The 288,358-nt window shown below is 39.3% G+C and overlaps 2 protein-coding genes across 2 annotated transcripts; one reads left to right on the top strand and one right to left on the bottom strand.

Annotated features, from left to right (window-relative positions):
* Window positions 1–39,784: 39,784 nt before the first annotated feature.
* Window positions 39,785–90,575, top strand: UGT8 (UDP glycosyltransferase 8). The gene is made up of 6 exons (XM_063310169.1): window positions 39,785–40,388; window positions 67,101–67,924; window positions 82,782–82,924; window positions 87,572–87,648; window positions 89,683–89,902; window positions 90,097–90,575. Exons 2-6 carry the CDS (start codon window positions 67,103–67,105, stop codon window positions 90,458–90,460), a joined length of 1,626 nt encoding a protein of 541 aa, XP_063166239.1. The 5' UTR covers window positions 39,785–40,388; window positions 67,101–67,102; the 3' UTR covers window positions 90,461–90,575.
* Window positions 90,576–151,040: 60,465 nt separating this feature from the next.
* Window positions 151,041–282,397, bottom strand: LOC134502169 (bifunctional heparan sulfate N-deacetylase/N-sulfotransferase 4). The gene is made up of 14 exons (XM_063310368.1): window positions 281,167–282,397; window positions 233,643–233,730; window positions 222,702–222,856; window positions 210,228–210,413; window positions 207,888–208,016; window positions 172,433–172,615; window positions 162,095–162,191; window positions 161,482–161,605; window positions 160,220–160,394; window positions 158,798–158,968; window positions 156,722–156,831; window positions 155,405–155,507; window positions 153,266–153,694; window positions 151,041–151,389 (listed from the first exon to the last, which is right to left on the bottom strand). The coding sequence occupies exons 1-13, from the start codon at window positions 282,145–282,147 to the stop codon at window positions 153,575–153,577; spliced, it is 2,622 nt and encodes an 873-aa protein (XP_063166438.1). The 5' UTR covers window positions 282,148–282,397; the 3' UTR covers window positions 151,041–151,389; window positions 153,266–153,574.
* Between the last annotated feature and the right edge of the window lie 5,961 nt (window positions 282,398–288,358).

Here is a 288,358-nt window from a genome sequence, read left to right as displayed (position 1 = left end):
ATGAAAGTGGAGGCTAGGGTGTGGGTGGCCATACTCAACTATTGGCTCATATTATCCCTCCCCCCCTTTTTTTTAAATAGCCTTTATTAAATTATTTACACAAATAATACAAACATAAAATGACAAATCAACAATAAACATAAAATGCAAAAACAAGAGAAAGAAAAAAGGAAAGGAGAAAAAAGAAAGAGAAGAAGAGGTTTAAAAGAAAGGAAATGGATTTCCAGCTCCCTAAGTAATACGATTTTATACCTTAACTAAATAATTTCTTTTCACAATTCACTAATTTGGTTACAATAATTCTACAGTTCTATTGAGATTATATAAGTCAAATACATAATATTTACATCTTGTATTATATTCATATGTTTTACACATTTACATTAATTTTTGGGTCGATTCTACATAGTTGAAGAAGGGGGTCCAGTCATTTTGAAAATCTTCCACATTTTTATCATTTAGCTGGTCCGTAAGTTTTGCCATCTGTACCAGATCCAGGGATTTAAATGTCTATTCTTCCATTGAGGGGGTCAGTTCTTCCTTCCACTTTGATGCATACGTAATTCTAGCTGCGGTGATCAAATATTGTAAAAGTTTTCCATGTTCGTGTTCCAAATCCTTGTCCATGATCCCCAATAAATAGAGTTCCGGTGTTCTATTAATTTCTTTAGTCAACATTTTACAAATTATATTGTGAATAAATGTCCAAAATTTTTTCTCCTTCTTACAAGTCCACCACATATGATAAAATGTTCCTGTTTCTTTTTTTACACTTCCAGCAGACATTTGAAGTATTCTGAAACATTTTGGATATTTTGTCTGGAGTAATGTACCACATGTACATCATTTTGTAAAAAAATTCTTTTAAATTATAATTTAAAGTAAATTTCAGCCCTTTGGTCCACATTCTTTCCCAAACATCATAGTCAATGTGATGTCCAAGATTTCTCTCCCATTTAATCATACATTGTTTAATTTGTACATTTGCCATTCTTATTTGTAATAACATTTTATAAATTTTGGAAATCATGTGGTCATTGTTGGCATAAACTAAATTATCCCACCAGGTTAAATCTTTTGTGAATTTGTAACTTTGGGCATCAATTTTAAATTGTTCCTTTAATTGAAAATACAAAAACCATTGGCATGGATGTCTTTCATTTTCCAATTCATCTCTTCTTTTCATTTTATATATAGCCCCTTCAAATTTTATTAGGTCCAAATATCTTAGCCATTTGCAAATTCCTGTTTTTTCTCTCCTACTATACACTTCTTGCGGGGAAATCCATAATGGTAGAATGGGTGTTAGAGTAGATTTATATTTTTCCCAAATTCTAAGAAGGGACTTTCTAATACAATGATTATTAAATACTTTATTTACTTTCAATTTGTTATACCATAGGAATCCATGCCAACCAAATTTCAGGTTGTGGCCTTCTAGATTTAATAATCTATAATTTTGTAAAGTATTCCACTCTTTTACCCATAATAATCCACATGCTTCATAATATAATTTAAAATCTGGAAGACCCCAGCCTCCTCGTTCTTAGCATCCTGCATTAATTTAAGTCTAATACTTGGTCTTTTCCTTTGCCAAATGAACTTTGATAGGTCTTTTTGCCATAATTTAAAAGTTTTGTCAGTTAATAATATTGGAATATTTTGAAATAAAAATAACATCCTTGGCAAGATATTCATTTTGATTACAGAGATTCGCCCCATAAGTGATAAATTTAGTTTTTCCCACTTCCCTGTCTTGTTGAATTTCCTTCCATATTTTTGCATAGTTGTTTTGGTATAGATTGTTAGTTTTAGCTGTAATCTCTATCCCTAAATATCTGACTTTTTTAACACTAGAGAATCCTGATTTATTTTCTAATATATTCTGAATATTTTGTGACGTATTTAAGTTTATCATTTTCGTTTTTTGTTTATTTATTTTGAAACCAGCTAATTCTCCATATTCTTGTAACGTTTTTAATAAGTAGTCAAGAGATGTTAGTGGATTTTGTAGGGTAATAACTAAATCATCTGCAAACACTCTTAATTTATATATTTCTTGTTTTACCTTTATTCCCTCAATCTGATTTTCCTTTCTAATATTCTCTGTTAAGACTTCCAAAACCAATATGAATAGTAAGGGGGAGAATGGACAACCCTGCCTGGTATCTTTTTCTATTACGCATTCTTGTGTTGTATCGTTTATCACAATTTTGGCTTTTTGGAATGTATAGATTGCTTTGACTGCCTTTATAAATGTGTTGCCAAAATCCATAAATTCCAAGGTTTTAAGCATAAAATTCCAGTTTAAATTGTCAAAGGCTTTTTCTGCATCTAAAAAGAGTAGTATAATCTGTTTTTCATTATGAATTTGGGCATACTCTATTATATTTATGATGGTCCTTATGTTATCTTTTATGTGTCTTTGGGGTAGGAATCCACTTTGGTCATGATCGATTATTTCTTGTAATATAATTTTTAATCTTTCATTTAGAATTAATGTAAATATTTTGTAGTCATTATTCAGTAGGGAAATAGGCCTATAATTTCTACATAGTGTTGGATCCTGTTTCTCTTTCAGAATTAATATAATATTCACCTCAGACCAAGACTGAGGTATTGGATTTCCTGATACAATCATATTCAATAAATCCTTAAATGGTAGTAGTATTTGATCTTGGAAATATTTATAGTATCCTGCAGAAAAAAACATCTGGTCCTGGGGCTTTGCCTGTTTTCAGTTTTCTAATAGCATCTATAATTTCCTGGGTTGTAATGGGGTTGTTAATTGTTGCTTTTTGATCTTTAGTTAGTTTCTTTAAATTGTGTTTTAGCAAATAGTTTTCAATTTTGTCAATTGATATTTCTTGTTTCTTATATAAATTTGTAAAAAAGTTATAAAATACCTTCTTAATTTTTTCATTGCCAACTAATTCTTCCCCATTTTCTCTAATTTTGGTAATGGTCTTTTTTCCTTATCTTTTCTTAATTTATATGCCAACCATTTACCCGCTTTATTAGCATGTTCGAAGTTTCTTTGTTTAATATATCTCAGTTTCCTTTCAATTTCATCTGTTGTAAGTATTTTTAATTGTTGTCGCAAAATTTTTATTTGGCGATTTATTTCCTCATCAGATGGCTTTAATTGGAGCTCTTTTTCTTTTAACTTAATTTGATCTAAAATTATTTGAGTTTTTTGTTGTGCTTTCCTTTTCAAACACCTATTTTGATACATAAAGAACCCTCTCATATAGGCCTTGCTAGTATCCCACACAGTACCAATACTTACTTCTTTATTTAGATTCCATTCAAAGAATTCCTTTAGTTTCTTTTTGCAATCTTCTACATATTCTTTATTTCTCAGCAAAGTTTCATTTAATCTCCACCTATAATTTTTTGGGTGGAGTTTTATGCTCAATTGAATCGGGTTATAGTCTGAGAAGGATCTGGGGAGGGTTGTTACATCAGAGATTTTATTTGCCAGATTATTAGATAGCCATATCATATCAATCCTGGAGAATGATTTGAATCTATCTGAGTAGAAGGTATAATCTCTGGCCAAGCCATTTTTATGTCTCCAGGCATCTACAATAGCCAAATTTTCGGTCATATCAAAAAAAGGCTGAGGTAATTTTCCTTGATTTTTTAAAATTTGTTGTTCAGACTTTCTATCAATGATAGGTAAAGTAACCCCATCCAATCTCCCATCATAATCCAATTATTATAGGGTAGTTCAGAAAGTACATTAAGTAAATTTTAATAAAAAATTTTCTGATTATCATTCGGGGCATTTACTCCAACCACTAATACCATAAGGCTTGGCAGTTCCACTTCTATTATTATATATCTTCCATTTTTGTCAGCACTTATCAATTTAGAGTTTAAATGAGACTTTGCATATATTACAATTCCATTTGTTTTTTTTTTTCACTTGCTGCTATAAATTCATTTCCTAATTTCTTGTTTATCAAATATTTATCATCTTTTTAGCAATGTGCGTTTCCTGAAGACATATAATATCTTGTTTCAATTTATATAAATAATGAAAAACTTTTTTCTTTTTAACTGGGGAGTTGACTCCATTTATGTTCCAGGAGAGGCATTTTAGTTCATTCATTTGAGAGTATTGTAAACTCTTTAGAGCTAGAAGCTAATTCTTCTACACTGGGGTCTTCAGAATCTAGACACTTTCCTTTACTTTCTTTACTTTTAAATCTGTCACTTCCCTCTGCATCTGTTTCCAGATCTTTCTTACGTTTTTTAAGAAATTCCTGCGCTTTTGAGATAGTATTCAGTTTGTATCTTCGTTGTTTAAACATAACATTAACTCCCTCCAGAATTTCCCATCTGAAGGGAATTTTATTTCTTTTTAAGACATCAGTAAGAAAAAAGTATTCTCTTCTCTTTTTAAGTATTTTCAGTGGTATGTCCTCCAGTATCATGATTTCCTCTCCTTCAATGTTAATTTTTTTTACCATAAGAGGCCTGTATTATCAATTCTTTTGTCCTCTTTCTTGCAAATTCAATTATTTTGTCCCTTGGTTTCCTATGAACCTTTGCATATTTCGAGTTAACTCTATATATTTTTTCTATATTTTCTTCTAATTTTTCTTCATCCCAGTCAATTAAATTGGCAAGCATTTGAATCACTATTTCTCTAATTTCTGGCTCTTTTTTTTCTGGTACTCCTCTAAGCCTAATACAGTATTCTTTTCCTTTTACCTCTAACACAGTTAAACGGTCTAATTCAGTGTCCTTTTCCCATTCTAATTTCTCCACTCTTTCTCTTACTTCTTAGATATTTGCTTTTATTATTTTGTCCATTGTCTCTAACTTATGGTCTAATCTTTTCTCAAAGCCATCAATTTTCTCTTCCAATAAATGAGTTAAATTTTGAGTGATGTTTTGAATTGTTTTCTGTGTAAAGTCTTGAAACATGGCTTTCAATCATTCACCTTCCCCTGCTTCTGAGCCTCTTCTAATCTGTCTTGTATTCATTTTGTTTTGTAAATATCCTTCTTAATTTTTTAGCTTATCTTAACTATTAATCCTAATACACTATTTGTTTATATGTTACAATATACAATATATAATATCTATTTCTACTTATACAGGTCAAAATATGCTTAAGTATTTATATAAAGCTATAGTATATTACAATATGGTGTGATGAATTAATTAAATAAATCAGTTTTCTCCTTATCGCAGCAAGGACTTATAATAAAGATTTCACCCCCAATCGTAAAGTCTTTTTTTCCCCCCTACTTAGGAAGTTTCTTCTTTTTTCTTTATTTAGTCAGTAATTATTGTTCCTTTCATCAAAGTAAAGGGGGCAGCAGAATTGCCTAGAAAGCTAGGCTACTCACGCAGGCTCTACAGTTCTTGCTTCCTGGCTTCCCGGCTGCTCTTTTACGGCAAAAGTGAAAGTGACAAGAAGAAAGTTGAAGCTTTCGCCTGCCGCTCCAAAGCCGCTGAAGCTCTTCGTCGGCAGAGCTCTTCTTCCAGTGCTGCTTCCGTGGTTTGCCTGTCTCTCCGACTCCACAAAGCCACCTTCGTCCTGCGTTGCAGATGAGAATATTCTCAAGCTCTCACATCGCTCATCCTGCCGCCATACTCCACAACTCAGGTGTCAGATTATCCCTTTTTCCCCTTGACCTTGCCCCATTAACTATGAGGGATGAGTTTCAGTCCACATGGAAACAGGCAATGGCAACTAAAATCTTATCCTTGGGCTTCCCTCTAGGTGTTCTACTCAGCATGGGATATGATCAGGCCAAAGAACTCATTAAACAGTATGCAGCAAACACAGAATACCACATGGAATTAGCCAGGTCCCCAACCTTTATTGCCAGTGAATCCAGTAGGTATTCGGCCTCCCCTATCACATACTGACATATGACATACAGCCTCTTTGGTCTAGTGGTTAAGGTGCTGGGCTAGAAACTAAGAGTCTGTGAATTCTAGTCCCACCTTAGGCATGAAAGCCGGCTGGTGACCTTGGGCCAGTCACTCTCTCTCAGCCCAGCTCACCTCACAGGGTTGCTGTTGTGGGGAAAATAGGAGGAAGGAGTATTTGGTATGTTCACCACCTTGCATTATTTACAAAGATAATAAAGGTGGGATATAAAATAAATAAACAAATACATACATACATACATACATACATACATACTTAACTAAACTTGAGGTTCCTAACCATCAGAGAGCCTTTACTCCAGCACGATGTCACGCCCTCCCCTCAGCTGTCCTTGAAGGCTGATACAGGGACAGACTTTACCCAGAGAGACAATGCCCCTGTGACTCTGGACACATAGAAACAACAGAGCATGTCCTTGTCCAGTGCCTGTATGATTCATACTAGCCTCATCTTACCATTATTGCATGAATACCCAAGGCACTCAAGGCAATTCTACACCTCCCTGCTGCTTTCAGAAACCAACTGTGCTACAACATACAATGTTGCCAGGCTCTGTGCAGCAGTGCTTAGAATTCATCAGAAGATGACTGGTGCCATAAACGAGTTTTAAATGAGCAACTAATTCATCATACTAGAGTGCTCTGTATGATAAACATACTAACCTTTATGCTTCCCTACACCCATCTCTTCAGCAAAGGATCATTACCTTGTCATGGTGCTGGAGCTTGAGCACCTCAATGATGCCATGAGCTAAACCGTGAAGGGCCACCCAAGATGGGAAGGTCATGACAGAGAGGTCAGACTAAATGCGATCCCTGGGGAAGGTAATGGCAACCCACCCCAGTATTCTTGCCGTGAAAACTAAATGGATCAGTACAAGCAGAGATATGTCGGTATACCATCGGAAGATGAGACCCCCAGGTCAGAAGATGGTCAAAATGCTACTGGGGAGGAACAGAGGGTGAGTTCAACTAGCCCCAGACGTGATGACGCAGCTAGCTCAAAGCCAAAAGGACGGCTAGCGGCCGACAGTGCTGGTGGTGAACGGCGAATCTGATGTTCTAAGGATCAACACACCATTGGAACCTGGAATGTAAGATCTATGAGCCAGGGCAAATTGGATGTGGTTATTGGTGAGATGTCAAGATTAAAGATAGACATTTTGGGTGTGGACTGGAATGGGCCACTTCACATCAAATGACCACCAGATCTACTACTGTGGACAAGAGGACCACAGAAGAAATGGAGTAGCCTTCCTAATTAATAGTAAAGTGGCTAAAGCAGTGCTCGGATACAATCCAAAAAATGATAGAATGATCTCAGTTCAAATTCAGAGCAAGCCATCTAACATCACAGTGATCCAAATATACGCCCCAACCACAGATGCTGAAGAAGCTGAAGTAGAGCAGTTCTATGAGGATCTGCAGCACCTACTGGACAAGACGCCTAAAAGAGATGTTATTTTCATCACGGGAGACTGGAATGCTAAGGTGGGCAGTCAAATGACACCTGGAATTACAGGTAAGCATGGCCTGGGAGAACAAAACGAAGCAGGACATAGGCTGATAGAATTTTGCCAAGACAACTCACTCTGCATAACAAACACTCTCTTCCAACAACCTAAGAGACAACTTTATACGTGGACTTCCCCAGATGGACAACACCGAAATCAGATTGACTACATCCTTTGCAGCCAAAGGTGGTGGACATCTATACAGTCGGTAAAAACAAGACCTGGAGCTGACTGTAGTTCAGATCACGAACTTGTTCTTGCACAATTTAGGATCAGACTAAAGAGATTAGGGAAGACCCACCGATCAGCTAGATATGAGCTCACTAATATTCCTAAGGAATATGCAGTGGAGGTGAAGAATAGATTTAAGGGACTGGACTTAGTAGATAGGGTCCTGGAAGAACTATGGACAGAAGTTTGCAACATTGTTCAGGAGGCGGCAACAAAATACATCCCAAAGAAAGAGAAAACCAAGAAGGCAAAATGGCTGTCTGCTGAGACATTAGAAGTAGCCCAAGAAAGAAGGAAAGCAAAAGGCAACAGTGATAGGGGGAGATATGCCCAATTAAATGCAAAATTCCAGAGGTTAGCCAGAAGAGATAAGGAATTATTTTTAAACAAGCAATGCACGGAAGTGGAAGAAGAGAATAGAATAGGAAGGACAAGAGACCTCTTCCAGAAAATTAGAAACATTGGAGGTAAATTCCAGGCCCAAATGGGTATGATCAAAAACAAAGATGGCAAGGACCTAACAGAAGAAGAAGAGATCAAGAAAAGGTGGCAAGAATATACGGAAGACCTGTATAGGAAGGATAACAATATCGGGGATAGCTTTGTCGGAGTGGTCAGTGAGCTAGAGCCGGACATCCTGAAGAGTGAGGTTGAATGGGCCTTAAGAAGCATTGCTAATAACAAGGCAGCAGGAGACGACAGCATCCCAGCTGAACTGTTCAAAACCTTGCAAGATGATGCTGTCAAGGTAATACATGCTATATGCCAGCAAATTTGGAAAACACAAGAATGGCCATCAGACTGGAAAAAATCAACTGATATCCCCATACCAAAAAAGGGAAACACTAAAGAATGTTCAAACTATCGAACAGTGGCACTCATTTCACATGCCAGTAAGGTAATGCTCAAGATCCTGCAAGGTAGACTTCAGGAGTTCATGGAGCGAGAATTGCCAGATGTACCAGCTGGGTTTAGAAAAGGCAGAGGAACTAGGGACCAGATTGCCAATATCCGCTGGATAATGGAAAAAGCCAGGGAGTTTCAGAAAAAACATCTATTTCTGTTTTATTGACTATCCTAAAGATTTTGACTGTTTGGAGCACAACAAATTGTGGCAAGTTCTTAGTGGTATGGGGATACCAAGTCATCTTGTATGCCTCCTGAAGAATCTGTATAATGACCAAGTAGCAACAGTAAGAACAGACCACGGAACAACGGACTGGTTTAAGATTGGGAAAGGAGTACGGCAGGGCTGTATACTCTCACCCTACCTATTCAACTTTTATGCAGAACACATCATGCAACATGCTTGTTCTTGAGGAATCCAAGGGTGGAGTTAAAATCGCTGGAAGAAATATTAACAAACTCAGATATGCAGATGATACCACTTCGATGGCTGAAAGCGAAGAGGAACTGAGGAGCCTTATGATGAAGGTGAAAGAAGAAAGTGCAAAACCTCAGCTAAACCTCAAAAAAACCAAGATTATGGCAACCAGCTTGATTGATAACTGGCAAATAGAGGGAGAAAATGTAGAAGCGGTGAAAGACTTTGTATTTCTAGGTGCAAAGATTACTGCAGATGCTGACTGCAGTCAGAAAATCAGAAGTCGCTTAATCCTTGGGAGAAGAGCAATGAGAAATCTCAATGAAATAGTTAAGAGGAGAGACATCACACTGACAACTAAGGTCTGCATAGTTAAAGCAATGGTGTTCCCTGTAGTAACATATGGCTGCGAGAGCTGGACCATAAGGAACGCTGAGCGAAGGAAGATCGATGCTTTTGAACTGTGGTGTTGGAGGAAAATTCTGAGAGTGCCTTGGACTGCAAGAAGATCAAACCAGTCCATCCTCCAGGAAATAAAGCCAGACTGCTCACTCGAGGGAACGATATTAGAGGCAAAACTGAAATACTTTGGCCACATAATGAGAAGACAGGACAGCCTGGAGAAGATGTTGATGCTAGGGAGAGTGGAAGGCAAAAGGAAGAGGGGCCGACCAAGGGCAAGGTGGATGGATGGTATTCTAGAGGTGACGGACTCGTCCCTGGGGGAGCTGGGGGTGTTGATGACTGACAGGAAGTTCTGGCGTGGGCTGGTCCATGAAGTCATGAAGAGTCAGAAGCAACTAAACAAATAAACAACAACACACCCATCTAATGCTCCGACTCCTCCTTTTAGATTTTTTTTCCTTTTCTTTTAGACAATCAGATTTACCCTGACTGGAAAACCCTGCATTAGCCAGTTACTGGGAGAGGCTTCTATGTTTTGTAATGATGGTACCCAGATGAAAATTTGGATGATTGTACTGCAGTGGCATCTTTATTAGTATCCCTTTCAAAAAGCCTATATCCAATATTTTTTTCTGTCCCAAGAGCTAACTTCTCCCAAAGATGGTAGAGAATACATTTGTAGGATGGGTGACAAAATTTTGGTCCATTGATTCCCAACTGTATAATTGAGAAAACAGAGTTTGGCAAAATGGGCTTCCTGAAGGCTCTCTAGTTTCTTATAGTGCCCCAACAATGCAAGATGTATCTAACGTCAATGGAAGTTGTCCTACCTTCATCCTTAAATAGGCAGCAGGGGTGCCCTGAGGGAGGCCCAAAATCTTCCTAATGAAGTTGGTTTGGACTAATTCCAATTAGGCAATAACCTTCTCACCCCACCCCCAGATCTCAGCCCCATACAACATCTGGGCTATCACCTTGCCTTGGAATATTTTAAGTGCAGGAACTACCAGTTGCCCTCCTTTAGAATAGAAAAATTTCAGAATAGTGCCACTGCATGCTGGGCAGTTGCTAAAACAGTAGTTAAATGTGTTATATATAAAAGGGATTTATGAAAGGTGATGCCTAGGTATTTAAAAGAGGGGCATTGCTCAATTTGTTGGCATTAATTGTCCATTTGTGTTTAATATTACTTCTGCGAAAAACCACTACCTTTGTGTTATTATAATTTATCCTCAGTTTTTCCCTTTCACAGTAAACAGCTCATTTGACCAATAATCTTCTAAGGCCAATCTCAGTACAGAAAATAACAGCCTTGTCATTGGCATGCATTAAAATTGAAATTATCTGTCTAATAAGTAAGGGGAAGAAAAAACTTTGTGACTTTATGGTCACTACAATATTAATATAAATGTTAAATTAAAAGGAGAAAGTAAACAGCCTTGTTTAACTCCTTTCTCCTATAAAATAGGGTGTGACAAGGACTCTTGTGGGCCCATTCTTATTCTGGCTGTAATGTCAATATATAGTTCAACTATATAGTTTTTAATAATTCCTTGTATTGGGATTAGAACTGGATCAGTAACTGAATCAAAGAATCTGTTGTTTCCTCTCTAACTGCCCTCTGTAATTTTTTCAGAACTTATCTTTTGTTACTTCAGTCTTTGTCATATCATCCCTTCCTTGTATTATTCCTTCTAGGATGACAGATAGTGGTTAGCTGGGAGCTTAGCACACTATTGATTGAACTAAAAATGTGATATACATTGGAGTTACATTGCAATGCACGATGCCTTTGATTCAGCATTTGTAGGGTATTTTAAAAAACAGTGATTTTCTCACTGAGGTTAGGGCTGCATCTGAGATGGTATTTAATGTGGGTGATGCCATCAGGGTTATGGGACCTTACAGTGGGAGGGCCTTATAAGCCAAAAGGGCCAGAACCAAGGGTAGATGATCACTCTCTGTTCTGTTGTGGACATCAAAGGAGCTAACCCAGGAAAGGAATGCAGGAGAAATCAGGATGTAATCAATGATGCTGGCTCTGAATGAGCTTAGAAATAATGTTCATTAGAACTGTCAAAGTTAGAGCCTATACCTAAAGGCAAAATTCAATAAGGAAACCTCTTGTTTGTTTAGTACTTTGTCCATTGAGGACTAGGGCAGGCACCACATACCCTCTGGACTAAACTGCATCTTCCTAACATAGCTGCTGCTATCTTTGCCAATTCTGGCATTAAAATCACCAGCCAGTAGGATATCTGCATTTGTTCAGCTTTCTCCAAAAGGGTTTGCAGGGAGGACCAGACCTTGAGCCACAGATTTGGGTTCTGTCCTGTTGGAAAGTAGATGATAATGCAAAGACTTAACCCAAAATATTTGCTATCTAACTGGACTACCTGGATATAATCACTGTCTGACCAATCCCTTTGTTGTATAGTTCTTTTAATATCAGCTGAGATCAACATTGATAACCCACCACTTATTCTTCCATACAGACCCACTTTAGTGGCAGCGATGGTGTATGAGCAGAATCCTGGCAAAGAAGAAATAGCCAGGCACCATGTTTCCTGTGATAAAATGATGTTAAATTCTGACAGGTACTGTTCAAAACAGGTATCCACCAATTTATTGTGCCACCCAGCAAGAAATAGAAATAGAAATGAAAAAAAAGGAAAAAAAAGGAAAATAAAGATTATAAAGAAACAGCTTCCAATCTTCTTGACAGCGATTATAAATACATTTATATTTTGCCCCCCTCCCCAAGGTAACATCATACTTTCCTTCTTTCCATAAGCTACCTTTTCTAATCTTCAAACCCATAAATCACAAGTTCATTTTTCTCTTTTTTCAGCAAAAAAAGAGCTCACTGTCACTCGTGCCTTAGTCACCTACAGATTGGACTATTGTAATGCACTTTACATCGGCCTGCCCTTGAAGGGTATCTGGAAGCTTCAACTGGTACAGAATGCAGTGGTGTGGGCAGTTGTGTGCCCCTAGAAGAGCACATGTTACATCTCTGCTTTGTGAGCTGCATTGGTTGCCTGTTTGCTTCTGGGTCCAGTTCAAGGCGCTGGTTTTGACCTTTAAAGCCCTTCAGGGCATGGGGCTGGGTTATCTGAGGGACTGCCTCTCCCCGATTACATCAGCCCATCCCATTAGATCAAGCAGGGGAGGCATGTTATGGGTTCCATCTGCCAGGGACTTGCATTTAGTGGTTCCAGGAGGTGGGCCTTCTCTGCCATGGCTCCCTTCTTGTGGAACATTTCCCCCCCTGAAATTAGGTTTTGTCATGAGTAAGGATGGCTAGCAGAGGGCTCTCATCCAGGCTGTAAAGCGCATGCGTAGCACTGAGGAATTAGGTAGCCATTCCAAGAGACACCGATCGGGCCCGCCTTAACCTTTGAGGTTTATATGTCTGGGTTTTTCCCACGCTTCTTCAGTTTGTTAGGATTTCCCTGTTATGTAGCAACAATAAAACACTAGAGACCTGTTCCTTGTCTCAGCGTGGTTCCTGGCTGTTAGGACAGGTTTGCTCCTTCCCTGCTATTGTTTAGGAAGTCCCTCAAGACCTGGTTGTGTTGTCAGGCCTGGGGGTCTTTGGCAACAGGAGACATTCTTAGATGGCTCCACTATACGTAACTGATATTCTTGCTCCCTCTGTGGGATTGGTATATTTTATAATGATTTATAATTTTGTGATAATATTTTTAATAATCATTTTATTTTTAAAAATTATTGTTCTTATTTATTCATTGTTTTCATCTCACTGTTGTATGCCACCCAGAGTCACCTTGTATGAGATGGGCAGCCATATGAAATAAATAAATAAATAAATAAATAAGGAGTTTCCAGTCACTGTAGTTGTTGATCTTTCTCTAACCAAACAAGTTAATTTTGCCATCTGCTAGTTCTGTTACCTTCACCAACCATTCCTCTGTTGTGGGTTTTTCAGAGTCCTTCCATTTTTGTGTATATTACTGTCTTGCAGCAGTAATCATATATAAAAATAATCTTCCATGGCTCTTTTCTAATTGACTGTCCATTAATCCCAGAAAGAAAAGTTCTGGTTTCAGCTGAATGTTGATCTTTAAAAATCTTTGTATAATTATATGTATTTGAACCCAGAAATTTCTGGCTTTTTTACTAGTCCACTAGACATGATAAAATGACCCTTCATGTTGTCCACATTTCCAACATAAATTTGAAGTATCTTTATACATTCTAAACAATTTTTCTGGATGTATATGCCAATGGTACATCGTTTCATAAATTTTTTCTTTTATGTTTATAACATAATGTAAATTTCGTCCTTTTAACCACATATTTTCCCTCTGTTCCATAAGTATATTGTGTCCAAAGTTCTTAGCCCATTTTATAATACAGTCTTTTAATGTTGTTCTTCCATTTCAAATTTCAATAACAGTTTATACATTTTAGCAATTACATTTGTACATATTTCAACTTCAACTTCTGTCTTCTGCTGCTCAATTCCAAATGTCCTATTGCCTAACTGAAATCTTTTTATTACCTGTGCATACAAAAACCATTGAAAACTAAATCCTTCTGCAGCCAATTGCTCTTTTGAGTTCCCGTGTTCCTGTTCTAACAACTGCTTCTTGTGCTCAGACCCACAAAGGTATTTTCGGGCACAGTCTGGGTTTATATCTGTTCCATATTCTCAGTATGTGTCATGTTCACCATTCCGGTGTTTGTCTACATCGTAACGGTTCGCTTGCCAAGGTGCTGATACGTGTCCGGGCTGGGAGGGTGCTGCTGAGAGCCTTGTACAGGAGACGTGCTGATCTGTGCCCAGAGGAATGTGTTTAGGCTATCTCTGAAATGTCAAGGTCTTTTTGCCCATTGATCAGCAGAGCTCGTTTGGAGCACCTGGGAATGTGGGGTGAACTGTATGTGAGGGAGGGGGTGGGGTGCTGTTTGCAAAGATGCTATTTAGTTTGAGTTTAGGCGCGCTTTTCTCATTCTCAGCTTTTTACCTGTTTGCACTCTTTTCTGAATAAATCCAGAACCTGAATTGACATTTTGAGTCTGAGAGTTTTATTTAGAATAAGGCAATCATCACATAATATTCTAGAGGTGACGGACTCGTCCCTGGGGGAGCTGAGGGTGTTGACGACTGACAGGAAGCTCTGGCGTGGGCTGGTCCATGAAGTCACGAAGAGTCGGAAGCGACTAAACGAATAAACAACAACAAAAAATCATCACATAAAGCTGAGAATCTTTTTTCAAACCAACCTCGCTACTCTTTACCAGAAAATTTTCTTGTGAAAGAGGAATTAGTGATGGCTGAAGGGGGAAAGGATCCCACGGAGCTCGAGGAGCAGGCGGAACAACTCCCTGAGTTGACGTACCCAAGCAGGGACCCAAGCCCTGGGCCAGCCCAAGCCACACCTCAGTCCGGGGACTCCTACTCTACCGCAGGGTCGAAGAAACCTCTGTCAGACGACATGGAGGCACAGGAACAATTTTTATGGGATGCCCTGGTGGACCCCCGACCAGGCACGTCCCGCTCCACATGGAAGCTCTGCTGGCCCGACACTCCTAAAGAGGTGCGACCAGATGTATCAGGTAGCCCACCACCGGAAGGTCCAGCGCTGGAGGACTCCGCTACACCTGACAGGATTTGGGTCCTGGAGTCCAAGATCGAATCCATGGAACACATCTTATGTTCCATGTCGGCTGCCTTTGGGGACCTAGTACGGATCATCAGAGGTCCCGGGGCAATGAGGGCACCTACCCTCCCACCTTCCCCATCACCGGCTGCTGGAGGAGGAACCCCACCATGAGCTTTTCCATCGGGTCCGCGTGGATCTACTCCCATAGGGGTGGCCCTGAGGCAACAATCAGGTGGGGTCCCGCAGCTTGGGGGAACCCCCCGGGACTTCCTGGTAAAGTCTGATGGTGACCCCGCTAATCTGTCCTTCTTTCTCACCAATGCCGCCAGCTTCATGAGACGGCATGGCCACCTCTTTCCTTCGGAGGAGGAGAAGATAGCTGCAGTGGCCACGAAGTTGAAAGGCAGGGTTGCTGACTGGTATGTACAACTGTCGGAGATTGGGGCCCCTGCCCTGGCCACATTTGATGCCTTTTTGGCTGTGCTGAAGCGCTACTTTGAAGATCCCTTGGCTAAAGAGAGGGTGAAGGATGCTCTTAAAGAGCTGGTTCAGGGACAGAAGCCTGTGGCTGACTATGCACTTGAATTCAAGGTTTTGGCAGGTAAAGTTCCTGAATGGTCCAAGGCCACCTTAATTGATCGCTTTAAGGATGGACTCAATCGCGAAGTCTTGCACTGGGCACTTGGGCGGGATGATCCCAATTCATTACATGATTGGATTTGCCTCGCTGGTAAAGCAGGACATGCCCAGCGCACTTTTATGATGGCCACCAAGGAAGACAAGCCTGTCACCACTGCCCAAGCTCCAGTTCTTCCGTCGACCTCTAGATGGGATGCGGAGAAGCAATGCCGCTTTGTCCGCGGGCAATGCATCACCTGTGGAAAACTGGGTCACCGCGCTGTTGACTGCCCTAAAGCTAAGGTACCGGATCGTTCTGCAAAAGTGCCTCAAAAACCCACTAAGAAACTGACCAACCCTCCTCGTCGGTTGACAGGGGCGCTGGCTACTGCGGACGACGATGATATCTACACCCCGGAAGATGAATTAGAGGCTTTGGAACAGCTGGCTTGAAACGACTTCCACCTGTCTTAACCGGCGCCTCGGGGCAGGTGGTTCGATCCGGGCGCAATCCTAACATGGTGAGTGCTGATTGCCCTATCCTCGCTGTCAAAATTGAATTGGGATTTCAATCCAAATCCCTCGAGGTCTGGGCTTTATTGGACTCAGGCTGTTCTCGATGTTTAATCCATCCTGACTTAGTCAAGGCATTGGATTTGCCCTGCTTCCCTCTCCCAAAGCCGCTGATTTTTCAACAGCTGGATGGCTCCACAGCGGGGGGGGGGCAGCTACCCAGTTTACTGGCGAGGTCGCTTTGCGTATGGGGTCCCATTTCGAACTCATTCAGTTCATTGTGACCCCCATAGGGAATCCTTTGGTTGTGTTAGGGATTCCCTGGTTCACCTTGCATAACCCCTACATCAATTGGTGGTCCCGCTCCATTACCTTTGAGGATGGCTTCTATCAAGCTCCCCTTCTGGGGCGTGCCATGCCTCCAACGGCTGGGCGGGCAGAGGTTGTTGATTCTCTGCCTTCCCCATCCCCCTTGGAAGGTCTTCTGGCCACGTAATCGGACTTTGCCGATGTTTTTGGGGAGGAGGAGGCCGACCGGTTACCCCCCCATCGCAAGACTGACTGTTCCATTGAACTTCTTCTGGACGTCCCTTTGCCGAAGCCAAAGATTTACCCTATGACTAAGAAAGAACTTGCCGCTTTGCGGGAGTTCATTGACAAGAACCTGGCTCGGGGCTTCATTGAACTGGCAAACTCGCTGGTCGGGGCTCCTGTTTTGTTTTGGGAGAAAAAGGATGGCAGCCTGAGACTTTGTACGGACTACTGCGGATTAAATTCCACCTCCCTTTCCAACAAGTACCCTCTGCCTCTCGTCAAAGACATGCTTGCACATCTGTCCACTGGCAGGGTTTTCTCAAAGTTGGATCTCCACGAAGCCTACTACCGCATTCGCATTAGGGAGGAGGATGAATGGAAAACAGCCTTTAATTGCCCTTTGGGCTCTTTTCAGTATAAGGTTCTCCCTTTTGGTCTGGCGGGTGCGCCGGGGGTATTTATGCAGCTGATCAATGAAGTTTTGCATGACCACTTGTTTAAGGGGGTTTTGGTCTATTTGGATGATGTACTCATTTATACTAAAACCTTAAAGGAACATGAACGACTGCTTAAACAGGTTCTTACCAAGCTCAGGGCTGCCAAGCTTTATGCTAAGCTGTCTAAATGTGAGTTCCATAAGTCTTGCTTGGATTACCTTGGTTACAGGATTTCCGATAAGGGCATTGAAATGGACCCTGTTAAGATTCAAGCTGTGCTTTCTTGGGAACGACCCAGGACCCGGCAACAGCTTCAAAGTTTCCTTGGTTTTGCCAATTTTTACAGATCCTTTGTCAGGGGTTTCACTGAAATTGCCCTGCCCCTAACTGATTTGTTACGGACTAAGGGAGTGGGGGAGACTCGAAAAGTTAAGAACCCGGGGGCCGTGCTCAATTGGACTCCTGCCTGTCAGACTGCATTTGATCAGCTGAAGGCTCTTTTTACTGAGGAGCCCATCCTCTCCCACCCTAACCCTGACCTTCCTTTTGTCGTTCAAGTGGATGCTTCTGATTTTTCAACTGGAGCTATTTTGTTACAAAAGGATTCTGTGGGGCTTTTAAAGCCCTGTGCGTATCTGTCTTGAAAGTTTTCTGAGACAGAGAGACACTGGCATGTTTGGGAAAAGGAGGCTTTTGCTGTTAAAGCTGCCTTGGAGGCTTGGAGGCATCTCTTGGAAGGTGCTTCCTCCCCTTTTGAAGTTTGGACTGATCACTGCAACCTCGAGGCGCTCCGTACACCCAGGTGCCTCAGCCCAAAGCAGATTCGGTGGGCTCAATTTTTCAACCGTTTTAATTTCCGGCTTAAATTTATACCTGGCAAGAAGAATTTTCTGGCTGATGCCCTTTCCAGGTTGCCACAAGATGAGAGCCCGGTTTCCGATGTAATTGGCACCGTCCTATCGGGGCCACAACTGGGTTTGGTGGCTGTCACCCGTAGCAACGCTTGGGGCCAGCCCCCGCCTCTTTCCTCACCAGTTCGCAAGCTGCCTCCATTGCCTGCTGCATTGCACTCTACTTTTGTTTCTGTGCTGCTTTCTGATCCCTGGCTGCTTGCTAATTCTGGCAAGGTGTCCATGGAGCATGACCTCACTTGGGCTAAGGGGCGGTTGTATGTGCCTGACTGTCAACGTCCTGCTATACTGGCTCGTTCTCATGACAGTAAGCAGGCTGGTCACTTTGGGTTTTTGAAGTCCCTACATTTGATCCGAAGGCAATTCTGGTGGCCTACCCTACGTAAGGATGTCAAAGCCTATGTGGCTTCTTGTCCTGTCTGTGCGATGTCCAAACGTTCTGTCTGTAAGCCACAGGGACTCCTACAGCCAGTGGCTGACCCTGCACACCCCTGGGATGTGATTTCCATGGATTTCATTGTGGACTTACTCCCCAGTCAGAAGAAAACTGACATTTGAGTGGTTAAGGACTATTTTCCTAAGCAGGCTCATTTTGTACCCTGCACTTCTATTCCCTTGGCGCAACAGCTCGCTAAACTTTTTTTGGTACACATGTACCATCCTCACGGCTGCGCCTCTCGTTTGGTGACCGATAGGGGCACACAATTTACCTCCAAATTTTGGCGGGCTTTTTTGAAATTGATTGGCACTGAGCAGGCTTTGTCCACCGCTTGGCACCCCCAGACTGACGGATCCACTGAGGTCCTTAATGCCACTTTGGAGCAATTCCTTCGCTCTTATATAAACTATCATCAGGATGATTGGGTTGACTTGCTCCCTTTCGCTGAAGTGGCTTACAATAACGCTGTTCACCAGAGCACAGGACAGACAAACCCCATTTCGTATTGTTTCTGGTAGGGATTTTGTTCCCATTCCAGAGTTTCCCCAGCCTCCTGCTCCGGCTGTTGCCACTTGCGATTGGGGCTCTAGGTTGGCTGATTCCTGGCCCGTTATTCGCACCGCTCTTCGTGAGGCTCAAGAGGCTTATAAACGGCATGCTGATCGGCACCGCCGCCGCCAGCCGGCTTTTCGAGTAGGGGATTTGGTCTATCTCTCTACAAAGTTTATAAAGTCCCCTCAGCCCTCTAGGAAGCTGGCTCCTAAATTCATTGGGCCATTTCCAATTACTGCCGTGCTCAATCCTGTCACTGTTCGTTTGGATTTGCCTCATAATTTGAAGCGTTTGCATCCTGTTTTTCACTGCAGTTTACTCAAGCCTGCTCAGGATTCGGCTCGCTGGCATCCCCGCTCGCCTCTCCCTCCACCAATCATGATTGATGGTCAGCAACATTTTGAGGTTAAAGAAGTCCTCAACTCTCGCTGACTGCGTGGGTCTCTGCAATACCTCGTCCGCTGGAAACACTTTCCCCATCCTGAATGGGTTTCTGCATGCGAAGTTCTTGCCCCTGATTTAACACGCGCTTTTCATATTGCCTACCCTTCCAAGCCCTCTCCTATTTGAATTTTTTTTAAGGGGGGCGGTATGTCATGTTCACCATTCCGGTGTTTGTCTACATCGTAACGGTTCACTTGCCAAGGTGCTGATACGTGTCCAGGCTGGGAGGGTGCTGCTGAGAGCCTTGTACAGGAGACATGCTGATTTGTGCCCGGAGGAATGTGTTTAGGCTATCTCTGAAATGTCAAGGTCTTTTTGCCCGTTGATCAGCAGAGCTCGTTTGGAGCACCTGGGAATGTGGGGCTGTAATGATTGCCTTATCCCAACGAAGTCAGTCTCACCAGAGTTTAGTGAATAAAACTGATTTATTGAAAGGATAGTATGCAAATACGAAGAAAGCTGAGAATAAGCAAAAGCACGCCAAATACAAACTAAAAACCCTCGCCTCCAAGCCGATCCTGCCCCCCCACCCCACCATCGCAACCACCCCCCTCCCAGGCCTGGCAAGCATCACACATCTGCCTGGGAAAGTAACCTTGAATACATGTCATAACCCAAACACACATTCCTTCAGGGCAACAGAAAGATAACAGCCTGGCTGAGCTGAAATTCCCCAGCCCGCAGGTGATAGACACAGATCAGAAACATGACATGCGAAACGTTACGATGTATGCAAACCATTGGAACGATGAACATGACAGGGGCGAACTGTATGTGAGGGGGGGGTGCTGTTTGCAAAGACGCTATTTAGTTTGAGTTTAGGCGCACTTTTCTCATTCTCAGCTTTTTACCTGTTTGCACTCTTTTCTGAATAAATCCAGAACCTGAATTGACATTTTGAGTCTGAGAGTTTTATTTAGAATAAGGCAATCATCACAGTATGGCACTTCTAATATAACAATACTTAAAATCTCTATTAACCTTAACTTCATTGTACCATAGAAAACCATGCCATCCAAACCTCAGATTGTGCGCTTCTAATTCTAAAATTCTCTTATTTCTCAGAAAAACCCATTCTTTCATCCAAACTAAGCAGCAGGCTGCAAAATACAATTTCAAATTAGGCAGTCCCTATCCTCGTTTCTTTGCAACTTGAAGTATATTATATTTAACTCTTGGTTTTCTCCCTTGACATACAAACTTAGATATATCTTTCTGCCATTGTTTAAAAGGTACATCAGTTATCAGAATAGGCATTGTTTGAAACAAAAACATCACCTTGGCAAAACATTCATTTATATCACAGAAATTCTCCCCAGCAATGACAATTGTTATTTCTCCCATCTTAACATGTCCTTCTTAATTTCATTCCATGACTTATCATAATTATTCTGGAATAACACACAATTTATGTTAGTCATAGCAATACCCAAGTATTTCACTTTTTTCTCAGTGTTGTTATCTGGCTGCTAGGGAGATGGCTTGTGTTGGGTTGGGTTGGCTTGTGTTGGATTGTTCTCCCTGAATAAGCCTGACGGAAGCTTCAAGGCAGTCATAATAAGGAATGTCTTGCTCTGACTGTTCTCCAGCTGCCATTCCTAATTAGGAACAATCTGGCCACTCCATATCATCTTTACCTCAGATGAGTTCTCAGAAGAGTGGGAGGTAGAGTAGCAGCTCAGTTGTGAAACATTCCTTGCTGATACTTAATGTATGTAACCGGATTGGGTCCCACTAACTTTGGCTTGTTTGGATTCTCTTCATATTTGACAAACTGGTCAATCAACTTAGCTTTAATGTGCTCCAGTTTCATCAACAGAACATTTTCCTTTGGGTCATAAATCCTTTATTGTTCCTCTCATATGCTGTACATTGGGCTGTTCTTGAAAGTGACCTAGAATTTGCAACTAATGCAAAATGCTATGGCTGGAGAGGTTTATCATAAATATATCTGAAATCAATGTGTGGACTTGCAGTTTGCTACTGAATACAATTCAGGATAGTTGTGATAACATATAAAGCCTATAGGCTATACAGCTTAGGATATAGCTATCTGATAGCCCGGGGGATGAGAACACTGGACAAGTGGGTTAGACAGGAGATTAGAATGAATTGGCTGGAATACATGTTAGAAAAAGTCATTCCACTTTTGAGTCACACCATTTTTTAATTGTAAGAGAGAGTATAGCAATTAATGGCATGCTGAAAAAGTATCCTGTTTTTTTTTTTCCTACTAGTTCTTATCCAATCTCATAAAAGAGGATTCCCTTTAGAAATTATTTCTAAAAAGAAGAGAATTTTGGTGAAGTTCTGATGGGCAGAATGTGTTATTTCACTTATTTACTGATCAATAAATAGGACAGAACCCTCAAAATATGATTATTCATATCTCACATTCCTATCTCACAAGGTTTTGTTTTTTCCCCAGTTACAATTATCTGTGCCTTTTGTGACATGTAAATTGATTTCACCCATTTGAGAAAATTCTCACCAAAGTCCATATCCTCCAAAATTTTAAACAAAAACATCCAGTTCAAATTGTCAAAGGCCTTTTCTGCATGAACAAAAATCAGTGCTGCTTCTTTTTCATTATTTGTTCCAAGTATTCCAAAATATCCAATACATTTCTAACATTGTCCCTCAGCTGTCTTTTAGGTAAAAAAACACACTGATCTTCATGAATAAAATTGTGTAAAACCATCTTCATTCTCTCAGCTAAAATCATCGTAAATGACTTACAACCATTATTTAATAATGATACCGGGTGGTAATTTTTTGGTGAGGTCAAATCTTGACCTACTTTGGTAATGCTATATTAGCCTCTATTCAACTGTCCGGTATTTTTCTAGTCTGTAAAATGGAGTTCATCATGTGTTGCAATGGTTGTTATAGTTGTCTTCAAAGCATTTATAATAAGGCCACCCAGCAATATTCCAAGAGTAGCTTTTATGTAACCTGGAGCCTTAGGGGCAGGTCAATTGGTGGCATTCAAAGCATTGTGTTCTTGTATAGATGCAGGAAGACATACTGAATATGTTATACTGATGTTCTAATCAGAATGGGAATCATTAGCAGGCAGTAACTTTGGACTAATATCAATTAATTTGCTATCTCTGGGCCTGGTTGGACTTGCAAGCTGGAGATCTTGGTTAGGATATACTTCTGATATAGCAATTTTCTTTGTCCTCTTTTCTGATCTAGGCCCTCACTGAAGGGTAGTTTGTCTGAAGCAGATTGTCATTATTTGACACTTAACAAGATGGAATCAATTTGGGCTGTTTTGCGGTAGAAAGGCATGTGGACTTGCTGGAGTGAAGTTTGTTTTCCTTTTTCTGGTGGAGTTTTTATTGCAGGATTCAGAGAGTTTATAATGATTTTCTTCAGAGTTGCTGTCAGTTGAGAGGTCCAAAGATGTCAGTTCAGTTAAGGTTTGGCTGTTGTTCAAGTTAATAGCAGTGTTTGTTTCAGCTGATCCAGCCTTCTCAGTATTTCATCTTGTTTGCAGTTTGGTAAGGCTTCAAAAGAGTTAATTAATCCTGTTTCTAGAACTTCATCAGTGCCATTTTTTGTTGTTGCATCTGCCTGAGATGTTAAATCAATGAGTGCAGTCCTTTTTCCATCTCAGAAAACATGCAGTAGGTATATTTGAAAAGTAGAAAGAAAAGATTTCATCTTGAACAGCACGCAGGAGATGGCACAATGGTTAAAAGACAGAATTCATTTGTATTCCATCATTTTAGGAAGCGATTCAAAAGTACTTAGATCAACCATATGACATCATTGAAGAAGTGAGCTAATTCATAGAATGATAACTCTTCTGATAGGCCAGCGCTTAATGTTAGTTCTGTTGAACAGTGTTGACAATGTCAACACTGAGCAATGTTCTGTTAAAGCAACATGATTTGTTTGGAGTGTATGGATGTACTTGTCTGGGTTAATCTCTTTGGTAGAAAGTGAGGCTGTAAGCTCTGCCTGTATTTGGTTCTCCTTTCTAATCATAATTTGTTCTCCTGAGCAATTTTGTTTCCTTTGATTGTCCAATAAACATCAGAGTTGGTGCCAATGTTTTGAATTATTCTGAAAGCTGCTAGCTTATCTGCATAACTTTGTAAGGGAGTTTTGAAGGCTGCTTTTAAAGCGTCCACTTTTGTGTATATAGAGGTTAAATATTAAAAAAATGAAAGTACAGTTTGTTCAGTTAATAGACATTATCTAGCAGCAAAGCTTGTTGTGAATTCCCTTGGCGATTGCAAGACTCGCTGTTCCCCCTTCAGAGATGTATTGATAGCAGGGGAGGCTATTAAAGACAGGGATTCAATCAGATGGTTCAATTCCTCACACAAAGCAGAGGAAAGCTCTAATAGCTGTTGTTTTAAAATTTCTGTTTCCAAATCCCAGTTCAGTATATCATAGCTATTGGAGGTAGGGATGAAATGGAGATGATTTATTTTGTTATTATTTTTACTCACAGTTTTCTTGTCTATCATATGGTCAATTTTTGTCTGCTTTGTTGCTGTGAGCCCTGACTTGTCCTGTTGCATTTCAAAAAGCAACGTGGATTGTAATTGACTTTTCAGCTCAACAGCACACCAGAGCTATGATCCCTTTGTTTCCTATGAGGATTTAATATTTTAAAAAAGACCCATTTAGCCAAATCTTTGGAAGGTAGTTAGCACTCATTATGGACTATAACTCCAATTATTCTTGGGCCTGGGGACAAGAGAGCACCAGCTTGTTTCAATTTCCTTATGTTTTCCTATTCCCTGATACATTTAATATTTTTTTAGTTTTATTATGGCAGAAAGCTTAAGTTTTTTTTTCTTTGCTCTAATGAAGCACAGTCCTTCATATAGAATACTTGAATACTTTGTTCTGAGCCTGAAGATAACTATATTTTCTGTTTCTTGCATACCTCTGTATGACTTTAATTTTGTACTGGGTACTATTAATAACTTCAGCAAAGGATCGTTACCATGTCATGGTGCTGGAGCTTGAGCACCTCAATGATGCCATGAGCTAAACCGTGAAGGGCCACCCAAGACGGGAAGGTCATGACAGAGAGGTCAGACTAAATGCGATCCCTGGGGAAGGTAATGGCAACCCACCCCAGTATTCTTGCCATGAAAACTAAATGGATCAGTACAACCAGAGATATGTCAGTATACCATCAGAAGATGAGACCCCCAGGTCGGAAGATGGTCAAAATGCTTCTGGAGAGGAACAGAGGATGAGTTCAACTAGCCCCAGACGTGATGATGCAGCTAGCTCAAAGGCAAAAGGATGGCTAGCGGCTGACAGTGCTGGTGGTGAATGGCGAATCCGATGTTCTAAGGATCAACACACCATTGGAACCTGGAATGTAAGATCTATGAGCCAGGGCAAATTGGATGTGGTTATTGGTGAGATGTCAAGATTAAAGATAGACATTTTGGGTGTCAGTAAACTGAAATGGACTGGAATGGGCCACTTCACATCAAATGACCACCAGACCTACTACTGTGGACAAGAGGACCACAGAAGAAATGGAGTAGCCTTCATAATTAATAGTAAAGTGGCTAAAGCAGTGCTCGGATACAATCCAAAAAATGATAGAATGGTCTCAATTCAAATTCAGGGCAAGCCATCTAACATCAAAGTGATCCAAATAGACGCCCCAACCACAGATGCTGAAGAAGCTGAAGTAGAGCAGTTCTATGAGGATCTGCAGCTCCTACTGGACAACACACCTAAAAGAGATGTTATTTTCATCACGGGAGACTGAAATGCTAAGGTGGGCAGTCAAATGACACCTGGAATTACAGGTAAGCATGGCCTGGGAGAACAAAACGAAGCAGGATATAGGCTGATAGTATTTTACCAAGACAACTCACTCTGCATAACAAACACTCTCTTCCAACAACCTAAGAGATGGCTTTATACATGGACTTCCCCAGATGGACAACACCGAAATCAGATTGACTATATCCTTCGCAGCCAAAGGTGGTGGACATCTATACAGTTGGTAAAAACAAGACCTGGAGCTGACTGTAGTTCAGATCACAAACTTCTTCTTGCACAATTTAGGGAAGACCCACAGATCAGCTAGATATGAGCTCACTAATATTCCTAAGGAATATGCAGAATAGATTTAAGGGACTGGACTTAGTAGATAGGGTCCCGGAAGAACTATGGACAGAAGTTCGCAACATTGTTCAGGGGACGGCAACAAAATACATCCCAAAGAAAGAGAAAACCAAGAAGGCAAAATGGCTGTCTGCTGAGACACTAGAAGTAGCCCAAGAAAGAAGGAAAGCAAAAGGCAACAGTGACAGGGGGAGATATGCCCAATTAAATGCAAAATTCCAGAGGTTAGCCAGAAGAGATAAGGAATTATTTTTAAACAAGCAATGTGCGGAAGTGAAAGAAGAGAATAGAATAGGAAGGACAAGAGACCTCTTCCAGAAAATTAGAAACATTGGAGGTAAATTCCAGGCCCAAATGGGTATGATCAAAAACAAAGATGGCAAGGACCTAACAGAAGAAGAAGAGCTCAAGAAAAGGTGGCAAGAATATATGGAAGACCTGTATAGGAAGGATAACAATATTGGGGATAGCTTTGACAGAGTGGTCAGTGAGCTAGAGCCGGACATCCTGAAGAGTGAGGTTGAATGGGCCTTAAGAAGCATTGCTAATAACAAGGCAGCAGGAGATGGCATCCCAGCTGAACTGTTCAAAATCTTGCAAGATGATGCTGTCAAGGTAATGCCAGCAAATTTGGAAAACACAAGAATGGCCATCAGATTGGAAAAAATCAACTTATATCCCCATACCAAAAAAGGGAAACACTAAAGAATGTTCAAACTATCGAACAGTGGCACTCATTTCACATGCCAGTAAGGTAATGCTCAAGATCCTGCAAGGGAGACTTCAGCAATTCATGGAGCGAGAATTGCCAGATGTACCAGCTGGGTTTAGAAAAGGCAGAGGAACTAGGGACCAGATTGCCAATATCCGCTGGATAATGGAAAAAGCCAGGGAGTTTCAGAAAAAACATCTATTTCTGTTTTATTGACTATTCTAAAGCCTTTAACTGTGTGGACCACAACAAATTGTGGCAAGTTCTTAGCGGTATGGGGATACCAAGTCATCTTGTCTGCCTCCTGAAGAATCTGTATAATGACCAAGTAGCAACAGTAAGAACAGACCACAGAACAACGGACTGATTTAAGGTTGGGAAAGGAGTATGGCAGGGCTGTATACTCTCACCCTACCTATTCGACTTGTACGCAGAACACATCATGCGACATGCTGGGCTTGAGGAATCCAAGGCTGGAGTTAAAATCTCTGGAAGAAACATTAACAATCTCAGATATGCAGATGATACCACTTTGATGGCTGAAAGCGAAGAGGAACTGAGGAGCTTTATGATGAAGGTGAAAGAAGAAAGTGCAAAAGCTGGCTTGCAGCTAAACCTCAAAAAAACCAAGATTATGGCAAGCAGCTTGATTGATAACTGGCAAATAGAGGGAGAAAATGTAGAAGCAGTGAAAGACTTTGTATTCCTAGGTGCAAAGATTACTGCAGATGCTGACTGCAGTCAGGAAATCAGAAGACGCTTAATCCTTGGGAGAAGAGCAATGACCAATCTCGATAAAGTAGTTAAGAGCAGAGACATCACGCTGACAACAAAGGTCCGCATAGTTAAAGCAATGGTGTTCCCCGTAGTAACATATGGCTGCGAGAGCTGGACCATAAGGAAGGCTGAGAGAAGGAAGATCGATGCTTTTGAACTGTGGTGTTGGAGGAAAATTCTGAGAGTGCCTTGGACTGCATGAAGATCAAACCAGTCCGTACTCCAGGAAATAAAGCCAGACTGCTCGCTTGAGGGAATGATATTAAAGGCAAAACTGAAGTACTTTGGCCACATAATGAGAAGACAGGACACCCTGCAGAAGATGCTGATGCTAGGGAGAGTGGAGGGCAAAAGGAAGAGGGGCCGACCAAGGGCAAGATGGATGGATGATATTCTAGAGGTGACGGACTCGTCCCTGGGGGAGCTGGGGGTGTTGACGACTGACAGGAAGCTCTGGCGTGGGCTGCTCCATGAAGTCACGAAGAGTCAGAGGCGACTGAATGAATAAACAACTTTTAATATATACAGGTAGTCCTCAAGTTACAACCATTCATTCAGTGACCATTCGAAGTTATAACAGTGCTGAATGAAGGGATTTACAACTGGTCCTCAAAGGTCTGGCAATTGCATTGCCCCCACAATCATGTGAACAAAATTCAGATGCTTGGCAACCAGCTTGCACTTACAAGCAGTTGCAGTGTCCTGTGGTCATGTAATTGTCATTTGCAACCTTCCGTGCTGGCTTCCCACAGGTAAAGACAGTCGCAAATTGCCTATGTAAATCTCCTCCCCCCAGCCTCTTCGCTTGCATATGCCCTGTGTTGGCAGAGTGCTAGAAAGCATTTGGCCCAGGAGAGATCAGAAAAGTCACACACCAGGCATTTCTATAAAAATAAATTTATTTACAGAAAGCACAAAAAAATATTTACAGGCTTGTGCATTTTCACAGGATCAGAGAGGAGAGATTTCTCTCAGCTGCATACTCTCTGGAAGCCTAAAGAGAAGGAACTAAGTAACAAGCAAACTGCCCTCGCTTCAGGCTATGCAACTATTAACACCTAAAAAGAGGACAATTAAATTCAACCTCTTCACCTTCAACAAATGGTTAGTTACCATAGTAACCTTAATCTGTAGCAGAAAACAATATACCAATACCCTGTCCCCTGTAGGAGGCAGTCTCATTCTCAAGTGGTGACTTGGTGTAAAGATTGGTCTGGCAGCTCTCATGTGGGACACCATCAGAATCTGTCCCACACTTCCCCCAGTTATTGAACATTCACATGAAGCCAGTAGGAGTGGTCATCTGGCAGTATGAGGTTCGGCATCGTGTTGGGTAACTAATGATACCCAATTGTATGTTGCAACCGTGGACCATTCTGGAGATGCTGTTAAAGTTTTATTCCAGAGAGTAGCAAGGCCCTGCGACTTCAGGAAGAATGAAATGTCAGGTGCAGTTTGACTTTGCTGATATTCTTCTGCTGTACCACTGCAGTAATCACCTCCTCACCATCTCTTTCTTTTTAATGCTAGTTAGTCTTCACACGCTTTTTGTGCTTCTCAGAACTGTAACCACCATAATACATGTCATGCAAGGTATTCATTATTTTCATAAGAAATTGTGAGACTGAGATAAACAAATGGTATCAGTGTCTTTAGTATCTTGCCTTTTTATCACTATTGTGAAAATAATCTTGTAGAGAGATATTAGTGATAGTTATGATTCTCACATTAGAAGCAAAATACCAAAACCTAGTATATGCTGATTGCTAAATAATTACTTGGTTATAAAATAAATCAAATAGCAAAACAGACATAAATGAATTGTATGTACATAGTTATATGACAGCCTGTTTAAGCAACCATTTACACATATTAAAATATTTTTTTGCCACAAAGTTGTGCTTCAGTTATAGTACCAACTCAAATTCAGACAAATCGAATTAAAGAGGAAGGAATGATCAATAGGCACATTTGGAATACTGAGAACGTGATATGGAGATTCTCATAAAGGGCAGCCCTGAGGAAAGTTATCAGTTCACAAAATGATAATTTAGCAGAGAGAAAACAAATCTTGTTAATTCCTCCGTCCTCTTATATCCCCCTAGGATTCCCCTCAGTGCCCCAGCTTATCTTTGTATGATCCAGGCACTGTTCCAAAACAGGACAGGGTTGCAGTTACTTAACATTATTATTTTCAAGACTGTCTGGTTCTTGTAAATAAAGATGTTAGAAGCTGTAATTGGCCTTGCCCCCTTTTTAAGTAAAAGGATATTATAATCTTAAAATCACATAAGGAAGGGTCCTTGGCAGTCATGAAGAAGGTAGGTGTCCTTTGGCACTTTTGCCTTATGTCATCGCATTGCTCACTTGACTTGAAACATGCACACCAACTTCTTTAGTTTAGCAGCAGTACCTAGAAATTATTGGGTCATCACTTGAAAGTTAATGCCTAAAGTCATACTAGTGTTCAACTGGCAATACTAGTCATAGTGGCATAACTTTTTTTGTACATATGTTGAACATATGGAAATATGTTTATGTCCAAGGGACAAAGGTATAGTTTTCCTTACTCTCCACTTTAACAAGTATCAGATGGTTTAGGCTAAGGAAAAACTGAATACTCAACACACATAGTAACTTTGTTCACAATGCTGAAATACTAAACCTCCTTATACTGCATGGCTGACTGCAGCAAGAAAGTATGGAGAAGGAGAGGGATGGGATGCACGCCCCCATATTAAATAGGGTTGGGGCTAGGTGTGGATTGGGGAAGGAAGACAACTGTACTATCCTGGTCTTGTTGGGCTAGGAGAGATACCATGGGAAGCCGTGAGTAGGCCTTACCAGGGGAAGAAGTAGCTGCTCCTATCTGGGACCCTGTGGCTGGATCTTTGGGCACCTGGCCTCAAGCTGGTGCTGGTTAATGCCAGGTCTATCTAATTAGATTGCATCCATCCATGATCTGGTAGTGGATGAATGAGTGATTTGGACTATATCACTAAGACCTGGTTGAGGGAAGGCAGTGATGTCTTCTCAGGAATCTGCCCAGCCAGATTTCAGGTCCTGTACCAACTTCAATGCCAGGCTGGGATAGTATTGATCTACTGTGACACCTGATCTGCAGCAAGGATTGCTGTTCTAAATGTGGCTGGAGATGAGTGTCTCTGTGCTCAGTTAGGTCGTAAGGACGAGGTAGGCATCCTTTTGGTGTACCGGTTGCCTTGCTGCTCCTTAGAATCTCTCCCTGAGTTACTAGACCTGGTTGCCAGATTGGAGATGGAGACCCACTCCCTCATCTGTTGGTGCTGGGGAACCTCGATCTCCAGGTGGATGGGGCTGAGTCTTAAAGAGCTCAGGATTTCATGGCCTCCATGACAACCATCAGCCTGTCCTAGGTTATCTTGGCTCTGATGCATGTATGCATCACATGTTAAACTTTGTTTTCACATCTGAGCAATTGTGTGATCTGGATATGGAAGTTATTACAATATTATCTGCCCTTTATCGTGGTCAGATCACTTTCTGATCCAGTTGCAGTTGGCTACCACCTGTTTCTTCTGCAGGTCCTGACACATTTAGATGGCTTCTTCCTGCAGGTTTCTCCCGGCTGGCTCTTTGGTTTTCTGAGAACTTCCAGGAGATAAAGTGGCAAAATCAATGTCTGGTGCATAAGTGGAGAACAAGTTAGACTAAATTTGACTGAGCATGTACTGTATGTCCATACTCTGTGGCCAAGTTTGGGCTTACTCTACGGCATACTTATTTTTTGCTTTCTTAATGCTTTGGCTGATTGTCATCTGGAAGCCTTTTTTGGGTGGCTAACTCCCGTTTGGAAAGAGGGCCCCCTGCTGATTTACCATCTGGCTTCTGTGACTAGTTTGCTCAATGTTTTGCTAGCAAAGTTACTCAAACTTGCTGTAATTTGGCCTCCACTTGGATGAGGACTTTTGTGGCATTTTGCCAGGTTATCTGCACTTCCTTTTGGTCTGTTACCTCTGAGGAAGTGGATAGGGTTCTCTCTAGGATGGCCTTGTCCACCTGCAGGTTGGATCCTTGCCCCTCCTGGTTTCTTCAGACAGCTGGGGGTGGGGGATTGGCAGGTGGTTCCATGGATCTTCAAGTCAGTGATGACTTGGTGTAGAGATTGGTCTGGCAGCTCTCATGTGTGGCGCCATCAGGATCTGTCCCACACTCCCCCCAGTTATTGAACATTCACATGAAGCCAGCAGGAGTGGTCATCTGGCAGTATGAGGTTCGGCATCGTGTTGGGTAACTAATGATACCCAATTGTATGTTGGGTAACTATTGGGTAACTAATGATACCCAATTGTATGTTGCAACCCTGGACCATTCTGGAGATGCTGTTAAAGTTTTATTCCAGTGTCTGGAGGCTGTGAGGATCTGGATGGGAGAGAACAGGCTTAAAGTGAACCCTAGCAAGATGGAGCTATTGTTTGTACAGGGAGTTCCTTTACGTTCCCTGTGTTGTCTTGGATGGGGTTGCACTGCCACAGAAGGAGTAGGTCTGTGATGTGGGGATGTTTCTGGACTCCAGGCATGTGTTGGAATAAGCAGAAACTTACTGTGAAAGAGCAGGCTGCTTAGAAAAATTGCAGGCACCTGTGCTGCCTTCTTCCCCTCTTGAGCCTTCTCCCTAGCATCAGCATGGCAGAGTTGCCAATAAAACTGCAACCTTGAAACTGTTGTGGGAGGATACAGGAGGAGACATGTGTGTTGATGCTCTGCAGCCACCAGCAAACCCTCAGGAACAAAGGAAGGGCTTTTTCCTTCAAAGAGAGTGAATGGTCCAGAGGAAAAGAAGTATAGAGGCACAGCAAGGAGAAGTGCAAGTATAGAAGCACAACATGGAAAGTTGCAAGTATTCTCCATGCTGGCCAGTAACAGAGAAGAAAAATGCAGAAGAAATTCCAGAGAGAGGAATTAAAGCAGAACAGTGTTTGTATGAAGAAAACATTGTTATAAAATAGTCTTCCTGTAGAGGCATAGTAATAGTAATTGAACAGCAACAGAGTATAGTAATTATAATTGTTATAGTAATTAGTGTAGTAATACAGAAATAATAGCAATAGGATAGAATATAGAACTGAAGCAATAGGAAACACTCACATATAGACTTGTTTCATATTTTACTTTGGTATCTTGTTTTTTATTTATTTAAAAATAAATATATATTTATTTAAAAATAAATAAAGGGAGATATAAAAACCCACCTGTCCAGGGTCCAGTCCTTTTGTGGCTCTTTTGAATCTGAGTCAATCTAATTGGGTGCAGTTAAAAGAAAAACTTGTGATACTTACCTTCAGAGCTTGCTGGAAATTATTTCCATCCTTAAGTTCCATTATTCTTAAATAGCACTCCTGAGTAAAGTCTAGCAGTTCTTGTATGCATAACAAAATTGAACAAAAATTGAACTGAACTATGTAATAAACGTGGGGAGGATAAGGTATGGAGATGGGAAGATGGTTTGAATCTGGTTGCTTGTGCAGTCTGTGTGCAGTTACACATAGGAGTTGGGTAAAACTTGATCAGATACAAGAAATCTGAAAACAACGTAAGTACAGATGGTGGACTACTTTATGGATGTCACTAATCCACTGAGCATCATAGGAAAAGTGTCAATGTTTATCTCAGTCTCTTACCCAAACTGGGATATACTGAGAAGCAGAGGTGTAAGAATGTTTATTAATCAGAAATTTGTATAATCTATGTAAGGAATAACTATTTTATTTTATTTTTAAAAATTCTTTACATTTAACTCTAGTTTAATAGATGTTTAACCTTTTTTCAAAATTTTCAAAAAAAATTGCCTTCAAAATTTGCCTGAATTGTTATTCTTGGGAAAATTCAATAGCAACTTAAAACTTTGTAATGGAATTTCACCAACTCCCAAACACTGCAAGTTTTTAAAAAGCCCTCCAGAATAGTTTGCCTGATCAAAAGTTGCAAATTAATATCAGATTCCATTTTAACTACCTGAGGTTACAAAACTTTTCTAGGGGTTCTCATGCTTTACTGTAGTAAACATTTTGAGGATTTTCAAGAAATTTGGGCAGCCTTGGGGAATTTGTGTAACTGGACTTTGTTGACTTTATTAAAATATTCTTAAATATGAGTGTGTGTCTCTATCTTCAAAAAAAGTGGAGATGGTATTTTTTATTACTGTGTCTGGATTATTTCTTCAGAATCCTATTAACTTTGTTGACTTCATTAAAACGCCCTGTGCCTCCCTGCACTAGACCACACCCTCTCCCTTCCTTCCCCAGCCTTCCTGAACTCCTCCACACCCTCTTTCTCCAGTCTCCCTGCACTTGCACACAAGGTTTATGACTGCATCGTTTAGTGATGTCAGTCCTGCTCTCAGCTGTAGTCCTAACTCAAGGCCTACCTGTAATGTGGAAGTTAGAGATTACCTATAGAAGTCCTTCTCAATACAGGTAGTCCTCACTTAACCATGGTAATTGGGACTGGGATTTCCATTGCTAAGCAATGCTATGGTGAAGTGCAATGTCACTTGACTACATCGCTAAGTGACAGAAATCCTGGCAGTCTCCGTTGCCATTGTTAAGTGAGGATTGGCAGTCATTAAGTGAAGACTTGCTTGTGACTTCCTGCTGGCTTCCAACAAGCAAAGTCAATGGGGAAGCCAGCAGGAAGTCACAAGTCCTGGATGGCTTGTAATCAGGCCAGCAGGTGGGTAAGTGGCTGCTGTGGTTTGGCATGAGTGCAGCTGGGCAGGGGGGGCTGCTGCCGAGTGTGGGATGGCATTCAGGTGGCTGGCATGGTGCAAGCACGGCCAGGCAGGGGTGGCTAGTGTGGAGTGTGGGAGGGTGCAAAGGGCTCCTTGGGAGAAAAAGTGGCAGGAGTGGGAGCAACTGACAGGAGCGACTTGTGACCTTCCCTGCCAGCTTCCCCACTGACTTTGCTTGTGGGTAGCTAGGAGGGAAGGTTGCAAATGGTGATCATGTGACCATGGGACACTGCAACTCTCATAAGTATGAGCCAGTTGCCAAGCGCCTGGATCATGATCACATAGGGGGTGCTGGGACAGCCAGAACTTTGAGGATTGGTCATCGATACCACTCATTCAGTGCCATTGTAACTTTGAACAGTTGCTTTATGAGTGATGATTAACTGAAGACTACCTCTACTGTACTCATTATTTTAAAATAGAAACATCAATCAGCATCTCTTAAGAATAGTAATTATGCACAGTTATTATGCATACTGACTGGCAGAGTTTCTTCAGGATTCAGACCACACCCTTTCCCCACTTTACTTTGAAACACTAAAATTGAACTTTCATTTTTGTATTTATATGTAAAGTTTGTACCAAGAGATAAGATGTAAGGAGGGAAATTTGTGGTCCTTCAGATGTCACGCAACCAAAGATCCCAGAAGCCCCAATAATAATGTGGCTCTTTTGTGGCTCTTTTGAATCTGAGTCAATCTAATTGGGTGCAGTTAAAAGAAAAACTTGTGATACTTACCTTCAGAGCTTGCTGGAAATTATTTCCATCCTTAAGTTCCATTATTCTTAAATAGCACTCCTGAGTAAAGTCTAGCAGTTCTTGTATGCATAACAAAATTGAACAAAAATTGAACTGAACTATGTAATAAACGTGGGGAGGATAAGGTATGGAGATGGGAAGATGGTTTGAATCTGGTTGCTTGTGCAGTCTGTGTGCAGTTACACATAGGAGTTGGGTAAAACTTGATCAGATACAAGAAATCTGAAAACAACGTAAGTACAGATGGTGGACTACTTTATGGATGTCACTAATCCACTGAGCATCATAGGAAAAGTGTCAATGTTTATCTCAGTCTCTTACCCAAACTGGGATATACTGAGAAGCAGAGGTGTAAGAATGTTTATTAATCAGAAATTTGTATAATCTATGTAAGGAATAACTATTTTATTTTATTTTTAAAAATTCTTTACATTTAACTCTAGTTTAATAGATGTTTAACCTTTTTTCAAAATTTTCAAAAAAAATTGCCTTCAAAATTTGCCTGAATTGTTATTCTTGGGAAAATTCAATAGCAACTTAAAACTTTGTAATGGAATTTCACCAACTCCCAAACACTGCAAGTTTTTAAAAAGCCCTCCAGAATAGTTTGCCTGATCAAAAGTTGCAAATTAATATCAGATTCCATTTTAACTACCTGAGGTTACAAAACTTTTCTAGGGGTTCTCATGCTTTACTGTAGTAAACATTTTGAGGATTTTCAAGAAATTTGGGCAGCCTTGGGGAATTTGTGTAACTGGACTTTGTTGACTTTATTAAAATATTCTTAAATATGAGTGTGTGTCTCTATCTTCAAAAAAAGAGGAGATGGTATTCTTTATTACTATGTCTGGATTATTTCTTCAGAATCCTATTAACTTTGTTGACTTCATTAAAACGCCCTGTGCCTCCCTGCACTAGACCACACCCTCTCCCTTCCTTCCCCAGCCTTCCTGAACTCCTCCACACCCTCTTTCTCCAGTCTCCCTGCACTTGCACACAAGGTTTATGACTGCATCGTTTAGTGATGTCAGTCCTGCTCTCAGCTGTAGTCCTAACTCAAGGCCTACCTGTAATGTGGAAGTTAGAGATTACCTATAGAAGTCCTTCTCAATACAGGTAGTCCTCACTTAACCATGGTAATTGGGACTGGGATTTCCATTGCTAAGCAATGCTATGGTGAAGTGCAATGTCACTTGACTACATCGCTAAGTGACAGAAATCCTGGCAGTCTCCGTTGCCATTGTTAAGTGAGGATTGGCAGTCATTAAGTGAAGACTTGCTTGTGACTTCCTGCTGGCTTCCAACAAGCAAAGTCAATGGGGAAGCCAGCAGGAAGTCACAAGTCCTGGATGGCTTGTAATCAGGCCAGCAGGTGGGTAAGTGGCTGCTGTGGTTTGGCATGAGTGCAGCTGGGCAGGGGGGGCTGCTGCCGAGTGTGGGATGGCATTCAGGTGGCTGGCATGGTGCAAGCACAGCCAGGCAGGGGTGGCTAGTGTGGAGTGTGGGAGGGTGCAAAGGGCTCCTTGGGAGAAAAAGTGGCAGGAGTGGGAGCAACTGACAGGAGCGACTTGTGACCTTCCCTGCCAGCTTCCCCACTGACTTTGCTTGTGGGTAGCTAGGAGGGAAGGTTGCAAATGGTGATCATGTGACCATGGGACACTGCAACTCTCATAAGTATGAGCCAGTTGCCAAGCGCCTGGATCATGATCACATAGGGGGTGCTGGGACAGCCAGAACTTTGAGGATTGGTCATCGATACCACTCATTCAGTGCCATTGTAACTTTGAACAGTTGCTTTATGAGTGATGATTAACTGAAGACTACCTCTACTGTACTCATTATTTTAAAATAGAAACATCAATCAGCATCTCTTAAGAATAGTAATTATGCACAGTTATTATGCATACTGACTGGCAGAGTTTCTTCAGGATTCAGACCACACCCTTTCCCCACTTTACTTTGAAACACTAAAATTGAACTTTCATTTTTGTATTTATATGTAAAGTTTGTACCAAGAGATAAGATGTAAGGAGGGAAATTTGTGGTCCTTCAGATGTCACACAACCAAAGATCCCAGAAGCCCCAATAATAATGAGAGGTCTATATGTATCTTACCCTTAATATAGCTTATGAGTTTCTCAGAAATTTTACAAAATGGGTTCTCCCATACATCACAATAAAAAATGACATATATAAGTCTGCTTTAGAAGGTGCATGTATTGCCTATCTCACAGCTGCTGTATGATCTTGTGAAAAGATACAGCCGTTTTAAGTTGTACTAGATGAGTACTTCAATTGCATTCCAAAGTTTCTTGTGCAGATTCAATCCAAATTCTGTACAGCCCTTATAATGTACATGTATGTATCATCACCATTTATCTTCAAAAAGAATATCAATTAAAGACATGTGTGTCTAGATTTCTTGCCAAGGAGATAAGAATAGCAAGTATAGAAGCTATGTGAAAATGCCTCAAATATGAGTGTTTAATATGCAAAATACAAAAACCGAGCCTTCGTTTACTTGCCAAGTGAACCCTACTAAGTTCAATTGTTACAGATTTAATTATTAGAAATAGCTTTATAACAAGTGTGTAAACTGTATGAGTATTTTCCTGCCTAGAGTGAAGGTTTCAGGTTTCAAAAGTTACCCAGATTGCCTAACAGTGCTGCTGAAAAATTAATCTGGATGCTTGTTGTGCATATCACCTTTTCTTCTGAGAAGAGGACAAACACGTTTAGATTGCCCAAACAGAAATAGGCATACAGGAAATAGGAAAAGAATCTTGGGGAAATGCCCAAACCAAGATGGATATCAATAGTGTAGTATAGTAGTTTCCGCGCTAATAGACTCGAAGCCAAGTTGGGGAATGTGGCATTAAAGGCAAACATAAATAAAGTGGGTATAATAGAAAGATGTTCAGAAATGACCAAAGTGGGTAATGTTATTCTCTACATGATAATCAAAGAGCCTCCTCCACAGAATCAGTGTGGGAGATAATATCAAGCCGATAAATTAATTTAGGATGGGCCAATTTCATTTCTCTACTCTCCCTGAGATTGCCTGCCTGATTTTATTTTCAGTTTGATCCAGATTGGTTCTAAATTCCTATCTTGATTCTGAATTATTTATTTATTACAATATTTATACCCTGCCCTCATTCTTTTTTTTTTTTGGTAATAATTCTTATTAAGGATTACAATTAGAAAAAATAAAAATGAATACAGTACGAGCTACAAAAAATATAATAAAAAGAAAAAATAAAAAGTGTAGGAAAGAAAAAAGAAAAAGAGAAAAAAGAAAATATATAAAGAAGTAACTTCCCCCTTCATCACAAGTATAAACAATTTTAGTAATTTATCACCATGTGTTAAAACACAACAAATATTTTCTTCATCTCATATCTCATCTCTTAACTATAAACAAAATCCAAAAGCCTCGTCATTCATTTCATATCAGCAAAAGTCCATTAAGGGTTACCAGAGATAATTACATATTTATTTTAACCTTGATCAAATAAATCAGCTCTGTATTCCTTCCCTGAACTTTTAACAATCTTGGTTTTTAATCCCTTCAAATAATGTCTTAGAACTTGATTTTTCTTTTCTTTTTTTGTCCCTTCTCAGAGAATCCTTCAATACCTTAACAGATCTCTTTTGTACATCTAGTAAGGAAAGATTATCCAAACCACTCTTCTCATTTAATACTTGTATGTCCCCTTTAAGTATTAAGACATCATCTGGTCTCATTTGTATGTCCAATTTATCATCATTTTCCATATCATTCTTATAGCCTGTCATATTTAAATCCACATTCAAATCAATTTCAGTTTTATTTGGTATAGCTTTTTTTTCTTCTGTGACATCATTAACTCATCATCTATCTATGGTATCAGACATTCTTAAAATTAATATCTGAGTCCATTGCTCAAAAATATCCTTCAAAATATCTACTGCTAAAGTATTTTGCTTGATTTTTTGTTAACAAGTCAAATTTAAGCACTCTTCTCCTTTAATTGTAATCTTTATTTTCTTCTAGTTCCCTCAGGTATCCAATGTTGAAAGTCCCAAAGTCTAGTTCCTGGGACAACAATGACATCAAAATAACAGGTGCCCTGTGGTTGTTTCACAAATGGCATGTTTAACACAATCATGTAAGTCATATTATTTGCATGATGTCATCATACATGTCCATTTGTTGCCACTGGTGTGTTGTTCACAATACATAAAACCATAGGATAAAAACAATACAGTCAGTGCCCCTAAAATTCCAGAATGCTGTTCCATAAGATTCTAATTAAAAAAATAGTATTCAAAATTATAAATAATACAGCAAAGGTTATTAGACATCAGATTTAGCAAGATGAAAGAGATGTATTGCTGATGTGAAAAGAAATAACTTCTTGACTGAGTAACCTGCCCAGGGTCCCTCCTTGTGGGGGAGATGGGCGGTGATAAAAATATAATAAATGAATAAATAAATAACCTTTGTTATAGCAAAAACAATCATTACACAAAGGTCCATGAAGTGGAGTTGTGGTGACCATAACTATCTGCCAAAATCTACCTGTGTCCATTAATGTGCTTGTCTCTCTAAGCAGACATTTTCATATAAAGTACTGAAATCATCCTGTGCAGTAATTGCCCAGGTGAATGGAAATTGTTCATGTGGGATAGAAAACAATCTTGGAATCAAATCTACATTTTTAATTGAAAATCTAGATATCTCAGGCTTCACCTCCTAGATGTAGTAGAAAACCTAAATATTAGTGGGCACATACTGTATGTATTGAACAGAAGACTGCATCTTACTTCGGACACTTCAGAGGGAACGGTTGCTAGCACTGGAAGGATGCAGGCTGCCTAGTATTGCTTTGTCTGCTGCAGCAAATGTTGCTTGGCTGGCCAATGTTCGCGAACGTCCTGAGATGACAATCAGTTTCATCAATACCTTAAATTACCAGGCCAACGCCTTCCCTCCCTTTGCAGTCCAAGGCACTTCTTTAAATCTCGTCTCCATTGTCACGGCGTTGGGAGACCTGGACGCCCCCGCGCACCAGAAGCCACGTGTCGTTTTCGCGTTAACGTTTCTTCCGAGGGCTGCTTGTGTCTCAGTCGCCACTCGCCCCTCTCAGATGACCCCGCCCTCCTGAGAGAGCCTCTAAGTGGCCAGGCGACTTGGAGGGAGGGAGGCTCAGTCCCGCCTGCTGGGAGGTGGAGATGGGGATTGCCCCATGTAATGATCTATGCCGCCTAGACAGTGCTAGCGATCAGAAGGCGTCCGGGGACTTCTGGGAGCGGCTTTCGGGACGGGAGCTGGAAGGAAAGAGATTCAACCGCCGCCTGATCTTCCCATCTCTCTCCGGGGACTGTTGCTGCGCGCGATACGGAGAAGAACACCTAAAGGGCTCAATGTCAGTAACGGTCCATGTGCACAGCTGATGCTACGAGGCCAATTCTGAAGTCAGTGGACGAGGACAGGGGACGACAAGAAGCGCAGGGGAGTTGAAAGAGCCCTGAGCTGCGGAAACCTTCATTCTGCCCGAAGCCAGAGGCCATTGCGAAATCTCGCAGCAGGTGCAGCAGCTAAGAGACCTTCCCTCCTCGCGCCGCTGCCACCGCAGCGGACTTGAAAGAAAAGATAACGAGAACGCGCGCCGAGAACATCTATTTCATTTAAAGAGGACGAGAAAATCCCAACATCGCCGCGGGAACAGAAGAAAAAGAATTCTAGCTGCAGAAACACACCCAACGCTTGGGAAGCAGCTTTTGATCCCAGGTAAGCGCAGAAAAATGCAGGTCCTGGAGAGGAAGCAGAAATACCTCCTCCTGAGGAGGAGGCAAGTGTGAGTCTGTCTGCGCGAGTGTGTGTTTCTGTGAAAAAGAGAGGAGGGGAATACTGAAGGTGAAATTGGCGCTGAAACCTGCGGGCGGGGGTGGAGCAAGTGAGAGAGTTGGAGGATGCGCGCGTCTGTGCGAGGGGTGCAAAAAAGAAGGGAGTGGGCTGGGGTTGCGTGCGCGCCGCGGCGGGTCGAACACGGAAGGCAGTTTGCCAGAAACTACACTTCGTGGGTGCGTGAACTCCACGGGGGTTGGGGTGGATTGGCCGAAAGGTGTGGGAGTGCTAAATGGCGATGTGTGGTGGGGAGGGAAGCGAAGGACGCCGGAGGTTCCGGTCTCACTGGGGATAGGGGGTGATTTGGAGGGCGCGTGGCCTCTTCACGTCGCGGATTGCGTGAGCGCGTCGGCTCTCCCGTTTCCTAACTCGTAGCTGGCAAGTAACTTGGCCCGGACGGCTCGCTCGGCGCAGCGGTTTCCCCCGGCCTCGGGAGTGGAGGTAGAGCCGGGAGGGCTCTGAGCTGAGCCATTGGGTGGCCTCTTCCTCCTCTTACCCGGAGCTGCGTCCCGAGTCACCTGCCTTGCCGAGCCCAAGCTGCCGTCCTTTCGCGGCCGGGCCGTGTCCCCTATAGGGGGCAGTCTCATTCTCTTTGCAGAAGGAGACGGCCGCCGAGCGCGGAGGGGGCTGACGGCCGAGGCCTGGAGAGGTGGGAGCTTCCTTGTCCGGAAAACTGGTGGTGAGTGGGAAGGCAGGGGATGGAGAAAAACCTGTGCTGGGCTTGGGTGCCGAGGCGAAATTTAGCCTCTTCAGGAGTAGAAAGAATGAATGAGGATGTCGGAGGGCAAGGTTACTCAGGGTGAACAGTATAGTAGCACACCACCCCGCCCCCAATCGAAGTGGCGCTTCAGAAAGAGACTACAGTATTGCCTTGGCATAAAAGAGCGAGTTGTTTTTAGATAAGAAATGGAACCCCATATAAGAACTTCAGGGAAACAGGACCGGAAAATAGGCGACTCTCGATAGGTCTGATCATGCTAAACCGAGGTCGCTAGAGGGACTGGCCGCATGAGCATGGGGCAGGTAGGGGGCTGCAACAAAAATAGTTTTAAGCGGGGAGAACCAAGTTTGTTTTTTAAAACGGGTCAAAGCTTAAAACTGAAAATCTTGCCGTGTGAAATTACAGGCCTTGAAGAATCATTGAAAGGTATTGTGTTTTTCCCCTGGCAGAGTAGAAAGTGAGCAAGATATAAAATATATTAATGCCAGAAGATTAAATCTCTATAATTAAGCTGAAATAATTGGGCTGTAGAAGGGGTTGCTTATTAATGCAGGAATTGGTTCTGGGGCCTGGACAAAATGGTATTGGAAGGGTATATATTTGTATACATGCCGAAATGGATCAGAGAGTAGCAAGGCCCTGCGACTTCAGGAAGAATGAAATGTCAGGTGCAGTTTGACTTTGCTGATATTCTTCTGCTGTACCACTGCAGTAATCACCTCCTCACCATCTCTTTCTTTTTAATGCTAGTTAGTCTTCACACGCTTTTTGTGCTTCTCAGAACTGTAACCACCACAATACATGTCATGCAAGGTATTCATTATTTTCATAAGAAATTGTGAGACTGAGATAAACAAATGGTATCAGTGTCTTTAGTATCTTGCCTTTTTATCACTATTGTGAAAATAATCTTGTAGAGAGATATTAGTGATAGTTATGATTCTCACATTAGAAGCAAAATACCAAAACCTAGTATATGCTGATTGCTAAATAATTACTTGGTTATAAAATAAATCAAATAGCAAAACAGACATAAATGAATTGTATGTACATAGTTATATGACAGCCTGTTTAAGCAACCATTTACACATATTAAAATATTTTTTTGCCACAAAGTTGTGCTTCAGTTATAGTACCAACTCAAATTCAGACAAATCGAATTAAAGAGGAAGGAATGATCAATAGGCACATTTGGAATACTGAGAACGTGATATGGAGATTCTCATAAAGGGCAGCCCTGAGGAAAGTTATCAGTTCACAAAATGATAATTTAGCAGAGAGAAAACAAATCTTGTTAATTCCTCCGTCCTCTTATATCCCCCTAGGATTCCCCTCAGTGCCCCAGCTTATCTTTGTATGATCCAGGCACTGTTCCAAAACAGGACAGGGTTGCAGTTACTTAACATTATTATTTTCAAGACTGTCTGGTTCTTGTAAATAAAGATGTTAGAAGCTGTAATTGGCCTTGCCCCCTTTTTAAGTAAAAGGATATTATAATCTTAAAATCACATAAGGAAGGGTCCTTGGCAGTCATGAAGAAGGTAGGTGTCCTTTGGCACTTTTGCCTTATGTCATTGCATTGCTCACTTGACTTGAAACATGCACACCAACTTCTGTTTAGCAGCAGTACCTAGAAATTATTGGGTCATCACTTGAAAGTTAATGCCTAAAGTCATACTAGTGTTCAACTGGCAATACTAGTCATAGTGGCATAACTTTTTTTGTACATATGTTGAACATATGGAAATATGTTTATGCCCAAGGGACAAAGGTATAGTTTTCCTTACTCTCCACTTTAATAAGTATCAGATGGTTTAGGCTAAGGAAAAACTGAATACTCAACACACATAGTAACTTTGTTCACAATGCTGAAATACTAAACCTCCTTATACTGCATGGCTGACTGCAGCAAGAAAGTATGGAGAAGGAGAGGGATGGGATGCACGCCCCCATATTAAATAGGGTTGGGGCTAGGTGTGGATTGGGGAAGGAAGACAACTGTACTATCCTGGTCTTGTTGGGCTAGGAGAGATACCATGGGAAGCCGTGAGTAGGCCTTACCAGGGGAAGAAGTAGCTGCTCCTATCTGGGACCCTGTGGCTGGATCTTTGGGCACCTGGCCTCAAGCTGGTGCTGGTTAATGCCAGGTCTATCTAATTAGATTGCATCCATCCATGATCTGGTAGTGGATGAATGAGTGATTTGGACTATATCACTAAGACCTGGTTGAGGGAAGGCAGTGATGTCTTCTCAGGAATCTGCCCAGCCAGATTTCAGGTCCTGTACCAACTTCAATGCCAGGCTGGGATAGTATTGATCTACTGTGACACCTGATCTGCAGCAAGGATTGCTGTTCTAAATGTGGCTGGAGATGAGTGTCTCTGTGCTCAGTTAGGTCGTAAGGACGAGGTAGGCATCCTTTTGGTGTACCGGTTGCCTTGCTGCTCCTTAGAATCTCTCCCTGAGTTACTAGACCTGGTTGCCAGATTGGAGATGGAGACCCACTCCCTCATCTGTTGGTACTGGGGAACCTCAATCTCCAGGTGGATGGGGCTGAGTCTTAAAGAGCTCAGGATTTCATGGCCTCCATGACAACCATCAGCCTGTCCTAGGTTATCTTGGCTCTGATGCATGTATGCATCACATGTTAAACTTTGTTTTCACATCTGAGCAATTGTGTGATCTGGATATGGAAGTTATTACAATATTATCTGCCCTTTATCGTGGTCAGATCACTTTCTGATCCAGTTGCAGTTGGCTACCACCTGTTTCTTCTGCAGGTCCTGACACATTTAGATGGCTTCTTCCTGCAGGTTTCTCCCGGCTGGCTCTTTGGTTTTCTGAGAACTTCCAGGAGATAAAGTGGCAAAATCGATGTCTGGTGCATAAGTGGAGAACAAGTTAGACTAAATTTGACTGAGCATGTACTGTATGTCCATACTCTGTGGCCAAGTTTGGGCTTACTCTACGGCATACTTATTTTTGCTTTCTTAATGCTTTGGCTGATTGTCATCTGGAAGCCTTTTTTGGGTGGCTAACTCCCGTTTGGAAAGAGGGCCCCCTGCTGATTTACCATCTGGCTTCTGTGACTAGTTTGCTCAATGTTTTGCTGGTAAAGTTACTCAAACTTGCTGTAATTTGGCCTCCACTTGGATGAGGACTTTTGTGGCATTTTGCCAGGTTATCTGCACTTCCTTTTGGTCTGTTACCTCTGAGGAAGTGGATAGGGTGCTCTCTAGGATGCCCTTGCAGGTTGGATCCTTGCCCCTCCTGGTTTCTTCAGACAGCTGGGGGTGGGGGATTGGCAGGTGGTTCCATGGATCTTCAAGTCAGTGATGACTTGGTGTAGAGATTGGTCTGGCAGCTCTCATGTGTGGCGCCATCAGGATCTGTCCCACACTCCCCCCAGTTATTGAACATTCACATGAAGCCAGCAGGAGTGGTCATCTGGCAGTATGAGGTTCGGCATCGTGTTGGGTAACTAATGATACCCAATTGTATGTTGGGTAACTATTGGGTAACTAATGATACCCAATTGTATGTTGCAACCCTGGACCATTCTGGAGATGCTGTTAAAGTTTTATTCCAGTGTCTGGAGGCTGTGAGGATCTGGATGGGAGAGAACAGGCTTAAAGTGAACCCTAGCAAGATGGAGCTATTGTTTGTACAGGGAGTTCCTTTACGTTCCCTGTGTTGTCTTGGATGGGGTTGCACTGCCACAGAAGGAGTAGGTCTGTGATGTGGGGATGTTTCTGGACTCCAGGCATGTGTTGGAATAAGCAGAAACTTACTGTGAAAGAGCAGGCTGCTTAGAAAAATTGCAGGCACCTGTGCTGCCTTCTTCCCCTCTTGAGCCTTCTCCCTAGCATCAGCATGGCAGAGTTGCCAATAAAACTGCAACCTTGAAACTGTTGTGGGAGGATACAGGAGGAGACTTGTGTGTTGATGCTCTGCAGCCACCAGCAAACCCTCAGGAACAAAGGAAGGGCTTTTTCCTTCAAAGAGAGTGAATGGTCCAGAGGAAAAGAAGTATAGAGGCACAGCAAGGAGAAGTGCAAGTATAGAAGCACAACATGGAAAGTTGCAAGTATTCTCCATGCTGGCCAGTAACAGAGAAGAAAAATGCAGAAGAAATTCCAGAGAGAGGAATTAAAGCAGAACAGTGTTTGTATGAAGAAAACATTGTTATAAAATAGTCTTCCTGTAGAGGCATAGTAATAGTAATTGAACAGCAACAGAGTATAGTAATTATAATTGTTATAGTAATTAGTGTAGTAATACAGAAATAATAGCAATAGGATAGAATATAGAACTGAAGCAATAGAAAACACTCACATATAGACTTGTTTCATATTTTACTTTGGTATCTTGTTTTTTTTTTATTTAAATAAAACATCTCCCCAACTGTTACAGGGAGATATAAAAACCCACCTGTCCAGGGTCCAGTCCTTTTGTGGCTCTTTTGAATCTGAGTCAATCTAATTGGGTGCAGTTAAAAGAAAAACTTGTGATACTTACCTTCAGAGCTTGCTGGAAATTATTTCCATCCTTAAGTTCCATTATTCTTAAATAGCACTCCTGAGTAAAGTCTAGCAGTTCTTGTATGCATAACAAAATTGAACAAAAATTGAACTGAACTATGTAATAAACGTGGGGAGGATAAGGTATGGAGATGGGAAGATGGTTTGAATCTGGTTGCTTGTGCAGTCTGTGTGCAGTTACACATAGGAATTGGGTAAAACTTGATCAGATACAAGAAATCTGAAAACAACGTAAGTACAGATGGTGGACTACTTTATGGATGTCACTAATCCACTGAGCATCATAGGAAAAGTGTCAATGTTTATCTCAGTCTCTTACCAAAACTGGGATATACTGAGAAGCAGAGGTGTAAGAATGTTTATTAATCAGAAATTTGTATAATCTATGTAAGGAATAACTATTTTATTTTATTTTTTAAAATTCTTTACATTTAACTCTAGTTTAATAGATGTTTAACCTTTTTTCAAAATTTTCAAAAAAAATTGCCTTCAAAATTTGCCTGAATTGTTATTCTTGGGAAAATTCAATAGCAACTTAAAACTTTGTAATGGAATTTCACCAACTCCCAAACACTGCAAGTTTTTAAAAAGCCCTCCAGAATAGTTTGCCTGATCAAAAGTTGCAAATTAATATCAGATTCCATTTTAACTACCTGAGGTTACAAAACATTTCTAGGGGTTCTCATGCTTTACTGTAGTAAACATTTTGAGGATTTTCAAGAAATTTGGGCAGCCTTGGGGAATTTGTGTAACTGGACACTGTTGACTTTATTAAAATATTCTTAAATATGAGTGTGTGTCTCTATCTTCAAAAAAAGAGGAGATGGTATTCTTTATTACTGTGTCTGGATTATTTCTTCAGAATCCTATTAATTGTAGGATAAGTATGATCCTGTAAGTTTCACTTGCTCTTTTCCAATTACTTAATAAAATTGGAAATAAAAGTACTGAAAACTGATTTTTCATAATAGTTTGATATTGCAGGTACTGGGTTTAATACTCTCACGACATCATTGATGAGGCCCAATTCCATACCCCATGTTAGTATTTCAAAAATATTTTTTCCTTTAAAAATACTGTACTTTTTCCCCTATGTTTTTATACAATGTTTAATAGCTATAATTAGCTATAACGCTTAATAGGCATCAGTGGCAAACTTGAACAAACTGTTTTCTAGCTCTCATTAGTGCCCTAGTGATTCCCTGACATTTTGTATTTAAATGTTGATTTAATTTGGATCCAGTGCTTCTAGTTTTGGGGGACTTTGGGGGATGGTGTGCTCATAGAAGCTTATGCCTTTTAATGAACTTTGTTAGCTAGAAAAAGTTCTACCAGACTCCTCCGGATTCTCTGGCTATCGTAGACTAACGCAGCTGTCCTCCTATAATGTCTACAAAACAGTAGGTTTCTTTATCAGCATTTGTTTTGGTAAGAAACAGCGTAATTGCTTATACTGTTGTTGTCTCTGCCTTTACAGAGTATTGCAGTGGTTAAAATTTTTGCAAAATCTTTTTGGCTAGAGACAACAGTAGGGCAAATAAATATCTGTTTCTGTGTCAATGAGACACAGCTTGCTGATTAGAGCAGAGTAGAAGAGTGATTTTGAACAAGGTTACAGTTTCAGTGTTTGGCAGCTCCAATTAAAACGATCTCATGTATCAGGACTAGAAAGACCTCTGCTGGAGACCTTGGATAATGACCGCTAACCAAATACACATGATATGCTATGCTACATCCCTCTAAAGGCTTAGGTAGCCAAGGATTTGTTACAGCAAGATACCCATAGATTTCCCCTGAATGGGAATTCAGAGACGTTCCATCTGCTTTTTATCTCCAAGAAATACTGTAAATATATAATGATTAGTAGCTATTGAAAGCCCTATTCCTCATACAGTTGTTTAACCTGATTTTAATTCAAACCCATGGTAATAGGCAATTACTCCAATGTGCTCTGATTTCCATAGTATATGAAGTATATATTTTTGTCCATATGAAGCATTTTTTAGATTAATTTGGTTACTTGAGAACCTAGCAATATGAGAGAGGTATCTACTTTCCACACCATACCTCTACTTTTAAAAAAAACTTAAGTATTTCAAATAAAAATTTGGAAGTTTTTCCAACTTTTTTTTAATCAATTTGGCTACAGTTTTCTCTAGATTCATTAGCTTTTCAACTTTTTCTGAAGTTTGGTGACTAGACCTGCACTCAGTTTTCCAAAATGGTCACAGCTTGTTAGTAATTGAGAAAATGAATGTATGAATGACTTTAGTACAAGTCACAGACCCACCAAAAATATAAAAATAAAAACATAAAATACAGTAAAATAAAATAAGAACATGATAAAACAGAAACATTCAGTAAAATGACATAATAATGTAGCACTCTATATTCTATACAATATAACCAGTAATCAATCTGACAACTGCACTATTCAGACCAGCACTTACACACTGAGGCAACACAGAACACCAGAAAAAGGAAAAAGATCATTGTAATGGTTGCCTATTCTAAAACACCATCAGATTCATGAGTAGGAATTCAAAGATACCTGATTTATTAAAGAATAGTATGCAGGATCACAGAGAAAGCTGAGAATGGTGAAAGCGCGCCAAATTCAAACTAAAAACTCTGGGTACAAATGAAATCCTTCCCCCCGTAGAATCTTCTCAAGTTCACAATCCCAGGTGCTCCTAACGGTTTCTGATGGTCTGTGGGAAAAGTCCTTGAGCAGAGAAAATAAGCTAAACACATTCCATTGTACTGATTTCACATACAGAGCTTGGTACAAGGTCTCACAGCAGCTCCTTCCCAAACAGAAACACGCGTCAGCGCCATGGCATGTGAAATGTTACGATATATAAACTACATTGAATCAGTGAACATAACAATCATCTGTACAGCATCTTCCAGCAAAATGGATACCCTCTCAACTTTATCAAAAAGTGCCTCACCACCCAACCCACTACAACCCAACCAATAGAAGCGATGAAAAGGATAACACTGCCATACATCAGAAAGCACCAGCAGACTGTTACAACTGCATGGTATCACCGTAGCACATAAACCAACTAAAACTCTTCAAAACATATTAAGTAACCCAAAATAGCCCAAGAAGAAAAAACAGGAGTTATTTACAACATACAGTGCAAAGACTGTAACAGCTACTATGTAGGACAGACAGGCAGAAGACTAGCAGAGCGCATCCACAAACACCAACTAGCAGTCAGAAGACATGATGAGAACTCCTTAATCTCACAACACATGGACAGACTCAACCATAGTTTCATCTGGGAAACAGAGAGCATCCTAAATCAAGCCAAATCCAAAAATGCCAGAGAATTCCTGGAAGCCTGGCACTCAGACAGCCATCAACAGACACACAGAGATAAACAATATTTACATACCATTCAAAAGAGACAATAGAAAAGCCAGCAAGCAACAACCAGATACGCAAAAATCAACACTAGGATTAACACCAGATGAACAATCAAACAGCATAATACACCTTAATCAATGAACTATTAACTCAGTCAATCAACCAAGCAGCAAACAACAGCCCAATCAAAGAACTCCCAAGGAGAGAACAACACCCCCACCAACACAAGCAGGGCAACCCATTGTATATAAACTGAGAGCAAGACCCACTCCCTCTTTGTACTGAAGATGTTGCCTAGTCTGGCAATGAAATGTCTGCAAGAAAAGGCTTAGAGAGCACCAAGGACTTCACAGTTCAACTCTGAGCTACAAATACTCACTTCGATTTGTACATACTCCAGCTGCAATGTGTCCTTCTATTGGTTTCCTTAAAAAAATGGCTAATCTCATCTCTGTTTTGATTAAAACCATGCTGAAAATACCTTAAGCACGATTGCATGAAATGACTGATGCATAATTTGCAAATTGATAAAATTCTGGAAACTAGCTTCCCTGCAGGTAGACCTTACAGTTGGAATAGGTGATACCAAAACTGATGTGTTTTTACTTCCACAAGTCATATGATGGGCAGATCTGTAAAGTTTTGGTACCACACAAATACATACAACATAATGTCTTTCATATATCAGGAAGTTGTTCTAAACGAGCACTTCAAACATTCTCTCCTATAAAAAGAAGCAACTGTCTTAGGTACTAGGCTGTTGTGAATGAGAAGTTTATAGCATGGTATTCTGATAAAATTTGCTTCGTATATAGCATGGTATTCTGATAAAATCTTACTTCATCATGAAACTTACCAATTTCAGGCAGTCCCTAAAGATCCAACATCATGATCAGATGCAATGCAGCAAAAGTTATAAATAAGTCTTGGTCTGAGTTCTGTAAGGCTTCTTGTCAAGAGATCATTTGTTTTCAGGAATGATTGGTGGTTTAATAGTATATTCTAAAAGAACCACATATAGCTTTACCTAGACAGAATCTAGTCTTTGGACCATTGCTTTCTCATGCTGAAGCAGTGTATTAATGTTCTTGAAGTATAAATGACTTCAGAAGCAGAATGTATTATTTACAAATAGAATACTTACGTATGCTATTCAGTCGCAAATACAAGTACTTATTTATACAATCAAACATAAGACAAAAATCCAAGACAACAACACAGAAAAACAAAGGAAATGTGTCACAATCTACATATAAAGTGCGCAATATGCTGAGATACAAGGGTTGTATTGTATCTACCACTTAAAAGAGCTGAGGATAAAACAATATGCCTAACTCAAAAAAAAATTGTTCCTTAAATTTGGGGAGGTTAATGTCCCTGGATAGTTAGCAGGTTACCATGTATTTTTCGTAATGAATATTCTAAAGCTGTACGTTAAGGAGCCAATTTCAATTTCACGGTCTGTGTTCTCCAGCCTTTGATAAATTCGCCTTTTGGCATGATCATAGCCAACAAAAAGAAAGATAACTTTGGTTAATCCAATAGAGTTTATTTTATTTTCCATTGTTGTAGCCCATAATGAAGTGTAATCATCCGCCAGAGCCAACAGTGCTGGGCCCAATTGGGGGGGGGAGAATAATTTCAGCCAATAGGACATTACTAATCTTCAAGATCTAACTTCAGTTCTAGGATCCCTGCCTCATGCTTGGAGCTGTATTAGGGATGCTTTTAGAAGCACTGAGAATGGAAATAAGAAATTTAGTTTGTAAACCTCTAAATAGTTGCAGCTCAGCTGAGTTCCAGATTGTTTATCTTTACTTCCTGTTTTGTGCCATTTTGGTGAGGCTGTTAGAAAATACTAATTCTCTCTCTCTCTCTCTCTCTATGTATGTATGTATGTATATATGTATGTGTGTATGTATATATACACAGGGGGGGGGGATGTGAGACCCACTAAAAGTAGGCCCAAAAGGTTTATCCAGGAAGATTTTAGCTAATACAGCATGTAGAAAACTACCAGAATGAGGGGTTTGAAGAAGATACAAGTTACAGCTTCTACCTCAACTGGATGAGGTACATAGAGAAAAGTCAAAGTGGGATTGATCAAGCTTTGATGGGCTGGTCAAGTCTTGTTAGAAGGTATAAAAATGGGAAATACAGTTGACACCATTATTTTGAACAATAGTCTATGTTGGCATCCCACACTAATTCTTTTGGAACTCAAACCTAGTCTGGCCAGCTAAACTTTTGAGTTTTTTAATGTATTCATGATTGGAATTTACTTCTAGTAGTTCTAGTTCTGAAAGTGAACAATAAAAGTTATAAACCTGTATTTAATTAGACATGTCTGAGTATCTGCATCAGTAAGAGCAAGTGTCTCAATCCTCAGTGTGACAAAACAAACCTGCTATCAACCCCATAGTGAGATTTGAAACACAGGTAGTCCATGAGTTATGACAGCAGTTGGGACTGGAATTTCTGTTGCTAAGTGATGCAGTCGTAAAATGTGATGTTATGTGACTGCATTGCTTAGTGACAGCAATCCTGGCACTCTCCATTTCTGTTGTTAACCAAATCCCATCAGTTGTTAGCCAAGGACCCAGCTAGATCCAAGCCATTCCCAGCTTGGTCCCTCCCAGCTCCGAGCCTCGGTTCTTTCAAAGTAAGGGTCTACCTCCCCTTCAACTCTCCCCAACTGCCTGTTCCCCCCCATATCTGCCTTTCTGGCCACCCTACACCCTGCCTTGCGGGATGGAAAGCAGCCCCAGAACCATGCAGCTCTGGGGCTGCTTGCTGTGCTGCAGATCAGGAGCTTCTTGGTGCACCATGGCCCTGAACTACAGTGGAAAGCTGCAGCCACTCTGGGAAGCTTAGCTGGCCCAGCCCAGCCACAGCTACCCTCACTGCCCTGCAATCTGAGGTCACTGCTGCCCTGCGCTCTACTGCCCCAGCTGACCTTCGCCATCTTGCTCCTGCTGCTGATGAGGCATGCCTGGCCTGGCCCTTCACAAGGCAGCTGCTGGCCACATGAGGCCTTCCCCAGGTCTCGCAAGGGAACTGCCGTGCACAGCCTCAGGAAGAAAGCCTTGTATGGCCAGCAGCTGCCTCACAAAGGGCCAGGCTGGGCATGCTTGGTCAGCAGTGGGAGCAAGAAGATGGCAAAGGTCAGCTGGGGCTTTGGAGTGCAGGGCGGCAGGGACCTTGGAGTGCAGGGGGCCAAAAGAGTAGAGATGGGGGGGAGATAGGTGTGGGGAGTTGAAGCACTTGTGCGGTAGTAAGTGCAGGCAGGCTGCCAAGTGCCCAAATTTTCATCATGTGACCATGGGGAGGCCTGCAACAGCCGTAACTTCAGGGACTGGGCATAAGTGCCATTCATTCAGCACTGCTGTAATGTCAAACAGTCGCTAAACAAATGGTCGTGACTTGAGGACTACCTGTACAGTTTATGGCTGTTCCAGATACTTTGATTCTTTTCAGGTGTCTGAAGCAGGCTATCAAATTGCAGCATGTTTCTATTTCATTACAAAGTGAAATAGCTTCTCTGAGACATCTTTTTTGCATTTTTTTCAAAATGAAAATCATGTAGATCAATGCACTTGTCAATCCTTACAGAGGCATTGCTTGTGAGAAAAGCCATGCAATCCCTAGGCTAGAATCAGTGAGATTGATTCAAACACAGACCAGGTTGTTAGGTGAGCCCTGTTGGTTGGTTTGTGTATATTGTTCGTTCACTATCAATTGCAAAAGAGAAGAATCTGTTTGAACCTCTGACATGTGATATACTGATTGTTGTACTTTTTTTTAAAAAAAAAATATTTTTGTTTTCCAGTTTTAATTCACTGCCAGTCACCCAGAGTCACAATAGCATGATGGGCAGCCATATACATTGTTTAAACAAACAAACAAACAACTTAGATGTTCAATCAAATTTATTTCAATCAAAGATCAGAACACAGGAGGCTGAATTGTGATTCTGGTGCTAGGGGTCACAACTCATCCAATTTTGCTTTGCATTAATTAATCAAGCATTAATTACCCTATATGCAAAGGGATTGATTTGCTGATTATGCCAATTCCCTCATTTCCTGCTCCTGGGATTCCCCATGGCAGATAACATTGTTTTGGTATTAATACTAGTAGTCTGTCATCAAAAGGTTCAGTTGGAACCTGCTGTAAAACTAATTCAAATCTTTCTAGCATATTGTTTCCAGAAATTCCTCCTCCTCAAATATATTGGGTTTCTTCTTTGTAAATTATAGGAAATGTCAGAAAAAGACATGTTCCACTAATTAGGAATTTTCTTATGTATACTACTCTTGTATCTTCTTTGCAACATGTCCTAAGTGCCATTTGAATGAACTGTACAGATCCTTTACTGTAATGGTTACCTCTCAGACTGATGAAGTTTCAGAAGACAGTTTTGTAAGCTGTAACATCTTGTGTTATCAATGAGGAAATCTGTAACCTTGCAGGTGCACAGAAAAGCTGTTAGTAGGGAATTAAAAAAGCTGCGCCCTCAAGTACTTTGGAATATATTGATTTTTAAGTGGGAAAGAATTTAGTTACTGGAGTTCTTGTCACCCCATCCCTTCTTGTCAAGCAAATCTCGCTGAAGATTCTTTGTGAGAATCATGCTTGGAAAACTTATTTTTAGTTCAGTCGGATACCAAAGTACCTGATAATGTCTTAATAATTCTTCAGAATAGTATAGTTTTTTCTCTTTTCTCAATTTGAATCTATTTAAATTTTCTCTTCTTTGCTTTTATATGATACATGCATTACAGAATGAGACAAATTTAGTCATAAGCTAAAATTAGAGACAGAATGAATTATGCATTTCTTTAATGTTTTTAGAATCTAGATCAGCCTTTCTCAACCTTTTGACCCTGGAGGAACTCTTGAAATATTTTTCAGTCCTCGGGGAACCCCTGCACATTCGGGCTCAAATATAGGCCAGACATTACAAAATTATTATATTTGTTTCATGCGTAGGCCTGTATATAAAGCTTAACAGTGTTCTTAAACTAAAAATAATGAAACTTACCTCTTTAATGTGAAGTTGCCCGAATTTGAAATAATTTTTTTAATAAATTGTGATCTCCCAGGGAACCTCTAGTGACCTCTCACGGAACCCTAGGGTTCCACAGAACCCTGGTTGAGAAACCCTGATCTAGATACTTGGCTCTCAATCTGAAATGACTGCTATAAAGGTCAAGCTAACCCTACTTTTATGGCAGAAATCCATGTTTTTGGTTATTTAACACAAATACAATAATTGACAAAATTTCATTAGTTTTTCCACTGTTTGTATTGCATGGAATCTTACTGAAATACCATTGTTTTCTTTCCTATAAAGTATTAGTTAAGGCCTGGATAGACTTGAAAATGGCTTCAATCCTCCTAATGCCTTCAGCTACTTATGTATTATGAGAAATGTGTTATATAACAATTTGAACTAGCAATACAGTACAGAGAAACAAACTCATTTTCTTTTAATATTTTGGGCCCTCTGTCCTCCTCCCCTCCAGAGGGAGACAAAACTTGTCTGGTTTTATGGGCATCTTTTCTCCTTTTAATATGACATCTTGATGTTCTCTTCTAGATAGAGGTCTCTAATGTTTTAAGGCCTTCCGATAGGCCTTGATCTCTGCACTAACAATATCCTTGCTTATATCTTTGTTCTACTGAAATTCTCAGCACGCATAGATGATTGGATTTCAATTTCTCTCATACTTTTGCTTGAGTGATTGCTGACAGTCTCCAAATTAGATGATTCCATTGCCTGCTTCTTCCCTCTACCAATTATTCGCTTGGAGGATTTCATATTAGGAAGTGCTTCCATTGTCAGTGCTGCGTTGTTTGTAGCACACTGCAGGCCTCAGCAGGTAAAATATGGTTACGCTCATATGCTTATGTGTCTTTTTCCTTCTGATACAGTAATATATGCTTTGCTATTAACAAATGATAGACAGTAGTGAACTAAATACTGTCAATTTATTTAGAAGAGATTGGTGAGGTCTAACTTTGCATTTATAAATAAGCTAGGTGAAACTGTTACTGTAAAATGGCAGTGTAACCCTGTATTGGATGGTGATGATTGTGATTAAGAGGAAGGCTTGAGAGTGGCTGGCTGTGTAGGTTTTTTGAAATCATGTATGAAATAATATCATGTTGAGTTGTGATATCACAGAATCATAGAGTTGGGAGAGCCCAGTCAGTCTATCAAGTCCAAGCCAGTGCAGGACTTATCTCTTAAAAATCTATTTTACAAAAACAGCTATTTTAAAAATACCAAAAAATGCCCAACATTTTGGAAACAGGGTAATGTATATGTTATGGAATAAGCTGTAATAGTCAACAGCCTATTTCATGAAGGTGGTAGATAGGACTATGTAATCTTGCTGCACAATGCTTTTTCTCTTCTTTGGAAAAACATGTAACAATTTTTCTGTTGGATATAATATTTGTTGATAGCATTCAACAAGTGATCTCAAGAAGCAGTTTTTTTCCTAGTTCTAACTTATTCTGGTTTTATGCAATTGATTGTTGCACTAAACTATGTTTGCTTAACTATCATTTATTGAATAAACTAGAGTTGGTTGGGTTCATACATCATACTAAGCCAAAATCATATTTTAACTTAATATGATATGGGAACCACATCATTAATTATTTATTCTATATTTTTATACTATACTGTTTCTAATAGTTAAAATATATTGCTTGTGTTTTTTTCCTCATAAGGCATGGCTAGCAATATTAACTCTGCATGGACTGATATAGGTCTGTATTGTGTGAAAAGGCATTCTTAATTTATACTATCATATAACTTAATTTAGAAATGATTGTGAGCATTTTTAATTATATAATTTCCACAGAACTTCTGGGGAAGAGCCAATGTGGTTTGGCTCTCCATGTTGAAAATTATTTTCTGTCTCTTCAATATACAACATGCACATACACACACATAGACATTTTTGTTGTTCCAGAATCTTAGCTATTATTTGGTTGGCCTACGCAGTGCATTAAAAAAGGTGTTTTCTAGTACAGCAGAATGACTATTTACTTACTTACTTACTTACTTACTTACTTACTATCCCACCTTTATTATTTTTATAAATAACTCAAGGCAGCCAACATAGCTAATATGCCTTCCTCCTCCTCTTTCCCCCACAACAACAGTCTTTGCAAGTCTCACATTGCTGCTGTGGATTCTGCTCCTGTCTCTGCATATGTCCATTTCTATTTCTTCCCAGCAGAGTCACAGTATGAAGACATTGAGACATGAAATATGTCTGGAAGACTTAAATTACCCCCCTAAGGTTTCTTGAAAAACAAACTTTGCTAAGCATGTTTCTTCTAGGAAGTACCTGAATTGTCTTGCTCCCAAGTTTCTATTTTAGAGATTAGAGGAAGGCATAAAAACTGTCCTAGACTTGATGTTAACTTTTAGAGAAGAATTAGTCAAGGATCAAAATCAGACATAAAAATCAGCTATTTATTCCTTTTCTTAGAATCCTAGATTATCTCTAGTATCTAACAGTAACTAAATCATTCTGTCTACATTTTTGTCTTCAGACTGAATCTGAAACACAATTGTCACCAAAATAACTGTCATCTTTTTGGGACTTTTGTTCTATTCCCCATCCCTAAATAGAGAGTTCTGAAGAACTTTTCCTGATAAAACATTTTGATTGGCCTGAAATTAGTAAAGGTATTGTAGACTTTGAATTGTGGATTATGTGGAAATAGGAACACAAGTTACTCTGTGCTGAGTCAGATTATTGCTCAGTTATGCTTGTTTTGTCTATCTCAGTGAGTTCTTAACTGATGATACACGTAACTAGATGGGACTCAGGCGTAGTCAGATGTGGATAGAAGGTAAGTCATTGAAACTTAGTTAGGTGATGGAATGGTGATTCTACGGTTAATTTGAAGAACCCATTTGCTTTGAACATTTCAAAGGCTAATAGATAAGACTGGATGGATCCATTATCAGCCAGGTGCAAGCAGAGAAAGGCAGTAAGTTTTCCCCAAATTGGACAAGGAAGGGAGGAGTAAGTGGTCAGTTGTGCAGGCAGTGGGAACAGATAGATAACAGCTAGCTTATATTTCTCCTCAGCTACAGCAAAAGTGTCCACTTTGGGGGGTTTTGCCCACCCAGGGGTGAGAATAATTATTGATGGCCAATAATTATGTGCCTCTTTGTTCTAAACATGTATAAAAGTTGTGTTGATTTGCAAGCTGAGCGTGCATATGGAACTAGTCATGGGTGCCCTTCTGCAGAATAAAGCTATAAAAGAGATTTCTGCTTTGCACGTTAATTGGCAAAGCATGCCAGGTTTTAAAGAACCCAGAATTCCTGGGATAACATAGGTTTTAAAATTTACTCCAGATTGTTAATACAGTAACTGAATGCCTATAAATGTATACGTTTCTTCTAGAAGAAATTGACTTTTTGTTTCTATCAAGGTGGATCCCAGGTGTTTTGATAGGTCCTACCAGTCACTCTAAGATATGAAAGTTGAGATGCCTTAGGTTACTAGAAGTAAGCAACCTGGGGCATTCATTGCTTCATGCTTAATATATGATGTCTTATGCAATTAGACATAGCTGTCTGTATCCATCCAAGTAGATGGATGACTAACACGAAGAATGTTAAATTCTTCCTTACCCAAACCCAAAGGGAGCCAGTTTGGTGTAGTGGTTAAGGCACAAGGCTAGAAACCAGAAAATTGTGAGTTCTAATCCTGCCTTAGGCACAAAGCCAGCTGGGTGACCTTGGGCCAGTCGCGCGCGCTCAGTTCTAGGAAGAAGGCAATGGCAAACCACTTTTGAAATCTTGCCAAGAAAACTGCATGTGAGGTTTAAGCCTGCTTCTGACTCTGAAAACGAAACTTATTCGGAGTCAGAAGGGGAAAACTAAACATATCAGCAAGGTCCTGAAGAATCTAAACTAGGAAGTAATTCAGCAGAGCAGGAGAAATCGCAGGAGATGATTGGATAAACTCCAGAGGGAGATTTGAAGCCTCCAATCAGTGCTTGAGAGAGGAGAGGAGAGAAGCTCGCAAAAGAAAAAAGAAGTGTGATTGGCTGTTAAGGGAAAATGGCACAGAAAAGAGCAAATAAAAAGGCAGGCATGCCAAGAGCAAGCTGCCAGGGACAACCACTCCTTTGAGCTCACAGCACCTGTGGAAAAATCCTTACCAGCATCAGAAGCCTTGTCTATAGCCAGTGTGGAACCAGCGCCAGTGCCTTCTGCCTTCGCAGAACAGCCTTCTGCTCGGGTTGCTCCTGTAGAACCTCTCTCTGCTATTCCTGTTGAGCACAGCCTCGCATCCAGCTCTAAGCCTCATCGCTTCGCTTCAACGTGATCTGGGTGTGCCTCCAGCTCTCAGCCTTGCCTGAACACTCCAGTCCAGCCTTGCCTCCAGATCATTTTGTTTTCCAAAATGTATTGTCCTATCTATTTACAGTATTTAAATGATTTCAGTAGCTGCCCAACTTATAGCAATGACTCTGGGTAATGTAGACAATTAAAACAGCAACAATCCCATAATCCAAACCACAATGTCTGAGGTTAAAACAATAGCTGAAGTTAAAACAAAAAGGCAGATCTTGCCAAATTGTCTGACCCAAATGCTTGGGGGAACAGCTAGGTCTTCAGTGCTTTACAAAAGGTTAATGGTATGTTGGGACCTTCTGAACTCCAAGATGCTGTTCTACAGGGCAGGCACTTCCACAGAAAAAGCATGATTCCTGGGTCCAACAAGATGACACCGTTTGATAGAAGGGACCTGAAGCATGCCCTCCCTACTAGGTCTGGTGGGGTGGGCAGAAACTCTTGAAGTCAAGGCAAATATGGTGGCAGCAATATATTTTCATTTGCTACATTTGAAATTCTTTCCTGAGATCATAAAGACTCTTGAGCATCATAGGTGACATATTTGCCCTAATAATCTTCCCTGTCTCTGACCTAATTGAATAACAGAAGCCTATTGGCTGGAACTCTTCAGAAATGTTTTTTCTGATTTCAAACTACCACATTCTAACTGAAATTCCACCACATACACAAAGGAATAGTCTTACTGAAGGGACCTGGACAAGCAGAAGGAAAGTAAAAATAATCTAAGAGAAAACAAACCATCACTATTGTGTGTCGCAGGGGTAAAGAGAACAGCATCTTTAATTTTGCAGGCCATATCTCGGACAGGCTAGGTTTCTTAGGGGATATTTTGATAGTACAATCTTTATTTGGCTATAATACAGAGTCATGAGACTCTAAGGTGACTAATTGTGCTAATTAGTAAATGAATTTCAGGAGAGTTAGGTAAATACTGTGCTGCGATTTCTGCTGTTTTATTATCTCTTAATAGCATAACAATTTAGCAATTTAAAACCTCCTGGTAACATGAGAAGTACAAATTGAAGCTGCAGGGATTACTGAGCTGGTGGCTGTAATGCTGTTGACTAGTTAGAAAAGCATATCTATAGTCATGGATACTCTTCTTGATGAAGATTTTGGGTGCTCAGAAAGAGAGCAGTGAACTGAACAAAGAAATGGGAAGATATGAGGTAATATCAGTCCATTTATATTGTTTCCTTTATTTCCATAATAAATAATTGCTATCTTTATATTTTCCAATTTAATACATCTATTGAGAATACAAATAGTGATTATCTGATGTGTGTACCTGTGTGTGCGTGTAAATATATTCTTCAAGGAAGCTTATGTCCAGGAAAGTGAGCAAATTCTTAACTTTGCAGTCCAATCCTAAATAGCCAAGGTCTAGCCGAGCTACTTGACATTCAGCTGATTAAATTTGTACCAAATGTAAATCCTGCACAGTCCAGAAACAGGGTGGGAATAGTTGTTTTGGAGCTCTTATATTGTATTCAGTGTGTTGTAAATAATTTAGGATTAAATTCAACCTGCCCTATCTTTCTCCTGTATTGTTACCATTTTTCTTATCTACTTGAGATTTGAAAGTGGCATAATCCAGCTCTTCCCTTGCATCACCTCTGCTTCATCTCTGTTTAGGCTGCTTTGCTAGAGATCTCTATTTGCAGATAGATCTTGGACACAGAAGTAGAAATTATTGATACCTATCCTCTCTAGTCAGAACTTTTTTTAAAAAAAAATTACAATTATGTCTATAGTTTTTTCTTCCTGAATGCTACATTTGGGAGTATGCTAATGCTATTAAGGATACTGCAAGTTCAAAATATTCCAAGAATAAAGTTAGTAAATAATGTGGTAGACTTAAAGGTGCTGCTTCTATGGGAAAGGAAATTCAGCTAATAGATGCTTTAAAAAACAAAAGGCTTGTAAAACTCTGTTTTATGCAATTTGATTAACAGTGCCTTGGGGTTTTTTTTAGTCCTTTCATTCAAAACAGTAATGATTCTAATTTTATATAAAAATGGAATTGTTCAAATCAATATAAAATTGAATGTTAAAAGCAAATAGGTAGAGTGTAGGAATTGTCCCACCAATTTATCTTGAAAAACTTTTCTCCTTTGCTGAACTATAGTACTAGAAATGACATTGTTTGGAAGAAAAAGGGGAGTTAGTTGCAGGTGACTGCAGGGTTGTGTGTATTTTCTTCATTTCAAATAGTATCATAGCTGTAGGTTTGTCAATAAGATATGCCTATATAGTCACTCTAATCAGTTAATTTTACCATGTGCTTATATTGTTAAGGGTGCTATCAACTGATAATTCTCTCAGTTGAAGCAATATTAATACATTTTTTCTTTAGGAGTATCTGCAAACTGTGCTAGTTAGGAACTAAAATATTTCTTCAGAAAATTATTTTTGAAAGCAGCAAATGGCCTTGGCTAACAGTGAAGTTGTTATATCTCATGAGAACAGTCAGCGGTGCTTTGACTGAGATCTGCAATCTTGTAGTATCTTACTCCTTTAACACTAGTGCAGACCTGGTTGGTTTTAAGCAGCAATTTTTGCACAATTGCTGGACTATGCATTATTTCAGCTCAGAAATATGCTTATGATTTGCCAAGGATTTGACTATGCTTTATTGGATAATTCCATTGAAAAACCATAGGCAAATACCTGACACCCCACCAAATACCAAGTTCATCATCAGGGAAGCCCATAGAGGAAGGGAACTCTTTTTACTTTTTAAAAATTGAAGTCTTTATAAAATGCTAAAAATGTTTTTAGCATTTTATAAGACTTCAATTTTAAAAAGGCAAAAATTGCAATTTTTGGTATTGGTACCTACTTACCTTTCCGGGCAGGTAGTGTTATACAGTATACAAAAGAGAAAGAAGTATTAAAATAAATGAAAAGTATTAGATAAAAAAATGGAAATATTGCTAAAGCCACTCAGAGTCACTTGCTGAGATGGGCAGCTATAGAAATCAAATCAAATCAAATCAATAAATAAAGCAAGGTACTTTATACCAACAGCATTCACTGTATATTTTCATACCTTTCTGACTTTGCCAACCATTGTTGCTTGCTTCTGCCACATCCATACAGCTTGATATGTTGGCTTTTTTTTTTTAGCCTTCTCATCTCATTGAGGATCACTCAAGTCAACCAAAGCTTCATCAGTATTTCTCTTCCTCTCAATCCATACACTTTTCATATATTTGCTTGGGAATTTAATCCCCATTAATCCTCTCAGTGACTAAACTGCTTCTTTTTCACTAGTCACTTTTGTATTCAGTCCACTTTCATTCAGCCCTTACTCATTCTTGATACTTATCTCTTCTTGTTTTACCATGTCTTTCTTAAGTCTTGCATCCAGCTTACCTTTATATTTCTCCTGACATAGCTGGTTGTCATTTCCATATAACAAAGTAGGCACTTTACATCCATTTTAACTTTTTCTGATATTCTCTGAGCCTGTTTGTTTTCTTGCAGATGTTACCATATCAGGCTAGGTAACATCATCATTGCATGGGAAAGTGAAGTTTGCTGCTTATTTTATACATAGTAGCTTGCTTTGCCAATCTTGATTGGGATGTGGTTAGTTCCTTGATTAAGGTATTGGTGGGGCAAAGACAATAAGTTCCATGGGTCTGGGAAATTCAATTTTTTTATGTTCTGTTAGCAAAAGAATGGATTCTACATTCATGGATGTGAAGAATGCTGTAACATCAAATGAAATTTGATCCATAGATCTAGAACTAACAAAAGAATCCATTGCAGCAGCACACCAAATCTAACAGACAAATTTACAGACAATGTACAGTATAGACAATCAGAGGAATACCCATTCTTTATTAAAACAGACATGCCACCTACTGAATGTTCCATACTTCGCCTATTCACTTTATATTTCATTTTCAGTCTGAATTCTTTCAGTGCAATTTTTCCCTGACATACCTAAGTTTTCTTCATCTATATTGTTGTAATCAGGGCTAAAGAAAGATTAAGATGTTGGCTTGATATAAGGATTCACATGTTCCATTAGCTGGTGATTTACCTGTTTTAAATCTGTGTTTAGCTATTTCATATGGTAACATGATAGTTTCTTAACCTAATGGAATAAATTTAAGTTGCAAATTCAATTATTGGTTGATGCCATGCATTTTTGTAATCAAATGGAAGAATACAATTGGTTACACTACAGGTAGTCCTCAATTTATAACAGTAATTGGGAGTGGAATTTTAGTTGCTAAGCGATACAGTCGTAAAGCGTGATGTCACATCGGTTAGCGATGGCACTCCCCGTTTCTTCTGTTAACCAGATTCCACCAGTTGTTAGCCAAGGACCCACCCCAATCCAAGCCATTCCAGGCTTGGTCCCTCTAAGCCCCAAGCTTTGCTAAGGTAAGGGACTACCTCCTCTTCAATTCCCCCCACCCATCTCCCCTACATCTCTGCCCTTTTGGCTGCCCTGCATCCTGCTCTGGGGCTGCTTGCCATGCTGCCCCACGCTGCAAGAAGCCCCTGAGCCATAGCATGAAGCCACAGCTGACCCTGGAAGCTTCAGCTGCTTCAGCCCACCAAAGCAGTGCGGTGCAAGGCTGTAGTGTCCCGGGAAGCCCCAGCAGCATAGCACAAAACCGCAGCACCCCGGGAAGCCCAGTCCCAGCCGCAGTTGCCCTCGCCACCTGCACTTCCCTGCCCCAGCTGACCTGCACTCTGCCACCCCAGCTGACCTTCGCCATCTGTCATGACCTCGTTGCAAGGCACAAAGAGCCTCACAACGTAGATCATGATCATCAAGGAAAAGAGGAAGAAGATAATCAGAACAGGGATTAAAACAAGCACCCAAAGCACCCACTCCCATGGACCCATATGCAGCTGAAAAGAAGGACATCGGATGAACAGAGATAAGCCACACCTGGTGCCCTGGAGGACACACCAGAATCGAGAAGACAAGAGAAGACACCGGGAAAACGCCCAGGCAGCAATCAAGGGTCCCATCAAGAAGGATTGGGACAATGGAGGGTGGAGGAGCCCGGGGTCATACAAGAGGGTATAAAATGGGCACCTCCACACCACACACCCCGTTCCCGTTTTTCGTTCTGTCAGCCATCATTCCAATAAACCAGAAATCCTTAATACCCATTAAGTGAGTCTGTGTCTTATTGCGAAGCGAGACTGACCCTGACACCATCTTCCTGCTCCCTCTGCTTCTTACCCTGGCCCTTCGTGAGGCAGCTGCTGGTCATGTGAAGTCATCTTCCCCAGGTCTTGTGAAGAAACTGCCATGTGCAACCTTGGGAAGAAAGCCTCATTTGAAGAAAGAAAGCCCTAGCTAGAAGGGATCCTTTTTGAGGCAGGCATGTGAAAGAAGGCCCCAGCTGTGCTGGCATGAAAGAAGGACCCAGCTAGAAGTGTCCTTCTTTCACACTGGTGCAGCTGGGGCCTTCTTTCATGTGCCTACCTCAAAAAAAGGATCCCTTCTAGCCAGTCCTTCTTTCATACTGGCACAGCTGGGGCTTTATTTCACATGCCTGCCTCAAAAAGGACCACTCCTAGCTGGGGCCTTCTTTCATACTGGCACCGCTGGGGTCTTCTTTCATGCACCTGCCTTTTTCAAGGCAGGCACATGAAAGAAGTCCTTAGCTGTGCCAGTGCAAAAGAAGTACCCTTCTGGCTGAGTCTTGCTTTCACACCAGCACATCACCAGCCTTCTTTCATGCGCCTGTCTTCTAAAACCTCATGAGAAAGCCGCATGCAATTTAGACAAGGCCAACAGTGATTTGGACAAGGGGTGGGCGCTGCCTTGGGAAGAAGGCCTGGTGTGGCCAGCAGATGGTTTGTGAAAGGGCCAGGCTGGGTGCACCTCGTCAGCAGTGGCAGGAATAAGATGGTAAAGGTCAACTGAGGGCAGCAAGGCTGGCAGGAGTGGCAGAGCCAGCGAGCACAGGGTGGCAAGGCATAGATGGAGAGAAGATAGGTGGGTGGGGGGAGTTGAAGTGCCTTTGTGTTTGGGCTGCCAAGTGCCCAAATTTTGATCATGTGACCACAGGGGCGCTGCAACAGCCATAACTTCAGGGACCAGTTGTAAGTCCCTTTGTTCAGTGCAGTGGTAACTTCGAATAGTTGTAACTCAGAATATAAACATAATATACAGGGTAATTCTCATGGTATGTGGGAATGTCCTTGAGAGACAAGGTAAAGAGATGCAACCAAGGGAATGGTCAGATAAAAGGAAGCTAAACCCGTAGCAGGAATGTGGGTGGGGCAAGAGCCTCAGAAGCCTCCCCCCCCCCCCGCTCCATGGTTTTCTTTGGCTGTAACAGACACAGATGGAGAGATGTACTTTCAGACTTGCAAGATTAATGTCAGCCTTACAAGGTAGACCAGACAGGAAACACGACCAGATGAGCTAATTCTACTTTATTGTAAGGTTACACTAACAGAATCTTGATTTTGAAAGACCAAAATACAGGTAGTCCTTGGTTAATGACAGTAACTGGGATTGGAATTTTCATCACTAAATGATACGGTTGTAAAGCATGATTTCACGTGACTGCATTGGTTAGTGACAGCAATCCTGGTAGTCCTGGTTGCTGTCATTAAGTGAGAATCATGGATCGTTAAGCGAGAACCTCCTCGCAACTTCCTGCCAGCTTCCAACAAGAAAAGTCAATGGGAAAGCTGGCAGGAAGTTGCGAGTTCTGGGGGGTCACAAGCAGCCCAGCGGGCAGGTAAGTGACTACTGTGGCCTGGCTCCAGTGCAGCCAGGTAGGGTGGCTGCTGCTGTGGGCAGGAGGACATGCAAGCTGCCCTATGCTCCACTGCCCCTGCCATCCCAAACTGACCTTTGCTGTCTTCTTCCTCCTGCTGCTGACGAGACATGCCTGGCCTGGCCCTCCATGAAGCCCCAGCCTGGCCCAGCACCATGGCGTGAAAGTTTTGGGAAGAAGGCGTTGTGCGGCCAGAAGCTGCCTCGTCAAGGGCCATGCCATGTACCTCTTCAGCATCAGGAGCAAGAAGATGGCGAAGGTCATCTGCGGTCAGCGGAGCACAAGGCGGCAGGGGCTGTGGAGTTCAGGGCAGTGAGGGCAGCTGTGGTGGCATGGGCTTTGTGGTGTGCTGGGGAACACTGGGGTGGTTAGGGCTTTGTGCCCTGGTGCTGGGGGTGGTGGAACGCAGGCCAGCAGGGGCTGCAGAGTGCGGGGGGTGAAAAGGGAAGACATGGGGGGGATAGGTGGGTAGGGACTGTTGAAGCGCATCCTTTGGTCATCAATGCATGCTGGCTGCCAAGTGCCCGAATTTTGATCACGTGACTGCAGGGGTGCTCCAAGCTGTAACTTAGAGGACCAGATATAAATACCATTCGTTCGGTGCTGTCGTAACTTTGAACGGTCGCTGAACGAACAGTCGTTAAACGAGGACCCTGTAGAGTAAGTAATATCTGATAATTCTATCTGCCAGAAGTCAGCTGGGTTTTGGTTTTCTTTGGACATGCACTCACTTAGTTTAATTCTGTTTGTCTAGAACTCTGTCTCATTTCTTCTTCAGGGTACATTATTTGTTAGAGCTACAACATGCAAATCTTCCAAAAGAGGTGCTTTGTGAAAAGGGGAGGTGCATATGAATCCCCTCTCTGGATAATTAAAACAGTGGCATCTTTTTACAGGTTCATGTGATAGTTTCATAAGTTTGTTCTGGCTCGCTCTCTCTGTAGTTTGGAAAAAGATGTCACTACTTTAATTACTGAAAGAGAAGTGCTTTATATGCTATCCCCCACATTGGATTATAGAGTACCACTTTGGAAGGTTTCATAGAGCCCTATATTTATAGAATGAAGTAAGATCGACTGAGAAGGTGACTAGGAAAAAATGGTCTGGCTGCCCTATCTGCCTTTAATGATAATTAAATATTAAGATATCAGCTGGAGAAGGTTGCTACAACATGGAGATAAATAGCATTCCTCATTAATATCTGCACATCTGGATGTTAGAGGTAAAGATACTGTGGGCTACAGAACAACTGGCAAGTTTCCTGGAAGAAACTAGTTTGAAATGAGATTTGAAAAAGTTAGGCATCATAGCTACTATATATTTCTGGCATGTGTCTGTAACTTTAAATGCTGTCTAGTTTCTCTTTTTTCTATAAAAAATATAGTTTAGTCTCTTCCTAGTGTGCTTTTTTGCACAATTTTGTTCTAGAAAAACTGGATTTTTTGCTGTAAGAACTACATGTAAAGCTGCACTCTAAAGCTTTTTTTTTTGTCTAGGATTGTCAGTAACATCAGTTTCAATGACAATTTGTTAGAGTTTAAAACAGCTTTCCCAAACCTGATGCCCTCCAGACATGTTGGAACACATCTCTAATAAATCATAGAGGCAAGGCCAATCATCTTGGAATTATGAGAATTGTATATTCACACAACTGGATAGGACTAGGTTGGAGAAGACTGACTTAAAAAATGTCTGATTGTTATTAAGTAATGGCTTTAAAAAAATCTAAATGGCCTTTCAGCTGTGTTGAATAACAGTTTTGTTTATCATTTCAGCTATGAAGTCTTACGTTCCATTTTTCATTCTCCTGTGGAGTGCTGTTGGAATTTCAAAGGCTGCCAAAATCGTTATTGTGCCGCCAGTTTTGTTTGAAAGCCATCTATATATTTTCAAGACCCTGGCTTCAGCCTTGTATGAACAAGGCCACCAGACTGTTTTCCTTCTGTCTGAGGGCAGAGAAATCCCTCCATCCAGTCATTACAGACTGCAGCGATACCCAGGGCTCTTTAATACAACCACCTCAGATGAATTTCTTCATTCCAAAATGAGGAGTATCTTTTCTGGGAGACTAACAGCCTTGGAGCTGTTTGATATTGTGGATCACTATTGCAAGAATTGTGACATGATTGTGGGCAACAAGAAGCTCCTGCATGCCCTGAAACAGGAAAAATTTGACCTGCTACTAGTAGATCCTAACGAGATGTGTGGATTTGTTATTGCTCATCTTTTAGGAATTAAATATGCTGTTTTTTCCACTGGCCTTTGGTATCCAGCAGAAGTAAGTGCACCTGCACCTTTAGCATATGTCCCTGAATTTAATTCACTTCTCACAGACCATATGAACTTCCTAGAAAGATTTAAGAACACTATTGTTTATCTGGTTTCAAGATTTGGAGTTTACTTTTTGGTTCTGCCAAAATATGAAAGGATAATGCAGAAGTATAATGTACAGCCAGCAAGGTCCATGTATGAATTGGTTCATGAATCCAGCCTGTGGATGTTATGTACTGATGTAGCACTAGAATTTCCAAGACCTACACTACCAAATGTTGTTTACGTGGGAGGAATCCTGACCAAACCAGCCAGTCCTCTACCAGAAGTAAGGTTTGCTGAATTTTATTTTTATGTAAGATTGTACAACTTGGGTATTATAGGCGAATAGTTTTTAAACTTCTGTATGCTTATGATCATGGTATTAGCATGTTCCTTTATTTTGTTTCTTATAATTTCTTATATGTCCCTTCTTTCCCCTGTGGTCCACTTGTAAAGCTCCAGAGAATTGGGGGTGCTTTTTTGATTAGGAGGAAGATGACATTCAAGACATTTTCAGGAAATCTAATGTATAGAACTCTACATTATACATTGTTCAAGTAGCTGTTTACCACATTTAGACATGAAATCAAGAAAAACTGAATTTCAAGTACAGCAGTCAACACTGAATACTTCAGGCTGTTCTATATTTTTAATTACTTTTATTTCAGTAAGTTTAAAAAGCAGAACTTCAAGTCAAGTAGTAAAAAATAACTGATTAGTTTTCACTAAATGTATAAAGGGGAAGTTCAAATTTGCAGGTTGTTCAAATATATGTTATATCTGTTTATTTGTCAGAGGTTAAGATATAGTTCTCTTGAACAAAAGTGTACAATAAGTTGTAAATTGAATGACATAGGTCACAAGGACTTGTTTGCTTCAGACTTGAGTATTTTTTGTATGATTCAGTAAAGGATCTTACATTTTTTAAAATGATGTGTGAATGACATAAAACATTGAAAGAATTTCAGTTGCCTTATTATATACTTTTTAAATAATTGTTTTCCTATAGTTTTAAAACAACATTTCAGTCAAAGGGTACAAACAAGCTTTTTTTTTAATTACCTTTTGGACGTAAATAGTTACACAATATAAAAGATAGTTTTTATAAACTCCAGAAAATTCAGGGAGCTAATTATATCAGTTCAGTCTTGCTGAAATCCTATTTAGCAGTTATCCATCATACCATTCTTGCCACTTCTTACTGTACCTGATTCCTGCATTTAACTCACATGCAAACATTTTTCCTCTTTCATCCGTTGTGGATAGCAGCTGCTGATGTGTTTGCCCATCATCCCTCAGGTGTTAAGTGTTGAATGGGGAAAGAGAAAAAAATAAAACTTCTACACCCTCCCCGCCAGTGTTAATGAATGTTCTGATATTTCTTTCTTAATTCCAGAAGTTGTCAGAGGTCCAAATTATAATAAGTGAGTATCAGTCTTGAGCTAGGGAAAAATATCACAAATTTAAAAATGGAACTCTGTTTTGAAATCTGTTAATATGGAACATATGAATATACAGGAAAGCAGTGTGGAAAATTAAACATAAATAATAATAGGGATGTGATGTACTTTCTAGCTTCAATACAGTATAGCTTGACATCCCCATTTGAAATTCCCAGCTGTATCTTTGGCACCAAATTTCAGTTGTTGCCATATAAACCAGTATTTCTAGGGTAATAATTTGTTTGACAACTTTAAAGTAATGAAAACTAAAACCTCCTAAGTTAAGGGCTTCGTTCTTGTGGTCTGCAGAATTTGTAGTTCTTTTCTTGGATTTGTCAGATAATTTTTGTCAACAACTAGAAAATCCATTCAAACACTGTTCTTAATTTGAATAAAATTGGTATAAAATATTTTGGTATAAAATATTGTGGCTGAGTAACAGATTTCTTTATGTGCATGTTTGCTGAAATACTCAGCTGACAAAGTTTGTGAAATTGCTTAGATTTGTTCCATAAGCCTGTATAGTGAAACTTCATTTTAGCACACTTATTTAAGGGAGAGGATTTCCCTTACTGTATTCCCAAAAGTCAAATCAAAGAGTATGTTATTGCAGTGATGCAAATGACACAACTGACATCATCTGTGTTATTTGTGTAATGATACAATTGATTTGTGTTATTTGTGTAATGACATCATTACATTGTCCCAGGAACTCTGGGTTCTTTAAAACCTTGCATGCTTTTCCAATTAACACATAAGGCGGGAATCTCTTTTATAGCTTTATCTTGCAGAAGAAAGGGCACCTATGGAACTAAAGTGTGCTGAGCTTGCAAGTCAACACAATTTTTATACTTGTTTAGAACAAAGAGGTACATGATTATTGGCAAACAGTAATTATTCACACCCTTGGGTGGACAAAACACTCCCAAAAGGTAGGCACTTTTGGTGTTGCTGGGGAGAAATATGAGCTAGTTGTTATCTATCTATTCCCACTGTGTACACAATTGACCACTTCCTCTTCCAATTTGGGGGGAGGTTGCTGCTTTTCTCTGCTTGTGCCTGACTGATAATGGATACTCCCAAGAAGAGCTGCAGTCTTCTCTATTAGCCTTTGAAACACTCAAAGCAAATGGGTTAGAGCAGCTGGTTTTTGCTGCCTTCTTCAAATTAACCCTAAAACTCCCATTCCATCATCATCATGGCTTGTTATGGTGTTGTATTGTCCCGAGTCTTAAGAACGAGGGCAGAATAGTCTTCCAGTGAGTGTCATGGTGAGCTGCTTCCTGTGGGAAACTATGGTTGTTTGGCTTCTTTGGGGAAAAAAAAAAGGGATAGGACTTTGAAGTTTGGACACTTGAGAGAACTAGAAGAAAATAAAGATTACAATTAAAGGAGGAGAATACTTAAATTTAACTTGTTAACAAAAAATCAAGCAAAATACTTTAACAGTAGATATTTTGAAGGGTATTTTTGAACAATGGACTCAGATATTAATCTTAAGAATGTCTGATACCATAGATAGATGATGAATTGATGTCACAGAAGAAGAAAAAGCTATACCAAATAAAACTGAAATTGATTTGAATGTGGATTTAAATATGACAGGCTATAAGAATGATATGGAAAAAGATGATAAATTGGACATACAAATGAGACCAGATGATGTCTTAATACTTAAAGGGGACATACAAGTATTAAATGAGAAGAGTGGTTTGGATAATCTTTCCTTACTAGATGTACAAAAGAGATCTGTTAAGGTATTGAAGGATTCTCTGAGAAGGGACAAAAAAAGAAAAGAAAAATCAAGTTCTAAGACATTATTTGAAGGGATTAAAAACCAAGATTGTTAAAAGTCCAGGGAAGGAATACAGAGCTGATTTATTTGATCAAGGTTAAAATAAATATGTAATTATCTCTGGTAACCCTTAATGGACTTTTGCTGATATGAAATGAATGACGAGGCTTTTGGATTTTGTTTATAGTTAAGAGATGAGATATGAGATGAAGAAAATATTTGTTGTGTTTTAACACATGGTGATAAATTACTAAAATTGTTTATACTTGTGATGAAGGGGGAAGTTACTTCTTTATATATTTTCTTTTTTCTCTTTTTTTCTTTTCTACACTTTTTCTTTTTATTCTTTTTTTTTTGTGGTTTGTACTGTATTACTGAATTTTGAACAGATGAAACAAGAAGAAGCAACACTTAGTCAAAATATCCTTCTTTGGCTAACTTTTTCTGTGAATGAATTTTATGAGATGGTTCTTCCACATCATGGTCTGCCTGCCTTATGTTTTGATTTGGAAAATGTCTAACATTAATTTCAAAACTGGTGCAAGTGCATCTGCCATGAATTTCATCTCTTTTTTATCATTAGAAGTTACGGTATTAATATGGATGAATATATAAGTATTATATAAATCACTAAAAAAACAGTCCTGATTGAATCACATAGAGATTTTTTTTTTACTGTGATTACTATAAATGTGTTTTTTATATGTATTGCTAATTTATAATCCATGGGTATCATTTTTAGCCAGGAAAGTTGGGTCACAATTGAGGCTTGTAAACATGCAGAATTATTCATATGTGCATTTCTGCCTGTCTTAGAAACACTTTCCCTCTCCAAGGGAACATGGTTATGACAGACATTTTCTTTAGCGCTAATGACAATTCCAAAATACTGACAGTTCAGTATTGTGAAAAGGAGTGGGAACTTGAGAATTTTAGATCAATCACATGCTGGGGGGTGGAAGAATGAACAGAATACTGGCAAATACAGTGAATTCCGTTAGTTGATCAAGCCTGGAATAAAAAATGGAGAATAAAGTATTGCATGGACTCCATATATTTGTTTACCTGTGGTGTGTATTCCTCCTCTCCTTGTTGAGCATGATGTGCTACTAGAAAAAAATGTTTATTAAGGAAATGTTTTCTTTCCTTCCTTGTTTTCCTTGCATAAAACCCATGTTTTCAGAAAGTGCCATTGCTAAGATGTTCTTCAGAGTGAAACTGGAAGTGATAGAAATCACTACTTTGTTGTAGAAGAAAAAATGGGCTAAGAAAGAAAAAGTATTTCATGAACCTGCCTGTTTGTGTTTTTACAGGAAATTATCAATGAAATTGTGTATTTCCACAGCTATCCCTCTGTCTGAATCTTACTCATACTGCAAAGGGCTTAAGTAAAGTTCTGTGATGAACACAAAAACTGTGGTTTGTTAGTAAGACAACCAAAAATTTCTGGACACATGGATTGCTACCATTTGTCAAATGTTCATTGTCTTTTGTCAGGGAAAAACAAATATAGGAGAATTATATAAACATTTATACTACTCTTAGATTAGTAATAAGAATTTTACCAGGCTTCTTTAAACAATGCAGTTTTTATAGATGTCTTGATAGCTGTCCAGGTCTGTTTTCCTGAACCTACAGTATGTACTTAAGTTTGAAGAGTGCTTGAAAGGTAGTCCTTCAGTAAAACTGTATTTGAGTAAGTTAGCAAAAATGGGGAAAACTGTTTGGCACTTTTAAAAATTGAATACAGTACTGATTAGTCTTTTTTACATTATTTTATTTTACCACCTTCACCTGTAAAAATTGTGTAGAGGAAACCACTTGAGTTTGTTGGCATTGTTGAGGCTAAAAACATCTGGATGATTTCATGTTTTAAAGTTGATATCATGGAAAAATGACAGTATATTTTTCATATATACCCCCTGTGTACAAGGGATTTTATTTATTTTATTTATTCAATTTATATTGCTGCACCATCTCACCAAGGCATGAGAAGCATCTACTTTTTCAAGCTCAGTCAAGCTCAGCTTTTTCTAACTTGATTCTTTCAATTTGTTTTGGAACTACAGTTTCCAGAATTCTCTGCAAGATGGGTGATAGTTGAACTGCCAGTTCTAGATATGGAAGAAATGTTCTCTGAAATATGGAATATCCCTCCCACAGGCATCAATATACCCAGAAAATTGGTAGTCAGAGAGGTTTCTAGCTTAGCTTATTTTTAACATTCTAGTTTTCTGTAAGAATTTCTATTGTAAGGAAACATCCAATTATATACTTTCCCATCTGAGTTCTGATGTAATGAATGATAGCTGCCAATCTTTTTCTGAACCAAATATGAAGTTTTTGATGCTGATTATTAAAATCCTGAATAGATTGGATTTAAAACATCTCAAGGGACACTTCTTCTCATATATAGTTCCCAAAGCCTTTGTCCGCTATGTGTCCCTGAAAATGAAGTGAGGTAGTTATTTACACAGGTTTTCCAAACCATGGGACCCAATTAGATAATATTGAGTCTGCAGATAGCCATCCAGCAGCCCTGTTTTAGGTGGCCAAGTCCCACCTGGGCAAGGAGGAGCCAGGAGAGCTCTTATAGTACCACTCTGAGGAATATTCACAGCATATTATAGACAAAGTCACTCAACTTTTCTCAGATTTGGACCCCTTCTGAGCCTAATTTTCCTCTGTGACACCCCTCACAGCTGTTAGTTGGTAGATATCTATTGTAAAGTGTAGTAACTGTAGTAAACAGTAGTAACACCTAGCAATTAAGTGTGGGTGACCCCCTCAAAAATTTACTATGGTCCCCTAGAAATTTGGCATGCCCCATGTTGAGAATTCCTGATATACCCATATGTGGCAGTTGCTGCTGCTTCTGTAGGCATAGTGGTTATGTGTGGGGGCATGGAGGGAGGGATGGAGAGGGCTTTACATTTGTCATGAAGAAATACTGCTTTTTCAGAAAATAGGACAGATATTTACAATTTTTTTAAAAATGTTAAGACTGTTTTAAAATGGTACTATAATGTCTTTAAGTCAAACCATACTTCTGCTGCTTTTATGGACACTGTAGTTTTTTTTAGCAGCAATATGGAACTGGTTTGCTATTACCTTCTTCTAGGGTATTGTTTTGACCTTCTTGTCTAACCTACAGCCTTGGTATTCCCTGGAGATCTCTCATCCAAATAGTATCAGACCCGCTTAGCTTCTAAGCCATGACAAGATCGGCCAGGAACTGCTACCAGCTGTAATTTGTCAACTATAGCAGGTGGAATAAAACAACTACATAGAACTCTTTTTCTGCCTTGCAGTGTGATATGACTTCCTTTGCACTATTAGAGAAATCTGAATCTCATTTTTTGATATCTGAATTCCATTTGTTATTGTCATGAATGCTCCAAGGATGTTGGGTTTTTTTTGTTTTTTTTTAAATCGTAGCTACAGGGATGGGTGATGCCCCTGCATCTTCAGCAGATAATGATGGTGATTAAATTTGGATGCTGCCTGACTGCAACTCTGGGGAGTTGATAATATAATAATGTAAAAACATTAAAATACAGAAATTAACCAAAACAAGTACAAAAATACACAATAATCTGTTGATCAGACTGCTGAAACGTATAAAAGAGATCCTGACCAAGTTCATAGAGCTTAGAGACTGCTACAAGTTTAAGGGCTTATAACATCCTATCTCAAAGGAGATGCTAGACTTAGGAGACCCCAAATTATTAACAATCTTCGTATAGAGAATTTGTGGTTTACTCACAAAGCATACTTTATTTGGGGGCCTGAGGAGGATTATAAGCTATGGTAGGAAAAAATTATGTATTTATGTATTATGTAATTTATGTATTTATAGGAACAACAAACCAGAAATCATTTCATATAAAAATATGGTACATCAACAAATGGATACTCTTAGGGCTTTCATTAATAAATCTAGAAAGCCTTATAAAATTAAACATATTTTAAATTGTAGCCATTTGTATATTTTTTGAAGGAAATGGTAAGAATCAATATTCATGGTACTTAGTACTCTCAGTTTATTTTCTAAATTACATATTAATTGCCAGTATCATTTTTCTATAAATGATGATTTGTCACAAAAGTATTAGGAAATAGTCAGTGATGCTTCTGCATATCTGATTCCAAGAACTGAACAGAGAGTGCTTTAGACATTGAAGCTCAGTTATGTTTGCATTTGTGTGCGTTGTTTATCTGAAACAAAGCTCAGTATTAGGCACCACTGGATACTGCCAGCTGGGACCTCACACTATATAGTCACAGCTGTGCATTTAGCATTTATGCCTGCAAAGAATAGCTAATTACAAAAAACCCTAACAGGACAAAGAACACTCAGTAACTTAAGGACAATACCATATCTGTCTTGTAATCATGTACTTGTATAAGTACTAAAATGGTTAAAGCTCTGAAAAGTAATTCTAAGTGTCTAATGGTAGAGACAACTTCAGTTAAACACATTCACCCACTTGATCCTTTTGCTTCTAGAATATAATTTGATATAGGTTTTGATTTCATTTCACATACTTATTTTTAGGAATGCACAAACTGCCCTTCAGAACAAAGTTTTCCTAAAGCAGACTATCTTCCTTTCAGTGATGTTTTGCACTGGTATTTTATTTTTTGCAAAAACTTTAGTGATGCTTATAGTCCTTTTAACATAGATTTTGCTTTGAAAAAGTCTGTGAACTATGTATAGCGCTTAGTTTTTTATAGGTTTTTTTTTAACCCGTTCAATCATGTCTGATTCTTGGAGATTGCCTGGACAACTCCCTGCAGTTTTCTTGGCAGGTTTTTCAGAAGTGGTTTGCCATTGCTCCTTCCTAGGGCTGAGAGAGAGAGAGTGGCTGGCCCAAGATTACCCAGCTGGCTTTGTGCCTAAAGCGGGACTAGAACTCACCTTCTCCCAGTTTCTAGCCTGATGCCTTCACCACTACGCCAAACCGGCTCTCATAGTTCTTATACCTGTATTTTATTTGTAGAATGATCTAAGGTGTTGAAAGGTATGCTATCTGAGATTCACTTATCAGCTGAATTGACTTAAATTGCTGAATAAAGCACTTATTTAGATAGCTTGTTTCATATTTTACATTAATTAATGGGTATTCAATCACCAAAAACATTAAGTCTCTTTAAAGCCAGGCTCCGCTCCTTTTTGTCTTAATTGATAAGCCCTAGTATAGTCTTCCATCCAAGTTAACCAGACTTGAACCTCCTTAGGTTACCTGCAAATTACTGTTAAAGGAGTGACTTTTTTGTGCAACACCCATCTGTTTTTTCCTTCTCTAATGCTCTAATACAATTTCAGAGCCAAATTAATTTTCTGAAGACAATAGCTTTGACTGGTATTAATGACAACTATGCCAGTAGTTAGCCATGGTACATAGAGGATAGTAAGGAGAACAATGTAAAATTTTAACTTCCTCGAAAGTGTATTACTTGTTTTTAAGGATATTCCATTTAAGTATCTTGGTGAATATGTTAGTGACGTGATGAGTTAAGATTTTAAGTGATTTATTTTTGTAAATATGCCATGCATGTAAATGTAAGCAAGGAGAAGTTCAAATTCTGTACCCTCATTGTTGCATATCCCTGCATATGTGTAAGTCTCTTTACTATTTTAATCGAGATGTTTTAAGATGATTTTTTTTAAAAAAAAAGATATGACTTATAGAAGCAGAAGGAATGGCATACTATAAATTCCAGTCAGTTTATGACATTAAATCCTCTCCTGTTAAAATCTAGATACTCACATCTAAACCCTTCATTTCTCCAGCAGCAGAAATCCTCTTGCTTCTATAATCTGCCCTCTCCAGTCTCCATATATAATGAACTTCAGCAATGCCTATCCATCAATTAGTTTGATCAAAAATATCTGTGCAATATTTTTTGTCCTGCTTCATTGTCTTGTTCTTTCGGATAAATCAGCTAGGAAACCTAGGACCAGGAAAGCCAGAGCCTCACAAGGCTCTTTTTTATTCACAATTCAATACAAGAAGGAGTGAAAATATAACTTTACATTCTTACTTTTGCGAACGGAGCTAAAGTCTTCAGTTGCATCCCCTTTCAAGCGACACTAGGGTTTTTCAATAATTTTTCTCATCTCCGTTTAGAAAAGCTGCCCCTCACATATAATCTATTAAAAGAGACTGTACTATCACCCTCTGCACTGCAAATAATCTTATTTATAATGTTATTTCAACTCAGCCTAGTCACCTAAACTCAGCAACATGCTGTTAAAATTGCTCAGTTTTTTATTTTGATCGTATCTTGCGTTTTTCTTAAGCTGTAAACTGTTTTTCTGACCATTCTTGGATATAGCATAGATTTTTTATCCTTATTTTCAAAATCTACTACAGTCTGTTTCGTATCTTCACTCTTGCTTCCATATAAATCTCTTTATTTTCCAGTCCAGCTTCATTAATCTTAGTCATTTAAAGGTCTCCTGATCTCCCTTTCTCCCATACTACCCTTTGCATATTGAACTGCCTTTTGGAAAATCTGTGTGATTCTCCTCACATCTATTTTTCTTTTCATCATGGTTCCAGCTATTCATATATATGAGTTTTGCATCTTCATACAAACACATATTGGAATATTTTAGAGATTTTGGCATAGTAATAGCAGTGTTTATTCCCCTTTATTTTTTAAAAAAAATTCATTGCAATTTATAATTTCATAATTTCATTGTATGATCTATATTATATTACTTGTCATTCCTGATATTAATTTTCCACCTAGAGTGTAATAGTTGTCTTGGGGATCGAATATATTCAAGTATCTTTAATCACTTATAAATATGGAAGAACCATAATTTTATCACATTTGTAAATTCTTTGTTATTTACCTGATTCTTTTTCTTATTTGGGGGGGGGGGCAGGGCAAGAGTCCTGCCTCATTAGAACAATGCTACATTATAGGGTAGGGCTCACTGTTCTCACTGTCACACCTTCACAAAACAGGACTTTCATGACTACGTGGTACACTGGTAGATATCTCTTTGGGAAGATGTTCTAAGCACCTATCATGTCACTTTGGAAATCTCAGAAGCCCCATCTAAATCTGTTTGATATTTTTGTGTTCTGATGTTGCTGAGCTGCTGAAGCTAGACGATGTGTAAACATTTTCCAAGTCCATTGTGGGCAGTAGCTTGGTTGGAGGTTTTAATTTTGCCAAATCATTTGATATTGAGCCAGCAGGTGGGAATGCATTTGGACACAATAGTGTTTGAGGCCCATGGACTCCAAAAAGGAAAGAAGGTCTAATTAGGGCTAGACTTGAAAACATCAGTCACAGTGTTTCTTCTGTTTGTATCAACACGTTACCAGTGCTCACACTGTTGCTGCCTACAATCCATATGCCTCCCCCTCAACCCACTGCTTCTGTTATCTATCCCTAGTCTTCAGGTGTAAAACCTAACAGGATTTCCTACGCAGATTATAATTAATTGAATCAGTCTTGGAAGGTGCAGTATTCATCACAATGCTTGTTTCTGTTTGGGTCAGTGGCAAACAGAATTGGGTCTTTGGTGAGCTGAAATTAGTCCATCATTCCCTTTTCAGATGCTGCTCAGCAGTGTTTTTCTTGTGAGGCCCACAGTCCCCTTAGTCATCAGGAATGTCACTAATCCTGTTCATCATAGGCTCTGCTGGCAGAATTTTTGGCAATTCTACCCATATGGATCATGAGAAAATTGAGTATTAAGTGGTTCTGGATCAAGATGAGACTGATCAATGCCATTCCAAGGTGCCCCAGTTGCAGCAGTGGACATATTCATGCAGAATCATCATGGTAGCAAGACTTAATATTGCCCTCCAGAGACTTACTGGATATGATGGGTAGTAAGCTTTATTCTCTAGAGCTTTGTCTCTGTAAGTGGTGAATTACTTAGTTTGCCAAGCAACATATCAACATTTCTTCATAGAGAAAGCATCATCCTACTTTAATTTTCTGCCAGATGACCAGAGGTAAATAATCAAAAGTTGTTGAGTTTAGTCACTGTGCATTCAGTTATTCTGTCCTGGATATCCTGCCTGGATATTAATTATTCTTACTAGTTTTGTGGTTGGGTCTTATGGTGATAGCTACCAGAGTGCCTAACCTTTGCAAGTTTAGATATGAGAAAACAGGAGGTCTATAATTGGTATGCTCTTTTTCCACATGTATTCATCTTTCTGAACTGGTGGTACATTCTTTGCAATGTTTTGTAGAAAATGTCTTTCTGAGACTCTATGCTGTATTACGTCTTGACTATAGTCACATAAAATATGAGGTGGGAAGTCCACAGTTAGAGCATGTATACAGGTCCAGTGGTTTCAAGAGAAGCAGTACTCATCTATGGAACTGTTTACAGTATTCAGGATGCTGCATGCTTTCAGTTAATAAAATTGTGAAGTTTCTCTTAGTTCTATGGTAGTGATATACATAAACAAGCAGGGTGGTATGAAATTGCCCTCTTTACTCAGCCTTCCCCTGAGGCTGTGGGATTGGTATGCTGCCTGGTATCTTTTCCTTGTGGCTATTCATCTTGCAGAGAGAGGCAGTGTGCTGGCAGATGCTCTTAGGTGGATAATACCTATGCTGCATGAATTAATTAGTTTTTGAAAGCCTTTTTTGCAGCTGGGGGATACAAGAAATCAATATTTTTGCAACACATGGCAACACTATCTGTGCTCAGTATTTCAGTGGATGGTGGCATGGTCTCAGTTCATTTGCAGACTCTTTCCAGTTTCTCTGGTTAATTTACAGCTTCTGATTGCCAAGCTGATCAGAAAGTTATTTAAGATGACACTGTATTCTCATAACCCTGTGCCAGGCTTGCCAAACCTAATGTGCCCCACTTTATAGCTTTGTGTCATCAGACATTCTTTCAGTTTCCACTTCGGTAAGGTATTTCCATCACACCTCCCCACTATCAAGCTCAAGGTATGAACTGAGACCATTCAGTACTTTTGCTGTGAAAGTAATACTACTACTACTACTAATTTATTAAACTTGTATGCTGCCTGACTCGCAACAACTCTGGATGGCTCACAACAATCAAGCAAGTTACAATAAAATTGATAAAAGATAAAGGTAAAAGGTGGCAAGCATGATAAAACGAGGAGTCTTACTCTCCCTTGCCAAAGGCCTGGGTGAAGAGCCAGCTCTTCACAGCACTTCTAAACAAGAGCAGAATGGGGGCCTCTGGATCTTGGGGAGAACCTCATTTCACAGGGCAGGCACTGCTACAGAGAAGGCACGCTTCCAGGGTCCTGAGAGATGACATTGTTTAATTGAAGGAACACAGAGTGCGCCAACCCTGCAGGATCAAATCAGCCAAGCAGATGTTGTAAGAAACAGGTGGTCCCTCGGTAACCAGGCCCTACGTTAGGTAACAATCAGCACCTTGAATCACACCCAGAAGCAAACCAGCAATCAGTGCAGCAAAGTTTTTCTGATGGCAAGCACTTTTTTTTGCAGTCCATTGGACAATGTGGTTGTGTTCTTCCCTTCAGTCTTTAAGCAGTTTCTGCTTAAACTGTATTTTTTTGTGAATCCTTCAGTCATATTAGGATGAAATTTATTACTTGTTCTGTTTTTACTTTCAGTGCCCTTTGAGCCCTTAGCTACCTATTCACACTACCTCATTGCTTGGAAAATAGCTCTCTTGGTGGTGTTAATATCGGCTTAACAGAGCAGTAGATTGTGTTCACTGATAAACTGACTTAGTGTTCCATAAGGCTGATAGTTCTTCCTTGAGGAACAGTAGGTCCTTTTTTTTTTTTTTTTTACTAAGGTGATCTTGGACTTTCATCTGTGCCAGGATCAAATTCTACTTATTTTATTCCTTAAGCACTCTACAACTCAGGTGGTAGCTGTCAGGTGGTAGATGTTAGGTTCATTCTGGATGAATGGGATTCCCATACAAAGCAAGTAGTTGTCAAAATAGTGATTACTATTAAGCTCTGTTACTATCTGAAGATACATCCCTAGCAATTAGGTATCTGCGAACATTAGACATGATCAATCACTAACAGCTGTTTCAGTGCAGGGTGTGCTATTGCAGGACATTTCACAGACAGCAATCTGAAGGCAGCTTTTGACTTTCATTAACCATTTTTGTCTAGATACTGGATCTCACCTTTGCAGCCTTTGGGCATATGTTGTCCCTTAGTATTTTCCTGATTTCATCTACTTCCAAGTAAGATTCCTAGTTGATTATCCATATGTTTGAATCAGATACCACAGTGAAGACTAACTGGTTACTTGACTATACTTGCAGTTCTTCAAGTGATCACCTGTGAATTCTCACCGCCTATCTATTCTTCCCACTCAGGGTCAAGGGACAGTAGCTCAGCTTTGATATTTCACTTATTTTCTTAAACTGTTTAAAGTCAAGCCAGCATGAGCACAGGATAGCAGCAGTTTAAACAGTAATTGTGGCTATGCCCTTAATTTCCATCCTCTTTTCTTAAGCATAAGTGCAACTATTCATGTATAACTGACTGTTTACACCCAGGTGCTGGGGTACAGTGAGATGGCCCATGGATGGTGTGTTAAGGCATCCCAGGAAGATGGCTGAGATGCCAAGTTTTACTTTTTGTTTTTATAGTTGTTACTGTTTTTGTGGTTTTATTGTTGTTGTGAGCTGCCCAGAATTGTCCTTGAATTTGCCATACAAATCTTGAAAATAAAATAAAGAACATATTTTTTCCAAACTATTTCTGTCTCCATTTTCTGTTCCTTTCTCTTTTTATTGATTATAAAAACGTTAGGTGTAGGAATAGTCCTCATGTACTATATAAATAACATTGAACATTGGCTTACCAATGTAACAATTATAAAAACATAACTAAGGTAATTTGTATTGCATTGCACTTGAAGAAGTTAAGATTTGAAATCAACAAGGTATATGTGACTATCCTATGGGATGAAACTGTTTGACATGTATGTGTCTTCCACTGCCTTATATTCCACTGTATCTTCTGGAACTCAGGGCAGTATTCAAAGTGTTTCCTCCTGCTATTTTTCTTCACAATAACAATCCTGTGAGATTGTTTGGACTTGTAAGAGTGACAGGCCCAAAGTCACCAGTGAGTTTCCATGGTTGAAGATAAACTTGAACCTGGTGCCAACCCAATCCTTTAACCGTGCTGGCTCCATCATTATTTATAGAAAACACCTATTTTATGGTTTTTCTTTCTCACTTCCGGGGGTTATAAATGAACATGTTTGGGCTGTTTTTTTCCCTCAAACCTTTTAAATCTCAAGTCATAAAAATCAGCCCAACTGCTATACTTGGGACATTTAGAGTGCTCAAAACTATGCCTCTTGAAACAGCCAAGTTTTTTGAGGACAAACATTTCAAGATCAGAGTTGTGTAGTTGTGAAATCTGATGAATAAATATTCTGCTCATTCTTAATATATATTTTAAATCTTTAAATTTAAAGCTGGGAAGGTTACATTAGCGTTTGTCTACTAGAATTCCCTATAACTTATATAAAATGTATCCATGTTTATATGTCGCTGGATAAATCTTCCCAGTACCCTTTTGCCAAAGATATTCTTAGCAGGAATGGGGGTGAGAATACACACACTCACACTTGCACACAAACAAATATTATTTGAGTTCGTGTTTGTCTTGTACCACAAAGTATAAAATGCCTATTAGAGATGGTAAAAACTCATTTTCCTGCTGCCTGACCCTGTCCTTTTGAACTCATTTATTTTCCTGTAAGTACAGAGGTATGTTTTTGATATTTTTAATGTGTACAGTATCTATAAGCATGTAACATTTATTGATGAATCTTTAATTAAACACTATTATTGTTATGACATCATACTTTTATTGCATGCATTTCCAATATTAAGTTTGTTGATAGCAAGCCTGTTATTTCCATAGGATCTCCAAACATGGGTGAATGGTGCTAATGAAAATGGCTTTGTTCTTGTATCATTTGGAGCTGGAGTGAAATACTTACCTGAAGATATAGCAAATAAATTGGCAAATGCTTTGGCTAGTCTTCCTCAAAGAGTGATTTGGAGGTAAGTATAGTAATACAATAAATACTAGAATATGAATAACGTAGGATTGGTGAATGTTTTTGTTTTATGAAAAATTGTTGACCTGTGGATTCTGGAGCCAGAGGTCTATTCCTTTTCTTACTTTTTCATATTGGTCTCTGTCTCTCTCTTGAAATACTTTTCACAGTTTCAGACGTTGGCTGGGGAATTCTGGCAGTTGAAGTCCACACATCTTAAAGTTGCTGAGGTTGAGAAACACTGGGTCAGTGTTTGTCAACCTCAGCAACTGAGTCAGTAAGAGGCAGGGGAGCTATTGGCTACTTCTGCTTCATGAAATTGTCTACCCAAAGGTTTATTTTGCTGGGTCTTTCTTAAGAATGCCTAGTGCATTTGCTGAGTGTAATGGCATATGCAGTGTTGTTACTTCCGAATGGGTGGGACTGGTGGAGCATACCAATGCCGTAACCCAGATGAGTGAATATATAGTGGCATGTTCAGGTATTTCAGGTCAAACTGTACAGTTCAGTTAATCTCTAAGTGAATAGAAATTGATACAATGTGATGCAAAGTTGAACGAGGTATCTTTCTGAAAGCTGGAATGTATATTTATTATATATGGGTAGCTGTTAACAGATTCAGAATAAGAAATCAGTCAATATTGCAAGTGTCTGAAATGTGGACACCTTTCCAGTTAATTCAGTGCTATTTTTTTTTCTGTAAAGTTGTTAATCCTCTAATGCTGCCTCATCATGGTAAGGGGTATTATTGGGAGCGATGAGCAAATTATGCCAGGAGTGTATGTCAAGAGTATATGGTTGTGATGAAGGCCATCCCAGCTGCTGAACTAAAGCAAGCACTTATATCAGGCAGCAGCAATATAAGGAGATGCTGGAGGCAGATTCTATCTTTAGTCACAATGGCGAAGGCATAATTTCATACTGCACAGAAGCAAGCAGTGGTAAACCCCCTATTAATGATATAATCATAGGGATGGAAAGGATCTTGGAGGTCTTCTAGATCAACCCCCTGCCCAGGTCAGGAATCCTCAGACCATCCTCAGACCATCTCAGACCTAATGGCTTTGTTTCAACCATTTGTTCAACCTTTGTTTGAAAACCTCCAGTAATAGAGTACCCATAACTCCAGTGGGCAGGCTATTCTACTGTTTGAGAGCTCTCACAGTCAGGAAATTCCTGCTTATTTAAATTTTGATAACTCTCTTTAAAGCTTCCACTTGTTGGTTTTTGTCCTACCCTCAGGCACTATGGAGAATTAATCCCTATCCTCTTCCATGTGACAGCCCTTCAAGTATTGGAAAACCGCTATCATATCTCCCATTAGCTTCTCTTCTTTATGCTAAACATATCCAGTTCTTTTAGCTATTCTTCGTAGGATTTAGCTTCCAAGCCCCTCACTGTCTTTGTTGCCTCCACTCTTTCCAATTTCTCAGTATCCTTCTTGTATTGCGGAGTCCAAAACTGGACAAAATATTCTAGGTGTGGTCTGACCAGTGCAGTGTAGAGTGGAATTATCAGTTCTCATGATCTTGACCTTATGCTTGTGCTTAATCTATGACCTATCAGGACACCCAGATCCTTCTCACAAGTACTATCACTGAGCCAGGTACCACCTCTCTCATACCCTTACATCTCATTTTTATTTCTTAAGTGCAGAAGCCTACATTTCTTGCCAGTGAACTACACTGTGTTGGTAAAGCCCAATGTTCAACTCTGTTAAGATCCTTTTGAACCTTGAGCTTGGCTTCTGAGGTGTTAGCAGCACTCTACCCCCCCCCCTCCCAGCTTTGTGTCATCTGAGCATCTTTTCTATCTCCTCAGTTAAACAAACAAACAAACAAATAAATAAATGGTACTGGTATGGTTGTTCAGCCAGCTGCAAATCCATCTGGTAGCAGGACCATCCACATTATTCTATCAAGAAGGCAGTCAAGTTTATCAAATGCCTTACTGAAGTTTAAATATACTAAACGTACAGCATTCACTTGGTCCTTTAATCCAGTTACTTTGTCAAAAAGAGCAGTAAGATTAGTCTGGCACTACCTATTTTTAACAAATCCATACGGGTTTCTAGTAATCATTCTTTCTTTATCAGTGCTTGTAAACCCCTTCCATTTGGATTTCAGACCTGGGCATTCGACTGAAACAGCATTGGTTGTACTTTTGGATGACCTCTGGCAGGAGCAGGGTGGGGTTGCTACATCCATCCTCGCTCTACTTGACTTCTCAGCTGCCTTTGATACCATTGACTATGGTATCCTTCTGGACTGGTTGTGGGGATTGGGGGTGGGCGGCACTGTATTGCACTGCTTCTCTTCCTTCCTCTGTGGTTGGTTCCAGTCAGTGTTGATTGGGAGTGAGAGGTCTGCCCTTAGCCCTATTATGTGGGGTTTTGCAGGATTCAGTTCTCCTGTTTAACATCTACCTGAAACTGCTGGGTGATTTCATCCATTGCCATGGAGTGAAGTATTAATATGCTGATGATACCTAGCTGTTCATCTCTGCCTCTGATGAATTGTGATGCTGTTGAGGTCCTATCTAGGTGTTTGGAAGCTGTGGGGGTTTTATGGGGAACAGCAGGCTTCAGCTCAACCCTGGCAAGACTGGGTGGCTTTGGGTTTGGGGGTTTCCAGGATCTGGGAGTTTACCATCCTTGGTGCTGTATGGGGTGGCACTGCACCAAACAGACCCTGTGCACAATCTGGGGGTCCTTCTGGACTCACAGCATCTGCTCAAGGAGAAGGTGGTGGTCATAGCTAGAAGGGCCTTGTGCGCCAGTTGCACCCGTTCCTGGATCAGGAGGCTCTGACCTCATCCAGGAGGTCACTCATGGTGTGGTCACCTCCTGGATGGATTACTGTAATACACTCCACATCAGGCTGGCCCTGAAGAGCATCCAGAAGTTTCAGCTGGTGCAAAATACAACAGCACAGACAGTTACTGTATGTATGCTCCAAGATCAGCACACATTACACCGCTTCTTGGCAAGCTGTATTGGTTGCCAGTTTTCTTCCAGTTCAATTCAAGCTACTGGTTAGGACCTATAAAGCCCTACGTGGCATGGGCCAGGTTATTTGAGGGACGGCCTCTCTCCAGTTACATCTACCTGTCCCATCAGATCTGGCAGAAGGGGCATGTTGCAGGTCCCGTCTACGAAGGATTTCCATCTGACGGGACCCAGGAGGAGAATGTTTTTTGCCATGGTACCCATTCTCTTGGGGTACCCACTAAGGTTAGATTGGACCCAACCTTTTTGGCCTTTAGGAAGTCCCTGAAGACATGGGTGTGCCTTCAGGCCTGGGGATCCCATGGAGGTAGGGAGCCTGCAAGATGGCTGTATTGTTTGTGAGCTGTAGTTTGGCACTTTCCCACATTTTTTATGTTTCTGGTTAATTATTTTAACTGTTTAATTGTTTTTAATTTTATTTATATGAGTTTGTTTTTTGCTGTTTTAACTTGTGAGCCTCCTAGAGCTATGTATGTGAGATGGACAGCTATATAAATTGAAATAATAATTGAAATTCTCAAGTACTGATGTCAAGCTGATTGGTTTCTTGGATCCACTTTTCCCCCTTTTTAAAGATTGGAACAATGTTAGCCCTTCTCTAATCTTCTGGCACTTCCTCAATACTCCAGGAGTTCTCAAAGATTTTTACTTAGTGATTTTGAGATCACAGCCACCAGTACTACCATCCCTCAATCCCACACATACTTAAATGAACCCCTGAAACAAGCCTGCTCTCCAGGCAGCTGCTATGGGTACCTACTCCCCCGCAATCAAGAAGCAAAGAAAAAGGGGGGGGGCTATTACTCTTTCCTTCTCCCCTACCCCCATGATCTTTGCTAGGAGAGGATCCAAGCAACACCCCAGTACTTTGCTTGTATATTCTCTTCACTGCACTGTAAATAAAATTAAATAAATTTTGAAAAACTAATAAATATGCATTTAAATTTAGATACGTTCTGTTTCAGTCATACCAGATAGTTCCTATGTCTACTTGCGTTCACTCAAACATACAACAAAAGTTCAGGGATGCCTGAACTTTTGCATGCAATATAGGTTAAGGTCCATCCCCAACCTTACCCTTTGTTTAAACAGTTTTGTATATCCAAGTTTTAGCTATGAGAGTATTTGTTTGTAAGATGTATAGTCCATCTTTTGTACAGGAACTCAGGATAGATATTTAGCCATTAAAACAGCAGTTGCCGTTTATAGCAGGTTGGAAGCAAGGAGCATCAGGAGAATAGTGGGCTGGCTTACGGTATCCTTGAAAGAACTAAATAACCTACAAAATTAGGAAGTTTGTAGATCTTAACATTGTTCATTGCATTACACTACCTTGCTCAGTCTAAGGTATTTTCTATTACAATATGGCATCTAACCTGGTTGTGAAACTGTTTCTAAGTTCATCAGTAATGCATCTCACTTTCAGACATGTCAGTATAGTTATTGCATGCATGGGGATACAGTATGTATATAAGGTGATATATCTATAAATATGTTTATGGGTATATTTAATAATTGATTTTTATATTGGTTTTTTATTTTTTTTTATTGAGTAGCATTTGAACATTGAAAACTCACAATACACGAATGTATATCTTCTTCTCAGAATGTAGTTTAAAGCTGCCTTTTTTTTTTGTATTTTAGATTTTCAGGTAAAAAACCTAGGAATTTAGGTAACAATACAAAACTCGTAGAATGGCTACCACAAAATGACTTATTAGGTAAGTATTGTTGGGAGTTATCATTTAGAGTTAACCTCTTGTACCTTACCTGTTTTTTTAATACTAGACTTATTTGTAACCTAACTCTTTATAGGAATATCAATATGGATAATTAAGTAGCTGACTAGTTCTATTAACTTTAGATTAGAGATGGACAATTTTTTTGTATCAAAATCTACATTCCCTCAGAGATAATGCATGGAGTAGATGGGGCTGAAGACATGAGTGGCTTGAACCAGTTTGTTATCTTTCTGATGCAACCTTTTCCCCCCTCTCTTTCTGACACCAATTTCTGTGTTTCAAGTAGCAGGCTATCAGGAAGAGAGAAGTAACTCTTTCCAGAGGTCTTGATTGATCTTTTTTAGACAGTTTTTGAAATTCAGGATACATGAAATGAGGCCAAAAGTTGCAGGTTACTGCGGATTAAACTACACTGTTTACTTTTTATGATGGACTGTGTATAAACGCAAATTACATTTGAGATAATGCATCAGCCAAGCATTCATAAGACCTATACATTTTTATGCAGCATATTCATACTGAAGCACAGGTAGTCCTTGTTTAGCAACTGGCTCAGTAGCAACCATTCGCAAATTTGACAGGAATAAATGGTAATAGAAATTCATTTTCTGACCAATGCATGCATTTACCACAACTGAAGCTTTTAGGGTGAAACTGATTAAGGTCTGGTCAGTTTCAGACAGCATCTGTGAGATGGCCTGAGGTTTCTAATCAATTAATTCAGGTCACAGAGCTGAGCTTGTTAACTTTCCTTGAGCACTTTTAGGAAAGTGCTGTGCCGAGAAAAGCAGCTCAGGAAGAGATAGCTTGTTCAAGCAACCTCTCCACCCTGCGAGGGGGAAAAAAAAGTGGGGGGGAAAGGGTCAGGGACAGGACACTGTAGGAGAGTATTGTATCTGGATAAGACTGCAGCAACCATGATCTTTACAGCCTCTCTCTCTCTCTCTCTCTCTGTCAAACGGTTCTCTTAGCAACTGTGTTGCTTAGCGGCCATTTCGCCAGAACCAATTGCAGTCACTAAATGAGGACTACCTGTATTATAGAAGCACTACCTAAACTATTAAGTACTTAAGATTATGTACACATCTTAGGAAGATTTTGGCACCAACCTGGCACATAAAGGTGGTTGAATATTATATATTTAAATTTAAATTTATATATATGTTAGTTATATATTCTGCCTTTCCTTCAGGAATTCAAGGCAGTGTATGTAGCACTCCTTTGTTCAATTTTCCTCCACAATCACAACCCTATGAGATAGTTAAGTCAAGAGAGAGAGAGAGAGGTGAAAAGTCACCCAGTGAACTTCTGTGACTAAGATGGACATTAACCTGGATCTTCCCAATTCTAGTCTAACAAATTAACCACTGCTCCATATTGAGTCAGATTTTTTTTTTAAATCCTACCTACTCACATAAAATCAGTCCATATGAGGAAATACCATTTAAGGATTTACATTTCAGGTTGAGATAAATAGAATACCTGATTGTGAAAATATATTCCTTGAGTTTGCATGCAATGTCAATGTAAATCCTTGGAATGAAAAATTAATGGTTTGATTGCAAATAATTCTAACAAGATTGCTAAATACAGGTATATAAATGTTGTTTATTAAGGTAATATCTTAAGCAGATTGGTTTTGTATGCAATATATATATTATATATTATTTTTATTATTGTCAACTCAACAGTCATTAAGAAAGTAAAGCCATTTTTGTACGACTTGTTTTTGTCAGTGTTAGGAAGTAAGGAGATAGATCTTTTATCTCATTTGTATCTAAAATAATAAGTACAGTTGTTTAATTTTCTGTGTCCTACCTATGGCAGCTGCAGTGAGAAATTCCATGCATGCTTGCCATCTGTAAGAAAAAAATGTCAAAGGAATCTGTGGGAAATGAAGGATTGGGGCTCTTATTGCAGTATTAAATATTACATACATATCAGTTTTGGATACATAGATTTTGTTCTGTGTTATGATGAAAAAACTTTTCTTTCCTGTACTTGCTGCTTTAGGTCACTCTAATATTAAAGCCTTCCTTAGTCATGGTGGTCTGAACAGCATTTTTGAAACCATGTACCATGGTGTACCTGTGGTGGGAATCCCTCTTTTTGGAGACCATTATGACACCATGACTCGAGTGCAGGCCAAAGGCATGGGTATACAACTAAACTGGAAGACTTTTACTGAGGATGAATTATATAATGCACTGGTGAAAGTTATTAATGATCCCAGGTAAGAATTGTCTTTTCTTTAAAAATGTTTGCTAAATTTCCAATAAAATAAAAGTTTATTAAGTACTTATACTAATTATATGTGTCCTTGCAACATCTACCATATAATAAATTATGTTTAATTATGATAAAATAGTTGTGGGAATGGTAGAATTGAAAATGCAGAATTTTTCTTGTTATTTTTTTGTTTCATAGCTATAGGCGACATGCCCGGAAGCTGTCTGAAATTCATAAAGACCAACCAGACCATCCTGTTGATCGAACAGTCTACTGGATTAATTACATCCTTCGTCACAATGGAGCACAGCATCTACGTGCTGCAGTTTATACTGTCTCTTTTTATCAGTATTTCTTATTGGATATTGCCTTTGTTGTGCTGCTTGGTACTGCCTTACTCTGCTACATTTTGTCCAGGATAGGAAAATTTATTTGCAAGCAAAGCAAACATCTTTGGTCCACTGATGAACGTGTTGCTGTTAATGGACATTACCAAAATGGGATACCAAATGGCAAGTATAGAAGAAATGGTCACATTAAACATGAAAAAAAGGTGAAATGAGCCAACTACTCAGTGTACATTAGCAACCAATCAATACCATAATTAAATTTTATAGCTGTAACAGTCTAACACCTACTTAAAGTAAAATAATAAACAGTTCTAATGCTCCCCTACAGTATGTAATCTTATGCAATTGAATTCTGCAGAACTAAGGAAAATCTTTAGAAAAATGAAGCACAACCTAAAATACAAAATGTATTTTATTCTTAATACTGATGGAGAAAGGTCATTTTGGCACTGATGTTTTCTAGAAGCCTTAATTCTCTGAAGTAATTCATTAAGTATATTCATGTCTGTTCAATTTGTGAATCTTAATATGTGTGTCCCAGAAAAGGAATGGTTTCCTTTTACTTACAAAGGTTCTTCCTTTTTTCATGCACTCATTCACATTTTAGCAAAGAGATCTTGGTTTTATTTATCCAAGGTTTAATTTGTTATCTGACAATGATGTTAATCAAAGTCATCTTTCATAATGTTTGGTACATAGCAGTAAACAAACTGTAGAATTATAATGCAGCCATAAAAATCATATTCTTAAAAGGCATTGAAGAATATGGTGACAATATACCATACTTTTGATATACTACTTAACTCTTCTGTTCTCTTCCATTTCTTTAGAGAAAAGGAAATTGCACAAGAGTACCATAAGCTGTAATTTTATATTTATGTAATTTTTAGTTATGTTGCTTACCTTTCCCTAGATTCATCATTTATGCCATAGTAACGTTCTCTTTCAATAACTAAAAGGGCTATGTGGATATAATAAATAGATATAAAAATAAATTAAGCAGAGAGAAAAATATTCTGCCACAGGCTCTTTGGAAAAGGATTCTTCCTGTCCCTTGAGCAATGCAGAATCAAACCACTTCTGGGGTTTGTTATAAAGTTGAATGTCTTAACTATTACATGACTACAATTAAGTTTTTGTCCCCAAAACCATAATGGTTCAGAGGTTCACTTAGTTCTGTCTATATTCTTTACAGTAATCTGATCCATGTTATCTAGTTGCCAACACCATTTACCTGAATACAATGGAGGTTATCTTTTGGTCAGTTACACTGTTTTTGTAGAGGTTTGATATCATGCATGACATTAAACCTATGAACTAGTTAAACACTGTGCCTCTGCCTACATTCGTAGCATCCCTTTCTGCACAATGCTTTTTCAATCACTGCAACCAATACAGGATTCTGTTTTTAAACCGAGAATGGGAATACTGGACATTAAAAATATTAGGACTGTCCAGTTAAACCAGTGTTGGCAACTATATGTTTCTTAAATTTCTTTGTCATCCTGTTTACTTGGAATTTCCACTGCACATGTTGGTGTACACTTAATTTATTTGCAGTTTGAAATCCCATGTCTGAAAACAAAAATAAATCTAAACTGAATGTTCACTAACGTGGGAAGACTTCTTAAAAACTGTATATTAAAATAATCTTCGTACACAGTGACGTGATGCTGCATTACCATCCCATCAGGAGCCTCTATATTATAGCAATAATAAAGTAGAACTGCAGATGCATTTCTAAAATTCAGTATAGGCATTTGTACTTTCCACATACTTGAAGAGTGTGGTATTCTTAATAAGCCTTTGTCTTTTTACAATCCTATCAATGTGTGGCAACTGAGGGAACACAAAGAGGCAATGAGTGGTGGGAGAGTGACAGAGCCTAGAGTGTATGAATGAGTTAGCTTTAATGTTTTTGTATTGAAGGAAGTACACAAGCACTGACCGGATGATTAAGAATAATTTAATCTCCACTGTGACACAATTTAAGCAATAAACATGGATTTAATACAGAAAAAAGTTGTTGAAAGTATATCTTTATTCAAATATATTGTTTTATGTGTAATTAGAGCTGCAAGTATGTATGAATGTATGTATGTATGTATGTATGTATGAATAATATATATTGTCCTAGACTTTTCTCAAAGAAAATGAGCGTTTGTTTAGTGTATGCACTCGGTGTCATTTTATGAAAGACTTAATGTATTTGACAATCTGCCAGAAACATTTTCAAATAACCTCCGTGGTTATCACCCATATTGCCCTCTCCCTTAGCCCCATTCCAATGATCTTCAGTTCCTTTATGTTCCTTCAATTTAAACATATTGGATGATAATTTTTAAGACTGCTGAATACATGGGGTTCTCTGTTCTTAAATAATGCAACCCTTCGTAGGAAAGCTTATGTGCCATCTTATTTTTCAGATCTGGCTATTTTGTATCAAGGTTCTATTTATCTTATTTTGTTAAGTGCCTTACATGAAATGTTGCCGTATCACAGCATTTTTAACTTTCAAAATAGGCCAGGAAGTATCTTAGGCTGAAACATAGTGATCCGCCCAAAACCAGCTGCAGAGTTTCAGAAGTGAGGAGGAAATTGAATCTAGTGTCTCATAACCAGGTTTATAAAATGTTTTTCATTGAATTTCATATTTTGATAATTAAAATAGATAGGCACCTTTGAGCTTGCATGCTAAAGATGCTTTGACATATATTTACATATCCTAGTTCTTCTAAATCAATGAACAAAATATGTTTTAGCATTTGATATTACTTATGTGGTAAATATGTGCTGATATTAAATAGGTGTTTTAGCTCAATTAAAATAGCAAAGGTAATAATGATTTTGTATCTGGTAATACTATTTCTGTGGAAGGACAAAACAGACCCTAGAGCTCATTTCTAATACGGTTCATAGGAATCGATGGATTTAGTAGAGTTGTAATCCTTATCAAAGTACTAATTAGACATAAAATGCATCTTCATTGTTCACTAATTTTTGACTTTCAGTTTAAAATTAGCACTGAATATTAAAATACAAGAAAATTAGTTTTAAATCTGAAGAGCTTAAGCTGAAGAGAACATGTGATGTATTTACTAATTCAAATTGTTACTTTTTCTTGTATTCATCATGATCATGCCTTTAGTTAACTGCCAATCAGAAGTATAAAATTAGAATTATTTTGTTTGAATACCAAAGATTGCGCTTGACATGGTTAGTCAGTGAATTAAAACCTAGTTATCTGACCACTTTTGTAGGTGCTTATAATGACTAAATATAGACAGATGTTTAGATAAATAGGAAAACCATTTACACTGCTATTTTATTATTAGCTCAGTAGAGATGTCAATATTTTGGAATTCAAAATGTATTCAAAAGTTAGCATTTAGAGATGAAACGTACGGTAGACTCTCAGTTAACCGGAACTCAAGCAACTGGCACTCTCAAGCAACCAGCACAAAACTTGAACTGGAAAAAATCCAGCACTCTCAAGCAACCAGCAAAAAAATCTGTATCTCTCTGCTGCCATCTAGTGGGTATTAGGGTTTAATAGTAACTCTAAACCAGAAACTACGTTTGGCCGGCATCTACCAATCCCCATGGGTGCCGGTTAACTGAGAGTCTACTGGCAACAAATGCAAAAATGCATATTTAAATGAAAATATTTGTAGGTTTTTTTAAAGAGATCAATAAAGAAATGGATTATAATCAAAGTATGAAACAATGCATGCAAGTAATGAATCACATATACAGTAAAGAACATATTCCTATCTTGAAGTATGTTTGATGTCAATTATGTAACAAAGGGTGAAACTACAAATGTGTGTGTGTGCGTATAAACACACAAACACACATGTACATATATGTATAAACATTTAAAGTATGAGCCAGGGAGATACCTGTTCTGTAGCATATTTCAAGACTTTTAAAAAAAAATTTCATAGCCTTAATGACTCAGGAAAAAAAGCAGAAGTGAGGAAGGTCAGGCAATATACACTGATGATGCAAAAATAAGGATATGCACATCACAGTATTTATTTATTTTATTTATTTTATTTTCTATCCCACTTTTATTATTTTTATAAATAACTCAAGGTATCACAACATTACCCTGGTATTTTATATTTACCTGTACTTCCTGATGTCCAATTGAAATATATAAATCAAATGGTTTGTGTCATGATGCATGTTTTGTCATTTGTCCTGCATACATGATAGTGTGGAAGGTTACATTATTCATTGGGGAGGATGATACAGAAGACTTAGTACCTCTCTCTTTGCCATACAGCACTATCCTATAGAAAGGTTAGCCTTTGATTCCCCTGTAATAGCCTGTAATTGCTTCCCACTGTTCAAATTGCTGCCTATCTCTGGAGAAAATCCCCCACTGGCACCAGTCACAGGTTTTCTCATCATATCGTCTTCTCAGTATACCTAGATTACTCAAAAGAAATAGAATTTATATTATGAAAACATTGGATATTTAAGTGGATCCAAATATGTGTGTACAAGACTTTATACATGTTCTGCAAGCATAGCTGATTTTATACCTATCGGTTCAGCGGGTTAAGCTCAACACTGAAGAAACATTTTAATTCTTCAATGAACTTTTAAAAACCCTAAAACCTGTTTTTATTGACTAAAATCTGTTTTCAGAAATAAAAATACCTACGTAGTGGCATACTTTGTGTGGTTAAAATGAGAAAATAACATTCAGGAATGCATTTTAATTAATTATTATACTTAAATGTTACATGACTTCCAAGAAACTTAGGCTAGTGCACATTGCTTCTACACCGATTTTATCCTTGTACCTATGAGATTGTCTTTCCCATTTTGGTCTAAAAATCATTGGTCCATGAAACATCAACAGGTATGGCACTTCAAATGATTTTAGCCTTAATTATATGTTCCAGAGAGTATTTGGAAGAAGACAAGAATGAAGTATTAGAAACAAAGTAGTTCCACAATTATAGAAAACAATCGGTTAGCATGCAGGGACTCTGAGAGATTGATTGATTGCCTCATTGGTGTCACGTATGTGTCAGAACCTTCATGCAGAGAATAATATCAAATCATATACCTGGAAGGAACTTTGAAGCTGCCTGAATTTGCCAAGGCATAGTTGGAACCAGAGGGGCAGCATGTGAGACCTCAGATCCAAATGCAGGTCACAAAAGCTATGGATGTGTCCCAAGAAGCATCTCCGATAGACATCAGGCCCGGCCCAAGAACGAATCAATCCAGCCAAACTCTTTATTTGCTCACACCATACAGATAGAATCTTGCCAGACTGAAGCTATTCTACCTAACCTAAGGGGAAATAACCTGGGAAAGCTGGAAAATCTCTTGGTTTTCCCACAATCACCTCCTGGACTGTCTCCTCATATCTTGTCATCCTTTGAATGTGCTCCCTTCTTGAGAACCAGTAGCATTACTGAAATCCACCACAATAGTTGCCAGGAAAGTATTATTTTGTAATGTTATATAAGAAAAAAAGTGATTAAGGAATGTAGAGTGAATCATATTAACTGTTAAAATTTATCCTAATTTTAAATAAAATTTAGTTTTGTCTTGTTTTGGGGGGGAGGGGTGCGCAGCCACAAGATAGCTTCCTGAAGCCTGAATATATTTAGATATGTTAACAGTGATATAACTAAATTTAAGGATTCTTTAGTGAAAGAAATCTAAATCTCAGCTTTGCTCAAAAAATCGATGATGCGGAATTTTGGTTCAGTCTTGACTCCAATACTTTCATAACACTGGAGTTCTGGTTAATATCTTGCTCGTTTGAAAACATAAGAGCTAGACTTCCAATGGGATTTTGGAGGCATTTGCCAGCTTTCATGTGCCCATGTCTTTAAAAGTTCAGTATATGTCAAATATACATTTTTTTTTTTGTATTTGTCAAAGTTACAGAAGAAAAATAGTCTTCAGATTCACTAGAGACTAAAGCATATTATTATTGTTATAATATATAGTGCATTTAAAGTTTAAATATATTTTAAGTGCTTCAAATGTAAAGGGAAATAGATATTTTCTAATCCTAAATTATGACAAATACAGTATGTCATAGATATAAATAAATCATTCAGGAATGTAAAAGTTGTGACTTTTCTCACTTATCAAAGTCATTAGTTGATTCTAATGAACAAAGGTAATGGAAACCTGTATCATCCTAAAGCACATTTAATAAATTCCATCCAGACCATATCAAAGGCCTTTTCAGCAGCTAACAAAAATAGATAAGCTGATTCAAGTTTATCCATAGCTACAGTATATTCATGGGGGACGCGGTGGCGCTGCGGGTTAAACCGCTGAGCTGTCGATCGGAAGGTCGGCGGTTCGAAACCGCGCAGCGGGGTGAGCTCCCGTTGCTCGTCCCAGCTCCTGCACACCAAGCAGTTCGAAAACATGCAAATGTGAGTAGATTAATTGGTACCGCTTCGGCGGGAAGGTAACGGCGTTCCGTGAGTCATGCTGGCCACATGACCCGGAAGTGTCCTATGGACAACGCCGGCTCCAAGGCTTTGAAACGGAGATGAGCACCGCCCCCTAGAGTCGGACACGACTGGACTTTACGTCAAGGGAAACCTTTACCTTTACCTTACAGTATATTCATAATATCAATTACCAGGCAAATAATATGCTTATCTATTTTTTTATAAATCCAGACTGAGATAGGTGTATTATGGACGGTATTACTTTCTGTGGTTTCCTAGCTAAAGTTACTGTTAATATTTTAGCGTCCATATTAAGCAAACGTATTGCTCTATAGCCAGCAGGTCTTGTAGGATCTTTCTCAGGCTTTAAGGAGACTGCGATGTAGGCCTCATAAAACAATGAAGAAACTATAGAGAGCTTAAATGATTGATTATAGACCACCTACAATATAAGTCTTAGTAGATTTTTAAAAGATCTATACCATTCAACAGGAAATCCATCTCATTCAGGGGTTTTGCCCAGTTTCATAGGTTACAATGTCTATATAATCTTTTGTAATGTCATTTGTTGTGTCAGTATATTTTTATGTTCTAGAAAACCTCTTCCATTTCAGCATGTCCCATAAAATAAACAATTTGCTGTTTAATTACATAATTAAGTTGCTAACTGATATAAAAACCATAAACTGAGAAGCTGAAGAAGTACCAGGGCTTGAAGAAGGAATTACAGAGGATGTGGAAAGTAAAGGCCAAAGTGGTCCCAGTGGTGGCGGGAACGCTTGGGGCTGTGACCCCCAAGCTGGGAGAGTGGCTGCAACATATCCCAGGAGCAACATCAGAGCTCTCTGTCCAGAAGAGTGGAGTGCTAGGAACAGCTAAGTTACAACGCAGAACCCTCCAACTCCCAGGCCTCTGGTAGAGGACCTGAGATTGAGTAAGACACATACAGTACTACCCATAGGGGTGAGAAGGGAACACGCACAGAGTATACCAAAAGTCAGGACCCATAGGCAACTTGTTATATGGGCTCCAGCAAACATTTGACACACAAGCTAGTTAAGGGTGGGCTGGAGGGATGGCAAGTAAGTGGATCCATAGCTAGCTGAAAAATATTCAGAGACAGCTTATCAAGCTGAGAAAGGTATGAAGTGGGGTGCCCCTTTTATTGATGGCCTGAATGGAGAGATGGAGGGAATATTTACCAAATTTGCAGATGATTGGGTAACGTGAAAAATTAGAAATACAATTCAAAAATTTTAGAATAATGGGTTGAAAGTAAAAAAACATGAAATTTAAAGACAAATGCAAAGTTTTTCACTTGGAAAGCACAGTATGGCAATACTTGGCTTGGTAAACATGTTTTTGAAAAAATGTCTTGGAATAAGTAGTTTATTTATTTATTTAGTGACCTAGAGTCAGTGTTGACTCCTGGCGACTGCCTGAACAAATCCTTGCAGTTTTCTTGGCAAGGTTTTTCAGAAGTGATTTGCCACTGCCTCCTTCCTAGGGCTGAGAGATGGTGACTGGCCCAAGGTTGCCCAGCCGGCTTTATGCCTCAAGCAGGAATAGAACTCACAGTCTCCCAGTTTCTAGCTTGGTGCCTTCACCACTATACCAAACTGGCTTTCAAGTAGTTTATTTATAACAGAATATTAGTCAGCAGGATAATAGCACATGCAATTTTAGACAGCAGCAACAGAAATATTTCCAAATCACAGGATGTATTAATTTATTCTGCTTTGGTCACAACACAGATTAAGTACTCTCTCCTTTTCCAGCCACTATATTTTAAGCAGTATTTAGAGAAACTGAATCCGGGTCAAAAGGATAATCAGGAGACTAGAAACTAAATCCTACAAAGAGGTATTGAAGCAGCTGGGTTGTTTAGCCTTGAGAAAGATGCCTGGAGAGGTAGGGAAATATGATAGCACTCTTCAAATACCTGAAAATATATCTCGTAGAAGAAGATCAAGACCAGTTCTGTCTCAGTGCAGAATACAGGATACAGAATAATGGTTTCAAGAAGACAGATTCAGATTAAATGTTTAAAAAGAGTTCTATTAGTAAGAGCAATTTAACAGTTTGAACCTATTGCCCAGAAAAGGGGTGGACACTCCTTTACTGAATGTATTAAGCCCCTTCCAACTCTATGATTTTGTGCTCCTGTGCGCACGCGCACACACACACACACACACACACCTGACCATGCTCTCCTCTTGAATATATATGCAAAATAACTTTTTCTAACACAGCTTCAGTGTATTTCTTTTAATTCATCCATTATATATTGAAGTTTATCAAAGCCTCCCAAATGGCGTTATGACCCATGGTATACCACATTATAACTAATCTTAAAATGACTGTATAATGTCTAAAAGAAAGAAGATAATACAGCCGCTATTCTATTACCTCCATTTGTCTTTTTTCTGTGGTCTGGTAAGATGCTGAAATAATGAGCAATAGAAGTGCTAACTGTGGCTTATATTCAAGAGATTACTAAGGTCACTATTATTAAGCTTGGAAAAGAAACACAGTATGACCTCACTGAGGTGTTTTTAAAGACACAGTGAAAACAGAACTATGTCTCCATTTCCTCATGTATAGAACAAGAAAAAAAGCACCTTGTGATGGTCATAAAAGGAGGGAAAGACGAAAGGAAGGCTAGAAGAACTGAAAAAAAAAATTCCACACCCACTATGTACTGCTAACAAGCCATCCCACTTACAAAATAATAGTGGAGGGAAGCCGAGATGGGATGCAGAGTTAAGGTAACAAGCAAGTCAGTTAATCAATGCAAACTAGTTAAGACTGAGATTTTAGTAATAGAACTATCCTCTTGCTGCCTTCTCAACAAAACACACATTTTCAATGCTAATGTATAATTTTGAGGGACATTTCTTAACAAAATACTTTTACAAAATAAATATAGATGGCCGTATATTTAGTTCATCATATCATAATATTTCAAGATTGTCATATGTAAATAAAAAAATGCATTGTTGTCCTTAAACTGTAATGATCTCTGTAACATTTTAACAATCTTATAGATATCAAAGCAAAATGGAACATTAATGGGAGAAGCCAGTATCTGAAGAGTAAGTGTCCCCTACTACATTTATATATATATTAATGTTAACTTAATCAGACCTTTGAAAACTTCTCTGGGGAGCCCAGTAAACCTTGTTAAATTAACCTCATTTTAAGAAGTTTAACACCCCATTTAACATTTTAAAGAGCCTTTGCCATTAATTTGCTAGTATGATATTCCAGCTCTTTATTCCAGAACTCTTGCAGATATCCAATATACATCTTAGTAATAACTTTTAATTGTTAAATTAAAAAACAAATAAAACATAGGTGTAGGATTATCTAAAACATGTTCCATTAATGAGCATAATGAACCTAAGCAGATTGTGGTTCCTAGCATTTTTCCTGCGGGTGCAGGGTCTACTTTTCAGATCAACCAAATGTTGATCCATTGGTTGCAACAGGAATTGACTGACCTGCTTGTCGCCCAGGCCTGACGTTGCGGAATGAGAGGGACTGGCTCAGGCTCACCCAGACGGCTTTCAGGCCTAAGGCAGGACTGAAACTCCTGGTCTCCTAGTTTCCAGCCTGGAGCCTTAACCACTAGACCAAGCTAGCTCTTGAGTGAGTGAGTGAGTGAGTGAGTGAGTGAGTGAGGACACACGTACTGTACTATACTCCAGGCAATCTAAATATAGAGGCTTACTCCAATTAATTGAGCAACATGGTTGCACTATTAATAAATTGGATATAGAAAATACATAATTATAAATAAGACATACTATGTGCGTACAATAAGAGTTTGTGCTCAGTTTCAACTACTGTTACACCCTATGTATCCTTGAATTTAATCACTATTGAGCCTCTGTGTACTCCAACTGGTGCGGGACCCTTTCCTTATTTTTCTTTCTTCTTCAAAATTAAAGTGGAATCCTATTACCCCAGAAAAATCTCTGAAGGATCTATTGTTTATGCTGCTGTCACCACACACATATAGTACACATACAGTGAAACATTATGCAGAACAACACAAATCAATTAAGTTTATTAAATAACTTAAAATGAGTTGCAAACAGGTTAACTTATGTATGGGCTGTTAACCCTTTTCTTCCCAGGCTCTAAATTTATTCATAAATCTGTCACTCTGAGACATGGAAGTTTTGCTATGGTTAGGACTGTGGACTTCCCTCAGACCTTTCCTTCCTACAAATAAAGTCTGTCATGCTTACACGCTATCACAGTTCTGTTACTTTAACAAATCTGTTTCTATAACAAGTTGTCGTAATTAAACTATGGAGTTAAATAGAACAACCTGTATCATAAAAGCAGTATGTTTCACGTTTCTTCCTTAATGGATAACTCTTAGGAACTAGCTTTATTATCGACTACTTTCTGCTTTCCTAGTCTAGGTTTGCTCCTAGTAAAATATCTCCAGCTCCATCAGTATTCCTGTGCTTAAGAAAGACTCCATTATGAAGTACAATAAGCATCAATCAATAATAGTTCTATTTATTACCTTTCCTGAAGAAGCTTTCCCCTCCCATATTATCTCCACAGCAGCAACACCACAATTAATTTATTCCTTCCCCTCACAAATATTGAGGAGAATGTAAAATATACTTTAGGGTACGTCATCACCAAACCTCATCCAAGAAAGAGTTCACAGCTTCTGCATGTGAAGGGCTTGTACTGTCAGGACATTTTTTCTTATGTTTAGAGTATGCATGCATGTAATCTGATTGTGTATGCTTTCTGGAGCAACTGAAAATGAATTTACTGGAAACAAAAAATCCTCAATATCTGAAGAACCCTTCATATTATCTCTTCAGCCTATACTGTATATAACAGATTCTCTCATTCTCTTCTTAAAGGTCTTCAGGAACATGTAAATATTTCTGTTGATATTTCTCTACTCAATAAATTAAAAATTTGTGCAAGGTATCAGTTATAAAATAGATGTACAATTTTAGCAATTTAAAAAGTTGTTAGTGATAACATTCAAATTGTGCTATGAAAGGACTTTCTTTGAATGGAAGATCATAAAGAAATACTGTAAATAATTAAAGGCCTCATTCCATTTTGCAGAAGATGCTGACATGCAACTTTGAGTTGCAGGAGGTTGTGTGTTGTCTTGGTTGTACCTCTACATCCTTTGCAACAGCTTCTGAAGCGGATCATCTTCGAATCATAGGCATCCATTCCTAGCCACGATGATGCCAAAATAATGAAACAAGTATAATGATGTACAAGTATACTGTATGCAAGTACATAAGTGGTTATGTTTATGTCATGACGTTGTAATGTATATTTCATCATTTGTCCCCTCTGTCCCCTCTGTTGATGCCTGTAATCTCAGTCACATTGGCTGGATCATTCACATTTCTTAGATGTACATGAAATTAGGCCTAGATTATGATTCATTTTCTAGTGCTATGACCAGAGTAATTCTCTTTTGTCCTAAATAATCAAGAAATCCTGGGACATAAAATGTTTGTTGGGGCTGGAATTGTGCTTTCATAATTTTAAAATACATTTTTTCCCCTTGAATACTGGTTTGTACAGAGAATCCATGGACCAACTCTAAGCTTTTGGTGACATCTAGTGGTAAAAATAATTTCCCTTGGATTTTTCCTCTCTGTTGAAGAGCACCTCAGGAATGTACTAACATACTGTAGTGACAAATAATACTTTACTGTAAATTGCAGGCTTTTAAAATGTTGGCTTTAGGTTAGTCCCTTTTTAATTTGGAGGGAAAAGAATAACCATGGCACTCTGATTTGCTTCTCTCTAGACTGAGCCTCTCCTTCTGTTTCTCACTAAAAATGGGCTTGCCCTAGTTGCTGTTTCCTGTAAACAGCAACTTCAAGGTCAAATGACATCTAGTGATAAGCTATTTCAGGGCAGGGTCCCCACCTCACAATATCTTCCTAGTGGTATTTTAGTTCCGAACTGGACAACTGATTTCAGGGCATGGACTATAAACATACCTGAAGGCATTCAATGGGCTAAGACAAAAGCTGAAGCTGATTTAACTGAGTTAAAAATTAAATTAATTATGTAAGTGAATAGGGCCACCTCTTATATATTTAATATGTTCTTATAAAATTACAACTGGATAGCAACTTCTGCAAGTTCTACTTGGAGCAGGTGGTCCTGCAGATATCTACGTACCAAACCATAAAGGGCTTCATAGATTAAAACAAGCAATTTAAACTTTACCTGAAAACCAGGTGGCAATTCAAACAATGTCCACAAAACTGGTGTTATGAGGTTCTAATGACAGGAGCCAGAAAATATGCATGCTGCTGCATTTTGGACCAATTGTAGTTTCTGAGTAGTTTCTAAGAGCTGTCCCATGTAGAGTACATTATAGTAGTCTAGCATGGTGGTGATAAGGGCATGAGTTACTATGCCTAGGTCCTCCTGTCCTAGGTAGGGTCACAAGTGACAGATCAGCCAAAGCTGGCCATAGGTCTCTCTAGCTGTGGATTTCACCTGCTGCTCCAGAAAGTTCTTTTAATTCTTTTTAAATGTGAGAGATGTCAAGGTTTCAATATTTTATTTTATTTATTTTTTATCCCACCTTTATTATTTTTATAAATAACTCAAGGCAGTGAACATACCTAATACTCCTTCCTCCTCCTATTTTCTCCACAACAACAACCCTGTGAGGTGGATTGGGCTGAGAGAGACTGACTGGCCCAAGGTCACCCAGCCGGCTTTCATTCGTAGGGTGGAACTAGAACTCACAGACTCCTGGTTTCTAGCCCAGTACCTTAACCACTAGACCAAACTGGTTCCATATGTTTTCAAGACATATGTTTTCATGTTTTCAAGACAATGAGAAATATTTATATGTATGTGTGTGTGTGTGTGTGTGTGTGTGTGTGTGTGTAGCCAGACATCTGGCAGTTTACAAGATAAAAAGACACAATGCACCACAGGGCTGCAACTAGAGTCTCTGTCACCCAGCGCAAACATGGATTCTGCACCCATTTTGGTGCCACCCCAGCACTCATTTTGGTGCCCCCCAAGTGCTTATTTTGGCACCCCACCAGTGCAGCACCCAGGTCACATGCCCTGGTTGCCCCCCTAGTTGCGGCCCTGATGCACCACATATACCGCAATATTATAAATAACTATAAGTATATGAAATTATTTCTGAAAACAAGTATCTGATTTAATAAGATATAAAAATGTTGCAGCATGGGACAGTTATCACAGAAAATAAGCTTGTATTACACGTCCAGGAAAAAGACTTGTGTACTGATGAACCCTACTGAAATATGTTCAGCACTGACACATTGTCTGAGCCTAAAATATTTCTCCATTTAGAAGAAACGAGGTTATCTGTGCAATTGTTATAACAGAAAATAAAATCTAAACTTGAACAGCTTGGATGACAATGAGAAAAAAAAAAATCCCTTAGAACTAGCATTCTTTACTTGCCAAATATCAAACTATTATTTTTCATCCATTTGTGAAATGTAAGAAATTGCTTTGTTTTAAATTTAGCTGCATCACTAGAAAAATACAGGGGTATTCAGGAACCATCCTGAAATTTCCTCCATTAATAATTTTAGTGAAGGAATGTTAAGAATATAGAGCGGTTTGTAGGAATTCCAACTGCTCTGTGGTCTCTGTGGTGAGGAACCAATGGAACCTACAATCATTAAATGCAAGTTTTTAGTTTTGGCGGTTTATTGATGAAGGACTTTAAAGAAAGTCCTCACTGATTTACCCTCCTGGGTTTCTTACCACTGAGAAGGCCCACAGATGTAGCTTGGAAAACAGGAAGGAATGGGATGATCAGGAACACAACAGTCTCTGTGTTGTCCATGTTTGGTTTGAGATAAGGATACACATCCAGTCTAAGGCTCCAACAAGGCACTTGGAAAGATATGCCCATACTGTGGCATCCAAAACATGAACAATACACCTGGGCATTATCAGAAGAACTCAAGGGAGTTTAGGGAAGGTGTATAAAATTAAGGGACCCAACACAAACACTGCCCTAATGGATAGGAGGTGTAGAATTTTGGATATTATTTTTACCTGGGAAAAAGAAGATTAGGTAAAATATAATATAAATCACCTAAATCTGAGAGACTGCATCTAGTGACAGTTAAAGCTTGGGTGTTTAAAATTTTGGATCAAAAAAATCATTATCAAATTCATTAGGTGCAAGCAAGGAAAAACATTTCTTAACAGCAGTAGGTACAGGTGAGTTAAAAGTGATAGTGCCAAAAGCCACCTGCGGGACTTGGCTTTGGTGGGCGTTAGTAGATGTAGCTACTAAGTGTCAATATACTATATTGCTTTGCATGTTCCAGTGGGGCAAATTAATTAGAAAGAGTTTGTTCTGAGGATTTACTTATCAGCGACTATTTTCTATATTTTTCCTCCAGTTTTTTAATTTGAATATGGCTTATGTATAAGTCAGAAGTTAACTGTGCTCACAAATTGCTTTTATATTCATAAATTGGAATAAAAGATCTAGGACTAAGTGGTACAGTTATAGATTGTTATTAGCACCTCTGGGGATTCTGATATAGATGAAATCAAGTTAACAGAAAGAAGTGCTAAAGCAATTTCTGCAAATGATCTGGTAGATATCTTAGAAATTGGCCTGGTGTTAACTTTGTGAAATACAAGGGAAGGAGGAAGTTTGCCTTAAAGAATAAAATTAACAATATAGTGATCAGAATGTTTTTTCTTAAGCATATCACTAAACACAAGAGGCATGTCTCTAGTCCAGATTAAATTAGTAACATTGCTCTGGTAATGGATAGATGGAGTCTCTGATAGCTCTAAATTGTAAGGTAATCAGTGAATATACTTTTCTACCAAATAGGAAATATTTATCTGGAATGTTAAAATCTCCCAGAAATTTCACAGGGAAATTTATCTCTGATAATTCTAAAAGCCATGAATCCAGTTCATCAATAAACTGATTCTTGATTCCAGATGGGTGGTAGATAACTGCAATTGAGCAATTTAATGGCAATATCATTTCTCTAACCAAAGAGTCAAATGAATTATTTGTTACTGCTAAAGAAGTGACCAAAGGAAATTAGAATTTACAAACATGTTTTAGCAACAGAACTAATTAGTTCAACATTTTAGTATTATAAATGGATATAATTAACCACTTGGCAGCATACCTAAATTGCTATTAATATTTCACCAATGCAACAAAGAGCACCTCCAAATGCTATTTAAGCTTTAATGCAATCACCAAACATCTGTTGCCCCCAAAGAATAGAACAGAAAACTGTTTCGGTGTGCTGAACTCTACCTTCATTCTGTATGTAGGCCAAGCTTTCCAGAGGTTATATCCTCAGGTATTTCAGTTCAGTATACTTATAAATTGCCTCAAGCAATGCAATTTGAATCTCAGTAGCAGAAAAATCACTTATAATGTGAGTGAAAGTCTGCTTACATGGTGGGGTATTTTTGTTTCTTCACTCTGCAGTTTTCTACACCCATCTCATCAAGGTTCCCCAACTTTCTATTTTATGTTATGATAATAAGTGTTGCAGGGATAAAGTGCAACCATTTCCTAACACCTGACCTGGATGAAAAAGCTTATCCCTGAATTTCACTCTTGTGATTTTAGGTGCAACCTTATGTTAACTGATGCAATATCTGAAGGACACTCAGATTCCTTCTAAAAACAGAGTTAGAGCTTCTGTATTAAAGGGGTAAAGTGCACATTGTGCCATCTAATTTGCCTCTCTTCTAAACTCTGAAGCAAGTTCTTTCCGACTTTTGGTAATTTTACTGTATCTGGATATATAATTTTATTAAGAACTTTGATTATAATAGTAAAATTTAATACAAATTAAATCTAAAGAAAGAGAAGAGAAGAGAAAGGAAGGATAAAAGGTGGAGGGAAAAAGAAAAAAGACAGAGAAGAAAAAGAAATAAGAATATAATAAAGAAAGGGAAAAGAAATATATAAAGAAGTGACTACTAATCTTCATCACAACAAGTATAAACAAACTTAGTGACTCTTCACCCCCTCTAAGGTTACAATTATCTCTTCAAGCCATATCCCATCCCTTATCTATAGATAAATCCATATATATATCATATTTTCAGTCTTGGTGTCAGCAGAAAATCCTAAAAGACTGCCAAAAGTAACAACATACCTTGTTTTAACCTTCATCAAATAAGCCAACTTTATATTTCTTCCTTTTTCTTCTAATAGCCTTGATCTTTAGTTCATTCAAATATTGTCATAGGATTTGATTTCTCTTCATTTCTTCTTTGCCCCATTGCATAGGCTTCAAGGCTTTAACAAAGCCTCTTTTTAAATCCAATAGGAAAAAAAAATTATCCAGGTCACTCTCTTGGTTTATCATTTGTATTTCCCTTTTGAATTTTAAAACATCAGCCAATTTCTTTTGTAAATCCTTTTCGAAGTGATTATCTTGGCCTATCAGTTGTAAATTCACTTTCGATACCATCTCTATCTTGTCAGATATAATTTGTTCTATATCTGACATTTCTTCAATAACATCTTTTGGACATAGTCTATCCATAGAAGCAGACATCATTACTTTTTTTTAATAAGAATTTTAAGTTTCAAGAAAAGATAAAAGCTATGAAAAAACAAAAAAAGAAAACTAAAAAGGTGTGAAAACACAAGAGAAAACTTTTTCAAAGTTACAGAGAATTGTGACTTCTGACTTCTAACAGCAAGGATACACAAAAAATTTCCATAATCAATCCCTTACTCTATATTAAACCAAAACCACATTATTTCTATAAATCATTCCACATTGGCACATTATAAATCACTAAGTACAGTTACTCCCTCCCCTTATATTAAAAGAAAAAAAGCAAAATTCATATAAACCTTCTAAACAACTTCCCCCTCCCCCAAAATAACATCTATTTAATTATTCCCTTCCTACTATTATTCTATACATTTCTGTCTACTATAATAAAAATCAAAATAAAAAGCACATAAGTTTTCTGCCATTATACTTAATAATACAACAGTTTTAATGATCTTAATCTTAATAAACCCAAAACCCTCCAAGTAGAAATTTTTATACCTTATTAATCTTAATGCAAATCATTAAAGATAAATGGAATCAGCCAAACCTTAAAAGCAATCCAGATAAATATTCTTTAACCCTTATCCCACTTCAAAATAAACCAGAGCATTTACATATCCCACAATGTGCACAGAGCGTTTTTCTTAAAAGATCAGACAGCCCAACTGCCCCCCCTCAAAAACTCCGACTTCTCTTCAGAAAGCCTCCCATACATAATAACTCCTCATTTTCCATGGCGTTCCATCAGAAGATCAATTTCACTTGTGGCTTGCAAATCACTCTCTCCCTTAGATTACTCTAACTCTACTATACGATCTTCATCCAGCATCTCAATAGAAATCCTGATCTCACTCTTAGAAGAAACTATCATGAGTACTGATGGTGAGCAGGGGGTTTATCTGTCTGGGTTTTCCTGTGCTTCTTCAGCTTGGTAGGATTTTCTGTCTACAATAGCAGTAATAAAACACTAGAGACTTTCTCCTCATCTCAGCATGGTCTTTGCTTAGTCAGGACATCAATCCTACCAAACTCTAACTCCCATTGAAAGAGGGAGGAAAGAATTTTTTTTTTTGGCAAAATGTCTTCGGAAAACCAGGAGCTATGACAAGTCATACAACAACTGGTAGCAGCCTTGCAGCAACACCAGCAGCAAGTAGATCTCCAGGTCAACACATTACAAGTGGCTATGCTTCAACAGTTACAACAACCAGCTCCGATCATCCCACAGCCAGTGCCAGCAGCAGCATCAGCTCTGCCAGTAGTTTTGAGATCCCAGGACAGCTTACCGGAGAAGTTTGGGGGAGAAGCTGGACACTGGAGAACCTTTCTTACACAGTGCATGATGTTTTTCAACAGCAGACCAGCAGAGTTCCCAACAGACCGAACCAGAGTCTCCTTTATTTTAAGTCTGCTAAAGGGTCCAGCAGCCAAATGGGCTATTTCCATGGTAGAGAACAATGACCCAATTCTCAACGACTACCAGAATTTTCTGGCAAGGTTCCGAGCACAATTTGATGACCTGATCAGAGAGGTCACTGCCAGCTGGGAAATTCAGAAGCTCAAGCAAGTCAACAAGAGAGTGGGAATTTACTGTCCTAACAGTCAGGAATCACGCTGAGACAAGGAATAGGTCTCTAGTGTTTATTACTGCTACATAAGACAGAAAATCCTAACAAACTGAAGAAGTGTGGGAAAAACCCAGACAGATAAACCCCAAAAGTTAAGGCGGGTCTGATCTGTGTCTCTTTGAATGGCTGCTTAATTCCTCAGTACTACACATGCGTTTTCCCCCCTGGATAGAGGCCCCCTCCTGCTTGCCATCAGTACTCATGACATCTACATTGCTGATTTCAAACTGTTAGCAGGGGATCTGGACTGGAATGAGAGTGCCTTGAAAGACCAATTCAAACAGGGGCTGGAAGAGGACATAAAAAATGAATTGGTGCACCAGGGAACCCCAGCTACTTTAGAAGATTTATATCAGCTGTCTGTGGTCATAGACACCAGACTAGAAGAGCTCAGACAGCTCCAGCCTGGGAGAGGCAGGGGCTTCAGAATGACACTTCCAGGATTTCCAGCTCTCTCTGCAGCATCTCTCTACTTAGGACCAGAGGAGCCGATGCAGATAGGAGTGAGCAGGAGGCTTACTTCAAAGGCTGAGAGACAGAGAAGCCCTCTGTTTTTACTGCAGAGCCCCAGGGCATATGGTGAGAGCTTGCCCAGCAAGAAACCAAGCGAATTCCGCAAGAGCCCCAGGGCAAGCAGCAGAACCAAGAGCCAGCTCTGCCTCTACTTCCAACCAGGGAAACTCTGCCGGTCTCCCTCCATAAACCTCAGCAGGGAGACCATCAATCCATTAAGAAGGGCTCATTCAGAAGATTCCAGGCAATCTTTTTTCTACTTACCAGTCATAGTGCACGTAAGCCCAGAGCACCAAGCCAAGTTAGAGACCCTCATTGATTCTGGAGCTTCCATCAATTTTGTTGATGTACAGACAGTACAAGACCTGAATATCCTGACCATGGAATTGCCATGTCCCACAGAAGTTGAGACCATCGACAGCCAGCCCCTCAAAGCCAGTCTGATTCAAAGATCCACAGAACCAATATGGCTAACAACAGGAGACCACACTGAGTGGATTCAACTTTATGTTACCACATCACTGAATATACCTATAATCCTGGGCACACCTTGGCTGAAGCTCCACAACCCATTGTTGGACTGGGCTATGTGAGCAATCTCCTTTCCAGCTAAGGAATGCCAGCATCATATGATTCAAGCTGCCCTTCTCTCTCCAGCAACCAACACAGTCTTTGAAGCAGGGGGGTGCAGTTACCAGCCAAGTATGCAGATTTTGCAGACGTTTTCAGCGAACAAGAGGCCACAGCACTATCCCCCCATAGGGACTGTGATTGCACTATTGAGCTGATACCAGGAGCTAAGAGGAGCTAAGGTAAAAGAAACAATATCCCATTTCACCCAAGGAACTAGCCACCTTGAAAGATTACTTGGATACTAATCTCCAAAAGGGTTTCATCCAACCTTCTACTTCCCCAGCATCCTCTCCTACATTCTTTGTACCAAAGAAGCCTGACCCATTGGCACCAGCAGCTCAGGAGGCACCCTTGAGAGTTGTACATGATTTCAGCTCCCTCAATAAAATCATGGTCAAAGAAAAAATATTCATTGCCTTTAATATCTGACCTGCTGGATCGTTTACAGAAAGCACACATTTTTACTAGGTTGGACCTCAAGAATGCTTACAATCTGATCTGGATGAAAGAGGGGCATGAATATCTGACTGCCTTCAATACCAGGTATGGGAAATTTGAATACCTTGTTCTTCCATTTGGCTTAGCAATGCTGGAGCCTTATTTTCTTGATTTATGAATCAAACTTTCTCTGATTTACTAGATAAGTATCTGGTCATTTATCTAGATGACTTATTAATATTCTCTGAGGATGCTACAACTCATGTAACCCATGTACATAATGTCTTACAAAGACTGAGAGAGAACAAGCTGTTCGCCAAGCTAGAGAAGTGTGCCTTTGATTTAACTGAATTATATTTCCTGGGCTATAGAAGATCAACAGAAGGCATATCCATGGATCCTTCAAAGGTCCAGGCAATTCTCTCTTGGCAACCTCCCTGCAATGTGAAAGATGTACAAAGATTCCTAGGGTTCACCAATTTTTATTGAAAATTCATACATAAATTTGCTGACAGGGCCAAGCCCCTCACACAGCTTTTGAAGAAAGGATCCAAATTCCTTTGGGGGGAAGAGGGAGCAAGCAGCCTTCCAAGAATTTAAGCAACTCTTTGCATCCCAACTGCTTTTAAAGCATCCTGATACCATGAAGCAATTCATAATACATTCAGATGGTTCAGATTTTGCTGTTGCTGCTGTCTTATTGCAATATACTGACAAAGTAGAGAAGAGGTTGCTTCCTTGTGCCTTTTTCTCTCACACGCTCTCACCAGCAGAGAGAAACTATGATGTTTTTAAGAAGGAGTTGCTGGCAATTAAAGCAGCATTCCAAGAGTGGAAGCACTGGCTAGAAGGTGCAGCCTTTCCTGTGAAAGTTTGCACTGATCACAAGAATTTACAGCTGCTACAAAACACCAGATTGCTCACCCCACGCCAAATCAGATGGAGCCCATTTTTCTCCCATTTCAATTTTGCTATCTCTTATGTTCCTGGAGCTCAGAACTGTTTGGCAGATGCTTTGTCTCGATCCATTCAGGCAACCCCCACTGCACACCAGGAGGTCCAGGCTACTATATTAGAACCTCACAACTTTGATCAGTCTACTGGGGGAACCAGACAGAGATTTTAGCAGCAGGCAGACAAGCAGAGGACCTCTTTACAAGGGTCAAAGCTCAGCAGTGACAGGACCCATATGCCAGGGCCAGGATGGATGACCTCCAGAGGGACCTGCAAGACACTGCCTCCCCATTCACTGGGGAAGCAGGAATCCTCTGGCATAGTGGGCAATTATACATTCCCCCCTCATTGAGGGAAGAAGTACTGAAATTCTACCATGACCATGGGCACAGAGGTGTTTTCAAAACTCTCCATAGAGTTCTGAGAGACTACTGGTGGCCTAAGATGACTGCAGACATAAAGCGTTATGTTGCTACTTGACATACCTGTAGATGAGCCAAGCTCTCCCAGGGAAGCCTGCAGGACTCTTGAAACCCCTCCACATCCCCAGTGGGCCTTGGGATACAGTTTCCATGGACTTCATCACTGATCTACTCCTGGTCCAGGGACTGACTTCCATACTAGTGGTGGTGGACCTCTTCACTAAAATGGCACATTTTATTCCTTGCAAGGGCCTCCCATCTGCACAAGCCACAGCACAGTTGTTTATAGACCATGTTTTTAGATATAGAGGCATGATAAATCACTTGGTGAGTGACAGAGGACCTCAGTTCACTTCCAGGTTCTGGAGGGCCCTTTTCCAGTCATTAGGGGTCCAGATCCACCTATCCTTGTTGCATCATCCTTCTAGTAATGGAGAAGCAGAGAAAATTAACCAATGGTTGCAATAATATCTCAGGTGTTACACCACTTATTGGCAAGACAAATGGCCAGCCCTGCTTCCCATGGCAGAACTTACTTGTAACAACTCTGTGCATTCCTCTACCAAGATGTCTCCTTTCCAAGCACTCTATGGGGTTAACCCTCCAGTGTTGCCCACCTCCTCCCTGCAGGGAACTGTTCCAGCAGCGGCTGATTTTCTTAAAGAGCAACAAGCCACACATGTGTTGTTAAAGGAGCAGCTGAACAGGGCAAAAAGTGCTTACAAGAGAGCTGCAGATGCTCAAAGACAAGAAGGGCCAGCGATTGTTGTAGGTGTAATGGTTGCCTATTCTAACATACTCAGGTCCACAAGTAGGTTCTGAATGAAAACTGATTTATTGAAAGAATAGTATGCAAATACAGAGAAAGCTGAGAATGAGTAAAAGCGCACCAAATACAAACTAAAAACCCTTGCTCCAAACCCGATCCCACCCCTCGCCCCGGCATAGCAATCACCCCCTCCCAGGTGTTGGTGAGCATTAGACATCGGCCTGGGAAAGTAACCTTGAACACATGCAATAACCCAAACACACATTCCAGAGTAACAGTAAGGAGATTACAGCTCGTTTGTTGTTGTTGTTTATTCGTTTAGTCGCTTCCGACTCTTCGTGACTTCATGGACCAGCCCACGCCAGAGCTTCCTGTCGGTCATCAACACCCCCAGCTCCCCCAGGGACGAGTCCATCACCTCTAGAATATCATCCATCCATCTTGCCCTTGGTCGGCCCCTCTTCCTTTTGCCTTCTACTCTCCCTAGCATCAGCATCTTCTCCAGGGTGTCCTGTCTTCTCATTATGTGGCCAAAGTAGTTCAGTTTTGGCTTTAGTATCATTCCCTCAAGTGAGCAGTCTGGCTTTATTTCCTGGAGGATGGACTGGTTGGATCTTCTTGCAGTCCAAGGCACTCTCAGAATTTTCCTCCAACACCACAGTTCAAAAGCATCGATCTTCCTTCGCTCAGCCTTCCTTATGGTCCAGCTCTCGCAACCATATGTTACTACAGGGAACACCATTGCTTTAACTATGCGGGCCTTTGTTGTCAGTGTGATGTCTCTGCTCTTAACTATTTTATCGAGATTTGTCATTGCTCTTCTCCTAAGGATTAAGCGTCTTCTGATTTCCTGACTGCAGTCAGCATCTGCAGTAATCTTTGCACCTAGGAATACAAAGTCTTTCACTGCTTCTACATTTTCTCCCTCTATTTGCCAGTTATCAGTCAAGCTGGTTGCCATAATCTTGGTTTTTTTGAGGTTTAGCTGCAAGCCAGCTTTTGCACTTTCTTCTTTCACCTTCATCATAAGGCTCCTCAGTTCCTCTTCGCTTTCAGCCATCAAAGTGGTATCATCTGCATATCTGAGATTTTTAATGTTTCTTCCAGAGATTTTAACTCCAGCTTGGATTCCTCAAGCCCAGCTTGTCGCATGATGTGTTCTGCATACAAGTTGAATAGGTAGGGTGAGAGTATACAGCCCTGCCATACTCCTTTCCCAATCTTAAACCAGTCCGTTGTTCCGTGGTCTGTTCTTACTGTTGCTACTTGGTCGTTATACAGATTCTTCAGGAGGCAGACAAGATGACTTGATATCCCCATACCACTAAGAACTTGCCACAATTTGTTATGGTCCACACAGTCAAAGACTTTAGAATAGTCAATAAAACAGAAATAGATGTTTTTCTGAAACTCCCTGGCTTTTTCCATTATCCAGCGGATATTGGCAATTTGGTCTCTAGTTCCTCTGTCTTTTCTAAACCCAGCTTGTACATCTGGCAATTCTCGCTCCATGAACTGCTGAAGTCTACCTTGCAGGATCTTGAGCATTATCTTACTGGCATGTGAAATGAGTGCCACTGTTTGATAGTTTGAACATTATTTAGTGTTCCCCTTTTTTGGTATGGGGATATAAGTTGATTTTTTCCAATCTGATGGCCATTCTTGTGTTTTCCAAATTTGCTGGCATATAGCATGCATTACCTTGACAGCATCATCTCACAACATTTTGAACAGTTCAGCTGGGATGCCGTCATCTCCTGCTGCTTTGTTATTAGCAATGCTTCTTAAGACCCACTCAACCTCACTCTTCAGGATGTCTGGCTCTCGCTCACTGACCACACCGTCAAAGCTATCCCCAATATTGTTATCCTTCCTATACAGGTCTTCTGTATATTCTTGCCACCTTTTCTTGATCTCTTCTTCTTCTGTTAGGTCCTTGCCATCTTTGTTTTTGATCATACCCATTTTTGCCTGGAATTTACCTCCAATGTTTCTAATTTTCTGGAAGAGGTCTCTTGTCCTTCCTATTCTATTGTCTTCTTCCACTTCCGCGCATTGCTTGTTTAAAAATAATTCCTTATCTCTTCTGGCTAACCTCTGGAATTTTGCATTTAATTGGGCATATCTCCCCCTATCACTGTTGCCTTTTGCTTTCCTTCTTTTTTGGGCTACTTCTAGTGTGTCAGCAGACAGCCATTTTGCCTTCTTGGTTTTCTCTTTCTTTGGGATATATTTTGTTGCCGCCTCCTGAACAATGCTGCCAACTTCTGTCCAGAGTTCTTCCAGGACCCTATCTACTAAGTCCAGTCCCTTAAATCTATTCTTCACCTCCACTGCATATTCCTGAGGGATATTAGTGAGCTCATATCTAGCTGATCTGTGGGTCTTCCCTAATCTCTTTAGTCTGATCCTAAATTGTGCAAGAAGAAGTTCGTGATCTGAACTACAGTCAGCTCCAGGCCTTGTTTTTACTGACTGTACAGATGTCCGCCACCTTTGGCTGCAAAGGATGTAATCAATCTGATTTCGGTGTTGTCCATCTGGTGAAGTCCATGTATAAAGATGTCTCTTAGGTTGTTGGAAGAGAGTGTTTGTTATGCAGAGTGAATTGTCTTGGCAAAATTCTATCAGCCTATGTCCTGCTTCCTTTTGTTCTCCCAGGCCATACTTACCTGTAATTCGAGGTGTCATTTGACTGCCCACCTTAGCATTCCAGTCTCCTGTGATGAAAATAACATCTCTTTTAGGCGTGTTGTCCAGTAGGTGCTGCAGATCCTCATAGAACTGCTCTACTCAGCTTCTTCAGCATTTGTGGTTGGGGCGTATATTTGGATCACTGTGATGTTAGATGGCTTGCCCTGAATTCGAATCGAGATCATTCTGTCGTTTTTTGGGTTGTATCCAAGCACTGCTTTAGCCACTTTACTATTAATTATGAAGGCTACTCCATTTCTTCTGTGGTCCTCTTGTCCACAGTAGTAGATCTGGTGGTCATTTGATGTGAAGTGGCCCATTCCAGTCCATTTCAGTTCACTGACACCCAGAATGTCTATCTTTAATCTTGATATCTCACCAATAACCACATCCAATTTGCCCTGGCTCATAGATCTTACATTCCAGGTTCCAATGGTGTGTTGATCCTTAGAACATTGGATTTGCCATTCACCACCAGCACCGTCGGCCGCTAGCCGTCCTTTCGGCTTTGAGCTAGCTGCGTCATCACGTCTGGGGCTAGTTGAGCTCATCCTCTGTTCCTCCCCAGTAGCATTTTGACCATCTTCCAACCTGGGGGGTCTCATCTTCCGATGGTATACCGACATATCTCTGGTTGTACTGATCCATTGAGTTTTCACGGCAAGAATACTGGGGTGGGTTGCCATTACCTTCCCCAGGGATTGCATTTAGTCTGACCTCTCTGTCATGACCTTCCCGTCTTGGGTGGCCCTTCACGGTTTAGCTCATGGCATCATTGAGGTGCTCAAGCTCCAGCACCATGACAAGGTAACAATCCTTTGCTGAAGAGATTACAGTCCAGCACGGCTGAAATACTCCTCCCAGCAAATGACAGACACGGATCAGGAAACTGACATGCGAAACATTACGATGTACCCAGAACATTGGAACGATGAACATGACATACCACCCCCCTTAAACAAGCTAAACTAAGGAGCAGGCTTAGCAGGATAGGCAGCATTAAAATGGGTAACTAATATAGGAGAGTGAACATCGCGGGCAGCAACCCACTCCGGATGAGGGAAATGTTTCCAACGAACAAGGTATTGCACGGTAGAACGAAGTCTGTGGGAATCAAGAATCTCCTTCACTTCAAAGTGCTGTTGACCATCAATCATAATGGGTGCAGGAGGTGAAGGTTGTGGATGCCAGCAATCCGACTGGTGAACAGGCTTGAGCAGGCTGCAATGAAAAACGGGGTGTAAACCTTTAAGATTATGGGGTAAGTCCAAGCGAAACATAACAGGATTAACTTGGCCCACAATAGGAAAAGGACCCACAAACTTGGGAGCTAATTTCTTAGAGGGCTGAGATGACTTGATGAACTTGGTGGAGAGATAGACTTTGTCCCCAACTTTAAAAGCTGGTGGCGGCACCTGCTTTGTATCAGCGTGGCGCTTGTAAGCAGCCTGTGCATCTGCAAGGGCTTGTTGAATTTTGGGCCAGGAGTCCCCCAGATGTGACGCCCAGTCCATGGGGGACGATGGTGGTAAAGCCGGTTGAGGCAGCTCGGGAATGGGAACGAAGTCCCGCCCAAACACGGTATGGAAAGGGACCTGCCTGGTGCTTTGATGCAGTGCGTTGTTGTAGGTGACCTCAGCAAATGGTAGGAGATCGACCCAATTGTCTTGTTGATAGTTTACAAAAGCACGCAAATATTGCTCCAGTGTTGAATTAAGCGCCTCTGTAGATCCGTCAGTCTCAGGATGTGACGCAGTGGACAGCGCTTGTCTTGTGCCCACCAGTTTCATAAATGCCCGCCAAAACTGGGAAGTAAACTGTGTCCCGCAGTCAGTCACCAAACAGGCGGGGCTCCCGTGGAGCCTGTACACGTGTACTAGGAAGAGGCAGGCCAGCTGTTGGGCGGAGGGAATAGATGCGCATGGAATGAAATGGGCTTGTTTTGAGAAATAGTCTTTTACAACCCAAATCACAGTTTTCCTCTGACTCGGAGGTAAATCTACAATAAAGTCCATAGAAATTTCCTCCCAGGGATGAGAGGGACTGGCCACTGGTTGCAGTAAACCCTGAGGGTTTCCAACCTTCCGTTTGGACATGGCACACACTGGACAGGAGGCAACATAGTCTTTGACATCGTGCCTTAGCGTGGGCCACCAGAACTGGCGCCGAACCAAGTGGAGGGTCTTTACAAAACCAAAATGACCAGCCACTTTATCATCATGGGAGTGGAGCAAAATGTCCTTGCGTAAATCGTCAGGGACATAGAGACGGTCTTGCTTCCAAGCAAAACCCCGGTCAAAAGTAACAGTGTCTTTATTCACTTGCAACCAGGTGTCAGATTTCAGCTTGGAGAGAAACTGTTGTTGCAAGTTAGAGGGAATTGGCAACCCTCCTCCTCTTGGTGAAACTGAAGCAGCGGGCTGCTGCGTGCGAGTCTGGCTGCGAGTGACAGCTGCCATACTCAATTGGGGCTCTGTCCATAATGTACCCACCACATCAGGAACAGAGCCAGAATCCTGGGGCAAGTGGGAAAGTGCATCAGCTAGAAAGTTTTTCTTTCCCGGAATAAACTTTAACTTGAAATCAAAGCGGCTGAAGAATTGCACCCACCTAATTTGCTTTGGGCTGAGCTTCCGAGGCACGTGGAGCGCTTCAAGATTCTTATGATCAGTCCAAACCTCGAAAGGACATGTAGCCCCCTCTAGCAAGTGGGCATCGTAGGCATAGCCCTTTCTCATAGCGTCGCTCCTTCTCCTCTTCCCAGGCTCACTGGCTGGTCTTCCCTGAGGGGCCCGGGGCCCATGACCCTTTACTGGGCTTGCCATATTTCAGCGCCCTTCTGTGAGCGAAAGTCTCTTGGGCATGCTCAGCCTTGCCCGCCAGTTGGATCCACTCATATAAGGTGTTTGGGTCATCACGCCCCAGGGACCACCACAACACCTCTGTTTCCAGCCCATCCTTGAAGAGCTCTATTAATGTGGACTGGGACCAATCCTCAACTTTCCCAGCCAGCGCCTTAAACTCAAGCGCATAGTCTGCCATGGATCAGGACCCTTGGCTCAGCCCCTTCAAAGCCCATTTTGCCCTTTCTTTAGCTAACGGGTCCTCAAAATGTTGCTTTAGTGTGAACAAGAACTCCTCGAAATCTTCTAATTCTGGAGCCTCTGATTGGCACAACTGCACGTACCAATCCGTCGCCCGCCCCTTGAGCTTGGTAGCAATGGCGTTGATTTTGCTCCGTTCCAAACGGAAACTCTGTTCCCAATCTTCCATATAACTTCTGGCATTAGTTAGGAAGAAGGACAACTTGGTGGGGTCCCCATCGAACTTGATGGTAAAATCTTTGATCCCCGCACTGGGCGGCCCCCTTGCCAGAGCTGGGCGCTTCTCCTTCCTTACCGCCCCCAGGGACCTCCTCTATGCCGGAGGGGATCTGGAGATCGTCACCACTGGAGCCCTCGCCTCACCACGGTGCCGTGCCCTGCTTCTCTCCCGCGGGGATGTCGGGGGCGACGAGGGGGTGGAATGCCTGCGACTGGAGCCCTCCCGTCCTCTCTCTGGTGAACCCCATGCCATCGACATTCTCTTTAACATGTATTCAACCGACTCCAATTTAGCCTCCATCAGCTTTATATGGTCAGGGGTTAGTGATCCCTCGGGTGCGTCTTTTCTCATCACATTTGGAAACAGCGGGTACCTCTGCTTCCAGGACGCCTGAGCTGCCCCTGGCAGAGCCCCCAAGGCTTCATCCCATGTGATATAGCCCCCGGCCGAGGTGCCGGTCATCTCTGGGGTTTTCTTGCGCTCCTCCTCACCCCTCAGGCTAGGACTGGATTCTTCGCGACACTCCGGGGTCTCGCTGCGGGGTATCTTTTCCATTCTTACCATGGTGGAGTCCGGTTCCCCCTCGCTCAACTCCTCGCTCTCCATCTCTTGTAATTTTGGCTCGCTCATCGCTAGCGCTTCCCCTCACAGTAAAGTCTGGACAGGGGCTAGTGGAAATTTTTTTTGATGATTCTCAGCTTTATGTAATGGTTGCCTATTCTAACATACTCAGGTCCACAAGTAGGTTCTGAATGAAAACTGACTTATTGAAAGAATAGTATGCAAATACAGAGAAAGCTGAGAATGAGTAAAAGCACACCAAATACAAACTAAAAACCCTTGCTCCAAACTCGATCCCGCCCCTCGCCCCGGCATAGCAACCACCCCCTCCCAGGTGTTGGTGAGCGTTAGACATCGGCCTGGGAAAGTAACCTTGAACACATGCAATAACCCAAACACACATTCCAGAGTAACAGTAAGGAGATTACAGCCCGGCACGGCTGAAATACTCCTCCCAGCAAATGACAGACACGGATCAGGAAACTGACATGCGAAATGTTACGATGTACCCAGAACATTGGAATGATGAACATGACAGTAGGAGACAGAATTTGGCTCTCTACCAGGTTTTTAACTTCCAAGAAGTTGGACTCTAAGTCTGTGGGGCCTTTCACTGTGATGCAGCAGATAAATCCAGTGACTTATCATTTACAGCTACCACCATCCATGAAAATCCATCCTGTGTTTCACAGATCCTTGCTAGCCAAAGACCCTCCCCCAAGTGCCTTGTGATTGCAGCTGCGCCCCACCCCCACCCCCAGTAATTGTGGATGGGGAAGAGGAATACGAAGCCCAGGAAATTCTGGACTCTAGGAGGAGGGGAAGGGACATCCAATATTTAATACACTGGAAATGGTACCCTGAGGAAGAGCGCACATGGGGAAATGCCAGAGATGTGCACACACCAGCACTGGTTCAATGATTCCATCAGATTTTCCCTCACAAACCCAAGCCTTGCACTCTCCCAGAGATTCCTCACTTGGCTGAGCAAGCAGAGGAATCCCAAGCAGAGGAGTTTGTAAGTTGGCAACCTCCACCCCCATCAGAGGCTCAGAGGCCAGAGTGAGAGGAGGAGGTGGTGTAGCCCTCCACGTTGGGCTTGCATTTCCCAAGGGGGAGGGGGCAGGAATCTTCTAATCATCTAGCAATTTTCCAGAAGCAGCCACCTGGGCCAGAAGTGTTATCAGAACTGGAGAGCAGCAGTGATTCGTCCTTGGAGTAGTTTTCCTTTGAAGAATTTCCATCATTGCCTAGTTCCCATGGGATCTTGGAGGAGGAGACGGACTCTCATGAGACTTTGGAGGGAAGAGGGAACTTGGGAAGGGAGGCGGCTGAAATGGAATGTGAATCTGGAGGGGAGGGTGATGTCATGAGTACTGATGGTGAGCAGGAGGGGGAAAATGCATGCGTAGTTTAGAGACTTTGAGCTGTCATTCAAAGAAACCCAGAACAGACCCACCTTGAGTTTTGGGGTTTATCTGTCTGGGTTTTCCCATGCTTCTTCAGTTTGGTAGGATTTTCTGTCTACAATAGCAGTAATAAAACACTAGAGACTTTCTCCTCCTCTCGGCATGGTCTTTGCTTAGTCAGGACAGATACTTTTCTATCACTGTTGAATTCCTCAATTTCATCCATGACATCCCCAACCAGATGACACATTTTGGACTTCATATTTTCCACAATGTCCTGTATGTCTTGCATAAAAACTTGCTAGGAGTCAAAAAGGATCTGTTTAAAATCTTGGTGGAAATCAAAGAGAATCTGTTTAAAATCCTCCATGTCTCACACAGTAGATTATGGTGCCCCCTAGGAGCTTAACCAGTGAAAGTTGAAGATATGGAAAACTTCTGGGATGTGTTTACACAAGTGAAAGTGAGATATGCAGACAGTTCCCAAGGGAAAGTAGAAGCAGAAAGCTGAAGGTTCAAATCAGCCGATTCATCATGTAGGAAAATGCTGGCAAATTTAGTGCAAGAATAATAAGAGGGAGACAATTATTTACTCTCAATCCTCCTTAATATTTGGAGGGAAAACAAAGTCCAAAACTTAAAAAGAATTAAAAAAAACAATTCCAAAAATGATAATCACCAAGAGAACCTGCTTCTCCGTGCTGTAGAAAGCCTCTCTTAGGATATGCATACTTAAAAGAAATATAAATTGGGTGATTTAGAAATGGGGTGGCTGGGCCTAGCGTCCCTTTAAGGCTACAGTGCAGCTTGGAAAATGGTGGCTTCCCCGCCTCCCAGCTAGCTCTTACCAGTTGAATGCGAACACTGTTTGCAATCTTCTGGATGCAAGCAGCCATCCAGAGGACAGATGGAGTGATTCCAGGTGTTTTCCTTTTTCCAGAAAACACTCCTGGGCTTCAGGAAAATCTACCTGAGCCTGAAAAAACTGCTTCATTGTCAGCTCCGCCCACTGAGCCCGCGGGCACAGCTGTTCAGTCCATGTCCCACTGGAAATTGAAGCAGACATCATTACTGACATGTGGATATTGTGGATTTCTGACTCCATTCTTCAAAAGTCTCCTTCAGTATTTTCATTGTTATAATGTTTTGCATTTTATAGGCATGCATTTTTCCCTCTACCTAAATTCTTTAGTCTTCTCTAGTGTCTAGGTTTTAATTCATAAAATTACTTATCTGTTATGTCTTCCAAAACCAAAACAGATCTATTTCCCATGAGTATTTATTTGTTCTTATCTAATTCATTCCAAAGTCTTATTATAAAAGTTTCAATATTCCAAATTTATCTGGAACTTTAGTCCATTTATAACTTTCTAAGATCAACATCTTATTTAGCTCTTTGCTCTTTATTTCAGATTCTTTAAGTTCTTAAGCTCATATTTGATTTTTCTTTTGTTCAGAGTTGAAGATAAACTCACCTGATGAAGATTTTTCAAACATTCTGTGATTTCAGAGGACACTTTGTTGTTGTCACACCCGTCATACATCTTTGACAAGAGCATTGGATTGTTCTGTTTGGGAAAGTGGCTAAGCCTTGGATTGTAAGCACTGTTTATTGATTCACCCACTACATTTGAGTCATTTTTAAGAAAGGTTGAAGGCAAGAAATGCCGCAACTTCCCTAATCAAAGCTTCATTGTAAAGTCTGCCATGACAACCAAGTGAGTGGCTTGTGTTGCATTATTCCTTCCCCCACATTTAGATATTCTCTAATTAAAATAAGCAGATAGCTGACCAAGTTTACAATGATATCAAACTATCATGATATCAAACATATGATGGCCACATACAGGAACCTCTGAGTGATTGTGAAGAACCCCAGAAAGATCTCTTCAAAGATGATGAATGGCAAATGTGGTTCAATTTAAATAAGTCTAAGGTGACATGGAGACTTACCATATACACTGATGGGGTTTGAACTTCTCTGTAACTAACCAAGAGAAAAAGATCTTGGGATTGTGGCAGATAGCTCAGAGAATATGCTGGCTCCATGTGTGGTGGTTGTACAAAAAGAAAATTCCATCTAGGACCATTAGAAAAGGAATTGAAAATAAAACTGTTAACATTATAATAGTCTTATCCAAAACTATGGTATGTCCACATCTGGAATACTATATACTGTTCTGGCTAAGGATATAATGACAAAGGATATAATAGACCTCAAAAAAGGGCAGATGAGGAAAGTAAAGTGCATATATTATTAGAAAATGTTTGGGATTCCTTAACTTAGAAAAAAGGTGAGTGAGTGAGTAAGGAAATGATCAAGTTGTATAAAATCATGTGTGGTATGGAAGTAATGGGTCCACCCTTCTTTTCTCTCTCAAAACACTAGAACCAGGGTCTTCCAATGAAGCTGACTGGACAGACATCTAATACAGACAAAAGGAAAGGCTTGTTTGCAAAGTGCATGATTAATTTGTGAAATACAATGCTGCAAGATGCAGTGATGGCCACTAAATTGGATGGCTTTATAAGGGATCAGATAAATTAATGGAGGACAGGTCCAACAAGCAGTATTAGTCTTTAATACTCAAATATTACCTCAGGGATCAGGGCCATCTTGCCTCCAGGTATCAGTTGCAGAGTAATAATGGTAGGAGAGGTATAGGTTTCCATTTCTTGCTTGTGAGCAGCCTCAAATCATCTGGTTAGCTCCCATGAAAAATATGTTGGACTAGGACTGGCTTTGGCTTGACCCAGTAAGGCTATTCCTATGTTCTCATGCTTACAGCAAACAGAAAATATGTTGCTGCAGCTAAAGAAGTCTAAGGAGGTAAAAGAAAACATGCTGAATGGCATTGCCAAATGTCATACTCATTTTGATTTTTCAAATTTTAGTCAGCAATAGCATAATCCCCTGGAACTGTTCTCAAGTTGGTTTCTTTTCACAAACATCAGATAATATATGGATATACTTATTTTCTATAAAACAATGCTTAAAAATAGAAAAAGGACAAAATCATTGCTTCTTTGGGGTACATCCCATCTCTTTTCTAGGCTTTGCTAGGGCCACTGCCATGGAGTCAAAGGAAGTCATGAAAGAAGCAATTCAAGGCAGATAAGAAAAGGAAGTGACAAGGAAAGGTGGGGGGATATCAATGCTTTGGCCTCATTATACACCACAATGTCTCAGATTGCAGCCATTGTAGGGTTTGGAGAGAGCTTTCCTTTTATCTTGTGAGCTATCAGGATCGCAATACTTATAAAGCCCCTTTGATAGGAGCCACAAAGACAGATTTTGTTCTGAGAAACCCTCTTTAATTTCTGTTGATTCATTGTTGAAGAGGCAGATCAGCAGGAAGAGGGTTTTGCCACAGCTCATTGATCAGGCAACAGGAGTACTCATTTGATTCTAGCAGACTGCTTCTCAGCTTCCAGCTATCCTTTGAAATTCAGAAAGAGTCCAAGTGATCACTGGTTTCCGTGTTTCTCCTTTTTCACCAGGAGGATTTAGCAATATAAATGCTAAGGTTGTGCCAAAATCTGCCAAATCTGATACAAAACCCATAGTTTATGTATAAAGATGTGATCCTTTACCCAATATAAGTTTTGTTTTTTTTAATCTCTCTCTCTGTATATGTGTCTGTAAGATTACCCTGTGTAAATTTTTGCTACGTTCATGGAAATTTGGAAAAAAGTCATGTCCTGTAACTAATTTATATCTATCTACATTTATAATAAGTACATTAGGCTGATTTGCAATTGACATGCTATGATGTAACTGATGCATCAGTGTGTGTGCTCAGAGTGCCAATAGGATTTTGCCGCTGTATACTAAAGCAGTCTTGCATGTGGTGATGTACAACAGTTCATGTTTTTAAGTATACAATAATTATTGCAATAATAAATACTATGTGAAATGAGAAACAAAATTTGTAAGCATATTCTGGATATGTGCCTGGATGGTTTTGCTGATCAGAACTTCCAGCATGTGTCTGTTGCATATCCCAGGGTGCTGTTACACACACCAGCAAATGTACAACACACATTTTCCATATAGTTTGAATTGAATTCATCAGGGTAGCAACTAATTTCTATCAAAGCCCATGCCAGGGATAATCTCTTGGTAGACTTACTGTATAGTGGAGTTGGAGGGCTATTCTCATCTGCCAGGTAAGAAATATCCTTTATTAGAAGTCTGAACTGCTCACTAGCAGCAGGTTTTTGATTATTGGATTACAAGGGCCACATGTAAACCAAAGCCTCCATATTAGGCTGACCATATTTCCTTGAGACAAAAACAGGACATTGGGATGGCAAAATGGGATGGGGTTACACTTATGTAATATTCCATATTCATGAAAAAGTAAGATGATAAAAAAAGTTTTAAAGAGTTTTTAAGATCCATTTGCTGGTCCTTAAAAAGAGTACTGTTTTTATATATATATATATATATTGTTTTCATTAAAATGAAAAAAAAAATATTACATGAACATATTGAGCTAACAATTATTCTTCAGTGACAGAACTCATACAAAAATTTAGGTAGACATAGAGGGAGACTGTATTTCAGCACGATTGTACCATGAACATTTCTCCGATGATGTAATTTTACGCAGCAAATTTTGGTCTTTCAATACCTTATCATAAAACTTCTCACACTCCATGACACAATTTTGTTTTACAACTAACATAGCCCTCACTGTCTCAACACTTAATCTAGATTTCTCCTTTGACCACATAGTGTTCATAACAGAAAATACACTCTCGACAGGTGCTGTACTTCCTGGAAGACAAAGAATAGACTCTACAATACTACAAAAGTCTTGAAAGTCTAGGCACTTTTTGCTTATTTCAGGAAAAATCTTTACCCGTCTATCAGATATAGAAATATTTTCTGTATTCCATGTATCCAACTGCCTCACAACTGTAGATTTTATGAGGGTCCACTGATCGAATACACGAGTTTCTTCTGTTTCTGTGCATGTGATGAGTTCCTCGTTCAGGCTGTCCTGTATTTCTTTCCATTCAGGTGTCTTCCTTAGTAGCACCCACTTGAACATCTCAGTGTCTCCTATGCTGCACTTCCACTTGTTGATATATTCTAAGCTGGTTTCATAGAAATTCTCAACTATCTCAAGAAACTTAGCCTCATTAATTTCTCCTGAATCTACTAACATTTTCAGTTGTTTTTTGACATCAGAAGTTATAAACACTTCACTTTTTCTGGATTCTAAATTGTTTACAAGGTTTTCAATGTTTATGGCTACTTCTGTAGCTGAAATATTATCTTTTTCAATCAAACTAATGTATGTTTGGAACATAGGCACTTGATCTCTTGCAAATGACAGCCACAATTTCAAACAGGGGTCTTCAAACCATTTTCGCAACGTAACAGGGCATTTTTCTTGAGAAAGTAAGCCATCAAACATGCTTAAAATTCTGTCAGTTGATGGACTCAAGGACAAGAATCTTGTATTTCCATGCTCTAACAATTTAGGGTAATTGTTTCCTGTAAAGTCACAAAAGTTTTTCAGTTCTTCAGCTCTGTGTATATATGGAAGTATTTGTATACTTTCACTGCAAAACATTCAATATCAATTGGTAAACAGAACAGCACACTGGAATTGTGTATAATGTGTGCCCCACAACCAATACTGATAATTGGCCTCTTCAGTTCAGTTTCAAGTTTTCACCACACATTATTTTTGTCAAGTCTTTTGCAACCACCAAAATTGGTGTTCGTGTTATCTGCACACAAAGAAACAATTTTGTTTTGTAAAGCAAATTTGTCAATTACTTCCTTCAACATAGCACACTGTAGATCAGATGTTTCAGCAGGTATGGAAACAAAGTCTATAATTTTGTCTTGAACACCACAATTTGGCAAAAAGTAGCACACAACGATTGGAAAAAGTTTGATGTCTTCTTTGTTTGATGCATCTAAACTGACTGTAATGCTTTTTGTTATATTCAAATCCTCTATTACTTTGCCCAATATGTATGGGAATAAAATGTTGGTAATTATTGCTTCTGATTTGGTACATGCTGAGGAAAATTTTGGTTCATAAATTTTCTTTATCAATGTCAACAAGCAATCATTTGCACAAAAACTTTGGCCATGACGCACAGTATGATAAGCAAAAACAGTTTCACTTGCTGCAATTTTATTGCTTTCACTATCACCATCATGTCTCATAAACAAACTGATGTTTTTAACTGAAGCCAGTGTCTTTTCAGCATCCTTATGTTTCTGGCTATGTAGATGTTGGTGGATGTCACCTCTACCTCCATGAGCAATGGAAAAATGGATATTACAATGTTGGCATACCACTTTTGTTCCATCACTGCACAGTTTGTCCAGTTTAATAAATCTGAATTCCTTCTGGAGATAGTCATTAAAACTGCAGTTTCACCTCTTTGTCTTTGGCATTGCAAGGGTAGACTTCAAGCTATAAAAAATATGAAGGTTAAACTATAGACTTTAAGCTATAAAAAATAAGACTTAAAAATATGAAGTTTAAAACAGCAATGTATTACTTTCCATTTTCCATTGAAAGGAGAGGACTCACGATCACCCACAAGGTCTGGGTCAAGGTTCCCCTTGGTAACAGGGCAAGACTGGAAATATAGGACCAATTGGCAGCAGGGCAAGGTCTGGGTCAAGGTTCCCCTTGGCAATAGGGTGAGATGAGAAATATAGGACCAATTGGCAGCAGGGCAAGGTCTAAATGACAGTATACCCACTTGGCAATCCATAAGGTTCAAAGGCAGGATCCTCAGAATGCAGCGGACAAGCCTTGAGGTCCAGTTCAACAGTGGAATATTCTGGAGCAGCAGTGCACAAGGCAGGCACTAGTCTAGGACCGAAGCAGACTTCCCACAGAACTCCGAAGCAGACCACCTTGCAACGGCAGGCTCAGAATTGGTGAGAGCGAGGCGAGGTTTCAGAATGGAGGTCGCAGTGACAGCAAGGAGTGCTGAGATGGAAGTGACAGCCAGGCAAGTGTCTGCGATGGAAGGGAAGTCTGGTGCAGAAGCGTCAGCTTGGTTGGGCTCCCTGATCATCTACTGGAGGCAGGAGTGTTGCAGACTCAATGCTGGGTTGGAATGGTTCCTGCGTTGTGGCGATGAGGTCTTCTGAGCTCAAGGCTTTTGACAGCTGATAGGAATGGTTGTCTCTGAGAACCCGTTCTACTCGCTATTGTCCTTTTATATGATTGGCTGCCTGCTATTTTTGAGCAGGGACCAATCGTGCTGCTTTCTCCTGGGAGCATTTTTCTGCCCTTCAATCCCTGGCACTGATAGGCAGTGGTGAGTCTGGCCCTGAACTACTGCCAGTGGGTAAGTCAGCCTCTTTTTCAATTTCAATTTCAATTTTTCCCCTCTTTTCCCAATAATGTCTCCAACATTTTTAAAAAACAGGACAAAATTGACATTTATATTAAAACAATGGGATGGTTGGGAAATGTTAAAAAAACGGTACTGTCCCATTCAAAACGGTATGTATGGTCAGCCTGTGCCATATGGTCTTAGGGCCATCTATTGCCCAGTCAGTAATAGGGAAATTACTAAATCTTTTAATTTCAGAGTTTTGCCTGCAGACCAGTAAACTGTATTACATTATAAGTCCAATTTAGTTAGTAAAGACTTTTAGGTATTAAAAGCACTAATAGGTCAACATGAGATAGGTTCAACTTGCCTTAATGTGGAGTGTTGCACCCTGGAAACAATGTGATCCTCCTAATGGAGACCAAAAAAAAGTGATATAATATGTCTTATGAGGTGCTCTGCATTGCCTCATAGCCTCACCTGGCACTTGAGAAAGCTTCTATGCAACATGCCTACTTTGCTTTTAGAAGTGAGGAGACCATGTTGAAGTAAAAGCACCTCCTGGAATATCTGCATAGCCCTATTATACAAACAGTGCCATGCACAACAGTTTAGTGTTTTAATTGTCTGCTCCTCAGTGAGAGTCTATGAAGATTATCCTAACCTAAATAGCAGCAATTTCATTACTGTTCAGATGATCTGAAGTCAATTGTGAATTCTGCCTCATTAAGCCATGGTGAAGTTAGAAGTATGCAAAGTTTAAATCATGTTCTTCCTCATGCAGATGATAGATATAAGCCATAAGTTGGGGTCCCTTAGGCTTAGAGGAAGATTTGTAATTTTGAAAAGATGTTGCGGGTACTTTGGATCAAAGGCTCTGAGGAGGGCATAATTTCATTGCTTGATTGGATATAGCATTATGTGGCAATAGAACCATCCTATATGGCTATGGGAGTTGGAGTCCAACACATATAGTAGCATGACACACAACACATTGTGGAGGAATTCATCATTGAGCCTTTTAGTGTGTTTATTTTAAAAGACTTATTGTAGCAACAACCCTGGATGGCTCAAAAAACATAAAACATACTTGCTGATTTCTAGGAAAATCCTGTAATAAAAATATTATTTCAAATTAATATGAAAGTTTTAAAATTATGCTTTAAAATGGAAATACTGAATGTTCTAAATGGACTTCTGATGGGCTTTTGTGATGTAATGCTGCCTTTAAATTAGCGTCTTAGTCACTTAGTCAGTTTTTTAAATTGTGGTCTCAGACCGGTACAAGAAATATGTCCATAAGTAATCTGTAACCATGTATAAAACAGCCTAGCTTAAGAAACTGGTAAATAAAAATGTAAAACAAAATTAAAATACATCTATAAAACCACCTGACTGGGACCCATGGGTGAAATCAGAGAGGCAGACTAAGTCTAGGCTATGAATGAGATACACCTGTGTGGCAGGAACTTGAGCTGTCAAGGCCTGGAGGACCTTACATGCTGCTGCGCAAAATCGAGCAATGTATGCTGTAACCATAAGTAGCATCTGGCCATAAGCCAAGACTGAGCGATCAGGATATATTTAGAGGGAGAATATATCTGTCTCTGTAAAAGAGCAACGAAGATGTACATGTTCTCTGATTTCCAATCTCACAAGGGCAGAGCCTTTCAGCTAATGCTACTTTTAATACAGTATTTACCAGCCAAAACTACACAGCAGAGAGCATGACAGAGAGTGAGGGAGAAAGCTTTCCTGTGGCTGGGTGTTTGTAGCTGTAAAAGATAGCTGGCAGCAATGACTATGTTTCTAATATTTGCTGATGACAGGAAGGCTGGGGTCTTTTCCTAGATCCACTTGATGCTTGGGTTTGTTTTGCCTGATTGTATTCCATTTTGAGAGGGAAGAAGACCAGACTTTGGAGTTTAGTTATTACATTCTTAATTTAGGTAAATTGATAGTCTCAATGCAGTGGCCATGTGATCTGGGGATGGGGAATGTTAACATTACTCTTTGTCACGGACAGATCACTCCCTCTTGGCCCTAGAGTTTTTTGTAACTGCCCTCCACTGCAGGGAGGTGCGGAGTTCAGGCCTGCGTGATCAGCCTACACCAGGCAACTAATGGATCCAATAGCATTTCAGAGGCAGCTTGGGATTATTCCCAAGGCTCTGGTGCACAATTGGCTGAGCTCTTGGTCATAGTTTGGAATGTGCACAAGACAGGGGCCTTGGACCAGATCACGCCTGTGCGGACTTTCTATGATTGCAGATCCTGTGGATCCCCCTGCTTTACAGGGCTGCTCTGGGACAGGAAGTGACACAAGTAATGCCTAGAGCACCATGGAGGATGACTAGGAGCAAAGCTGACTGAGCACAGGTGGGAGCCTTCGTTAGGACTTACCTTGTGGCAATAAGACTGGTGAAGGCTTGCTTATCACATCTGCAGATAGTTGATTGGTGACCCTGTTTCAGGTGACCAGTCCTTTCTGGGGTAAGGAGGGAGAGGGGAAACCCTGCAGTGCTGCTGTGAGGACTACTCTAGGCATCTGTCAAAAAAAGTTGCTCAGCTTTGCTCTGAGTTGCATTCCAGCTGGCTGGACCTACGGAGGTGCCAGAGGCACTTCTAAGCCCAGTCATCTGGGAGCAGTTTGAGCTGGTTGATCCTGAGGAAATGGACAGGGTCCTTGTCACTGAGTTCTGCCACCTGTATTCTGGATCCATGCCCCTCTGTGCAGTTCAAGGCACTTCATGATTTGCCCATGTTGCAGAGCTGCCACACAGGCTGTACTGGCTTCTGGTTGCTTTCCAGGTGCAATTCAGAGTTCTGGTTATCCCCTTTAAAGTGGCATGGGTCCAGCTTACTTGCAAAAATGTGCAAAAATTCCCCTGCCTCTCCCTGAGGGTATCTGCCTGTCCTACTAGGTTAGGCAGGTGGGTGCACTACAGGTTCCTTCCCTTAAATGTTACCATCTGGAGAGACCTTAAAGATGTGCCTTTTCTATGGCTGCCCCTACCTTTTGAAACAGTCTACCTCATAAGATTTGGAGGGCCCCCACTCTGTTAGCCTTCTGGAGGTTATAAAGATCTGGCTGTTTGCCCAGGCATTGGGCTAGGATAGAAGTGAGCTTGGAAAATGCAAGTGTAAATGGATAGTTCATGGAATGTTGCTGTGCTGTGGTTATATAGTGTTGTTGTGGTGTTTGGTTGGTTTTATTTATTCTGTTTTTATTGGATATTATTGTGAGCCATTTAGGATTATCAAGTATAAGATAGGCAGCCATATAAGTTTTTAAATGAAATAAAAGAAAAATAAAGTTCTGTTTGCATGGCACTCAAATTCTGAGCATCATTCCATCACTAGATGTTACTAGAGGTACATGTGAAGGGTTGATTTGTTGGCATTTGTGTGCCACCTACTGAGTTAGACTCTGAGCTAACACTATAGCTTCATTTTCTAACCTCATTAATACTGAGCCATCTGGTTCTCTTGGCAAGAAACAGAATAAACGACAAGGTTATAACAGTGAAAAGAAATCTTTTAAAATATAACATTAAGCCAGCTTCAGGCCTTTTACAAATCACAGTGCCTACAAAAAGTGTACATACATGCTTGATTGTTAGCAGTATTAAAATGATATACAGTCCATGTGTCTCTGCTCAGTCACTTTTAACTGCAAACTTTAAAGATATACCTGACTGACATTATGCAGAATTATTACTATTTTTTCAAAGTAGTTTTTCTTTTAGTTATAAATAAGGTTTTATTTTACTCAGTAGCATAACATTCCCTGTGCAATTTTTTTTAACAACATTTTTCTTATTTTCATAAGCTCCTTGTATTTTATTCACTCACTCACTCACTCAAAACAGCAGAGACGGTCTTGTAATGGCAAATGCCAAGACAATAATTACAAGGCAAGCTTTTTTTCATTTTATTTAGTGATTTAGTACTGAGACAGCTTTGGTCATGCTTGTTGATGACCTGTGGCGGAGCAGAGATGGTTGTGGTGCATCCATCCTCGCGCTCCTTGATTTCTCAATGGCTTTCAATACCGTCGACCAGGGTATCCTTCTGTGTTGGCTCTGTGGGTTGGGGATTGGGGGCACCATTTTATGGTGGTTCTCTTCCTTTCTCCAGGGCTAGTTCCAATCGGTGTTGGTTGGCAGGGATAGATCGTCCCCTAGAACATTCATCTGTGGGGTGCCTGTTACATGTGCTATCAGATTGGCTTATGGTCACTCGCTCATGCATTCACAGCCTGTTGAGGCATATGGAACTTGTAAGCCCCCATTGCTTTCTACCTGGGTTTTCTGGATAGGTGTGGCTAAACACACAGCTCTGGTCAACAGCTGGGATATAATTAGGGACACACACAGATCACTTTCAACAAAACTCTGATGCACAACAGATTTTTTGGAATACACAGAGAGCCAATGAATTTAAAGTAGCAGCAAAACTTTTCTGGTTACAATGTACATTTCTCTTTCTCTCTTACAATGCACACATGCACACACTCACCCCCACTTACCCATGTCCTTCTCAACTAAACTTCCAGGCACTATCTAGAGGAAGAGAAGCCACCAAGTCTGGATCCAGGACAACTCAAAGAGTGGACAGGTTCCAGGACCACTTTTATCCACTGAAGTCCTTGCTATGTTGATTCACAAGACTGGCAGCTACACCTTATTGATTTACAAGTCTGGTAGCTGTTGAAGGGACTGGTGGGGGGGTTCCAGTGTGCTCAGGCCCAGCTTCCTTTGCTTGCTTCAGGTGACATTTTTCTTTTGTTTCCTTAATGACTTGTTTCCTTCTTATCTACCTCCCCAAAGGGATCTTTTAGACAAGATTCCTGGATTTTGTCCTCTCTGTTTACATGCATGCTTCATCTTTATGTTATGGCAGCTTCAGCCCAGTCTCACATGCCACAGGGTTCTATTCTCCCTCCCCTCTTTTTCAACATCTAAATGAAACTGCTGGGTGAGGTAATCCACTGGTTTGGGGACTGGTATCATCAGTATGCTGATGATACGCAAGTGTATCTTTCAACTCTGGGCTGGCCAAGTGAGGCTGTCAAGGTTCTGTTCCAGTACCTGGAGACTGTGTTGGTTTGGATGGGGAGGGACCATCTCCAACTCAATCCTACCAAGACTGAGTGGCTGTGGGTGTTTGGACTGCCCAGATCTGGGGACGTTCCAACTTTGACCTTGGATGGGGTTGCATTTCCCCATTCAAGATGGTGCACAATCTGGGGGTCTTTCTGGACTCACAGCTCCTGTTTGATGAGCAGATAGCAACTGTGACCAGGAAGGCTTTTGCCCAACACCATCTGGTATACCAGTTGTACACTGTCCTAGATTAGGGGGGCCTTCAGACAGTCACTCATGCCTTGGTCACCTCACGGCTTGACTACTGCAACATGGTCTACATGGAGCTGCCCTTGAAGACCACCCGGAAACTTCTGCTCCGTAATGCAGTGGCATGGGCAGTGATGGGCATGCCTTGATATGCCCATGTAACACGTCTGCATTGAGAGTGGCACTGGTTACCAGTTTGTTTGTAGGTGCAATTCAAGATGCTGGTTGCCACCTATAAAGCTCTACATATCATAGGGCCTGGTTACTTGAGGGACCTCCTGTCTCGCATAGTATCTGCCTGGCTGGTTGGATCTGGCAGGTTTGGTGCGCTCTGGGTTGGAAGTATTACTTGAATCAATCAGTTCTTTCGACTGGTTCTTGCCATTAGCCCTACTAAATTCCAACACATTTGAAAGGCATCATTTTGGACTTTCATGAAAGGCATAAAACATCTTTCAAATGGGTTGGACCAATTGTTGGACTATAATTTCAAGAATCATGGAGTTCAATGAAAATATTTGTTGACTAACAAATAATCTGCATATTAGCCCCTATTGTACTCATTGGGGCTAACTCTGAAATGAAATAGTTATGGATTACAATTTCTTTAAAGAGCTCCTTATACTTCTAGTGCCAAGGCTGAGTCAAAGATTAAACAAAATTAATTCCTTGTCTCTTACTAATCTTCTGCATTGCCAGTCGTTTTTATTTTGTTGATTTCATCTCCTCTTGATCCAGTTTCAGAGCAAAAAGACTAAAAACTGCCTGGGATGCTGGCAGCAGCAGGATAAAGAAAACATGGCATAGACATTGTAATCAAACTTGGGTTGGATGTTTTATGTTGCTCTTTGTTCACTGTTCTGCAAAAAATATTGATGCATTATTCAGAGCATTTCTGTGCTTGTTTCTGATAGAAATGAGAAATTCTAGGTTCTTCAGGGAAGTTTTAGCCAGCTGCTTAGTTAATGACTGACCTTACTAGTCAAGGAACTGATATGGCCAAGCAAATAAAGAAAAAATATTTCTGTCACAAATAAAAAAAAATCCACTGATGAAGCAGTAAAGCAGAGGTGGGCAAACTGGTGCCTCTGAATTCCATTTTTGTGACTGTGAGAACCAGCTCTGACTACTATTGCTGAAAGTTAACAACAAGGTTTCCCATGATAGACTCTGCAGGGTCCAAGAGGGAACTTGGGGCTGTGCCTGAGGCTTTGATGCCATGGTCTGACTGAGGGCTTGGTCAGTGCTTGGAATAAGAGGGTGACTAGGGTCTTGGATTGGCTCACATCTGTGCACACTCTGCTCATGGTTCCTGGTGGGCCTCTGGTTTACAGAGGACCTTCCTAAGATGAAGTGACAGAAGAGATGCCTAGAGTACTGCTACAGAAAGCCTGAAGAGAGAGACTGACCGACCACAGGTAAGAGCCTTTCTTAAAGATTGCCTTGTAGCAAAGAACAAATGTAATTATTTTTCTGCTCTTATTGTGTCCATCATTTGCCATCCAATACCTTATTTAGGGTTACCCAGGGTGACCCAGGCCTTCTTGGGTAAGGAAGAGTCAAGAGGACAATGTGAGGAATACTATCAACCTCTGACAAATAAAGTCATTCAGATTCACTCTGAGTGAGACTCCAGCTGGGCAGATCCTACAGAGGTGACTAAGGCACAGTCTGGCCCAGTTATCTGGGAAGAATTTCAACCTGATAGTTCTGAGGAAGTGGACAGGGTTCTTGGGGCTGTTGGGGCAAACACCTGTGTGTTAGACCCATGCCCCTTATGGTTGTTAAAGGCTCCAGGGTGGGGTTATGTATTTGGCTCAAAGGAGTGACAAATGCATATTTGAGAGAGGGTGAAAGAGCAACATATGGAAATTAACCTTGTTTTGTCTGGATAGATAGCTCTACTTAAGAGTTTTAAAGAGGGCACTGGCAATGTAATAACTTGTAATTCACACAGCTTGTCTACCAGCTTTATGTTATTTTAAGATCTTGTGAAATCACTTTATTTTGTTTTTCACCCTAGCACACAGATTTGCAAAGTGTTACAGAATCTCGCACTAATTATGGCTTGATGAAACATGGCAAACTTTTGCCTTCCCTCCCTTCCTTCCAACAAATCTACCCACAATATGGTTTCTTTAAGACCTGTGCCTTTCTGACAGTTGGATGTCTCCTTGTAATTTGTCTATATTTAGGCCCTAGAGTAGGACATGTAGAAATCTCCAAGTATCAAGTTTTTGATTACAGAATCCTAGAATAGTACTTCATCATCTAGTCCAACCCTCTGCAGTATCCATAAGAGCACATCTGACAGATGGCCACCAGTTCTGTTTGAAGACTTCCTACAGAAGAAAAGCCACCACTTCAAGTAGCAGCCTTTTTGACTGCCAGCTTTTACAGCTCTTCTGGGTGTTGAGCCTGGAGCTATTTCCTTCTAGTTGGAACTCACTGGTTTTGGTTCTGCCCTCTGGAACCGTAAAGAAGAACCCAGCTTTGTCACACTGCTGGGTTATGTTGAATTTCTATTTTTAAATAGCAATTTTATTAAAAATTACAATTGTAACAATAAAAACTAATGCAAACTAAAAAGAAAAAGAAAAAAATAGAAGGTGCAAAAAAGAAAAAAATAGAAAGAAAAATAGAAAAGAAAGAAAAAATTAAGAATATAGTAAACAAAAAGAAAAGAAATATATAAAGAAGTGACTTCTCCCTTCACCACAACACGTATAAACAAGTTTAGTAACTTATCACCTTCTCTTAAAATACAACAAATGATCTCTTCTTCCCATATCCCATCTCTTATCTATAAACAAATCCTTAAAGCCTCTTCATTTCAGTCCTGATGTCAGCAAAATTCCATTAAGGGTTACCAGATATAACAACATATCTATTTCAACCTTGATCAAATAAACCAACTTTATATTTCTTCTTTTTACTTTTAACAATCTTGGTCTTTTGTCCCTTCAAATAATGTCCTAGAACTTATTTTCTTTTCATTTTTTCTTTGTCCCTTCTCACAAAATTCTTCAAAGCTTTAACAAGCCTCTTTTGTAAATCCAATATAGGAAAATTATACAGGTCACTCTCTTGGTTTGTTATTTGTATATCCCTTTTAATTATTAAGACATCAGGTGGTTTCTTTTGTATGTCCAGTGTAGCATCTTTTTCCATATCATTCTTGTAGCCTGTCATTTTAAAATCCACTTCCAGATCAGTCTTGATCTTGTCAGGTAGAACTTGTTCCTTGTACATAACATCTTTTAAACACAGTCTATATAGAGAGGCAGACACTCTTAACATTAACTTCTGGGTCCATTGTTAAAACATATCCTTCAATATGTCCAATGTTAAAATATTTTGCTTCATTCTGTATTTGTAAATCAAATTTAAGTGTTCTTCTCTTTTAATTGCAATCTTTAGTGCCTTCTGGTTCCCTCTAGTGTCCAACCTTCGAGGTCCCATCCTATCATATTTTTTTTAAAGAATTCAAAACAAAAGCATTTTCCCATGGGAAGGATTCTTATAATTAATTCCAAAATCCTTTTTCAAATCCAACTGGACCCTTAGTCTGTTGTAACGTTCCAAAATCAAAGTACTAATCACCCTTTTGCTGTTTATTAATTTTTTTAAAAGTCCTTAAACTAGTATTTAAAACTTCTTTCACTAAGGATTGAAGGAAATTCACCTGGTGTTCTCAGACTTGCTGATCCAAAGGTTCCTAATAGCTGAAAAGCAGTTAACAAGCAATTTCTGAAAGTGATTAGAAAAGGAAATATGCAAACCCAGTGTTTCAACCATGGTTTGTGCATGATGGCTACTCCCTCATCTCCCAGAGCTCTAAACCCACTGGAGACTGCTGTCTTGTGGTGTCCTCATGAGGAGCAACTGTCTGGAGCACTTGTGGGCAATCTCAAGTCCTCTCCTTGTCTGGAGAGGAATTATGAAGAGCTGGTCTACTCGCCAGTTCTTAATTTTGTCGTGGTCATTGGCTCTGGTTTCAGTTGAGTTGTCTTCAGTTTGCCTCCAATGGAACTATGTAGTCCGCATCTTACCATTTTATTTATGAAAATATGGTGAGAGGCTCTGCTGAGGTCCTAGCCCTGACCATGACATCCCCCTGATTTATTAAGGTAATAACTATATCAAAGAAGGAGATTGGATTGAAAAAACTGATCCTGGCTCCAACAAATTAAGAAGTTCTGCCTTCTCACTCTCATCTATTACCAATTTGCCACTTTCTTCTTTCAACAAATCTACACATTTGGCTTTTGTTTCTTAATGATGATGATTTAAATCATCATCATCATCACCATCATCATCATCATCATCATCATCATCATTTTTCCCTTCACCACAAATGTCACCTTTAGTATCTTGTTTTATAGCATTTCCTATTCTTCCTAGATCTTTTCTCCTTCAGGATTAAAAGTCTTACCTTTCTTTGGAGTTCATCAGAGACCACCCTTCTGAACTTTAGTATGTAGGTCTGACTCTTCTCAGTTTCCCCTCCCATGAATATCACAAATTCAAGGATACATGGTAATTTCCCCCCAAATGTCACATGTACTTCCTAACCATATTTTTTCCTGGTGAGAATTCTATCCAAGGTAGCAGCATCCGTTGTTCCTCCTTCCACCTACTGACAAATGAGGTTGCAAAAAGAGAACAATTTGTTACATTCTGACTCTTGGAAGAGTTAGATTCCCAGCAGATGTCAGGATAATTGGACTCTCACATTATTAGTATTGCATGTCTCTAGACTAGTCATGTGACAGTGAAAGGCATCATCTGTATCTTCTGCCTGCCCAATACAATTAACTCCTATGATGGTATCACTTTTGTTTCTCCTTCATTTTATACCCAAACACTTTCGATGTGATATCTGTGCTCCAAATCTGAATGTCCATGGATAGATAGATAGACAGACGGATATCTAATGTAGTGCAATACACTTTTTTTCTTGGATCTGTTTCCTTTGAATAATTTGTAGCTTTCATTGCTAGGTACCAATCATGATTATTTTCCCATCAAATTCTATTGATGCCTATCATATCATATTTATCTTTCTGAGTAAAAATGTCTAGTTCTTCGTATTTATGTACTACACTCTATGTGTTGATATAGAAATATCTGAGGTCTTGCATGGCACTACTTACTGACTTTTTTGTTGTACTTCTGCAAACTGAATTCCAAGCTTCCAAACATTTCATTCTCGGTTTTTATAAGTGGTAACTTGTCTCTCCCAGGAGTCCTTTGTGAAGGTAACACATTCCATTGTCGCTGAATTCAAACTCTTCTCAGTGATGCCATCTACATAGCCAGTTGTTGACTTCTGAAATCTTGGCTTTTTTCTTCTTTTTGAACTGTGACCCTGAACTGGAAACAGTGATGAGAAAATCTATTTCTGCTTTCAGTTTCTTCACCTTATTGCGCAAGGCAACTTAGCTTCCACAATTTTATTTTTTTTTTGCAAAATCTCTTTTGGCTATGTAATTCATTCCCACATAAATCAAATGGGTAGGACAATGGGTTTGAATAGTTTTGGTAACTTTTCCATCATGTTCTGGATATAGGCACCTGTAAGGCAACATATGTCCCATGACATCATATTGGATCTAGACACAGCTGCCTTGGTTCCTCTCAACAGGGAATCACCTACACCTCTTCATTCCCAAGATCTCTCTTGGGGTTCTTCGATTCATGGGAACTTACTTGTTTTCCACAGTTCTGTAAAAAAATTTCCTCAGGAGACTGTGGAACATCCTCTAGCAGGAGAATCTGGTACTGGATCCAGAGCTCCCATGGTAGCGAGACCCTCCTGATAATCCTGTTTCTTTATGTTTGTCCTCCCTGTTTTCTTGCTTAGTGAACTGCATATTTGCAAGGTGTTACAGAGGCTTGTGCAAAAAATAGCTTAATAAAACATAACAGATTCCCTCCTTCTCTCCTTCCTTCCTCCCTCACTACCCAATTTCTTGATAACCCATTTCTTTAAAACAAATCATATTAGCTAAAAGTGATTTGTTTGGGGGTAAAGAATCCAAAAGGAATCAGCTGCATGTTGGGATACAGTTCTTGGAGGTGATGAAAATTACAGTCTAATTCCTTTGAAAAGCACTAGTTTGGGGAAGACTCCAGTAAAATATATTTAAAAGCAAGTAGATATTACAAGAAAAATAAATCCATCTCCAGAGATTACATTGCCCTCAAAAGGAAATCAATCCCAGGGTATCATGGGAACTACTAATCATTCACAATGTTTTCTGGTCACAGTTAATTCTTTTCCTACTGATACACTGTGCCTTTCATGAAATATAATCCAAATGTAACAGTAAATGTCCTTTGCTATTATTTGTAAGCGTTTAGACAATTTGTTTTTCATATCTTATTATTTGAGACCTGCTAGTGGCTTAGTGCCTTTATACTTCCAGAACCATGCCCATCTTGCCTTCAGTTTCCATTTCCAAGCAGAGGATGAATCAGCATAAATAACTAAGCAATAAAGGCTGCAGCAGTGAGCGATAGGCTGCCTCACTTGTTTGAGACAACCTGCTCCATCAAAGGCAGTGATGCCATGTGGGAAGAACTCCAATTAATCACACGGAGCAAGACATGGGCGTTGGTGTTTAAATAACTATGAAGCAATTGTTTGTTAGCAATGTAAATTATGTAATCCAATCTGGGGATAGCTCCCTAACTGCAAAAAGGTAGTCTATCAAAATGTCATTTACTAGAGTATGTACAGTCAAGCTATTACTGTTAATGCTGTTCATGTAGTTAGAAATTTTGCTTAATGATTAATTTGATGGAGTCTGAGTGAATCACTGCTGATTACTCTTCCACTTGGACATCTTCATGCCTGATAAATTACCTTTTATTATATATTTTTCTCTCATTCCCATTCTAATAGACCATGAGAAAAGATGTTGGAATGATCAGGATGCTGCAGAAGACAGGAATACAAAGTGAAAATGATGATGATGATACAACTTTGGGATGAACAGAAAGGTACAGAGTAAACAAAACCCTTTGTTTCATGTATTAGATTTGCAGTTAGACCCCTAAGGCTTGATGTGGACAGGATAGAAAAGTCTTGTGTGTTGATTTGCATAATACTGATCCAATTAGATTAAATGTTGGGTGGAAACATGGATATACTTGTAACAAGCCCCTAATTTTAATATGAGTAATATAGTCTGCAATACACATTGCTGACATACAAATTCTCTCTCCTATATGCCATGGATTACATCACCTACTTATTTATTTAATCCATTTATAGTTCACATCTTACACCCAACTTATCAAAAGTTGGGCTTGTTGTTTATTCATTCAGTTGCTTCCAACTCTTCATGACTTCATGGACCAGCCCATGCCAGAGCTTCCTTTGGGCCGTCACCACCCCCAGCTCCCCCAAGGTCGAGTCTGTCACCTCTAGAATATCATCCATCCAACTTGCCCTTGGTCGGCCCCTCTTCCTTTTGCCTTCCACTTTCCCTAGCATCAGCATCTTCTCCAGGGTATCCTGTCTTCTCATTATGTGGCCAAAGTATTTCAGTTTTGCCTTTAGTATCATTCCCTCAAGTGAGCAGTCTGGCTTTATTTCCTGGAGTATGGACTGGTTTGATCTTCTTGCAGTTCAAGGCACTCTCAGAATTTTCCTCCAACACCACAGTTCCAAAGCATCTATCTTCCTTCGCTCAGCTTTCCCAATGGTCCAGCTCTCATAGCCATATGTTACTACAGGGAACACCATTGCTTTAACTATGAGGACCTTTGTTGTTAGTGTGATGTTTCTGCTCTTAACTATTTTTTCGAGATTTGTCATTGCTCCCAAGGATTAAGCATCTTCTGGTTTCCTGACTGCAGTCAGCATCTGCAGTAATCTTCACACCTAGAAATACAACATCTTTCACTGCTTCTATATTTTCTCCCTCTATTTGCCAGTTATCAATCAAGCTGGTTGCCATAATCTTGGTTTTTTTGAGGTTTAGCTGCAAGCCAGCTTTTGCACTTTCTTCTTTCACCTTCATCATAAGGCTCCTCAGTTTCTCCTCGCATCAGAGTGGTATCATCTGCATATCTGAGATTGTTAATGTTTCTTCCAGTGATTTTAATCCCAGCCTTGGATTCATCAAGCCCAGCACGTTGCATGATGTGTTCCGCGTACAAGTTGCATAGGTAGAGTGAGAGTATACAGCCCTGCCGTACTCTTTTCCCAAACTTAAACCAGTCCGTTGTTCTGTGGTCTGTTCTTACCGTTGCTACTTGGTTGTTATATAGATTCCTCAGGAGGCAGACAAGATGACTTGGTATCCCCATACTACTAAGAACTTGCCACAATTTGTTATGGTCCACACAGTCAAAGGCTTTAGAATAGTCAATAAAACAGAAATAGATGTTTTTCTGAAACTCCCTGGCTTTTTCCATTATCCAGCGGATATTGGCAATTTGGTCCCTAGTTCCTCTGCCTTTTCTAAACCCAGCTTGTACATCTGGCAATTCTTGCTCCATGAGTTGCTGGAGTCTACCATGCAGGATCTTGAGCAAGTTGGGTAGATTATGTTAAATTAAAAATAACATTTAAAAGTCATTAAAATCCAAGGTATATAATATTGTTTTAAGAATTCATTAAAACTATGTAAAAGAGGTGGAAAGAGGAAAAAAAAATCCTATTCTAACACAAGATTCAGAGAGGGATGGCCCTGGTGAAGAGATAAGTAATTACATCATGGTAGGCATCTCTTAAGTATGAGGGAGGGAAGAAAATTCCAAACAGTTGGTGATGATTCATGCATACATAGGAGGCCAACCCTACCCCCCACCTCCCATTCAGAGGTTTAACTTCCAGGGTTAATCCTGAAAAGTAATAGATATCTCAGTTCATGTGAAATGGTTTAATATGGATTTAACCAACCTGAACACTAAAAGGGTGGTGATTTATTCTAGAAACAGAACTAAAGGACATCTTATAAACCATCTAATCAAATTTCCTGACAGATGAAGGAAATCCAGACTCAAAGCATTGCAGCAGGTTGTTTGATAGATACCAAATCACAGCAATTATCCTTGATAAATAAAGCCAGCTTTATAAATAGAGGCTTCTTAGAAAGAGGTACATTTGTGATTCCATTCTGATAAATTATCAATCCCTGAATGAAGCCACTGGTCCTCTTAATTCTTTTCTCATTGAGAAATATTCAGGTGTGAGGATGAATTGATTAGTTATAACATAAACTATAGGGTAATAAATGATCACAAATGCTAATTTAATTTTATTCCCTCTCTCCAACCCCTTCTTTCCCAACTTCAATTTTTTTGTCAGTGTGGGACCATATTAACAAATTAACAGTTCCTGACTTTGTCTCCATCCTACACATTCTTTCTCTCTTTTCAATGAGCTTGTGCAATTATAAAAACATATGAAATTAATGTGTCAAAAAGTCACTCTTAATATTCCTGTGACCCATTTCTGTTCTTACTTAAAAGACTTCATACTAGCATAAAATATTTTTTATTAACTTTCCTAAATGCAACACTGACTATTGGCAATTCAGCAAATCATACTACAAGGTCCTTCATGAAACTGAAAATTAACTGCATGGCTGCTATTGACTATGAACTTAAAAATGAATTAGCAAGGCATTTGTAAGAAGAAGCCCAGAATATCTGATAAGGTTTATAATTAGATCTTTCAACATTTATGGCACTTTTAAAGAAAAAGAAAATTTCAAATTTCAGCTTAGATCATCAAAGGGGGATGGATCTACACAAAATTATGATAGTCTGGAAGAAATGTGGTCATCCTCAACATCATTCCTCTATTTAACTAGCTATCCTAAGCAGTTATCAGGTATACATGAATTGTACTGAGTCTACATTCATTCTGTATGCTTAAAAAATTACAAAGGGCATGACTTTCTTCAGTGGAATGAGGAGTTGTCAGTTCCCTTACCTACTACAGTTCTTAGACACATTTAACTGCTGTTTTGTAGATTGAGGGATTGTCTGGAGCAAAATAAAATTGGGGCAGTGGAGTGGGCTGCAGATTATTGGATGAAAATCCATTGGATGACTTACATTCCATTTGAGCAACACTAAATATTGCCATAACTTTTAATTAAAAATCAAAAATTTAAATGTAATGTTGATTTTATGTTCAATCATATTGCTTGCTCATGAAGGATCACAATCATTAGTTCATAGAGAAGAACAATTATAATCTCTGACACAAACGCTTGCCTAACGTGGTTTGCAGAAATTATGATATATGCGTAAACACCCAGGAGTCCCATAGCTGAATCAAATATGGTTTGGACCTGGAAAAAGTAAGCCAACAGTGTTTCATCCTTCCGATAGCAAATAATTAACAATTAATAACCAAGCAGCCAATTATAATACAACCTTGATTAAGTGCTTTAACAACTTTAGGCATAAGCTTTAATGATAGGTATTGCCTACTGTAAATATGTTTTCCTTTTTCTCTTGACTAAACTTGGTTAAAGCATTTCAGCCAAAATCATGCCACAGTTGAATTGACTTTTAGATTTTTTTTATTACTTCCTAATTAAAGAACTATTAAACATAAAATATTCTTTTCTATGATAAGAAAAAGGAAAAAAAAAAGAATTATCCAATATATTCCTCTAAGCAAGGCCTATACCTAAAATCCACCCATCTGTGTTTATTGGAAGGTATGGGAAGTAGCATAGCAACCACTTTTTCCACTGCTAGTTCAGCTTCACAGAATATTGATTTTGTAGAGATGTTGATAGAAAGCTATTAAAATGACTTCCTTTAAAATCAGCTGGACTTTTTGATTTCAGGGCTCAGAACTAGTATCAGATGTGTAAGTCACTTGCATTTTGTTCCAACAGTCTGATGAATTTGCTTCAGAAACTATTTCAAAAGAAAAGAGTGGTGATGTCCTTGTTCTTGTCTAGCTAAGATGGGGCCCAAGGATGTGTGAGAATATCCTATATTTCACGCTATGCGGATATCTCTGCAGGCTCCCTGATTCCTCACACGTTATGGAATTCTCAAGGGATAAGGACTGTTGTTTTCTCGGCTTCAGACTGGGTAGCGTGGGCAGCCAGGGATGATTGGAAATTTGCATAAACAGAAACAGGTTCATGGTAAGATCCTTTTTTCATTTCCAACAATAAAATAAGCTAAAAAATCCCAAAATAAATCTGACAGAGATTCTCAAGCACCCTGAGATAAGGATAGGTAAAATCCTCTTTTTTTCCAAGGGAAGAAAACTTTTGAAAAATTAGAAGATTGATTTTGGCACAGCATTAACCCCAACGCCCGCTCCCAAATTAAAAAAGGGGAAAAAATGGTTGCCTCCCTGCCTCCTACATTCGTCTCATCCTTGGAAACTTAAAAATTAAAAGTGCTGCCTCTCAAAGCAAGGGAACCTTCTCTGCTCTAGAGCAGTGATACTATTGGAAAGAAACCTAGTTGAAACCAGGACTTTTTAGACTGCTAAACAGCAGGTGAGACTATTTTGGATGCAGAAGTTACACTACAAAAATAAAACACATACATTTTTGTAGTTCAACAATCCACAAGGCTTATCTTTTCTTGCCCCCTTTAAGAAATACTTTTGTGCTTTCAGGAACATCCATACTTATACTCTAAAAGTGGATCCTGCAGCAAATTGTATGTACAAAATGGTTTTATTTAGGATAGGAGATATCTCACCTCTCTCCTTAAGGTAATGTCAACAGAATTTATTTGTTGAGATTTCAGGGCAGGGTTTGTTATATTAACAGGAAAATTTATCCCCTAACATCTCCTGAGACTGAGACTTTGGAGGTTAAAAGTCAGATTTGCCAGATGCAAAATTTCCCCCCTTGTGTCAGCTTTAATATCATCAGCTTAGTTTCATGGCTTGCATTTTAATTAAATGAAACACAAATTTAGACAAAGAAATTCAAGAAACAAGGGGCAAAGGGATTGTAATAATCCAACTGAGACATCATTAAATGCAGAAGTTAAAGACTTCATTTTGCACCTACCCTACTAAATACTGGAAGTACATATTTGGGCTCCTATCTCTCCAGTAACTTAGATAAATATGTGTGTGTTTTTTAATGTGTGTGTGCAAGTGTGCTTGATTTGTAATAAGAAATGGAGAAAATAGCAGCTGATAATTTAATCAAAATGAATTAAAAGCAGAAGGCAACCTACCAATCTGTGCTGTAGTATAAATTCTTTCCATGGCTATCTTTGCTTTTGTATGTGCCTTTTTATATCTAAATCTAGACTGTCATAACTTTAGGGAATTTCTGTACTGTAATAAGAAAGAGTGAACAGTGAGCTTTCCTGTTCTCAGTTCAGAATTAGCTCATCTGAAGAAGACAATCTGGACTGAATGTGACCAGCACCCAAATTAAGCACAGTTTTATTACACTAGATATAGACTTCAGTACATTCCAGGCTGAGGATATATCTTAGCAAAAACTCCTTTCTTAAAATAAGTATTTTTAATAAAGTGGTTAATTGCATCTTTACCAGAATGTTTCATTTTCTTATAATGATAGGCCCAGTAAAAAAAGATCACATTACCCAATTAAGGCTTCTAATTCAGTCAGAAAAGCATTTAGACACATGAATATTTAGACAAAATTCCTTCTTTAGTAGGATTTTGATCTGGAGAAAGTTACAGCAAATATAGCTGTACAGATAGTCCTCAGCTTACATCCATTTGTTCAGCAACTGTTCAAAGTTATGGTGGCACTGAAAAAATGGATGTATGGCTGATCCTCAAAGTTCTGCCCATTGCAGCACCCCCATGGTCACATGATTGCAGTCTGGGTGTTTGGGGGTCCAGCTCACGATTACGTCGCAGGGAGCTGCAGTCATGTGATTACCATTTGTGACCTTCCCTGCCAGCTTCCCACAAGCAAAGTCAATGGGGAAGCTGACAGGGAAGGTTACAAGTCACTCCAGCAAGTGTTCCTGGTTTTTTTCCTGCCCGCAGCATCACCATCATCAGAGCTGGTCCTCCCAGGTCCTCCCCTGACTCATGTGCAGCCTGCACTGGACCTTCCAAGCATTCCTCTGGCCTCCCCGGGGCACACCCACACACCCCTGTGGCACCCCTGTGCTCCTTACCTGGGACTCCTGCCTCTTCCCACTTTGTGACCTGAGTGGCTTTGGGTTACAATGGTTACCAGGGCTGCTGTCACTAAGCGATGAGGTCACACTTTATGATGATAAAGCATTTCTTAGCGATGGCAATCCCAGTCCCAATTGCCTTCATAACTTGAGGACTACCTATACATCTTTCTAGCAAACTCAATTTCCTTTAGTGCCTGTTGTTGTGATCTAGTTATAGCCTTTTAAAAAGGAATATCACATCTTGGTTGCTAAAAGATAAAAACCTTTAAAAAGCTTGTCTGAAGTCCTATAAGAGAGTATTTCAAGAGGGTAATGTAACATTCCTGATTCATGCTTAGATTAAATTATGTTGGTGAACAGTGCACTCTTGTATTAGTTATATATGCAAAGCCGAGAAAGAAAGGGAGACATTATTTATATGTTTTTAGAGAATTTCCTAAGAAGACTACAAATGCAGTTTAATGTATAACCAAATTTCATACAGTGACAGAGTAATTTTTTTTCTCTCCTTTTTATCAGCATTCTAAAATGAGACACCATTTTGGTTGATGCAAAACAAAGAGGATATTATAATAAAATGTATACAAGAAATACTAGCAAAGAATATTAGTCTTAAACTAGTATATGATGTTGAATACTTAAGGTTATGCATTAAAAACACACTTTGTCTTTAGTGAAAATGTATGCCTCCAAATCTGACTTAAAGATGTGAGAAGCTGCATCTTGGAAATATATATGTTTATTTCAGAAAGAGAGAGCCAGTCTGGTGTAGTGGTTAAGGCAACGGGCTAGAAACCAGGAGACTGTGAGTTCTAGTCCTGCTTTAGACACAAAGCCAGCTGGGTGACCTTGGGCCAGTTGCTCTCTCTCAGCCCGCGGAAAGAGGCAATGGCAAACCACTTCCAAAAATCTTGTCCAGAAAACTGCAGGGACTTGTCAGGCAATCTCTGAGAATTGGACATGACTGAATGGATTAAAAAAAAAAATCAGGAAGAAGGCACATAAAATTTGCAGCAGCTTCTGCAGATCAGTTATATTATACTGCATTGTGCTTTTGTTTCTTGTTTGATATTGTGAGCTTCCCAGAGTTGTTTCGGGGTAGGGTGGTGCCTAAATCTAAATAAATAAGTGTGATAATAATGTACTTTTAACTCCTCTTGCCTGCATTATGAATAGGATTTGGTGCAGTCTACTATTGTAAGCTAAGTCTAGTTTATGAGGAAAAAGTAAAGCATAAACTATACATAGCATTTACTAGGAAATCACACTCAGTGTGGAACAAGTTCGCCTCTCCAGTGCCTGCTACATATTCTGCAGAACAGGATTTCACAATAGGTTGCCATATTACATTCTTCAATGTTTGCTAATTAAATTAAGCAATTGATCAGTCCTTTGAAGAACTGGTTCAAAACGTGGAATATATTGCCCGATCGCAACTGTCCATACAAGGAGAAATTACAGGTAGTTCTTGTTTAGCAATTAGTTCTGTCGGCTTGGTTGTTAAGTGAAGTGGTCACAAAGTGGTCATGACTGTGACCATGCTTACGATTTTACTTCAGCTTTCCTTTGCTTTACAAACAGCCAGGTAAGCCCAAAGGGCGGTGAAGGTTTCTAGAATTTGACTCACAAGGAAGCCAGGTAAAAGGGCAAACCTTATAGCCTTTTTTCCCCACTCCCTGGCCCTTTGGAGTGCACACCCCAGTGCTGTGATAGTTAGCAAGAAGATAATTGATATTTACATTTACATTCATTGAAGAGGAAGGAATTACAAGAAAGTAAGCAGGCATACATTGGGGAATACACACTGAAAGGAATGCACTAGGGCCACCTGTTTGCTGAGCATGCTCACAGCTGCGAGCCGCAAGCCACTTAGGCAAACAAAAGCCTTCAGTGTGAAACCGTGGTGATAAAAACATGATAAAACAAACAAACAAACTGATTGGGGTCTTGTCAGTGTCAGGCAGCAGCTGGCTGGAGGGTTCTAATCAGTTAATTAAGGTCACAGAGCTGAGCTTGTTAACTTGCAGTTAGTACTTTTTAGGGACATGCCATGCTCTGGAGAAAAGCATCTCAGGAAGAGATTGCTTCTTTAGGCAATCTCTCCGCTCTGGGGGCAGGGTGGGGTGGGGAAAAACTGGTCAGGCACAAGACAATGCATGCTAGCTGACTGTAATGGTGAACATGTGACTGAGAGAGAGATGCTGCGAAGTTTGTAAATGCAGGCATTGGTAGCAAAGTTACTTTTTCATCACTGTCATTATGGTTACTCTCCAAGGCAGTCACTAAATGAGGACTACCGGTACAATGCTTCCTCTCCATTACTCCCTACAAGCCCAAATTTACAAGAAGTCTCTGAAATCTTGCTGACATGAGATGCGATAGTTCTAATGTGGTCCCAGGTCCAACAGATACAGGATCCATCCTAAGAAGAATTTACAACTTTTCTGTTTGTGCTGGAGGGGAGGGGTTAATCTGAAATGTTTAGAAGATGGGTCTTTGCCTTTTAGAAACATTCTTTTAAAATTGGCTGTCCCTCACCTCAGGCTTTGGAGATGAATAGATGTGCCTGTGAATTTTTGAATGTGGTGAAGGAAAACCCCCAGCCTCCTTCTGAGTAAGCCACATCAGCAGGGAACGAGTGTTTCTAGACCAGTGTTTCTTAATCTTGGCAACTTTAAGATGTGTGGACTTAAATTCCCAGAATTCCCATGGCTGGCTTGGGAATTCTGGGAGTTGAAGTTCATACATCTTACAATTGTCAAGGTTGAGAAACACTAGTCTAGACTGTGCTTGCTGTGCTTACAGGCTGCTTTGGCAGAGGAGAAAGGGAAAGTGGTTGGAGAAGGACTAGAGTGATGGCAGATGCCAGCTGTTGGCAAAAAGCAAACCAAAGGCAAGAAAACTGATTTTAAATGTTGCAGCTGCTCAAAGATGTCTGGAATGAGGCAGCCTATAGATTTACTGGATAAATAAGTAGACTTAGCAATTTTAAATAGTTAGACTTGAACTTGAGTCAAAGGTCATAATCTTCAGGCTTGTGCGTATAAAGCTAGGGAGCCTGGGCTTTCCCTGAAAAGCTTGCACAGGCAAGGAGAGAATGAATTTTGACACACAGCCAAACCTGAGATTCCCTAGGCAAGAGGGAAGTATGAGTTAATTAGCCATTCAAAGCTGTTTTCCTCTGCCTTTTTGGACAGGGAAAAGGGGAGTGAATTGTGACAGGTGGCTAAATCTGTACTCCACCTCTGCAGGTATGTATAATACTATTTTCTGTGACCTGACTGAAATGCTTGGAGTAAATTACAAAACAGGACAGTGCAGGTCAGCTAGGATGCATGGTCAGCCTACTCAAGAGGCCACACCGAGCCTTCCCTTCCACTCCAGTCCTCAGAGATGTAGAGAGGCTTAGGCCACTGCCAGCTCTTGACCCCGTTATCTGACAAGCAGGAAAAATCAAGTGTGATGTACTTTGAATATATTTAAATAAAAAAATAGCAATTATATACATTTTGAGACTTGCTTCCCTCAGTAGAGAAAATGATTGGATCTTACTGCTGTGTCCTGCTGTTATACAATTCAAGGCAAATATCCTCATTTGACTTTCCTCACTAGAGAAAATGAAAAAGCTGGGGCATTTGGTTGCACAAATACCATGGGGACTTCTTAGATAGTGGGGAAGGGAGGGAAGATTAGGAGTGAAATTGAATAGTTTAAGCATTCCAGCAGCTATAAGCCATTTTTCAGTGTTATTGTGATGCTGTACAATTGTATGTTATGTTTCCTGATCATGCCACCAGCAGGCATCAGAATCATGTGTGTGTTGTACTTGGAGGAAGCAGGAAGAAAGGAGAAATGTTCCCATTATCTCTTCTAAAATTTAGATCTGCCCTCTTTCAAAATTAAGTCCTAGTGAGGTTTCTCCAGATGGGTTAGGGTGAACTTCAGAATGAACTTTAGAATTAGATTAGAATCTAGAGGAGTATTCTCCTGCTCTTTCAAATTGATGGACCATATTTTGGCATAGATTTAGAATCAGATTAGAAGCTATGTTCACACAATCTAAACAGCAGAGTTCCTTCTGAAGCTGTATTATACCTCAATAATTGTTTCTACCCTGGAGCTGATGCAACTTTCTTTGAATCTGGGTATGCAGCATGATTAGTCAAAGGCAAAATGTGGTAGTGATGTTAATCATGTTTAATTAATTAATTAAATTTATTTATTTAAATAAATTTATTAAAATTAATTAAACATGATTAACATGATTCAGACTGAAACTAAAGATTAACATGTTAGGTTAGCAGCTGTTAGATTATGGCTAAGTTGCTTGTTTATGCATTATGCTGGGAATGGAAGGTGAATCCTTAAATGCTGAGCTGCTGCTTCTTCAGTGCTGGGTGACCTTGTGAACAGGTAACAAGAACAAGAGAATGGTGTCAGTAGGGAAGCTGAAATTCGGAAGAGAGAGCAACTGGGATAAGGGGAGTTTCCAAATATTTAGAAATCCTGTGAAATGATGGAAAGTCCCCTCAGAAAATTGCAGTAGAAGTTTTTATTCCATAGAAGTGTGAAGAAGAAAAAGAAAAGTGAGGCACAAGTTTGATACCATCCCCTAAACAAATAAATAAAATAAACCCCAAATAAATCTAGAGATGGAAAATTATGTCTCCTGTAGTTTCAGCATCAAATATATATGGAGGAAATGGGATTTGCAGTGGCTAGATAGAAAATAATTTATTTCAAGGCAGTTAATATGAAAGTATCAGAATTAGTTTCCAGTGGGTAGACTATATTTTCTGTCTCTATTTTTACAAATCCAGCTTCTGCAGACAGAAGCGTTGTCACCACTTGTGAATCTTTATTCATCACTGTAGTTGTAGCAATATTGGGAAACATCGAGTCCTGGGATCCACATTTTTGAAACTGCATGGGAAGGATGCACTGGATGCAGAAAAAAGAAAACATTTTTTTTAAAATGTAGATAATTATTCCCTTTGATAGCATTTTGACATTAGAAACTGTCATTCAACTAATTCCAATTCAATAACTACGGCTTCCTCTTCTTCATAGAATCCTGGGACCCATAATTCCATAAAAGTGCTAAGGTAGTCGAATCATACATTTTTCTGTAGTGTAAATACTGTATGCTTTGAGACAAAAGGTTTCCCCAACACTTTTAAACAGCTGAGTTGTTGCTTACGTGTTCAAAAGTGGTGAGAGATTCTTAGGAAAAGAATGCAAATTTTAAGAAAGCTTGTAAAGGCATTGTGAAACCATGTGAGAGTTTTTAGGAAATCATGAAAGAAAGGGAAGTATGAGTATTAGCAACAAAGATAATTTTTCAACACTATTTCTGGAGGGAACACACCATAATGGAAAGATCTTTTCATTCAGAACTAAATGGAGACAGGCATATTGCTTACAGTGATGTATTAATGTTAGGAAAATCCATTTTAAAAAGGTTCACAGATCCTCCAGAGTGGCTTGTGAGACAATGTAGGGAACTGTAGGATGGAGTTGGGGAGGGGGGAGGCAATCATCCATACTTATTCTCCCACCCCAACTAAAAAGCTTTAATAGGATCTCACTTTATACCCTGAAGGATCCAATATGGATAGCCAATATGCAAAAAAGTATAAGCAGCACTTCTCCAGTACAAAATGTGTTATAGTTCCTGCAGAAAGGTTCCTCAAAACAAACCTGCTTTGAAGATAACATTTGCTGCTAGATTCTGCCATGGGCTAGAGAAATAAGGCATAAAATACTTATTATTTTATGCTGAGGTAGTTCACAGAACGAACAAATCTCAGTTAAGCAAATATTTTCTCAGTAGTTTAAATGCTTATTTTAACACATTTAAGCTTCTAATAAACTCAGAACTCAGAACAAGTATGTTTTGATTATTGCAACGATCAATATACATTAAGCTACTGTTGAGAAGAGTTCAGAAATTTCAGCTTGTCCGAAATAAGACATCCAGACTGACAACAAAGATTGGCTGGGCAGAATATATTTTCCCCAGTATATAATTATACAATATTGAATTACAATATACTTTGGGACACAGTTCAAAATCCTATTGTTTTTTTTATTTTAAAGGCATAAAAGTTTTGGGCCTAGGTTATATTAAACCATCCTTCTATGCAAACATGAATAGAAATTGAGAGAACACTTCTGAGCTCTTCCTTGCAATGCCTTCATCAACATGGTGGTGGACTATGCTAACAATCTAGTTGGAAACTTTATATAGTTCAAAGCTATCTTTTAAATTGCAAACTAAAAAGAAATCTTGAAGCCTGGATTGGTGGGGGTGATGACAAGGCCAGACAGGAACCCACAGTGGGCTCTAGTGAGGCATCTGAAAGGATTAACAAAAAGTCAAGATGGTGGCTGCAATCTTGTGATTGAAACCCTGCCCCTTTTTAATGCTATGCATGTAAAAAAGGCACAGGATTCCAACTGCATTGTTGCAGCTGTTATCTTGACTTTTTTGATCCTCCCTGTGGATGCCCTAGAGCGTGGAGCAAACAGCATATAGCATGGTTTTACTGTACCACACTAAGAAGTTACCTGAAGAGCTGGGAAACTCCTGGTCAAAGATTATGCTCTTGTCTGGTTGAAGTCTTTTCAGTATTGTTAAGGAGGAACAAGAAAGCAAGCAACAAGCAAATATACCTTTAATAGATATACTCTTGGAGAATAAACCAGTTTATTTTACTGAAAATATCCCTCTGTCTGTGAGAACAGCCCACAAATAACAGTGAAGGTACGGAAATGGAAACTGACTAAAATTGCTTTTGCCAAGAAAATTACAAACCTTGCAATCCATGGTTAGATGCATCCATCCTTTGCTGCTATCCTGACAGATTGTAATTTGTCATATATGGTGATAACTATAGATCATATAGTCATATATGTACAGTTTCTGGGTATGTAGAATATATATGAACCCCAGAATGGATAAAGGATAATACTTCAAAGCTCTGATTGTTTTATTTGCTTGTTTTTGGTGCAGCCTTTTTAAATAAACCTTTAAGAATAGTATCATCAGATCTTCAATTGACAGCTGAGAGTGAGCCAGGAAGTGAAGGGCAGAACAACAAAGCACTTTCACTTCTGTTCTGTGCTATCTCAATTTCTGGAGCTCTTGTCTTAGCCAAGATGGCAAAGGTTGTCCCAGTCTGTGCAGCAATTTGGACAATTCCACATTGTGATCCCTGTAGTAATTTGAAAGGAATGCCCTAGACTGAGAATAAGGGAAAGAAAGAAACCTTCAGATAGTTAACAGTGCTTTAGCTTCCTGGTGAGGATTTGTTTAAAAAATTCTATGGCAAATAAGAAGATAATTCCAAGTTATGCAGAAGATTCACAAAGGTTGAAAAATGCATTTATTAAACTATTCATTAATTCACAAATTAAGGAACTATAATTTGAATCACAGGCTAATTGTCTGATCATGTAGATTAATTGAATGTGACAGTAAGTGTGATTGTAATGGTTAAAGTATTGGATTAGAAGTGGGAAGACCCAGGTTTAAGTTCATACTCATGGACTTTGGATCAATCACAGTCTCTCAGCCCAATCTAATTCACAGGTTCTTGTTGCAGCATGAATGGAAGAGGGAATTCTCTCATGTATTGTTTAGAACTCTTAAGAGGAAAAGCAAGATATAAAGCTAACAAATAATCATTATATTGCATAACCATGTGATTCAGAAAGGATGGCAATGTCTAATCTTAGTTTTCATAGTAAGTAATGGTGTACTTCTATGACTTCTATAGTCTTATAGAACTCCCAAGGATGTTGATCAAATGGGAAGAAATCTTTCTGTGCCATTGAAAAGGCAGAAAAAAAAAAGTTTCATACCGGTGTCAAAATCTAGGTCACTTCCTAACACCTGTACAATGGAATGAGATGATCCATTACTGTATATACTTTTGGATAAGCTGAGAATTTTAGGTGCCAAAATGCACCCAAAAATTTAGGTTTGCTTATTCATGAGTATATATGGTAATATTTATTTAAAATACCCATATATCATGTATGTTCCTGCATATAAGCCCATTGCGGATAAGCCCACCCATGATTTTTAACCAATACCATGAAAAATGCGGGTCAGCTTATCCATGGATGGTGCATTTTTCATGGTATTTTGGTTAAAAATTCAAGGGTCAGCTTATCCACAGATGGGCTTATATGCAAATATATATGGTATACCAACATCTGTATCCATACAATTTACTGAAAAGGAGGCTGATCTGGGATCTAACATTACCAGTTGTTCAAATAATTAGTTTGGGTGCATACTTGTGGTAAACAAAGTATGAAAATAATTGGTATTATATATTCACAATAAAAGTAACATTGATCTGACAGTAGGCTCAACTTTAAAAGTTGGGAATCCTGCACTTCCACCAAAAGCTTTTTTAGGTAGGAGGGACAATTCCCAGCCTTCAAATCTTCTGGGCCAAATGGCCTCCTATGCCATTTATTTGCTCCCTAGAGCAAAGACAGGAGCAAGAACAAGCAATGGCATTCACTTTTCCCTGTGACGACTATACAGATTAGGTCTGAAGGAAAAGTACAAATAAAAGAACAGCAACAATAGCAAGAGGAGAGGAAAGAAGGCTCCTTGTCAAGCGTTCTTTGAAAAATGTGTAGTTCACACTGCTCCCTGTGATGATATTATCACTATTAGGGCTGGGCATGTTTTGAAAATGATTTGAAAAGGATGTTTCTGAATGCATGAAAGTCTGAGTGGAGAACCTCTTGAAACTGAATCTTTTTTCAGGCTTTGTGCAGCTGATGTGAAGAGATGCTGCATTTGCACTGCCTCACAATCAGAAGCACCTCTTCTGAATGATTTTGAAGCACATGCAGCCATAGAAACAATTTCATTTTTCTTTGGGCATACTAAATATTGCAGTAAATAACAAAATTTAAATTAAAATAATACCTCTTGATCCATGGGAGGGTATTTTCGGCCTTTGCTTTTCCCCAGACATTTTATCTTTCCTCCCTCCAGAAGCTGGCACCAAAATCCTTTCTGAGGATCAAACCTAAAAAATTGCTTAGGTGAATGCGGTGGGCTAGGGAGATGACAACATCCCGCAACAACCTATTCACTGCAGAAAACCATCTTGGCAGAGATACATTAATTTACTCTTCAAAGTTGGGGATGGATACATTTTAGTGGATTTCAGAATGCACATTAGGGAATAAATCAGACAGTTCTTGCCATTGAATATATTGTTTTGGGACCTGTGACATACTTAGAACAGTGAAAAGGCAGCTGTAAAAACACTAAAAAGTTTAATTAAATTTGGCAGATGCCTTGGAAGGTGAATGTATTATTGGCTGGAATATAGCAATAATGAGCTTCCCCCCACTTTTTTTTTTTTTTTGCCCTGGGCTTTTTCCAATAATAGCAATATACCTACATATACACTCATGACAACACATTTCAGACAAAGAGAGATTACTTTTCCAGCTCAGTCTATTACTACATTAATCCTCATTGTCGAAATCATCTTTAGTAGTGGTATCAATTAAAATTAAATAAATCATTGATTAAATGGATATACTGAAAAGAGTTCACTTCTAGCTTGGATTTCCCAATCTTCTTTGTGCATAGCAAAGTCCTTTTGCTGGTTTTCAGTAATTTCCCAAGAGGAGAAACAATATTGCTTGCTGTGCATGAGAAAAGAAATGAAGCTGTAGAATTATATTGCAAACAATATATTTGTTTCCAAGGAAATATACTTGGAAGGAAATTTGCTATCAAAGAAAATGTTAATTCTCAATAATTATTTATTTGGTAGATTCTTAGTGCTGAAGAATGTAGATGGAATCCAGCATTGGTTAGGCATTTTTGTATCTTTGGTTTCACTAGGCATTGGGTTAACACACCATGAAACTATTAAAAGGAGCTTAATGTTGACTACATTATGCTCTATAGAATTCTTTGGTCACAATTACATAATGTTGGAATATTAGCCTTTAAGCAGAAAGTAGTTTTTTCTTGATGCAGAAAACATCAACTATGCTGTTTCTCATTTTAATGTCTACCTCTATATGCACCTTGAGGTAAGAAAGATGTGAAGATGCCACAAAAAGAACAACTAGAACTAAACAATCCCTTATCTTCACATTTGCAGTATGTCTAATATCAGATGTTTTTAAAAAGTAAAATGCTACTACAAATATAACATGATACTAATGCAAAATAGAGATGTATAGGATAAGGGGAAAAAGAAGAAGAAATGTAACTCACGTTAAAGCTTCAGAATAATTATAATGAGGAGAAACACCCAGAAACTTCTGAACTGCATCCATTACAGTAGCTGGGTCACTTCTTAGTTGCTGTCCATCAATAATTAACAACTGTAGAGATAAGGTAAATTGTTTATTTAAATATAAAACTCAAAGGAAGTGTGAAGCATTAAAGCATCATTTATGCATTTAGAGGAAAGATGGGATTGTCTCATTTTCCATGGCACAGCAAAACAAACACATCTGTTGTGAGGCTTCAGGATCACTTTGGACTGCCTAGCTATTTTCAAATTTGGTTTCTCCCATACTGTTAATTTAGCATGATCATAGTGAAACTGGAGTAGAAGTTCTACTGATCACTGTGCTTCCCTTGTTTCTTAAATAGTAGGAGGATAATTCCACCCTCCAACTTAAAAGAAGGACCAACTAGGACAATCCCAAGATAGTCCATAAGGCAAATGTGCAACAGGAAAAACTTTGCATTTATTAACCTGAAAAAGAAGATATACCTAATGGCATAGACTTAAACTGAGAAAATTAAAACTTCCTTCTTTGAGCATTTTCCCTAAGTAAATAATTAGAGTTTCCTAAATTAGTCCCTGGAACAGTACACTGAACTTCTGAAAATGCATTTAAGAATACATAAAATAATTCTTATTTAAGACATGAGACAGGTTGATCCAGAATCTGGAGCAAAATCCACACTCTAGACAGCTCTGGATAAAGCTAATCACAGATTTGTTCCACATAGCTTTGTGTAATAAATTCAGTAAATGGAATCAGAAATGGGAACAGTGATAGATGAACCAGATATTGAGAACTTAGCTTGAGCTCAGAGGCAGAGCTGGGAACTTTGAATACACAATTGCTTTGGGGATTTCTGTCTGAAAAGTCATTTTGTTGATTGAAAGCAATAATACAATTATGAGTTCTAAAGGTAATCAATAAGACTTTCTCCTTAAAATCCCTGAAGTCAAAGTCAATCCCACAACTGAACACTTGTTCCAGTTAAAATAGTATTATCCAAATTAAGCTTATCATGAGTGGAGAGTGAAGACTTTTATGCCCATTTTAAAAAGTTATGTCTGTCAAATAATAGGACAGTCCTGTACATGTCTGCTTAGAAGTTCAGTAGATATGAACAGATATATATTCTAGACTCCCTCACTTTTGGGACAAAGCTTAAGCAAGTTTATTATACAAGTGAAAAGAGTCCAAAACTGGCCAGCCAACTGATCTGGTTGCTGGTCTGGCAAATAGACAGGTTGACAGCAGCTCACTCTTTATTGCAGCTCATGTACCACATATGGAAGATCAAGGAACAGTCTTCATGAAGCCAGGTAGAACCTATGTGTCACAAACAGTTGCTGATTGAGTTCAATTGATTTGAAGACATTAATTTCATTTAGGACTTCCTCCCTTTTTGATGGTACCAAAATGAAATAATAGTAAATAGATCCCTCTTCTATCACCACCTATATACCAAGCTGTTTTGGTCTGCCTGCCAGTTTTCCTAACTCAAGATATGCTTACACTGGCAAAAATGCTTTCCTAGCCAGACAGATTAATAATACTAGAAATTAGATATGCACATACGCGTTATTCTTCTTTTGAAGTTCACTGAATAGTTCATTTTCTTGAATGTCTTCTTTATCTTCTATCACCACTGAGACAGACTTCTTTTATTTCTCAATAGTAATGAGATTGGTTAGCATAAAATTACCAAATTGCTACTTAGAAACATTGGATTTTGGGTGAAATCTGTTGTTCACCTAATGCTCCTCCCTTGAAACCTCTAGCTTTATTCTACAAAAAATATTTTTAATTTCCTCAGTATGAATCTCCAGTATTTAATTGGTAAGAGATCCCAGTTCTTCTGAAAGTAATTCTACATTTTAGAACTGAGAACATAATGATTTTCTGTGTCTAAAGTGCTTTGTGTTTTTTAAAAAAGCACAAGAGTTTATCGGTTCATTTTTAAACATGTTACAATTCATTATTAAACATGTTAAATATTAAGTTATAAGGTAATAATGAACATTTATCACAGAAAATTATTTGGTGAAAGGGCAATTACCTGTGAAGAGGGGAAATATTTTAGCCATCTTTCTATATGGACAGCATACCAGCCAGGAATCAAACACTTTTTCTGTAGGGCCTTTAGTTCAGATGGTGCCCCATAATTTGAAGTAATTACTTCGTAGAAATTGAACTTTAGAGCAGTGGACTCCTCATGAGAACGCTGATGCTAATTGAGGAAAATGCAGTGTTAAATAACCACACGATAGAAAGAGTAGCTGAGAGTTTCCTAATCATTTTCACAAGTGCCCTTTAACAACTCTAGTTGATTTGCCAGTTGCCCCCTCTATAATAAAGTGTCTTATAGCACCTGGAAGACTAACAAGTTTATTATGGCATATGTTCCATAAAAATGATGCTATCATAAATGGTCAGTCTTTAGATTCCCTAGAGTCTTCTCTTTCTGCAATAAAATTATTGTAATAAAAGGTTGTGAGGCTATGCCTATCATTTTCTACAGTTTGATCAGCATCCCCCCTCCAGCAGTTACACCTGTTCTGTAATACCTACTGTTGTTCAGTAACAAGCTAGATATAAAATGCTGATTTTGACTTTTAAAGACCTACATTGGTTCAATTCCAAATATCTAAAAAAAAAAAATCCTCTTTCTGTAAAACCTCCCTTAACTTTAAGACCTGTGAATGAAGCTTTGTTCCATGTTTCTTTCTCTAGAAAGATAAGATTGCTATGTGTTAAGGTATAGGATCTTTTCTGGAATTCTGAAATGTGTTCTCCTGAGAAATCAATATTTCTTCTTTCTATTTTCCTTCTGGTTTCCTTGCAGAGGATTGGATGAAATGATTCTTGTGGTCCCTTCCATCTCTACAGTTCTATGATTCGAGGAAGATCATACTGTCATACATAAGGGAACTCATAGAACAATTTTTAATTAAGGCTTTTATAAGCTTTAAATAATATTGTTTTAATTGGATTGTGGCAACTGATTATTGCACAGTGCCTCAATAGAGGCCATTATCCTCAGTAATATGGGCACTAAGTGAGTAGGGTTTTTAAAAAAAATAAAGAACTGGGAATTGTACACAGTTGTAGGTTTCAAACTGCCATCATGCTTGAGTTTAATTAAACCCAAATTTCATCATCTGTGGTTCACTTGTATTATAAATTAATACTGCAATAGAGCAGGAGATTGCAACAAATTAATATGCTGTGAGGTTACAACTGTGCAATATTTTGTTGCAGTGATGTAGAGCCCATTGTTAATGGTCTCTTCCTAGGGCCTTCTGATGGCAATGCTTTAGAGAAAAGCACATATTATTTGCCTCATCTGTATAATTTATCTAAGTAGAAATGAGAATACATTAAATAAAGCACCAGAAATAATTCCCTTGCTATCAAAGTAATGGCTCTGATAGGATTTCTCATAGTTGTGAACTCACTTTTTTCATTCCAAGAAGCGTACCTGATACCAGGAGTATGCTCGGTCAGATGGATCAATGAGGATGGTGATGATTTTTGCTTTCGGTATCAAGGACACTGCACGTTTGGGAGCATCTTCAGAATGGAAGTAGTTGGCACTTTTCTCAAACAAAATATCAGTAGTGATATTTGAAGGGGTAGGGAAAAAATTCATATACCTGCAAGTAAAAATGCAACATCAGCAATTATGAGGACAAAAGACTTTTTTCAGCTTGCCAAGACACTTTTAAAAGCATATGTAAGAGTTGTGTGTATCTGAGTGATAGTAGATATAATTGAATGGTGCTACTACTTCGAGAGGGAGAAATCCTTATCAATACACAGTATATTATACTTGTACAATTTGTCTCTCGCTATTCTAAACTAACTTGCCACTTTTCACATATTGGAGTCGTTCTAGGCTTTTGAGCATGTTGGTTGTCCTTATCTGTCTATTATTTACTGTATGTGATGACTTTTTGAGGTGCAGTGAGAAGAAATGTGGATACATCTTTCTCCAAAGTTCCATGCCAGATATATTGTAAGTACTGAAATATTGGCAGTTTTATTTTCGCTTTTCTTGCCCAACTGCCTCTGGAGCTATTCTCTCCTCCTGATACATTTATTGACGTATATAATACATTCATTGGGATTTACTTTTGAGTAGACACATCTACTGCAAATAGCTTCTTTAAAATAGCCTTTTTCATCATCCTCTTTAACCTCTTTTCATGTGAAAAACAATTCAACATTGTAATGATTTAAGTTGCCTGGTCTTGTTATCCTCCTCAGCTACATGATAACATTTTTGAAGTGGGGCAAAAGACTGGACAGTGTATTCTAAATATAGATGCTTCATCAACTTACATTGTTATGATAATTCTGATTAATTTTCCATTCCTTTCATGAATATCCTCAGCCTAGAACTTTTTTTTCCTTTGTTAATGTTAATTTATATAGCATTTAGAACACCAAATTAAAAACAAATGGAAAGAGATGAAAAGCAAACAAAACATGTAATCCAGCTCTTTTCCAAATTGCATTTGATTACAAAGAAAATAAATATTGGTATTATAATGTCAAATTAAAAAAAAGATAATTCTTAGATCACACTGATAAGATACTTATCTAATTGCTAACTGATACATATGGCACCATGCATAGAAAATTCATCTGAAAATTATTTAGGTATAACAAATACTTCTATAATGAGTCCTCTGTGATTCAGTATTAGCTAAAAATCTACTTCTGTTTTATTATTCTTACCAGTCAATTCCCTTGTGATAGTTGTTTCCATTAAAGAACTGAACTTCCTCAAAGGTTTTTGGGCTAGGAAGATTACTAATGATGGAAGGATGCATAAGGAGAAATAAATAAAGTGCTGTTGTTCCTACAGGGAAAAAGAAAGCAGTCAGGATTATATAATAATGGGGAAAAAAAGCAAGAGGTATAAAAAAGATAATGGTTTTCTAGAAATATATTCCCAGAGGAAGAAGAAAATCCCATGTATGGAATTATATATTAATATTACATAAATTTATGTGAAAGAATTAACTTAAATTGTTTTTTCTTAAAATTAACTATAAATTTATACTAGAGTTGTGTTAATATTAGGAATTTATATTCATTACATGGTATTAGGAAATGTCTTATATTGATTATTATAAAACTACTATTACTATTATTATAAGAAAAGAGCCATATTATTGGCAAAACAATGGTAGTTTGGGGGTCCAGAGAAAAAGACACTAAATTGTTCCTCATGGTTTCTCCAGTTCAGCAGACTTACGAAATCACTACATCCTGGACAACATTGTTTCACTATTTGGAAAAGCAGTTGTTGTTGTTATTGTTATTATTTACTATATAATTCTCTTACCTGTTTTCTGGGGTCCAATCACAAGGAATTTTGGTAGGTGGCCACAAGTTTTGTCTCTAGACCAGATATCACGATGGCGTCTGTCATCACATGGATTCTGAGAAGAAAAAAACAAATTACTTCTACAGAATATTCAAATATTTAGTATTCTGTCCAGCTGAAGTCCTTTGTAGCAAATAGTCGTGTTTTTGCAGAAAAATCAAAGATACTCTACTTCAGAGATACCTGCACTCCTGATTTGAGGTCTAAAGCAAACACAGATTAAAATCTATTTTATTTTACTGCAACAGATTTGTATTTCACTGTTATTATGATTATTTGCATGTTAGTGATTCTAATTTTGTTTTATACTTGATTTTGTACATTACTTGGGGAATTATATTTTATTAAGCAAAAATATCCAAAATAATGTAAAAAGCCAGCCTATATATTTCCTGCAAACCGAAGCAAAAATCTTCATATGCCATTTATAAAGTGAAAGAATGTAAAAAAATAACATTTTTTTTTAAAACATGGTAGTTAAAATGAACAAAGTAGAAGTCCAATATGCAAAGAAATTCAGTAAGATTTTTCAACATGAGAAACAGATGGCTAGTCAGTCTATCACCTTGAATAGCAATCTGAACTCCAACACATACAGAAAGACTACTAGTCAAACTTTTAATCTCCAGGGCTGTGATGCTAGGTTTTATGTTGTGTGAATATGCATAAGTAATTGCATGTGTACGAACACAGACATGCATACATATACAGCTGGAAAAGACCTCTCTCTCTCTCCCTTCATGCTAAGGGGGATGTACTTGCAATCTCTTTTCCAGCATAAATACCAAGCTGCCAGCAGCATTAAAGTGATCAAGTGGCTATAGCATTACAACAGTGTAGCACCTTGCTATTACAGTGCTATACTTCTGACGATCCATCTAGATCAGTGTTTCTCAGCCTTGTGAACTTTAAGATGTGTGGATGTCAACTCCCAGAATTTCCCAGCCAACATGCTGGGAGCTGACATCCACACATTAATGTTGACAAGGTTGAGAAACACTGATCTAGATTGTGAGATGCTGTACAGTTCTCTGATCTTCAGAATGCCAGTCTGACCATGAACTCTTCTAAATCTGATTGGCAGGCTGTTGGGACTGTGAAGTAGCATGGGCGATAAGAAGAGAAGGGAAAAATAAGTATAAGAAGAACTATGTGTCTAGTTTTACATAGCAAATATTCTTCACATCTGTTGCTAACATTACAGGAATTAACCTTTTTACTTCTAAAGTAGGAAAGCACAGCGTATGGCCCCAGGGTTAAAAAGCAGTACCCCAACACTTAGTAATGGCCCTCCAAAAGTATATACTATACTGTTTAATGATACAGAACAACAGATTATTAAACATTTTCCTAGAGAATAATTATATTACTCTATTTTTAATTAAGTTGAAATTAAATTAAAAATAGTTTTAGTCCTGGTTCAATTGTTTCCTTTCTTCCATCTCTGGTACATCACCAAACTGCCAAATGTGACCTTCTTCTCAGAGAAGTTGTACCCTCCTGCTGTAAATAAACAGTATTATTTCAAAACACACACACAAATTAGGTTTCAAGAATTCATTTTCCATCTCTTAAGTGTTTTTTCTAAATAAAACACTGTCCCTGAGAACAAAGGAACTTAACTTTGTAACTTAACTTCACACATGGAGAAATTCTAAATTTAAAGTGTTGTTTTGACTGATGCGATTAGTGAATTATAAAGTCACATAATTTGATAAAACACAATTGAACAGCTCAGTTTAAATCAGAACATTCAAGATACATACTGTATCTGAGGTATAAAAGTTCAGTTCCTTATTTGCTTTAAATTTGCTTAACTCCCATAAATCCACTGACCTCAAAACAATGCTTTATAAAAGAATTGTCTTGAGGCATGAAACGATCTAGTATTACGTATTCATAATAATCTGGCATACTCTATTTAGCAGTTCCATGTAGGATGGGTGAGAGCAGAATCATTGTTTGCAGGTCTTATTTTGCCCCGCTTTTTGAAAATATGGATTATACAAAACGATAACATAGAATAGTAATACAGAACAATGATTAAGTATGGAAATTGGAATTGATTGCTATCCATTTCTTTTAGATTTTTAGTATTATTGGGAGCACTTTTAATCAGTATATAATTTGGTATACCATTTGTTTTAATTGGATCAAGGTATGGTGCTTTTCTCTCTTTACTATAGGTATTACACATGGAATTATCTCTTTATCTATCAAGATGTCTCACAAAACTTTTGTGTCCTTTAAACTTTGCTTATTTTTAATTTGATATTGGAATATATTAGACAAAGGGAGAACATTTCAGGTATAACAGCGGCAGGAGTTGAACACAAACGGTTATGTGCCAGTGATATATTACGTATGAATTTTCTATACTAAAATTTATTGATATAGAATTCATAGTTTCCTTATTAATCACATTATTTGATTATTTGGAGAAAGTTTCATATATTTCCTATAGAATCTAATGTTTCTATGGAGATTTGTAATTGAAATTTTTATCTTAGGTAAAAATTAACATAAACAGATTATCAAAAATCTCATTGAGTTCATGGAGAAATATAAATGTAAAAACAATATTACTTCAAGATTGATATTTAGAAATATTCCTATGCTAATTTCCTTAAGTTATTTTAAGCAGCTTGATAAATTATTAAATACTTTTTCTATGGGAAGGACAAACTTATGATCATGAGTTTTTAACCTGCCAGACTTTCTTTTTAACTTTAGTTTTGTTATGGAATGACAAGTGAACAAGGTCACAGAGACAGACAGACAGACAGACACACACACACAATTAGTGAGACTCCTTTGACATCATGGCAGGAGCCTGGCTCTGTTTTCAGCCATAACTCTATTGCAATTCCAGCATTAAAGGCAAGAAGACAATTTTTCATGATACTGGGTTGGAAGCCCTTCTTCATATGGCAAATTTATTTAATTATTTAAACAATTTAGATGGCTGCCTATTGCACAGAGTGATCTCAGGCAGCTCATAGCAACCAGTCAGAACAACAACATAATAACACATCTTACCCAATGTCAGAACCACCTATACTGTTAACTTCCAAATCAACCCCATCCTAGCCCATTGCCTGGGGGAAGAGCCAGATCTTCATAGCCTTCTAGAAGGTTAAAAGGATAGTTCTCCCCATGAATCACATCCATGAAGGCTGTTCCAAAGGGCCTGGATGGCTATGGAGAATTTATATTCCAGGATAATACAACTTTGAATATTAGAGTATTTAAATTAAGCATCTTCTGATTTTGCAATATTTATTTATTTATCTATCTATCAAATTTTATTACGGCCCATCTCCCCCCCCCCCAAGTAGGGACTCTGGGAGATTTACAAAAAACAAAATTTAAAATACAATACCACCATAAATACAATAACTATAACAATGAATATAAATATAAATATAAATAGATAAAAGATATAAAATATAGCAAAATATAGGCTAAGATTATACCTCAATCAGTGAGTATCAAGGGCTGTTCTAAGGCACTAGCCATCCCCACAATTGACTATTCCTCTCCCCGCTCCAGACATGCTGACACAACCAAGTTTTTAATTTTCTGCGGAAGTCCAGGAGCGAGGGGGCTTGTCTCACCACTGGGGGAAGAATGTTCCAGAGGGCAGGAGGTACTGCAGAGATGGCTCACGTCCTGGACCACACCAGATGGAATTCTTTTACAGATGGGGTCCATAACATGACCGGGTGGGACAGGTCGATGTGATGGGGATGAGACTGTCCTTCAGGTAACCTGGCCCTATGCCATGTATGGCTTTAAAAGTGATAACCAACACCTTGAATTGGACCCAGAAGCAAACTGGAAGCCAGTGCAGTCTATGTAGCAAAGGGGATACCGTGGAGGCGGTACATGTGGATGAGGAAGAGGCGTGCCAGCTGTTGTGCGGTGGGGATAGAAGCGCACGGGATAAAGTGAGCTTGTTTGGAGAAAAAGTCTTTAACGACCCAAATGACGGTTTTTCGTTGACTAGGGGGTCGATCAACAAAGTCCATGGAGATATCCTGCCAAGGGACAGATGGAGTGGCAACGGGTTGAAGGAGACCTTGGGGCTTGCCTGGTTTGCGCTTTATCGCCGCACATACAGGGCACGCAGTGACATACTCCTTTAAGTCTTTGAGTAAAGTTGGCCACCAGAATTGGCGGCGAACGAGGTGCAAAGTTTTTACGTAGCCAAAATGTCCAGCTAGCTTGTCATCGTGGCAGCGCTGGAGTATGGTTTTTCGCATTGCTTCGGGTACATAGAGACGATCGTTGCGCCAAGCAAGATCATTGGTGAAAGTTAAAATGTGTTTATTGGTTTGCAACCAAGTATCTGTTTTAAGGTGGGAAAGTAACTGTTGTTGCAAATCGGAGGGAATTGACAAGGGCGGCGGGCGGCTGGAAGGCGGAGCGGCTGGAGGCGGAGTTGATTGCGCTCTGGTCTGGCTGCGAGTCACAGCTGCCAAACTTAATTGTTTGTCGGTCCAGACGGTGCCCTGGACCGTTGGCCCTGGGCCAGCATCTTGGGGTCTGCGCGAAAGTGCATCAGCTAAAAAATTTTTCTTGCCGGGTATAAATTTAAGAGTGAAGTCAAAGCGGCTGAAAAACTCAGCCCAGCGCAGCTGTTTGGGACTGAGTTTCCGACTGGTGCTTAAGGCTTCCAGGTTTTTATGGTCAGTCCAGACTTCAAAAGGGTTTGAAGTGCCTTCCAATAGGTGTCGCCATGTCTCTAAAGCTGTTTTTACAGCAAAAGCCTCTTTTTCCCAAACATGCCATCTTCTCTCTGTTTCCGTAAATTTGCGAGAGAGGTAGGCACAGGGTTTTAAAGCGCCAGATTGGTCAGATTGTAAGAGAATTGCCCCTATGGAAAAATCAGAAGCATCGACTTGTACAACGAAGGGTTTAGAGGGGTTTGGATGCTGTAATATTGGTTCTGTGGTAAAGATTTGTTTGAGCGCTTCGAACGCTTGCTGACAGGCTGGAGTCCATGTAAGGAGCGCGCCCGGGTTCTTTGAACGTCGCGTATCCCCCTGTCCTTTAAGTTTCAACAGTTCAGTAAGGGGGAGGGCGATTTCTGCAAAATTTTGGGCGAATGCCCGATAGAAATTAGAGAATCCAAGGAAACTTTGTAATTGTCTCCTGGTACGGGGAGGCTCCCATGCCACAATAGCTTCTACTTTTGCAGGGTCCATTTCAATGCCCTGAGCTGAAATTCGGTACCCTAGGTAATCAATTTGCGACTGGTGAAAAGCACATTTGGACAGTTTTGCGTACAACTCTGCTTTTTTCAATTTAGCCAGTACCTGACGCACCAAGTGGATATGTTCTGACATGGTTTCAGTATAAATCAATACATCATCCAAATATACCAGTACCCCCTTAAATAGGTGGTCATGCAAGACCTCATTGATCAGTTGCATAAAAACTCCAGGTGCCCCGGACAAACCGAATGGTAAGACTTTATATTGGAAAGCCCCAAGAGGACAGTTGAACGCTGTTTTCCACTCATCCCCTTCCCTTATGCGAATGCGAAAGTAGGCTTCTCTCAAATCCAGTTTTGAAAAAATTTTGCCTCTGGCCAGATGTGATAACATATCTTTGATCAGGGGCAAAGGATATTTATTTAATATTGAGACCGCATTGAGCCCGCGGAAATCGGTACAAAGCCTTAATGACCCATCCTTTTTTGGCCTGAATAGGACAGGAGCTCCTACCGGGGAATTTGCCGGCTCAATGAAACCCCTAGCCAGATTTTTGTCAATGAACTCCCTTAGCGTGGTAAGCTCTTTGGGAGACATGGGGTATATTTTTGGGTGAGGCAATTTTACATTTGGTAAAAACTCAATGGCACAGTCCGTTTTTCGGTGGGGTGGCAAGCGATCCGCTTCCTTTTCCCCAAATACTTCAGCAAAATCTTGGTATTGATTGGGTAGTCCCTCAAGAGGTTGAAGCGTTTGTACAGTGGTATACGCTAGCCCTCCACCCCCCATGTCCTCCAGTAGGTCCTTTTCGGGTACTTTGTAAAATCCATCTGCAAACGTAACAGTTCTATGCAGCCAGTTGATAAAAGGGTTTTGTTGCACAAACCAAGGCATCCCCAAGATTACCAGAGGACCCCCCACTGGAGCTACCACAAATGGCAGCTTTTCCTGATGGGAGCCCATCTGCAAGGCGACCAGTCCCGTGGAAAGGTTGACTGCTTTCCCTCCCGCCATAGTTCCATCCAATTGGGTGAAAATCATGGGTCTTGACAAAGGGAACGTGGGCAGTTCCAGAGCCGCTACGACATCAGGGTGCATTAGGGAACGGGAGCAACCCGAGTCTAGCATGGCCCACATTTCCACCGTTTTGGTTTTTGAGCTCAGTTTAACTTTAACAGTCAGTGTGGGGAAGTTTCCACTCACCGAATCATGGTTACGCCCGGTTTCTTCCACCTGCCCTAGGGCGCCCTTCAGGGCAGGTGGTAGGCATTTCCCGCCGGCTGGTCGAATTGCAACTCTTCCTCCTCTTCTCCGAAAGGAAGGTCTGGGGGGTCCAGTTCCGCGAGGGCTGCCTTCAGTTTTCGCGGTGGAGCAGGAGCAGGTGTCTTTACCGTGGGTTTCGTCTGTCGTTCCTCTGGACGGCGTCTTGGGCACGACGTGGCTCGATGTCCTTCTTTCCCACATCTGAGGCACTGGCCCTTGGAGAACCGTTGCTCCCTTTCTTCTTCCCAGGTTTTTGGTTTGGGGCGGCTGGCAAGTCCAGATGTGCGCGCTCCTCTCGCGAGACGTGTTTGTCTAAGCTCTTTGGTATGGGCATAGGTTCGTAGGGCATTTTCTGCGCTGCCCGCCAACTGAATCCACCCATATAGCGTTTTCGGATCATCTCTGCCCAGAGCCCATCGAAGGATTTCGGGTTCAAGCCCCTGCTTGAACAATTCGATGATTGTTGGCTCAGACCAGTCTTCCACTTTTCCTGCCAAAGCTTTAAACTCCAACGCATATTTGGCAACTGAGAGGGACCCTTGGTAGAGTTTCCGCAGGTCATTTTTGGCCGTTTCTTGAGCTAGGGGGTCTTCGAAATGCTCTTTAAGTGCCCACAAAAATTCATCGAAGTCCTCTAACTCAGTTGCCTCAGCTTGGCATAGTTGCACATACCAATCCGCTGCCTTTCCTCTCAGTTTGTTGGCAATGAAATTGACCTTGCCATGTTCAGACCGAAAATTTCGACCCCAATCTTCTATATAGTGCTTGGCATTAGTAATAAAGAAGGAGAGCGTTGTGGGATCCCCATCGAACTTCACTCCAAAGGGTGGGAAGGTTCTTGCCGGCTCAGCTGGCTGTGGCGGTGCCGCGAATGTCAGCGTGCGCCGAGCCCCCATGGGTGGTCGATCCCTAGGAGGTCTTGCCTCTCTCTCCCCTCCTTGACGGGCTGATCGAGTCTTGCTTCTCCCCCGGGTCGACATGGTACTATGCCTGGGGTACTGTGACGGCTCTTCCTCCCAATCCTCCAGGTTGGGCTCTGCCTCTCTGGGTAGATCCTCTTTGGGTAGATCCTTGAGGATCGTCACTATTAACTCCATTTTATCTTCTAATGCCCTCATTCGGGCCGGAGTGACTGGCTCCTCCGAGGGTTGGTTAGTTACCACCACCCTCGGTGACAAGGGGACTTCGTGCTCCCAGGTCAATTGTGGAGACCCCCTCCCCTGTGTTCTTTCCATAACGGTTCTATGATCACTCCTAAGACTCTCCTGCATGGATATCAGCAGCTCGTCCAATTGGATATCTCGCAACTCCCGACGTGCTGCTCTTTGCGCTCTTGAAGTTAGCACTGGCCGGCTTTTGGCCGCCTCCCGCTCTTCTTCGCTTCCCTCACTTGCGCGAAGTTGAGGTTCTGTCATCGCTAGCGTTCCCTCTTATCCAATGATTGGATGGGGCTAGCGGAAAATGGATAAAATGATTCTCAGCTTTATGTAATGATTGCCTAAACCCAAATACTCAGTCTCACAAGCTCGGGCTTAAAGATAACTGATTTATTAAAGGAATAGTATGCAAATACAGAGAAAGCTGAGAATGAGCAAAAGCGCGCCAAATACAAACTTAAAAGCCTTGCTTGTGAGCAGGTCCCGCCCCGTCGCTCGTCAGGACGCTCCCCCTCCCAGGTGCTGAAAGCCGTTAGACGCGCCTGGGAAAGTAACCTTGAACAGGAGCGCAAACCCAAACATGCATTCCAAGCCCTCAAAACAATGGAGGGCGAAAGAATGAAAAAACTCCGGGTGAAGGAACACGGAACAGAGAATGACATGTGAAACGTTACAATGTTAACTAGACATTAGAATGAGAACATGACACAAAGGTGTTATATGTGACACCCTTGGGGCACCTAAGATTGCTCACACAGCTGTGTTCTGGACCAGTTGAAGCTTCTGGATATTCTTCAAGGGTAGCCCCATGTACAGCACATTACAGTAGTCTATATGGGAGATGACCAGGGCATGAGTGACTGTTCGAAGGGCCACTCAATCAGGGAAAGGGCGTAACACGAAGTTGAGCAAAGGCCCTCCTGGCCATGACTGCTACCTGCTCATCAAGCAGGAGTCGTGAGTCCAGGAGGACCCCCAAATTATGCACTGGGTCTGTCTGGGGCAGTGCCACCCTGTACAGGACCAAAGATGACAATTGCACTATAGTTTCTAGCTTTCATTATTGCTTTCTTACCAAAATGAATTTAAATGAATGTAATGTATTTAAATATTATAAACTTGTTTATCTATAGCGATTAGAGTGATGTATAAGAAACTTCATTGCAATAAATGTGACTTTCTGATTTTTTCCTTTAATAAGTTTGTTGTATTTTGTTAATTCTTCAGCAAAAAATATTTTTCATTGTTTCAAAATATAGCTCTTTACTGTGTATCTTCCCTTAGTTTTCCATCAATGCAATATTTCCATTTGGTTACCAATAATAAAAAAGACCCTGATATGATAATTGCTTTTGACAAGTGGTGAATGGTGAATTGTTTGCAATATAAAGGAAGACATTTATTTATTTATTTATTTTCATGCCCATTATATGAAAATACAGAGCCTCAAACAGGCTCCAGATTCAGCAGTTTGGTGGGAGAGTGCCAACATAGTCATCAACACTACAGTTCCAAGAGATCACCTCAGTGCAATCAGCAGACCTACATTTGTGTCCCAGTGCCTGCACACAGTAGGCCTCCCTGGTCCAACCTCCATTCTGGCTCTGCAGTACCCCAATGCTCTCCACTGGAACTTCCTCCCGTGACATTACCAACATGGTAATTTCAACCACCAACTCCATTGTTCCCACTCTATGAACCCGCCGAACATAACAAACAATTTAGTCCCCCTCGCCCCCAATATTTACGAAAAGTTTTTATTGATAGATTACATGCCATCAAGTCATTGTCAACTCTAACATTCAATTCCCACCAGGTGCCATCTTGGAAAAAAAATCTTAACCAACTGCTAAGCCATCAAAATTGGAGTAGGAGATTTTCTATCTTGTTCCTCCTGAGTAAAGGTGTAAACTGGAAGTTTCTCTGTAAAGTAATTGGTGGTTACAGCATACCAGAGTCTTCCTAGGACTATGGTACAAGTGTGTATATGTGCAACACTAGGGGTTATGGGGGCAGACTTGGGGATCCACCCTTCAGAGAGCAAGAGGAGTCAACCCACCATATTTATATCCATGTCTGTACCCTCCATTACAATATCTTTCCTTTTGGAACAAAGAGGTGAAGTTCCCCTTTTGTTGTCAAATGACTTCTAGATTGTTTCTTATTATTTACAAAGATTTGAAAAGGTGTCAGGGTCCTTCCTCTCATGTAGTACTTAAATCCTAATTATTCTGTAACATACAGTAATTTGTCTGCTTTATCTCATTGTTAATTCACCTCATAGCTAATTCGTTAAAACAAGTTACTGCAAAACAATACACCAGGAAAAAAACCCCTGTTTTTTCCTCTCTTCTTGCTCTCTTTTTTCTCTCGTAAATATCAACCAAGCTGAGAGCCGATACTTCACAGCCTGGCTCCAGGAAGGTGTTAATGAAGGTAATGTAACTGCCAGTTTCTTCTCTGCTAGGCAATGTGCTCTTAGAAAAAACATGCTGATTTTGAAAAGGAAATGAAATGAATCTACCAAGCCATCTATAACAGATTAAAATGTCTTTATTGCTAAACGTTGCTTTTCTAATTTTTTGCCCAGCAGTCTTCACTGCAACAATATTGCAAATAAATATTGGGACCATGCTGTTCAGTCAAGTAGATGTTACCTGCCAGAGTGGGTCCTTTTGTTCAGGAAAGAGCTCAAAATACTTGTGAGCCAACTGAATTGGACGTAGAGTCTGCAGCTTCAGGTTGGTCCAGCTTTTAACAAAACTGGCCAGGTTGACAAATGTGTATAAACCTAGTCGGTCATTGCCATAGTTAGACAAATGAGTCATGAAGATACTGATCTGAAAATAAACATACAACTGTTAGCGACTTGTAATAGCAGGAGAATATCACTGGGTGGCAGTAGTTATATTTCAGATCTAGATGTGTATAGTTGCCTGTTATTAAAGGGCTCTACTATCAATCTACTTTAATTACTGTTCAAGGATGTGTTGTGTATATCTTAATAGATGAATTCTGATAAAAATATGAAACAAATAACAAAAGAGAATAGCAATTAATAAGCCACCTTTATATGTAGCTCTGTGTTGGCACATGCGGCTTGGATCTCAAATAAATTTTCTTCTACCCTCAGCCCTTAAGGATCACTTGCATTTTCCACATTTCTCACAGTTTCAATTTTTAAACTGCTCTCATAATGGGATGTCATAGTCAATCCAAACAGCAGTTGTAATTAATTCTCATGTATTCACTTTCCACATTTTTGTGTGTGATGATAACTGTGAGGTAATAGAAACTCATGGAATTTGTTGATATTCCTGAGAAGTATAAGTTGTCTACAAAAAGCTTCCCTTTTGCTCAGATCAATTCTTAAAATGGGTTTTTCTTTTCTTTTGTTTATGGGGGCTTTTAGTCATCCTTGACTCTTGGTGGCTACATGGACAATCCAGGCAGTATTTTGGAAGTGGTTTGCCATTGCCTTCTTGTAAGGGCTGACAAGGAGATTTCATGCCCGAGGCAGGACTAGAACTCATGGTCTGCAGCCTAGTGTCTTTAACCACTACTCCAGACTGGCTCTCCTTTTTAGAGATAGTGGTAATCAAAAAGCAGTTATCAGCAGGCATGGAACTGAGTTAGGAAACAGGTAGGAATGCAGTAAATCGGTCAACCAAGTAGACAGATAAGTTTGAATCTGAGATGAGTTCAGTATTTCTCAAAGGAAAGACTTTATGTGGAAGTTGTGTTCTTTTTTTCACTAACTTTTGCTGATAAATGTTAAAATGGCTGGGTTGGCCATCCATAGATTATCAATAAAAGAGAATATCTGTAGCTCAGGGTTGAACTGTGGAGTCCTTGGTACTCTCTCAGCCTGGTTGATTGCTTGCAGAAATTTCACTACCCAACTAGGAGCTGATGATGTTACCTATTTGGATAATGAAACATCTGCAAGCAAACAACCAAGCTTAGAGAGCACCAAGGACTCTCTGAGTCCTTGGTTAGCAACAGTCACAAGGGTAGCAACAATACAAGGCAATGCAAAGAGAAGACTCCTGAAAAGAGGTCATAGTTCAAAGCATATACTTTATTATGTAAAATATTAAACTCCTGAAATGAAAACGGACATGGAAGACCCCACTCCCTTTAGTTTTATGGCTACTGCAAAAAGTCAGAACAAGAGAATGAAGTTCTTTCACTTTTATATTGGTTCAGACATCTCTTTGTTTATACGACTTTCTCATAAAGATTATGAAAAGTAGTAAAAAGAATGAGAGGGATTTTGACAAAGCTGTTTCCTACTATAACCCCTCATAGGAAAAAAAAAGTCTATTCAAGCAAAAGTAAGCATGCATGCACTTGTATTAATATTTGGTCTGGCCCTAAAGTGAAAGTCTATCTAATTTTTTCAAAGTTGGTTTACTCTTTTAGAACTCATGGTAACATAGGTAGTCTTCTAGGTTTGTATGATGCATGACCTTTTGTTTGAAGGAAATATGTCTCCTATCTTTTCTACAATGCTATTTTATTTCCTTTTGGATGATTATGGCTTTTCCAAAAGGGATAGGTTCAAATATGAAGAGCATAATGGAAAAAATAATTTTCCTAAGTGCAAAGTCACTGCTTTATCAAGAGATGTTCCTTACCTAGTTTAAGGATTTGTTATAAGATTAACCAAAACTAGGATATACATGGAAAATGAATAAATCACACAATTATTATAAGATAAAAAGAGTGGGATCTAATGATAAGACTCTGTTTTGTTTCATTCACTTCTGGTTAGGCAGAAATATACATTTTAATGGAAATGTAAATTAACTAATGCCACTATTGCAATTAGAGAAAAGTGGTGTTAAAAAATTGTGGCAGTTAAGGAGTTTCCATTTTTTTGGAAACTCCTATATAGAAGGAAAGTTATTGTGGGAACCATTTCTCCCACTCAAATATAGGAAATATAAGGAATACAGTAAATTTCCTAGTATAGCATTTTGCTCTAGTGTGCAAATGGAGTTTCAACATGGAAAATAAAGGACACAGCTATATCTTTCCATGTATTCAATATTTTTGAACAAGGACAATTTCTGTTTGTCTTAGACACAATGTGTCCACAATAGCCATCTTTCCCAGTTTACAAATGACTGTACTTAAAGATTAAGAATATTCTGTTGATGATTAGGAAAAGAAATTTAGAATAGTGATTTGTGTGAATGCTAGTAATGTCAGGCAAGCCTCTTCCTTTTTAAATAATTAGCTTAAATTTTACAAACTGTTTAGGAAATTTCTCAGGGGTGGGAAAGTATAATTTGAGCATTACCATGCTTGAAACACCAATGCCTGATAGAATCGTCTCTGTCTTTCACATTGGTCATGCTTGAATTGTCTCTGATACAACAGCATTCATGAGTATAACTAAGTACTGTATAGAACATTTGCTCAATTGGTACAGATCGTATTTCTAGCATGATTACATCTGGATGATTTTAGGAAACCTATAAATAACATGACTACAGTACTATTCCTCAGCAAGAAGAGTCTCTGAATATGAATACATCACAAATAAATTTTAAAGGAAGCAATACATGTGACTGCCTGTCCTTTTTGTATATTTAAATTTATAACCTGCTTTTCCTTTGGAGATGCAATTGGAGTACATCCTGTAGCATTTTTTCCTCCACTTTTCCTTACAACTAAACAATCATTTGGTGTTTCCAACATTTAGCATTAATGATTCAAGTGAAAAAAATCACCCTCTGCCATTTTTTAAACATTATAAACACTCTTCCACCATAGTGCATATTCAGGTACATGATAACTGCAGCGAGATTATTGTATGCACAAAGATGGAAAGATGTGGCATTACCCACAATGGAGGAATGGTTGGTGAAAATGATGGAACTTGCTGAGATGGCTAAATTGAATTCTTTGACTAGAGAAAAGACAATATGTACATTAACTGTTGACTGGAAACCCCTCATAGACTTCTTGCATGAAACAGAAAAGAATGAACTTAGGATTTATGGTTTTGATGAATAAGAATAGATTATAGAAAGAAGACAGCTGTGTTGTAACCATAGAGTAAGAGGTAAAACTGAACTTATAACTGCTGTAAAGAAAATTGGAAGCTACTTCCTTGTATCTTTTTTTCTTTCTTTTCTATTTTCCTTTACTTTTTTCCCTTTCTTGCACTTCTCTTTGATTTCTCTCTCTTTGTTTTTCTTGCTTTATATTAGTTTGTGTTAGTTTTTATATTCTTTTAAAAAACCTTTACTAAAATTGTAGTGCATATTCAGACGACCTCAGAAAGGACTCTCACTGCGTATGCACGCAGAGCTCTTTAAAGCAAGACTGTAAAGTTTTGTGAGCATGTAGTTTCATGTGCATAGGGATTTCTGGGTCATGGGAAAGTGTTTTTCAGAGCAAAGCTAAATGTTACGTTATTGTGTGCAATTGGGGAAGGGGCTGAATAAAAGAATAGGCTACTCACATGTTTTTTTTTTCAAGTGGGTGGGGATTCATGTGTACATTTCATTAATACAGTTTCCTAGTCCCACCAGTATTAGCAAGAAAGCAATCAAAGGGCTTTTTGTAACAGTTCTGTCATGAGTAAGGATGGCGAGCAGGGGGCTCCCATCCAGACTGTCAAGCGCATGCGTAGCACTGATGAATTGTTCAGCCATTCAAAGAGACACAGATCGGGACCGCCTTAACCCTTGGGGGTTATATGTCTGGGTTTTCCCACGCTTCTTCAGTTTGTTAGGATTCCTGTTAAGTACTAGCAATAAATATTAGAGACCAGTTCCTTGTCTCAGTGTGTTTCCTGGTTGTTAGGACAAGTTCTATGTTTTACATTTTACGTAACAGGTAGTTGGACTGTGCAGTTCTTCAGATTCCAGAGCTCTGCAACATATGAGGGCACAACCTAGCACATCTATTGAACTCCTTAAGCCAAATAATTTTTTCTGTTGTGATCATGTAGTGCCTGAACTGTGCGCTCATGCAGAAAAGCATGGCTGTTTTAAGGAGATGCAGACAGTCTACCTTCATGTCTTCTCACACTGAAGTCCCTTTCTGCTTTTGAATTTAATTGCACAGCCCTAATGTATAGTTCTGCTCTAAGTGTTTCTTGGACAGAAAGCTAAATTGGAGTCTGGCAAGCCTGCCATAACCTAAAGAGTTGTATTTACACTGTCCTCTTCTGCTTTCTAGAATAACCACAAGATAGAAGCCACGTGCTTTCCATTTTTGCCCATATACTTCCTGCCAATGTGCCACTTCTTTAACAGTGGGTTTAATAGTATTTAAAAACATGTCCATTAGTTTGCTAAATTATTTATAAAGCTTTTAGTACATCCATAAGGTGAAGATGAAGGGAACTCAGAAGGAATTTCCCTCATGACCTATCCTTAGCTCTATTAGTGCTGAATGTTCTTTATTTCATAAACGGTCACTCAGACTGTTTTCATCTTGCTTCTTTGACCCTCTTATGAGCAATATTTAATGAGCTTGCTGCCCTGACATTTCTTACAAGACTCGAAAAGACATAAAACAATTATAATTGTAATATTTCTGTTAGTTTATTCTTTCCTTTTCAGATCTGCTTCCTTGCTTTAAGGATAATACTTTTGCCTTCATTCTGAGATGTCATTGTGAGTCCATTATATATTCTAATTTGTTTGGCTTCAGGACAAGACAGTATAGACAATTACAGCGTGGTCAGGATAAAAATAAAACAAACAAACAAACAAACAAATAAATAAATTTTAAGGAATACAGTCATTAAATAGCAGTGATTCTATCCTAGTTAAACTAAAAATCCATTTTTCTCTGTTACAGAGTTGCAGGAGCTCATGCTATAATATAAATATAATTTAATATATTGTACCTCATGGTATAATATAAATGCAATGTTTTGTAATATTTACCTATTATTACTTTATTCAAAAGAACTGTTGGAAAAACTTTCAAATATATAGAATTTATGGCTGTTTCTAGTTCACCTTCTATTTGAGGAAACAGCATAAAAACAAGGAATCATAGAGTTAGTGGTGATGTGGGCCATCAAATCCAATTTCCTTCTCTAAACTTGAATAAATCTAATAAGGGGTAGTCACCACCTCTTTGGGCAATCGTTCTACCACTCTGCTTCTTTTAACATTAGGAAGTTTTCCCTTAACATTCACTAGAATCTGTTTCCTATAACTGAAATCAATTATTCCATCTCCTGTATTCTGGGATGTGGACTTCTCTTTGACATCCCATCAGGAACTGGAAGAGTGCTATCATATCTTCACTCAATTTACTCTTCATAGTTTCTTCAATCTCTTCTCATAGGACTTGGTCTCCAATCCACCAATTATCTTTATTGCTCTTCTCTGAATGTATTCCGTTTTGTCTGAATTCTTCAAGAGGGATGCCCAGAACACAACATAGTAGTTAGAGTGGGTAGTAAAATGGAACCAATACTTTCCATGATTCAGAATCTATATTTCTGCTGATAGAGTTTAAAATTGCATTTGGCAGCCACATAATACTGCTGATCATACTCAGTCCATAATCAACAGGAATTCCAAATCTCAAATTCCCCCATTCTTCATTTAGCAGAAAATGATTTTTGAAGTTCTACCAGGAAAAGCAACAAAGGCACTACAGAGGAGTAAACAGGATATGTTTTCTCAGTTTCTCAGTGGAGGTGTTTTTTTCTGAAGACACTATTGCTCAAAATCTACAAAGTAGCACTAAATCACACAAACATCTGCAAGAGAGAGAGATTGATTTTGAGAGAGAGAGAGAGAGAGAATGGGATGTTCAGGAGAGTCAAATTTTATTAAGCAATGAAGAATACTAAATAGAATATGGTTAGGCAAACTAAAAAATAAAACTTTTGTGAAAAGAATCTACTAAGGACCCAGAAACAAATATAATGAGAATGACTGGAGATTTCCAGTGCATACATGCATCATTAAAAATGAGCAAAATATAAAATAGGACATGTAAAGAAAGGAAGAAAGACAGTTCATCAAAATTAACAATTTTTAGCTATAGGGATTGCTCAGAATGAGTTGAGGCTGGGAAGAGATGAACAACAAAGAGGTATTTTGCAAGCATGATTGAAAAAAGAGAATGAAGAGATCAATAGCAGGTTGTAACTCAGTAAAAAAAAATGGTAAAAATGAAAGTTTGATTTGATTTGACTTGTTAAAAATGGTTGAGAGTTTGAAGACAAAAAGCCTAAATGCTTATCTTACATCTATTCACCGAAGGGGAGTGCTCTGTACCTTCATAGAGTGAGTGATCAACGAATAACGTCCCAATTCAAGATTGGTAAGAAGTTATTTCTAGTTGTATTGCTTTTCAGATGTAGGTTAAAGGCTCTTGACACAGGATTTCATTCCATAAGCCTTTGTTCACTGTATTAATGAATAGTAACAACATTAATTTGATGCTATCCATCTTGTTGAAAATAGACCAGTAGTCAAAGGGGTAAAATAGAGAGAAAAAAAGATAATTTGCGAAGAGACAGACTTCTCAGAAGCATGTTTAGGGTGTGTCAGGGAGAAGAGGGAATGAGGAACAAAATGAAGGGTGTTTGGAAACTGAAAAGTGAGAGTCCCCTCTCCCTGGCAGAAAGACTGCTCATGAGTAAGCAAGAGGTAAAGGGAGAAAGCACAAGGCTTTTCTCTTTGAAGCACTTTGCCCATCTGGAATTCCACTTCCTACAGCTAACTGAGGAAATGAGGCATCTTGGTGGGGTGCAAAATCTTTAAGAATATCATTTGACAGTTTGGCCGCTTTGGCTGGAGAGAGGCTAGAAAGTTTTGCCTATAAGCAAATTTCCACAGAATTACGATGGGGAAGAATAAAGGTTTGAAGGACCAAGAGGAGGAGAGGAAGATTGGATTCATATGGGTCAGACAGATTGAAGACCTGACTCAAACAGAGTGACTTACCCAGAGTGAGGAATGAGCACACTTGCCAAGGAAATGAGGAGAGAGAGAGTGTGGTTGAATATGTACTGTGCTTTTGACACCTATGTATGCTTAAGATGACTGGTCAATATGTTTGTAAGAGGAAGCACTATGAGCTCTTAGTAAGCTTTCCTGAAGGATACCAAATAATTCAGTCCCACTGAGTTCAGTAAATTAGTACTGTTTAATGTTACTACTTACCTGTGTTATAATGTTCATGGGTTTGTATGCTCTTTCCTAATGATTTAAATAAAAGCTGTAAAAAATTTACAACCAAATGAGAAGGGTTTTTTTTCCTTATTGAATGGAGAGGGTGATAATGCCCCTTAGAGACCTACTGCTGATTCAAAGTTTCCCAGAAAAGCTTGTTTAAAATAAATTCTATAGGAGCTGAAAGAGATTCTTCATGCAGGGGTGTCCACAGCAATGTCACTAGTATAGAGGTTAAGGAAGATCTATCTATCTATCGTGAAGATGACCTTGATGAAATATGCAAGAACCATTACCTAAGCAAAAGGGGATGAAACATTTTTAAGTCTAGAACAATGAGATAACATTTGGGAGCAGCTCAGGCAGATGCTTCCCTGATTCACCAGTGTATAAGCGGGGGAGGAACAGAACAATCAGGCTTGCAAGATTTTATTATAGCCAATTTCAGTACAAGTAGTTTTCACCTTGCTGTGGAGTTGATTTCCTGGTTTATTCTACTAACGGGCTGACTGGGGGTGGGGCTTTGATTGACCAGTTGTGCCTGCCATTTTAAAGCTAGAAATGTCACTGTGGATACCCACATGGAAGATCATTAAGGGAATCAGTTCTTCGCATTAGGACTGGTTTCTATGTGATTTCTGGGGAAGGTCTGGTGAACTAAAAATGGCTCTGGAAAGAGGAACTGATAATTGCAGCAAAGACTGAGGAACCAGTAGGTAGACCAGTTCCTTGGAACCTCTCCAGCTAAGGAGAGGACAAGAGATCAACCATATGTGCTCTGGATGGCTGCTCCTTGCAAAGAGACTGCAGGACAGTGGTTTTCCATGAATTTGAGCACAGGGAGATGATAGGATTAGCCACCTTGCTTAAAATCGTGGCAGACACCTTTAAAGGACACTACATTAGCAAACCTCACTTTCTAATCACTTTTGGAAATTGCTCATTAACTACTTTTAAGCTATTAGAGACCTCCAGACAATTCACTGGATCTATAAAAGATTCACTGGATCTATAAAAGAAAGTGACTGAGATTTTAAAATTGAAAAGGAAAATAGAAATGACAAACCAGGAGAGTGACCTGGACAATTTTTTTTCTATTGGATTTATAAATGAGGATTGTTAAAGTCTTGAAGAACTCTGTGCGATGGGACAAAGAAGAAATGAAGAGAAATCAAATCCTATGACAATATTTGAATGAACTAGACATTAAGACTGTTAGAAGTAAAAGGAAGCAATATGGAATTGGTTTATTTGATTAAGGTTAAAACAAGATATGTTGATACTTCTGGTAAACCTTTATGGACTTTCTGCTGAAACCAAGATTAAAAAGATGATGATTTATGGATTAGTTTATAGATAAGAGATTGGAATATGGGATGAAGAGATAAATGTTTGTAGCCCAGAAAGGGAGAAGAGTCACTAACTTTGTTTATACTTGTTGTGAGGAAGGTTGGAAGTAACTTCTTTATACATTTTCTTTTCTCTTTCTTTATTATATTCTTACTTTTCTTTTTCTTCCTTCTTTTTATTTTTTCCTTGAACTTTTTACTCCATCTTTCTATTCTCTTTTCTTTCTTTAAGTTGAGTTTGTATTATAATTTACTATTATAATCAAAATTCTTAATAAAATTATATACATACAATATATATATACACACACACACACACACACACACACACACAGAGAAAGAGAGAGAGAGAGAGAGACTGGTTTCTATGTTATAGCAGGGCCCAAGTACTATAGAACCTTTATACTTCCAGTACATTTAATCTGATATTCAGTTTATTAAATTAGTATTTGCCATTTTTCCTGAAATTCTGAATTTATTTTACTTATTAATGCTATCTAATCCTTTTATGACTTTAAATCATCTATTAAAACATTCATTAAAACCATTATTAAAAAAACAGATATAAAAATAAAACTATAAAACTACAATTACATTAACATTCCTGGGTAAATAAGTTATTTTAACTCCTGTAGCCGTTTGTTCCACCTCATGGGCCTTTGCTAAGAGAAAAAAAAATGACAATGTCAAAAGCATTTATGGCAGGACCTGCAAAAGGTGATCCACTGATAAACTTAAAATACATGGAGAAACTTTCAGGAATAGGCATTCCTGTAAATATTTTGGTCCTAAGATATGAACACTTTGAACTGGTTCTGGAAAGCAACCAGCAGTCAGTGAAGCTGGGACAGGTCCCAGTTTCCAGAGACTTTCCTTCATTGCAATGCAAGATTTAAGATTGCATTGCAATAATCCAGTGTACAGAATACAGTGCATGAGTCACCAAAGCCAAATCTGTCTTCCCAGGTGAGCGTAAACTGCTAAAAGGCCCTTTGCACTGAAGTATCAATGCTGGATCCAGGAAGACCTCTGCATTATAAAACTGTTCCTTATGGAGATCTCTTCAATCCTGAACTTTAGTCCTGGAATCAGTAACTAATCTAAGTTTAGTTTCAGCTTATTCTTCCACATCTAGTCATTTATGATTTGGAGAAAGAGAAAGTCCTTGATTTGCCTTTAAACTCAGAGGAAGGAAGTAATATAGCTGAATATCAACGACTTCTTGGTAACATCTGCCTCTAAATTTGTGAGTAATCTTTCCCATGATCATTCAGTAACATGCTACAAAAAAAATACATTCCGTGCCTAGTTAGTTAATACTTCTTAGAATCTCATTCACAATGATTTGTTAGTGAATTATTAACAAATGGAAACTGTTTTGACTTGAGACAGATGAGCTTGTAAACAGTGATCTTACTGAGGAAAAAAAATAGAATATGGGCAATGAGTTCATTACGGCAGCTCTAAGAGGCAGCTGTTTGAACCAAGAACAGAAGGTGCTTGCTGTATTTTAATCAGCTCATGCTTGACAAACCATTTTTCTTTTCTTTCCAACACAGTCCTGATTCATTAAAAAAGCAATGCATGCTAAATACCATATAATTAATCTTAGATATGTAGCACTTGGTTCCATACACACACAGAGAGTGTTATCTAACCTATTATGGTGATCCTAAACCTATTCATTTAGAAGCAAGCTTCATGTAGGACTATCAAATGAATATCCAATTCCAGGGCTTAATTTTGTAAAGTCAGAACTGGGGAGTTGAAAAAGCCTGCCAGCACAGTTTAAGATTTACCAGGGTTCAGTTCTTCAAACCATTCTGAGCATTCTCCTCTCAATGTATCTACAATAGGAGGCAGCATCTATACAATGTCAGCTAAATATAGTCCCATCTGGTTAGTTTTTCAATGGGAAACAACCAGAAAACCCTGTGGTTCAAGGTACTCTTTACTTATATTCTTACATTCTTCAGCAATGTGAAAGAATGTGACATATGAGTGCTTCTCAGTTACAAACAGCATTAAAAGCTATGGATCATGGTTCAAGTTACCATGGATCCCTAGCTTTAAATGCTGTCTTTTAAGTCAATCCCAGTGGTTTGTATGGAGGTTAGAATTCATTCTCTTGCATGGGTATGAGTTTTTTGATTAGTCAATTTTTTCCCCACCATTTTGATCAGCTGCTTTTTAAAAAATAAAAAAAAATTGGTGTGTTAGAATACTCTAGGATACTGGGCAAGCTCTTAGTTTTAAAAGGATTGTATGGGAACATGCCTAGTATAACAGAAATAAAGCAAAGATTTTGTATTTCATCTTATTAGCATGGCATCTTAAAAGACAGAGCTTTGTATCATGTATTCTCTAATTTGAATTTCAACTGGCATGAAATCACCAGTCTGAAACTTTCTGATGTATAGACTCTTCCTCCACATTTACAGTAGATCAGGTCATCTAATTTATTTATTTATCAAATTTATATAGCCACCCATCTCACAAACAAGTGAGTCTGGGTGGCGTACAAAGAACTAAAAACATTCCACAAATACATTAAAAGACATTTAAAAGCCAACTAAAACAAAGAATAAAAGATAATGGAATGTTAAAAATAAGGGAGCCACCTTACAATTTTATACTTCAGTGTATTCTAAAATATGTATGGATTATGCACATTAAGGCACATGTATTAATTTTCAATAAATAGTTATGCCTGCTCTCTTTATTTCATCCAAATATGTTACATTGTTTTTCTAAAACATGTACATATAGGCTTTGTTCATTGGAAAATTACTTTTATCATTATTCAAAGAAGTTACAAAACAGCTATGAGTCACATGGTCTTTGGCACTATATAAATAAAATATTCTCCCCTCCCCCAATAAACACTACTTACAATTTTCTCCCAGAAAAACTTAATATTTTTCCTGCTTGCCTGCCTGCCTTCCCATCTGCCTGCTGTTAGATAAACTGTAGCCAAGAATATTTCATGCTGTAACATTTTGTGCTGTCATTTTATTTATGTACCTTAATCCAACCTTTAGATGCATCAAGCATGGAGAGACAACAATATCTTATATGAATGTGTGAATTCCAGATGTCACTCAGCAGGGAAAATGCAGACTTCTGCCAAATAGCAATAGATGTCTTACAGCAGAAGCTTTCCAATTCAATGACCTCTTTCCTTTGAATGCCACCCATCAGCTTGTGGCTTGATGATGATTCATGGATTTGCTTTGGCAATTCCTGTTGAAAATAGTGACAACAGGCCAAATAGGGGCCAGCTTTCTGTTGGCTGCCTTTCAGTCAAGGCTGAAAAGGGTGCAAAACTCTCCTTTTCATATGTGACTAATGAAAATGTCAACATGTAGTATTTCTTGGAATAGGTTCCAGGCTAGCTACCTGAAGATTGATTTTAAAAATATATTCCGTATTTCAAATTTATGAATATAATGCAATTATATGTTGCCTTGAATAAAAACATAAATTCAATTTGGTAATGGAAATTCATGAAAATGTTCACCAAGATTAATTTAATACTTATTTAGCTGAATTACTAGGCTGATGTTAGTTCTGTGAAAAAGCAAGAAATATTGCTTTGGTTATAGTTATAATATAAGGAATAGCACTTTAATTTCCTAACTTAGCTTTGTTTAGATATACAGTACTAACAAAGCTAAGTTAGGAAATTAAAGTGCTATTCCTTATATTATAACTATAACCAATAATTTTATATTAGTCTATCTCTCGGGAGAACCTTAGTAGGTAAATCTAATTTCAGGGGATTATATTAATAATAAGCCTTTTTACTGAGACTCCAGGTTAAAGGAAGACATGCACAAAATATACAAAGCATCATCTCACAAATATGAATTTTGGAATTCATAGTGAAACTTGTGTTTACTATTGGGAAATTTCTATTTTTATTTTCCTATATTAAAAGATACTAACTTGCAAGTTTTCCAAACACAAATCTTCAGGACCTGAACTTTTCAGGAATTTTTGCAAGACAGAGTGGAGACCAGAAAATGTACAATTTCTTATAAATTACTGAAGCTATTGGAACTGTGCTACCTAATGTAGAAGGGGTCACAAGTATAATGCTTAAAATATACTGTAAGTACAATATTATTTTATCAATCAAGTACAGGCAGAATGGATAAAGTGGTATATCTCATTTTAGAATTAAAAATAGAAACATAACAAATGCTCCCAAAAAGTGGTGGTGTTTTGAGAAGGCAATTTTAATCTTGAAGATAAATGCAGGACACTTTTTATATGTCCTAAATCAGCACTAATGCATGGAGTTTTCATGCAGTTCCTGACACAGATAAGCCTGGATAACACTTATTCCCCTCTCTAATAAACTGGAGTGGGATTAGAATTAATATTAAAAATTAAACAAACAATAACATGGAGATTGAGCCATTTGAAGACATTATTGCAGTACAGTAAATTATAAATAAAGGGTTATTTTAAAATAATTTTTATATTTTGGATGGTCTATTTCCACATCACAAAGAATATGCTTTCAAAAGGGAAATATATTCACAAATACAGTACATTGATGAAGACTAAGTTTTCTGTAACCAATCAGCAAAATGATCTTGGAGTCATAATGGATAGCCAATGAAAACTTTTTCAGTGCATGGCAGCTCTGAAAAAGGCAAATTCTGTGGTAGGTATCATTAGAAAAAGGATTGAAAATCAAAAGGTGAAGAAAGCACTTCTTCTCATAATTCTAAATTAATGGGGATCACTAACCTGGATAACTTAAAAAGGACTGGATAAATTCAGAAGTATCAATGTTACTTCCTAACTGGTGGCAGCATGCTTCCAAATACTAGTCTGAGAGAAACCCATTTCAGAGAGGGACATGTTTCCTCCTTTTGCTAGTAAGCAGTAAACATAGAAGGGAATGAGTGAGTCTTATAACATGCTACCCAGAGTAATGAGACCTCATTGATAATGAGAGAACAATACTGAAGTATTAAAACTCAGTAATTGTGGTGTTGTTGTTTATTCGTTTAGTCGCTTCCGACTCTTCGTGACTTCATGGACCAGCCCACGCCAGAGCTTCCTGTCGGTCGTCAACATCCCCAGCTCCCCCAGGGACGAGTCCGTCACCTCTAGAATATCATCCATCCACCTTGCCCTTGGTCGGCCCCTCTTCCTTTTGCCCTCCACTCTCCCTAGCATCAGCATCTTCTCCAGGGTGTCCTGTCTTCTCATGATGTGGCCAAAGTATTTCAGTTTTGCCTTTAATATCATTCCCTCAAGTGAGCAGTCTGGCTTTATTTCCTGGAGGATGGACTGGTTTGATCTTCTTGCAGTCTAAGGCACTCTCAGAATTTTCCTCCAACACCACAGTTCCAAAGCATCTATCTTCCTTCGCTCAGCTTTCCCAATGGTCCAGCTCTCACAGCCATACGTTACTACGGGGAACACCATTGTTTTAACTATGTGAACCTTTGTTGTCAGTGTGATGTCTCTGCTCTTAACTATTTTATCGAGATTGGTCATTGCTCTTCTCCCAAGGATTAAGCGACTTCTGATTTCCTGACTGCAGTCAGGATCTGCAGTAATCTTCGCACCTAGAAATACAAAGTCTTTCACTGCTTCTACATTTTCTCCCTCTATTTGCCAGTTATCAATCAAGCTGGTTGCCATAATCTTGGCTTTTTTGAGGTTTAGCTGCAAGCCAGCTTCTGCACTTTCTTCTTTCACCTTCATCATAAGGCTCTTTAGTTCCTCTTCGCTTTCAGCCATTAAAGTGGTATCATCTGCATATCTGAGATCGTTAATGTTTCTTCCAGCGATTTTAACTCCAGCCTTGGATTCCTCAAGCCCAGCATGTCGCATGATGTGTTCTGCATACAAGTTGAATAGGTAGGGTGAGAGTATATAGCCCTGCCGTACTCCTTTCCCAATCTTAAACCAGTCCGTTGTTCCGTGGTCTGTTCTTACTGTTGCTACTTTGTCATACAGATTCTTCAGGAGGCATACAAGATGACTTGGTATCCCCATACCACTAAGAACTTGCCACAATTTGTTATGGTCCACACAGTCAAAGGCTTTGGAATAGTCAATAAAACAGAACTAGATGTTTTTCTGAAACTCCCTGGCTTTTTCCATTATCCAGCGGATATTGGCAATTTGGTCCCTAGTTCCTCTGCCTTTTCTAAACCCAGCTTGTACATCTGGCAATTCTCGCTCCATGAATTGCTGAAGTCTACCTTGCAGGATCTTGAGCATTACCTTGCTGACATGTGAAATGAATGCCACTGTGTTTTCCTTTTTTGGTATGGGGATATAAGTTGATTTTTTCCAGTCTGATGGCCATTCTTGTGTTTTCCAAATTTGCTGGCATATAGCATGCATTACCTTGACAGCATCAACTTGCAAGATTTTGAACAGTTCAGCTGGGATGCTGTCGTCTCCTGCTGCCTTGTTATTAGCAATGCTTCTTAAGGCCCATTCAACCTCACTCTTCAGGATGTCTGGCTCTAGCTCACTGACCACTCTGTCAAAGTTATCCCCAATATTGTTATCCTTCCTATACAGGTCTTCCGTATATTCTTGCCACCTTTTCTTGATCTCTTCTTCTTCTGTTAGGTCCTTGCCATCTTTGTTTTTGATCATACCCATTTTTGCCTGGAATTTACCTCCGATGTTTCTAATTTTCTGGAAGAGGTCTCTTGTCCTTCCTATTCTATTGTCTTCTTCCACTTCCACTTCCACTTCCATGCATTGCTTGTTTAAAAACAACTCCTTATCTCTTCTGGCTAACTTCTGTAATTTGCATTTAATTGGGCATATCTCCCCCTATCACTGTTGCCTTTTGCTTTCCTTCTTTCTTGGGCTACTTCTAGTGTCTCAGCAGACAGCCATTTTGCCTTCTTGGTTTTCTCTTTCTTTGGGATGTATTTTGTTGCCGCCTCCTGAACAATGTTGCGAACTTCTGTCCAGAGTTCTTCCGGGACCCTATCTACTAAATCCAGTCCGTTAAATCTATTCTTCACCTCCACTGCATATTCCTTAGGAATATTAGTGAGCTCATATCTAGCTGATCTGTGGGTCTTCCCTAATCTCTTTAGTCTGATCCTAAATTGTGCAATAAAAAGTTCGTGATTGGAACTACAGTCAGCTCCAGGTCTTGTTTTTACTGACTGTATAGATGTCCGCCACCTTTGGCTGCAAAGAATGTAGTCAATCTGATTTCGGTGTTGTCCATCTGGTGAAGTCCATGTATAAAGTCATCTCTTAGGTTGTTGGAAGAGAGTGTTTGTTATGCAGAGTGAATTGTCTTGGCAAAATTCTATCAGCCTATGTCCTGCTTCATTTTGTTCTCCCAGGCCATGCTTACCTGTAATTCCAGGTGTCATTTGACTGCCCACCTTAGCATTCCAGTCTCCTGTGATGAAAATAACATCTCTTTTAGGCATGTTGTCCAGCAGGTGCTGCAGATCCTCATAGAACTGCTCTACTTCAGCTTCTTCAGCATCTGTGGTTGGGGCGTATATTTGGATCACTGTGATGTTAGATGGCTTGCCCTGAATTCTAATTGAGATCATTCTATCATTTTTGGATTGTATCCAAGCACTGCTTTAGCCACTTTACTATTAATTATGAAGGGTACTCCATTTCTTATGTGGTCCTCTTGTCCACAGTAGTAGATCTGGTGGTCATTTGATGTGAAGTGGCCCATTCCAGTCCATTTCAGTTCACTGAAAATGCTTGTTTTAAAAGATACTTCAGCTTTCATTCATGCATTATCTTTTGTCGTTTAATATTCTCACCTCTCTCTTTCTTTCAACTCCATTCAACTTTCTCTGTCTTCTTTCTCTCATCCCATTCACTTTTACTACTTATATTTGTTGTGGAAATTGATCACCCTTCATTCTTTCTAAAAGGCCAAGCCACCTCAACATACTTGTTTCATAACACTCACTCACTTTTGTATTCAGTCCACATTCATTCAGCATCCCTATATTTTTCATCCTATTTCTTCTTTCTTTTCTACATACACTTTTTAAATAACCCATTCCTACTGCATACAACTTACTTTTGTGTTTTGTAAAACATATCCAATTCTCATTTCCACATAACTAGAAGCAGAAGTATACTGTTAATATAGTGCTAGTTTTATTTTTATGAATGTTCATTCCTCACAAGAGACCACATATACCTAGTCCCCTCTACCAGCATTTGCATGGCTTAAAATTTCTCTATCCATTTTCCCATCTTTAATAAACATTCTGCTAAGATATTCAATAGTATCTATCACTCTTGTTTTTACCATTTGCAGTTATTCATTTTGTTTTACCTGTCAAATACAACTATCTTGGTCTCTCATAGGTTGATTTTCAGATCCATATTAATCTTGATGTGTTTTATACAATCTATCTAAAATTTGTTGCAAATTATTCAAGTTTTCAGCCAACAATGCCACATCATTTACACACAAAAGTATACATATATTCATGTTCCTCACCACAACTCTAATATCACTATAAGCATTCCTTATATGTTTATATATAAATACACTAAACAACCAAGGAGATATCATATATTCTTCTCAAACAAACAACATATTTTGGTTACCACCCACTCATTGGATGATTAGGCCTCTGATTATTACTGCAGCCCAAACACTTCAAGGATAATTTCATGACAAATAAATGTCTTGTTCTTCACTGCAAGAAGATAATTTTTAGAGGTGTTTTTATTAGCTTATCTTTACAAAAAACTTTTATGAGCTTGTTCTTTATAGTCTTTAGAACAAGGGAGATAAATTGAGAAACACATTGTATGAGACCTTGTAGACAATGAACATATGTGATGTATAGCCTCATCTCAGGAGATGCTTTAAATATGCCAGGCTGAATGAAGAGTACTTGTGAAAAATCATTTGGATATTCCCCTTACTTTTCATGTGTGCTAGCCAAAGATTATGGAAAACTATTCCTGCATAGTTTCATGAAAACTATTAGTTTATAATTATATCCCCAGTTCATATTCAAATCCTAATAATAATAAAATATATTAGTTTTTTTAATTATTTATGTATGACCAAGTATCAGGAGGAAAAACTTTCATATTTCTTTTGGAGAAAGTTGTATGCTGATTCTTGCTGACAAAATTAGAATTTTTAACTAACAGAAAAACCTCACTGTACTTCTGTATTCTTTATCAGAATGTTTTTCCAAGCTCTAGTTTATAGAAAGTAAGAGAGAGTATATAAAATGATAATGATTTTTAAAAGAAATTTATGTATTCTATATTCTGATTAATTCCTTATCATCATCATCATCATCATCACCATCACTCTCCTCTTTCGTCCTTCTCGCTCTCTCCTCTTAATTGAACGTGACATTAAGTCTCATTCCACAGTATTAGAAAACACTGCTTCCAATACAAAAGTGTAACCATAATGGCAGTGGTTTAGGAAGACATGATGCTGGAATAATTCTACCTTCAAAAGGGAGAATTAATTCTGTTGCAATTTTCTAACTGTGTTTATATGGATGCAATTAGTAGAACAGTCTCAATTACAGAAAAAAATGCTTTCCATTTCTGAAAGAGGCAGGTAAGAATGTGTGTGTATTTGTTTTGTATGTATGCATGTGGATAAAGCTACAAAAAGAGACAGAAATAAAATTGTATATCTTAGAAAATGAAAAAGTCAGGAGCTGCAAATTGAATTGTTATAATAGGTGAAGGTTGTTATCTAAATCAACATTATCCCCATATATCCTGTGGGATATATTTACAAATAAAGTCAGTTTTAATCTAAAAATAAGGGTATTATTTGTCTTCTTAATGCAACCTTGAAACAGAATGTTAATTAAGTTGATCTGTTTCTTTTTGTGCCATATTTCATAATCTTGTAATCATGTTATTGTTATGCGCAGAATGGGTAAATAATGAGTTGTTCAATCTCTGCGATCAGCTAATCCTGAATGCTAACATTAAATATTCAAAATAATATCAAACATTGAAATATATTGTTGTGTGTATAATCCATGTACTACAGGTTTAAACAATATTTTATTCTAGCTTAGATGCGTTAAATATCCTGGATATCCAAGAAATCACTTTGCAATGTTGAAAACAGATCTCTGCTATAACTATATTAAACTTGTTGTAAGATCAAAAGATGGAAGTTATTTTTCAATGTGAAATTAAAATTATTAGTAGGAAAAATTTCTAAATGCAATTATTTAGTAAACTGAAAGTTGCTATCCACTTTGACTGTTGTATCTAAATGTCACCTGGTGGGACCCTGGAAGTATTCCTTCTCTGTCATGGCCCTCTAGAGCACCTCCCTGGATTAACATGTCTCCCACGCTGGTCCTATTTAAATGAGCCCTTAAAACCTATCTCTATCCCCAGGCTTTGGGTCAGAGTGTAAAATGTATCCTTGTGTTATGATTTGGTCTTCTGAATGATTGTTTTTTTCCAGACTTTCTTTGGAAAAAGTCCATAAAAGCACATCACTTTATTGATGATGTAATTATTTATTATTTATTATTTATTGTTATATTCTGTAAACTTTCCAGAGCCATTCTGATGACCTGTACATCCCATACATACATAAATAAATAAAATAAAATGATCAAATTTATTAGAAGCTTTAAAAAATATTTCTTAACCAACTTTGGTTCAGAAAACACTTAACAGGGTAAGTGGAAATATTTTTTTCTTATTGTAGCTGTACTGAGCTTTTTGTGGGTCACCATGTTATCTGTGTGTACAACTGTGTCTGTCTGTGCACACCTTGGGATGTATATCTGCATTTTACTGGATATCTGTGACATCCAGCCAAGGGAACTAGAAGCTGCGACTGCTGACAGAACCCGCTGGCAAGCCCTGTGCTGTGAAGCCTCCACTGGCTTTGAAGTCAGGTGCTGCCAAAAACTGATAGAAAACTGTGAGCAGCATCACAGAATAACACCCACAGTTATTACAACAATGCACTTCCAGTGCCCCCCTTGTGCTAGACTCTGCTTCCAGACTGGGACTGCACAGCCACCTCCGTGTCCACAGATGAACTGTACAACCATGTATCTTCTGTATATACATACTGTATATATATATGTATATGTATACATATATGAAATATGGTGTACCTGAGACCCCCTCAAAACAAGCCAAAGAGGCAGAAAAGTTTGTTCTTGAAGATTTCAGCTTATGCAGCATGTAGAAAGCTACCCCAATGAAGTTTTTAAATAAGACACTAAAAAGATGACCCTCAAAATAAGAGATAATTCTCATGCAAACTGGATGAAGCAATGGCTCTCAAGGGGAAAAGAGGTGTGAGAAGAGCACTGAGCTGCTACAGCCAAGCCTTATTGTTAGTTATCAGTGATGAAGCATACCTGCTTTGATTTCTCCTGGCAGTGAAATGCACCTGGCCAGCTGGACTCTGAGTATATATGCATGAGTGTGTTCATATGTGACTGAATAAAACTTTTAGTTCAGACAGTGCATAAAAGTTGTCAACCTGCATTTGCTTCTAGGTGTCCTCAGTCTAAAGATAAATGAGAACAACGAATGGCACTGGAGGTATTATGAAGATCTTATTTAAGAACCTCCTTCAAACCAAAAAGATTGCACATAGAGATATGCATATACAGTTAATGAAAACAGCAGAAGTTCATTACAGGGACTCAAATGGAAAGAGTTTGAGGAAGCAGGACTTGTGATGATACAACCACAATTTTACAGACCTGAACAACATTAGGAAAAATAGAAGGTCACCCATGTTCAATTACATTTTTCTTCTTTTTAAAGAAAAAAATAATGCTACTAAAGCTTGGAAAGAATTCATGGATTGATGTAAATTTAACAGATAATGCAATAATTATTGTTCACTGATTTCTACTAGCATTTAGGTACCACTTTCTATAGTTAAAAGTCAAAGAAGACTAAACAAGCCTGCTGCTTTTTCCGATGTGATATGATGTGATGTGGTATGTGTGTGTATGATTTTTTTTAAAAAATAAATATGGCTAAATATACAGTATTAAATCAAAGGATCGTTACCTTGTCGTGGTGCTGGAGCTTGAGCACCTCAATGATGCCATGAGCTAAACTGTGAAGGGCCATCCAAGATGGGAAGGTCATGACAGAGAGGTCAGACTAAATGCGATCCCTGGGGAAGGTAATGGCAACCCACCTCAGTATTCTTGCCGTGAAAACTCAATGGATCAGTACAACCAGAGATATGTCGGTATACCATTGGAAGATGAGACCCCCAGGTCGGAAGATGGTCAAAATGCTACTGGGGAGGAACAAAGGATGAGTTCAACTAGCCCCAGACGTGATGATGCAGCTAGCTCAAAGCCGAAAGGACGCCTAGCAGCCAACGGTGCTGGTGGTGAATGGCGAATCCAATGTTCTAAGGATCAACACACCATTGGAACCTGGAATGTAAGATCTATGAGCCAGGGCAAATTGGATGTGGTTGTTGGTGAGATGTCAAGATTAAAGATAGACATTTTGGGCATCAGTGAACTGAAATGGACTGGAATGGGCCACTTCACATCAAATGACCACCAGATCTACTACTGTGGACAAGAGGACCACAGAAGAAATGGAGTAGCCTTCATAATTAATAGTAAAGTGGCTAAAGCAGTGCTTGGATAAAATCCAAAAAATGACAGAATGATCTCAATTTGAATTCAGGGCAAGCCATCTAACATCACAGTGATCCAAATATACGCCCCAACCACAGATGCTGAAGAAGCTGAAGTAGAGCAGTTCTATGAGGATCTGCAACACCTGCTGGACAACATGCCTAAAAGAGATGTTATTTTCATCACAGGAGACTGGAATGCTAAGGTGGGCAGTCAGATGACACCTGGAATTACAGGTAAGCATGGTCTAGGAAAACAAAATGAAGCAGGACATAGGCTGATAGAATTTTGCCAAGAAAATTCACTCTGCATAACAAACACTCTCTTCCAACAACCTAAGAGATGACTTTATACATGGACTTCCCCAGATGGACAACACCGAAATCAGATTGACTACATCCTTTGCAGCCAAAGGTGGCGGATATCTATACAGTCAGTAAAAACAAGACTTGGAGCTGACTGTAGTTCAGATCACGAACTTCTTCTTGCACAATTTAGGAACAGACTAAAGAGATTAGGGAAGACCCACAGATCAGCTAGATATGAGCTGTAAAAGCTGGCTTGCAGCTAAACCTAAAAAAACCCCAAGATTATGGCAACCAGCTTGATTGATAACTGGCAAATAGAGGGAGAAAATGTAGAAGCAGTGAAAGACTTTGTATTCCTAGGTGCAAAGATTACTGCAGATGCTGACTGCAGGCAGGAAATCAGAAGACGCTTAATCCTTGGGAGAAGAGCAATGACCAATCTCGATAAAATAGTTAAGAGCAGAGACATCACACTGACAACAAAGGTCCGCATAGTTAAAGCAATGGTGTTCCCTGTAGTAACATATGGCTGTGAGGGCTGGACCATAAGGAAGGCTGAGAGAAGGAAGATCGATGCTTTTGAACTGTGGTGTTGGAGGAAAATTCTGAGTGCCTTGGACTGCAAGAAGATCAAACCAGTCCATTCTCCAGGAAATAAAGCCAGACTGCTCACTTGAGGGAATGATATTAAAGGCAAAACTGAAATACTTTGGCCACATCATGAGAAGACAGGACACCCTGGAGAAGATGCTGATGCTAGGGAGAGTGGAGGGCAAAAGGAAGAGGGGCCGACCAAGGGCAAGGTGGATGGATGATATTCTAGAGGTGACGGACTCGTCCCTGGGGGTGCTGGGGGTGTTGACGACCGACAGGAAGCTCTGGCGTGGGCTGGTCCATGAAGTCACGAAGAGTCGGAAGCGACTAAACGAATAAACAACAACACAGTATTAAATATATCAATTAGTGCCAAATAGTTCTGATTTTTGAAAGCTCCTGTTGAAAAGCTTATTTTGAAGTTCCTGAAAGAAGAGCAACATATAGTTAGCAAACTGTCCATCTTATTAAATGGTTCTATGTACGCTGTAGTAAACCATCATCTGGTAAAGAAGCATTAAAAGGGCTGTGCAACACTTTAGATTCAAAGGCAAAAAGCTACTTTTGAGCATGTAAGAGTGCTTATATAGCACCGCTTTGCAACTCCTTATTGCAGAATGATATCAAGAAAAGATGCCTGAATTTAAGGACTTGCAGCACTTTTTGCCTTTGAATCCTAAGCATTAAACAGCTCTGGTTGTTAATATTGTTCTTTTGTTAAACCATTAAGTCTATATTTATCAGGCTAGCAAAGGTGCATAATTTGTCCACAGTAGAATACAACTTTACTGAATTCATACTTTCTGAACACCTGTGAACCAGAACTCATCAATATATGTTGAATTCTGCATTTGCAAGGCAGTTAACAACTGTAAGGGTACCAATGAATGCATATCTTTGGGCACAGTGTTCATAACACTAATGCTTCATATTATGGAAGTTTTCTTGGAAAAAATGTATTAGTACTTATAAAAATATTTATACTGCAAGAAATAAACATATGACTGCATATATATTTTCACATATTTACTCTGAACATTGGTAAAAAATTGAAGTTCATATTGGAAAAAAGAAAGTGTAGAAATTAATATATTCACCATTATGTAGGGCTAAATTGACTTGTATGTGCATGAGCAACAATGAGGACAAATCTAGAAAAATCAATGAAGTCCCAAGTTTCTACTGGATAATGGCAAAGAGATCTGAAAGCAGTAGAGATTTCCACATAGGCAGTATTTTTATTTACACTCCATTTGGGAGATTCACACAGAGTTTAACTGGTTGTAATAGCAGTTTTGGAAGAAATCTATTTCACTTGGTTCCCTTTTATATTTTGCAGTGCTGATTCTTCAAAATTCTCTTAAGACATAACTATAAATCAAAGCATTATTTTGTACTTTGAAAACCTATATTCTAAATCATCCAACCCAATAATTTTCCATTTCATTCTAGAGAGTGAATATCAAAGGTATCCCTGTTCACTGAACAGAACCATAACTTTTAAAACTCCACTTAGTGTTGTCCCATCTTCAGTGTGTGTTTTTGCCTAAAGATAATTGCCCAATGACCTTTTGCAGTTATGTGTGCTTTATTCAATAGTTTTGTAGGCCCTGAAAGTGCTATCTTCCAATGACAGATAATTGAGTTTAGCTTGGACAGTATCTCAGGATTTTTCCCTGGGTGGTTTTATTTTTATGCTGTAATTCAATTAGCTAAATTAACTAAGAAATGCTATCCTTTAAGGATAATGCATGCTAGTCAGGATTCCCTTATTCCTAATTCTACTGATATTTATTGGATACATAACTGTTATTTCTCAGAAAAACAAAATAATACTTGATATCAGTCTTAATAAAAAGCCTATTCATATTATTATCGCCTACACTTAATAACTTTTAGATTGTGTTTCTCTTTGTATAATAATGATTGCTAATATTGCAGTTAAATCTTAAATGGCAAACCATTAGCTGAATATTTGCTGTTATATTTTAATCTAAAATTGAAATTAATCCCTTAGTTTATTTGGCTATAGAATCCTATTTGACTGTTTCTCTCACAGGGGTAGGAACAGATAGGCAATAATAGTACACTGGGAAGTTGGTAAGGGTATATCATGGATAAGAAAGACATATGCAGACACCCTATGCAAGAATTTTTATTAAAAATGCATATTGCAGTTTGGTCAGCTGTAGAAATAGGAAATCATGCCAGATCACCAAGATGATCGCAGCTTGGACTCAAGGCTCAGAAAGCAAGGGGCTCCCACTTTTCTCTCACTTGAGAGATATTGGATCAAAACATTTAAAATGGAACTTGAGCTTGTATTGGCATCACAAGTGGCCATGATGCTGAAAGAGCTGAAGAGTGCTGCCTTAGGTTTTTATCAACAACCCCTTCCCCCTAATCATCATACTGTGGATATAGGCTAGGAATAGGGTTTTGCACTCTTCAAAAATGAATTAGAAGTGATTTAGACATTCCAGTGCATTATATCTCTACTATTAATTAATGCCAAGTCTTTTTCTCAGGCATTCATGTGAATTTTACAACAGGTGCCACTTTGAAGAAGTGACATCATAGGCACCTGTTACATTGATGATGCGTCTTTCATATCATTGCAGAATGATATGATTATATACTTTGCTGAGTTGCTTCATGATCTCAGACAGAAGCATGTGTTACTTGAGTGATGATTGCATGACACATGTGTTATCATTTGCCTCCTTTTGTTCCTTCCCACCAAGCAGATGCTGTGAAAAATAACTACAAATATTCATAGAAATTAAATAGCTGCTAGTCATGCTCCCACAGAAGGTTTTGCCAGAATTCTGGGGAATCCTACATTATCATGAACAAGTCTCATGCTCCTGCTTTGCTTATGCCTTATATGACCACTGAACAAGCTGGGAAAGATTTGTTAGTGCGTTGCCTGACTGGGATTGTGATTTATTGATAAGGCTATCACATCTGGGCTGCAAAAATCTAGATACTTACAAGACAGCAAAAAGAGACAGCATACTCTTAACTTTTTTTGCAAGACAGAACTTATTGCTCACTTATTGTCCAGGGCACAAAATAAGATATATTGTGTTCTTGAATTCTGACTTGTCTGAAAGCGACCAGTTCAGACAATCAGTCAATTTCTCCTTACATGTTTGTTTATTTGTATACTAAGTCCCAATAACTGGATATTTAGGCATCCTATCAGTGGGAAGAAACAAAATGGAAACAAATTGCTGCATTCAAGATCACTCACTACCATAATCGTTATGGAGTGGGGCATTATAAAATGAAAGTAGTAAAGGTAAAGGTTTCCCTTGACGTAAAGTCCAGTCGAGTCCGACTCTAGGGGGCGGTGCTCATCTCCGTTTCTAAGCCTTGGAGCCGGCGTTGTCATAGACACTTCCGGGTCATGTGGCCAGCATGACGACTCGGAACGCCGTTACCTTCCCGCCGAAGCGGTACCTATTGATCTACTCACATTTGCATGTTTTCGAACTGCTAGGTGAGCAGGAGCTGGGACTATGAAATGAAAGTAAGTAAATAAAATTTAAAAATGCTAAGCAAAGTTTCTTCCCAACTTTTGACTTATTCTAAGGATGCACAAAATGCTTGCCAAAGAGAAAAATGTGGATATATCTATAAAAGCAAAATACTTATGGATTACTCTTAGTTAAAAGAAGGAAAATTACTTCTAATCAGGTATACAGTAATAAGATGACCTATTAAATGTATGTGTTCAGTATAATCCAGAGTAAAGATGCATTTTAACGTGACATAAGCTGATTTCATCCCTTCCTAATATCATTAAGAAGCCTCTGCAATTGGAATACCTATAACAGGAATATTTTCTCATGTAATCTCTAAAGCAAAAAAAGTGCCAATTAGAAACCTATATTGCAAGGCTATCTAAACTCAAGCCATCGCAGGAGTAGGAACCAAGCCCCACTTCCAGCTTTCTATCTCATATTGATACCCCAGCATCAGGATCACTGGGATCTTGGGTTAAGGCAATATTGCTGAATGCTAGTCTATCTGCCATAAGACATAATAGTCCATGATGTTATCATGGACAAAAAGATCTGGCATGTATTACCAAAAGCTAGATGAATAACAAAAGGGGTGGTGGTGCCCATTGGAGATTCAGATGTTGCATCAGCCTAGATCATGAAGGGAAAAGGAGTAGGAAAGGTGTTTCTCCATTCTAGCCCACTCTGATGGTTATGAGAACATCTATTCTGGAATGAGGCCTCTGTCAGAGTCAAGCCTGCCTCTGACTCAGAAAGCAAAACTCCTTCTGAGTCAGAGGAGGAAACAGAAACTTACCAGGCTGAAACCGGGAAAGCGAAACTGGAGGATGAGTCAGCAGTGCGGGAAGATTGGCTAGGATTCGGGGGAGGATTTGAATCCTCCAATCAGCACACGTCAACGACAGGCTGAAAAGTGCATGAAAGAGAGGGCAACCCAATTGGCTGCAGAAGGGTCCAGGTGTGCGGAGGATTGGCATAAAGGGCAGATGCGCGAAGAGCAAGCTGCCGGAGACAACCTATCCTGCAAGCCTGCAGCTTCAGCAGAAGATTCCCTACCAGCATCGGAGACAGTGTCTGTTGCTGAAGAGCGATCAGTGCCTTTGCTGTCTACTGAAGAGGACCTGAATCCTGCTTCTGCTGCCACCGAGGATCCTTTATTTGCCGAGCCCAGCAATCTCAGCCTTGCATCCAGCCTTGGGTCTTTATGGTCGTCCTGTGTGCATACTAGGTGTGCTTCTTGTCCTGCTCCAAGTTCCCAGCTGAGTCCAGCGACCTTACTCCAGCCTTGCCGTGCCTCTGTCCCACAGTTTCACCCCAAGTTTTTGGTGCAGCCCTGCAACACTCCTAGACTGCAGATTAGCTCCTTTTCTCCCATGTAGCTTCACTGTGCCTTTGATTCCCAGTCTCACAGTTTATCTTTGGTCCAATCTAACCGTGTTTTGAGTGCTCAGTCTTGCTCAGGAGTTTCACACCTATCTTGTTGTGAACTGGTATCACAGTCTAGTCGTGTTCTGGGTCTCCAGTCCAGAGAATCCAGTCTAGTCCAGGGCTTCCAGTCGAGTCTAGCCTTGCTCCGAGTTTCCACTCTTGCTCCAGGTCACCAGTCCAGGGAATCCAGCCTAGTTCAGGGCATCCAGCCAGGTCTAGCCTTGCTTTGAGTTTCCAGTCTTGCTCTGAGTTCCTAGTCCAATGAACCCAGCCTAGTCCAGAGCTTCTAGTCGAGTCCAGCCTTGTTTCCAGTTCTCAGTCTCACTTCAAGTCTCCAGTCACTGGTTTCCAGTCCAGTGTGGGTCATCCAGTCCCATCCAGTCTGATCCTTAGTCTGCAGAAGAGTCCAGGGGGCTCTGACCAGCCCCATCCAGTGTCCCAGCACCAGCATAGCTCCAGTATTGTTCCAATTCGAGACCTGTTGTCTTGAGCTTCATTGGTTCCTCATGCTCCAGTCTCTTCCAGCCTTCTAGCCCCAGTTGGGAAGTTCTGTTCTGCTGCCTTGTCACCAGCTCCTCATGCAATCCTGCCAGTGGTCTTGCCGTTGCCCAGTTGGGCTTGATTGAATTCAGTTCTTCTTGCTTCAAGGACTTGATTATTGTAAATAATTATTTAATAAAGAATATTTTTGATATTCCTCTGCCTGGCTGCATAGTCTGAACAGGATAGCCTCTTTATGCAGTTGGGCCAGAGGGACCAGCTAGGGTTGCTTTTGTTGTATTGCCTTCTAGCTGGATGATGGCATCCCTGACTGGGCTGTTCAAACTCATTGTGAGTTTGGTGGTTGATACACCTAGGCTATTGGTACTGGGTGATTTCAACCTTTTGTTCTTGGGTTTAGGATCTAAAGCAGCTTTCATAGGCCTGTTCCAGGTTACCATGGGCCTGACACTTCACCAGGGTTTGAAGTTGGGTCATGTTTTTTGGTGGTTCTGCTTCTTCATGAGTGAATGGTTCCAGTTTGTGTGTATGGAGAAAGAGAGGTCAGGCATGAGGTGCCGCAGGTCCAACCATCTCTCCTATTTTATTTATCATCCACATGAAGCTGCTGGGAAAGGTCATTCAGTGGTTTAGGGTATGTTATCATGAATTCACTGATGATACCCAGCACTACATCTGTTATCCAGATTAACTTGGAGATGCAGTGGGGTGTTTGACTCAGTCAATGTCTGGAAGCTTAAAGTTCTGGTCTGGAGAAAGAGGCTACTGTGAGTCTTACCCTTAGCAAGTTACACTACTGTTGGTTCAGAGGCTGACTGAGTCAAGGACGATATCAACACTAGCTTTTGATAGGTTGGGCTCCCTCCCAAAAGAGCAGTTTGGGGTTCTCCTGGACTCTGTGTTTCTAATGGAACGGCAAGGGTAAACTGTGGCCAGGAGGACTTTTGTCCTGCTTGGGCTGGTGGCCCAATTTCAGATGTCCCTGGAACAGAAAGGGCTGACAAATCATGCCCTTGTTACCTCACATATAGACTGCTGTAATGCACTCCACATAGGACTGCCCTTGAATATCATTTGCAAACTGCAGCTACTGCAAAATGTGGTTGCCTGTAACCCTCATACCTCCCAGAGTGGCTGGAGTGAAAAATGTGAATTTTTAAAATACATTGGAAGTTTTAAAGGGTTTTGAGGGCAAAACATATGCTTCAAATTTGCAGATATACAACCACCAATTTAATTAAAATCTCCAAGTCTGCCTCCTCAACTCCCCTGCTGCTTCCTAAAGTTGGAATAGACAAAGTCTATATCAGCCCTCTAGCCTATGGAAGCTGCTTTACCCCTTAAAACATCTTACTTTCTCACCAACAATGAGACTTCAGACAGTCAAAGGGTCTATAGCCGTGCCCTACCCTCAGAGGTATCCACAGAATCTGGCCATTTCATCCAAAATGATGAAATTAGCATCACAACAGCATGCATAACAAATTCTACTACTTTTTTTATGTGTGTGCAATGTCACACAGAGATGTACAGGTGTGGAACCTGGTTATTATAGCAAAAGGCTCATTCTGTTATCCCTACCTTCCTAAACCTCTGCTTTGTCCCATCTTAATTAGGTTTAATAATAATGAATGTTTTTATGACAGACATATTGCCCTTACAAAAAAGTTTATTACCATAAATACTGCACTTGAATGACATTCCATGACCAGATGAGACTGACATACAAGTACAGAAAATCTGATTAACCAGCCAATGTTAAAGTTCAGTAGATAGCCTACTAAAACTTTGAGAGTGCAAAAGCCAGTCAGTGGTTGTTAAACAAACAAAAAAGAAAATAAAACAAACAAATAACAACCCCCCCCCACGCAAAAGCAGTGCCAACCCAAAGCAAATAGTAGGAGAAGATGCTGAAGTGACAAGATTTTAACTTTCTAGACTTAAAAATTCACAGGGATGGTCACTCTAGCCAGGAAATTAGGAGATGTCTGCTACTCAGGATCTCAGGACTGATAGATCTAAAAAAATATTAAAGTGTAGAAACATCATAGTGATAATAAATGTACATATTGTGAAAGCTATGATTTTTCCAGTTGTAACAAATAGTCATGAAGGCTGGACCAACAAAAATGCCAAGTGAAGGAAAATTGAATTTTTCTTTCAACTATGATATTGGAGAAAATTGTTGAGAATACTTTGGACCAACAGAAGAACAAATCATTTAATATTAGATGATGTAAAACCAGACTGCTCACTGGAAACACTAATAATGAAGCTTGAATATTTTGAACAGGTAATGTGAAGTCAAAACTTACTGGAGAAGACCCTGATGCTGACCCAGTGCCTGGAGCTGTGTGGGTCTGGATTGGAAGGAACAGACTCAGGCTCAATCCACGCAACACTGAGTTGCTATGTTAATTCCCAACCCCAGCCCCACAGTACTGCATTGCTGACTCTCAATGAGGTTGCACTTCCCTACTTTGTACAAGTACACATAGTGTGCTAGTTGTGCACTTTCCTGGATTGGGAGGCCCTTCAGTCAGCCACTCATGCCCTAGTCACCTCATGATTGGATTACTGCAATGTGTTCTACCTGGGGCTGCCCTTGAAGACCAACCCAAAGTTACACCTGGTTCAGAATGTGGTGGCGGGGCAGTGATGGGGGCATGGCATTATGTGTGTCACCCCACTGCTTTGTAAGATGTATTGTTTACCAGTTGGCTTCTGGGTGCAGTGCAAGGTGCTAATTATCATCTTTAAAGCCATTTGAAGCATATGGCCTGGCTATCTGAGGGACTGTGAAAGGTGAAAGCTGCTCAAGCACCAAGTCATGTCTGACGCTTTGGGGGGATGCTGCTTTTGCGATGTTTTCTTGGCAGACTATAGCGGGATGTTTTGCCATTGCCTTCCCCAGTCGCCACCTTCCCCAGCAAGCTGGGTACTCATTTTACCAACCTCAGAAGAATGGAAGGCTGAGTCAATCTGAGCCAGCTACCTGAGAGAGAATCCAGCTTCCCCTGGGATCGAACTTGAGTTGTGGAGAGAGTTTTGGTTGTAATACTGTAGCCTACCACTCTGTACCACACACTGAGGGACTACCTATCTCCAGTTTCCTCTGCTCATCCAGTATGGTCCAGCAGGGTAGGCATATTCTGGCACCTATCATTTAAAGAATGTCATCTTGCAGGACCCAGGAAGCATACCTACTCTGTTGCAATTCCTCTGGAATGATTTTTGAAAGAACATAACATTTTTGAGATCAGATTTCCCATCTCATTTTGCTGATATTTATTTATTATGGCTGAAGATTATGCAACTGACAATTTTGAGTTAGGAAAGATAAAGGATGACAGAATTCTTGACTGTTGCAGTTCAGACTGCAGATAGCAGGGTTTTTTTTTTAATTGATATTGTTGTCTCCCATTTAAAATAAAGTAACAAAAAAATTGCACTTGATGTATGAGTCTTGCAGAATCAGCATGAGCAAATTGAGTTTTGCACTCTGTCTAATGTGCTAATTTACTCCATATTTGAAGCTACGCACATTAAGTGATGTTTAAAAACATAGCTTTTTGCAGCCAAAATAGGTAAAGTTCTGAATTTAAACCTTTTCCTTAAAGTACCTTTGGGTTTCTCCTTTCACATAAAACTAATATAAGAGAAGTCCTGGGTCACTGTATGGTAATTTGTTGCCAAAACTGGCAGAAACCATAGCACAGAGTACTTTCATTTGATGTAGGAGCTTCTTAGCATGAACTCTGCCCATGCAATTGATAGTTTTCTATATCATCCCCAGCGATTCATACTTTACAGCTTTCCCTGAAGTAAAATCTGTAATGAACTCAGATTTTTGTGTGTCTACTTGTACTGTAATAGTCAAGCAGGGCCTCAATAGAGTTCGGCAAGAATCCTGCATGGAGAAGGATCTTGCCTTAGATAAATGCCAAGGCCCATGCCAACTAAAGCACTCTAATTCTATTGTTGTCATAGAAAACCAGTCTATACACATATAGTCTTTAAGTTGACAACTATAAGGACTACTTGCCAAAAATTTCCCTCCATCTGTGTTCGTTCTATGCATAACATTCTCATCAGAAGAATTATATAAAACCACTATAAAAAATAAAACTATAATTGCCAATACAGTAGATGAAGGAAACATTTATATTAAAGAAGGCTATGAATGCTGGGCTGCCAACCCCCAGCCTCAGCCCTGCCTCCTGCCCCCTGCCCAATACACAGTTTATTATAGAGAGAATTCAAAGAGAGCAGGGCACTTGCCATCATATTGCTCCTTCTCCTGAATCCACTCCTGTTCCTATTTAATATCTATTGTAGCTATCGTGGTATAACCTAAAGTCTCTTATATAGAGATGTTAACACCTTAATTGTTATGGCAAAATACATGGACATTCTAATTTCACTTTTCCTATTCCTCCAATTTTAAAGGATGGTATGAAAGTAATGGTTTAAAAAGGTATATGTCTAAATGAGTCTAGTTACTTGAAAAAATGTTCATGGCACAAAATGGCTGTCATAACAAACTAAAGGACAACCTAAAGAAATACCAAAAGGAAGTATGGATAGGATATAGATGAATTAAAGTTTGCAGAGGCTGGCCATGTCATAATATTGAACTGAGGGGAGGATGTAACAAGCACTATGTTGCAGTATAATCTGCCATATTAATCCTAGAAGGAAAAATGTGAGTATTCTGCCTGACTTCCAAAGAGACAGCACTTTTAGCATTCAGGTAGGAACCTGTGTCTGTTCCTTTCTGTGTGAACTTAGGAAGCAACAGTACAATGCCCAAAGGGCAGTTTGAAAACATATACTAAGAAATACTGGTGAAGCTAAGCAAGCTTTGGTTTTGTTTGATAGGACACCACTGTTTTCATCTCCTGGGAGGAACGGCAGGATATAAATAAACTTGCTACTTAAGAGCAAACTGCTTGAACACTTCTGTGTTGATATGCATGGAATGCACTGCTTGAAATGGTTATCAGTCAATGATTACAGTAGGTTGTGACACAAAATAGGAAGAATATTTAGTTTCAGAGTTCAAAACATCATAAATTTTAGCAAGTGGTTGTTCAGGGAAATCATAAGAAGCTTAAGAAGAAGTGGAAGTATGTAGGAGAGGATTAAAGTGAAGCAAAGGCAGGAATAGAACATTTTCTAATCACACTGTAGAGGCAGTGATAAGCAAGTTCGGAGACAGAAATTTTCTAAATAATAAAGGCATCATTAAAGTTCTCTTTAGTTTGAAATGTAGGTCATATTATACATTTAACAATTCTTAAATACCAGTGTTCCATATATTTAAATCTTCTCCAAACTCTTTGAAGTCAAGTCATATTTCATTCCTGAGGTACAGAGGAAATTATTTTATTACACAACTGTTTAAAAGTAAATTTCACAACCCATATTTCGGAAGCTTAAAAAATGATGACCCACTTGTTTTTCAGAGCTATAATTTTGTCTCTCTGGCAGGATGATACTTCTCTAGAAAGCTAGAAATTGGGCCATCTAGTAAAAAAAAAATCTCCAATTTACAAGACAGAGCACGGACAAAAAGATCTTGGCAGGAATTAGAAATAAACATTGCAGTAAAAATATTTATTTATGTAGCTATGCAAGACAAAACATTTAAAAAGCCATATTAAGAAAAATAGTTATTAACATTTATTCATGGTCTTTAAATATGTAAGAATGCAGCATTAAGTCTAAACATGGAAATGTACACTGCAAAGTACAGACTAACTGTATGGGTTAATCCATAACAAAACCCAGTCTTTTTGTGTACAGTAGCATCTGAGATGAACTGAATACTGATAATCCAAACATATGTGGACCATGGCAAAAATGACGAATTGGTTGTTGACTTGCAGAATGAAAATGAGGTGGTGAAGAAAAGTAAGTTCCCTGGCACAATTTAGGTTTAGATGTGACAGTGCATGAATGCTTGATAGACTACAATAAATGAGAATTATTATACAAATTTGTATAATATTCTCAAATTTTGCAGGGCCACAGCTCTTTAAAATGAGAAGGTAGGCTTAGGCAACAAATAAATGTATCACTGTCTATCATTCAAATTTAATCTATATATCAAATAAAACAATGATAGAAACTTGCAATTTTATGCATTAAAACAGTACTTTTTCACTGGAAACTAGCAACAAAATAATCAAATCATGGTAAGGATAAGCCTGCTTACTTCTGCAAGGTACCTGAAATATGGTTTTCTTGTGAGACTGGCTCTCTCATTTCTCATTCCACCTATATTCTGGATTAATATTTGCACTTTATAGCAGTAACTGTTGAGAATCCTGACTTTCCTATTGGTTTATCCAGGGTGACCAGAACATAAATGAAGCAGTACATGGTCATGGAGAAAGCAAGGATGGTTTTCATGGACTGAAGGATTTAGAGTAGTATAGTGAATAGCGTTCATATACATTTGGTTTAGCTATATTTCTTTTTTTTTTTTAATCACATTTCTTAGTTTTGATCACTCCAAATAGGAATAGTATGATACATTGTTATCTATAATGGCGAATAATGTGTTAGGTTAAAGAGCCTTGGTATTTAGAACAAAGTCATATGTACTTTTGCAATCTAGTTCTAGTAGCTAATTTATTCTACTAAGAATTAGAAAGTTTAGGGAGTAAGGAAGATGACCTTGATGGAGATATGTAAGACCTGTTGCAGGGTAATTGGGACATGGGGGATTGTTGAAACATATTTTAAGTCCACTATAGAGAGATAACATTCAGAAGTGGCCTAGACTGAAACCTCTTTAATTCATTGAACTATAAGAAAAAAAGGGAAGGAGGTACAATACAATCAGACTTGCAAGATTCTGTTATTATAGCCAATCATAATAAAAGTAGTTTTAGCCTTCCTGTGGAGTTGATTTCTTGGTTTGGTCTACTAAGTAGGGCTGACAAGAGTAGGCACTTTATATTAAGTAGGAGACACAGTTTTGGATTAAATTTGAAATATCTGGTTATCAGCAACTGGGTTGATTGGAGACAAAATTCCAGAATAAATTATAATATTGGTATTATTATTATTATTATGGTTATTATTATTTGCTCAAAAAATGAATAAAATCCAGGATTACACATCAACTTGAAATGTTTGTAGTATAACACAGAGCTGAAAACACTGAGCTATAAATCAGAAAATTCTTGCCTTGAATATGCTACAATTAGACTGGTTTACATAAGCAATGGTTATTCTCTCCTGTGTATCTACAATATATAGACATACTAACCTGGTCTCATAGGATAGTTGCAAAAATAAAACTATTTTTGGAAAGCCTCAAATATTATGTAATGTATTATATTTTAATCATTATCACCATTATTATATACTGTAATAAAATGTTATCCAACATAATAGTAAACTTTCCAATTGAATCTTTTCTTTATGGAATAATTGATACTCATCTCAGACAAGATTTTATTTGGAAAGAAATAATTGCTGCTTCCTAAACATTCTCATGCATTATGTTTCTATAGAATATATTACTATCTTAATACAGCAATTATTATTATTATTATTATTTAAACACAAAAAGTACCTACAGGATTAAGAAGGATGGTAAGAAACAGTTCACCTCCTTGGATACTTTTGTCTAGTTCTTGAGGCCCACCAGGATATTCTTTGTAAAAAATTGTATGGGTGAAAAGCCCACATGTCTGTCGAGGGAGTACCTGAGAAAGATAAAACAACAACTAGCAAACTTTTGGTATGGATATGTCTTTATATAAGCATGCACTGGTGTATGATGCATAGGTATGTGATTCCATCAGCTGTAACATTCTGATAGCTGAACCTCTGCTGTTTTCAGTCTGTGACTGAAAGATGTCTTTCTTTTTCCTGCCATAGGACACAGCAAGTTCAAGGTCAGTTGAGGGCCATGTCACAACATATGGTAGTATTTGTGCAACCAGCCCCTCCTCCCCATTAAACAGGTGTCAGCTTTAATCACTTTTAAGACCTTTAAGTACTGAGTTGAATAATTCTTGCTTTAATTGTGAATACAGTAATATATGATTTATAGGAACTGATTAATAAACTAGATTAATTGGCTAATTTAAAAAATCTTTATTGAAATAAAAAGTTGACAACGTTTAACCAGATTCAATAATATTTTAATGTTAATTATTTTTAATATAAGTACTTATAAAACTACAGATGAGAAATGTATCTTAAAATATATCTCCTTGTCTTTCATGGAGGAAAAACATGTTTTATGTATGGTGCCTACTTGCATACAGGAAGTACTGAGAAACACAAAATAGTTATCAATGTGAGAATATAAGACAAATGATGTTGGACAGATGGAAGATTTATCTAGTCCAGGATTTGGATGATCACAGTGGCCAGCATTTGGGAAGCTCACAAGGATACTGTCATGTTTTATTCCAAGCAACAGACATTAAGTGCAGTATTTCTTCTTCTCACTGAGGTTCCATATAGCTAGTTTTCATCAGAAAGTGAATTCAAAGCTTGTGAAGAATATTATTTTATCTCCTCATTCTTGTCATAACCTGAATTTTCATAGAGAATGGGTAACAGGAAGGACAGTGATGAGATGTAAAGAGTTATAGTGGACCCACTAAAGAAGTACGAACTTGGAAGAAGCCAAATGATGTCTTCTCCCAATAATGATCCTGTGTGGAATTATTTTGACCAGTTGACATATCTCTTCAATTCATTTACAGTATTCAAATTTATCTTTAAATCTATTTAGACAAATGCCTGTTGATCATATTTTTTTTGTCTGTATTCATGTAGCAGCAGAATACTACTACAGTATGTCTGAGCCCAAAACAATCTATGCTAGTTTATAATATTAGAGCTTGGATTCTCCAAGCAATCATCTTCTCAAAATATATGAAGTTATGTTAAAAAATAAATACACAATTGGCCTCATCACTTCTGCAAACAAACATAAATCATGTAAATGTGAGTAACTATTTATGTGAAAAACAATCTTCACATTTGCAGGGAGACTTGAAACCATGTCTTCATTCAAAGTATTTATTCTCATGAAATATTCCTGGAAGGTTAGTGTAGGTTTTTGTGCCCACCCAATTTTTTTTTGAAATAATCTCTGTAATCATGAGACTCAATATAAACATCTTGAGCAACTTTTCTACTGATAGAGTAATGATGGACGCTAATAATTGTTTCTGATTCTCATCTGCCTAAAACTCCCTTGACATTTCCTTTGGAGATAATGTTCATCTGTTCTTTTGTTCCAATCTGTTCCTTCTCACTCCACGGTTGTTATAGCTGCCAGCTAGCTAGCCTTTTTTATCTAACTGATGAACCAACTTAATCCTATGAGGATATGACCTCAAACCAACTGCTCTGACCTTGTGCCATGACATTCAGGAGATCATATAAACAGCTGCCCTCTCTTTATGTTGGCTGGAAATTTTACCTCTTCTGTTATGTTGAGTACTCATTATCTTACAACTGGTAGGAGAAATATGCAAACTTGTCTGAGTTGGTTGAAAAAGAAATAAAGCATGTTGTGATCCTATACAGAGATGTAGCTAGAGGAATGGCTGTAGGCCCATACATAACCTGCTTATTCATTTTTCTCAAGATGTAATTGTATTTTAGATACGGTGCAAAATGAATTACTAAATTTGTCCATACTTGATATCTATAAAATGATTAATGTGAAGAAAAATGTGCACCTGTTAATTAAACAAACTAGCTGGTTGGATATATCTCCTAACTATCCTTCCAGCTTTCACTAAATTCATATAAGAAAATTTAACCCCAATATGTAATAGCCAAGAGTGACCATTTAATTCAAAACACTTTCAGAATTGTAAGCGGTGTGGGAAACAATACTGCTTTAGTCATTTTTGCACAATTTCTGAAATTATGGAAATGTAATGTACCATGATGCCATTGTGGATGAAGCCCCGTCTGTACCGTGCAGGTTTCAGATGAGGGTATTCTTCAGTGCTGGTCACTTTAATACCCCAGACCTTCTTCCAAGCTTCATAAAGCTGAATATGAACTGGGTAGACACCAGAATGATGTGGAGCCACTGCATAGCCGATGTCAGTCGGAATACCATGTTCCTGAGAGTGGGCAAATGAGGGGAAGGCACATGAACATAAAACCCCCCCCAGAATTACGATATATTTGCAGATGTTTTTGAAAAACATCAGGTATAAAAAGAACAATTACAGTAACTGAAACCCTTAAACAAGCATACAGTATGTGGGAAAAGAAAAGAGACTGATTTCTGGGCATATCTTTGGAGAAAGGTCATAAGAACTTTATAAAAGTCATGTTGGATCACAAGAAAGATGATATCTAGTGCAACATTTTATTTCTGCAGTGGAAGGCCACTAAGTGGGTCTGGAAACTAATAATCCCCAGCAAATGCTACTGAGTGGCATTGTGCTTCTGACACTGGATATAATCTATAGCCATCATGACTAGCAGCTCCCCCATCTGTAGTAATAAAAACTAGATAACAAACATCTTGGCTTTCCTAAAACAGGCAGGTAGTAACTAGATCCAGGTTTTATGTTACATTAAAGCATTAGTTTATAGTTTGTAGGCTCCTGATTTCTTCAGCTTTCCCAAATTTCAGTTAGCTTTTGATGTAAAAAAAAAAGAAATTACTTTATTAGCAACCACCACTATCACCAATGGCCATATTTTGTGATCAAAGAATTACTCCTTGTCATTTGATAGTAAGAAGAATGATTTGCTAGAATGCTCACTCTCCAATTGAAATTTGATGAAACATGCACATAACAAAAGGCAGAAGAAAGTTATCAAGCAATAAAGGTGCTAATTATAAGAACCCTTGGAAAGGCAATTAGATGTCAGGATTTTTTGATGATATATGGGAAATTCACAAGAAGATACATTATGATTCCATAGGAGAACACCACCTGTCACAGTCTGAATAAACAAAACAGCCCCATTAGATTGACAAATCCGCAGGATAAAGTCAAAGAAGGTAGACAAAAGGTAACATATAATTGAACTTTTTAAATATCCTTTTTATAGTTGTTTGAAATGACATTCAATATATAACAAACCAGCCTACTTTTTTTAAGAGGGAAGGTTTGATAATCCATATTGAAAACGTAAAACAAACAGAGAATAGTTGATATTTGATCACTCTAATTTCCTACCACAAAGCAATATCAGAGTTAAGCATTAATAAATTTTCCTCTCTTACGTTGTACTGCTCTGTTATAAGCCAAAATTAGTAAAAACTGCATAGTGTCCTTGCAAAGTAAAGACTAAATACTGCTGGCTTTAGGCAATGATATAAAGGAATTCTCTGTTATATCTCGATTTTGCTCAACATTAATATATTCTTTTTCAGACAGCATTCTCAGTATCTCTTGGACCAGTACTTCGGTATGAATGCTTAAATTAGTAACTTTAAATGTGAAACACTTTCAGATTTAAACAGCCTGTTTTGAATGTGAAACTACTTTGAGCTTGAAACAGTTTGAATATCACACTGTAAAATGAGGAGCACAGTTAAATGTGTACAAAGCCCATTTGGCTTTTTTGCACAATCAGCCAATTCACAAAAGAAGAGTAGCCTTTGGTTTTAAGAAATGAAAACCAAAGTACGTGTACAAAAGTATGGAGTATGGAAGACAAACAGAAAGAATTATAAATCTTAACGGAGAATGACAGACATGGTTTAGTGTACATTACTGAAGTCTGATGGGATGAAACACATTAATGGAATGCAAGAATTGATAGGAATAACTTATTCAAAACAAATATGCCAGACAAAAGGGGAGAATGAGTGTCTTTGTCAAAGAAATGTACACATCTGTAGAAATCCAGGAATATGAGTATGATCATTCAATCAAAAGCATTTGGTAAAAATTATAGGAAGGGGAAACAACAATGATATTATTGTGGGGGATGTGCTGTAGGCAATGAGCCATCATATGATCTGGATAATGCCTTTCTGGAGCAGATTACAGAACTTTAAGGGAGGAAGCATTTAGTAATAATGGGACATTTCTAATATCAAACAACTATTGGAAAATCAATTCAGTTAAGATTGCAATGTCTCTCAGAGTCTTAGTGGTCTTGTTGGCTGTTTCATTTTATAGAAGATTGAAGAAAAGACAAGGGGAATAGCATTCCTAAATCTTATCCTAACCAATAAAAAAAGCTAATTGAAGAGGTAAAAGCAATGGGAACTTTGGGAGGAAGTGACCTGCAGAAATGGAACTGGAGCATCTTTGCACAACAAAAATTAGAAAAGCTAACTTCAACAAGCATAGAATAGTATTAAGTGTTGGACAGAAATTCTTAGATCAAAAGTAGTATAGGAGGTATACTAAAGATACTAAATGTACAATTGCACACTATTCCAGTGAATGTGTAGCACATTTCAACTGAGGTAAGAACTGAAAGGAATATATCTGTGAAATAGAAGATAGTGAAATTGCCAAGGAAGTGGATCAGCTAATAACAGAATAAGTGATAAAGACTAAAGTGTAAAAGAATGTAACCTTGCAAAAGAAGCTAAAAGAAATAAAAACAACTTTTCCCTATGTCAGTAATAAGAATAAAAAGGAAGGAGTGGGGCCACTGTTTGGAAAATATAGATAGAAAGAGGTAATGGGGGAAGGATAAAATTCTTCAACTCCTAATATACTTTGGTCTTCTCCTCAAAGGGTAACTGTGTTCAAATGGATCTTAATCAAACAAGTGACATAAGGAGAGAATGAGAACCCAAGGTAAGTAAACTGATAGTTAGGAAATATCTGGCTACTATAAACAAATCTCTAGGTCCAGATCAATGACATCCCAAAGTCTCCAAGGATCTTGAGGATGTTGAAAAATCATGGCAGATGGGTATAGAGCAGGGTATTCCAAACTTGGCAACTTTAAGATGTGTGAACTTCAACTTCCAGAATTCCCCAGCCAGCATGTTAAAGTCTTCACATCTTAAAGTTGCCAAGTTTGAAAAAAACCTGGTATAGAGTATAGGAAAATGCAAACATTAGTCCAGTGGGGAGAAATGGGTAGTAGTCAACTTGACTCTGATCCATCTGGGAAAAGTCCAAAATAGATTATTAAACAATTGGTTTGTGACCTTTCTTTTAAATGCATTGATTGGTATGACAGCCAGTATGGTTGAATCATGAGCATGTTATGCCAAACCAACTTGATCTTCTTTTTGATATAATAACCAGTTTAGTTAACCAGGGGATGTGGTAGACATGGTATCTCTTGACTTCAGAAAAATGTTTGACAAAGTGTCCCATGAAATTCTAGTAGGAAAGCTGGCAAAAAGTTGGCGAGACTATGCTACCATTAGATGAATACAGAGCTGATTCAACAAGTGAACTCAGTGGTACCTTGATGGACCACAAGCTGAAGAAAAGCTAACTCTGTACAGGGCCATAACTAGGGTCTGTGTTACCCAGGGCAAACATGGATTCCGTGCCCATTTTGGTGCCCCCCCAATGCTCATTTTGGTGTCCCCCAGTGCGGCGCCCAGGGCACATGCCCCACTTGCCCTCCCTAGTTGCGGCCCTTACTGTGTGATGCAGTTACAAAAAAAGCAACTGCAATCCTGTGCCACTGTAAAGGAATGTGGAGATGAATTTGATGTAGGAATGGATGAACCATTAAGGGAAAAATGCAAAATTTATGTCAGCTCTTCAGAAAACAATGCTACTTTATTACTATAGAATACAATAACAGAATCTTGAAAGCCTGCCAGAGTTTGTCTCAGCTCCCTCTTATACCAAACTGAAGGGTAATTTTGAGTTTCTTTCTTATGCCTTCCACTTTCCAAGGGCGGAGTTGTCGTTCTCCCCTTCATTCATTCTTTCACCAAGATTATCTCCACATTCCTTTACAGCCACATAAAGAGAAATAAAGCATCGAGATCAAGTTAAGTAACCATTCCTTTCTATCCTATGTTGGTCCAACTATGTCCAATTCTGGGCTGAAGGGGCTTGGGAGAAAAAAAAAAAACTTATGGAGAATTCTTGTATTTGTTTTGCTAGGAGAAGAGAGGATTTCAGGGAAACACAATAGCTGTCTTCGGGTATTTGAAAACTGTCATGCAGAAGACAGCATAGACTTATTCAGTGCTGGTCCATAATTCCAAGACAAGAAACAATGGATTTAAATTACAAGGAAGCAGATTTCAATTACAATTGTTTGTAATTACAGTTACAATTACAATTATAGTAAAATACAATTTTACTAACTGTAAGAGCTATAACAATGGAATAGACTGGTGAGAAGGTGTCGGTAGTCTCCTTTATTGTACTTATACAGAAGCTGGATTGGTGTCGACTGGGGATTCTGTACTGGGCAGAAGGTTCTATGGATCCTTTCAACGCTTCCATTCTAGGGTTCCATGAACATGAAATCTAATAGTTCAGTCTATTGGTGAAGGCACCAGGCTAGAAACCAGGAGACTGAGAGTTCTAGTCTCACCTTAGGAAAGCCGGCTGGGTAACCTTGGGCCAGTCACTCTCTCTCAGCCCAACTCACCTCACAGGGTTGTTGTTCTGGCGAAAACAGGAGGAGGAAGGAATATTAGGTATGTTTCCTGCCTTGAGTTATTTATAAAAATAATAAAGGTGGGATAAAAGTAAATCTTAAAAAATAGTGTAACAGAATAAAAACTGACATGATCAGGTGATCAGTAACCCCACAGGTCCTTGAGTTAGCTCTTCTGGTTAACATTGCTGGATAGGGATAAAATAAGTCGCCTATCCTCCCCCTGCATCTTTAACATGGGCTTGATATTTATTTATTTAGAAATTTAGAAAACTTTATTTCTAAATGTGTAGCTATATATGTTCATTAATATAGTATATAATATACTATAGTATAATTAGTATATGAGAGCCTATTGGGTGTAATGGTTATGGCATCAGGCTAGAAACCAGGAGACTGAGAGTTCTAGTCCTGCCTTAGGCACAAAGCCAGCTGGGTGACCTTGGGCCAGTCACTCTCTCTTAGCCCTAGGAAGGAAGCAATGGCAAACCATTTTTTAATCTTGCCAAGAAAACTGCAGGGACTTGTCCAGGCAGTTGCCAGGAGTCAACACTGACTTGAAGACATGAAAAAAGAAAGAAAGAAAGAAAGAAAGAAAGAAAGAAAGAAAGAAAGAAAGAAAGAAAAAATAGTGCATTCTGGTCCAGAAGACGAACTACTGAAACCCACCAGATCTCTTCCTAAACACCTGAATCAGCATTATCTGGAGAGAAATATGATGTCCTTTGCTGGAACAATAGTTTCACACAAGTCTAGAATAAAACTATTTTATAAAAATCCTGAGTAGCTGTCCTACTAATATGTATATGTTAAATGTTGTCATTTTCAGGACAGAGGAGCAAATGTTCTCTGTTGTGGCACTTGCCCTTTGGAACAGCATCCTCTAGGAATATGTACGGATCCCACCCTTTAAACGTTCCAGAAGTCTCTTAAGACTGGCTGAATTGCCAAGTTTGTGGAGCCCCTGGCAATTAATATTTTTGGGAGGTGGGGTGAGGTGGGGGTACATTGTGGTTTTGTCTGGGCAGCTATGTGATTGATACACACACACACATTTACATACATATATTTACATATTTAATATACATATACAGTATATTCTTTTAAAATATGTAAGCTGCCCAGAGTCTTTTTGGAGCCAGATAGCCTCAAAGTCTAATCAATCCATCAATCAATCAGTCAAAATAACAATATGTTTGAAAGCCATAATAAACTGTGGCTAAATTACTTCTACATAGATCTGGACTCAGTTCTGAGTAGCAAATCCAGTATGTTCCATAAAGTCTATCTTCTACATATACACATCTTGGTATGACAAATTTCAAGTCTAGGCTCATAAAACTGGTGCCTATGTCTGGGGAGATTTGTGATAAGGCTGAACAAAAAGTCCTAAATGCTAAATGTTTACATACTCTCAAGCACCCTTGCATTTCATATAATTTAAAAATACATGGCTAAGGCATATTTTGTTTTTATTCTGTCTAGATAAAGACAAGTGTACAAAGAAGTTTAATTCTGGGTCAGCAGTTGGATAGAACACTGGCCACACTCCTTTATCTCAAGAGTAAAAGATCCCTTTTTTAAAATGAGAGATGCTAAATGAAGAAAGCCCAAGGTTGGAATATCCCTGAATGAGGCTCACCCACAAAACAGTGCTCTCTAAATGGCTAGAGTTTTAGCACAACAAGTGCAGTAACAATTCTAGCACAGCAAATTTATGCTTCCAACAATCTAAGGGAAATAAAATACTTTTGCCCTCTGTTGGCACAACAAGGCGATCCCTGCTGAATTGCTTTGAGTCTTGTCAAAAAGGAGAGAGGTGAAATGTTGGCTGTCAGCTGTCACCTTGCTGAATTAAAAGATTTACATAAGCTCTTTCTACTTTTAACACAAGGACACCTTTTTTTCAAGTACTGTTTCTCAGGCAGGCAAAGAAGTTCCCTAGGAGATTATTTTACTTTATTTCATTCTTACTATGTCAGCTTTATGCATTATTTTATTTTATTTTATTCATGCAAAGGTATTGGGGAGAGGGAAACACATTGCTCTTTTCTAGCAATTTATCCCACTGTAAATTTTCAGTCTTTTAAAGTATTAAATGTATTTTGTATCCTGATGAATACAACTGGAGAATGCAGGTTTGTATTAATTGTTAATGGTCGAATGACAAATTTTGGAAATGATTACCATATTAAGGGCCTCCACAAAGCTAATAATTGTAGAACATAACATTACCTAATCTGTCAAAACATTTGCCAGCAGGAACCCCAGCCTGGTGCCTTCAGATATGTTTATTTATTTAATTTATATAGCCACCCATCTCAGACCAGTGACTCTGGGTGGCTAACGATAATAATAAAAAAAAAACAGTCAAACAGTTTAAAAAATACAGAAAATTAAATATAAATACAGCCAAGAGATATTAAAATACGTTGATATCGGCACAACCATGAAAGAGGGCCCTATGCACACTTGGGTTCCCAGGCACAGAGCCAGGTCTTCAAGGCCTTCCGAAAAGCCAAAAGGGTCAGGGCCATCCTAATCTCAGGAGGGAGGATGTTCCAGAGGGCTGGCGCCATGGCAGAAAAGGCACATCTCCTGGTCCTTGGCTGACTGGACCCACAATATGTCCATCCTGCTGGACCGGATTGGACAAGTAGAAACAACTGGGAAATGTTGCACTACTATGTCATTCAGAATCCACATTTGGGTTTGCCATATGGAAATACTGGGTGACTTTGTCTGAGCACATCTGGTAGGTCACAAGTTAGGGTAGGCTGTTTTATACTCCAATGACTGAAAGTAAATTAATATGTGGTTGGAAATGCCAATAGGTACTGCTCTATTTGTCTGAAGATTCTGCAATGTAAAACTAAGTAGGTTCCTGTGAATTACCTTAGTCTCCAGTTAATCCAAATGGTGTTAAACTCTTCAACTGTATAGCAGTCTGGTACATAGGTTTCATGCTACAAGTAAACCTGAGCCAATTTATATGGCACATAGTATTCAGGATTTTTGGTAATCTTTGCAATAAATGTTTTCATTTTATTGTAAACAAAAGAATTAGAGACACAGTGCAGAGTAATTCTAAAAGGGACATTAAAGACATTTCTTTGTGGCTGGGGCAGATTATACCTGGTATATATTTTTAACTAAGTGTGAACACAGACAGTGTTTAAATGGATTTTTTAATATATACTGTGAAAAGTTTCTGATGTGCCTTTGAGTGAAGCAACAGTTATTTTTAAAATCTAGTGAAGCTGCCTTCAAGTAACTTAGAAGATCAGAATACAATGCTAGACTCATCAGGGACAAAATCTGTGGCTTCACAGCCAAGATATAAAATGTGGGCATATTGTCAGTACAGTGGATTGATTGGGCTCTTATTTGGTTCAGTTTCATTTATTTGTTTTGGCCAGAAGCCATAACAAAAAGTTATGAACAATACAGGGACATAAATATGGGGAAAATCTTCAATCAATAAACCTATTAATAAGTATAAGAAGGGTGTTGTTAGTTGTCCAGTTTCTTTGAGCTTTTAAAATAATATATTCATAATGCTAAAAGTTATACACTTAAAATGTTGCTTAAATCTTCATACATTTTTCCTTATGTTTTCTTTAATATAGGATAAAAAGTAGGGTAGTTGATGTAGGTGCTTGCTACTACATTTTCTCCATTATAAAAGGATAGGATTTTATCTTCAGTAATGTAGTATAGATAACTAAGACTTGGAGCAAAATGTGGCAGAACAGAGTGATTTTCAGAAACCCATCCACCCATTTATAACCTCTTCTTTATTATTTATTCTTTCCCCTCTTCCTTTTTTTCTTGTTACATGAAAAATGCCAGACCATTGAAGGGACTCAAGCACACTACACTTACAAAGACATTAACAGGTCTACAAAAAGGTGGCTCAGGTTAGTCATCAGAAGGAACTCCTGACAGTATGAGCTGTCACATGATATGGTGCTACATGATATGGTAGCTCCCCTTTGCCAGAAGTCTCCAAAAAGGATGGATGGTCACCTGTTAGAGACCCCCTAGTGGAGCCTGCACTGAGCAGGAGACTGGACTACTGTAGGTAACCTCTACAACAATGTTCTGTTCTATGATTTTGTGAAGATTCCCCCTATAACTTGCATATCCTCAAAATCTGCTTTGGAACTGATTTGGGGAAAATTCTGTATGAGGCTTTCAGGAGAGGAGAGGAAAAGGATTTCTTTTTTGAATGCCAAGTTCAGAATGTTGTCTCAGACATCTGCAACTCCAGGTAGAATTGCATTAATACATTTTGACTGATAGCAGCAGTTCATTTCCTGGCATTATTGCATTCGAATTTTCATTTCCCTACTGGTTATTGAGAAGAAAACCATTTTACAGGATAGAGAGGCTACAGCAGAAGCCAAGAAGCTTCTGACAGTGATGTAAGTGTAAATATTATTTTGTGCCTAGGCTGAATTTGATAATCCACCCACAAAAGAGTGGGGTGCTTACAGTTACATTGTTGTATGTCAGAAAGATCTTGCCTTCATCCAATATATATATGGTAGTTTTCATATAAACAGCAGCTTTACATTCTGACAATTTTTCTTCAAAATGATGTATTTATAAAAGACTGTTTGAACCATGCATTCACCTTTTGGGGCAATAATTTGAAGTGCATTTTAGCAGTTTGGGATGAGATATAACTATTATCATTACCTGTTGGCTTACTGATGAGCATAATAATTTCATAATGATTTAGAGAAAAAGCACACATCCTGGACATGACTGAAGCAATTTCAGAATCTCCTCTGGGGACATGTTTATTCAAAAATAAGTTCATTCAGCTCAGCAAAGCTTTCAAATAAGGTAAGGCTAACACGATAGCCTGAAAGTGCAATCATATACATGTCTATTCATAAGTAGGATGAATGTATCTGTCAATTCTGATTTGTCATTTTTCCCAGCCTTTATTTTATTCTGTTTCCACAAGAGTTTCTGTGCTAAAACATTCCTACCATGTTAAGCCATGTTATTCCAATTCCATTAGGAAGATAATGTGGAAAGGGGGTGTATTTTTCTCACTAAAGAAATACTATTGCATGTGGAAATGAACTGCAGACCAAATGGGGAAATTTAACTTCTATTAACCAGGATATTATCTGGTTGTCTGAATTTGAATCAAGTAGAAATGTGAAGCTATGGTTCTTCAGAACAGTATTGAAGACCATATATATTTTTAAAATATAATAACTCAGGAAGTATGGAAAAGTAACAGAACTATTTGAGGAATGATTGTGAGAAGAGAAACTGATAGAAATTGATTTAACATTAATTTCTTTCTCTAGGAAAGCTTTCCAGGAAAACTAGGGAACCTTAAGAGAGAATAATATCATTAAATAGTATTTAAAATTGCTCAATTGTAAAAGGTCTTTATATTCTGGAATAAAAAGGTTGTTTGAAAATAGGACTGGAGAAAGTTCATGAGATCTTCCTGAGCAGATAGTGATAGCAATACCATGCCAAAAAGCTCATTTTTAGATGGCTAAAATAATGGTGCCATGCTAAAAAAAAATGAATAGCAACTAAAAATAGAGATAGCCGGTTCCTAAGAGCTGTATTCCTACTGTGTCTCTAACAGTAGAGGAAGGCCTGGTAAAAGTAAAGCCCAGAGTATAGTTGTCCATACCATTTTTTTAAAGCTAAGACCCTTTCTCCCAACAGGCATATGACCATTCCCTCACTGTAGAATGAATGTTAATCCACCTGGAAGCAAATCCTGTTGGCTAAATTATCATCACTTGGGCTATCACCACATCCGTTAAACCTGCCCCCCTCCCCAATTGGTTACAAGCAGGCCAGTTCACTCAAACAGGTTATAATGAATGCAGATGACCAGTTTCACCTAGTCAAGGCTCTACATCTCCCAATCTCTGGAAGCCTAAGGTACATAGTAATACCAGCTATATATCTTATCTAGCTAGAACGCCCTAACCTCTGGCTGACTACAGTGCTCTTCCCTTAGCAGTGTTAGAAGGAATGTATAAGAATAACCCTGAAACATCTCTGTTGCTGCAGTGTTGGGCAAACTGAAACCACAAAGCACATTCTTCTCTCCTATTCGTGTTACATACACATCGGCAGCATCGTTATTCTACTACTGTGCATCATCTTACCAAGCCACACAGATCAATTTTATATCTCCCTACTACTGTATAACCCTACCCTCTTTATAACATATAATATTTCCGAGTTTTGCTTGGCAGCAAGCAAAATCTACTGGGAAATGGTTGTGAGCTAAAGCCAATCAGACTCAACATTGTTCATGTCTAACTATTATACTGTTACTATGAATTTCAAGTTGCACACTTTTACAGTTTTGGTTGCCACAGCTTATTCTGCTAGTTTTTGAAAAAAATAGAATACAGATGTACATATTTTATCTTTTCATCTTTTAATTCTTTAGTCCTCGTTCTTACAGTTTTTAGATATTAATGTTTTATGTGATAATTGTTAATTTCTTAGTCTCTATGTTTTTAGGTTAGTAAAGATGCTGAAATAAAGGTATTACAAAGCTATCAGGTCCCTTGATACTGATGGGTAGACTTTCATGAACAATATTAAAATCATGAAATTACTTTAAGTTCATAGTGTAGAGATTTTTCAGATTTGCAACTACTCAGAGACAACTAAGAAAATTTCCCTCCAGATATGTGAGAAATACAATTCCTAGAATTCTCAGCCATCATGGTCTTTGGCTGTATTGGATGTGAATTCTGGGAACTATAGTCTCAACATAACTGAATGGTATCAGGTTGGGAAAAGCATCTTTAATCCTAAAACTATCATCTGTGCTTGAATCAAAAGAGAGGAAGTTATAAGCCAGCCTAGAAGGCTTTTCAGATACCCCTTCTTTTCTGTTGTTTCTAAAATGCAGTGGTAATCTTGATTCATAATAGATAATATATTTTAAAAAACAGTATGCATCATCATTGTCATCATGAGTAGGAAGTAAAGCAAATAAATAGGAATTCTGAATTCATGAATTAGAACCTTATTTACTCTAGTAATAGTATACTTGCTAAATGATAATAACAACAATAATGTATTTCTAATATATTGTGGAGCTGGCAGTGACTGAGATGAATCCAGAGGTCTGTTTCTGATGATTGAACTGCTACTCTCTGGAATACCCTAAAATGCCTCAAAATATGATCAAAAGCAAAGGGAAATGAAACGATTTCCAGGATATGAAGAATCAAAATCTAAAGGTGTGACCAACCTCTTGTCTGTTTTTATAATATTCACCTGTACCTGAATTTTACAATATTCACCTGTTTTTACAATATTTACCTGCACCCATTCTGTGTAAATTATCCTAATATATAAAAGAATAATCCAAGATTCAGTGCAGATGTTTTTAATTAAAATAAAGTGGTATTTGTTGTGAAAGAGATTTGAAATATAGGGCTATAGGAGTGCCATATCCTACTTTATCTATGATTGTTGACAGAGTCCTCTACTTGAAGGACTGTCCAATTCAAACTTGGTTTCAAAGTAAAGAACCACAAGAAGAAAGTCATCTGGTACAGAGGCATAAGTCACTGGAAATATCTGATTCATAATAAGCCCTCTGTTAAGGAATGCTCCTAGAATCACCACTACATTCCTAGAATCTTGTAACTAAAGTGACCAGAATGACTAGGAGTGTTTCCTTCAATTTACCAAACTGAAGACTTTTATATTTTTATAGTAATTCAGACCTATTATACTCAGTTATCCTCATTTTACTTCAAGAATAATTACTGTAAAATGTTGACAGTCTATTTTGCAACCTAGATACATTTAGAGATACTCACTAGTGCAAATTCCTTGTTCAGAATCATCTGCTCCACTAGTGATGACTCATTATGGAACAGATGAGGTTGCATGTGGCTCCACATGTGAGGAAACCACCAGAATTCATCTACAGAACCCAACAATAAGTCATCTCCTTCATCTTCTTCAGTGGTTCCTAAGAAATGAAAGGCAAATATTACATTGTAAAAGATATGATGATGCCACTAGGATTTATTTTCAGATCAGTGATAGTATAAAATACATTATTTTTGGAGTCTTGTTTATGTTGTTGCTTGTTTAATAAAAGCTCTCATAAAAGAATTGTTACCAAAATATTTTCATGCAGAAACAATTTCCAATAGTCTTGTGGTTACAAAATATTTAAAAGATGCTGCAGTATAGGCATGATGATACAAAGCTTCAACAAACTTCTTTTGAAGCTAATGTCAGCTGGTTACATTGGTGATGGTGACAGAATATTGGAGGCATTCTAGGATCTTGCGAGAGTGGGATCGTTGAATAGAGGGAATGAAACAATATATTGAAAAAAAAATGTGTGATCTTTCAAAGGTATGACAACCTTCCAGACTTGGCACACTCCAGGTTGCTTCAATTAATCAATATCTATTGGGGCCCTGGAAGTGCACCTTCTCTGTAGCAGTGACTGCCCTCTGGAACAAGGTTCCCCCTGAGATCCGGATGGCCCCCACTCTGCTGTTGTTCAGAAGAGCTGTGAAGGCCTGGCTCTTCAACCAAGCCTTTGGTGAAGGAGAGGGAGAGCTCTCACTTCATTCCATCTGGTCTGTCATGCTTGCCATCTTTTATGTTTTATTGATTTTATTGTAATTTCTTTGATTGTTGTGAGCCACCCAAAGTCATTGGAAGTTGTGCAGCATACAGGCTTAATAAATTATTCTTATTCTTATTTCTTCTTGCAGTCATTGTACCATTTTGGCTATGTTGGTTCCATGAGAAAAAAAGCAAAAAGAAAAACTGTGTTAGGTGAGATACAAGTGAGATAATGCAGGAAGAGGATGGCCATCCTCTGGATAAACATCTGGGAAAGCATAAGAAAATAATGTGGAGGAGGAAGCAATTCCCAAAAGATAAGACAGGCAGTGGTTGACCCACCCACACAAGGGCTACCAGCAATGCTTGCCTTCCCTGCATAAATGGGAAGGGCAAGAAGCAGGGGAATCACCAATCAGGGCCTGCAGTGGCCACAGTCCAGGATCAGCACCAACCTGGGCTTGTTGCCAAACCACCACAGTTCAGGAAGGAATTTCTAAAGTCAGCTTCAGGAACAGGAGCATGGGAAAAAAGCAAATTGCTGTGCAGAATTGCTCTTAGACATTTTAGCCACATGAAGAAGTCGGATATAAATGTTTTATAGATGTCAGCTGCTATAAAAACAATCCCTTGTTCTGTAAAGTTATGAATGAACAGCAATTTGCTCAAAATGGGTTTTTTCCCCATCTGTAATAGGATTATTGAGATGCTATGCCTGCTTTCAATAGAAGAAAGACTATGAGAAACAATGCTGTTGGTGCTAATGAAGAAGCAATTAGACTTGGTGATATGTTTAATAAAATCAGAACTGGAAGTGCATATTCATTCCAACTCTTGGCTACATGAAGGAATCCAAATTAAAGCATCCATGACAGATGGCTGCCCAGACCCTGCTTGAACACATCCAATAAAGAGAATTCCTCTCCTTCACTGGGTAACTGGCTCAACTGTCCCACTGCTCTTACTATTACAGGTAGTCCTCATGTAATGACAATTCATTCAGCGACCATTTAAGAAGTTACGACAGCATAGAATGAGGAGACTTATGATTAATCCTCTTAATTGTAACCATTGCAGCATCCCTATTGTCATGTAATCGTGATTCGGGCACTTGGCAACTGGCTCACATTTACGATGGCACAGTGTCCCAGGGTCATGTGATCACATGGGATTATTTTAATGAAGGCAACTGGAACTACCGCAACTGCCATTGTAAGTCAGTGTGGTGACATGACGTTGTGCTTTATGACCCTGTCAATTAGTGATGGAGTTGTCAGTCCCAATTACTGTAGTTAACCAAGGGTTACCTGTACTGCAGTATATTTTTTGTAACTTTCAAGCAGAATCACCTTTCCTGTAAATTAAATCTGTTAGCCTGTATCCAGCATTATGGGGTAATAAACAGTGGGTTTGGTCTTCTTCTGTGGGACACCTTTCAGATAACTGAAGACTTATATTTTCTATTTTGTTTTCTTAAAACTAAAATGCCCAGTATCTCTTTGCCTGACTTAGTTTCCAGGCTCCAGTTAATTCTGACTGCCATTGTCTAACTCTGTTTGAATCTTTACAATAATAATATTAATATTTTAATTGTACAGTGTTTCTGTAATTACTATTTTTATGGTTTTATTGTAAGCTACCCAGTGTCATGTGCTGCTGCGGGTTAAACCACTGAGCTGCTGAGCTTGCTGATTGGAAGGTCAGTGGTTCGAATCCGCATGATGGGGTGAGCTCCCGTTGCTAGTCCCAGCTCCTGCCAACCTAGCAGTTCAAAAACATGCCAATGTGAGTAGATTAATAGGTACTGCTTTGGCGGGAAGGTAACGGCGTTCCGTTTAGTCATGCCGGCCACATGACCACGGAACAGTCTACGGACAAACGCCAGCTCTTTGGCTTGAAACGGAGATGAGCACTGCCTCCTAGAGTCGGACACGACTGGACTTAATGTTGAGGGAAACCTTTACCTTTACTTACCCAGTGTCACGTTTTTGTGGGATGGATGGCATATAAATATGACGAATAAATAAATCTTGTCTGTTATTGTTTAAAGTGTGGGGCCCAGAAATGAACACGTTACTTTTATGGGGTCTGACCAAGGCAGAATAGCAAGGAACCACTTAGTTCCCATGAGAGCAAGTCTGGTGTAGTGATTAAGGTGGCGGCCTAGAAATCAGGAGACCACTAATTCTAGATGTGAAAGCCGGCTGGGTGGCTCAGCCCAACCATCCTCACAGGATTTGCTGTTGTGGGGAAAATAGGAGGCAGGAGATAGATGGTAGATAGATAGACAGACAGACTCATTCAGTTTGTGACCAAGTACCATTCCAAGAACTTCTTTTTAACAAGTACAGTTACCAAGCCATATATTTCCCATCCCATCCCCATACATCTGACTTCTGATCTGTACTTGAAGAACTCTGCATTTTTATTGTTATTTTAAGCCATTTCTTTAACCTATCAATATTGTTTTGGATTTTGTTTATATTCTTTGTGTGTTATACAGAAATTTGGTAAGCATTCCCTCCTCCACTTTATCCAAAATGTGTGCAGCTCTTTAGATTTGATTTGCCAAAGGTGCTATAGTGGCACTCTCATGTATGTTGGCACCCTCATGTCAGCCTTATTATGTAGACCAGACAGGAAACAAGACCAGATGAGCTAATTCTACTTTATTGTGAAGCTACATTAACAGAACCTTGTAAGTCTGAAAGTACAATTCTCCTGCTGTCTCCTTTACAGCCTGAAAAACTGGGGAGGGTCTCTTCTGAGCCTCTTGCCCCACCAACTATCCAGCTGTGGGCTATGCTGGCTCCTGATTGTTCCCCAGGCAGTATTTCTTGGCCCATTCTCCTAAGGTCTTTCCCACATACCATTACACCTCATGTGCTATGAACCAACTTTTGGGGAACTGAATCCAAACAATTGTGCAAGAATATTGGGAGAAATATGCCTCCATTATTATAATAAAACTTTTATTTAATGGATATGGTATATCTCCTTGCTCCCAAAGCAACAATGATAATCATTCCATTATGATTTATTTCTGAGAATTCAATTACAAGTAAAAACGTGGTAGATAATGTACGAATCAGGATAGTTTTTAGAAATTCTTGAGCCCAAAGCCAAACTATGGAATGGTAACAGAACTTAGAAGACAAGGAAATGCACAGGAGAAATAATTTTCTCCATGTTAAAAGTTCCTTTTATTTTCATTCTTTTTTTTAATGACTCTATGATGTATTTAGGTTTAAATGAATACAGCAGCTTTGGGACATAGGAGCTCTGTGGCAGAGCTCTGCCTCAAGGTCTACCCTCAGAGTACAATTTTAAATGGTTTTAAACTAATATGTTCTCTCTTTTTGGCATCAGAAATTCTATACTGTGCCACTCTTTAGGTTAGGAATCAACATATTTAGTTTGCTTCAGAAGTACAGTATCAATTTTTTTGACCATGAAATATAGAATATTTGGAATAGTATCTTAAAACCTTACTGAAAAAAAAAGGTGAAAGGTCCCCTGTGTAAGCACCGAGTCATGTCTGACCCTTTGCGGGGACGCAGTTTTCACTAGTATTTCCTTAATGTTAATGGCATTTCCATATGACCATAATTCTTAAATTAAGGACTTAATAGTTTTGCAGAATTAAAGCAAAAGTCCATCTAATTCACTCTCTCCCTCCTCATAGTGATAGATCAGATGCTTTGGAAGGCTCCCTCATGAGAGCAATTATCCTTTCTTATTTTTGTCTTATTATTGTCTATCAGTTGCAGTGAACTTGTTACTCTGAACAAGAAGTCATGGGAATTAGAGAGGTATTCCCAAAAGCATTCCAATTCAAATGTCCACAAGTAGAATACAAATAACAGTATCTGTGAATAGAACCTTCCAGATTCAGTCCTGCAGAATCACATCAATGGTTTATCTAGCAGCAAAAGAAGGAACATATGTATCTATAATATATGCCAAAAGAGTATATTTTCCTGCTGGGGATATAATTGAGATTGGTTGTTTGTGCATTCCTGCTCTGAACATGATATCATAATGGTATCAAAGTAAAGTAGAATGCAATCATGTTATAATACTCTTAGATCCCATTTCTTTTACCTATAAACCTTCTGGCAGATCCATAATCTTATTTTCCTTTCTGAAATCCTATATTCAATGTGTGTTTAGGAACCAGAATTGTGCATTAGGGAACAAGTCAATAAAGCACAGAAGTTTCCATATGCTAATAAAACATGTTCACCATCTTACCTTAAAAGCTTGCTTAGGTAAACAAGCCACATTTATATTAATTAAAGACCCCTCCCCATGTTTTATTCATAACTGGACAATAAAGAATATGTTTGTATGGAAAATGACTGCTGCCTCTAAGCTGAAGGGACAAAACAACAATACCAACCTTAAAAGTAGGGCTTGCTTAACTGAATACATAGTGCAGTAGATGCTTTAATGGAAATCCCAGACCTACCTCATTGTTTTGTGCTATTTTGGTCTTAAAAGCCTCTGTAGAATACCTAATCATAGGCGTGTTCACCCTGTTTAAATCTTAGCACCATCATACATTTCATATTGATAGTATTCCAACCAATTGGGAAATAGAAAACATGGCATATCATATACGTAAATTTTATCAGTACATTCCTATAGAAGATTAGGACAGACGGGAGTAACTCAAAATAATAATATAATCACACTGAAAAGTTGAAAGTTGGTGTCTGCATGAGCAAAATCTTTATTAGGAACTTGGAACACCATTTAAAAAAAGTTTTCTCAATATAGTCGTGCAATTGTTTAAATGTGGCTGTCTTTGAAGAGGTTGGAAAAGTAATGCTCTATTACTTATGGTAGGGATATTACCTTATCCTCAAAGTGACATGTTCATTAATGAGAACTTATTTGCACTTCTCAGTTAACCTGTTGCAACAAGATGGCAACCATTTCTGGAAGATAGAAATAGATGCTGCTGCCCTCTATTAATCTCTCACTCACTGTGAATACAGCCGTAAGGTTCATTTTTCTGCTCCACCTCTGAAGTACATTTCTCCACGTTACGTTGCTCTGAGACCCTTGTCTATTTTGAATAGTATGCATCAGTTCGTTGCAGGCTAACCCAAGCAGTTCATTAGATACTTCACGCAGGCAGAAACACCCCTTCAAAGGAGTCAGTGTTTACCATACTGACCATTACAACCATTTGTTCAGCAACTGTTTGAAGTTACGGCAGCGCTGAACAAATAGTACCTATGCCCAGTCCCTGATGTTATGGCAGTTGCAGTGCCCCTGCAGTCATGTGATCAAAATTTGGGCACTTTGCAGCTTGCCTGCACTTATGACCACACTGGTACTTCAACTCCCTCTACCCACCTATCTCCCCCATCTCTGTCCTTTCAGCCTCCTGCACTCCATGGCCCCTGCTCTCCCAGCTGACCTTCGCTGTCTTCTTACTCCCACTGCTGATGAGGCATGCCCAGCCCAGTCCTTTGTGAGGCAGCTTCTGGCTGTGCAAAACCTTCTTCCTAAGATCATGCATGGCAGTTTCCTCACCAGACCTCAGGAAGAAGGCCTCATATGGCCAGCAGCTGCCTTGTGAAGGGCCAGGTCAGGCATGCCTCATCAGCAGTGGGAGCAAGAAGATGTAGCGGCAGAGTGCAGGGTGGCAAGGGTGGCTGCACTTCTGGGACAGGCTGGGGCTTCGTGCTACAGTGCTGGGCTGGACAGGTCAGCTGCAGCTTTGTGGGGCTGGGCTGGGCTGCAGTGGCTGGAGCGGCTGCACCAAGAAGCTCCTGAGCCACAGTACAACAAGCATCCCCAGAGCTGCATGATTTTGGGGCTGCTTGCTGTCTCACAAGTCAGGGTACAGGGCAGCCAAAAGGGCAGAGATAGGAGGGGAACAAGCAGTTGGGAGGAGTTGAAGGGGAAGCAGTCCCTTACCTTGGAAGAACCAAGAGAAGGGAATTGCTGACACTAAGCAATGTGGTCATGTGACATTGCACTTTATGACTGCATCACTTAGCAATGGAAATTCTGGTCCCAATTGCCAAAATAACTTGAGGGCTATATGTAGTCTGTAACATCTTTTAGAGCTTTTTTTCTACCATGAATGCTATAATAGCATGATGGTCATAATACTTCCTATGTAAATAGAAGGCTGCTAATTTGAAACCTGACAGAATTTTGTATAATTGCTATTTTTCTTTCCCTAACCTTCTTACTTTTCTTTATACTTTAAAAATAATAAGTCCAGGGTGTATCATTTCACTGTTTTTTCAGTCACTTGAAACATGCGTTTCCAATCATTCAAAGTAGAAGGGTTCAACCCTATCTCCCAAATAATCAATAGCCCAGCAACCTTACACTTAGAAAGTGTTACAACCATTGTGCTTTTACAACATATTATAATGAAATGTCTCTAAAAGAGTTTAGAAACAATAGGCCACTAAGAAAGTTTTTTTAAAAGCTGCTTACTTGTATATGCATTTATACATACACACACATACACACACACATACACAAACATACATACATACATAAAGGCATTATATATAAACTTTCTGTAAGTATATATGCATATGTGTATATATGTGTATGTATAGGCACATACACACACAAACATACACACAAAACTATATATGGATGTTAAGGAAGACTGTCCACAAGAAAGAAAGTATTTGGCAATTGCCTTCCTGGAACAGAAAGGTGGAAAACGTACTTTCTGAGGTATTGTCAAATCAGAGGATATGGTAACCTTCAGGCTGGACTGAATCCTGCAAACTATTGCCAAGGTATTCCAGTCCAGACAAGAATTTTCAAATTTGTTTAGAGTGAATCCAGCATTAGCATAGGACAGGTGCAGCTTAAACAGTAATTAGATATGCCCTGAGAGAAGTGGCATCTCTCACGGGAGATTAATTGACCTTATTTATCTTCAGAAAATAACTTCAAACATAAAACATAGTCAGTTGTTTGTCATTATTGCATAGAAAATACTTTCCCTGAGCTTGTATGTACTTAAACTCATTATCTTGTTTATTACTTTTCATATTGCAGGAATAATCCTGGAAAAAAATATCTAGAATTAAGCCTTTATGAACATGGCTCAGAGGAAACTGAATTATGTCTCTTTTGCACCTGCTTTTAGCCAATCCCTTCACTTACAGTACATCACCCTTCCATGTAACATTATGCATGGTTCTAGTGCATTCCTCAGCCCTCAAGAAATTTATTTTGGGGATATGAAGAAATATAGTGGATAGGGGAGATGAGGGAAAATTTGGCACCCTACCTTGGGCAAGTGACAGCTTTCTGCAAGCAAAAATCATTGCTGTTTACAAACATTTGCTGTGCTTGTTCTTAAGTTCACACTGCAATTTTTTGCCTTCCCCAGAATTTCCTTCAGAATGATGGAGTCCTATTTCATTCAAGAGAATTAAGGGAAGCAGATAAAAAAGTTATGCTGTATACCAGAACTCTGAATTTACTCTCTAAAATATGAAAATGTTTTGAATATAATATAGAATCATAAAGTTTGAAATAGCCATTTAGATAATCAACTACAATCTTTTCTTCATTATTTATAACTTAGAAATATAAGTACTTGATTCAGTATTTGTACTTCATTTCATTGAACTGGTGTTTAGATTTTGGAACTTTCCTTTACTAATAAGGCTTGTCCTTCTCATATTGGAAAAATATACTGTTGAGGTGTCTAGAAAAATCAATGGATAGAGGGTAAAATACATGCAAAATAGGTCTTACATTTAAAATACTTCCATGTGATAATACAAGATAAAGGGATTTCAGCCTTTTAGCTTGTGCCCGTAGAAAAGATTTTTAAGAGCTGAAGTTAATTTGAGCAGCTCATATATTTCCTTTGAATTCTTTCCTTCTTTCCTTACCTTAATCTGACAACACAGCTAGCAAAGAAATAACGTGAAGAGTATTTATTATACTTTCATCTTAAAACTATTGATGAACTACAGAACTAAAATTACTGAAAAATAATTTGGAAACTAAGACCTAATTCAGCTCTCTCTTATTCCTGAAAAAGCACCATACAACTAGGAAGTCATATTATATATATCCAGCCATACAGGCTAATCACACAGGCAACGCTCAAAGGAATTTTCTGTTGATTAATTCACATGCTGTAAGGGTTCCCTTTTAAAGATTAGTAGCCACCCCTCTCTCATCTCCTCAAGTAGCTATGCATATTTCTTAGTGAGTCCAAATTATGACAAGGGGAGCAATTAGGTGCAGATACCTGCTATTGATGCTTGGATCTTTGTTTTGTTATCTGCCACTGAGAAGTGCATGCATTTGTGTGTGTCTGTGTTTTAATAGGGCAGTTTATTCTCTCACATATGTTCTCCTAACAATAAAATTTAGTTGGCTTTCAAACAGGCAACAAACAAACAAAATTCATGCCTTTATCACTCAAGATAAGGACTCTTGTTCCAGTAACAATCTATAAATATGGAGGAGAGGAGAGTGACATTATATTTTCAAATGTTTCTGCAATATGCAGCTCCCACATGCTGAATGCAAATAAAAGTTAGCGTGCTACTATAAACTTCCAAAGGCTACAATATTATCCAATACTGAAAAAAGAAATGTAGTGTTAGATATATCACCATACTAACCTTTTTGGGTAGGCCATGATGTCACAGCAGTCAGAACCCCATTTCATCATCACATGACTAAGTGGGTTTTAGCTACCTGGCACATTATTAAAAATATTCCAATGCTGTGCAATTTCTATCCAAATAATAACAATACCAATTGTTGATTGTTTTATATATGCATTGTTCAGTAGGACTGGGCAATGAGCTGCATCTACTGCAATGAATTCTAATCTTCTTTTCTTCAACTTGAAGCATGATGAAAATGGAAAGTATTTGTACAGTAATGTCAAATCCTAACTAATCTTTTCTATCAATTTTTGAAAAGTAGGTAGGTCAATAATAAAGTCTAGATGGTGAGAAGCAGACTGGATTTATGGAAACAGTGCTGACCAGTGTGTAGCCTTTAATCTCTGCTTACCTTTAAAGCTGCCTTTTACTGAAGAAATATAGTTAGAGAAAGGACAGCAAATGAATAAAGTTTAAACAGGCTTTGAAAAGAAACTGCAAGCAGGGAGAAGAAATGCAAAAAATGTGACTGGAAGCAGGTAATGCTAATCTGCAGAATCAGTGGGTGGGGGCAAAGTCAATTAATTACTTAGGACTCAGAATGTGAAGTAATCCTCTTTTCATTTAATTTAAATTCCTTTTAATGCATATCTTTTCTCCCTTGGGCAGAACAAATCCTTTCAGGATGCCTCCTTGCTTATGTGATAGTATTTTGGAAAGCCTAATTTGTATCCATGTGAAGTCACAGCTGGGTGTGTATCACACAGATATGACTTTTGTTTAAAAAGGTGAAAGCTCTCAGTTTTCTACATTTTCTATCTTATTCTACTTGACAGAATGAAAAAGTCAAATATGGCACCAGTTATGCCTTGTCTTGTGTTGACATAAATACCTGGTGGTCTTATTTACAGTTTACAATCTTTCTGTTAACATTTTCTGCTTAAGAAAATGATCAGAGCTATTTTTCTATGTACTTTTAGTACGCTTTTGAAATAAATCTCCAGTTTCCATCAAAAGTTTTGGAAAATTGAAATTCTCAAAATTGAAATCTGCATGTGAAAAAAAGAATTATGTATTTCAGGGACATTGATAAACATAAATTGATTTAATTGGATATAGATTCATAGTGAATTCTCATGTGATAACTGTCAATTTTGATATTTGCTAAGGTAGTTTGGCTAATTTTTAAATTTAAAAATAAGGTGAGGTAGTTTTGCAATTTTAAAATATTTTTCTTTTACTTTTCGAAACAAATACTTTCAAAACAAATATTCAGGAAGATATACTGTATTCCTTGCTTAAACACCAAATGTTCAAGGCAGTAAAATTGAAAAAAAAATTACAACCAGAGTTAATGGTTATAAACAGTTCTTTAGTAGCTGATTTTTTAAACAGGATTTGTTTAGAACATGTATGGGAAATTCTTACATTTTACTTTAATTTTAAAATTACCATTTCTTTTAAAGTATTTGCTACATGATAAAAAAATGCTTCTAATATTTTTCATATACTTTCAACTGCTGCTATACAGTTCCTGCTTACCTGTATGGTAAAACTTTCCTGAAAATCCAAGGTTGAAGGTAAAATTTGCAACCTGAGTGCGTAGTAATACTTGAGTCTCTAGTAAGGCCTGAAAAAACAAAACAAATAAAACAGCATTCATTTAAGGAAAAAAAGGAAGCATACACACACATACAAACACACACACACAGAGACACAAAACAAACCCAAAGACAATTGTTCTTTTTGCAGTAGAACTGAAAATTGTCCTAGATGTAAGATTAATATTAAAGAATGCTATCATGATAGCCTATATGGTACTATCATTACACCTGATAACCTGGCAATGCATTTCTATGCATTTTTATAGAGAATACTGACTATGTTCAGTACCAGTTAAAGTGTTTAGGATTATACATCTAAGTACAGTTCCTGTATTTTTAATTTGCAGAACTATTCTCTGTGCAGGTATTATGAAAACTGACAAAACTCACCACCTGAACATTGATAAACAGCCCTGTCCCCATATGTTAGGGGCACAATATCAATTCATAGAAAGGCATCCTTTTATATAGTGCAAATGTCTGCATTCCATAGGCCCTTATTTATATACCTGCTAATGGATTGGTCTGCATATACCTGAAAATTTAATCAAGGACACTTGAGGAATCTACTAGGATGTTAATTCAACAACCTGAACCTAGACCATTACAAACAATGGGCATACTTGTGATGGTTGCCTTATTCCCAAAGAACCACAGACTCACTAGTTAGGGCTAAGGATTTCTGGTTTATTGGGAATAGAATGCATACACGAAAAAAGACGGGAATGAGCACATGGCATGCGAGGTATCCAGTAAATACCCGCGGTGCAGACCTGATCCTTCCCCACCCCCTATTGTCCCAAAGTCCTGATCCGGAGTCTCGATGGGCGATCGGGGGGATTAGCGCTGATTGCCTCGGTCCTCTTCCTGTGTCCGGAGCAGGTGTGTCCCCTGTGGTAATGCAGAGATGTCAGGGAGATAGGTTGATGGCTTTTCAGGTCAGGACAAAGGTATGGCTCCTTTGTCCTTTATTTGTATTTGTCTTTAAGTGTTTGTGAGATTATCACTGATTCCTTCCTCCTTCCTCCCCTTCCCCAGGAAGGCATGTTCCCCATTGTGATGTATGTATACATCGCATGACATACTGCCTCCCCAAAAAAAACTTCAAGGCGCCGATTTGGAAGGATACGCTTTATGGAAGCGTTTGACAAGCCGTTGCACTGAGACATCCCGGGCACGCACCCACTCAGGGTGGGGGAAATGTCTCCAGCGGACCAGGGACTGAAGGGTGCCCTGTAGCCTTTGGGAATCTAGAACCTCCTTTATTTCAAAGTGCTGTTGCCCATCGATCATGATGGGAGGAGGCGGGGGGGTTTCGTTGTGCCACTTTGAGGAGGTAACCGGTTTCAGTAAGGCACAATGGAACACCGGGTGTATGCATTTCAAGTTGTGTGCCAATTCCAACTTAAAAGTTACTGGGTTGATTATCTCCACTATTGGAAAAGGGCCAATGAACTTGGGGGCTAACTTCTTTGAGGGCTGCGGCGACTTAATGAACTTAGTGGAGAGGTAGACCTTATCCCCCACTTTGAAGTCTGGCTGCGCAGCCCTGTGGTTGTCTGCATAATGCTTGTAGGTTGCTTGGGCTTCGGAGAGAGCCAGCTGAATGATTGGCCAAACGTTGGCTAGCTGAGCTGCCCAGTCATCTGGGGAACAAGGCGGGGCAGTTCGACCATAGACTACCCGGAAGGGGGTGTAGCCCGTGCTCTGGTGCACTGCATTGTTATATGCCACCTCAGCAAAGGGGAGCAAGTCTACCCAATCATCCTGTTGGTAGCTTATGAAGGAGCACAAAAATTGCTCCAGGGTGGAGTTAAGGATCTCTGTAGAGCCATCCGTGTGGGGGTGCCAAGCAGTGGACAATGCCTGCTTGGTGCCAATCAACTTCAAAAATGCTTTCCAGAATTGTGAGGTAAATTGTGTACCCCTATCTGTGACCAAGCAGGAGGGGGTACTGTGTAATTTGTAGATGTGATTTAAAAAGAGGCGTGCCAGCTGTTGAGTAGAAGGAATGGAGGCGCATGGGATAAAATGTGCCTGTTTCAAAAAGTAGTCTTTAACCACCCAGATGACCGTTTTCTGCTGGCTGGGTGGCAAGTCAACTATGAAATCCATCGAGATTTCCTCCCAAGGATGGGAGGGACTTGCCACCGGCTGCAATGGTCCCTGGGGCTTCCCCACTTTTCGCTTGGCCATGGCACATGTAGGGCAAGCAGCAACATATTCTTTTACATCCCTCCTAAGTGTAGGCCACCAGAATTGTCGCCTTACTAGATGTAACATTTTCACAAAGCCAAAGTGCCCTGCCATTTTGTCATTGTGAGAACGTCTCAGAACCTCTGCTCGCAATTGCTCCGGCATGTACAGGCTATTTTGTTTCCAGGCCAAATCATTATCAAAAGAAACATTGTTTTTATTGTTTTGCAACCATGTATCCATTTTTAAGGCTTGTACGAACTGCTGTTGCAATTGCGATTAAATTGACCTGCATCTCCCTCCCCTTGCAGGCGGTTGTGCCGGAGTCCGCTGCGTTCCATTTTGGCTGCGCGTGACAGCTTGGCAACCTAGCTGTGTGTCAGTCCACACAGTACCTATAATGTCAGATGCCTGACTGGCATCCTGGGGCCGCCTAGAGAGAGTGTCAGCTAAGAAGTTCTTTCTTCCTGGTATGAACTTCAGCTTAAAATTAAAGCGGCTGAAAAACTGCACCCAGCAAACCTGCTTGGGGCTGAGGCATTTCAGGGTACTGAGCACTTCCAGGTTTTTGTGGTCCGTCCAGACCTCAAAGGGGCAAGTGGCCCCTTCCAGGAGGTGTCGCCATGCCTCTAAGGCAGCTTTGACAGCAAAAGCCTCTTTCTCCCATACATGCCATCTCCGTTCTGTTTCGGAGAACTTGCGGGAGAGGTATGCGCAAGGCTTCAGTTGATCATTTAAATACCTCTGAAGCAGGAGTGCCCCAATTGAGAAATCGGAAGCATCCACTTGTACTACAAAGGGCTTGGTGGGGTCGGGGTGTTGTAGCACTGGTTCCGCTGTAAACAGGCTTTTGAGGTGATCAAAAGCCCTTTGGCATTCAGGTGTCCAGTTAAGTAGCACTCCTGGGTTTCGTGCTTTGCGCGTGTCTCCCAAACCCTTGGTGCGGAGTAAATTAGTTAGGGGCAAAACGATTTCCGCTAGTCCCTTGATGAACCCCCTGTAAAAATTAGTAAATCCTAAAAAACTTTGTAGTTGCCTCCTGGTGCACGAGCGCTCCCATGCCAGGATGGCCTGGACTTTCCCAGGGTCCATTTCGATGCCCCTCTCAGAGATTCTATAGCCCAGATAATCTATCTGAGATTTATGAAACTTGCACTTAGAAAGCTTGGCGAATAGCTCGGCTTTGCGAAGTTTCTTGAGCACCTGTTTAACCAAGCGTTCGTGCTCCTCTTCAGTCTCAGAATATATTAATACATCGTATAAATACACAAGGACCCCCTTGAACAAGTGTTCGTGCAAGACTTTGTTAATCAATTGTATAAATACCCCCGGTGCCCCTGCCAAACCGAACGGTAACACTTTGTATTGGAATGATCCCAGTGGGCAATTGAAGGCCGTCTTCCACTCATCCCCCTCCCGTATGCATATGAGGAAATAGGCTTCTCGCAAGTCCAGTTTAGAGAATATTTTCCCCTTTGCCAGATGTGCTAATATGTCTTTGATTAGGGGCAAAGGATATTTGTTGGATATGGAAGCCGCATTCAATCCGCGGTAGTCCGTACAGAGTCTTAATGTCCCATCCTTTTTTTCTCTGAACAACACTGGGGCTCCAACTGGCGAGTTTGCGGGCTCGATGAAGCCTCGTGCTAAATTCTTGTCCACAAACTCCTGCAATGCTGCCAGTTCTTTCTGGGTCATTGCGTAAATTTTGGGCTTTGGCAAGGGTGTGTTGGGGACCAGTTCTATCGCACAGTCAGTCTTTCTGTGGGGTGGGAGTTTGTCTGCTTCTGTCTCCCCGAACACATCTGCAAACTCCGCGTACCTGCCTGGCAAGCCTTCCAGGGCCGCTGCAGCCAGGTGTGTGGTTGTAGACGCCGCCCTCCCCACCGCAGCACAGGGAATTCGGTCCTCTGTGGGTGCTTGGTAGAAGCCGTATGTAAATGTGATCATCCTGGTTTCCCAATTTATGTAGGGGTTCCTTCGTACCAGCCAAGGAATGCCCAAGATGATTAAAGGTTGGCCCACTGGTGCTACGACAAATTTCAGTCTCTCCTGGTGACTGCCTAACTGCAGCGCCACTTCTTCGGTGAATTGGGTGACTGGGCCCCCTCCCGCTGCCGAACCATCCAATTGTGTGAACACTATGTGGTGCTGAAGTGGACAGCAGCGGAGATTTAAAGTGGCAACCACGTCCGGGTGCATTAGGCACCTAGAACAGCCCAAGTCTATTAGGGCCCAGACTTCAATCGACTTCTCAATGGACTTTAGCTTAACTTTTACGTACAGGGTGGGACAGTTGGCACTCACCCAGATGTTGCTGCACCCATTCTCCTCCTCCACCTGCCGTCTGGCGCTTCTTATGGCAGGTGGCTGGCGTTTCCCGCTGGTTCTACTTGGTCGTTCTCCTCCTCATCACTGGAGTAAGGTAGTTCTTTTGCTCCGATCTCTCCCCTGGCCGCTGGCATCTTTTTGGGCACTGCGGGTGGTTTGCCCGGCGTTTTTCCTGGTCTGTCAGCTACCTTTGTTTTCGGGCACACCGCTGCTTTGTGGTCCTCTTTCCCACATCGAAGGCATTGCCCCCAGCGAACCGTCTCTCCCTCTCCTCTCTCCAGGGTTGGGATGTTGTCCTCACCGGTCCTGCAGTGGTTCGGGGTCCCTTTACCATCGCCTCTTGTTGCGCCGCCCTCTTGGCTTGTAGGAAGGTTTCCTGGGCATTTTCCGCCTTACCGGCCAGCAGTATCCACTCATGTAGAGTGTTTGGGTTGTCTCTGCATAATGCCCACCTCAGAACGTTCAAGTTCAGGCCCTCTTTGAAACATTCAATTACGGTAGACTGTGACCAGTCCACCACCTTTCCAGCCAGTGCTTTAAAATCCATGGCATAATTTGCAATGGATCGTTGCCCTTGGCTGATTCCCCTTAGGGATCTCTTCGCTCTCTCCTTTTCCAAGGGGTCTCTGAAGTGCAGATCTAGTGCCCAGAGGAACTCATCAAAGTTATCGAGCTCTGGGGCATCTGCCTGGCATAGCTGCACATACCAGTCAGCCACCCCTCTTTTAAGTTTGTTCGCAATGGCATTAATTTTGCCCTTTTCTGAGCGGAAATATGGGCCAAATTCTTCCATGTAGTTCCTTGCGTTTGTCAGGAAGAAGGATAATGTTGCTGGATCCCTGTTGAATTTGACCCCGAAGTCTTTCACCCCCGCTCCCGGTGGGCTCCAAACCACATCTGGTCATCTGAGCATACCTCGGGCTGCTGGGGTTCTCCGGTCTCAGTGTGGGGATTCCTCAAGCCGGACTCCGGGCGGCGTTGCCTCCGTTTCGTGCCGACTCCATCCTCTTCCCAGCAGTCGCTTCCCCAGGGTAGGAGGGGGGGGGAAGATGATCTCCTGGCAGATTCCGTGAGGTGAATTCTGCCCGGCCCTACCTCAGCCTCCTGCCATCTCCTTCCTCGCCCTGGCTGCCACATCTCAGGGATGGGAGGGGGGGTGATGAACTTCTGGTGCCTGGTTCCAGCTCACCCGTTCCTCGGGATTCCCACACCACCGACCATCTCAGGAACAGCTGTTCAATTGACTCCAGCCTCGCCTCCATTATCCTCAGCCTCTCAGCTGTCTGGGGGCTTTCCTCGGATCGTCCGATCTGGCGCCTTCCCTCGGCTCCTGCGATCGATGATGACAGCAAGTCCTGTGGCTTCCTAGACGCCCCGAGCGTCCCTGGCAGGGATCTCGGTGTTTCGTCCATGGTGACCCACTCATCCTGCGACTCTCTGGTGGCTTCAAGTGTCCTGCTTCTTCCGGCCTCCTCCTCCTCCGAGCTTGATCCCGAACCCTCCTGGACTTCGTCCCGTCTGGGAATAGAGTTATCGCCGATCACCCGTGCCGTGGAGTTGGGAGTCCTGTCGCCGGTCCTCTGGTAGCCACCTCTTCGTGGGTTGAGTCTTTCCATCGCCAGCTTTGATCCCTCACAGACGAAATCTGGAATGGTGCTAGCGGATTTTTTTTTTTTTCCGATTCCCGTCTTTATGTGATGGTTGCCTTATTCCCAAAGAACCACAGACTCACTAGTTAGGGCTAAGGATTTCTGGTTTATTGGGAATAGAATGCATACACGAAAAAAGACGGGAATGAGCACATGGCATGCGAGGTAGCCGGTAAATACCCGCGGTGCAGACCTGATCCTTCCCCACCCCCTATTGTCCCAAAGTCCTGATCCGGAGTCATGATGGGCGATCAGGGTGCGATTCCGGAGTCTCGATGGGCGATCGGGGGGATTAGCGCTGATTGCCTCTGTCCTCTTCCTGTGTCCGGAGCAGGTGTGTCCCCCGTGGTAATGCAGATATGTCAGGGAGATAGGTTGATGGCTTTTCAGGTCAGGACAAAGGTATGGCTCCTTTGTCCTTTATTTGTATTTGTCTTTAAGTGTTTGTGAGATTATCACTGATTCCTTCCTCCTTCCTCCCCTTCCCCGGGAAGGCATGTTCCCCATTGTGATGTATGTATACATCGCAATGGGGGACATAACAATACTTTTGGGCCACTACCGTACTATTACTAATAAGAAATGTAAGTATTGTAAACCTACTGAATGTTACACGTATGTATATCTAGTTTCCACTTCCAAACATACCAATAAATCCACTGTTCACCAATGAACTCTGTGATATAATCACATCTGTTTAAATGCATAGGGCAGAGGTACATAATTTAAGGATTTGGATTAGATCACTGTAATACACATCGATAATGAAAAACAGCAAACCAAAGACCAAAATAGTAACCACGTTAAGTATTAGACCATATGTCAGAACACCTTTTAGTATCACCTTTCAGGTGTGTAAAATCTGTTATCATCACTTATAATGTGAGTGGTAAAGTCAAGTGACCAGCAGAAGGTAGCTCAGAGAGGCACTTATTGGACATTTCAAATGATGTTGTCATGCCCTTTTACATAGTCTGGTGTCAGTCTTGTCTAACCTCATTTTATTGCTGTCCCCCCCCAAAAAAGCAGAAGGGTATATGAAAGGTACAGAAAGGTAGTTGATGTACCTTAAAATCAAATTATAGTGAACAGGTTTAATAGTGAAATAACTGTTAGGCTGAAGCAATGTCCCAAAATGATGGGACCAGACCCCTCCTCTTCTTCCCTAATTGTGCACATAGAAATATGGAAGTCAATGTTCACTGATTATATACAGAAAGGAAAGAGAAAAAATGCTCTGTGTGATTCAACTCCCATAATGATTCCAATATTTTTTTTTTCCTTTTTCCTTTATTCAGGGCTTTATAATGGGAGTTAGGCATAATGAGGTTTAGGAGGAGGGGAAAAACCTGAAGGGCACCTAGTAATGGGTGAATCCTACAGCCAGATTCAGTTTCTGGTCCAGCACCATGATTGGCTAGTGAAGGCAGCAAAGGCAGGAGGGCAGAACCAGGAGGGAAGCAAACTTGGAAGACTCATCCAATAACTTATAATGTGCTGCACATGCAGAATCAGGACAGCAGCATTTGGCAGGGAATCAAAATAGAGGGAATTGAGACAGGCAAGATCTGCAGTGGGGCAGCGTACACCAGTACAGTGTTGTTTTGTGTTAACTCAAGGATCGATGGATAGCATTTTAACTCAGAAGTGAGAAAAAAACCCCAAGACTGTCTTTTAAAAATGAATTTGGATTTAGTTGTTGTCATATTGCTTTATTGTATATGGCATTGTGGTTGTTTTATCCAAGTGTTCTTTTAAAATTGAAGATTGATTTTATGGTTCTTTTTTGTGTATTGCTCTTGCATCCTTTGGGACATAGGGCATTATGAAAATAAAATAATAACAGCAATAGTAATAATGGTAATGGTAATAGTAATCACTTTCTCTGAGTAACTGGGGCAGCTACAATAAAATACATATTATAGTTGACCTTAAAATTTGAAATAATGTTTATTTTATTTATAAAGCATTATGCTTGGCTTTATGAACTTATCTGAAAGTTCAAGATGAAGGCAATTATTGCAGAATAATATGATTCTGACCATAGATGCATTTCAACTCTGGTAAATTAAAATCTGGTTCACAAGCAAACTGTAACCAGAAATCTTTGCATTCCAAAAGTTTCAAATCAGAAATGCCCAGTTTAGCTATTTGTATTCTACAATGTAATCAAATGAGCAGTTAAGTTGTTCAGGATCTTTCTAAATTGTTGGTTCTATTATCTTAATTATAATAGTACCAATATTATATTTATTGCTTCTTATAAGTGTATGCTTCAGCATCCATAGGATAAGTATTTATATTGCACCTATACTCAGCAGGATTTGTGTTTCAATATTTATTTATTTATTATTTAAATTTAATGAAATTTAAAATAATAATAATAATAATAATAATAATAATAATAATAATAATAATAATAATAAGTTTGAGTTGCCTTGTCTTTATTCTTCATAATTGCTGCATCTATTAAGCAGGCATGATCTTTTCTCACAATGTTCTTGTTAATTACAACTATTTGCATGATAAACTTCTTGGAGGCTAGTTCTCCAGGAACATTTCATGGCTAATAGGAAGCAATTTGCTTTCCTTTATTAAGTACACTAAAACTTCTTGCCCCAGACATCATTGACTGTAAACATTTGATTCTGCTCAAATTTAATGCACCAAGGCATTTTGCTCTGCCATATTAGCTTTATTTATATGCTGTGTTCTGGATTGTTAACTACTAATGAGACTTCAGCTCTTATTGCTCTAAGGCCTGAACACTAACCTCATTTTAATGAGATCATTATTTGCTGTCTCCAAATGGAAGACAACAAATTTGCCTTTTAATTAAAGGTCAAAACACCTCTAGCTGAGGAGAGTGAAGAGGTTATCAAATCCTTTGAGAAACTGAAGGAAAAGCTTTTTTTCTCCCTCTTCTTTATTTCTGTGCCATATAGGCATGGTTGGTCATTATTACCTGAACAGTGTTGGGGGGACAAAGCTCGAAATATAAGCTAAATGAGAATAACTCTAAACTCTGGAACTAGGAATCTTAAGACAGGTAAAAAACAAACATCAAGCATAGTACATGGGGCTACCCTTGAAAAGTATCCGGAAGCTTCAGCTGGTCCAGAATGCAGCTGCGCGAGCTGTTTTTGGTGCCCCCAGAAAGGCACATGTAACGCCACTGCTGCGTGAGCTGCATTGGGTACCAGTTTGCTTCTGGGTCCAATTCAAGGTGTTGGTTATCACCTTTAAAGCCCTACATGGCATGGGACCAGGTTACCTGAGGGACCGCCTCTTCCCCATTACATCAACCCGTCCCACCCGATCGTGCAGAGAGGGCATGCTACGGACCCCGTCTGTAAAAGAATTCTATCTGGTGGGGTCCAGGAAGTGGGCCTTCTCTGCAGTAGCTCCTGCCCTGTGGAACATGCTGCCCCCGGAGGTGAGATTGGCCCCATCGCTCCTGGCCTTTCGGCGGAGTCTGAAGACCTGGTTCTGCCACCTTGCTTGGGGTGGAGAGGGGAATAGAGTTACACGGGGATTGTTGTTATAGACTACTCCTCCCACACTTGGACTGTTTTAGAGGTTTCATTGCTTGGATTTTTTATTCTTTATTTCTATTTATAGTATTTTTATAGTATTTTATTTTTTGTATTATTCTGATGGTTGTAAACCGCCCAGAGGCCTCCGGCAGGAAGAGATGGGCTGGGATAAATTAGATAAATAAATAAAAATAAAGTAATTAAAGAAGCTTTACTCCTTACGCAAAAGTCCACATGGATCAATATCCTAGTTAAAGCAGGATCCCTTGTTTACATGAGAAACGCCAGCTTAATTTAGCTAACATTCATATTTCTTAGCTGGAAAAAGTGACGCAAGCATAATCAATAACTGGAACAGTGCTTTGACTGCATAGCTTTAAGTGAACACTTTTTCTCTTTATGCTTGTATACTAATATGCATACATTAATATATGGACAGATTGCTGTATCGCAATTATGATAGCCATGCTTTGAGAAATTTTGGAAGTTGTGGTCCTCCCACTATATTTAGAGATAAGTATATATTGGAAAAGTTATTCTGTACTTATTTTCAAAAAAGTCAGTGATGGCACAGCAAAACCTTGATCCTCTGGGCCTCTATCCAGTGGAATTTGCGTACAAGGAGCAGAATAGTTCAGATTTGGCTGAAATCAAAAGGCAAAATCTGTTGCTTCTGAAGCAGTCCATATAATTCATGCAATATATATGATTTGCATCGATTTTTGAAATTATATTATCAATGTTTTATGTCATTTGCATGAATCTGAGCCTACACCATATATAGGCCTACACCAAAGAAATGTTTGACAGCTGGGGAAATGTTCTTTTCCTGGTGCTACATTTCCAGGACATGTCAATTGCTTCCAATGTACATTACAAAAACAAGTCCCAGACCCTGGCCTTGTGTTCCAATGCCACACATAAGCCAGTCAGCCACTAACCAAATAAGTTTTCCTTGAAGGTGATCCTGACAGTAAAATCAGAATATTAGGTAGCAAGCTCTGTAATGGAGAGGTCTGCTTTTTCTGACTCTCTTTATAACTGTTATTCTGTTAAAAACAAAACAAAACAGAATGTGACTATATAATTTATAAAAGTGGCCCAAATGACATAATTTATGCAAATTAGACATTAATATAATTATACAACTTATATCAGTTATGTGCACTTGATTTTCCAGGCATTTTGATTTAACAGACAGCCCTTCCATGCAAATAGTCCATTAAATTAAGATATGTGTCTTTCATAGGAACTACATCTTATTAGAAACTGGTAATCTATGATATAATCTGAAGTATCTGTGACTGACATTTTTTCCTGGTAATAAGTTCACACAGACCTTTTGTTAATGAAATAAAATATGTGCCTATATGTGCAGGGAGCCAAAGAAAGCAAAATAAAGAGGGGATGGGTGATGAAAAACATCCCAATACCTCACATTGATTTCATAGTACTTGGCTACTTGAATGTTCTTTTATATTCTACAGAGTGGGCAAGATGGAAGGAGTGTTGAGATCTTGTTACTGGATTGCTAGTTTTATGAATACATTCTGGACAAGTTGCTGAGCCTGTGCCATTTTGTTCTGTTAAAGAAATTGACCCAACAAGATGCGACCAATTTCTTTGCAGTGCCAGTAATGGTTAATAAAATTATTTACTATCTAAATAACAGATACTAAAAATTATTTGATGAAAGTCATCAAATAATTCATCAGTCAAAATAAACGATTTAGTGATTATGGCTCTGATCTATGGTGCTTCTGAGAACATTAGAAAATGTATATTATTGCCAAGTAGGAAAATAAATTATGGTACAAATGGATGGTTGGATATATATATTCCCATATTCATTTTGGTCTGACCACTTTATGGTCAGTTGCAATAGCTTAAACAAAGTAGGAAGCTTTAAATTTAGATATTATGAAAAGTGTTCTAACAATAAGAACATTTCAACTTTGGAATAATAATTCTAATGGACACAAACAAGGTAATATTCTACAAATTCCTAAGGCTAAACCAGGAATTTTCATGTATATACATGTATCTAATTCATATATTTACAAGCCCTATGCATTTTTAATAAGAATTTTATTAAGTTTCAAGCACAGATAAGCAAAAGCCACAGAAAAACAAAAAAATACAAAGAGAAAAAAAACTAAAAAGGTGTGAAAACACAAGAGAAAACCTTTTCAAAGTTACAAAGAAGTATGACTTTCAACTTTTAACAGCAAGGATGTCATGTTCCCCATTGCAAGGCATATGTGCATCACAATGGGGAACATGCACATTAGGTAAGAGGAAGGGATAAGCATAATCCCTAAATCACTCAAGCACCCATATCCAGAAGGGAACCCCCAACACAATAGATAAGCCCTTCAGACCAAACTTAGCGCCCATCAAGAGGCAAGGGGAATGCCTTCCCATTCCCCCTGGGGATGCATTCACACCTCCCTCAGGCATGCATGTCCACAGAGTAATGCCCAACATAATGGGGGCACCCATCTGTCATGTTCATCGGTTCAATGTTCTGTATACATCGTAACATTTCGCATGTCACTTTTCTAACCCGTGTTTGCGGGTTGGAAATTTCCAGCCGTGCCAGGTTGTAATCTTCTTACTGCAACTGTGGAATGTATGTTTGGGTTATTGACTCTGTTCAAGGTTACTTTCTCAGGCCGATGTGAGTAATGGTTGCTAACACCTGGGAGGGGGTGGTTGCTAGGATTGCTAGGAGGGAGGAAGGGCAGGGCTGGTTTTGAAGCGAGGGTTTTTAGTTTGTATTTGGCGCACTTTTGCTCATCCTCAGCTTTCTTCGTATTTGCATACTATTCTTTCAATAAATCAGTTTTCATAAAAAATCCCCTTGTGAGACTGAGTATGTCAGAATAGGCAATCATTACATAAAGCTGAGAATCATAAAACCCTTACCACTAACCTCCTTCCAGTGCTACTGTGAGGAAATAAAGTTAGTGATGACTGAACCTACTTCCCGCTCAGGAGAGAGTGAGGATTTCAGCGTGGGGGAGACGGATTCCATGAGGCAAAGAAGGGAAAGGAGCCTCACCCCTGAATCGGAGGAACCGTCGGAAGCCTCGGACGCCAGCTCAGCCATGGTGAAAGCGGTAAAGTCCAAGGTGGTCAGAAAGGATGAGGGAACCCTGTCTGGAGCGCCTGTGAAGGCAAAGTATCCGCTGTCCCCAGATGTGGCCATAATGGAGAGGAGTGATTCAGACGACTCCGAGGCCAGTGAGAAATCCCAGAGGCTAGAAGCCAGAGTAAAGTCTTTGGAAGACATGATGGAAAGAATGTCATTTGCGAGGGGCAGTCAGGACAGAGGAAGAAGGGAACATTGCTACAGACGGTCGTCCCCATCTGTTTCTCCCTCCTCCCCCCCGAGCATGAGGAGGAAAGACCGGAGGAGGTACTGGGGGGGATCGCCACTGCGCAGTCCCAGGCGGGCATCCCCATCGCCCCCGCGGCGGGCGGAAAATGCAGGGAGGGGACGAAGCAGGGATCAGAAGAAAAGTCCCAATGTCAGAGTTGCGAGTCCCCCTCCCCCTCGAGAGAAGAGGTCTCCAGAGCCCAGGAGGAGAGCCAGGCGGAAAGAGAGGAAGAGCAGCCCACAAAGAGCCAGGTATAGGGATTTCACTGTCAAATTTGATGGGAATTCTACAAAACTGTCATTCTTCCTGACTAATGCGAAAAGCTATATGGAGGAGTTTGGGAGGTTGTTTCCTTCGGAAGGGGCGAAGATAAATGCTGTAGCTACCCAACTGGAGGGGAGGGCAGCTGATTGGTTTGTCCAATTAGCCGAGATGGATGCCCTGGAGTTGGTTGATTTCAGAGACTTTCTATGGGCACTAAAAATGCACTTTGCTGATCCGTTAGCAAAGGAGAAAGCAAAGGCGGCCCTGCGGGAGCTATTCCAGGGGTCTAAGTCCGTGGCTGATTATGCCCTCGAATTCCAAGTCCTAGCGGTGAAAGTGGACGATTGGTCGCCAACTACTCTAATAGAAATGTTCAAAGATGGACTGAGACCTGAGTTACTGAGATGGGCGTTAGGAAGGGCAGACTCAGGCACGCTATACGACTGGATACAGTTGGCGGCGAATGTCGAGCAAGCCCGGGCTAAGTTCGCGCAAACCAGGAGGGGCCCTAAGCAGATGGCCATGACAAAGATGGGCAAGGCACCCAGGACCACTGGCAGGGTGGGACGGACGGCCTGGCAGGAGGAAAAAGAGAGCCGGTTTGCAAAAGGGCAATGCCTGCGATGTGGGAAAGAGGGACACCGAGCAGTGACGTGCCCGCAAAAGAAGACCGAAGAGCGCCCCGCAAAGCCGTCGGGAAAATCCCCCTCTGGGCACAGGAAGATGAAGGCAGTGATGGCTGAAATGGAGCCGGAGAGCATTCCTTTCTATGACGATGAAGGGGACCTCGAGCCGTCTCAGCCGGCAGGAAACGCCAGCCACCTGCCCTAAGAGGTGCCACTGGGCAGGTGGTAGAGGAGAGGCGCGATCACGCTTTGGTGAGTGGAAATTTCCCTACGCTGATAGTGAAGGTGAAATTGGAGTCCTGCACACGAACTGTTGAACTGTGGGCGATGATGGATTCAGGGTGTTCGCGGTGTTTAATGCACCCTGATGTGGTGGCTGCCTTAGAGCTTCCCACGTTTCCGTTGAAACGCCCCATGATCTTTACCCAATTGGATGGGTCTACGGCGGGGGGAGAACCGGCAACTCACTCCACAGGGATGGTGGCATTGCAAATGGGAAGTCACTGGGAGAAGCTGCCTTTTGTGGTGGCGCCTGTGGGGGGTCCGTTTGTCGTTTTGGGGATGCCGTGGTTTGTTCAACAGAACCCGTATATAAACTGGGTGCACAGGACTGTGACTTTTGCAGATGGATTTTATAAAGCACCGGAGGGGGATGAATTGGACAGCGGGGACGTGGGGAGAGTGTCAGCGGCCGCTCCGCATCGCCCTACCGCTCTGTTAGAAGGGTTGCCGGAGCAATACCAGGACTTTGCGGATGTATTTGGTGAAAAGGAAGTGGATCAGCTACCGCCACACCGAAAGACTGACTGTGCCATAGACTTTATCCCTAATGCAAAGTTGCCTAAGCCAAAACTTTATGCTATGACCCAGAAAGAGCTGGAAACGCTAAGGGAGTTTGTGGATAAAAATTTGGCTAGGGGTTTTATAGAACCAGCAAATTCCCCAGTGGGTGCGCCTGTCCTATTCAGACCAAAGAAAGATGGAACTTTGAGACTATGTACGGATTTCCGTGGGCTGAATGCAGTATCAATATTAAATAAATATCCAGTCCCATTAATCAAGGATATGCTATCACACCTGTCAAAGGGGAAAATATTCTCTAAGTTGAATCTGAGGGAGGCATATTTCCGCATTCGCATTAGGGAGGGGGATGAATGGAAAACTGCTTTCAATTGTCCCCTAGGCTCTTTTCAATATAAAGTGTTACCTTTTGGGTTGGTGGGAGCACCTTGGGGTTTTTATGCAATTGATTAATGAGGTCTTGCATGACCATTTATTCAAAGGTGTATTAGTATATTTGGATGATGTATTAATCTATACTGAAAAAATGGAAGACCATGTAAAGCTGGTCAGACAAGAGCTCAGCAAACTGAGAAAAGCTGAATTGTACGCTAAATTGCCTAAATGCGCTTTTCATAAATCTCAAATTGACTATTTGGGTTATAGAATTTCAGACAAAGGTATTGAAATGGATCCAGCTAAGATTGAGGCCATTCTGGCATGGGAGGCACCACGTACACGGAGACAACTCCAAAGTTTTCTCGGTTTCGCGAATTTCTATAGGTCCTTCATAGAGGGGTTCATGGACACCGCCCTCCCCCTCACTGAGTTGCTTAAAACTAAGGGGCAGGGGGACACCTGGAGATCAAAGAATCCGGGGGCGTTATTGAAATGGACGCCTGCATGCCAGCTGGCTTTTGACAAGCTTAAGAAACTGTTCACAGCAGAACCCATTTTGCAGCATCCAGATCCGAACAAACCATTTGTGGTGCAAGTGGATGCCTCTGATTTTTCCATTGGAGCTCTCCTGCTGCAGGCAGATGAATCCGGGTGCCTAAAGCCTTGTGCTTATCTCTCTCGTAAATTCACTGAGACTGAAAGGCGATGGCACGTTTGGGAAAAAGAGGCTTTTGCTGTTAAAGCTGCTTTAGACACTTGGCGCCATCTGTTGGAGGGAGCTATCCATCCGTTCGAGGTTTGGACTGATCACAAAAACCTCGAAGCACTCAGTGCACCTCGTAAGCTTAGCCCAAAGCAAATCAGATGGGCGCAATTCTTCAGACAGTAGTTAACGCCTATCAGAAGATCGGGGAAACACCTTCAGGGGACGCACCCGGTCCAGACGAAGACGGGGAGACAAAGGAGATTGCCGGGATCGCCCATCAGCTGACGCATCGTGGTCTCAAGCACCCATCCGGTCCTGGCCCGAGGGTAGAGAAACACAACGTCTGCCAGCAAAGTATAAACAGGGCACCCTGTCACCACATAAGGATTCCCGTCTTTCTCTTTGCATGCACACCATTCTAATAAAACCAGAAATCCTTAGACCTCCTAAGTGAGTCTGAGTCTTATTCAGAGTGTAGCTGCCCTGACATAAAGACAGGAATCGCAAAAAAAATTTTTCGCTAGGACCTTTCCAGACTTGTCTGTGAGGGAACAACACAGCGATGAAGCGGCAGTCAGGAACTGATGACAGCACCCGCAACCTCACGGTAAGGACCAGCGGATGCCCAGCGGGGGAGGAACTGAGCCACAATGTGACCGGGGCGACCACCGGTGAGTTGCAGACGGAATGGGTCACCTCGACACAACGGGGGAATCCCTACCCGTGATGGTCGAAGCAGCGTGGGAGCAATGGAACGCACCCACAGCAAGAGGTGGAGATCGCCGGCGGAGCAGGCAAGCCATGGGAGGTGCCATGGAGAACTCGTGCTGCAGAGCCACAGAAGCACGCCTGGCATGGATCGAGCGGCTACTTGCAGAACTAGCACTGGAGTGTGGAGGCAGCGACTGGGGTGAGGGCGAATGGAGTGCCAGAAGCTCATCCCCACCCCTGCTTGACCCTGAAGCATGGCAGCTGCAGCGGCAGGGTGCAGCACAGGAGGAGGGAGCCGACCACGCCGGAGCACACTGTACTGGGTTGCCTGGGAGAGGGTTCCCCCCCCCTTCCACAGGGCGTCAGCTGGGAAGAGGCTGGAGGCGAGTGGATGCTGAGCCGACACCACCTGGAGCCTGGTTGAGAGAATCCCCACATCGGGACGACAGCTTCCTACCAGAGGGGGGAAGGACCACGCGTCCGGAGGTGCCCTGGAGCCCACCCACGATGAGAGTGAGAGACCTTATGGCAAGATTCAACGGCGACCCAGCCACGCTGTCATTTTTCCTCATCAACGCGAGGAACTACATGGACGAATACGGACCCTGCTTCCGGACAGAACAAGGAAAGATCAACGCCATTGCCAACAGACTCAGGGGGAGGGCGGCTGACTGGTACATCCAGCTATGCCAGGAAGACGCCCCAGAGCTCAAGCATGTGGACGCATTCCTGGTGGCTCTGGACTCCCATTTCCGAGACCCCCTCAAGACCAAAATGGTGAAGAGAGCACTACGGCAAATCAGGCAAGGACAGCGCTCCATGGCTGCTTACGCAAGCGAATTCCAAGCGCTTGCGGGCAAAGTGCAGGACTGGTCACAATCCACCCTCATGGAAAAATTCAAGGAGGGGCTTAATTTAACCGTTTTAAGATGGGCACTAAACCGGGATGACCCCACCACCCTCTGCGAATGGATTTGGCTGGCAGGAAAGACGGAGAACGCTCAAGAAGCCTTTCAGCACATCCAGAGGTCCATACAACCCACAGCAACAGCAAGAGGACCCCGATCCGGTGGTGCTCCAGTGACACCGGCGCCCCGACCCTGGGGGGAGGAACGAGAGTGCAGGTTTGCCCAGGGGCAGTGCTTCAAGTGTGGAGAGGCAAACCACAAGGCGGTGGCTTGCCCAAAAGCAAAAACAAGAGACAGCCCAGGAAAGGTTCCCAACAAACCAACCCCAACGCCAAAGAAAAGGCCAGCCACGAAGGGGGAAACCTCGGCAAGGGAATTCCCTGACGTCACCGATGATGAGGAAAGCGGAAGCGATGAACCGGTGGGAAACGCCAGCCACCTGCCTTGAAGAGCGCCAAAAGACAGGTGGACGATAACAAAGGGCGCAACGACTTTGGGGTGAGTGACAACTGTCCTACCCTATATGTGAGAGTCACCCTGGCCCATGGGGGGAAAACAGAGAAGGTTTGGGCTCTGATCGACTCGGGTTGTTCGAAATGCCTCATGCAACCAGACCTGGTGGCTGCGCTTAACCTCCACTGCTATCCACTTCAGCACCAATTGGTGTTCACGCAGTTGGATGGATCAGCAGCGGGAGGGGGCCCAGTCACCCAATACACAGAGAGAGTTGCGATGAGGCTCGGCAACCACGAGGAAAGCCTCCCCTTCATCGTGGCACCGGTGGGCCAACCTCTACTCATACTAGGGATCCCGTGGCTGGGGTATCACAACCCCCAAATAAATTGGGTGACAAGAGAGATCACCTTTTTGGATGGGCGTTACAAAGCACCCACAGGAGATCAGGTTCCCCGCACCGCAATGGGGAGGGCGACAACGACCTCAATGCACCTGGAGGTGGAAACCCCGGAGGGCCTGCCTGCCAGATACAAAGACTTTGCTGATGTTTTCGGGGAAAAGGAGGCTGACAAACTCCCCCCCCCCATAGAAAAACAGACTACACCATTGAACTGATCCCAGGGGCAACCTTACCAAAGCCAAAAATATATGCTATGACTCAAAGGGAGTTAGCATTAAGGGACTTTATTGACAAGAATTTGGCATGGGGGTTTATTGAACTGGCTAACTCGCCAGTCGGAGCCCCGGTCCTATTTAGGGAAAAGAAGGACGGGTCCCTCAGGCTCTGCACAGATTACCGTTGGCTAAATGCCACATCTGTTTCAAATAAATATCCCCTCCCCATAATAAAGGACATTCTAGCCCACCTTGCAAAGGGCAAAATATTCACAAAATTAGACCTCAGGGAAGCCTACTTCCGGATTTGAATAAAGGAGGGGGACGAATGGAAAACGGCTTTCAATTGCCCGCTGGGGTCGTTCCAATACCGGGTTCTGCCGTTTGGGTTAGCTGGGGCACCGGGCGTGTTCATGCAGCTAATCAATGAGGTCTTGCATGACCACTTGTTTAAGGGGGTGCTTGTTTACCTGGACTATGTTTTAATTTATTCTGAGAACGAAGCCGAGCACGAACGCCTCGTAAAGTCAGTGCTTACGAAACTCTGCAAGGCAGAGCTATACGCAAAGCTCTCCAAGTGTGAATTTCACAAGGAACAAATCAACTACCTCGGCTACCAGATCTCGGCAAGGGGGATTGAAATGGACCCCAGTAAGGTCCAGGCTATACTAGCGTGGGAGCGCCTGCGCACGAGGAGACAACTTCAAAGTTTCCTGGGGTTCACGAATTTCTACAGGAGTTTCATCCAGGGGCTAGCGGAAATTGTGCTGCCGCTGACCAACCTCCTCCGGACAAAGGTCCTGGGAGACACCCGTAAATCACGAAACCCGGGGGCGCTGTTAAACTGGACAGCTGATTGTCAAATGGCTTTCGAACACCTAAAAAGCCTCTTCACGGCAGAGCCAGTATTACAGCATCCCGACCCCGCCAGACCCTTTATCGTACAGGTAGACGCCTCAGAGTTTTCTATCAGAGCGCTCCTTCTTCAGCGCGATTTTGACAATCAGCTGAAGCCCTGCGTGTACCTCTCCTGCAAGTTCTTGGAAATGGAAAGGACATGGCACGTGTGGGAGAAGGAGGCGTTTGCGGTCAAGGCAGCCCTGGAAATGTGGAGGCACCTCCTAGAAGGGGCCTCCTGCCCTTTCGAGGTCTGGACTGACCACAAAAACCTGGAGGCTTTCAGCAACCCGAAACGCCTCAGTCCAAAGCAAGTATGCTGGGCGCAATTCTTTAGCAGATTCAATTTTAAACTTAAGTTCATCCTGGGGAGAAAAAACTTCCTGGCGGATGCCCTTTCCCGACGACCTCAAGATGCTGGCCAAGTACCGGACATTGTGGGGACTGTATGGACAGACACACAGCTGGGCTGCCCTGCTGTCACATGCAGCCAGACTAAAACCCGATGCACCTCAGAGCAACCACTGGCAAATGGGGGAAGGTGCAGGTCAATTTCACAGGACTGGCAACAAAGACTCGCCCAAGCCCTCGAAAATGATACATGGTTGCAAAACAACCAACACCATGTATCTATTACGAATGGGCTCACATGGAAACAAAAAGCCCTATATGTACCAGAACCATTGAGAGCAGAGGTGTTAAACCGCTCCCACGATGATAAAACGGCTGGACATTTCGGGTTTGTAAAAACTTTACATTTAATCAGGAGGCAATTCTGGTGGCCCACCCTAAGAAAAGACGTCAAGGACTACGTAACATCCTGCCCCACATGTGCAAGGTCTAAACGGAAGGTGAGGAAACTCCAAGGACTGCTGCAGAAAGTAGCAAGCCCCTCCCATCCCTGGGAGGAGATTTCCATGGACTTCATAGTCGACCTGCCACCCAGCCAAAGGAAAACCGTAATCTGGGTGGTAAAAGACTATTTTTCCAAGCAGGCACACTTCATACCCTGTGCATCCATCCCCTCTGCACAGCAGCTGGCACGCCTGTTCCTCACCCATATCTACAAAATCCACGGCGCCCCCTACCGTTTGGTGACAGATAGGGGCACACAATTTACCTCCAGGTTCTGGAAAGAGTTCCTAAACCTCATTGGCACGAAGCAAGCACTGTCAACGGCTTGGCAGCCCCACACAGACGGCTCTACGGAGATCCTCAACTCTACCCTGGAGCAGTTCCTGCGGGCGTTTATTAACTACCAACAGGACAAATGGGTGGACCTGCTTCCTTTTGCAGAGGTGGCCTACAACAACGCAGTACACCAAAGCACAGGTCACACCCCCTTCAAGGTGGTTTATGGCAGAGACTTTGTGCCAATCCCGGAACTGCCCCAACCAGACACCCCACCCTGTTCTCCAGATGACTGGGCAGCTCAACTGGGTATGGTTTGGCCCATCATCCAGCTAGCCCTGGCCGATGCACATGCTACATACAAGAAGTTTGCAGACAATCACAGGACGGTGCAACCGAACTACAAAGTGGGAGATAGGATCTACCTCTCCACTAAGTTCATTAAATCCCCACAGCCCTCCAAGAAACTGGCACTCAAATTTATCGGACCATTCCCCATCACAGAAATTATTAACCCAGTCACTTTCAAACTGGACTTACCCCACAATCTAAGGCACATACACCCAGTTTTCCACTGTGCCCTCCTGAAACAGCCACCCCTTCAAAATGGCACACAGAAACCCCACCACCCCCACCCATCATGATAGATGGGCAACAACATTTTGAAATCCAAGAATCCCCGGGGATGCATTCACACCTCCCTCAGGCACGCATGTCCACAGAGTAATGCCCAACATAATGGGGGCACCCATCAGACAGTAGTTAACGCCTATCAGAAGATCGGGGAAACACCTTCAGGGGACGCACCCGGTCCGGACGAAGACAGGGAGACAAAGGAGATCGCCGGGATCGCCCATCAGCTGATGCATCGCGGTCTCAAGCACCCATCTGGTCCTGGCCCGAGGGTAGAGAAGCACAACGTCCGCCAGCAAAGTATAAACAGGGCACCCTGTCACCACATAAGGATTCCCGTCTTTCTCTTTGCACGCACACCGTTCTAATAAAACCAGAAATCCTTAGACCTCCTAAGTGAGTCTGAGTCTTATTCAGAGCGTGGCTGCCCTGACAAAGGATATACAAAAATTTTCCATAGTCAATCCCTTACTCTATATTAAACCAAAACCACATTATTTCTAAAAATCATTCCACATTGGCATATTATAAAAATCACTAAGTACAGTTTCTCCCTCCCTTGATATTAAAAAAAAGAAAAAGAAAAATTCATATAAATCTCCTAAACCACTTCCCCCTCCCCAAAGATAACATCTATTTAATTATTCTCTTCCTTCTACTATTCTATACATTTCTGTCTACTATAATAAAAATCAAACTTAAAAGCACATAAATTGTCTGCCATTATACTTAATAATACAACAATTTTAATGATCTTAATCTTAATAAACCCAAAAGTCTATAAGTAGACATTTTTATACCTTATTAATCTTAATGCAAATCCTTGAAGATAAATGAAATCAGCCAAACCTTAAAAGCAATCCAGATAAATATTCTTTAACCCTTATCCCACTTCAAAATAAACTAGAGCATTTACATATCCCCAAAATGCGCGCACAGTTTTCTTTAAAAAATTGAACAGCCCAACTGCCCCCTCAAAAACTCTGACTTCTTTTCAGGAAACCTCCCATACATAATAACCCCTTCTCTTTCATGGCTTTCCACCAGAAAATGAATTTCGCTTGTGGCTTGCAGCTCGCTCTCTCCCTTAAATTTCTCCAACTTGACCATCTGATCTTTATCCAGCATTTCAATAGAAATCCTGATCTCACTCTTAGAGGAGACATTTCTGTCACTGTTGAAATCCTCAGTTTCATCCACGACATCCCCAACCAGATGACACATTTTAGATCTCATATTTTCTACAATGTCCTGAATGTCTTGCATAAAAACTTGGTAGGAGTCAGAAAGAATCTGTTTAAAATCTTGGTGGAAGTCAGAGAAAATCTGTCTGAAATTCTCCATGTCTCACACAGTAGATTATGGTGCCCCCTAGGAGCTTAACCAGTGAAAGTCAAAGATATGGAAGAGTTCCAGAATGTGTTTACACAAGTGAAAGTGAGATATGCAGACAGTTCCCAAAGAAAAGTAGAAGCAGAAAGCTGAAGGTTCAAATCAGCCAATTCATTGTGTAGGGAAATGCTAATATCTTCAAATTTAGTGCAAGAATAATAAGCGGGAGACAATTATTTACTCTCAATCCTCCTTAATGTTTGGAGGGAAAACAAGGTCCAAAACTTAAAAAGCATTTTTTAAAAAAAGTAATCCTAGCACCAAGAGACCCAGCTTCTCCTTGCTGTAGAAAGCCTCTCGTAGGGTACACATACTTAAAAGAAATAAAAATTGGGTGATTTAGAAATGGAGTGGCCAGTCTTAGTGTTCATTTAAGGCTACAGTGTGGCTTGGAAAATAGTGACTTCCCTGCCTCCCAGCTAGCTCTTACCAGTTGAACATGAACGCTGTTTGCAATCTTCTGGCTTCAAGCAGCCATCTGGAGGACAAATGGGGTGATTCCAAGTGTTTTCTGTTTTTCCAGAACACTCCTGGGCTTCAGGAAAACCTGCCGGAGCCCGAAAAACCTGCCGCATTGTCAGCTCTGCCCACTGAGCTCACAGGCACAGCTGTTTAGTTCACCATGTCCCCACTGGAAGTCCAAGTCCTATGCTTTTTTTTATGTACATTCAGTGCCACAGCTGGAATGAAAACATCTGTATTGAGGTCTGTATGCCTGATTTGCATCTTTCTTCCTCAAATAAAGCAGCAGGAAAGAATTCTAGTCCAACGATCATTCAGTGATATCCTATTCTGCATAGGATCTTGAAACCTGATGAACAATTCATGGATTCCAGATTTCAAAGTGGTTTGAATGCTTGGCTACTGTGGGATCACCAGGCTAGCTCCTACTGATATATATAGATGATTTAAATCTGTCTTTTCACTGGAAGGCATTACTATAAGCCTGGAAGCTTAAGAATGATATATTTTAAATGAAAACTAGAGTAACTTTTTCCAAGATGATATTCTCTGTTAGAACTGTAATGCTTGCTAAATTGGAATTTGCCTAATATAGTCCAACGTAACTGGAAGGCATCTAGTTGCAAAGGGCTGTTTTTAGTCAGCATTTAATATTTTCAATTTTTTTAGGCTTGTTTTAATTATTCATTTTATTTGCTGTTACTATTGTTTTCCTTGACTGGATGGATGGTCTAGCATAGAAGCCACAGGGAGCTTAAAAGTTCAGAGTGGTTTGAATATAGCACATATCTGCAACACCCCTAATGTAGCTGTGCCCTTTCTTAGGATTGCATGGCTGCCCTTGTGCACTCACTCTGAAGTATCTTTTGGAGAGCCCTAAGTAGTTTCCTATCATAACTTAGCAACACTACATTTTTAATATTTAATATCTGCTTTAGAATCTAGATTTTAAGCCTTCACTGCATTTTCAGCTTGTCTGGAAAACTGAAAAGTAGTGAAGTCTTTATAACACATTTTTCTTGATATATTTTCTCATTAGATTGATTTTTTTAAGAAAAGAAAGTATCCCATAGAAAACAAAGTTTAATGTCTTACTTGAGTAAGCATTATGATGGCCAGAAATACAATTAAAAAACCAAAACCAATGAAGAACAACAAATCAGTTTTCCCTAGAAGTAGTAATGATAAAAATTCTTATTCTGCTGTTTTATAATTTTAATAATCAGTCATTTGTCTAGAATCTGACTGCCAATGATTCAACATTTAGAAGTGAAGTCTTGCCTATAACACTGTGGGACCAATGTGATAAGTTCTCCATAGCTGGATGTCCAATTATTAGACAGTTAACTTTTGCAGTTGCTTTGATTTGGATCCCTTCACTGAGCAAGGGGTTGGTCTCAGTGACCTAAATGCCCCTTTTAACTCTCTGATTCTCTGTAACCTATTTTAGTTGAGTAAGATGAATAGTCTAAAGTGGCAATAGATATATAAATTGGTTATGAATGACTGCTTTGTATCCACTGCAACAACCTGTGTGATTAAGCTGTTTGTGCTATGCTACTGAGAAAATCCGCTTTAAAGGTTCAGAGAGAAGGTTCATATCCTCTTAGCTGATCTATATGAGCCTTTCCAACTACACTAAATTTCTAATGCTTTTACATAACAAAATTCCTGTTAGTTTAACCAAAAGCTATATTGTCAGCATTCTTTTCATGACCATGATGTCACTTTTGCTCCAAGCAAGGAGCCAAAACAAAGCTCTTTCATGCTGTTATTCTTCAGAAAAATGCATTTTTCAGGCCACCATCCTCCTCCCCAATTAATATAAAAAGGAAGATAATATCATGGCAATATTTTTAAGGGTATAATACTATATGGCAACCAACTTTTAGATATGTCCTATTAAGTCCACCATTGTTTGTAATGGAATACCTCCACTTCCACCTCCAGGAGAAGTTATAATTTGTCTTCAAAATCATTAAGTTACCATATTGTGTGTATTTATCAATCTATGCCTCTCAGATTGTATTTGTCCTGTGCATCAATCCTGCTCACTCTGTTTATCTCAAAGCAGGCAATGTGATTCCCTGATGGAGCTGTTTTACAAGATACAGGAATATTGAAGCATTATTTCCAGAAAACAGAATCCCACCATTAGCAAATATTTATCTTGATATATTCTAACAAGACTGTTCCAGAGTTGTAGGCAACAAATCTACTTATTGTTTAGAAACTGAAAATAAGTGTATCTGTATTTGAGTGAAAGAATTGTCATATAATTTATTCCAGAAAACAATATAATGTCCCAGAAATCAAGTTGTAATATTAACAAAGTAGTGGAAATATTGACTAAATTTTATGAAGATAATTTAAAAGATAATGAGAATGCCTACTATTTGTTAGTTATATTTAATGACTAAATGACTAAGAAATCCGTTCTGGCTTTATATGTATCACACTCTGCTGTTTATAGCTTGTTATCTGCTTAATTTTCAGCTCTGTATACAAATATAAATACAAATGTGTTACTGATTTATATAATAAAATTTTCAATCTTTTCAAAAATTACCTTGTAGGTCCCTTCCTAGACCTAGAGATTTTTTTTAAAAAAACTTTTTAAACATAATCATTTATATTCTGCTGTTTATATTATAACTTTTTAAACATAATCATTTATATTCAGAGCTCTTCCTTTGATTTTATTTTAGCCCTGTAAGTGATTTATAGGGTGAACCTAGTTCATAAAAATCCCTTTAAAATCTCTTCATCTTCTGTAGCATTTATTTCAGACTTTTGAACTTAGAAATTTTAAATCTGGGCTTAAAAAGTACTGCCCACAAATCAGACACAATGGGAGATATGTGGCCTACAGCAACATTAAGCGTCTTAGCACTTCACTACTGTCACACTACCATATATTATTTAGGGGTGGAGATTAGAGCAATGATGACATCTCCAAATTTTAAAAGCTATCCTTCAGTTTTTATGAGGGCTGCTCTGCCCTAGATTTGCCTGAAATGAAGATGCTTTTATCCATTTAAAACAGCATATTATCAAATCTTTAACGGGGGAAAATCAGCATGGTGTTTGGCAAGGTGTACGTATACTGTACAGTATATCTGCCTGTTCCTGCTGCACATGTTAATTAAGTACAAAAATGATCTAAGATTTTTTTTTCTGCCTCTCTTACTCCCTCATAGACCAAAGAAAATGAAACTGAGCGAATACATACTACCCACAGCATTCTCACTTAACTATGTCAAAATCAGAATGCCATTTTAAAAAAAAAAGTAAGAGAAGCAGTTTTATACTCATGGTTTTAAATATTTTAACAGACGTGGGTTCAAGTTTTGGCACTGAAAAAAAAACCTAATATAACATTTAATATTCATGGTAAAATACCATGTAACACGTTGAAAGTCAGAAAAACTGGATACAAGCAGGGAAAGTTGAGTGAAAGTGAAATAGAATGGGATGTTCTGATCTCCAAGGTTGAAACTGAGATGTGTAATTGAACATGTAAACAGTTAGGAATGCACGAATCATCTGTGCTCTATCAAAGAGGAAACATCAAAGGGGAGTCCTTAGATTCCTCTATTTGAGTCCTGTTAAATGGGCTAAAAGGAAGATAGGAGGAGACCGGACGATGAGTTATGAAATCCATGAGGAGAGTTGGATAGGTAGATGCTCCTGACAGAGAGTTAGTTTATTAGCATATTAAAATGCACACCTTTTAGGTGGAGATTTTAGAAAACACAGAACATGCTAAGGATTATTATGGGATGGCATGTAACATGTACAACTATTGTGCAGCTGCTAGAGGAAGTATCCGATTAGAAGCTTTGCTAGCTAGATGCTAACTTTGATAACAGTTCCTAAAGTGTATAAAAGCTGCTGCTTGCTTCTGCTTTAGATACGTTAGATACTATACAAAATCCGCTTCCTGTTTTATTACTCATAACCTTGTACAGGCATTGAAAACTGATCTGCTAATAAGAAAGATGGAGTCATTCCCTGATACCCTTAGCCTTCAACAAAACTCTCCAACATGTGAAGATATGAAGACTAAGCATCTAATTATATGTAGTGCTAAATGTATGGCTGGCAATCATACCTGGGCTGTTTTATTTATTTATGTGGGGAGAATAGCTAATATCCTTTCTTTCCCATTGTGATTTCTATGAAAATTGGCGCCATACACTACACTTAGTAATACGGGAGGGAAAACATATCCTTGACCAAGATAGATTACTTGCCAGGGACAGAGTTAGATTTACCTCTAATTGAGTGCAGGAGACACCATTTGAAAAGAATAATGGAAGTCAAAAGTAAAGAGCAGTTGTGGAAACTGCTAAAGAAGAAGGGTTGGGGAAATGAAGCATAAAAAGGAAACTTGGAGTATCTCTTTGATCCAATATAAAGGATTTTAAATGGGCATTTTTAAAAAAAAAAAACTTTTTGTGAACTTTTTTTCATTTTTACAAAACAGTTTTCTGTAACCAATATGTCCATAGTTTATTTAAAAAATAAAACAATGGTTCAGCCTGAGTCAAAAATAACACTTTTTTAAAAGCAATGTTTAACTTTTTTAGTACTAGAGCCTATTTTTACTATCCATTTACAATCCATTAAAATATTCTATGTCTTCTGTGAGACACAAAATACTGCAAATGGATCCAGGTTTTTGTTTTTGTTTTAAATATTGTATAAAGATTAATGTTGGAAACTGCAATTAGTCTTCAGGGAGTTGTTAAACTGCAGAATATTCCTTTTCCTATAACTAGGCTAAGTGCTTTTTATCCCCTCCATTTTTTTTTCAGTGAAGCATGCATTTTCAGAATTATTTCCTTACACTGGCATAATATGTGATGCTGTCTAATGTAACTGACAGGAACTGTAAGTACTCTCTGAAAAAATCCCCTCATCAGCCAAAGTCTTCTCACAACTTCCAGAATGTTGGGTCAAGTAGGTTTATGACAGCAATCTTTAAATACAGAGACAGTGGCAACTTTATAAAAGGGCAATATGAAGGTGTCCCCACTAAAATTAGAACTGTATTTACATCTTTAAATTAATAAAATGAAACTACCAATCTTGATAAGATATTTACAATAAGTATAGTTGAATTGTGTTTTTCATATTTATGTCCTATGCAAACATGCCTAGAAATTAGCCTATTATACTCCATGTCCAATTTCATGTGGAGTTATTCAGGGTGCATTTACTGGCACATAAGCTCCAATTTAGCATGACAGGACTTCCTTTCAAGTAAACATGCCTTGGACTGCAATATGAATCACATCAATGTGCACAGCGGAAATCTACAAAGTTATTTGGGAGCATGAGATAAACTATAGGTGTGCTTAACTTTTTCTTATTTATTTTAGACGTAAAGCTATCATACAGACTCAGTACTGAAGTGGTTCATTGTATGGAATGTGGCTTTGCATTATTTTCTGTTGAAAGTTATTTCATGAGCTTGATATCACCTGATATGACCAATTATAAGAGAAGCTCTTAGCTAAGTAAAGTGGAGCTATATTTCATTGATACATCCTTATTGCTTAACCGTAAGATGGAAGTGACTGGCCATTATCATCTTTTGCAGTGCTTTTTCAACTTTTCAGTCTACTGTACAGTCCTGGTATTCACCAGAGATATAATGCCTAATATTACTGAGCTTTTGAGACCAAAAGGTTAACCAGATACATGAGCATCCCTGGGATTCAACAGGGGGCAAACGATGAAATGTGCATGACAATGTTAGTATGCAAATGCCACAATTTATGTACTTGCTTCAGACACTGGGATATTAGTATGTAAGGCTGGTATTTGTATGATGACAACACCATGATTGCTATCATAGTGCTAATGTTGTGGTTTGCGACAGATGCTGCTAAAATGTTACTTAACTAGGTAATTAAAAATGTATTTAAAAGTTGCTTCTATTTTTTTTTTAACTCAGCAGGTACCTGCAATAGCAAACCACTTCTATACCACTGCCAAGAAAACTACATGGCTGTGTCCATGTATTCACTGGGATCCAAGCTTAACTTGAAGGCATATTAACCTTTTGTCCTTACCTTTTTTTACAACTCTAAATTTAGATTATAAAATGATTGGCAGGTTTAGACTAGCTATTGTACTGTAAAACAAGGGAATGACCTCATGATTCATATTAAGTAATAAAAGTCAGAATATTACTGCCATATACGTTGGTATATGACTTCATACAAACTATCTAGAATGTATAAAAGTACTTCAAATCTATGCTGGAGAGGTGGAAAACATGAAGGGTCATTTTATGCTTGGTAGACTTGCAAAAAAAGCCAGAAAAAAATGGGTTCAAATACACACAGTGACACAAAGAATTGTAAAGAGTATTATTCAATAGAATACTACTGTACTTCAAAGTTGCAATGTATGGTCTGGCTGTAGGAAAAGTTAGTTTTCCAGATTATAGATTTATTTATTTTTATTATTTATTTATTATTACATTTATACACTGCCCATCTTACTATAAAAGTGACTCTGGGTGGCTTACAAATAACATTTATAAAACCATTACAAAAATAGAAAGTACAAAAAATAGAAGATAAAAGAGGGATCCTTTAACAAAGCAATTGTGCATTTATGTTAAGTAGCCTAAATAGATGGGCATTGCATTAATTTATTTATGACTTAAATTGTATCCACTGAGATACCCACTAAGGACTGAGACTGTAGAAAAATTGATAGTGGTAGCAGTTGCCATTAAAACTGTGTCTCTTGGTTGACATTTGCCACTGGTAAACAAACTACCATTAGTAGCAACAGACCATTCTTCCTGTGCTAAACTCCAGTTTCATATCTGAAGGGTTATTCAATAGCAGTACAGTTTGGTATAGGGGTGTCTCCACAATATGATTAAAAAAAAGTCAAAATAGTGACTGCAACACAAAAATGTGGAGGCACTGTTGCAACCACCATTTCGACTTTTTTTGGCCACACTCTGAGGACACCCTGGTCAGATAGGTCAGAATAAATTGGTTTTCCCTTTTGTTATATCATATAGAGAAAGCCAGTTTGGGGTAGTGGTTAAGGCAACAGGCTAGAAACCAGGAGACCGAGAGTTCTAGTTGTGCCTTGGGCATGAAAGCTGGCTGGGTGACTTTGGCCTAGCCACTCTCTACCAGCCGAACTCACCTCACAGGGTTGTTGTTGTGGGGAAAATAGGAAGAGAAAAAAGTATTAGGTATGTTTGCCGCCTTGAGTTAAAAATAAAAAAAGATGGGATTAAAAAATCTAATAATATTGCTATTGTTGGAGCTACTTGCTGCATTCTGTAAGATGGTTTGTAATTAGGAATCTAAAGAAATTTATCATAGATTTCTATGTAGGATGATTTGAATGATTCCCCAAATGGACCTTATTACAATATTGCATTGAAATTCCATGTATCTGTCTTTCTCTGGTCAAAATCTGCATAATAAAACCATTTGTTGTAAGAGATGTGATCAAAAAATGAATTCAAGTTTCTGAGAGCATAATAAAAAAGGAACAATTGTAGAGAACAAGAGTTTATATCCAGCAACTTTGTATTTTAGAAGCATGTATTGGGAAAATATATGCAACAATTAATGATGCTAATGAAATGAGCATTATAGAGTTTCCCAAGAAATTGATCATAAAGCTATATACACACTAAAGCTTAGTATGTTAAGGAAAATCACAAACAAAAATGGATGTACATTCTAAATTGATAATTTATAAAAGCTTGAGAAGAAGGTAAACCTAAGTATTGCTTTTCTAACACTGAAAATAAAATGGCCTGGAATGTTAATATGTGCATACTTTTCTGTACCTATCAGTTTGCACACCAGTCTTTCTGACTGAAACCCTTACTATAATATAAAAACTGGCCTTAATTTTTTTTTACTTCCTTGCTGTGCTATATTTCTGAAGTAGTTTTAATATTAAAACCCTGGATGCATGGAACATTATTTTTTTCTTCGGGAATCAAAAAAACAGTCCAGCATCTCCCTTTTTGTCCTTTTTTCCCATCTAGCTTTCTGTCAATGACTACTATGCTTTGTGACATGTACATTTTCAATGGGCAGTATTAATTGTCTCTGAAACCAGTTCATCGACTATGAATGGGAAACGTTCTTCTGTACCGCCTAAACAAATTGCAAATTTCATTAGTCATAGGATTTACATGCTTTATCCTGCTCTGGATATGAAAGCTTCTCTGCTTTTAGAAGAAACTTCTTTAATGGGTATCCACTCTACAGTGGCCTCCTAGAATTATTTACAGTACCTTTGGGTTGCTTTTATTTCTAGATAATGTACTAGCAGCATGTTTCCAGTTACAGCAAAAATAATGATGAAAACATATGGGAAACCTTATTCCCTTTCCTAATAACAAATACAGTGAAATTACACTTCATAATACTATGGACTTGTGTTTATAGCACTCTTGAATCTTGACATGTATAGTGAAGCAAACATACCCAGGATTGCTGTAATGTTGAAGAACTCACACTCTGCAGTTATTTTAAATTATTTTAGAAGGAGGGAACCTATTAGCAGTGATATTAAGAGAAACTTATTGGTAAAAAGCAACATCAGTGGGAGTCCACCAAGGAGGAGGATGGGAGAAGAAGTTATTCATGCCAGAAAAAAAATAAAAAATAAAAAAAAGAAGAAAAAATTATGGGAATTATATGTCCATTTTGCCATTTCTATTATCATAGTAAACATTTTCTAAAATGGTATTAATGTTCACTGTACTTATCAACCTGGATCCCAATATTTTTTAAAATAGTGTTGTTACTGATTACAAACTTCACTTCTGGACATGTTGGAAATGTTCTCACTCTCCTGGATACATTTAGTGAATTTATCCTCCTCCTCCATTAATCTGCCCATGAATAGACGTTTGCGAGGTCATCTGCACAACAATTTTAAATGGCTAAGAATTGTGTTGCAGAGTTTGGTGAAACTAGATTCAGCTTTATACATTAGTTAATGATAAATTATTTGTAAATTAAACAGCCCAACCTAACTTGTAACTGAAAATTTTGAACAGAAGTTGACTGGTGAGCTGGGTGGAACTATTCCAAAATAGAACATACAATTTGGCTGTATGAATAATTTTTTATAGAGAACCTGAGTGCAAAACTTATTTTGCAGGGATAATACAGTGTTTTATTACTGCAAATGCACTGAAAAGTTTGCCACTTTGAGGAGGAAAGAATTAAAATAGAAAAAAGTCAAAGAAAAGACAGCTAAGTACAAGTCCTGAAGAATTGTTATCATGTCACAGTAAGTGGCAGCACCTTGCCAAAAGACTGAGCAGGGATGTTTGAACACATCCACTGAAGAGAAGCCCACCACTTCTCTAGTTAATTGATCCAATCAGCTGTCAAACTACTCTTACCATTAGGAAACTTTTCTAACATTCAATTAGAATCTGCCTGCTTTTATCTGAAATCAGTTATTCCATGCCTTGCAGCCTGGAAAGATACAGAACAGATCTTGAGTTCTTCTCTGGGACAGCCTTTAAAGAATGCTATCATTTCCCCTAAATATATTCTCTTCTCAAAGCTAAATTATCCAGTCCCTACAGTCCTCTACCACCTTTTTAATAGAACATTGTTTCTAGTGCCCCGATCACCCTCACTGAATGTCTTTGAATCTGTTTTAATTTCTTGAATATTTCTTAAAGTATGATGTCTAACCTGCACATACTGCATATAATTAAAGCAGAATGTTCATTTTAAAATCAAATACTGTTCCAACATCCTTTTCACAAATGCTACTAACAGTCTAGGAATCTTGCATCCTATGTATCTGTGCATTTAGTTTTTGTTTCCTAAGTGCGTACGTTTGCACTTGTCTCTGCTAAATTTTATTCAGTTACTTTTAACTGATTTCTCTAACCTATCAAGCTTATTTTATTTATTTATTATTTTCTCTCTCTTTAAGTATTAGTTGACCTATACAATTTTGTTCCATCCACAAATTTGATCAGCATTTCTTACAATCAGCTAACTCATAAATGACAATGTTGAAGAACAGAAAACCCAGGACTGAACTTGATAAAATGCAAAACAAACAATCCTAAATAGTAAGAAGATAATAACAAGTCATAACACAAACATCCTGGCATAGGTATACTAATAAATACATGGAGAAAACATTGATAAAATGTAGAATGAAAGAAAGTAATTTCCTAATAATTGTAAGATACTATTAGACTCTGATTTTTTCCATGACAAATAGTAATGTTTGTGTTTGCTTTCCATATAACATAATTCTCTATTGCACAATTCCAGACACAATAATTCTCTAAGGCATAATGATTCGGAAGTACCCTGTAGTGATCAGTGATACTGGCCATGTAGATAACAGAGCTATTAAATCCATTAATAAGATGTAAAGCATACAGACAGAAAGTGAAGTCCATGTTAAAACTGATATTGGTGTCAAACTACTGAATAATAAAAAAAAGACTTGCAATAAAAAAGCAAGAATTTAACCTGCCAGCAGATGTGTTGCTAGCAGTATGCACAGAGCCATAAATAAATGGATTGAGCAAATGAATAATGCATTGCTGAATGTGTGTGTGTGTGTGTGTTCTTCTGTGACACGGAATTGAAAACAATGTGAAGACTTTGTAAAACTCAGCAACTAAGGATTCTAAACCCTGTAAGTTTAGATCCCTCCATACTACTGGGAGCAGGTAGTCCTTTAAGCAGAAATATGTAAGATGTATTGGTTACCAATATTCTTCCAGGTTCAATTCAAAGTGCTGGTGATGACTTATAAAGCCCTTCATGAGATGCCACCTCTCCCCAATTACATCTACCCATCCCATTAGGTCTGGCGGTAGAGGCATGCTCCAGGTCCTGCCTGCTAGGGAGCGCTCTCTGGCAGGGCCCAGGAAGAGAGCCTTTTCTGCCGTAGTGCCTGCCCTTTGGAATATCATCCCCCCACAGGTCAGATTGGCCCCAAACCTACTGGTTTTCCATAAGGCCTTAAAGACTTGGTTTTGCCATCAGGCTAGGGACCTAGATGTGTGGCAGAGCCGGTATATGAACAAGAACTAACTTTTATTTAATCCCACCTACATGAAACAAAACTTCATAATCCGACAAAGTTCACAGAATTTTCCCCTTCTACCATGCTGCCTTGAGGCCTCAGGTAGTGCCTTCTTCCTCACAGGAAGGAGGAGCTTTCTGCAGATCACTAGTCAGTTGCTCTCCTTTTCTCTTCCGGGATTGATTATTAGATTCAGATTTTTTTTTCTGCCTGCTCACTTTCCACTGCTCTTTTAATTAGGCTAAACTAAATTTCCAGTTTGCAATGAAAACATTTACGGGACCCTGTATTGCTTTTGTTCCTATGTTTTTTCTAAGCCTCTGCTCCTTCTTACACTACAATAACGGGTTAGGCAAAACAGTTTATTTTTGTGGCCAAACACCACTGAATTATATTAAAAATGCTTCTGACTAAAAGATGATTTTTATTATTATTATTATTATTATTATTATTATTATTATTATTATTATTATTAAATCTATATGCCACCCAACTCCCAGCGACTCAGATATATATTGGATATACTGGAAATATGACAAAAGGTATTTTGCATTAAAGGAAAAGTTAAGTAAGTCTTAAATTTTAAACAAAAACAAAGAAAATGCATTTGTGAAATAAGTAGTTGATTCCCAAGGTTGAATTAGGCTCCCCACCTAGCACTAAGTACTGCAGATCCTATACAAACAGTTCAGACAGTAAACTGTTAAGGCAGTTTCTTCTATAGTCATATTTCACCTCTGTCTATCCAAATATCACTGCATGCACTTAGCAAATGAATAATGCTTGACCTGAACTGGATTAGTTAGAAATTCCTTGTATAATATTAAGGATGCTAAGTGATGTTTTTTGCCTGGTAACTTTTTATTTTCCATACATTTGGTTGACAAAGTGAAGGAAAATTAACTTAATAATTTTAAGTAATGCTGTTACTAGCAGAAGTGCATTCAGATATTTGTTCTGAAGCATTTATTATTCCATCAAGTGTTTTTAAAACAATAGTTATTATTTTCATCTTGGATTCAACAGTCTTTCTGCCATGAGTCTTAATGCATTTACTGCCTTGTGCAAGAAGGAGTTGGTTTCCATTTTATTTCCTTTTTATTTTTGTTGAATAACACACTATGTTTTTAACAGAGGCGAATGCAGACCTCTATAGAGTATGACAACAGGAAAGGCAAATTCTGGCATATCAATCCATCCATTTTATTTTGATTAATGATCAGCTTATTACATAAAAACATAATTAATGTCATATGCTTTCTGCTTAGGATATAGGAATGGAAAATGTGCCCAATATCATCAGTGGAGAGAAGGGCAGAAATTTTTATTTATTTATTCCATTTGTATCCCTTATTTCTACCCAGTGGGCACTTAAGCCATCTGCCATCAAATCAAATATGATTAACAGGACAATTGACCAAATAGCTAACTGATTTAATTTTTGTGTCCATATGTGCTTTTTCTTAAGTCACCTCATTCCTAGCAGGTCCTAATATAACAGATTAGTAAATCAATAATAGCAAAATCAAAGCAAGCAAAGAAACAAAGAGTATACTGTTAAATGTTGTTGCAAAGTTATCTATCCTGGCTCTAGGATGTTCTGCTTATTTATTACCCTCTCATTGGTGAGGCCTGGCAAAAGGACCACTGCGTGGGAAGTGGTTTTCTATTTTCTTCCCATCAGGAGTGTGGGGTGGAACCCATGGTGTGTTAAAGATTTCTCCCCTCCCTCTCTCTCAAAAATGGGATAAGAAACTGGAGAAGTCAATCTTGGTATTAGTTCTAAAGTAACCTATCAGCTTAGCTCCACTTATTGGAAGTTCACATGCAGTTATAGTTCATGCATTTTCAAGCTCAGAAAGGAAAATAAAATAAGATTGGCATTCCTGATTAGATCCTCCCAATAGACCATGTTTCCTAGCCCATCCAAGCAATTCACAGGGAAAGCTAAGTGTTTAAAGTCATCCCTAATATGACATCTTTGGTAGCATTCATTATGAAACTTTGCCAGTACTCATCAAACCATGTAAAATAGACAATAGCAGATATGTTTGCCCATGGGAAAAAATCCAATATGATGTGCAAGTTTCCAACTTCTTCAGAACTCTTAATCAAGCAAAACGTTATCCTCCTTCTCCTATCTTTGCAAAAAAAGGCCTTGTTTCCAGTGAATATATTGCATTCTGGGAATGATCACTTTTATTTTGTATTTTTTACACTTAGAGGCTTCTAGGCATTCAAACAGGGTACAAAATACTGTTTTTTCCATTGTAGTCCCTACCCATATTATTATACTCAATTTGAAAATCTAATGGCCTTTTGTTAGATTTAAATGCCCACTCAGTCAGTATTTCTGATGTATTTTGTTCTGATACAATGTTCTGATACAAATGTATTTTTTTGACAGGTAGATTTTGTACCATTTTGGCAAATCAGTTTTTAATTGTATTCCAAAAAAATTGGTACAGATAGAGGACTGGACTATGGTTTCTTTCCTGTCATCCTTTATGTAGCAAATCAATAATTTGTTGAGTTATGTTGAAAAGATCACAGAACTTAGCAAATGGAGGTGGTATAATTGAGTTTATCACACCTATCACATTCCCTCAAGCACATGTAGGATACAATCCCCTGATGTTATGGTTTTATTTCATTCCATATAATCAAAAGAGCTCTGTGAATCTTATATGTATTTATGTCTTTTTGGCACTGAAATGAGAGCATGCTTTCAGAGTTCAAAGTAGTTTTTAACACCAAAGATCAGGTGAGAAAGTAAAAAAAAAGTGGCCTTCAAAAATCCAAAAGGTGTCAAAGACTAATGGCATTTTATATCATTTGAAAAGCAAGAAAAGAGATCAATGCTTGGAACCCATGAACCAGACTGAATGTTTCAAGGTCATGATGTCTATAGGGAAAAGGAATAAATACAAACAGGGTATGCCCAAACTATGCTATATCACCTTTTAGCACCAAATGTTATGTAGGGCAGCATACTTCCCAAAGCTGCCTTTAAGAATAAAGTGGGTTATATTCTATTTCTTATCACTTCAGAACAAAATAGTAGCTGAAAATCTCAGATACATTTTATAGCTTCTCTTCAATTATATAGATATGGATTTATTCATTTCTGTAATTTTAGAATGCTTTAACATAAGTTATAAATGTAGTACTAAGTGAAATTTAAAAAAAAATAATTAAGAAAAAACCCTTGTACATGGACACAGTTCTCCTTTTTTTAGAACAGCTTCTCAGATACTGTTTTGAAAAAAAAACATTAAAATCCATTTCTTACATGTTGAGATCTATCTATCTATCTATCTATCTATCTATCTATCTATCTATCTATCTATCTATCTATTATCTATCTCATTTCCAGATGAGATTTTCTTTGGCCAATGCAGAATAGTGAGGAACAATTTCTTTTTATCTTACTTTTGTTGATAGCCTAGGATTTCATACGCTTTCTTCCAGCTGCAACACAGGATTGGGTCATGTTTAACTTGTGGTCCACAAAGATATCACAAATACTACTGCATTTATTTCTGTCCAGAATGATTCCCCTATCCTACACTGATGCTTGATTTTTGGTATGTACACATAGGTGACTGCATTGCTTCCTGATGAAATTCATCTTGCTGGTTTCTGCCCTTTGTTTCAGCTTGTCAAAATCCTTCTGAATGTTGATACTGTCCTTTAAGATGTTTGCTATTCTACCATCTCCTAGGAAAGTGTACAGCCCTTCAGACAGACAGACAGACAGCCCTTTTCACTGCTGTTAGTCCATATCAGTGTCTGTCTCTGCTACAAGATGGCTGATAAATAAAACCCATTATTGCATCATGCATCAATAAATTCACTGGAATAATTAGGTAAGTGTAATGTAAAAACAGTGGACCCTGAAAACATGTGGGACAAATGCTAAGAAGTAGAAGAGTATAAAATTAATGAATAAAATGATCCATCCTGCATTTCTACACACAAGGTCAAACAGTGAATGTAAGATACATTACCCCAGAGAGTTAATGTTACTTAGCTGCCATTCAATCAATACGAAAAATATATCATTCAGTGATTTCAGTAGGAACTCCTGTAAGATCGAATAACTTAAACTGGATCCAAACCATGAAGGGTCTTACACTGTTTGTGTCTCTGCCACAGATTAAGTTTCTTCTCTGCAGTTACATTGTTTGCAGTCACTTTTTAAATATTCATATAATTGTCTGCAAGTATATAACTAACTACTAGCTTGGAAGTAATCCCCTTGAAGGATTACATAACAAGGTCAACATAAGACCATTCTTTTCACTATTTTTCTCCTTTGTTAGTGAGATTTTGTGAAAGCACATTCAAATAAACAATCTTCCCAAATGCTTTCTAAGGTAATGGAAGCTCTGAAAATTGTGTCACGGCTGTTCTTAAACATTTCAATCAGGTTTTAGTGATCCCATACAACCGGACCATTATCCCAAAATCATTAGTCATCTTGAAATATATGTACCATAACCATACAATATTCCTTAGAAAAAATCCATTCCCCTTATCTCCTTTTGAACTTCTCTTTGTCTTGCTGAAGAGGGTACTTTAACTCATTGGGGAGGGTCATATATATTGATTTTCCAATGTGCCCCAATGTTCTCAGATCTTTAAGTCTCCGTAGTGTTCTCTTACTGTAAACCAGTCACTTTTTTTTTTCAAGGTTTGTGTTCTTTGGGAACAACTGATTAACAAATACTTGAAGGACCAATCTTATATGGAAGCAGATAAAATGAAACCCTAAAGTCCTGAAAGTTCTGCTAAAAGCTAAATGCAAAATATCTATGATTAATCTTAAAGTGCTTTATATGCAGGTATCATTTCTGCTTAGAGCAAACATCTTTTTTTTCCAATAAGAAGATATTGATCACAAAGAGCAAAGAATATTAAAGATGTGCCTCCGGGCAGCTCCATGCTTGAATCCCCACTCAGTGGGAAAGAAGTGGCAATGACTGTAATGTTTTTTACTCCTGCTCCATACTTTGCAAGTGATGCAAGAAACTGAAAAGTATAACAAAGAGATTTGATTGGTGCACCTGTTACAAGAATATATAAAATAATCAATGCCTTGGCTTATATTCTTTTACTGTGTGACCCTTGGTTGCAGTACAATCGGGAAATAAGTAAATCTGGTACACTCTCGCAAGAGGTTGCCAAGAGGAGGCAGTTAACTTGCAGCTAGGGATCTGGCCTGAAATGGAAAGGTCAGACACAGAGGAAATTGGACCCTCAGAAATGCTAAGGTAAGCAGAGGCAGAGAATAAAGGAAGCAATAAAGTGTCTTTTGATACACAGCTTGCAGTCAGTAAGGAAATCAGAATTGGACATCGGTAGAAGGAAAGCAGCCTGACCCAAAGATTAGAAAGGGAAGAATGAAAACTCAGAGTTAGAAACGGAATGGAAAGCTGTGGAGCGGTGGGTGCACACATGCAGAGAGAACAAGAGAGAAGAACAGAACTTTAGCCTGGAAGGTGGAAGATGGGCACCCTAAGGAGATGAAGAGAATAAAAGACAATGCCTATACTAAGGCAAAGAGGAGGACAACCCGTGAGTAAATAAGAAGTCAGAGGAGGAAAGGCATAAGGCTTTTCTTCCTGCCGCATTTTGCCCAGCTGGGATTCCATTCCCGGGGCCTATTAAGAGAATAAGGGCGGTTTGTGAGATGCAAAGGAATCCGGAAATTGGCTGGCATCCTTGGCCATAGTGGAACGATGCTGTCAAGGTTTCCCCAGCTAGGAAGACATCAATAAATCATCTGGAGGAGGAGAGGACTGGAGTCCTGACCCAGTGGAAGGGATCAAACAACCAGATAAGTTGCTACCAGAGGCTTTTGCAGTGAGCATTTTGCCAAGGCAGTGGGGAGAGTTTGTATGTTGTGAGTATGTATGTGCTTTTTATGAATACTACACTTTTAAGGAGACAGTTGAGCCTGTTCTGTATGAACTGCAAGCTCTCAGCAAGCCACTCCACATGTTCAAATTATTATGGGTGACTTGCAGTTTAGTCTGCATCCATCACGCTCCCAGTCAACCCTTATGTCCAGATCAGAGCAGGTGCATACGCCACCCTGTCCAGGTAGCAAAAAATATAGTTAGGTGTTTATTTATTAAACATTAGCAAACATAACACTTAACTAGCAAAATGGGACAAAAGGCAAGCAAAAGCAGGAAGAGATAAAGAAACACGAACAACTGGTAATCCTCCCAGGCGTGAAGGGCCAGTTGGGTGATCAGTTTTGGCTGTTTTGTTATGTTGCTTGGTAGCGTAGGAGATGATAGAGGGTTGTTGTTTATTGTTTGTTTTTAATGCTGTACGCCACCCAGTGTCATGCTGTTGAGTTGGGTGACCTTACAAATCTTGTAAATAAATAAGCAGGCAAGAGATAAAAGGGCAGAAGACTTAACAACAATATCCACCTCATCTGTATCTATCTATATAGCAAAAGGCATAGAACTTTTCAATGGCCCTGGAAATAATACTATGGGTAATTAGCATGGAGAGTCCCAAAGGGAATGACCTTTAACTATTCCAGCTTTAACCCTTATTTGTACATAATGGTAGAATAGAGATGGAATGTGGGATACCAGGTGAGCACTCTTCTCTTCTGCACTATTATACAGTTTGGTGGATGGGATGATGTATCCAACAACAAGGACATTCTTGTGCCATGTGATGCTGCCTGTATATCTATAATGCTATTGTTTTTCTAAGGGAAATTGTAAAATTGTTTTTGGCTGTTCATAATTAGAGGTTGAACATTTTTGCTATTGAAAACCTTAGGTGGGAGAAGGCAAACGACTCCTTAGAGGCCCACCACCACCACTGTTGGGATATTTTGACAGAGGGCTTTTATTTATTTTTGTAAAGTGATTTACAAGGTCTTTTTGGGAGGTCTATGGAGAAATCAGTTCTTCAAATTCAGGATTAGTTTGTGTTGTGTTATAGTAGGGGCTGCAATTCTTATTCCTCATAATTGCTTTCTTCTGGACAACCATATAGCTCAGGGATAATCAATATAATTAATGATATTAATCAACTACTTACATTGTATTTATTAACAAAATAACTAGATTCATATATTCAAACCTAGTCTAAATCTAGGTTTGCTGCAGCTAAAACAATTAGCAAGATTTCTACAAAACAACAATTGGTAAGATTTCCACATACAGTAAATCTCTTGTGGTGGAGAGGGGAACAGATCTACATGGGGATGGTTGCTATCTTAGACCACTCCTCCCACATATGGACTGTATCAGATTCTCCTGCCACGTGGAGTTTTTACTTTTTTACCCATATTTATATTTATTTATTAGAGTAATGTTATATTTGTATAATCTATTTATACTGTATGGTTGTTGTTTTAATCAATTATTGTAAACTGCCCAGAGTGCCCCGATGGGAGGAGATGGGCAGGGACAAATAAAATAAATAAATAAATAAATTTATGGTTTACAATGACAGTAGTTTCCAGATTAGTAAAGGTAAAGGTTTCCCTTGACATTAAGTCCAGTCGTGTCCGACTCTAGGGGGCAGTGCTCATCTCCGTTTCAAAGCCGAAGAGCCGGCGTTTGTCTGTAGACACTCCCGTGGTCATGTGGCCGGCATGACTACACGGAATGCCGTTACCTACCCGCCGAAGCGGTACCTATTAATCTACTCACATTTGCATGTTTTCGAACTGCTAGGTTGGCAGGAGCTGGGACTAGCAACAGGAACTCACCACGTCACACGGATTCGAACCGCTGACCTTCCGATTGGCAAGTAAGCCAAAATCCAAACATACCTTATTATGGCTTAGTACAAGTTATGAATCTGCCCAATACCTTTGTGATGAGGATGTCAGACACAATGTACTAGTAACAGCATCAGTATAGCAGGATAACTGCCCAGAGTCCCCCGTTGGGGAAGATAGGCGATGATATAAATTTAAATAATAAATAAATAATAAATAAATAAACTAATCCCTATGGCTACATGGGAGCATTCCCCCATTTTTTGGCCTAACTAACTAATTGGGATTATTCAAGCCCTCCCTCTGTTGGATACTGAACAAATTTGGTCATTTTAAAACATACTGGGAAATCAAGGCTAGGAAAAAGTGGGCTTTACTATTTCTCCATAGCTTTTAATTGAAGTTTGGGAGTAGATCATTTTGCTTCAGGTTGTCTTGTATTTATGTACAAATAGGCAAAACATTTAACTAGGAAATTGTGCTAGTTCTTTATTTCTGTTTCTGTGTTGTGCTAACATCTAAACATTGTTTATCTCTATACAAATTAAGAAACTTTGTGTAACTCGAGCATTTATGCACACTAAATGCAAGTACAGAAATATACATTTTCCTCCTTTTCTAGAACATTTTTGGGATCACTAATATTTTGTACACTTGCCTTGTAATCTTTAACATTTTAGACATATAGCACTTGTTTCATTTGTAGCAAAGGGCTCTTGTGATTTACCCAGAGCACTGCATTTTCTTTGGAGAATTTTCTTTTGTTCACTGAGTTACCAGCTTTTTTCCCCTCTGACTTGGGCAGTACTGTAATTTCTACAGTTTCAGTATTTGCCTTTGGATGACTCTTGTTGGTATTTAGAAAGGCCCTGAAGACGTGGCTTTTTCCTTGAGCACTGGGTCAGGATGTTAGTGTGTTTTATGAATAATTGATCCTGACATTATATGTGTTTATATCTGGCTTTTTATTATGTATTTTTCAGTGTTTTAAATTTGTCAGCCACCCAGAGTTACTTGGCAAATGGGTGGCCACATAAATAATTAAATAATATTTAATATTTAAACTTCAGAAGCATTTTTTTACATTTTTAAATAAAGCTTGATTTTGTTTATCTCTTGTGAGATTGGTCTATCTCCCAAGAGGAAAGAAGCACTCTAGCCATGTGCTGTTGTATTACATAGCGAAGAATTTGAAATAATAGCGTTTGTCCTTTTAATTACAGAACTTGAAAGGCAGTACAGATTCAAGAGTCCTCTCTCATACATTGGAATTAGTGGACAGACTTCAGGTGAGGCAGCCCTGGAAGACAAGCAGTGGCAGCAGGGACTACCAAACTGGTACCCTAAACCAGGAGCTAGGGCTAGCATCTGAAAACTCAGAAGAGGGCTTCTCACGAGAAATATGTGTGATCTCCAGCCTTACCCTGTGGGCTCAGCCAGTCTGCTGTATACCTATAGCTGTGTGTGACTAGAAGAATGAAACAGCACAACCCATTAGTAGAAATCAAATTTTGGTAATATCCCACTCACTTTTTAAATATAAAAAATAAATCCAATCCCAGCAGAAATCTGTGAGGGCAAATTCTTAGGAGGCCCCAAGAGAAATCAGCCAAGCTCTAACTGAGTAAGAGCATTTGAGGTTGAGGGAGGAGCATGAAGTATATTTTTTGGAAATTTAGACTGAACATCTTCCAGAGTACAAGGATCCTTATAGACAGAGCTGATTACAATATAACAGCAAGCCCAAAACCTTGGCTTTTTATAATTTAATTGCTGCAGCAATGTAGTTATTGCCCTGACAGCATACATACAGTATTTAAGGATTGTGTCAGAGACTTTTGGGTCTCTTATAGAGAAGTGCTCAACTGATTATTCTAGCAGGTGGAAATTTGGATATGTATGCCTGGATACTTAAAGTCCTTAACTGGTCAACTGGCCTTTTATTAAGTTTCCATCTAACAGAGGCCTGAAAATGCTTTCTAGAGAAGACTAAAACCTTAGTTTCTGAATAATTAATTTCAAGAGCAGTAAGTAAGCAGTAAGCAGTAAGGGGACGCGGTGGTGCTGCGGGTTAAACCGCTGAGCTACTGAGCTTGCCGATCGGAAGGTCGGAGGTTCGAATCCGTGTGATGGGGTGAGCTCCCATTGCTAGTCCCAGCTCCTGCCAACCTAGCAGTTCGAAAACATGCAAATGTGAGTAGATTAATAGGCACTGCTTCAGCGGGCAGGTAACGGCGTTCCATGTAGTCATGCCGGCCACATGACCACGGAAGTGTCTATGGACAAACGCCGGCTCTTTGGCTTTGAAACGGAGATGAGCACTGCCCCCTAGAGTCGGACACGACTGGACTTAATGTCAAGGGAAAACTTTACCTTTACCTAAGTTGATAATGCAACTAGGTGCCTACAAAGGCCCACTTGAGCTACAGATAGGATTTCCACATCATCTGGATAAAGAAGAATGGAAATATGTTGATTGGCAAAATTTAGACGGTGAAGCTCTGGCTTAGCAAGGACTGCAACAATGCCATTAATATAGAAATTAAACAGTAAGGGAGAAAAATCAGTGTCCCTGGTTCACCTATTCTATTGGATAGGTTTACCTCATTCCTGAGGAAACAAATTCACTCTGATTTGACTTATTGGGCTTTTCACTTCTGGTTGTATCCTCCCACAGCCCAGTTAAGGTCTTTGTTTAATTTACAGGATAGGGATTACACACTCCCATTATGGTGCAACTGCTGGTCCCACTAGGATGATCCCTAGATACTTTTATAACATCTTACTAAGACTTGCTAATACACCTATTTATGGTCAAACTGCATACTGCAAAATAATACAAAATCACGCATCTTATTTATTTTGCCACAACACTAGCCTTACTCATTTTGGTGTAGTGGAGAGCCAGTTTGGTCTAGTGGTTAAGGTGCTGGGCTAGAAACCAGGAGACCTAGAGTTCTAGTCCTGCCTTAGGCATGAAAGCCAGCTGGGTGACCTTGGGCCAGTCACTCTCTCTCAGCCCAACCCACCTCAGAGGGTGGTTGTTGTGGGGAAAATAGGAGGAGGAAGGAGTAATAGGTATATTCCCTGCCTTGAGTTATTTATAAAAATAATAAAGGCGGGATAGAAAATAAATTTTAAAAAATACTGCATACAACTAAAACCTTCTCAATGATGTATAGTGTGTGTGTGTATATTAACCCTCCTCCATTTTTGCCTTAAAATTGTTTAAGACTACAGTACTAAAGTATATTAAAATATAGTATCACTCAAAATTCAAAATAGCAACCAGTAGCTAAAAACTATAGTTAAAATTCTTTGAAGTTCTCTAATTTGATTTAAAGTAAGAAAGAACAGGATAGATTTTTGCCTGTCATTTCTAAGACAGCAAAGATGCTAGGAAAATAGGCCTAGAGAGAGTATTATAATGGAAATGACTATCACATATTCCCCAATCTAATCACTTGCCTAATGTCAGTTTATAAAAAGTTTGCAAGTTCCTGAAGGAAGCTTTGGTCCTTTAGATTCTCTGGTTTTGTATGATTCTATTTAATTTACTTCCTGTTTAGAAAGAGATTTAGCAGAATCTCAAAAGGAAAGTACTACTATATAGAAACCAAATAGAATGACACCACTCACATAGTGGCTGTTTCCTGGTGCTCAGTGTAATACTGCATAGGATACCTGCTGTGTAAAAACAGAGAAATTTCTCCACCCTCCAAGAGGAGGATATTAGTGGAATTCATGTAAAACCCTGCACATGAGAGCATGACATAATGTTGTCATCTGTATCTCTCTGCTCTGAGAGCTTAAGGGAAGGTCAACTGTGTATACATTCTGATATTAGCTAAACTAATAGCTCTCTGAAAACAATATTATCTGAATTTGTATGAGTATCATATTTAAGTCAAAAATTCCTTGGATCACGTTTGTCCACATGGATAACCAAGACCAAGGGACAGAAGACTGTTCTGAAAACATCATGCAGTCACCTTCTGAACTAGAACATAAACCTTATATGAAAGTAACCAAAGAGTCATGTTTTATATATTCTTAATAAAGCATGCATTATTTACTCAACAACGGACTGTTTAACAAAGAATCCTATGGTTTTTATTAATATTCATGCTTGGCTTCATGAAGAAACAACTGGACTTTGAAATGTATGTTTCCCACCTGTTGTCCTGGCCAAGACACAAAACAAATCAAATGATAAACAGGAAGAAGCTAGGTTGCATACAAAAATTACATACATAGATAGGAAAACAATTATTTTATGATATTTAGAGCAGGGTTTCTCAACCAGGTTTCCATAGAAAACTAGGGTTCCATGAGAGGTCACTAGGGGTTCCCTGGGATATCATGATTTATTTAAAAAAAAAAAATTCTAATTCAGACAACTTCACATTAAAAAGGTAAGTTCTTTATTTTTAGTTAAGAAAAACTGTTAATGCATATATATACGCCTACCCATGAAACAAATACAATATTTTTGTAACTGCTGGCCTATATTTGAGTCTGAATGTGCAGGGATTCCCCGAGGCCTGAAAAATATTTCAAGGGTTCCTCCAGGGTCAAAAGGATGAGAAAGGCTGTTTTAGAGTATAATCTAAATATTTTCAAAGTATCATCTAAGCATTTTCAAAGGAACCCCTAAAAAGTGTTCATCCTGAACTGGATAAATTGTTGATGTAGTTAAATTAAAAATAATAATTTGCTAGATATTTGCTCATATTTAGACAATTCCAAAGAAGGATTTACTTACACATACTGCTTGTGCTATTTGTTAATTTTTAATCTTTAAATGTGATATATAAATCTTTCCCAGTTTCTTTTCTGGGATCCTTAAGGATACTCTCCAAAATAACTTTCTTTCATTTTAATAATTAAAACTTAGCACAAGGCAAACTCCAGTGACTCTAGTGCTAGTGCTACAAGGCCAGTTAGTTAACTGTTTCTTCTAGTGATCAATTGATCTACTGAGGTCTATGAAATCCAGAGTTCATTCACAGGTCCACCAAGCTGATGGTGGCTTAGTGCTAAAATGTTGAAGATCACAGACATAATAGATTGTTTTATCAAATCCATATGTCTCAATTATCTTAGGGAACCAGGAATGTTAAAGACAAATCTGGTACCTGAGTACAAATAAATCCAGTTAGCTTAACTCTGAATGCAAGAAGTACAGTAATAGTAGACAGCCAATGTGTTGGAGTGGACCACACTGTACTGATGAGATCTGGGTTTCAACACATCATGAAAAATGGTGGATAATTTCAGGCTAATGAAAATTATTCAGACTAGGATCTCTTGAAAGAAAGTTCTGAGGACACATGGGAAAAATGAAACCCTAAAAACCTGGGATTTTTAAAAAGGCAATCAAATAATGATTTTAAAAGCTAGCTTCCATTCTTTAAATAGTTCTAAGGAGGAAGTTTGCAAAATTTAGGACAGAGAATTGAGAAGTATTTTAGGACTCTGATGCTTTGTCTGTTAGAAATTTATCAGAGAAGAGATCTCATCAATTCTCATCTTACCTTCACATCTTTTACATTCATCCTTGTTCCTTCTTTTCCAACAAAGATGTCATCGATGTCAACAAGAATGTATCTGTCCAAGGACAATGTAAGCCTTTTCCCTGTCAAGAAGGAGATGGCATCTATAAAAATGAGTTTGTGCAGCCAAAAGTTCAAGTTGTTTCCAAAAAGGACTCTTTGAATTCCATCATGAAGTCCCAGGTCCTGAATCACTGTAGCATAGAGATTGAGCTTTGGAAGTGATGCTGGGAATGGTTTGGATGCTTGCAATTCTGTTAAAAGCACTGGTTGATAAGTTGAGTGGTTATATTGGAAAACCGTCCAGTCATCACCAGGTAATGGGCCTTTCTTAACCCTTGGGGCTTTGGTTATATGCAATAGAGGGGACTGGGGGTTTACTAAGCAATCCTGCAGAGCTATATTATTGTGAAGATGTAATGGGAATCCTTTGAGCTTAGTACTTGACAAGCTATTCTCGTTGGCTTTATGAAAACCAATTATGCTAACACTGTATTCCACACAGTATTTTTCCAGGAGTTCTCTGTTCCATGAATCCATGGATGTGTATTTCAAAATATTTTCATATATTACAAGGATGTATTTCCCTTTGCCGTTATCAGCCAGGGGTGGAATATCCCCTTTCCCAGATGCAATCACCATGTGATACTGAAACCGACTAGACTCCAGGATGGCAATGATGTCTTGACCAAGCTGAGAGTACTGGCTTTCAACAAAGAGCAGCACTGTAACCTCAGTCCTAGTTGGATCGATTGGCTTCACTGTTTTAAGTTCTATTGTTCTGTAGGGCAAAAGTTTAAGATCCTCACACTCTATTTCTCCAGTGGTATCAGTGAGGGCAATTTCTTGCTTGTGATCTGTATACAAATAATAAGCAGATATGACTATGCTCACTAAACAGAAGGTGGCTAATAGAATTACAAGTGTTCGGAAACTCCTACGAAGTTTCATGATCAGATTCATCTTTGTTTTGTGTTCTTTTTTTGCAGCAAAATATTTCTTTTGTTTAATCCTCCCCCAAACTTCTGACAATTGGCTTTTTCCTGTTAAAGTGCCATCATAAATAGACCTCAAGATGGTATTAATACCACTCTCCAAACATTCATGTGACCATTGCAATGCATTTATTGGGGAAAAGGCAAAGACTATGAAATTCCAAGTCCTGGAAGTCCAAAGAGATAGAAATCTATATTGAAAGCAGGGTTCTCTGAATGCACCAATTGCCAATAATCAATGGAGAAGACACTTAGCATTATCTGCAACAAAAGGAGAAATGAGAGTAGGTTAAGAAAATCCATATAGCAATTAAAATGTGTTAATTAAGTACGCTAGTAACCTCTATTAAAAGAAAAATAAATTCCACATATGAACATTTTTATTGATTCCAAGAGAGAAAATGACAATGGGATGTCTTCTTGGTAAAATTTATGTATGAAGAACATGCCTGTCATTTACAGTTGTTATCCAAAACACTCATTATTTACTTCAAGCCTATGTTCTTCATGCTATATAAAAGCACAATTAATGATACTTCTCATATTCTATGAGACACAACAGAAAGTAGCATCAGCTGGTCAGGATTTTTATATTTATATAAATTTATATTTCCAGGTATCAGAAATTCATTTTATTAAGACCCAGGCAACAAGAGAATGGGGACAATTTTCATGTTGGTTTACAACTGGTCCTTCAACTTCTCTCATGCTGGCATTCCTGAATCTACTGGCCAGACTAATCAAATTTAATCAGCCTTTGGCTTCACTGGAGTTACAGGAGATTATTTCCAATTCACCTGGAATGCATCAGGTTGGAGAATTCTGAAATTACTTATACCATGTGACCTATTTTCTTGTACATCAGAAAATGCTATAAACAACTTGCCACAAATAGCCTGCTGAAATATCCCATTCAGTTTGTTGGCAGAGAAATTGAGTAGCAGATTTTAAAAAAAAAAAATTCTGGGAAAGGAGAAATTCTCCAACCATTTCTCTGGGGTGAGATCCCCTCTTGGCAAGGTCAGTAGCACAACTAATAGAAAAACCCAAAGGAGGAGTTGCCCATGAGACTTTTCCTTAGATATAATTGAAGTGTGGGAAGCTAGAAAGGCCACAGACCATCAGAAAAGAATTTCTACAGTGAAATAGGAACATTCACACTCATATCCTTGGCCAGTTCATAAGTAAATCAATGCAAAACTACCACACTCTACATATGAGAATTTATCTGAAATAGTTTTAAAGCAGAATAGCATCATATTTAACAAGAACTGGAATAAAAAGAAATGCAGAACTTAAAGTAGTAAGCATTTATGTATTTGTGTGATTTGTAGTCAAATAGTGCTATATGAATGACTGGCTGGGGAATTGTGGGAGTTGAAGTCCACACATCTTAAAATTGCTGAGGTTGAGAAACACTGCCTTAACCTCTGTTCTCATGCCTTCATTAACTAATGCTGATTTTCAGAATGTTTTGTGAAAAAGCACTACACCCTCATCTTCAGTTGTATAGGGTATGGATTGAGGTCACTCTAACTATTTTATGACATAAAAATATAAATAGGATATTTTAATTGCTTCAAATATATTGCTATTTAAATGGACAAACATGATTGTTTAGTAAATGCCAAAAAGAGTCAAAATGTTGTATTATTTGTATAATACTATTTTCAAAACGTTTTACATACTCAATTCTAGAATTGTTGGTTTGATCCTCTACTCTGTTCAGGAGTCATTAATAAAAAGGGTATTTGAAAGGTAGAGGGCCTAGGACTACTTATTACCTGCCACTTGACACATCATTTTGATGCGTATTTTTGAGGCAGCTTTCCCTGTGCATCCAGTCCATATTTAAGATATTTCCAGTTTTCCATTTTTGTGAGGAAATAAAGAAAATATGATCATAAATAGATATACATACTTCTACTGCTGGCAGTAACTTTTTAATTCGTCCACAATTGATAGCATCAGCCTGATTATTCCAAATGCCTTATAAATTGTTTACTAAGCACTATTGTTTCAACTGCTTTCTTTATATCGAGTTATACTGTAGGTAAATCAAAAAAGCAAAACACAAGGATGCATTTCAATGCTGACAATGATAAATAACTACAACTTAACTCCTGAAGTTTATCAAATCACACACAAGACTTGGGGTTTACAATCACATTAAGGATACGTGCTGCCCTGAATAAACCAATCAATTGTCCTTGAAACAGCAGGAGAAGCAGCAACAACAAATCTTTTGCATATTTGTTAAGGAAAACATTCTGAATTTTTAAATTAAACCCCATTTGGTTTTCACAGCAGAATTTTTTTTCAGCACTAGAGGGCAATATATTCCTGCTTCTTTCCAAACAAGAATAGGTATCAGAATATCACCTGTTTATCTAGAAGGACTAGTTATAAAACAAATACATATGTAATAATCCCAGAGATTACAACAGTCTAAAGGTAAAATATCCATACTGGAGTTCACTGCTAAATCAATATAATTTACTGCTCATAAATGATTTTACAAGCATTTTCATACTTGGAGTATTTCTTACTCTTGGCCTGTAAAAGTAGTTAAGACATTAATAGGCTATCATTTCCTCTCTTTCATGCAGTTACATACTAAATTATGGAAGAAAGAAAAATAAATCTGTTTTAGAAGTCTGTGGATAATGTAGATAACCTCTACCTGTATTTTGACAGATGGAAGTTTCGTTATGTAATTTAGAAATAATAAAAATAAAGAAGACTGATTTCTAGGTTTATAAAGTATTTCAAAACAACCTGGAATCTGAATTACAGTAACTACAAAATGAGTGTGCTTCTCATTAAAGTAAATGAAATTTTAAAGGTCTCATTGTGGCTAGCCTTAAGCTATGATCCAGAACTGATAGATAAAGTTGAAAGTAATGACAACAGGTCTGAAAACATCATAACTCTTGAATTATGAACACATACAGTATGAGTAGTCCTACTTTTTCTGAATAAATTCAGATTATTCAAGTAGAATTTTTTTCCCATGTATGCACATCCACTTTCTTAAAAATATATTTCCTTTCCTCTTGTTTGCATGACACAGGCCACGCAGCTCCTAAACATTTATAATTGGGTGGGTGCCCTTGGGCCAGTCACTGTCTCTCAGCCCAACTCACCTCACAGGGTTGTTGTTGTGGGAAAAATAGGAGGAGGAAGGAGTAATAGGTATGTTCTCCACCTTGAGTTATTTATAAAAGTAGTAAAGGCGGGATAGAAAATAAATAAATAAATACATAATAATTAATAATAAATAATATCTCCAAAGATTTCAGCAGAAACTGTAAAGAAAGACTGTGAAACTGACATGCTTGTTTCCAGTAAAACATCAAAACTCCCTAAATCCCTCCATCTGAAAGTGAAGCTGACAAGACATTAAAGAAGTCCTCTAGCAGTTCACCTCTACAACCAATGGACTTTTCCACATCCAGTCTTGTCAGATTCACTATTGCATAAAAACTTTGTTAAAATGGGAAAAAAAGGTGAAACAGAGGGCTTCCAGGTTGGCAATGAAGTGCAACAAGTCTGCATACTCTCCTCTTGTTTATTCAAACAATGCTGAATATATATTAAGGGAAGTTGGATTGGAGGAACATGAGTGTGGTTTTAAAATTGGAGAAAGAAACATCAATAACTTGCACCATGGTGATGGCACTACCCCGATAGCCAAAAATGCAAAGGATCTGCAAGCTCTATTAATAAAAGTCAAGGAATACAGTGAACCAAAATTAAATATAAAGAAAACCAAACTAATGACAACAGGTAGAATAACCAGATTTAGAGTTGACAGTGAAGACAGTGACGGAATTGAAGTGTTGGAAAGCTTCTGCCTAGCTACTGCTGATCAGCCATCAAGAGTATCAGAACAAGCAGTCAAGAAATACACCACAACTACCACTTGGTAGAGCAGCCATGAAAGCCTTGGAAAAGTTTTTGTAATGTGCCTACAGTATACCTTCAAACTTCAGAATTGTGCAAGCCATGGTATGTGACACTCTGTGGAAGTAGAAGTTGGACTTTGAAGAAGCAGGATAGGAAGAGTATTGACACTTTTGAACTTTGGTGTTGAAGAAGACTCCTGAAAATGCTGCAGACAGCCAAGAAAAAAAAAAAAAAACTGATGGATCATCGAGCAAATCAACCCAGAGTTCTCATTTGAGGCACAAATGAAAGACTCAAATTATCCTACTTCGGACTTATTATGCTTATTCTCTCTGGAGAAACCTCTAATTCTGGGAAATGTGGAAGAAAAGAGAAGAAAAAGTTGATCAGCAGCAAGGTGGATGGATATAGTTACTGTGGAGATGGGTGCATGACTAGAAGACCTGAAGGCCCAGGTTAGGGACAGATTGTCATGGAGAAAATCTATCCGTGAGATCACTAGGATGTCACTTTTAACCAGCAAATTAAAACTGTTAAGAGACACAATGAAACTATCCTTTTATCATCACAGCAAGGTCAATATATATATATATTTTTGACTTGGGAAGAGAATCTTAAACAGGCCTTTCTGTTTTATCAATTTCACATCTATTGAGGAAAGAGTCATTCTTTCATAGCAAGACGGGAAACTGCTTTAGCTATTTTCAGTAAGTAAGGGACGCGGTGGCGCTGCGGGTTAAACCGCTGAGCTGTCGATCGGAAGGTCGGCGGTTCGAAACCGCGCGGCGGGGTGAGCTCCCGTTGTTAATCCCAGCTCCTGCACACCAAGCAGTTCGAAAACATGCAAATGTGAGTAGATTAATTGGTACCGCTTCGGCGGGAAGGTAACAGCGTTCCGTAAGTCATGCTGGCCACATGACCCGGAAGTGTCCTATGGACAACGCCGGCTCCAAGGCTTAGAAACGGAGATGAGCACCGCCCCCTAGAGTCGGACTCGACTGGACTTTACGTCAAGGGAAACCTTTACCTTTACCTTACTATGTGATCCACACTCTATTTATAAACTTCTTGAGCATGTTAAAAGTTTGATAATTTTTAAAAAGGCCAAATACAAAGTGACCACTGTTCACGTCTCATTTTAATGGATATTTGCAAATAGTTGTCGTTCAGATGCTAACACTACAAGAACTAAAACAACATTATTCCCTTCAGGGTATTGATCCCATCCTTGCCTAGCATAACTCTATACACAACAGTAGCTACTGAAGACACAATGAACAAACTACCAATTTCTTTAATGCAGGGTTAAGCCTGAAAAGGAAGAATAAAAGGGGTTAAATTCTTTCCTCTTAAAACAAAAGGTTAAGAGGCTCAAATTGGAATAGCTGCCTTCAGTTATGTGTTTGTTTGTTTTTTAAATCAGAAGCAGTTCAACTCAAATGAAGAGAGACCATTTTAGCAATAGTAGCTTAAAGAGTCAAGGGTGGCTTCTCTAAGGCTGCACAACATAGATAATTAATTTGGATAGGCTTTCTTCATTCATCTTAGCTATCATGTACCAAGTGAAAGCAGTCGTCAGGATAAAGAAAGGGAACAGAAATGAGAAACTACTGGGTCAGGAAATGTAGGACACATTGGTTCTGAATCTAGTATGGACCCTGATATCTACATAGTTCAAACAACTTGTTCATGATAATATGATTTATTTAACTGTGTTTAGGATACTCTGCAAATGAAGCCATTATGATTTGTAGACTGTGCTTTATGAATCTGTCCATTGTACAGATCCAGAAAATGTAGTTTATTCAATTCACTATAATTAAACTACCATGGCTTGTTGCAACGTGTAAACATTTTCTCAACCTGAGTAAATTCAAAAAGTATGTTGGGTGGGGGGGACAGTTTATTGCGTAGTCCTACCATGGAGCTGCTCTGTTCTTCTGTATATTTGCATGAACTCGCAGTTCAGAAGATGTCTTCTCCAAATGAAAGCACACAATGGTGTTACAGCCCTGCAGTAGTAGAATATTTTGAATCCCTATTGGCTATATTGCCTTCTCCACTGTTGATGTGCAACAGGATAAGGAACCAGATTACTTTCACTAGACTGCTATCACCGCCATTTTTAAAGGATATTGAAGATGTGAGCCTCAACAACTTTCTAAGTTTCTTCCTAATCTGTGATTTCATGAATATATTTCATCCTTGAAGAAAGCCCCACATTTTTTCAGGAATTGATTATTTAAGTTCCTCCTTAGCATCTGTAATAA

Source organism: Candoia aspera, chromosome 8, assembly GCF_035149785.1.
Source record: "Candoia aspera isolate rCanAsp1 chromosome 8, rCanAsp1.hap2, whole genome shotgun sequence".
Classification (NCBI taxonomy): Eukaryota; Metazoa; Chordata; class Lepidosauria; order Squamata; family Boidae; genus Candoia; species Candoia aspera.
The sequence above is the reverse complement of the archived record's forward strand: the minus strand, read 5'-3'. Positions and strand labels throughout refer to the sequence as shown.

Excerpts from the sequence above, each read along its gene's own strand:
- UGT8 (XM_063310169.1), top strand. The coding sequence starts at position 67,103 with ATGAAGTCTTACGTTCCATTTTTCATTCTCCTGTGGAGTGCTGTTGGA. Across the intron at positions 82,925-87,571 it reads CCTCAAAGAGTGATTTGGAG|ATTTTCAGGTAAAAAACCTA; the intron begins GTAAGTATAGTA and ends TTTGTATTTTAG. Across the intron at positions 87,649-89,682 it reads ACCACAAAATGACTTATTAG|GTCACTCTAATATTAAAGCC; the intron begins GTAAGTATTGTT and ends TTGCTGCTTTAG.
- LOC134502169 (XM_063310368.1), bottom strand. The coding sequence starts at position 282,147 with ATGAATCTGATCATGAAACTTCGTAGGAGTTTCCGAACACTTGTAATT. Across the intron at positions 222,857-233,642 it reads AGGAAAGTTTTACCATACAG|GAACCACTGAAGAAGATGAA; the intron begins GTAAGCAGGAAC and ends TTCATTTCTTAG. Across the intron at positions 155,508-156,721 it reads AATTATTCTGAAGCTTTAAC|GTTTGATCCTCAGAAAGGAT; the intron begins GTGAGTTACATT and ends GCAATTTTTTAG.